The sequence below is a fragment of the Taurulus bubalis genome (assembly GCF_910589615.1).
Source record: "Taurulus bubalis genome assembly, chromosome: 11".
NCBI lineage: Eukaryota > Metazoa > Chordata > Actinopteri > Perciformes > Cottidae > Taurulus > Taurulus bubalis.
In genome coordinates this window covers 25586180-25874537 of record NC_136599.1, presented here as the reverse complement: position 1 = coordinate 25874537, position 288358 = coordinate 25586180, and the positions used below count along the sequence as shown (strand labels likewise).

The window sequence follows — 288358 nt, the reverse complement described above, 5'->3', positions numbered from 1 at the left end:
TGTGAGCTGCCAGCTAGCTGTTCACATGTTGAGATCCATTCATATGCAATAGAATTGCTCCCAATCGCATCTTGCACCTTTTTTAAATTTGAATGAACTGGGACCGAGAGCTCAAACACAGTGCAAAAGAAGAAATCTACTACTTGCAACGTTTACAAATGTAGGTTGTTGTTGGAGTATTTGCAACGCGTTTTGGGTTGTGTAATGTATTTACAACACGTTCATGCTTTTTTGTTGTGTTTTCTAAACACTTTTCCATTTTTGGTCATGTTTTCTGTAAATTCCTAAGATACACATATAATAATATACATGGTGCAATATCATCCCACCTCGGATACTGCAATGTCTTTTTTTTTTAATTGTGATTAATGGTGCAGCGCCAAATTCTTCAAAATTCAAGTCAGACTACTGACTAGAACGCTCGTTACTAGCACCAATCAGCACCTTCATTGCACTGGCTTAAAGTCCCTTTCAGAATCCATTTTAAAGTAACATTAATAACATACACGACTTTGGAGTATATAACTGAACTTCTTATGTCTTAGTGTCAGCACAGGCCTCTTGGGTCTGCCAGTTTGACACCCCACTATTTCACTTTTATCACTTTATATGAAAAGAAGAGTGCAACTTTATGAATGCCTTTCATGAGAGACTGTTTAAAAAAACTATTTTTTTACTTTTGCCTTCCGACGTGGTCGGACAACACGTTGATGACCTAGTTCTTTTCTTGCACAACACGGCCAATGCTGCAACTGATGAAGTATATTTTTTAAAAGACACCAAGTATAAAGACGAGCTGAGATACACTCTACTGATCCAATGCAGGACACATTTAACAAAGCCTCTCGAAAGTAGCTCAACGTTGTTGGTTTCCTAATAGATTAAGTCTTTGATAAAAGGATTTACAGAGTAATACAGGTCATAAAACAACATTCACACACTCAGTTACCCATTATTCTTGTTAGAGGGAGATATGTTCTCTCTCTCCCATCACAGCTGTGACTGAATTCCTGCCTTGTAACCCCAGCCCCCCATGCCGCGTGCCCAGCTCATGCCCACCCCCCGCTTGGCTTTGTGAGCGGCTGTCTGGGACAGATTACGCTGGCAGGTGCCCAGGCTGATGCCAGGCCCTCGTCAACAGAGCAGTCTTTGTGCCGAGACGACAAACCACAGAGTCACGCCAACATCTGCAGGATGAAGCGCTGGAGGGGCGGGAAGGTTGGCTGAGGGGAGGAAAGGCCAGAGTGGATCAGAAGGGCACGAGACAAGATTAAGAAAAACATCACGGAACTCAACTGGACAAACTCAATAGCTCCCTCCAGAAATTAGTTTGAGAAAATAGTGTGTTTTGGATACGCTGACTCACCAATCATAAGTGTATGATTCTGATGTACCTTTTTTCATCACTAAAGCTGCACAATGCAACTTTAACCATGCACAGGTCTAAATGATACTGGGGAGTAGCTGTGAAATACTTTATATATTGGAGGCACAACTCGCCCTAATGATCCAATGCATTGAACATTGGAAAATTCCCCGAATGGTCTCTACTCACCGACTGGAAGCGACATGAATACAACTTAATTAAACTGTTGCTACTCTACGCTCTCAATAGATTATTTACAGCAGCAAAGATGACAACTGCCCCGGAGTAATACACTGCTGCTCAGTCACTTCAACTTCTCATGCCCGAGAAGGTGGAGGGGTCACTATTAAGTGATGGAAGGGTAGCACGTATCTTCCAAAAGCTTCTATGAATTGACCTTTGGAACTAAATATACACAATTCACATGGCGAGGCCTAAAACAAAGAAAAACGAAAAAGGCCCATCAAGTGTCGCGCTCGCCTGACCAGGAGATGTCTGGCAAAGGAGGAAGGGGATCGTCTCCCACAGAGCGGTACTAGCTGCCATCACAACACTATGAAGCAACGTGCTCCGAATTGAAAGTGACATACTGTATCTGCTACCATCAAAAGCCATATCACATGTTCATAAACGGACCTAAGAGAAGAAATCACTAAAGCTAAAGAAGATGTGCAAACATCCTTCTCAAAGCTTCAGACAGCATCTGCATCACAAAGAAACCCAGCACAATACAGCGCCAGGTGACTTGGCTTAGCTTGGAGGAACTCACTCAAAGTGGGAGCAGAACCCGACGGCAACGCCTCAAAACTAATCAACCGTCCCGCCCTTCCCTGCCTATATTACTACCACAATCTGGAAGAACTCATACGCAAAGAAGCAATGATTAAAACCCTCAAATACCAAGGCCAAAAGATACTATCCTTCACTGACTATCCACCAACCATCAGAGCACTCAACAGAACCAGGGAAATACTACAAGATCAACCCGGCGTCAAATATGGCCTGCTCTGCCCAGCGAGACGCAACATGACCTACAACGGCGTACAGACTTCCTTTACCGATCCACAAAAAAAACACTGCTATGAGAACAAATCTTCGGAACACATTCAGACGCAACATTATAATCAACAGTGAAACACAAGTGACACCCGAAAAGCAACAGACTAAGGTTAGCAGATAGCTAAGAAGCTAATTAGAATGTAACAACATAAATGGTAAGGTCTTATCACCCTCCCAGAATCAGAGGGCCTGGTGGAACAATATGATCACACAGAAAGGATAAATGCAAAACATTGATGCAAACACGTGAGCGTTGATCTATATCTATGTGGATGTCCCTACTTATTACCCAGTATTTAATACAGCAGACAGACTGGGGAACCGGGAGGACGGATGACTACGAACAAAAAGACAGGGTCAGAGGCAATGCAAAAACAATTAGTTTCAATCTCGGATTTAAACTCGACAACAGCGCAGACGGGCGCAATCACTACCAGGTTAGTTGGGACAAGGATCTGGCGACAAGTGGATGAAGAACCGGGGAAAATATACTGCACTGATTAGTGGATTGAAGGCAGCTTGGTTGCTTGAGCAGGTGAGGTGAGTGTAATCAGGAGGCCACGCCTCTACCACACAGTGCAGGCAGGAGGCACGGCCTGGCCCTGACAGAATTACCATGACATCTGTTTAATTGCATGAAGATTCAAGACTAAAGATTGATTTATCTGTTTAGAATATACGATCCAATCTCTAATGTATTAGTTCAGAATGTTCTTTAAATGTTGACAATTGATTTAGCTGATATAAACATTACATAGTTGATTTTACTTAAAATACTAGTAAATGCATTTGCCCCAAATATAGATAACACTTAATTTCCCACAAAAAATATTTTTGTTAAAATGTTCTCCTATTATCAAGTTTGTTAGAGATTTATTCGGTATTAACTACTTTAGATGTATATCTCAAGCATTTCTTAAAAATGTTAATGTTTCAGACATGGTAGAGAGTATTCATTCTACTCCTCAGTGCATCATCTAAACGCAAAATCTAAATAGCACAATTGATTATTTTCTAGTTGTTGTAAATGTGATGCCCTGCCAACAAATCCTACAGATCATTACATTGGGATTTTAGAGCACAGCGTTATCTTTTGATTATATTTAGAAGATATTATCACACCATACAGGACCTGGATATTGAACCCTCAATTCTAAGCGGAAAATTTGTTTTGTGAATACTTGAGGACCCACATGAACCTATGTTTTGAAACAAATGATACCCGAGATACCGCTGCTCCGACTTTATGATAGGACTTTAAGGACTTTAACACATATTTTAGAGCAGTGATGTTCAACCACTGTGCCGATAGTCAGGTGTGCCGTGGGAAAATATCCAATTCCACTTAATCGGTCCAAAAAAATATTATTTAGTTGCTGCAAATAATTTGCCATTGTTGAGCGTAGGAGCCTGCAATATAGTGGCTGGCCTAGTAATGCAATACTCTTCCATGCCAGCAGGTAGCGCAATAATTGCCTACCATGCATGCTACAATGTGACATTTTGTAACTTTTTGGATTGTTGTTGTGCCGTGGGATTTTTTTATTGTAGAAAATATGCCACGGCTCAAAAAAGGTTGAAAAACACTGTTTTAGAGGAGTGATATCATTTGATGCTGAAAGGAAGAAAATAAATAAAGCACACACAGATGGATGGATGGACACGTCACCCTGTCATATTACCCTCAACAGCAGCGGTGTCTCATCTCCATTCATCTACATCGCCCCATTAAAAATGCAAAAGAAATCAGAATAAAATACATGTTGAGGTAGACTAATGCAAATTATATCTATGTTTTTCCAATGTACCTAAAATATAGTTTGAATATGTGTTCTTCATGAAAACGAGTGAGTTATCTAATTGAATTATGATCAATGGAGGGGTGAATAACTCCATTCCACTAAATACTGACTCAATTGTTAGTAATGGTGTTGGTGATGAGGTACAAACTATATTTTGTAGGATTTTTTTGGTGATTAAACAGGTCACATTGACCCGGGAACATCATGCTGTACCTGAGAAACAAACATAACAGGAGGGTTAAATACCATATGTCATACGGGAAGAACGTATTGTTCCCCTACACAATAGCTGAAACAGCGCCTCACTGTCTTTTACAATTTATAACACTACCGTGTACGAATACACAGTATATATTAAAATGTCATTCCTCAGACGCAACGATTTCTCTTAGCTTTGTATTATTCCCAAAGGTTGTATCCTTTTAATTTCACACTCCTGTCAAACCTTTATTAATGATCCTTTCTGTCTCTGAAGTAGATCTTGGCTCTGACCCTGCATAGTCATGACATGCAATGGCCACAGCTGTAATGTTTGATTGATTGAATACAACCCACAATTGGCTATCCCTCTGTCTAGTCTGCGTGCATCAGACTTTTTTATTTAATTGCGCGTCTCATGCAACAGATACGCCGTAAATCGCAACCATAAGATGTAATTCTGATTGTTTCACAGCAGCTATATGTTCTACAGCACGAATAAACACATTCGCACCTCCTCACAAGCTTGAAGGTGCCGCATTTTTTTGAACGAATGCAGCCCAAGGCAGGCTTCACGCCGCTGTGGCCTGTCTCATCTTTCTGTGTCTGTTTGTGTCTTTGCTCTGACGCAGATATAAGGATACAGCAGAGACACTGAGAGGGGACACACAAAGAAGCACATCAAAACAGACAGCGATACAACAGTTCTCCACAGCCTTGTATGGGTGACTTATTAGGTCTGTATCAGTGTCAGTTGACAGTTTGAGATGAAGAAGAAAGTTGGCTAACTAAATAGCCCCCACTCTCAAAAGAAATCAGCCTACATTAACATAATGTCAGGGTGCATGATTGAAGTTGAATGTCATGGTAATTCAGTCTGATTAACGGCTTCTGTTAGGGTGGCTGGTTGCTCGGTCTTTGATAATGTGTTGCAGGGGCGTCATCGGGAGATCACGATGTGGTTGCTTTGGTGTTGCGTTTAGTTTTTACGGTTCCTCTGAAGTTGCTAATTGGTAATTAGATCATTGGCAAGGATGTGACATTGGGGTTGCTAAGGTGTTTGGGTTGCACTCAACAGTTGCTCAAGTTTGCTATGTATTTGCACAAGAGGTAGTGCTTTGTACCGCGGGCTAGTAGCAGAAGCCAGACAGTAGTGTTCGTAGTATTGTAGCAGCAGTCATTGTAGCGTGTGCAGTACTTATTATTCCGTGTCGATAAGTAGAAAACTTTTCTTTGCCCTGAATCAATGAAGGTCGATAAACCTTTACCAAGAGCGTTCACAGACGAAGCTCGACTCTGAGGTTGTGACGCATCTGTCTGCTCTGCTCATGACCGGGTGTGGTCCTCTGAGCTCATGCCCTCATAGTTGAAGCCAGCTAGTTAAACTTTGGAAACATATATTGCAGGATCTGAGTAGGAGGGGACTTCAACAAGAGTGACACCCTGATTTATGATGATTAATATAATGCCGAAATGATGAAGCCAAGGAGTCTTGGTGGAGCTGGTGTGTGTCACGTCTAGAGTTGTTGTATGTGCCTCTCAAGAGTAATGCTGGTTTTACTCTATGGCAAATTTGAAAGATGAAAGGTAAACACATACATGTAGGTCTGCACTGTATGTACATTGGCCTTAGGTGGTTTTCTCGCCTCTGTTGCAACAGCCTTGTTCTTGAAGTGAGTAAACATCCCTGAGCAATTTTTTTACTGAGGTCAATGAAGGCTACTTCCAATACAATGACAAAGAGCACTGCCAAGTTGTAAACTCCCAAACAGTATGTTTATGGAAATGAAAAATGAAAATGAAAATAATTTACGTGTTTGACAACTGCTGGAGGAGATCAAACCTTCAATAATGTGAATAAATAAATAATAAATTATGAAAGTTGTTTGTGGTGCTTTTGTTTTTCAGACCTTTTATCGCTTTTCAAGCAGACGAGATGACTGACCCACTGTCAGCTGATGCTACGCTACATCGAAGCTAACGGCAACGTTGTAAAAATCGTATATGCCAGTGCTATGATTTAACAGGCGACCGTGTTAACTGATGACTTTCTAGATAAGACGTAGCTGTCCTCGTGAATACTGTATTACATTTTTCAATACATTGTCAAACCTTCTCATATACATATACAAATTAAACAACGCAGCGAGGACAGCTACATGTTGTCTTCCTCTTCTCAACAGCTGTCGTCACTACAAAAACGACTGAAAGTCACCAGTTAAACCGCAACACCGGCCTCTGTTACCTCTGAAAAGAGGAAACATGTTGGTTTATTTTCTTTTACACTAAGTGCTGCACTGGCAATGGAATCGGCGGCATTAACACGTACACAGGTTTTAAATGGGATTGTTATTGTTATTTGTATTACTTTTATTTTGTCGGCTGTGTATAATGTGACCGGGAGGAAGTGAGGCGAGGGGTTTGTTTTGGCCGCAATGCTGACGTCTGAATGCTGACGTCTGGGCGAAGCAGTCGGCACTTGGAGGGTTCAGGACGTATTATATATATATATATATATATATATATATATATATATATATATATATATATATATATATATATCATATTAATATCATATTAATATCATATTAATATATTGAATTGTATGAATAAGATGTCCTTATTATGTCAGTGTTGGAATACATGATATTAATGATAAAAACTACAAAGTAGTGCGTTTTTGATACCTTTTATTTGCATAGAATCATACTAGGATGTTTGCTGAAATTGATTGGCTAGCCCTACCCAAAAAATTTTTCCACCAGCCACCACTGGCTGTAGGTAGCCACAACCAATTTCCAATGGTTGCATGTGAAACTGCTGCAAGCACACAATTAGGCATCTCCTTCTGTGATGATTGAGCCTGTGTACATCGAGTTGATATGTTGTTACATTCGAAAACATTGTACTTTGTGAGGACATTCATCAAGATAAAGCATTCCTTAACCTTAACCATACCTGATCCCAGCCCCTACACTAAATCTAAACCTCCTTCTAAACTGAACCTTGAAACCCAATTCTCATCCCTCAAATAGGCTGTTGAACATGTCCTCACTTTCGAAAAGTGTCCTCAATCTCAAATTGGTCTTAACAAAGATAGTTGTATAAGTACACATATACACACACTTTAAACATGATGGACACAACCATCCTCCTCAGCTGTTTTTCCTGAGCCAACACCGATCTATCTGGTGCGTGACTGCTGCAGTGGGATATTTTGTTACCATGTGAGTGCTGCTGGGTGAGAGTACATATGGGGTGGCAGGATTTAGCCCCATAAGCTTTACAGGGTTAGGGGTATCTGGGTATCTATGGCAAGCGGCTTCCATGAACCTAAGCCCCTCTTCCTGGGTATACGGCTGCCACACCTGTCCGCACATATGCAATATCACTTGCCCTGAATCACACATAGAGTGGGCGTGTGTTTGTGTGTGTGTGTGTGTGTGTGTGTGTGCGTGTGTGTGTGCGTGTGCGCGGAAGTCAGACTGTATAACATTGTAGAAACGTATCAGACCTAAAGCTTGTACTATGGGGTTGTGTGTATTTTAGAAAGCAAAAGAGAAGAGTGGCTCTCACCTTAACAATAACAGTAGCGGGGATACAGTAACCATATCACCAACCGGTGAGAAACTGAAAAATAGAAATAAAATAGTCTGCATATCAGGATGAGAGCCACGTACATATAACCACCCCCGGGAACCTGTTTATATGACCGTGATCATGACTTCGTTAGCCGGCTATCCGGCGGTCGTAGAAGGCTTTTGCTTCTTCCGGGGTGTTGAACGGTTTCTCCTTCAAAGGTGGAGAAACCGTCTACTTCAAGCGGACCCCTTTTCTGTACAGTTCTTGCTTAATGTCATTGAACGCCACTCGCTTTTTGGCAAGAGAAGTGCTCATGTCCTGGTCCACTCTCAAAGTCACATTGCGGAACTTTAATTTGTGTTTCATGGCCCATCTTAATATTTTGTCCTTATCAGAGTACAAAAGCACACAATAAAAGACCTGGACTTGTTGGACCCTCGTTCTGGTACCGGTCCGGTGCAATGTGCGCGGTCAATCAGCGGAGGAGAAGTGAACACCTCTGGTCCCGCCGTTTCCATTAGCCGGTCCGCTAGGAACTGCTTCAGTTCCCAGCCAGTTTCGCTGCCCTCTGGTACGTTCACGATGCGGAGGTTGGATCTTCGGGACCTGTTTTCCATTAGTCCTCCACACGGTCGTAGAGACGTTTATTCTGGGACTGCATGGATTTAATGGTCGCTTCCGCTGAAGTGAGCCGCTCAAGGTTTTTGCCCATTATTGTTTCAGTTTCGGTGAGACGTTTGTTGAATGAAATCACATCCCCTCGTAGCGCGTCCATGGAGACCTGGAGTGACTGAGATGAAGTCCGTATCAGCGCCGTCATGTCTTCTTTCATACCGGTACGGTGGTTTTCCAGTAGGGAGGACAGCTGCTGCACCCCACGCTCTCCGGGGCTGGGTGGGTTTCCTCACCTGGGGATGGGCTCGCAGCCATTTTAGCTTGCGCTAACTTTCCAGCTAGCGAAGTAGTAGCACAAGTTGCCTGGGTTTGTGAGCCTTTTTGTTTGTTATGTTTCAATGTAATTTTTTCATCCAGTTGTCTTCCGAGCAGGTTTGAAAACTTGCCATATGGTAAAAAGTCTAACACAAAGAAGGTCTTAAAAGTAAAATATAAAAAGTAGTCGGAAGCTTCTCCGCACGTGTCTGCTCGCTACATGCTCTAACCGGAAGTCTCTATAACATTGTATGAAAACAGTTAATATGTATATGTGTAACATTTTCATTTTTTACGATATGGTGTGCTATTTTTTGGCAAGACAGCACAAGCATATTGAGAACAAATGTGTCTGTGCAATTTAATGTGTGAAAGACGGCACATTATATAAATGTGTAAACCCATGAGTGGAACGGTGCAGATTGAGTTTGAATGCTGATCATTCTGCAAGACAAAGCTCCTTTGGTAAAATAGCTTCACATTGCTGGTTTACTGAGTGTTTGCTCTGCACTCGACTCCCAAATCAGTCTCTTAACGCGTCGCTCAACTGGAGACTAAAGACATCCTGTCTGGTTTAGTTGCTAAAACAGGGTGGAAACAATTATAAAACTTTACAAAAAAAAACCTGCATAGCAGAACATATCGAAAGTCTTTAGGGTGGCCCCTTCATATTGGGGCAGTGCAATGCCCCAATATGAAACACTGTCACAGGACAAACACATGCACAACACTGTTGCTACAGCTGCTCTGTAAGGTGCAGACAAACACAGAAAGCTAGCTGGCTGAGTCTATGGTAAAAACGGTCTGTACTTGTATTGCGCTTTTCTAGTCTTCCGACCACTCAAAGCATATTAACACTACATGACATCATTCACCCATTCATACACTGTGGCTAAGGTACAACCTGCTCATCAGGAGAAACTCACATCCACACACACAGGACGACCTAGTCTATACATGTGTGGGTGAGTAAAAGGCCAATTACAAAGTGCTTTGAGTCAAAGCATTATTTTAAATGCAGCTGTTTGCCATTTATTTTGGATTGAACACACAACTATGATGCACACAGTATTATTTTTACTTTAAGCTAAATATTATTATTATAACTGAACAAGCTAATCCAATGTGTCTCTGCTGATTGAGAGGAAGGGGACAGCACACTAACACAATAGCTTCCGTGTCCCAGTTGGAGATGAAGAAGAGTAGATAGAAAAGAATACACCTTTACTTTCAAAGTTTGTTGTGTCTGTAAATGTGGTCTGTAAATATTATTCTACTAAAGTATTCACCCCTCTGAGTGCCTACATCCATTCAATTTGGACAAGTTCCCCAAAACATAATGTTGCCACTCCCATGCTTCACAGTTGGGATGGTATTCTTTTGTAATAGGTGGTCTTGGTTTTTTCACCAAACATACCATTTGGGATGTATGCCAAAGAGTCTTATTTTGTTTTCATCAGCCCATAAAACATTCTGCCCGTGTGATGGAGGATCCTCAAGGTGTCTCTGTGCAAACTTCATAGGGGCTTTGTCAGCTTTTTTTCTTGCAACTCTCACCCACAAACCAGATGTGTGCGCTGTGTGATGCACATGTTTCTCTCTGTTGGCCTTAAAACCCAGAGGGTCTTTCAAGGTTGCCATTGAATTCTGCGTGGCCTCTCTGACTTATTGTCTTCTGTTAGACTGTGGTTGGTGCCATACACTTTCCACTTTTAATGATGGTCTTAACAGTGCTTTGAAGTATCTTTTATCTCCCTCATCTTACAGTGTTTTACAGCCCATGCTGCCGTCTGTGCGTGGTACTGCAACTCCAACCACAGGGACCATGGTGATAAGCTGTTCTTCTTCATGACATTGCATTAATTGTTGTTATTCCACACAGGTAGTGGAAGTTTAAACGGTATCATCTTGAAGGCAGTAATGAGGAACTGGTTGAAATAGTTAAAAGTAATTTTTACAGGGGTAAAATAGTTCAAAGTAATGGATAAAAGTAAGCTTTGATTGGGCCTCTGTGGCACTACAACAAAGGGGAGGACAGGAAATGTATACTTGCTTCAAAATAACAGATTCACATCCAATGGACATTCATGTAAAAACAAATATTAAATGAATGCTAGGAGGGAGCCCTCTGCATGTCATAATATCCCACCTTCAGTTGAGTCCATGTTTTTAATAAATGGCATCAACACTATCCTATCAAGCAGGATATGTGTCTGCATGAAAATACTAGATTAAGAAAAATGAAGAGCTGTATAATCTTTTCTGTCAGGTGGAACCAGCTCCAGTTAGCCAGAGCTTCATGATGACCAACACACATCCAGTCAGAGCTCTGAGGATACAGGGTCTGTATGTTTGCTGAACTGACAGTTCCCTACATTTCTTTTTATTCTGCTTAGTCCCTATATTTGTAGTCTTTTTATGATCTGGACAGAGGGAAAGGAAAGACCGAGAATTAATTGTTGTTGGACGGTTCTGTCTGTTATTCCAGATCGCTCTGTTGAAATGTTCCCCTCCCAGGTTCAGCTGGAGAGAAGCATATATCTACAGTATGTGATTACACTGTCTTTTCTACCTCAACTTAGTGTGCGCTGACTTCATTTTTGTTGGATGTGAGACATTTCTCTCGGGGGTACAGAGGAATGCTGGGAGAAAAGATGGATATTATGCTTGAAGGAAACAGTACCTGGTCTCACGCTCCTGACCTCCAGGGCCATTTTAGTTGGGTTGCCAGTCAAAAAGGACCCCATGGTTTGCCTGAAAAGCAAAGAGGTGTGAGAAAAAATGGTGTAAAAAAGAGCAGGGAGGGATACCGTGTGTGTGGAGAGGCAGCATTTTTTAAGAAAGAGGTATTTTTTCAGTTACAGTGCATTAGTCTAAAATTACTAGTCAAAGCTAGTGTCTCATACATTTTTGTACATCTGAAGGATTTATGTGTATGCTTCAAACAATGTGCTTGTAAGAACAGCTTGTCAAACAGCTATAGAGAGGAGGCAGGGGCTGAATGCGACAATATGGGATCATGAACGGTCAACATTTTAGTTTATTTTCGGCTGGAGCCACATCAGCAATCTCCTTTACTTCAGACTATCTCATACTCGCCATCCAATAGTTAAAATGTATTGACGTAATCATTTCCAAAATGTTTTTATCTCACGCAACTTTCTGCTTCAATTCATATTTTGGAGCATTTAGTCTGTAAAATGACAACATTTTCACTGTGGTCAAAAAACTGTTGGCTCAATCCCTTACTGTGGACACAAAGGGAGGCACTTTACTCATTTCTATAACTGCTGATTTATTAAGTCAGACTTATTCTTAATGAAAGATTATGACAAATTTCGCAAAAGACCAGAGCAATATGTAAAAAGTCTGTTTTTGTCAAGTCATAAAAGATCAGTGTCTGATAAACAATGATGATCTATGATTATAAAAGAAGCCTGAGCCTAATTGACCGAACACATAGTTCAAAGTATGTTTCCATTGACATTGAATGCAAGTTTAACTGAGTTCCACTGTCCAAATCTTGACCAAAAAAACATGAGGAAGCCAAGGTTCAAAACCAGGACAGCAGTCCAAAAAGGAACACTTGTGGTTCTGCACAATTCACATAATTTGCACTGTTGATAAACTATCCTGTGTAATCTATAACTGCCACAATGCATATTGTGGATTCTACATATTTGGGGTTAATTTATGATATAGAATTAGTTTGCAGCTGACTGCTGTTGTTTATTTAGACAAAACATGTTGTGACGGTAAAGTGAAATTTGTTGACATCTGAACTACGCACACCAGTGGCGGGCCGTGCATTTTGGACCTAGGCCTTCAGTGCCGTCTGATATTAGGCTCGTTCGGGATGAGCCAGTTCTGCGCAGAATCGATATAGTGTATTTGTGAAAAACAATTAAATTATAAAATAGCTATAACTTTGTGATTCTGTTTAGGCCAGCAGTGAAGGCTTAGCAGGCCCTGACGGCCCACCACTGATAAAAACTGTTGTAAAATAATTTTCTATATATTTTTTTTTTTTCATTTGGAAATGTCGGTTTTGAGTTTACCCAAGTATGTCAGAACCGGGTCCCAGATTGAAAAAAATTTGTTCCTTGACCCCAGAGGAGACTTTAATTTTCTCTAGACGAATGAATTGCATCAGGTCACCAAACCACATAGATGTCTTGGGTGGGTTTGTTGATTTCCAGTATATTATATTTCCAATATTCTTCTACGTGCAAGAAGTGTCATAAACGCCATGATGTTTTTATGTTTTTTTGTTATTGTGCAGTGTTGTCTGTCTGTGACACCAATATAGCTGAAGTTGCGTTGGGTTGGAGATCAATAATAAGAGTTTTGCACAAGACGAGCTGTCATTCACTCTTTGCAGAGCACAGTTCCACATGTCTTCTACTATGTCAGCCCCTAGTTCACCTTCCCAGTCCGACTTTATCTTCGCCAAGGTCACGTTTTTAAGAGATGATATACAGTCATGTATTCTTGAAACTAGCCGCTTTGAGTCGGATGGAAGTTCGAGCATATCATCCAAGCCTGCCACTGAAGAGATATTTGGAAAGTTGGGGTCTTGACACTTCAGGAAGTGGCGGACTTGAAAATATTTAAATAAACTGGACCGAGGAAGATTAAATGTGTGTGATACATCCTCAAAGCTGGCAAATTGTTATGTTTTGATGACGCAATGATGTCAGGGGGCGTCAACGTTATATATATAGACGTCACCTGAGTGCAGCCAGGTGTGTTTTTGTTTAGAGAGTGGAAGGGGAACTTATTTTTAACCGCATGAAGACTGCATGAAAACCGCATTATCAGAACACATTGAGAACACATTAAGATATCAACCTTTTGAAACGCATTTAGAGACAAAGCAGTTTTTTTCTGTTCAAGAGGAGTTTTCATTTATTTTTCTGTTATACAATAAAAGGATTTGAAGTGACACTACGAAAATGTACGTTATTTTACCGACCGCTCCTACAGAAAGGCTTGCAGAAGAAGTTCAAAAGGTTTTTATATGACATTATGAAGAACTACTTTAGGGTTTTACTTTATTTTGTAGGAACAGGGTTCATACACATTTTGACCAATGGATTTCCATGACTTTAAACAAAATGTCTATGACCAAACATTTTGTGAAATCTCAGTGTAAAACATGTAAACATGAAAAAGTGAGAAAATGTAGTATTTAAACTCACTGAGAATTCCAAAGCATACAGTAAACCTTAAATGACACAAATGAATGAGACAATAGTTTGATTAAAAGAATAAACATTTATATAGATGTCTGTATGTATGCCTGCTTATATTTTGAGCGACTTTCTTTTAAAAACATATTCATTATTTCAAACTCAGCGTGAATGAACGACATGAACACACTTTTTGGGGGGGATTTTATTTTTTTCAAGGACTTGTCCAGGCCTGGAAATAACCATTTTAAAATTCCATGACTTTTCCAGGTTTTCCATGACCGTAAAAACCCTGAGGAAGCCAAGAATGTTACAGACACTGAGACGTTGAGATACGTAAGAGTGAGACAGAGTACGTTAGATATTGACACATAAAGTTGATCCTGCAGCTACTACAAAGATCCCATCAAATAAGCCAACTCATTAAATTCCCTCTGCATATTCTCATCTTTTAATTGAACTTCTTTATTTCATGTGAATCTTTGAACGTGTCATATTCACCGTATGTTTCATGTTTTGGGTCTAATCAATACACGTGTGATTAAAGCTTATGCGCTGAATGGAATTTGAGCTTCCAGGGCATTTCAGTCTCGTTATCTCTTGCTCTTTCTATACATTCAAGCGCACAAATTCAGAGCAGGATCAAAGATCTTGAAGTCGGCCAGAAGACAGGATTACGATGCCGCTGTCTCTGGCAATTTTATCAGTAAACTGTCTCCTAATCCCGCTGGGGGTAAAAAGAAACATCCATCCCTTTTTACACCACTGTTCCTGCTATCAGATGCAGATGCGCTCCTTGTTATGCTAAAAGGAGACTGAAATGTCTCTACACCGACACAGCCCGAAAGGCATCAAAAGACAGTCACAAATGATTTCTAAAGAGCTCGAAATTATCTCGGAAACGCATGCTCTTTGAATTTCTAAATAGTCGCAGTGTAATCTTGAAAGAACTCATCTTTGCCGTTACTCTCAACAAACCAAACAGATAACAGTTCCCATCCATCTCAACCAACGGGGAAGAGTGCTTAACTTTGACCATAATGCATTTCACACATGCTTAGTTCTCTCAGGGTTGGAGAAAATGAGGTGATTTTTCTACTTTGTTTTCTTTGCCCAGACCTTCAAGGAAACCAAACTGGAAATGTCAGCTTTACTTTTGAGGAAATGCATCAAGACCAATACCGTCATATTAAATAAATGATATCTGGATCTGGGCCATTTACAGAGCTGTCATCGTGTCCAGTTTTCTGGAGAGAGCCACCTCGGAATGAAGTGTGTGAGGGATTATTATTTTAGAGGGAGGCATGCAGCCAAGATCCAGCACACTGCTTGGCTCTGGGAGGTGGATTCTCTGGACGGGCTAAAGAAAGGCGTGGGGTTACGCTCCTCGCCTACGGTGATGTCATCTCATGTTCAGATTGTTCACTCTTAATACCAAAGAGTTTGCACTGTGGGAGACACGCTTTTTACCCTTAACCTAAAAGGCTTAACCCTTTGGGGGCGGGGCCCGCTTCGAAGCGGCGGCAGACGTTTAAGTTTTGAATAAAATTAGATCTTAGCAATAATATGTCACAGAGAGATAATATGTCACAGAGATATGGTTTCACTCCTCCAATGAATCGCCACCTAAACGTGGTGGAGGAGTTTGAGTGGCTCAGTGATCCTGGGAGCTATGTTGTCCGGGGCGTCAGCCCCTGGTAGGGTCTCCCAAGGCAGACAGGTCTCGGGGGAGAGCCCAGACTAAGAGCGGTTCAAAAAAACCCTGATGAATTGCAGCCCACGGTCTAAAGCTACCTCGCCCGGACAAGGGAAACCGGGGCACCCTCCCGGAGCCAGACCCAGGAGGGGAGCTCGTCGGCGAGCGTCTGGTGGCCGGGCTTTCGCCCATGGGGCCCGGTCGGGCTCAGCCCGAAGAAACAACATGGAGCAGCAGTCCCTCCGTGGACCCACCACCCGCGGGGAGAATTATCGGGGTCGGGTGCTATGCAGAACGGGCGGCGGGCCAGGCAGGAGACCTGGGCGAGCCGATCGCCGGCAGCATAGACTAGCTCTAGGGACGTGGAACGTCACCTCGCTAGCGGGGAAAGAGCCGGAGCTGGTGCAGGAGGTGGAGCGGTACCAGCTAGATATAGTTGGGCTCGCCTCCACGCACAGCATGGGCTCTGGAACCAAGCTCCTGGAGAGGGGTTGGACTTTGTCCTTTTCTGGAGTTGCCCTGGGTGAGAGGCGCCGGGCGGGAGTGGGGATACTCACGAGCCCCCGGCTGAGCGCCGCTATGTTGGAGTTTTCCCCGGAGAACGAGAGGGTCGCCTCCCTGCGCCTACGGGTTGCAGGGAGTAAAGCTCTGATTGTTGTTTGTGCTTATGCACCGAACAGCAGTTCGGAGTATCCGGCCTTCGGTGGGAGGGGTCCTGGAAAGTGCGCCGCCTGCCGACTCCATAGTTCTCCTGGGAGACTTCAACGCTCACGTGGGCAATGACAGAGAAACCTGGCGGGGCGTGATTGGTAGGAACGGCTTGCCCGATCTGAACCCGAATGGTGTTTTGTTGTTGGACTTCTGTGCTAGCAACAGTTTGTCCAGAACGAACACCATGTTCGAGCATAAGGTGGCTCATAAGTGTACCTGGAACCAGAACACCTTAGGCCGGAGATCAATGATCGACTTTGTAGTCGGATCATCTGATCTGCGGCCGAATGTCTTGGACACTCAGGTGAAGAGAGGAGCAGAGCTGTCAACTGATCACCACCTGGTGGTGAGTTGGATCAGATGGCGGGGGAGTCGGCTAGAAAGACCTGGCAAGCCCAAACGTGTAGTGAGGGTGAACTGGGAACGTCTGGCGGAGGATCCTGTCCAGGAGGTCTTCAACTCCCACCTCCGGAAGAACTTCTCACAAATCCCGAGGGAGGCTGGGGACATGGAACGCGAGTGGACCATGTTCAAAGCCTCTATTGTGGACGCGGCTGCTCGGAGCTGTGGCCGGAAGGTCATCGGTGCCTGTCGTGGCGGCAACCCGAGAACCAGGTGGTGGACACGGGGGGTGAGGGAAGCCGTCAAACTGAAGAAGGAGGCCTTTCGGGCCTGGCTGGCCCAGGGGTCTCCTGAAGCAGCTGACGGGTACCGGCAGGCCAGAAGGGCTGCAGCTGCGATGGTCGCGGATGCTAAAACTCGGGCATGGGAGGAGTTCGGGGAGGCCATGGAGAAGGACTTTCGGTTGGCCTCAAGGAAGTTCTGGCAAACCATCCGACGGCTCAGGAAGGGAAAGCAGGGGCTACCCCAGGCTGTTCTCAGCGGGGGGGGGGGGGACTACTGACCCGGACTGGGGACATCGTCGGGCGGTGGAAAGAGCACTTTGAGGAACTCCTAAACCCGGCCAACATGTCCCCCGGAGAAGGGGCAGCGCCGGAAGACTTTGGGGTGGTTTTTCCCATATCCCTGGCAGAGGTCGCTAAGGTAGTCAAAAAGCTCCTTGGTGGCAAGGCGCCAGGGGTGGATGAGATCCGCCCTGAGATGCTGAAAGCGCTGGACATTGTTGGGCTGTCTTGGTTGACACGCCTTTGCAGTGTCGCATGGGGGTTGGGAACAGTGCCCATGGACTGGCAGACCGGGATGGTGGTTACCATCTTCAAGAAGGGGGACTGGAGAGTGTGCTCAAACTATCGTGGCATCACACTGCTCAGTCTCCCGGGAAAAGCTTATGCCAGGGTGCTGGAAAGGAGGCTCCGACCGCTTGTCGAACCTCAGATTCAAGACGAGCAGTGCGGATTCCGTCCCGGTCATGGAACAGTGGACCAGCTCTTTACCCTTGCAAGACTACTGGAAGGGTCCTGGGAGTTTGCCCAACCAGTCTACATGTGCTTTGTGGACTTGGAGAAGGCTTTCGACCGGGTCCCTCGGGGGTTTTTGTGGGGGGTGCTGCGGGAGTATGGGGTGCCGGACCCGTTGGCACGGGCCATCCGGTCTCTGTACGCCTGCAGTAGGAGCTGTGTTTGTATCCTCGGTAGTAAGTCAGACACATTCACGGTGGGTGTTGGCCTCCGCCAGGGCTGCCCTTTATCACCGGTCCTGTTCGTGACCTTCAAATATCAGGAAATTTGAATTATTTTGGTGTTGTACCCCTGTTGTACCCTGCATTCTGGTGATTTGTGGGACCCAAAGTCGTTGATAGGGGCGGCCTACTTAATTGAACCACATGTCATTAACATACCTTAGTCTCTGCTCCTCCTGAGTTTCTCCCGCGGTTGTGTCTGTTTGAAAATGTTCTTCTGTTGCTATCTTTGGGACTCTTTGGGGCAGTGGCCCGGGAGTTGCTGTCAGACCGGCCCATTCAATACGGCGCGCTGCCCACTCAATGCCTCGCACGTATCGACCAGTCAGCGGCTTACTTGGAAATATACCCATACACCTAACATTATTATGGACGATTACAAAGAGATCACATCATATGTTTTTTAGCTCCACCAATTTGCCTGGATGGACACATGAAATAAAATGATACTGGCTATTGTAACACTCCAAGGTATGTATAGTTTGCTAGATGAATATGCTTAACTCTGGGCTAGTATCAGATGATACGGGATGTTGAAGGTGCATAACAAAACAATATGTAAATTAACAGAACCTAAACTAACTCTGCCGGCCCAGGTGCAGACACATGGTAATAAAAACAATATCAGTAAAGTCCTTTAAAGGTTTACGCGTTGGTGCCATGCTGTCGAATTACACTCAAAAGCGGCTTCGTCTGCGAGCGAGTGACGCAAGATCCCCTTAGTACCGGGCCGCACAGTAATAATGTAAAAATATGTTTTATTTTGAAGAATGAGCAGATACATCTGTCTGTGCGTCTGAGCCTCTTAGTCTTGACACATGTCAAAAGGCTACGTGATAACGTTACCCCAAAAATGAAACTTAAATGTACGTTTCAACTCTGCTGGAGTGCCGGTGTTCTGGATTACATTAATGACAGAATATCCAGAAAACCTGCAAGCAACATCCAAACCATGAATGTGAATACAGATCAGTAGTGTTGCATGCTGGGTGTGGAAACTGTGGAAAAAAAAATGTCAGTCAGTCAACATCATGTGTTCGAGTAAATTTAAGATTTTAACGTCTGCCTTGGGGTAAATAGGATGTCTATGCAGTGAATAGGTTTACAGATGCGCTCCTTAGCGCCATCTATCGTAATGCGTACTGTTTATGTCACGTTAGGTGCTGCTAACAAGGCGCGAGCTAACGAGAGCTAACGGAGATTGCTGACTACAGCTATGAACGTTGGGTAATCAACTGTTGTCTCTATCACCGTTAACTTTATTTCAGTGAACTCATACTGACTTGTATTAAAGTATTTTACAAAGTGGATTCAGAGCTGCGAGGGTCTGAATCCAGCATCGCTGCAGCATCGTCTCCCTGTCCGTCTGCCTGCCAACACATCACCATAGCAGGCCTCAAAGCCAGCCACAGCTCATCATCCCCACCATATAATAATACATTTGGTTTTTGACATTAATTTACATGTGTCTACCATTTTATTCATATATTCCATATATGCTTTTGTGAACCTAAGACCGTTGGTAAACCAATTTCCATCACCAAAACCGATATACCACATGAGTAATGTTTTCACAACAAATATGAAAAATTTCAAAAATCAAGATTCAATTTTTCAGCTTTAGTCATATTTTCTCTTTACACTTGTGCATTGGGACAATGGTGCCTCATTATATAGATAGCTGAGATTGTTCTGTAATTTTTGATATACAAAGCTAAGTAGTGGACTTAAGATGGATTATTTTTCTCAGCTTCAGTGGGTAGTATATGTGTAATACCCAACTCTCCAAGAAATATCCCTGACCTGGAACTTGGAGATATGATTCCATGTTTTTCTAGGTCCGCAGTTCTACAACTCACTCTGTCTGTCCATCAACAAAAGGTTCTCCAGGCGGAAATTTGGATTGGAAAAGAGGATGTGTAAGTGAGGGGCCTCTAAAAAGGTTTGTAACTTCTGAACGGATTCCCGTACCATGGCCAAACTCATGAAGCAGAATAGAGAAGACTCTCGTGGGAGGTATAATTGGTCTCAGCAAAGAGTTCTCTTTTTTCATTTGTGAATTAGACCTACCCATCATACTCATTTTGCCATGGATATCGTGTGTTTGTGAGGTTTTGCGTGAATGCATGCACATATGTGGTCGCAGCTATTGCAAAAATTGACCTTATTTATCTACCGAAATGTTATCACTGAGCATCATGCAAGGACCCCATGCTGGTGGCGATTGGAATACATTGTCTGAGACCATCAATGGGATGGCAAGATATTTAAGGAAAAACTACCAATTGCATGGCAATACAGAATTATTAATTATATACTATATAAGTGTGACTTACAGTCCCTCTTTCTACATGGAGTTTAGCTTTCATAATGACAAGAAAGTTACATTTAATTTAATTACAAATGTCATTTTTATATTTCAGAGAGAACAAAATTGTGTGACACGCAGCCAAGCCGTGTGGCCCGAGCATAAAGTGTTAATTGAATCAACCTACGTAAGCACTTAAATGCCACCGTGGTAGTTTATCATGTCTTTTTTTTTAACAAATAATCAAATGAAATGTTAAAATATCATCTTATCCCAGCTCTTGTGAAAAGCGAAAAAATCAGCAGGTGTTACGAGATGGTTTTAGAATTGTGGATTACGTGGGCTACCAAAAGTGCTGCATAGAGGCCTACAGGATTGGTAAGCATGGGGGTGTTTTTTTACATATGTAACTCCAAAAGAAAGAAATTGCCTTTGAAACACAGCCTCAGCGGCTTTGTGTGTCTCTCGCATAATGGGGTTGCCTGTCACAAGGCTGTCTGATGCCATTAATTTGCTACTCCCACAACGTTCTTTGGGGCTACCGCCTCTACACCAAACGATGAGCTTTTCGATGCTACCACATCTTTCTCTGTCTCGCTCGCTCTCTCTCTCTTCTCTTCTCTGCGGCGCTGCTGGAAAGCTTTTTTTTTTTACAGAAAACAGAGCAATGTGGGGGGCGGACGAAGGATTTGAACCTGCATAGTCTCCCCAAACATACAAGAGGGACGAGCCCTGAGTGTGAATAACGACAGCACAGCTCAAGCTGATTTCTGAAGAAACTTACCCCTTAGACCTGTCTTGGGGAGAAAAATACAAAAAGGGCTCTGGTAGAAATGGAGAAAGAAAGGAGGTATTAGGAGCGCCCCCCGTCAGCCACCTGGAGTTCCTGCAGGCTCCCAGTGCATTCCAGGGATCATGAAAACGAGGGTGAGGGGGGTGGAAGAAAGAGAAGGGTTGTTATTAAGGAGGAGGCCCAGATGATACAGGCTACCCCCCGCTGGCCCTGCTCTTTTCACTGAATACACAAGACGACAGGGACGGCCTCTCCATCCGAAACAACCCCCGGAGGGCCATGAAGGAGCGCTTCTCTCGTCTTCACTGGTCTATTGGACATGCAGGCCTGGAGGAGATTGGGAAGGGCAGCAACACAGACAGAGAAAAACAAAACAGGGCTCTGACTGACACGAGATAGGGATAAAGAAACCGAGGCAGTCAAAGAGCTGAGAGGCCGCATATTAACAGAATATAGGAGGAGGGGACTGATGACATGAGGGCGAGCGGGGGGTAGGGGGGCGGGGGGCAAATGTCACTCATCATACTGACTTTATCTTAGTCTGCACCGCTACGTCCACTAACACACAATATAGTGTATACATATACAAATTGTTTACGTCTCTGTGTCTGAATTAAGTCCTGCAGAATTAATTTAGTTTATAAACTAAATTAATTAATAAATGTATGGCAGTGCAACGACTGATGTAGCAAAGAAATCTGACCTGTAACCACGTGAATGGAAAGAGTTACTGGAGTTTGATGAGTTCAGACTGTCACTTTGTTTTTAGGGCTGTCCCAATTACTATTTGTTGGCCTCCGGAGCTTTGGTGGGAAGAAGAAATTATCATCCTTTATTAATCCCCCCTTGGGGAAATTGGTCCCTGCATTTAACCCATCCTTGGTAATTAAGGAGCAGTGTACTGCTGTGAGGCACTGGGGAACCATTGGGGGTTCAGTGTCTTGCTCAAGGACACTTCAACATGCCAACTATGGAGAGACTGGGAATCGAGCCGGCTACCTTGTGGTTTCAGGATGACCACTCTCCCCATGAGCTACAGCCGCCCCATGTATTCAAAGCTCCAGTAGGGTGGGGACTCAGCCAGACAATTCTCAGTTCTTAGCTGAGATGGACAGCATTGCGTTGCGTCACAAGTCTTTCGGTTTAGTTAAATGTATCAATTTGAAAGAATTCTGTTTTCCGACAGCATGTTGTTTGTACTTTTATTTGTAAAATATCTTCCAAATAACTGAATATTTGAATATTTGGGTCCAGCCCGAGTGTATATGCTTTGTCTCACAAGACTAGCCTCCTTTTTTTTGTTTTTATTTTTTACTCAGTCAGAAAATAATGAAAAATGTTTCAAGACTTTTTAATTTTACCCCAAAATATTACATTCTAATTCAAATTTAATTCAATTACATCCATGCAGACTTGTATACAGACAGAAATGAGAAAGGCAAGAGCAAAACTTGCAGATCACATCCTAAGTTTCCAAGAGTTACAGGATATTAAATGTATGATTATTGATATAAAGCCAGTTTGAGACAGGAAAAAAAGCAAAAAATAATAGCACACTCTTTGCTTACTATACCTTTTCTTGTTGACAAGGTTTTATCACACGCCTATTCCAATGAACATAAGCTATCGAGTCACATGTGTTAACCGTTTCAAAATCCATGACTGTATCTCCCCTCTTGAGCCCCCAGATATATATTTATATCAGACGGGAAGAGAACTTTTACTCAATACCCATCCCAACCATTTTCTCTTTCACCTTCTCTGCTTAACTGCTGAGGAACCACACACACACACACACACACACACACACACACACACACACACACACACACACACACACACACAATTTCATAAAATGTATAAAACCTCTTAAGGTATGGTTGTACACTTGTTTGTGTTTGCATGCTCTCACACACACTTCATTTCAAGTACACTCCTACATGCTCATGTACTGCTGGAGGACCCTCACACACACTCCACCAGCCAAGAGCCCTGTCTTTTGTCTGAACGGTTCCCTCACAGAGCTATACAATCCCCTCCATATGTTTGCAAGTGAGCCTCCTCCAACAACCACACACACACACACACGACATCATGGTGGAGGTATTCCAGTTGAACCTATGGGGATTAGAAAGTGGAGAGAGCTCAAACTTCTCCAGTAAAACCTTTGCACTTCCCAGCTCCGTATCCAGCTACTTTCACTCCCCTCCTCATCCCTGCACCTGCTTCTAGTTATTACCATCCCATCCAACACCCACCACCACCCCCCACCACCTCCTCTCTTCCCCACTGGGAAGCAAAGCCTGAGCTTTTCAAACTTCCTATTCAGAAAGGGAAGCATTGGGAAAAAAAACGATGCGATGCAAGCCTCCTCATTCGTGCCATTGTGGGCTTTTATGTTTTGACTCGGTCAGGCTCTGTGTTTGAAAGAGACAGCGGAGCCTTTGCTTACTAGTTTACCTTATGGCCCAGATATATCACCTCACTACAAGAGCTGCCTTTGCTTCACTGAGACCACCTAGAGGAGCAAAGGCTTACTAGAAACTGCTGAGAATGAAAATAAAACAACCATGTGTACCCAGAATAGTAGTTAACCCACCTGTGGCTGCCCTGTAGTGGCTGTCAGGTTCTGTCTTTACTTAAAAAAGAAAAACAAAAGAAAACCCATGTGACTCATCCCTTACAAAATCCTACCATGGTGGTTATGCATGCCGTTTTTAGTTTCACTATGGTACTTCCCGAGTACAAGCATTGGACTATGGTACTGGCCATGGTGATGTTGTACACTATGGTACTGGCCATGGTGATGTTGTACACTATGGTACTGGCCATGGTGATGTTGTACACTATGGATGGTACTGGCCATGGTGATGTTGTACACTATGGATGGTACTGGCCATGGTGATGTTGTACACTATGATACTGGCCATGGTGATGTTGTACACTATGGTACTGGCCATGGTGATGTTCTACACTATGGATGGTACTGGCCATGGTGATGTTGTACACTATGATACTGGCCATGGTGATGTTGTACACTATGGTACTGGCCATGGTGATGTTGTACACTATGATACTGGCCATGGTGATGTTCTACACTATGATACTGGCCATGGTGATGTTGTACACTATGGTACTGGCCATGGTGATGTTGTACACTATGATACTGGCCATGGTGATGTTGTACACTATGGTACTGGCCATGGTGATGTTGTACACTATGATACTGGCCATGGTGATGTTGTACACTATGGTACTGGCCATGGTGATGTTGTACACTATGGTGTAAAAGAGAGAGACACCTGACAAGTGAACATTGACAAATGGAGAAGTGCACGAGAGTTATCTAAGCTAAAAAGTAAAACGTGATTGGTAGCATTGCAGGACCCACCGGCTGCTCTCCCACCTTTCAACACTGAAACTGGCTCTGTTGGACCATGAATGAATAAATCGGGACAAAGGTTTGAAAATTGTACCACTGCAATGAACATTAGATGGTAGGCTCAAAGCACTAATGGGCCCATAGCAGCAGAACAAGTCCATGATATTTACAACAAATTAGCAGCAGAACTGTGCCAGATTCAGATTACTTCAGTACTTCAGATTGTACTGTAACAGTTTGGTGTACATGGGTTTGACCCAAAAGTAGGATTTGAAGACCAAGCAGGAAGACTCAGGCCAGGCTGGTCGGAGGCAGCAGCGACCCGGACGCAGGACCATCAAGGCACATATCATGGTCCTCAGTCACTATTAAGTCAGAGACACTTCTCATATTGGTCAGTTTTTGAACAGATTTCAGTTCTTCCAAGCAATATTTCAGTCAGTTTTTTTTATTACCAAAGAGCTGGCAGAGATTTCCAAGCAGGCATTGTTATGAAAAACCAACAACATACGACAAATATAAATGTTAAGATATGATTTGGCGACACAATAACATTTCTAAAACAGAGATTATAACAGTCTGGCTCATATCTTCCTACTATGCCACCACGTATGTAAAATGAATGCTGGGACATTTATAGCCCAAGTTTACACAAGTAACCTCCTATAGTATCCTGAAATATATGGCCAGAGCAAGAACACCTCCAGGTATTCAGTCAGTACATGGGCTGGATGACAAGTATGTCAAAGCAAGAGGGCATATTGAGAAAAGCCTATTGATTATCGTATTAATTCTTCTTTATTTGTCTGTGACAAAAAACACAGCTGTTAGATTCCTTGATTCTTTCCATTTCAGTGTCACAAGGACACCCATTCACACTCAATATCAAGGTTTCACAATGGCATGTCCTTGCTATTTGTGCTGCACTAGCTGGGTCTTGGTTCCTATTTGTCAGATAAGTAGAGAAAAAAAATGTTTTTCACCGCATTTGACAGCAAAATAGCAACTAAAGAATTTCACAATGCAGCTTCTCTTTGCAAATTGATATTGCCAAGCAACATGAGTCAATCAAATCTGTGTCCCTGACCACACCAGGCGAGAGTTAAAGTCTGGATCTCCTTGAAGACCTCACACGGAATAGGCCTCTCTCCCTTTCTTCTGCTCTCTATTCCTCATTGTTTAATTCAAGTGTCAGTTTTCCGCTGGCGCCGGCGTTGACCCTTTCTTCTGCCATTGTCTCTGCTCGGTGGGGCGGGATTCCTCCTACTTAATCGCTGATCCAATTAATTTGGGAGACCTTTCTCCACTTCTTTACAAGAATGAATGCCACTGAATAAAAATGTGCAACAAAAGAAGTAGGTTAACACAGAGCAGTGTCATTGATTGACACCGGTGCCAAAATGCCTGTGTGTTGCCATTATGCCTGATCGAGTTATGGAACCTTAGCAGAGAAAGGTGGCCTTGATGAAAGAGTATGAACATGTCTAATTAACTTGTGTCAAATAAGGGTTTCTAGCTTCACAGAAGTGATTCAACCACCCCACAGTTCTTTATGGTGTTGCCTCCTGGTAGGGCTTTTTAAATGGCAGGAGCTTATTAAACTGATGTCATTTTATCTTTTTTTTTCTTCTGAAGCACACACCTGGCATCTCTATGCACCATTCTCTATTGGGTGCACAAGGGAAACACTTGGCTGGGCTACAGTAGGTTTCAAACCGCCATGCACTGCAGGGGGGAGGTACTAAACTCTGCAAGAAGAGGTATTCCAGCACTTGTCTGAATGTAACTATGCATGTCTTTGTTCATTTTGGGTTGATTTAACCTTTTTGCCTAATTGGTCATATTCCCAATGGTTCTCAAAATGCGCGCCCTGTGAGTGGTTATTGTGAAAAGACCAAATCCATAATAATTAGGATAAGACCATAATTAGCTGCCTGTAAAGTTGCACAGCTGTATACACAGAATGATGGAGTGGAGAATCGCAGACGGAGCCTTCTCTCTGTAATTCCTGGCTTCATTATTTGATCAAGCTGGCTAATTGGGAGCCAGGGTTGAATACCTCACATGGGTCAGAAAACACATACGAGCAGACTGGACTGAATCAATGGAGGGCCACATATTTCAGTTCTTCCAAGGGATTAACAGATTGTGTGTGTTTTAATACATGTTGCATCTGGACATGAATAAATCATTGGGTGTTCTGAGTCAGGGGAGATGCCTTCAAATACGTCAAAGAGGAATCCGGACTGAGATGACATGGCACTCACATGCATTCAGGTGGTATTTATGGGAAATAAGAAATGCATATATGATGAAGTGATGGTCGTCTTTCTTTGTGGATGTGGATGATTGGAACACCATATTTGATATTATTCTTGTGTCCTTTTTATGAACACAGGCTCACATTCACAGGAACATTAAAGCCTTTTCATCCTGGTATGTTTCTGAATAGCTGACTTACTTGTCCTGTATTCTTATGGTGTGTGTAGCACTGGTTGCTGTTCTCAAAGGATGAATCGCATTGACTTTGGTGATCCCGGACTTTCCCTATAGGGCCATCAGTGAGGTGACATTGTTGGTTCAGAATTGAAATCTCTCCAACATTTTTGGAAGGATTGGCAAACAATTTAAAGATACATTAATGATCCCTAAGGATGTTCCACAAAGGTTAAATTGTAATTCATTTGGTATTTCCCTGACCCTTCATATTGCGCCACCATCGGGTTAAATGTCAACACATTCCCAGTCTTAATTATCATTGGTCAGTGGCTCTACGCTTCAAACTATGACGCTCCAAGAACAATGTCAGTTTAGGAATTGACAGTTTCCTCTTTAAAAAAACAAACAACTACGATATTCACCAGAAATGTACAGTTTCCACTCGTAGTATGTATAGTGTCTTTTCTAAATAAACTTCCAACATATATTTACTTAGTTTGTAGTTTTTTAGGCAACAAAAACACTAGGTTTGCCTTGGGAAAATGTTGTGGTTTGTGTTAAAATAAGAATTTGTTTGTTACATAACTGGGTTTAAAAACTCAAGTTTAATATGTCCATGATTAAGGTTGGTTTCACACAACCCACGAATAGTAGTCTCCTGGTTGAAAGTCAGTGTTTGTTTGACCCGTCCATCTTTAACTTCCAGAAGTCCTATGTGTACTTTCTCACTATTTATGCTTCCATCATAATAATGATGTATATGGGTTTTTAAATTGGAGGCGGTTGAAAGCTAGATAAGTCCCCTACAGACTCTGAAGGATGCCTCTGTGCGTTAGTATCAGACTCCTTCATGTGTAGAGCAGCAACAAGGGCGTCCCCTTTGTAAAGAACACCATCCATTCAAGCTTTTTAGTTATGCCTATAAAGCATAATCTATATACATATAATGAGTCTACTTCATATTGAAGACAACACCATAATCACTGAATAAAGGGATATGGCTATTAAGTGCTTCTCATCATGTCTTCTCATCTAGCAGGGGAGACAGTTCACAACATTCTTCATAGACAGCCTCAGGGAGTCTAGAGGCGACTCTGACTCTGTCAATAACAGTAAAGTAATCCAGTGACACCCACATTCATGAAACTCTCTTTGTCTTGAACTGCATGAGTCTGAAGTTAATTTAAATTTTGGAGTTAATGAGCCTTTTTCAAGCTGAGTTTGTTTGTTCTCCATTTTGACAACCAGGGGCATGTCTACAGCTGATGAGTGGCAGTCTGTTGTGAGACAAGCATAGCAGCATCAGTTTGGCTCCAGCTACACAGCACGTTTCATCCATCTTTTTGAATTGTTTAACCACATTATTTTCACTTGGTTTGGTACAAAATATGAGCTGACATAAACATGGGACATATATATATTACATATTATTCTTATCTTAAATATTTATTTTAATGTCAGCTCATATTTATTGTATGAATTATAAATTATTAAAACCATTTTGTTCTTCTTTCTCATGCAGATTACATTGATATATTTATTAGAAGTAAGGACCGCTTCACTATTTAATACATTTTGTTGAGCTTGTTTCAAGGGCAGCTTCAACCACAGGTGCTTTCCCTGTGCGCAATTGTTTTCTGCCTCCATCATTAGCAGCCATGACTGTTTCTTGTGGTTTGAGTAGATGACACAAGGTAGCCTAAGGCAGTGGTTCTCAACTGGTCTGACTGTGGGACCCACCTTCACCCCTGAATGACAAGCCGTGACCCACATTGAGGAACATTTTCAACTTCTATAATTGATTTCATGAAAAGATGTTTGAACCTGAGATAGTACAGGATATCACAGTCTGCCAACACTCAACAACTAGTTAGAAATATTCCCTTTTACAGTCAATTAAAAACCAATAAGTGCATCTTAAAGACACAAGGTAATACAATTGACATAACAATTCAGTAACTTCAGCCTTTTTTAAACAGACTCAACAGCTTTCATGCACAAACATGAAATAAAAAAGTCCAACTACTGAGAAGCAGTTTTTAAAAAGACTAAAATGATGTAACTTAGCTGAGAATACTCACTCACTGAATCTATGACAACCAACGCTGCACTGTGGAAAACATGCTATGTCTAGAGGAGCAAACTCAAAACAAATAAACAAGCAAACAAAATGAACTCTTCTACTGAAAAACATTGTGCCTTGAAGAAAATGAACCAGCGGTCACTTCAACCCGAGGTGTAACACTGACATTGACTGACAGTTTGGAGGAATTAATAATTCAATTGAATTCATTTAATAATGGGAGGACTGGGATGTGTTTTGCTCCTGAAAAGAGTCTCAAAGTCTGGAGTTATGGTAGACAAGGCCCCTCTGAGGTCATAGTAGTGTAGTAGTGAGTAGTGAGGTCATTATAGTGTAGTAGTGAGTGAGTAGTGAGGTCATAGTAGTGTAGTAGTGAGGTCATAATAGTGTAGTAGTGAGTGAGTAGTGAGGTTATAGTAGTGTAGTAGTGAGTAGTGAGGTCATAGTAGTGTAGTAGTGAGTAGTGAGGTCATAGTAGTGTAGTAGTGAGTGAGTAGTGCAGTTATAGTAGTGTAGTAGTGAGTGAGTAGTGAGGTTATAGTAGTGTAGTAGTGAGTAGTGAGGTTATAGTAGTGTAGTAGTGAGTAGTGAGGTCATAGTAGTGTAGTAGTGAGTGAGTAGTGAGGTTATAGTAGTGTAGTAGTGAGTAGTGAGGTTATAGTAGTGTAGTAGTGAGGTCATAGTAGTGTAGTAGTGAGTAGTGAGGTTATAGTAGTGTAGTAGTGAGTAGTGAGGTTATAGTAGTGTAGTAGTGAGTAGTGAGGTTATAGTAGTGTAGTAGTGAGTAGTGAGGTCATAGTAGTGTAGTAGTGAGGTCATAGTAGTGTAGTAGTGAGTAGTGAGGTTATAGTAGTGTAGTAGTGAGTAGTGAGGTCATAGTAGTGTAGTAGTGAGTAGTGAGGTCATAGTAGTGTAGTAGTGAGTAGTGAGGTCATAGTAGTGTAGTAGTGAGTGAGTAGTGAGGTTATAGTAGTGTAGTAGTGAGTAGTGAGGTCATAGTAGTGTAGTAGTGAGTGAGTAGTGAGGTCATAGTAGTGTAGTAGTGAGGTTATAGTAGTGTAGTAATGAGAAATGAGGTAATGCTCAATGCCAGTCTATCCCTGTGTTTAGTCTTCAGAGCTGAGAAGCCACACTCAGAGACAGATAGTGCTGAATCGTAGGAGAGCTTTTACTGCTCGAGTGGCAAGGGAAGGATACTCGTGATGACGTGAATGACGCAAATGGCTGACACAAACATTTTGCCTTGCCACTCCTCTCCGGCGCGTCTAGCCCGGATAAAGCAAACAAATAGTCCTGCAATAAACTCACGCTAGTAAAGTAAACACAGCAGGAGTGCGAACAGATGGCACTGAGCCAAAATGGAGACTTTGAGCAGACTACTTGATCTCTATTTGCAGATTATTTAAGCAGCCTTTGTATATGAATGATTCTATCCCAAGCCTTTTGATCCATATATATAACTATAAGTGGCTTCCACTGTATGACCACGCAGAAGAGTTGAAGTGATGATAGCTAGTATGTTGGTGTGAGACATGCTGTTAAATCCACAGGAAAGCCGGATATATCTAATAATGAGTGCACCCTGCCTCCCCTCTCCCAGCCACGTGTCCCTGTGACTTCCCTCTAAGTGGCTGCAGGTGAGGGTGCACAATTACTCCCGTCTTTGCCATTTTGGTTTGAGTGGGCGAATAAACAAGCGGCTTACAGTGTGACTAATTGTACCATCACACAAAATGGAAAGTGCAGGACGGGTAATCAAGCAGCTTTGTTGAGAATACCATGCCACAGAAATGTCACTGTTCGGTCTGATGATGTTTTGACATCTGAAAGGCTGCCACCCCACCAACACCACCTGCACTGTTCGGGAGCAATAAAAACTTGTCAGTGGGCACTTTTAACATTTAATTGGTAGCAATAATAGCAATTGTAGATGGCAACTATTTATCTTTCTGTTTTAGTTAGAATTACAAGCCAACATATATATAATATCATTTTGGACTTGTAGCAATTATAGTTAAAGTTATACCTGCAATTAATTTCTTGCTTGTGGAAACGTTCCTTGTAGATCTCTGTAACTTACAGTAATTACAATAGCTAGTATTTACCATTGACTTCCAATTAAACTCAGTTACAGATATGTATTATTCCATTTTGCTATAATGTCAGACGGCACATTCATGATGTCATTTTGATCGATGCAATTCTGATTAATGATATGTACAAATGTTTAGAGTTAAAATCATAATTCAAAACTGTAATTTAAATTGTTGACAATTAGTAACAATGTTCATTTTAGATATTAAAACAATATAAAATGTATAATACGGGATTTAGAGCATTAATATAGCATCAACAAACTATTATCTTTGCAAAGTAACAATGGCGTAATATGTACCTGAGTAAAGAATGAAGTCACTCTCCCTCTGTGTGTGTTATAATCAGACGTTCTGTGCTTTGTTGGCAGAGCCGGCCAGCCGCATGTGGATTTTAGTGCACGTGTTAGCGCTGTTAACTGTGAGCCGTTGGCTTAACCGTCTCCATGTTAAGGCAATACATATTCTCTGAATTCCATATTGAGAACCTTTAAATTAGAGATATCCCCGGCTCTGCTATTCCATGTCAATGTGTCCTTGGGCAAGACTTTTCACCCCAAATTGCTCCCGTAGCTGTGCCTACGGTGTGTGAAAGTGTGTGAATGTTAGTTAGTCCTGATGTACAGGTGGGACCTCATGTTAAAGCGCTTTGAGAGGTCCGAAGACTAGAAAAGCCTAGAGGTCCAATTACCATTAGCCTTTATTACTAGTCCAAATTGAATTTTAGATATAAAAAAATATATTTCCAGCAGTTATTAAATGTCATTGTAAATGTCTTTTTGCATACATATACATCTGAAATACTGTCATTTGGTCAACATACCTACACATCTATAATCACTGTTGCCAACTTGTCAACTTTCTTGCTACAATTAGGAACCTTTTAGACCGTCTGAGCAACTTTATTTCTAAAAAGTGACTAGTAGTGGCAACCTTTGTGATTCATTCAGATCATAAAAGAAAACGCAAGAAATATATTACAATGTATCATACGCACTGGACTGAGCTAAGAGTAATCACTGTCCACATACAGCGACTCAGTAGGTGAGGGTATCAGGAGGACGAGTGGGTGCCTCGTTCATACACTGCCTGCCCTGTAGAGGCAGCCAGCTCTCATTCCTGGATCCCCTTTCCCTTATTTCTTCCAATGTCAGCCAGCAACATCTGATTCACAGTCATAAAAAGACAAGCCATGCTTGTCCAAGAATCTGCATTTGGGCCCCAGTTATGATACCTGACAGGAAGTTCAGTTATATAAGTTTAAATTGTTTCGTCTTTTATATATAATACACACACTAAACAGAACACGCATTCTTCGTAATAGATGAGTCATAAAAAGTGTTGTCAATGGAAAATGGCGTGCATATTCGCAAAGCATTCCCATTTGGTAAATATTCTTGAGGTAGACAGAGCCTATTTAAAAGTCGCCCAATGGCTTTATTAAGTTATCGAGGAGACCACTGGGATTCGGTGATAATCTGCTGATGGATAAGGCTGAACCGCCATCCTCCCATGTCACTGGCATTTGGTGCCATTGTTAGCATACCTTCCCATTACTGACTGTAAATTGCCTGGTGTGCTTGTGTTTTAATTATATAGAACATGGTAAATGGACTTTGTAGTAGCGCCTTTCTAGTCTTCCCAATCAAACCGCTTTAACGATACATGTCATCATTCACCAAGTCACACCCATTCATACACTGATGGCAGAGGCTACCATGCAAGATGCCACCTGCTCATCAGGACTAAACCATTTTCCATTCACACCTATTCATACACAGAAATAAGTGACTTTCCCAAGGACACATCGACACGCAGACTGGATGAGCCGGGGTTCGAACCGAATGGCAGAAAACCCATTCTATCATTGAGCCGTTGCCGCTTCTATTTGGGGTTTAACCGCCTAACTTGATTTTAATGAGGGAAACTGTGGCTGCTGCGTCATGCAGACAATTTAAACAACCCGGTTCAAAGTATTACTTTATTAACGAGGTTGGAATAGAAATGAAGGAAGGAATATGAAAAAGAAACCAAGGTATTTTTCACAGAGAAAACAAAGCTACTAAACTGTCTCTCTGTTCAGTTTCAATCATGCTGAATTAAATGCGTTTTCCCACTAACAATGTGTCTCATATCCCTTTTTGTTGTTATGGTTTATATGCAGATTATAATCTGATTTTAAGAATATACAGGCAACAGTTTATGAAACATCACACAACTTAGTTTAACCTAGAAGTGTTGACTTGATATGTTTTATTGTAATATGACAAAATAGTTGATTCCAAAGATGATTATCAGAAACATGACTGAAGAGCTCTTCCAGTTTAACTCTTCATCAAAGCTTCTGTAGCTGAAGTCAAATAAAAGAATGAGGGCTGAAGATGAAGTACAACACCAGAGAGAATATCAATACAGCAGTTCGATCACTTTACAGCAGTTTGATCACTTTACAGTAGTTTGATCACTTTACAGCAGTTCGATCACTTTACAGCAGTTTGATCACTTTACAGCAGTTTGATCACTTTACAGTAGTTTGATCACTTTACAGCAGTTTTCAGCAACAGCAATTGTCCGTAGTTTGCCAGCCGGTTTAACAGATTGTTGAAAGTATTTCTAAAGTATGCTAATGATTATTTACATGATCTGCGTTTCTCGGTCATGATCGTTTGTTCTCGTGAACGGCTGAATGATACGTCACTTTAAATGTTGCCGCCACAAGGAATTGTGGGTCGGCATTATCTCCTTTCCTTTCGTAAAGGAATGCTAAAGGAGATAAGTTAGGAAGCATTGAAGATCCTTTCCTTTGCGTTTGGACAATTCGACCGGCACTAATCATGGCGGCCACTTAGGTACTTCCTGATCATTTCAGTCAGTTAGGAAGGCTCCTAACCAAAAAGGACTATTCGACTGCAGCCTGATTAATTGTTCCCTTCCCTCAGCTCACAGGTGTGGCTCGTTTATCTCCTCCTTGGCCCCATCTTCTTTTACTGTCAGGGTGGAAAGGGGTTTTCTGTGCATTTCCTTTTCCCCTTTCAGCTACAAGTAAGTTAGCAACAGTGGCTAATTTCGATGAACAATTTGTTGAAACCCTTAGCAAATTGTCGGTGGTAAAACACGTTCTTCTCCGGTGGGATAAACACAGATCACATATACAGTTTTACTTTACCCAAATTACCTGGTGGCAAAAAAAGTAAAAGGTTGTGTCGTCTTGAGTATGGCAGTTTTACCTGCATCTTTCTATACATTTTTGGATATACATATATATGATTTACATACTTTAGTGTTAATAAAACTTAAAACTAAAATTTTTCTCATACTGTCTGTTAGAATATACCTGTATACCCTCCCATTGGCTGCAGTGCTTTCGGACAACTGTGACTCAGTGGTAGAGCAGGGTCATCCTTCAATCAAAGTATCGGCGGTTCGATCCCCGGCTCCGCTAGTCAAAGTCGATGTGTCCTTGGGCAAGACGCTTCACCCCGATTTCCCCCTGCTGGCTGTTCCTGCGGTGTGTGAATGAGTATGAATGTTAGTTACTCCTGATGGGCAGCTGGAACCTTGCAGCCCCTGTCATCAGTGTATGAATGGGTCTGAATGGGTGAATGATGACAAGTAGTGTAAAAGTGCTTTTAGTGGTCGGAAGACTAGAAAAGAGCTATACAAGTACAGGTCCATTTACCATTCAGTCCCATTTCCGTGATTAGGGGTAAATGACAATGGTGTATTGTTACATGAGCAAGCATAGGGCAAATGTACTGAGTCTAAATGTATCCCCAATGAGAGGTACAGTATTCATATTTCACATCATGCTGCATTTATTCCCTCTCTTTTCTAGCATTGGGTCTCCAGCAGTGACGCTGTGTGAGATTATTACACGAGGTGGAAGTGCCCTGGCAAATCAGGGCGCTCTCGCCTAGTCTAGTACCTCATTTACTTAATGCACACCCTTGGAAAATGTGATTACATTAGCTGGCTGTATTGCAAGCATTGTACTGTAGGTATGGGAAATCATGCAATCTGATGGAGGCTGCGGGTTGCCATGTAAGAAAAAGAAAGCCATGTTTCTAATGCTGTCTTCACACTAAGAGGGACAAAAGCAACCAAAAGGCAGAGTGCTGTAGGCTACATTGTCACTGAGTCGCTATTAAAGTTGCTCAAGCGCTTGTTTTTGAAGTTATGTTGTTCAAAATGACGAGAACAGGCTTATAGCATCTTTTTGGACGAACAAGGTGAAACAAAAACATGAACGCTGAAAAGCTAAGACCAGCTCAACTTTGGTTAGGAAGCGTGTCACACCTGCCACACAGAGATAAGGGTCGGGCGGAGGATTCTGTGTCTGACTGACAGCAGAGATCTGTTGGTTATTTGATAGTGCATTTACAGAGTTGGAACAAGGTTCACAGATAAGATGGACGATAGATAGAGAGATAGATGTTAAACCTAATGGTAAATGAAAAAATATTAAGGTTCCTTTCTGGACCATGACTATTCATGCCAAGTTTCATGTTGATCTCTAATTACTTACTCTTGACCAAAGTGTAAAAAAAAAAAACTTTTCTTCTCACACGCTGCTGCTGACAGAAAATAGAGCTGTTCTCTGTGGCCGTCCTAAGAGCAGAGCAGTCAGAAGGACAACAGGAAGGAGTCAGCAGACTGTAGAGACAGGAAAGAAGGTCTCCCGACCCTTTGGGGCGGCCCATTGCTACTCAGTATGATGGGCAGACGAAGTGAAGGGAGAAGTGATTGGGGCTGTGCGAATGAGGAAAGGTTAGAGATCTTGCTTCTGGGACCACAGAACAGCATGAGTGAAGCATTAACATCCCTCTGTCTTTCCTTCCTCTCCATCAAGCTGAGATGTGGCTCAGATCATTTGACCTCTCAGCATGGGCCAAGCAGCAGCTAATTAGTAGCAGTCTGTCTCTCTCTTTCTGAATCTCCCTAAAACAAGTCGGAAAATGAACCAAAATGAGTCCGGACTTACGTAATACAAATCTGATTAAATTTATGCACATGAAATTCTGAGTGTACATGCACCCACGATGCATTCATGCAATGGATTAAAATCTGACTGCTGTGACATTTTCTGTTCTGCTACATCTCGTCTGCCTACACCTGGGCTTGAGGACAACACCGGTGTAACAGGAAACCTGTAGTTCTCACTTGAGGACACTTTGAGGAGCCGGGGATTGAACCGTCAGCCTTGTGACGCTATCAAGTTTCATGAAGGGAGGGTTTTATTCATTTTTGAATCAGGATATCTCAACCTCTGCTGCTTAAATTTTAAGCTTGCTCTTTGAAGTCTCACAACTTTATGGTGTGTCCACATAAGCACCATGTGCCCCAAGCCCCCTGCCCCTGTAATCGGACAAAAAAAACAACGTTTCCTTAAATATCTCCGGATCCACATCGTAGTTTAACTTCATTTAAATGTCTGCAATACCGCAACCCTTGTGAGAAGAGACATGTGGTGTACAAAATAATTAAAGTAACCTTTAAGTTTGTGTACTTAATTATGTACGTAATCTCCGTCGACTCCATCAACTTCTACGGCGGACCATAAGGTTTCACTAAATCCTTAATAAGTACCGCTTACAAAGTCAGATTTCACTAACAAACACATCTCAGTAACTCTATACGCATTATAGACCCCCTATTAGTACCTGGAAAAATCACAAAACAGGCGGAGCTTTTTTTTCTTCCTCATCAAAGGGGTTCCTGTTCGTCTCACATTTCTAAAACCACGGCATAGAGAAAGACCGGAAGCAGACGGACATTTCAACTACCAGCATGCACCAGGCGGACAATTTTTTGGCATAAAATAAGTAACCTTTCCAATTTTGAACCGAACGACACAGTTCTTTGACTAACACTCCTTTGTAATACCCCAAGGCTTTGTTTTTTTGATTTTTGTTGCATATTCAGATTCTTTAGGTCCTAATCTTTCCAAAAAGGTGTGTTATTATAGTAGGTAGATGTTGTTAAGGCCCTGAACCATGGAGTTGGAAAAACCTGGAACCGCTCAAGGAGCCATTTTTGGGGAATCTTGCTCATATCATGCTGGATGTTCATACTTGTGATCAAACTATGTTAAAAAATGTGTTTTCTTTGAAAATATATATATATTTTTTAAATTGTATAAAATAACACAAGTATTAGAACTAATTTGCAGTTCATATGACTACTATATGAACACAGAAAAAGAGGCACACTACAGTTTTCAAAAGCTTAAAGAAGAGGTGGAAGGCCAAATGAAGCTATAGCGTAAGTTCAGTTGTGCGTATGCCCGTAATTTATTCATCATACATCTGCCAATCACTTCTCACGCATACTCACTCAATATTTACTTGCTGTCATTGTTCAGGGCCCGCAATCAGCTGTTTAGATCAGCTGGTCTCTTCTATCCAATAAGCACAATGAAACAATGACATCGTTAGCCGTTAGCCGTCTCTCTGAAATATGACTGTCTCCACCTTTAGTTCACTCATGTTGCTGTTAGGCACCCCTCCACCCAATCTTCATCAGATCCATCAGAACCATGGGGGGTTAGGAAAGGCAAGACCTTGCACCTAACTCGGTGGCACTCCGTCGGGTAACACCTCTTCTCTCGTCTCTCCTCCTGCACAGAATTGCCAGGCACCTTCTCCTGATAGCAGAAGTTTCTTCCAGACTCTAAAGCTGGAGACATGTCCCAACCCCTAAGGGCTGGGACATGTCAAATCGGATTTTTCTCCTTTTCTAGTAAAGATGCATATTCAGTCCAGTTTTCTCAGAATCTGGTGCAATCCCTATTCAGGGATCTGGTGAAATTATTTTTCAGACTGAGATTTGGTGAAAATCCTTTTTTTTCTCTCTGTGCATCAGCGCTTGTACCTCACAGACACACTTAACCCCTCCTCCTTTTCTTCAAGGGTCCATCCTAGATCCTGTCTCTAAGGTCAACCACTGAGGGTTTGTTGTCTAAAATGGTAACACTGGCTGCTGGATCCTATTACACAGGAGAGCTTTTTACAATACCCATAATATAGAAAAGATTATAAAACATAGCAACGTATAGCATCCTATGCATTTTATGTGGTCTAATCACAAACTATAATTGAAATAAAAACCAAACAGTATATATGTTCAATGGTTATACAGAAAAAGAAAATGATTCTACGTTCATAATAGTTAGACTTTTTTACTTTCATATTTTCCTCGATCACTCAACAACCTTCAGCGATGACATCAATAAGTCAGTGAAAGCCATATTTCAATATTCAGGCAGAAATAAAAAACCTTTTACTTCAGTGTTTCGAGCTTCTATTACTAAAAGCCATGCAGTAACAGTGATTCGGACTGTTGGTGTAGAAACACTTCATGGCGTTACTGTAAGCCCATGTTACATAGTTCTGATGGGAAGGTGGCACCCTGAATGGGTGAATGACATGTAGTGTTAAAGCGCTTTGAGCTGTCAGAAGACTAGAAAAGCGCTGAACAAGTACTTACCATGTCCATGTACTGTGTGGCAGGCTTGTGCAATCAAGGATTCGTGTGCGACCTTGTGACACTGCGTATCCAGTTGCCATCTTTCTAAGAGAGGATGCACAAAGATTATTGAGAATGAACTGAAACCCATCATACAATAGTATTGTTAAACTAACAGGGCAGTTGAAGAATCTTACTAAATTGATGTAGCCCGTTTTATTCACACAATGCATCATGCCAGAGAAGAGAACTCTGTAACCCCTGAGATTAATCTGACCCCTGGGTTGGGAACCACCACTTAGATCATGCTGGGAAGTAAAATACAGGAGGATTATAACAGCATGCCGGCACAGAAAATAAATGAGTGAAAGGAACAGGTAGAGTCAGTCACACCGGGCATACAAGTGCAAGGACATTATGTATTTATAGAAAAATAAATTGTGCATATTAGCCTCTGTACAATAGAACCCCACTCCGAGCTCAAATTGCAGGATTCCATCTTTGATTATGCTTCGTTTCACAAGCGACTCATCATCTCATGAGGGGGTGGACTCATGACAAAATTGATTGGCTTTATTGACCCAAAAATCAGGATTTAATATTAAGAAATAAAGCTTTTACGAACCAATATTACTCATGTCTGCATGTCACCCACTCATAACAAAACCAGCCAAAGACGACACATTAAGCTGGAGGGAAGGGAAAGAAATGAAAAGCAACAAGAGAACACTCGCCCACCACCAATTTCCGGGTGTCATGCTTGCAGTTCTTTGATGTCTCAAGTTTGTCAAATAAACATTCTGTCTGTTCACTCTTTGAAATGATTTATGTCTGCAGCATGATGAAAAGGGGTTTGAGGAGTCTACCACACTGTGTGGGCTGCTGCTGCCCACCTCTGTAGCTGAATGTTCTGTTGAAGCTTGTGCTTGAGATTTATTCAGAAATCCTGTTGAACTGACATGAAAGGGGCTTTAAACGGTAACATTGATCAAACAACGGTTCATATTATATCTTACGAAAAACGATTTGCTAGTAAATCTCTGCTCATTACATGCTTACAGTCAAAATAAACTTCTGTCTTCACAAGGAACAACTTGTTTAGCTTTAGGCTACATTCACACTAATACGTTTCGGTTTTAAAACAGAGTTTAAAAAATGAAAACGATCTCCGTCCACACGATGTGTAGGATCGTTTTATAAATGATTTCCGTCCATATTAACACGCCTGAAAACAAATATCACATGACTATTCACTGTGTAAACGGGAAGTAGATTAGTTGGTTAGTTATAGAAAATACGAGTATTATTGTACTCTTGAAATAATAACAGGTTGTGCTTGATACTTAAGATCTTCCTCTGTATACTATTTTTTATAATCAAACTTAGTTACAAGGCTGCAGGTCTTGTTCTAACTCTCTCTCTCTATCTCTCTCACACACACTCACACTCCCACACACACACACACACACTTAAAATGAACACTTACAAATCAAAGTGTATTAGTTAATGGGTCAATACACTTGGTCAACACCAGTGGTGGGCCGTCAGGGCCTGCTAAGCCTTCTTTGCTGGTCTAAACAGAATCACAAAGTTATAGCTATTTTATAATTACATTTTTATTTATTCTTTTATAATTACATTTTTTAGCTATTTTATAATTACTTTTTTTCACAAATACATTACATGTATTATAATTAGTTTTCTCTATTAGCGTATTTTCTCATTGCACTGCTCCTGTGTTCCTCAGCTTCCAGCCTGCAGCGCAGCGCGGCCGCTGGTTAAGGATCTGGTTAATAGCGCTCATCCAATCACATTCCACCTCAGTTTCTCTATGGAATAGAGAGCGGGTTAAACTATTTGGGAGGCCTGATAGCGTTATGGACGTGTGTTTCGCCACAGGGCCCAGCGTGACCATTAACGTGCACTGTGATTGGTCAGTGGTGCAGCGGCAGTAGGTGGCGGTAATGCACCTTTTGTTGGATGCAATCCGCCTTGAAACCACAAAAGAAGAAGAAGAAGCTAGAACCTTGAAACTTAGGCTGAAGCCTGAGAAACGGACGTACTTTCGCACAGAGGGTTATGGAGGGTTACGGGCATCTGGTGAGTGAACCGCATGAGACGCTTGAAACGGGGATACAGCACATTTAGAGGACACGGCAACGCGCAGGAAATGACTCTGTTGCACCCACTAGTCAACAGCGGCTGGGGGTGCGGCACGCTTAAACAGCTGATCGAGACTATGACTCTGACGGCACTGAAGCGCAGGTAGAAAATCCACGGCCCGTCACATTTAACACACATTTAATTAGTTTCCTCTCGCCGTCGTTGTCTGTTGTACCACTCGGAGCTCAGTCCCTGTCGTACTGGAGAGTATTTATGCTCTTTTTCGTTTTCAGTTTTCTTTGTGAACTTCACAATAGTTGTGCAGAACAAAATAATTATATATAAGAAAAGGAAAGTCCTCCATTTTGTGTCCGTTGCCCGTCTCGAAATTGCAAACTTCGACAACTTGCTTCCTCCCTATATAGTACGTATACATCTATCTATCTATATATCCATCCATCTATAGGCAGGAGTAGCATTATTAACAATGCCAATAATCTGTTATCCATGTTGAATTACCCTGGGCCCCATTCCTTGTACCTGGTTTACTGAGTTAGCTGGATAATTTTCAGGATAAGATGACGCAGATCAGGCTTTTCGGTTCTACGAAGCAAGTTTGGAAAAATCACCATAGCAACACATCTAAATCCCTTAACCTACTCCAGCGCAGGCTTACTGAAATTCACTGGATAAGATGGCCACTCCCACCGGACAAAAAAAAAAGGCAGCTCCCTTCCTCATGGATGAAGGAGCGATATTAGTTTGATTAGTTTTATAGGGAGAGAGTTCTTCCAGATCGGCAAGATCCGTTCTCACATCCTGTAGGAGCGCTATCGACTCTGCTGACAATCATTTATTTACGAGACCTTCTTGAGCCATACATTGAACACCACACGCCCAGTCGAGCATTGACTGTCTCACATACTGTATGCAGACTGGATCACAGAGTGGATCACAGCCTTGAGCTTTTTTGCGAGTGGTACATTTTTGTACAGTGTCGGCGATGCGTAGAACTGATACATACTAATCCGCCCATACACAGATTAAAACTTGTTATATGGTAATCTACACATACATGTATATACACATATATAGTACATGATACATACGTGCATACAGTACATATATCCTCACAAGTATATATCAATTTGTATACTACTGCCAGCAGGCACATTTAAATAGATATAATCTGATTGATTGGGGTGATGACTCACTTAAAATTAGCCGATACATTTTCCCAACACTGACGAATTTAATTTGTCTGATATTTTGCCATGCTTATGTCTAGCCGTCGCAGCGGAGGCGGCGTTATGCTGCATTATGCTGCATTCACAACAGAAGCGTTGCGAATATTCGCAACACTTTGGATGTGAACGCACCATTTGCCATGATTATGCACTTAAAGTCATCATATGTAGTCATGATCATCTCCTTCTCGTCAGCGAAGAAAAGAGACTCTTTCTCTGATCTTATTTGCCATGTTGTACTGTTATAAATAATGCTTTCGCTGTTCGACACCTCCCCCTTTTGAAGAGGAGCGTGCACACACAGTTATCCAGATGACTGACGTCTGGTTCGAATTAATGAGACTGTTTGAAGGTGGATCAGCCTTTGAGGAACCGACCTAGCCTGACGTCAATCATCGCGGTAATTTAAGATGGATAATAGAACATTTGATCAACTTTGTTGAACCACGTACGAGGAATGGGGCCCTGGTAGTCAGGAATCAAGGCTGTTGTTGTTTGTTTTCTTCCAGGGAAAGATACGTCATGTCTGCTAAGACCAAAACAAGGAGTGAACGTGGGTGTCTACATCACTGTTTTCAAAGGTCCCCGCAGAGCGCCTTTCTTGCCACACAACTCCGGGGTTTGAAAAATCCTTCGTTTTAGGTGCTCTTAAACTCCGGAGCAGTGTGGGTGCAAAATATATGCGTTTCAAATCGAAAATGTAGTCGTGTGAAAAATATCAAGCTCTTGGTTAAATGAAAATTATGTGCTTTGCCTTTTTATAAAAGATAATGTACACATTCACTATACAATTGCTACATGACAACTAAGTCAACAGTGACTTATGGTTCCACATGGGAGCACGAGTGTGCCATTTTACTGACAGCCTTCTAGTGACAAATATTACACACATGATCTTGATCTTGCAGTGATTTCTTTTCAAGATGTTTTGTAAGCCATTGTTTTACTGCTTCATTTCCCATGCAACATGAAAAAATAGCATAAGTAGCAATAATGATAATACTATTAAATAAGGCTTGTTCAGGTTGCTTTTCAGACAATTTCATGGATTACATAAGAATTGACTCACTGCTAGATGCCACTAGTTTCTTTAAAACTGTTACAAGATTGTCATCATCAGAAAAGTGTTGGGAATGATTAGAGAATGTGTTAATAATGTCGCCATTATGCTACATTTGGTGCATATTTGACATTGACAGGATAATGGTCCATAGACTGAAAATCCAATGAATTATCATTACAGATGATGTCAAATTTATATATGTTTGTTTTTTTTACCTAATGATGACATAAAAACATAGCCTGTTTAACTTTTAGTTTACATTCCCTGATTGTTTTTGTAACCTGACATGAGGGAGGAAGATGAAGGGGAGCCTGCACATCTCATTCAGGATGCGCCCTGGCACCTCTCTGTCTGACCAACAAGGACGCAGCAGTATTTAATCAAATAAGCCATGAATTTCCTACAGCGTATGCAAGGTCTCTACTTCATCGGCCAACTGAAGAGTCGTAAAACCTAGGCAGGGGAAAGGGCAGGATGGAGATAACCGCACTGGGGCTGCAAAGTGTCTTAAGTGGTGTAAAAATAAAATCCCATGCCCCATTAATTTTCAAATTAAGCACTGCCTGCCAACACCCATTTTGTCCTTTGTCATAAAGGGATTGACGTGGAGGTTACTGCCGCCTGTCTTTATGTGTCCAACCCTTCGGGGCTTGTCTCGATCTGCTCCCTCGGGCTGCTTTTGTCTCTGTATGTCCTGTGCTCCAGCCAATTAGCATGCTGTGTTAGCAAGCATGCACCATGCAGGGCTGAATATGCCCAAACCTGCCTCTCAGATTTCCATAATTGCACTGTGGCCTCATTATCTCATCTAGCTAACCAAGTGCTTGTGCAAAAGGCTGTGTGGATTAGTGTGTGTGTGTGTGTGCATGCAGTGTTCGTGCTTGTTTTTGCTTATGCCGTGCATTAAATTACATCAGCTGCTGAAGTCATTGCTGCTGCTCTGCAGGGAGGACGTACAGCTTTCCGAAAAGTACTCTGACCTTCCATCCAGTAAAAACGGAGAGTTGGTTTGCAGCACTGAGTGCAAATTGGCTGGCAGCAGTGTGCTTATGATTCATTTTGGATGCAGAGAGGTGGGCAAATGGCACTGATTGTCTCTTAGCGGTTCATTAAGCAGCAATAAGGTCGGCCATTAGCTCCCAGCCATATGATATTCATGGCTGCTGATACCACTTAGCCCAACATCTGCCTCTGCTGCTCATGTCAAAGTCGATCTTTAAACAAGGCAAATCAATATGCCAAAGATAATCACATAGCACTAGAATCATGGTCTGACAGCAGGCTGAGGCAATACCTGACTTTGTGTGGGCCTTGCACACAAAGGCCAAACCAAGGGTTACTGTGGGTGAATGTTTGGCTTAGTATCAACATATATAAATGTACAACACCGAGCCTATAGAAAATGACAAGGGAAGATCCAACCACATGTCATCATTAAATCATGAGAAGAGTAACGGCAGACTAATGATGAGAGCATAGGGTTAGACAGAATACATATATGTCTAGAAGCTAACCCGATTGAGCTTGATTTATTCAACCTGCACATCTCCACCTTGTAAATTACTTTCCTCAGAAATGACTTTTCAGAATCAATAAACCATTATTATTTTTTATAGAAGTACTGTAAAGTCAAATAGAACAGTGTTGTCTATTTTGAGATAAAAAAAAAAATCCACTATGTTTCATAGTGTTATACATTTTGCGAAACACCAATCCAAGTTTCTTGGAGAGTTTTTCATCTTTTCTATTCTCTTGTAAACATTTTTTAAATACATAACGAACAGAAAAGAGAAACCTGTCCAGCGATAATTATATTTCATTATATAAAAAAAATATAAATTCAAACTAATATTTATTGCATGGATATTTAGTTGCACTAAAAGTTTCTGCCACTAGGTTGCTACCTATCAAGTCATTTTCAAAGCCTAACCAAGTATTTTTCAATTCAATTCAGTTTATTTTGTACAGCCCAAAAATCGCAAATACAAGTTTGCCTCGGAGGGCTTTACAATCTGTACACATAACATCCTGTCCCGGGACCTCACATCGGATCAGGAACAACTCCCCCAATAAAGATAGTAAAAACCCTTTCACAGGGAAAAAAAGTGGAAGAAACCTGAGGGAGAGCAACAGAGGAGGATCCCTCTCCCCGGATGGACAGAAGCAATAGATGTCATGTGGCCAGAATGAATAACGTAACAGAGTTACAGCACATTACATGAATATGACAGAAATTATTCATATAATGAGTAGTAGGCATGGTCCATGATCCAGATAGCCACGATCCATTAAGCAGAAGGAGGTAGAGAGGAGGGATATCAGCAGGAGGCCATGGCAGGAGGAACGACCGGCTCCAGGCACAGTCACGATCCATGGAAACTTAAGGCGAGGAAGACTCTGGGAACCACATACTCCTGCATCCAGTGAGCGCAGTTCTCTAGTGGGGTAATATGGCACTATAAGCTCCTTAAGATATGATGGTGCATCCCCAGGTAAGGCTTTGTAGGTGAAGAGAAGGATTATTTTTGTTGACTAAACTTTACCGCCACATTTCACAGCGTTGTTAGAACGTTAACCGCGTCTGTTAACCACACGTAATAATGTCAACCGCCAATTTTTCCAAAACGTTAACCACGCAATACAGTGCAACTGTTTACCACCGCTTCACAGTGTTAACCACGTATTACAGCATTACCACAGTTTCACTGCAGTAACCACTTGTTACAGCGTTACCCCCACTTCACAGCGGGAACCGAATGTCACAGCATTATCCCTGTTACAAAGCAGTAACCACGTGTTACAGCGTTACCCCTGCTTAACAGCGGTAACCACGTGATACAGCGTTACGACTACTTTACACCGTTAACCACGTGTTACTACAATAACTGCCATCGTTTCACAACATTACCCATGTTTTAATCAACAACTACCACTTCACAATAGTAACCACCTGTTGCATCAAGTCACTAAGCAAAATGATTCTTGCTCTGTTCCTCCTCTCCTGCCACGTCTCCTATTCCCTAGCTCCCTTCATCATCATTTCCCGTCCATCCACCAGATGTCTTCTTGTGAGCCACAGCGACTACGACTAGTGATTTTCTCTGATCCCAAAGCGTTCAATAGTAGCAAATGATTTACAATTTAAAAAAATCATCTTGAAAGAAGTGTAGCTCAGGCTTTTTTGAGGAGGGCTGTTCTTGACACTTCTTCTTGATACTTGTGCTGATGTACCAAACCAAAAATGTAAAAGGTGATTGGATGTGGTCATGTTGGCACAAGAAAAGAAAAAAAAAGCATTTATCTTTCATCCAGTTGAAATTGCAAGGCCCTTTCACCTAATTTACTCAAAATTGAATCCTAAACTCTGATGGGAGGAAATGTGCTCTTGAAGGAGAGGGGGTTTCACAGCAAAAAGTAAAAAGAGACGTGGAGGGAGAAAACACACTCCATTAAATCAATTAAGTCTGCATGCTGCAGGAGCCTGGGCAGGAGGATAATTACTTAGGGAGAGTGATCAGAGACTAATCTAATGATGATGCCCTTTGCTACCCACTACCAGACTTGATGAAGCAGCACTCCCGTGGGGTTGGGCCTTGGCTGTGAAACTGAGGAAACGCATACACATGATGGGTCAGTAAGGGGAGGACTAATAATTAAACAAGTTAAAATTAGATGGAATTAATTTAAAACGTCAAGTACATTTGATCTACACAGCCCAATTCCACAAATCATAAACCCTCTGTCCATAGCCTCGAAATCTCCTAAAGAAAACACATTTAACACAGAAAATATGAAAGAAATCTCAGAAACGGCAACAGTGGAGGGATCCCTCTCGCTGGAAGGCCAGACATGCAGTACATGTTGTGTGTACAGAATACACCAACATAATAAAACACACAGTTGTAAACGTATGAAGATACGTTAACTCATGACGTACCTCCTCCAGGAGGATGATGAGTAACTTCAGCTGTCGCCAAACAGACCTAAGTCACATGACCTCCTCTCCACCATGGGGACCTGGGCCCTGTACTATGAAGCGAGCTCAACTTACCCAAGGTATTGGTTAACTGACCTAACGAACCCGATCCCACTCAGCGGTCCCACGGCGACGGTTATAAAGTCCGTAAATCCACCAAGGGTTTCTCAATCTACGAGCATGTTCACATAAAAGGGCCGGTGTTTGCAGTGAATCACAAATTGTTTAACATTATTCCACTGATTCATAGTTGGTGATGAACAGAATAAAGCATAGAGCCAGAAAATAAAAAGCAGGGAAGAAGAATATGGCAAGCTGGAAAACATGGATGTAAACAAAGCAGATTTAATCCCCTTGATTGTGTGATATTGAGAATCTATTGATAAAAAAAAGGTTTTGCAGGTCACACACTTTGGTGATTTCTGCTGCAGTCATGTGATTTGGTGGCTTGCATATCTTCATTTGAAAAAGTGCATATTTATCAGAAAGATGATGCAATTGAGAATGACCACATGGTGTCCAGCACTTGAACTGAGCATTTTATCTTCTGGAAATGGAAAGCAGGAGAAGAACTGTTTGATATACTAAATTCCTCATTGAAGCTGTATGTCTCTCTACATTGACTTTGTCTGCCTGTGAACTGCCTGGTTGTTTGTTCTCATCCTGCCTGGTGATTGGCTAATATTCCCTCTCTCCTCTCGTTCTCTGTTTCAACCAGCATGGAGAAGGCAAGGATTATCCCTCCAGAGGATTTCCACTTGACAGAGAGTGGGGTGCTTTTTGAACTTTCACTGACTGAAGCCTCTTCTCACTCCCAAGCCGTTCACGAGGCACAAGTGGCTCAGACATATGAGCAAAGAGGGTGATGTCAGAGATCTAGAAAGGAGAAGGCTCAGTCAGTGAGGTGGGAGATAAACAAGAAGAGGGCTTTGAAAGCAGTCACCTGGTCCACTGAGGTTTGATGAAATTGAAATGGGAGACGCCTTCAGCATTTAGTCCATGTCTTCCTTTCTATTCATGATATTTCCAGAAAAGACCATGGACTGTATTCACAGTTTACATCAGTTGCGGCTTAAAAGTGGCATCACACAGACCCCAAACCTCAGCACATCATGACTGCTCATTCCAAGTATTTGGAGGGTCAAATATCCATGTGTAGTTTATTGTGGTTGGGGCGCGATTGATTACACACCTTTCAGGATTGGTGCACTCAGTAAAGATGACAGTCCAAAACAAACAAACCTCCAAAAATTGTTTTAACACCCATGCAGATACAATAAATACAACTTCCTCAACATACCCAGCTGTTTTGTGAGGTTCCATGAATTGTAAAAAGGCTTAAACATGCAAATTCATTCTAAGTTTGGCTTTATTCATTAGACACAAGAGACTATAAACCTCCCACTGTTGGGAATGTTCATGATTATCTTTTCTTTCTCTACCCCTTTAAGTTTTAGTTGCTGTCTGTACTTATTGTGTGTATCAACTGGGTGTGTGGGGGCGGGTGCCATCATGAGTGTTACGTGTGTGGGTGCATCTGTGAAACACTAATGAGGATTGGAAGCTCTAAGTGTGTATCATGTAGTTTGTTGCCGAGCAAACAAAGATTTCATTTTTATCTTTTATTTTCTTGCACGTCCTCCCTCTTTCCTCTGGCGATAATCTGAACGACCACCTGATGAATACACACATGGTCAGATATTTAAAGATACCGAGTCAAGTCTGAGTAATTGCTATACTCAGCAGTGGTGGGCCGGCAGGGCCAGCTAAGCCTTCTCTGCTGGCTTAAACACAATCACAAAGTTATAGCTATTTTGTAATTTATTTATTTTGTAATTTTTATATAATTTAATATATTATATAATTTTAAAAAAGTTATATATATTTTACAATGTAATTGTTTTTCACAAATACACTACATGTATTATAACTATTTTTCCCTATTAGCTTATTGTCTCATTGTCTGGCCAGTGGGCTGGTCCACCTCAACGCGCTCCTTAACGCTCTTTATCCAATCAGATCTCACCTCTGTTTCTGTCTATGTGTCTCTCTCTTCTCTCTCTCCGCCGGTTAAACACATGGTGACGGCCAGCTAGCTTCTATAATGTGATTCCTCACAGAGACAGCAAAGCACCGAACAGCATCCCGTCATGTGCGTATATTATGTATACAATATCAGACAGCAGGCCTAGGTAGGAAATGCACGGCCCGCCACTGCAACTCATGAGCCGAACAAAGTGCTTTACAAACATACAGGCCGATAAAGCGGGTCAACCCAGCACACGATGAAAACATGCAGAGATCAACAATGAGGTAGCCAGCAACAAATAAATAGCCCCCCGAAACAAAAGGAAAGCCAAGGAAAAGAGGTGAAGTTACAGTAGTCAAGACGAGCAGTAGGAAAAGCATAGATACATTTTTAATTTAAGGTACGATGTGATGCCGGGGCATTTATCTATTTGTCAAACATAGACGTTCCCACACAAAACGCAGCTGGTTTCAGGGACGGCAAAGAGAGCCACCTCTGTTCCTTCAGCATCGAGAGCTTTTCAGACGTCCAGTCTCTAATGTCCTGGAAACAGTCACGGTTGCAAACGAATGAATGAATATATACTTTATTAATCCCCAAGGGGAAATTTGGTGTTGAGTAGCAGCAATTTACAGACAGAAAATAAGATATCAAAACAGCAGGGATGAAAGATATATACAATAATAATAATAATAATAATAATACTAATAAAAATACAAATAGCTGGGATGAAAGAAAAGAAAAAACAAGAGTATTAATTTAAAAATTAAATGAAATTAAACTTAAACAGTAGAAGTGCAAAAGTGCAAGTATGTATGTGTATATTAAGTGTGTGAGGTGTAAATAAACAAACAATAGGAGAGTGCAAAAATGCAAGTTATGTATGTGAAGTGTGAAGCGTAGATAAACATAAACATAAACATGTACAGTGATAAATCAGTCAGAGGATCTGGCAAGCGGGGACATATATATATATATATATATATATATATATATATATATATATATATATATATATGCATATATATGTATATGTATATATATATATATGTATATGCGAGAGAGCGAGAGAGAGAGGACAAGGAGCCTCTCGTGCCTTTAATGGACCTCTGTGAAATATTAAACAGGCTGTGATCCTGAGCGCAGTAATCGTCTGAGGCGTGCTGACGGCAAGGAGAAAGAGGAAGAGGAGGCTGAAGAGGAGGGCTGGGAGGGTTGAGGTTAAAGTATCATTAACCTGACAGCCTGTATGTACAGCAGCATTTGAAAAGACAGTAATGACAGCGATGAAAGCCTGCGAGCCCTCGGCGTGCCGCTCTGCAGCGTTCTGCTGCCGTCTGCAACTGCTCTCACTTATCTCGTGTAGAGATACAACCTGCAAAAGTTTCTTCATAAGGCAGCATTACGTGAACTGCCTACTTATATCATATTTGCTGTCTCCCAAATCCGTAGCTTTGGTGACGCGGACAAATTATGTTTCTAATGTTTGCACTGTCTTGGTGAAAGTGACTATTTATGAAATAATAAACTCAAAAGCATTCTATTATTTGACTTTTTTTTCATGCCGTACCATGACGTACTATATGTACTATGATTGTTTTGTGGTATACTCTTCTCTGATTTATTATGACACTTTATTGCCCTCTTCATTCTTCACCTCACAGCAAGAGCGGCCCGGGGTTCGATTCCCGATGGCGGTCCTTCTGTGTGGAGTTTGCACGTTCTTCCCGTGGCAGAGAGGCTTCCTCCCACAGTCCAGAGACATGCAGCTCAGGTTAATTGGAGACTAGAAATTGCCCGCAGGTGTGACTGTGAGCGTGAATGGTTGTCTGTCACTACATGAGCCCTGGGATGAACTGGACACCTGTCCAGGTGAACCCTGCCTTCACCCAATGTCAGCTGGGATCGGCTCCAGCAGCCTGGGACCCTGAATAGGATAAGGATCATTATTTATTTAATTTGAATGGCCTACCTTATTATAGCTTTGTTATATCACAATAGAACTGTTGTACATACTATACAATAACTTGTTGGATGACATATTGTACTGTCATCTTTTTATGGCACACTATACTCTAACTGTTTTGTGGCATACTTGACTTGACTCTCATACAGATACGTTACTATACTATATGTATACCACACTATAATATTACTTATTATGTCATAATATTGCTTATTATCTCATAGTATGACTTTATGAAACAATACAATATTGCATTGTCTGCATGATATTTCTACTTCACTTTTTTGACATATTATACTATATATTAGTAGTAATAGTTTTACAGCATACTATACTAATGCTTGGTGTTTTACCGCATTATGGTATAGCATTAAAATACTTTTATAACGAAATTGAGTAAATTCATAGTAAATAATTACTTTTTTGTTGACAACTTTCTGAATATTTATCATACTTTAATTATATACTTTATTATGACTTTATGGCATACTGAAACTTTTATATTACATAATATACCTAACTGTTTTTACATTCTGAACTATGTGTATCCTGCAAAAGTAATGAATTGGATAAAAGCTTTGGATGACATATTATGTAAAATGCTCAGGTTGGATAAGAAAACCCACATGTTGCCATTAGGCCACCATGTTAAAAAAAACGTCTTGAGTTCTAATGTCTTTCTCGGTTAGCCGTAGCTTTATTTGCTCTGCCAATTGTTTTATGCTGTTTGAAAACCCTCATATCCCACTTCCTGTTGACAAACTAGCCCACTGGCTCTGAACCCCACAAGGAGTTGTGATCTCCCTGTGCTGCGAGGACTTACCCTCCTAGACTAATTGAGATGTCTGCAAATCCTGATAGAGTCGCATCTTCCTCCCAAAACTCATGGGGTCCTTAAGGAAAATCCTTTAAGTGTATTACAGCAACCAAGCATCCTTTTAAGTTACAGACTAACAGAGCTAGTGGCACTCTAGGAATTTTCTTTTTGATTTTCAAAGCAGCCAGCCGCAGGCTCTCACGGCAATTGGCCCACTGAAATTATCTGGTATCCCTGAAATAAGCCCCTGGTGGGGGAGAGAGAGAGAGAGAGAAACAGAGAGAGAGAGAGAGAGAGAGAGACAGAGAGAGAGAGAGAGAGAGAGATACAATGAGGTAAAATAGTCACAAAATGTAATACTCTTCATATCCAAACATCATAATAACTAGGTGGCAGTTTGGAGGCCTTTTAGATTGGGGCCCCAGATCCAGGTTGCCTACCTTGCCAAAGAGAAATGTCTGGACATGTTTGTTTTCCCTGTGTCCCAGACTGTAGGCCTTTTTCACTGGCGTTTCCACTCTAATATGTCAGTATGTTTGAATATTATGTCAATGGTTCGAGCATTGCTTCTACATGTAAGAGAAATTAGGTTGTACACATTTTCTACATGTTGTCTTTACTCATGGGGTTAGTCACAATTGTACAACTTGTGAACTGCATAATCTTTACCTTTGTCCCCAGAAGATCACCAAGGATGTGAAGGCCAAGACAAGGTGGACGCTCCTTTTCTATCTGTGAATGTTTACGATGACATATTTGAATGTTGAGGTCAAAGGTCAAGGTCACTGTAACCTGACATCTATCCAATTATCTCAGGATTGTTTTGAGTGAATTTGCTTAGAATTTGGTACAAACGTCCACCTGGACTCAAGGACGAACTGATTTTGATTTTGGTGGTCAAACCACAAAACACATTTGGCCATAACTCAATAATCCACAGTCCATAATTATGACAATTTCACATAAATGTTTAATAGGCCGAAATAATGAACAGATGAAATATTGGACAGACTTGGATGTAAACTGCAACATGATTGGTTGGTAGAGGCGGGACAGTATTCAAGTTATATATAGAGCGATACTAAGTCGTACTGGTAGTTTCCAGCTATATTCCTCCATGTGGTTGCTTCTGAATGTACCCTGGGGTTTGACAGATTTGGGGGCAATTGCATTATTCTACTAAACACCTGGGGCATGGAAGAATCTATAAAAATATCTCAAATAGAAACAGTTACATTCAGATACATTTAAGGCCACGCTAAACAACGTGGTGATGTGGAGGTATTTTCGAAGCCAGAGTGTTGACAATAACTAAATATGGTAAAAATCACATCACAGTGATTGGTCCAATTCTTATATACTGTCTTTTGGGAAAGATCGTGACTGACGACACACGTGACCACCGAGTGACTAACGAGTCACCTGACGAGAGACGCAAAACAAGTCCATGTAGACGGGATCAGCGGTCTCCTACGAGTCCTGCTTTTGTTTGACCCATGTCAGCCATCCACCCACATTTATTCAGTAAGACATTTTGTAACCGCGATAGTTATACTATTTACATCAGTGTGATAGTGATAACGTAAATATTGGCAACTGGTAATAAAGTAACAGTATATTTTATTTAACGACAAGCAATTATTCTTAGCTGTAGTATTTACAAGATCAAATCGGTTAAGTCGACTTCATATACACGATATGATTCAAAGTATATGATTTAAAAGCAATGCCATGGGTTTAGACACCTGCTAAACATTCAGCAATAATAGCTACTTTATTAACCATGGTCTATTTGGCTTTTTATTATCATTGCATGGAAAATCAAATACTTGAAAGATCTCCACATTGAGATAGCTTAGCTGCTCTCCCTTGACTTCACGTTGGCGTCATGTTTTCATGTAGTCAGTCCAGCAGCTTCCCTGTTTCCTCTGTTTCCCTGTCCTCTTTCTCCTGTGTTATACCCTGTCTGTCTGTCTGTCTGTCTGTCTGTCGGCAAGGAGGCGTGGCCATCTCTTCCTCCTCCTCCTCCTGGGCGGTGGCTGCTGGAACAGCTGACATCAATCTGTCATCAGGAGTCTCTGCTACATTAACCCGGGTCTCCGTGCCATTCATGGCCAGATCGTTTCGTCGCCATGGTGGTAGCTACGCACTCAGGCTGCTTTTTGACTCGTTAGTGTTGTTCTGTTCCTGCTCACCTTGTTCCTTTTTGTGCCCTAGTGTTTCAGAATATCTACCTGCCTGCTCGCTCTCCGACGTCACTACCTTCGCTCCTCGTTTTCTCGAAGACCCCAGCCACCTCCGCCGGATTCAACCCTGCCCTGTCCTCCTGTCTTTGTGATTAGTGTTATAAAACCCTTTTTATTTTCCTAAACTTCACCTGTGTGCTGTGTTTGGGTCCACGGTCGGTTTTCTGATCATGAGTCAGTCGGGTTGGTCTTCATTGATGCAGAAAGGAAATCTCCTTTCAAAAACAATTTAAGATTTCACTGTAGTTTATATATATATTTTTAAAAATCTAGTTTTCGATTCACTGGGGTCTCCAACCAGTAAATTGCATTTGAGTGATCTTGTGAAATAGATGAACTAAAAGGGCTTTGGAAAAATTGGGTGTGATATATATTTGACACAAGGAATAACAGAACAATTAACAGAGGGACAAAGTGTATAAACTTGAAAAAATCAAAAAAAAATGTTAATAACCATATGAACTGAATAGCTATATAAAGGTTTTATTTTTCAGTGGGTGATTGAACGCAGCCGCCTGCGTGTGAGTCAGAGAGACCGTGACTAAAGGGCTCTCTGCCCGAGGCACCACTATCTCCCCTCAGCGTCCAGGTAGCTGAAGGTGGCAGCTCCTCCGCCCCCGAGCACCAGGCCGTCTGATCAGCCTCCAGACTCCCACTCGCCCTCCAGGAGCAACGAGTCAGCCTCCGCCACCAAGCTCGATTTAGCGGTAGTGGGGGAGAGCTGACAGTCCCCCGGAGCCTTCAAAGGCTTTCTCCATCAAAGGCTGAATGACAACCTGAAAGCCACTGAGTGAAGGCAGAGAAAGCGAGCATGTGTAGTGCAGATAGTGGGAGAGAGTGACGCATGTATGGGTGGAGGAGCGGGAGATGAGTGTGGAGGACAAGAGACTGTGGGCGATGGAGACAGAGACAATGTCGATATGAGAGCAAAAGTTTGACTGATGTGGTTTTTTGAGGCACAAAAGCTGAAAATGTAAGTTTTAAATAACAAATTTAAGGCTGAAATCCTCCCTCAAATTTGAAAATAGTGCTGTTGTTGTCAGGCAGTGTGAATGTTGTTAACAAAAACTATGACTAAATGTGTTCGTCAACAACCTTTATTTCCATGACTAAGTGATTGAACACAGGGACTATACCAACAATCAATATTTTTTACGAAAAAAAAGACAAAAGTGTAGTTTGAAAAAAATTAAACTTTACCCAATAATAATAAGACAAAAAAAAAATTGGACAAAATATTATAGCTGGCAGCACACAATGAGCACACTCAGGAGGACTCAGCAACTTACTTAAGTTAAAGCAAGAACAGGGCTTGGAAGACAGAAACCAGGTGACATGTTTTGTTATATAAGACCGACGGAAAAGCTCAATATAATCTGAGGACAAACAGATTTCCCGGACTAAAACTATGAAAAATCACGAGTGAGTGGCTTTGCTACATCTAACAATATGTACACCGAGGTTTTTCCTCCAACAGTAGGATTCAGTTGAAGACTGGCCAGCTGTGAGAAGGTGAGACAGGAATGTATAACCAAAGTCTACACCATGATACCTTCAAAGAATGACTGGCCATAAGTGAGCGCAGATATGCCCATTTGTGCAAATAGTACCTTCACCCCCCTAAACACTTCTGACAACAACATCATACAAGATCTTTCAAACATACTGACACCTCAAGTCAAAGCTGAACTCAGAAAGACCACCGAAGTGTGAAATTGTTATTGGCAATGCATTGTTCCCACCCGATCTACATATCTGGCACATATACAGCCACCAATTCTGTCTAGCTTCTGTTGAAATCCCTCTCGCTGACATGACAAGGGAGAGACACAGACAATACCATTTTAGCCTGAGTACATCCTGCTCTGTGAGATGTGTTCAGAACGGGGCCAAAAAAGGATTAAAGTCAGGAAGTGATACAGCAGCCACGCCTGAACAGCTAAAAGAAGATGGCACAGACATGCTAAGTGGTTTCGTAAAGGGATATTGTCACTGTCATTTAGTCACCAACAAACACGACTAGAGCGTAGGACCGTCGGTTGGCAGGCATTCAAACCAGGTTCCATTCTCTCCTGACACACACATTTGTTCACCACCTCTCATGGATTTAGAAGCATTGAATTAGTTTTAGAGTGTGGGCTTGAAAGAATACACCAACCCAGTGATTTTTGCGAATCCATTATGAACATACTGAAGGGATTTTTGTTAGGTATCCTGTTTGGATGGTTGTGTCATTTTGGCGTGCAGGCAGGGTATGGCATCACCCACGAGGGCGTCTGGATGGCGGCTTCCTTGATGTCCTTGGCTATCTCCAGCAGGCTGGCAGACCATGTTGGAGAGACATCAGGCAGTCGGAGGCCAGCTGATATCTGTAGGACTCTGCAGCTTTCACCTGGAAAAATCAATTCAATGCACACATACATCATCAGGATCATTCCGATTTGTTACATTATTTTTGTAGTTTCGTTATCGGTTGGGATGGTTGACATCTGGAACCTGATGGCTTTCTACAGGAAGGTACGATGGGTCAAGAAACAGGGCAGCCAGGTTATTACACATTTTGTTAAACATCTATACTAGATGTTTTGAAGTGAAAACTAGCAAACCAAAACATGTGTTAATAATCTCTTAATTTCAGAGGATAACTGAAATAATTGGGGACAGCCCATTGTTCCAAAACCCCAATAGTCCTCGATAAGTCCCTCTAGACCAAAAGCCCATTTGTCCAACAGCCTGTCATCCCCAAAACAAAAATCAATAGTTCCTAAAGGCCTATTGGAAGTACAGATTCTCCCTGCAGCTTACGGAAGCATTTGTAGAATTATTATGCAGAAGATTGGCATCGGACATTTCAGATTTTTGCCGACTGCCGAAGGCATGACCCACCACTATGCCTCTTAGTACTAGTTACCATCATCAGTTGGGTTAGGCTTTGTTCGGTTTTGGTTAAGAAGATCAGGATAAGCCAACCAGTAGAGTAGAGTAGAGCGGGCCATGCCTTCACCATGATAGGAAAATAAATATTGGGGCATCTATAGGGCACAGGGAGCCGGGGTTGGCCTTGGCTGCGAGCCGGCAGCGGAGACCAGACGTCGACATGGCCCTGAGGTTCAGACTCCCAGATCAGGGGCCGGGGAGGCAGGAACCCTGCCCTTCAGGCTACAGGGCCCACTGTAGGCCAGGCGGGGCCCCTCAGTGTCCATAATGTCTCTCTTGGTGGCTATGGGGACCACCAAAAACCACGTGAGGCCTATACCACGAGTTCCGTACAGAGCTTCTTCTGGTGGCTACGGGGGCCACCAGACGCCAGACGAGGTTCGCAAAAAAACGAGCGAAACACTTCCTCCGCTGAGTTAGGCATGCTCTTCCTCTGCTGAGTCGGCAATGGCCAGATTGTACTGTCACGACCGGTTGTGGCGGAACGGAGACTCAAGCGCAGATGAACACGACAAGAGGCATGTTTGAGGAAAAATCTAAAATTACTTTACTCTTCAAAAGAAACACACAAAGGGAACAAAGCATACCGGTAGACGAAGACAATCTGGCAGGGGACAAGGGAAAGCAGGGGAGTGTATATATGTATACATATATATATATATATATATATATATATATATATATATATATATATATATATATATATATATATATATATATATATATATATATGAGAGAGAGAGGGGAAACACAGGTGTAGGGCAGGAGACACACATGGGAGTGGCTGAGGGCAAAACTATAAATTACATGTTAATGTTTTCCCAGTTGTCTTCCCCTCAATCCTTTATTGTTCACTTTGAAGGAAATCCTTCAGGCTGTTTTGAAGAGTTTGCAAAGGTGATATTTTCTCTTCAGATATTGTGAGAGCCATTGCAAATGGGCATTTTTATTCAGCAGCTCAGATTATTTCACTGAACCAAATAATCACGACTTTATGTTCACAAGTTGCTTGTTTTTTCACTGGTTTCCATTTCCGCTCATCACTTCCCCAATGGGCTTCTCTTTTGTCTGTCACCTGTTGTCTTCTTCTCTTTCTCTGTCTACAGTTGCTCTCCAGCATAAAATGGGGAGCCGTGGATGACCTCCAAGATGTCACCTCCCTCCGCCATGTTTAACGCGCCACCTGTCATATACAAAAAGATTTCAATGTCTAATCAAGACCATTCACTTTCTCCCCATGCCTCACACTGAAAAACCACCGTTTCAAAAACCCCTTTTCTATACCAACTGTGAATTTTCATACAACTCTGCGCACTCATTAACAGCCCTTGAGTGCAAGCTGGAAACTCAGCGAATCGTGTCAAAGCGTTTCGAGCAGAGAAGACAGCTCTTTCTTGCTCCCCCTCGCTGGTTTTCAGTCTGGGTGCCCTCAAGGTTAGCAGATTAGCATACAACATTCGACGTGGGGTATTCAGAGGGATCCAGGAGGCTGCTCAGGTCCCAGCTCATGCATACGCCATACTGTGTGTTTTCTGTAAGTGCTATTAGCATGCATGCCAGTTATCTGCCTGACAGAATGGGTCATGTTGTGTCATGTCATGTCATGTTGTGTATGAAGTTATCACATCATGATACATTGTGTAGCTGTCAATGAGAATCACAGTCTGCCGAGTGTCACTCTGCGTGATCTAATAAAATGTGCATTTCTCGCAAAATGTCTGTCCAACAGGGATTTTTGGACAGACATTTTTCCAGGTGTTATTACATGTGACAGAGTAATAACAATACATTGAGAGTTTCAGCTTTGCATTGGCACAGGAACTGAATATAATATTCATACAAAGAAAGTGTACAATGACCTGAAGCTAACAATTGCTGTGTTTTGTTAGCTTAGAATGATTACAAAGTCTACATTGGGAGCGGAGTTCTCCATCTTTTACCACCAGCTGGTACATCTGGCCTTGGTTCAAACAACCCCTTTGTTTAGGTTGATGCAAAGTGTAAAAGTAGCTTGAAAGCAACACTATTCTCAATATCGTGCTTTACCATGAGATGTTGGCAGCTACGCTGCAGCTGCAGCCATGAGAAGGTCGTCACTGCAGTGTCAGTGGCCCTTTCTCAATACCAAGTATGCCAAGTACGGATTTGTGTGCTTTGGAGTCCAGATCCCGCGGACGCAGTACAGTCACTGCAGCTTACCTGATGATGTCACCACCTCAGCTGTTCATGCTGATGAGTTTACTCCAGTTCTTCAAACCAAATATGACAACCCTGCTGCTTTTTTCATTTTAATTTCAGATTAAAATGATATATAATAATTGTATATTTGTATGTATGTGTATATATATATATATGTAATTGTGTATATATTGTATGTGTGTATATATATATATATATGAAAACAATTTGGTCAAAAGTAAAAAGACAGCTCTCTAATGCAACGTTAAAGTCAAGTAAAAATAGTAATTTATAAATCAGAACCTTGCCCTCAGTAAAATTGATGTAACAAATAATACACTCTTAGACTAGATGTAATTACATCAACTTAACGGTAAGTTTATTTTTTTCTTTTCATCTATATCTCTTCCCACAAGGCTTCACTGTATTTCAGCAATGTAAATGAAGTTAATCAACGTTGTGGTTCAGGCGATACTTTAGGAAACGTCACTTGACTTATTTTTTTATTTCCTTGTCCGATAATGGGCTAAAAAGGTTTCAGACAAACAGTCGTATTACACAGCACAAGCCAACACTGGAGCATATCCAGGATATAAAGAAAGGTCACGACCAGTCTGGCTACACACACACTCCATATAAGCGGTCAAGGATGACTGAGAGCAACATCAAAATTCCAAAGTTGATAAACCTGCCAGCTCTGCAGCAACTTTGTCATGAGTGGTGAGAACAGGTGCAGTAGACGTTAGGACTCATGATGAGCAATGATGATGGACCCGGAGGAGGGGGAGGAGGCTGTAAAACAATGGGGGCAGACAAAATGAGAGGGGAGATCAATAACCAGGGCAGGGGTTGGAGGGGAGGGCGGGAGCGGGAGCAAGGGGGTCTCCTGGCTGACAGCAGTCGTTAACCGTGAAGTGCCAACAGATGCCACAGCTGCCGGAAGCCTAATCTGTGCAATTTACACCCCTGTCAGGTCTGTGCAGGTTCCAACGAATCAGGCGGTGCAGAACTACCCACCAGACACCTTCTCTGCGCACATGTGGCCCAACTAGCACAGACACACTCATGCACCAGGATGAATTAACATACTGCTGTCAAGCACACGCTCAGTCAGTCAAACTCTGTAGAACACTGTATCGCCCATGTGGGCACCCAGGCATGTATATGCATACACACAACCAACACAGCCCCTGATAGCGCGTATCCTCAGCGGGGAATAATCTCAGCTCATGTTTCCTAAACTGAGCGCCCCATACGCATCCATACGCTGATCCATATGTGTGGATGGGGCCTATCCCAGCATGCATTAGGCAGGAGGCAGGAGAGCACCAGTCTATTGCAGGGCTTGCACCAAAGCATTCAGTTTCTGAAGACGGACACGATATTATTAGGCAATCTTGACTGATATTTTATGATGCGTTTCAGGAACATTATATTTTAAAATTGGTTCATCATTGCAAAATAAAAGTTGCTTGTACTAAATGGACCATAATTTACTAAATGAACATCATGCAGTATTGAAAAATACTTGTAATTAGCGATTGAGACATAAACTCATGTTTGCAATGCTTACTGAGGAATAAATCAAGAGAGAAGTAAAGTCATTTTCTCATAGACTTCTATACAACCATAGGAGTTGCCCCCTGCTGGTCGTTAAAGAGAATGCAGGCACTTTTGCATTGCCTTTACTTTTCAGAACTGGAGGTTGCCGTCTGTGACAAACATTCCTTCACTTCGCATCATGTTATCAAAATGTGTGCATCATTCCAGGTCATATAGAATGAAGTTCAAGTGACGTCCAAGTCAGTGGTGTTCAAGTCGAGCCGTGTCTCCACTGCATTTGGCCTGTGTGGAGCATTAATGTGGAACTAATCTCCAAAGGATTGCAGGGTACGTAAACACATAGCTAGAAGGAAATGAGCCCTCCAGACACATCACAGTGTGGATTTTAGCCTTTGCATTATTTGCACAAATATGACAACTGGACTTTGTTTGTGCACTCTCTGTGTTTATTGACCTCACCTGCTGTGTTCATGTTAGTTACATATGCACTTGGCGTGTCCATACATTTGCACAGCGGGCCAGTGTGTGTTTTTGTGTGACAGAGAACTCGAGTCTTTCTACTTTTTGCCTCGTGTCAATGTGTATGCTCATGAAGTGGAGTCATAAGGCCAATGGTTGCTCCAAACATGTAAATGTCTAACATTTGATTTTTTGCTTCCCGTCCGAGCACACATGCATGATACACATCTGTCCAGTTGGACTGAGATCTGTGAAGGCATATGATTTCATGTACATTTTCTATCCTCATCAAACCAATCATTTAATCTGCATTCATGCTTCTTTCTCCTTTATTTAGGTTTTAAATTCTTGCCTGTCTCGGGCGGATCATAATAAATAGAAGTAAAGTATGATGTTGTCTAACCCTATTCCATCACCACCAGTTCCTCCAACCTGCCAAACAGATGTCACATCAGCGTACATCCCAGAGCCCCTGCTCCGTCCTCCTCCTGTTTAACTCCCTGCCCCTTGGTCCTCAAGGGGCCTCACCTGTCAGCATTAGATTCAATAAAAATGTATAGCTGTCCCTGGATGTTGATGTCAATGTATAGTGGGCCTGCCAAATGCAACCAGGCACTCTGATATCTGTCTCCAGCCACTCCCACCTCCTCCTCCTCTCCACCTCCTTCCCACTACTCACACTTTCATCTTTCCCTAAGGGCCATCAATAATGCAACATGGAGATCCTCAAGCAGTGAATGCACACACACACAAAGTCCATGAAGGCACACCAACAGGCCCAAGCACACGGTCTTGAAAATACACACACACACGGAAGGTTCAATTCCCCTGAGTGGAGGCCATTATCATGCAGGCAGACACATCTGCAGACATCAATAAGTGAGGCAGAGGGTCGAGGGGGGTGTCAGGAGGATCCCCCTCAGGCTGTCAGAGCCTTTCACGAGGGGCTCCGACAACAAGCAGCGCCTTCACGCCGTTGTTTGGCCGCCGTTGTCCATCAGTCTGTGGGGGTTGAAGAGAAGAGCAAGGGGCCTCTCTAGGACACGTGGACACCAGGGAGGCCAAACAGCGCCTGGAGACATCTGCTCGTTCTGGAGAAGAGCTGCCGAGAACTGTTCTGATGTTTCCTGCTTTAAGATTCACACGAGCCTCAACTCACCAAAGAGAAAAACAGAAAAGCATACATTTCTTGGATCTTCAAGTTGGAAAATATGCAAAAGAGATCCAAGAAAGGTTTGTAATGGTAAGAGTAGGAGCTTGATAGCAAACTGCGAAAACATTATTTGACAGAACTCATGGTCCACTTACTCGCTTTGAATATACATGTGGCCTTCATCAGCAGACGATGATGTTTGGACTCAACCTTTAAGCCGGTCGAGACATCCTAGAGGTCCTGAGGAAAAAGTGTTCCAACACCAGTTCCATGATGAATGAGGATGAGGAAACTCCATTGGCTGATGAAGACCATGTGATGCAGTCAAAAAGTAAGTGGACCTTGGGTTGAGAGGTTTTTTGATTGCTTTTTCTAAGGTCATAAAGGAACTGTCGAGGTCAACTCCTACATAATATAATGATTAGGCTTGCTAGTATCTTCTGGTTTCCCCTGAAATCTAAGGACAAGCAAGACAGTCCATGAGGAAAAGTCAGAGAGTGATAAACACAAAGGGAGGTCTGCACCTGTATTAACTAGGCGGTCTAGCAGCGATCTAACGGCACCATAAATTACACTTATATAACCACGATAACAAGAAATGTTGTTGTTGCAACAGTAATGACTATTCTATTACTTTCGTACGTTTATTAGGAGTCTTTTTAAATAACTGCTTGACTAATGTTTCACATCTTCTATTGTTTCATATAGTACTTTCAACCCCAACTGATCCCTTTACAACAAATGCTTTCCTCTTCACTGGGCTTTCTAGGTCATTTCTCACGAATGTATCTGTAAAGACAAACATAAAACAAAGTGGATGTTTATGGCTTACAGAGTATATGCATAAATACTGAGCTAACATCATGTGACAGGCACATACATAGCAAACATCAGGGAAACCTGCAATCTTGGTTGTTGATGTTAATACCCCCCTGATTTTGTATCAGATCCCCGCTGGAACATGTGCGGTTGTAAAGTTGTATATATAGCCACGGCGCTGGGTTGTTGTACTGATATTCACAGAAGAAGTACAGCTGAAGCTGACGTTAGATTACGTTTTATTGCCAATCTCCATTTAAGTGAGGTTTGAAGAGTTTGGAAGAGTTAAACGTGCCAAGTTTTAACTCCCAGTAAATCAAGCCTGGACTTAGTGAATCGAGAAAGGCCTGATCATTACAGAAGGAATATAAAATAATTTCAGCTTCCATACAATAGGGTGCTGATATTATCCAGAGGAGGACGGAGACTAATCTGGGGAATACAGGCTAGACATACAGAAAGCGGGAATGAATTGTGACCTTTACTTTGTAGCGTTGCACGGTAGGAACATATTGGAACGGGGACCACAGCACTGCCCTTGTACTGTAGCTCAACACTCTTAAAACACCGTGATAAATATTGGTGGTTGAGCAGAAAGCTCTGTCTCGCTGAACTGGATGAAGGATAATAGTTGTTGTGATGGCAGTAGTTGCTATGGCAACAGCAGTTGAGTTAGTAGTAAAAACTAGGTTTCCAGGGAGCGTACCAGACACACTTTGACATCAGCCTCCTTATCACCCACACACTTTCATCCAGGAGATACAGTGCAGCTATGATCATCTTGTTTGGTGAGCGCAGTCTGACACGCACACATTGGTTGCTCGTACTCATGCTGAACGCTGTTTATTTGCAGTGATTTGATAACAGATATAAGACTGGCACACATCATTTGCATGAATATTAACACTACTTTCAAAGACCTAATTCAACATTTTAGGCTTTACGGCTTCTCTGATCCAGTCTGATTCAGAGCGTTGACATGATTAGCCTCGCTTAGCAGAGAGACTGGTAAACATGTTGACTGCACTTCCTTCCTCATAAAACCATAGGCTGTATAGAAGACATGCACGTGTCACTGACGTCACACATTGGTTTGTGGACTTTTGGCCGTCGCTATCATGATTTTTTGCAACCAGAAGAGACACAACAGGGTGGGGCTAAGAACAAAAGAACGCTGAATACAACATTCTTAGGTGATCAAAATGTTCCAATTTACTTTGCTCAACTGAAAACACACTATGAAAGGGTTACAGTTCTAGGATATTGGCAAGCTTCAACGATGGAAGCCCCACCCTAAAGCATCCTCTGCTTTATGGTCTGTTTGACTCTAAATGACCATCATTTACTAAATGAACATCATGCTGTATTGAAGAAGACTTGAAACTAGAGATTGAGACATAAACTCATGTTTACAATGTTTACTGAGGGAATAAATCATGAGAGAAGTAGAGTTTTCTTTTATTTCCATGTGGAGGTGAGACTGGATTTTGATTTCTCTCGAGATGTCTTGCGTCATTCTTCACACTACTGTGTAAAAATGAATTAAACACGAGAAATGCTTTTCCTTAACACTTAATTTTGTTTTGCCTTTTCACTGCGAACAGAAAAGAGAAATGCTTTTCCATCCCACTTCTATGAATCATTGCACCTCTCTCTTATGAGGGAGACTATTCTCTTCCAATATCAAAACATGTGATTACTGAAAACACAATAGTGATTAAATATGTTAAAAGTCAAAGAGAGTGCACAATAAAGCCCAGAGGCTTATTTCCATCGTGGAATCTCATCCTGCTGTAACGCCGCAAACAGGAAGCACCTTCACGGAATGATAAAATGAGAGCTGCGCTTCAGTAAAACTGCTTATTAAGCATGCACATCACCTGTACTGTGTGTGAGCGGTCGGTGTGTGTGTGTGTGTGTGTGTGTGTAAGTTCACATCTTTGACTGCTCCTGTGTTAAAAACAGTGAGCGCAGTGGAAAGAAGAAGAGAGAGAATGAGCCGGCGAGAAAATGAACGAAGCGAGAGGGGAGAGAGTAAAAAGAAAGAGACTGTCAAAGTCAAACAAATTCAGAGGGATCAATGCGCAGACTTTGCCTGGCATATCCAAGCGAGCGCCAGACTCAAAGCTCTTCAAGCCCACAGTTCAAAGTGGTGACACGTCCATTAGAATTTCTAATTCTGATGGCATCGACAGGCCTACGGCTACAGCACAAGCAGAGGACGGGCTGAGAGGAAACTAGGCCAATGAGAGAGAGAGAGAGAGAGAGAGAGAGAGAGAGAGAGAGAGAGAGAGAGAGAGAGAGAGAGAGAGAGAGAGAGAGAGAGAGAGAGAGAGAGAGAGAGAGAGAGAGAGAGAGAGAGAGAGAGAGAGAGAGAGAGAGAGATAGATTACTGTATACTGTTCTTTTTTATCCCTTTATTATTGAAAAGTCTTCATACTGTTTCATTTTCAGATGAGTCAAACAATTACTTCAAGCATGCCCTGGAAGAGATACTTCATCTTTGTAATTTCATATCATTTGTGAATTCATTCACATCTTTACTCAAACCGCATGCACTATACTTTGACCAGGAGGTTTTCAAGCTTGATAGTGATTTGCTGAATTTCAAACGTGTTACATTCATCTGTTTGTATTCAAAAAAGTCTTGAAATAACTGAATATTAAATGGTATTGCTTATCATAATGTAGGAATCCCCCTTTACTCGCTCTCCTGCAGGATTACAAGGAAACATCAATCCAGCAATCTTGGTGCCAAAACTGACAAAAGCTACTCCTACTATTATGACAAGTGTGTCATAGTGTGGACTACTTATTTAAACATAAAGAATGTCAGTTGACTGAACAACATTTACTGATCTACTCTAACCTTAAATATCTAAACGTGGTGTCCTCCTACTTCAGCTGTACAGACAGGAAGTAAAGGGAAGAGTGGCGGCGTTCTTATTCACGTTCAAGAGAGCATTCATAGCAAACCAATTGATAACGATGAAAGCACCTGTATGTTGAGGTCATCGCTACACAATCCACTTAAGTGTCATCTGCTGTATTTGTACTTCATCGACCAACTGCTGTGACAAAGGTTTCTTTGACTTTTATTCTGCGATTCTCAGACGATACGACGGTAAAGTTCTTTATGGGAGAGCTCAATCTAAACTGGCTAGCCAGAGCATTCAGAACAAGGCTTAAGGATAAACCCCAAACATTGCAGATGACACAAATTGAAAAATTAAACTATGAGACTAACATTTTACCAACCCCTACTGGATCTGATTTGAATCCATAAAGTAGATATGATAACATAAAACATAGATCTTAACGATCTTTCAGATCAATATCTTTGACTAGAAAGTTGACAAATGAAAATAATCCCATGATCTCTTTCTTTCCAAAGAAAGTTCACGAGCTCATTGAGAACCAAATAAAGAAAACTAAAAGTGAATGACAGTATTTGAAATAAACCTTGTGAGCAGACGCGTGATGATTTAGTGTCAGCTGTGAAACCGACTTAATTGAATGATATACTGGAAAGTAGGAAAGTAGCACCGTAGTAACACTTATAGCACTTTGTAGTTCAACTTTATTGAAGAAATTGTACTTTCTTGATTCTTGTTATTCTGAGTTTGTACTCATGGTTGAATGCAAAATATGAAATATGAAAATATGTTCACAACATTATTCACAAGCTCGACTGGACGCGACATTGACTACTAGACTATCGCCCCTAGAGGTACAAGTGGTACTACAGGACGGCTAGCTGGTTAGCATTCGATTAGATATCTCTGCAGCACAACGCGTAGACGTCTTTGACTTAACGCAAACACTGGGGCAGGAAATCTGTGGGATTTACAGCTTAATCTTCTTAGGCACTTCCCTGTCGGCCGAGCTTCAGACTGTGGCTGAGAGGAGTACGTGCTAGCTTAGCGCAGCTGTCAGGAGCCGCCTGCCACCAGATCAATAGCGGTCTCCCCCCCTCTTCCTCTCTCAGGCCTCCTCAGCCTCAGCCCTTCAGCTTTTCCTGCCAGCACTAAATCAATGACTCCCGGAGCTGATTAGCAGGTTCAAGTGCGGGTCATTTCACACAGCCATGGAACACTTTCACCCGAGAACATACTGTAACGACACACTGCAAGAGCAGGAATGCTGTCGATGTGTGGAGGTTGGAGGGCGGTTTCCTGCTTGCTGTCAGAGCTCACCTGTAATGTGATTTACTGCAACATCATTGGTGCCAGCTACTGCATTATATCAGCTACAACTAATATGCACCAGCTTTTTTTACTCATGTGATATGTCTTCTTGTTCAGCAAACCTGTTTGTATCGAAGGCTCCTGCACGCCGAGAGGGCTGTGTGTTACCACACTGCTTTGCACTCCAGCAAATGATCACTGGATTTATCACGAGTCAAACCCTGCTGAGGTTCACATCAATAGAAATCCAATAGCACCTCCAAGTGGACAGATGGGTACATGACAAGCTGTGTAAGAAAAAGGTGAGAATCAGAGGCAGGGAGTCATTGTGATCTCTTTATGCAGCAACAAATCATCTACTGTATTCCAGCTATAAACCTGTAAAGTGTGAGATTTACTCCAAATCTTTTTGCTCATACGCACATCTAGTGGCGGCTGGTGAATTTTTATCTACTAAATATCTACTACAAACAGGCTTCATACTACAGATGTTTTGTGTGTCTTGATGGCTCATCAACATAGACAAAAGGCCAGGAGCCACCTTAATGCTCTAGCCTGGAGCGAGCACGCACACACACACACACACACACACACACACACACACACACACACACACACACACACACACACACACACACGTTTTCAGTCGCCATACAAACATAATCAAAGTCTCTGCTAGTGTTGCTCGTAGATACGTGGGAGCTGTATGGGCTGTGAGGGAATGATAAAGGTCTCTGATTCGACGAATAGTCCATTCACGTTGCAATAAGAAACGATGTCATTGGCTAGGGCGCACATTTGTTCGCGTTTCATCCGCCAATGAGAAGCTGTCCTTGCCGTAACGACCGTGAAATGTTTGCTCGCTGCCATAGACTCACATTGGTCCGGCGCCCCGAGAGGGGGAGGGGCTTTTCTCAGTGATGATGAACGGCGATATATTATATTTGGTCACATTTAACTGGTTTTAAGTGGTTGTTGACAGGGGCTTACGGTCTCCCACACACATTTAGCGCGTCAACACGGTATATTTCTTATTTAAATTATTTGGTACATAATGTTTTTTTACAGTACCCCTGATGGCTCAATGTTAATAAAAGTAGTCAGAGAATGTAGGCTGTAGTCTGGCCAGTACCGCTGCAGCCCAGGTTCAAGTCTGGCTGCTCCAGGGCCCATCCTCTCTCTGGGGATGACACTGACCCCTCTAGAGTCTGTTTTGGACGTATCAGGGACGGCTAGTCTGTTTCAGTCCAATACATGCAGTCTCTTCTCAAAATACAACTTCTGACATCACCGGAGGTTAGGCAACAAAAGGGCTGAGTTAGGCTTAAGAAAAGAGCGTGGTTGACGTTAACTTGACTAACTGTTAACAACTCACGTGACTACCAAGTGACAAACTAGTCACATGACTCACGACAAAATGGCATTTACTTTTGGTTTCACACGAGTCAACTGCTCCAACAAATTAAGGGAGCGCTTAAATAACACATTAGATCTTGATGAAGGAAATATTAAAGTAGAAAATCTTTCTTGTTATATTGATATCTTCATTGTGTTATTTGCTGAGACCAAAATGACGTAAAGACAGACAATGGAAAGCAAAATCATAAGACCATTGAGGGCTGAAGTGAAACATCTAACTCACGACTGATCCAACATATTCCCCCCAGACCATCACTGACCCACCGCCAACCATGGATGATGGTGCAGGTAGCATAACGTTCGCCACGCCGTCTCCAGACTCTTTAAAGTCTGTCACTTGTGCTGATTGTGAACCAGCTCTGAAGAAGAGAACGGGGCACCTATGGCGAACCAGCCGAATCTGCTGCAAGGTGCAAGGTACTGGGCTGCGAGCGCAGGTCCCACTAGAAGACCTCGGGCCCTCATGCCACCCTCATGGAGTCTGACAGTTTGGTCAGACATGCACGCGAGTCGCCAGCTGGAGGTCATGTTGTAGTGATCGGTCACTTCTCCTCCTGCTCTTCCTCGCACAAAAGGAGCAGATACCGGTGTTGCAGAATGCAAAACTAGAAAAAAGAAATGGTCCGTGGTCACCAGCTGCAAACCATTTCTGTTTCGGGGGTGGCCTTGCTGTTGCCTCTCCTGTCCACCTGGTGTTGCTTTTATTTGCACCAAAAGGTGAAATTGATTAACAATCGCTTACACTTCCTGTGTACAATATGCCTTTCACACAACAGCTTTCAGGACAAGACACTTCCATCACATGAATACAGATATTTTTGGCAACATTAACAGACACAGGTCCCACTCTTTCTCTGTGGGGCTGAGTGGCACCTTTTAGAGTCCGTACAGTCATTATTTCAACTTTTTTTTTTTTTTAAAAGACAGCTTGAAACCTGACTATTTATGTCGCAAACTAAAAACATATCTTTTGCGACTACGCCTTGGAAAAGGAAGGTAGCACCGCATAACACTTAAATAGCACTTACGGATAGTTTACACTTTGTAGTGTAACTTTATTGAAGAAATTGTACTTTCTTGATTCTTGTTGTTCTGAGTTTGTGCTCATGGTTGAATGCACTTATTGTAAGTCGCTTTGGATAAAAGTGTCAGCGAAATGAAATGTAATAATGTAAAGGATTGTCTGGTTTGTTGTTTTGCATATCGTTGTCTCTAATGTTACATGTCTTGATAATATTTTGCTTCTTGTATACTTTGAAACAATTCAATTCAGTTTATTTTGTATAGCCCAAAATCACAAATACAAATTTGCCTCGGAGGGCTTTACAATCTGTACAGATAACATGCCTGTCCCAAGACCTCACATCGGACCAGGAAAAACAAGAGAAGATTCAGGATATTGTGGTATTTATTTAGAACATACAGGCAAATAGAAACCGCTATAAAACCATTATAGTTCAACAAGAATTAAGTAAGGGTTATGTTATCAACACCATCAACAAATGATTAGTATTTTGCAGTTTAAAATTCTAAGTTTCTTGGTTTATTCTAAGGCACTGTACAGTAGCTGCTAGTTGATGTACCGCATGGGGTCAACACACGTGTACAAAACACTCTGACTGGACCCCACAACACATGGCTGTCACTATGGAAACAAAGAAAGTTAGTGGTTTGATGGAACAGGACGGAGGCTTCTCATCTCTGACACAATCCATCAACAGCTAACGCGTAAACGTTTCCTTCAGGCTTTGGTCTTGTCTGCGTCGTCTTGCTCTGCACTCTCCCCCTTGCTGACAAATCGGCGGTTCAGCTCTGATGTCATCACCGAGCAGCACGATTTCTGTGAAAGGAAAGAGGAAATGGTAAAGAACACTAAATTAGCCACGCTTGCAGCTCTATGAGGCTGTGTTTGGACATAGTGGCGCTTTCAGCTAAATACTGACGTTGGCATGCTAACATGTCACAATGACAATGCTAACGTGCAGGTATAATGTTTACTATAGTCAGTATTGAAGTTTAGCATGCTAACAAAACAAAAAAGTGCAGGGGAGGAATGTCATTAGTTTTGCAGGTATCTGGTCATAAACCAAAGTATTGGACGAATAAAACATTTGAACTCATGGTGGCGCTATAGGAAAACGTCCAAAGCACTCATCCTCTGGGGACCACTGATATTTGTACCGAAATACACTAGAATCCATCTAGTAGGTGTTGGGATATTTCAGTAAAAGCCAGATAGTTGGTGGTGCTAGAGGGATCACCAAAGTCACACTGTGTGAAACTCTTCCCCACCTTGCCATCCTTAGCTTGCTTGTGGGCCCTGGATACGAGCTCCAGCAGGGCCAGCAGGAGCCCGACGCCAAGTCCCAGGCCCAGGAGGAGGAAGAGGCCCCGCAGATCTTGAAGCCGCATAGCCTCCGAGGTGTTGGCCCCGTCGCCGGCTTTGCAGCTTTTGGTCCACCACTTCTTCCGCAGATACGTTAGCTCACCGGACTCACTGAGCTTGAGGATGGCACTATTCAGGTTTTTGATAAGCGGGGAGCCTGGTGGATTAAAGAGAAAGATGAACGTCATTAACATGCTGCTGTCCTCCATAGTTTGGGTTTCAGACTTTAGAACATGGCTGCAGGGATTTGCTCCCATTCAGCTACAATAACAAAAGTGCAAAGAGCTGCCAAGAGCAAAATTATGGTTCCGCCATTTGCCTCACTCTGAAACTATAACTATAATAACAAGAGCGTAGGTTTGCATAGGGTCCATAGGGACTAGTCACGACCAAAGTTTGGGAAAGACACGAGTGTCCCCACAAATACGCGAAAAATATTTTGCACAATATATTTGAAAACTCATTCGTATTATTATCTATACTATGTCCGTTGCTCAGAAGAGTGAAAACTACATTTCCACGTTTTCCAATACGCCTTCGAAGAAGCGAGTCAGAAACACTCTGTGAATCTTGACTTGCAGTACGAGAGCTGGCAGTAGTCTGACACGGTAAGTAAATATGCCAGGAAATAACAAAGCCTCATATTAGTACTTTGTTTGGTCTCAGCATTGATATTGTTGTCCCTTTTGTTTTTTGTAGATAGGAAAATGCCACCCAAAAAGAAAAGAGATATCTGATGTTTTTTCCACCACGTAAGTAGCTATCACGAAGCCCAAGTCAATGTTAGTTAGCTAGTAGTAGTAGTAGTAGCGGGCTAACTACCCACACAGTGCAATCCTGCATTATTTTGAAATGCATTCAGGAAATCCAGTACAGATGTAGTGCAGGTTTAGGAAGCAGCAGCTGGACCATCAGGGCTTCAGGTGAGGTCTTACATGGATTCTGTGTTGAGGTGTATTATCATGGCTGACAGTGTAAACATAGCCTGTTTTAAGCAAATTATTATTATGTTAAAACATGCATGTGCAGACTAAGCTAAGCTTTCTTTGCTTTTAGAAAACAGTCAAATTGAGCCACAGTGACCGTCAAGGAAGTCAGTGTATAGAGTCCTGGACATGGGGAGTGAACCACACCAGCCTAAAGGAAGTCAGTGTATAGAGTCCTGGACATGGGGAGTGAACCACACCAGCCTGATCCCAAATGCATCCAAGTATAGCAACTTCTGCACAAGAAGTTAAGGTTGCTCTGGGCAAGATTTCTCTTAAAGATGTAGGCTTACAGTTCATCTCTGTGAATGATAGACGGAGGTATCCAAAGAAAATATAAGTAGCTAATAATTGCATAAAGTAGGAAAGCACTTCATTTATAGCCTAAGTGCTGCAGAATAGATTTATTTTAAACTTTTTAATTGATTTTGTCTTTTTTTCACTGCACAACTGCTAAAAGCTTTTTATATATATATAGATATCTATATATATATATATATATATATATATATATATAGATATATATATATATCTATATATCTCTATATATATATATATAGATATATATATATCTCTATATATATATATATATATATATATATATATATATATATATATATCTCTATATATATATATATATATATATATATATATATATATATATATATATAGAGAGAGAGAGATATATCTAGATATATAGATATCTATCTATATATATATATATATATATAGATAGATATCTATCTATATATATATATATATATATCTATATATATATATATATATATATATATAGATATATCTATATATCTATAGATATAGAGATATATATAGATATCTATAGATATATATAGAGATATATATAGATATATATATATCTATATCTATATATATATATATATATATATATATATATATATCTATATCTATAGATATATATATATATATATATATATATATCTATATCTATATCTATATATATATATATATATATATATATATATAGATATATATATAGATATATATCTATAGATATAGATATATATATAGATATATATCTATAGATATAGATATATATATAGATATCTATAGATATATATCTATAGATATATATAGATATCTATAGATATATATATATATCTATATATATATACATATATATATATATCTATATATCTATATATCTATCTATATATATATATATATATATATATATATATATATATATCTATATATATAGATATATATCTATATATCTATATATATAGATATATATATATATAGATATATATATCTATAGATATATGTATAGGGCCAGGCAGGAGACCTGGGCGAGCTGATCGCCGGCAGCATAGACTAGCTCTAGGGACGTGGAACGTCACCCCGCTAGCGGGGAAAGAGCCGGAGCTGGTGCAGGAGGTGGAGCGGTACCAGCTAGATATAGTTGGGCTCACCTCCACGCACAGCACGGGCTCTGGAACCAAGCTCCTGGAGAGGGGTTGGACTTTGTCCTTTTCTGGAGTTGCCCTGGGTGAGAGGCGCCGGGCGGGAGTGAGGATACTCACGAGCCCCCGGCTGAGCGCCGCTGTGTTGGAGTTTTCCCCGGAGAACGAGAGGGTCGCCTCCCTGCGCCTACGGGTTGCAGGGAGTAAAGCTCTGACTGTTGTTTGTGCTTATGCACCGAACAGCATTTCAGAATATCCGGCCTTCTTGGAGTCGGTGGGAGGAGTCCTGGAAAGGGTGCCGCATGCCGACTCCATAGTTCTCCTGGGAGACTTCAACGCTCATGTGGGCAATGACAGAGAAACCTGGCGGGGCGTGATTGGGAGGACCGGCTTGCCCGATCTGAACCCGAGCGGTGTTTTGTTGTTGGACTTCTGTGCTAGCCACGGTTTGTCCATAGCGAACACCATGTTCGAGCATAAGGTGGCTCATAAGTGTACCTGGTACCAGAACACATTAGGCCGGAGATCAATGATCGACTTTGTAGTCGTATCATCTGATCTGCGTATGTCTTGGACACTCGGGTGAAGAGAGGAGCAGAGCTGTCAACTGATCACCACCTGGTGGTGAGTTGGATCAGATGGCGGAGGAGTCGGCTAGAAAGACCTGGCAAGCCCAAACGTGTAGTGAGGGTGAACTGGGAATGTCTGGCAGAGGATCCTGTCCGGGAGGTCCTCAACGCCCACCTCCGGAAGAACTTCTCATACATCCCGAGGGAGGCTGGGGACATGGAATCCGAGTGGACCATGTTCAAAGCCTCTATTGTGGACGCGGCCGCTAGGAGCTGTGGCCAGAAGGTCATTGGTGCCTGTCGTGGCGGCAACTCGAGAACCTGGTGGTGAACACCGGGGGTGAGGGAAGTCGTCAAGCTGAAGAAGGAGGCCTTCTTCTGCCTAGCCCAAGCGAAGGAGTTCAAGTATCACTTGTTCACGAGTGAGGGTAAGGTGGAGCGGGAGATCGACAGGCGGATAGGTGCGGCTGCAGCTGTAAAACAGGCGCTGCACCGGGCCGTCTTGGTGAAGAGGAGCTGAGCCGGAAGGCGAAGCTCTCCATTTACTGGTCGGTCTATGTTCCAATCCTCACCTATGGTCACGAACTCTGGGTCGTGACCGAAAGAACGAGATCTCGGATACAAGCGGCCGAAATGAGCTTCCTCCGTAGGGTGGCCGGGCTCAGCCTTAGAGATAGGGTAAGGAGCTCGGACATCAGGGGGGAGCTTGGAGTCGAGCCGCTGCTCCTTCGTGTCGAAAGGAGTCAGCTGAGGTGGTTCAGCAGCTGACAAAGGAGTCAGCTGAGGTGGTTCAGCATCTAGTCAGGATGCCTCCTGGACGCCTCCATTAGAGGTTTTCCAGGCACGTCCAACTGGTAGGAGACCCCGGGGAAGACCGAGGACACGCTGAAGGATTATATCTGCCGGCTGGCCTTGGAACGTCTCGGGGTCACCCAGAATGAGCTGGAAAGTGTTGCAGGTGAGAGAGAAGCCTGGGTCGGCCTGCTGGACCTGCTGCCACCTCGACCCGACCCCGGATAAGCGGCTGATAATGGATGGATGGATGGAATTACAGAGCAACGAAATGCAGTTCATCATCCAACCAGAAGTGCAATAGTAGTAAGTACCAATATACAGTAAAAGTACTACAAAATTGCTAAAACTGGGGAGACGCTGGGCCTCGCGATCTGCTCGCGCCGCCATTTGGTGCAGAATACTGTTTTGTATTTAAACTAAGGTTGTATTACTGTTATTATGTTTAAATCAGTTCCAAGTTATACAAATGTTAATATATTTTAATATGTTTACCTGTTCAACATAATATCAACTAAGAGAAAGTGTTTTTTATATGGCGCCCTTGCATAATAAGACTACTGTCTCTCACAGCCTCCTCATGCCCACTTCCTTCTCCTCTCTCTTCCTCTGTGGTGAACTGTCAGTGATGGAGGACTACACTAAACTCTTTCAGATATGATCTGACGTCCTGGAATAACTATCATAGGAATAAAAGAAGCACGTGATTTACTCTGGGGATGGGGATTGCTTCTACAGTTTCAGTTGGTAAGTACAGGCATCAATAAGAAATGTTGCGCTCTCTTAAAAAAAGAAGAGAGGTTTAAATGTAATTCCTGAGGCCGGATCACTCACCCAGAGGTGCGGCGATGCTGTAGGACCTCATAAAGATGTCGTCCTCTGAGCGGCTCAGTTTACAGTGGCGAGCCACCTCCAAGTCCAAGGACGAGGTCTCACCGATGAAGGCAAAGTTTCCCTCCTGGACGAGGCGAACGCCCTCCTCCATGCTGGACACAAAGCTGTTCTTGCGTTCCATGTGCTCGTAGATGCGCCGGTACACAGGGTTTTGGGAATTCTGGGGAACAATACATTGAAAAAAGAAAACATGTTACATCATGTCAAACTCAGCTGTTACAGAATCTGCTGTAATGACCATAAACTCATTAGGAATGTGCCTTAAAGAACTGCATGGTGGATCCAGCCTTGAATGTGCCATAGTCAATCAAGTCCTGGTTCGCGAGGTCCTCAAAAGTCTTGATGGGGACTTTGCTGTTGGAGTGCAACATGGAGTTTAAGTTGCCAAAGTAGCAGGCCAGGAGCAGTACAGCAAACAGCCACCAGATGGCGCTGACTAGACGTCCAGATGGGGCTTTCGGGTGAGGACCAACACCTGAGGGGACAGGGACCAGCAGTCAAGTGACAGGACCCGCTCCTTTAAAACCCCATGCTCATGATGTCAATTCATGCTCAGTTTAAAATAAAGCCAACAAGGTCTACTGAAAAAGATGCTGCTGCTGCTGCTACTAATGACCACCTTGAGTGTAGAGTGACTCACAATTCACTTTGCAAAACCATTCCCATAAAATACTAATCTTCTCATTTTGAGTCCCGCTGACGATGAAAAAGGAGGTCATGCATTGTTCACCAAATCACCACCACGCTGATTTATCATTGAATTTAGAATGCAATTCTAATCCAATGATGCATGATGAAAGAAAGTAGTTACCCTTAAGACTAAACAAAGCAAAAATAAATAAATAGTTATTTGAAATGATGTAGAGTAACAATTCAGTTGTATTGAATAAACTGTGCAACTGTCAATCTAGATAATGCATTCTAGAAGATAATGTTACAGTACTGTGCTGATTGTTTCATCTACACCACAAACTTTGAATTTTAATTCAAAACATCTTTTGGCTTTTGAGAGTTTTTGCACATCGAAGTTGTTAAATATTTAAGGCCATAATAAGGTGCAGCTGATTCACTGAGCGTAAAACGAGAGACAGCCAGCAACGTACGTGTGTGCGTGTTTCAGTTCAGCAGACCGCTGCGTTACCTTGCAGGGTGAGAGCTCCAGTGATGTACCAGAAGCTGTGCAGCAATGTGAAGCTGTGCTCTTCTGTGTCGGGCTCAGCCCATTCAGTGGGACTGATCCTGCAGGACCAAACAACAACACAGAACCAGCGAGGTTAAAGCAGCACATGCAGCAACAAGACGCGTCATGTCTGATATTAATAACTCTGTGGAGTTACTGGCAGGATGTTTAAAAGCTGTGCGTCACGAGGCAGAGTAGTCGTGTGTTAATGTTTATTTGTAGGTTTTTACTATCTTTATTGGGGGAGTTTTTTCTGATCCGATGTGAGGTCCCGGGACAGAATGTCATGTGTACAGATTGTAAAGCCCTCCGAGGCAAACTTGTATTTGTGATGTTGGGCTATATAAAATAAACTGAATTGAATTTATTGCAAAACACCGGAAAGGCTTTAAATGAATGCAATCCTGGGGTCACCACGTGTTATTTAAAGTTATATGGTATAATTGTTCTGAATGTTGTATTATACATCACTAACATGTAAAAGGAGCCCCACTCCTCCTTATGGAAGCCCGTTTCCGCCACCCCCCAAAAAAGTCATAATTATGAGATAGAAAGTCGAAATTATGAGATAAAAAGTCGAAATTATGAGATAGAAAGTTGAAATTATTATCTCATAATTATGAGAAATTATTTTTGGTGGGGGAAACGGGCTTCCATAGTAAAATAGACATGGCTGTTGAGTTGTAATATGTATTTATGTGGTGCTTTAAGCATCTTATGATAGGGGAGAGAAGGCAGACATCTCTACGGCCGATATCGGAGGCACACCAAAACAGACTGAGAGGAAACAGGCCTGGTGCACAGCCCTGTTTCTACCAGTCTACCAGTTGTTTGAGGCGTGCTCTTACCTGCCCACCAGGAAAATGCAGAGACCCGTCAGCAGGAAGGCGATGAGGATGCCGACCCACATGTCGGTGGAGAACGGCGACAGCAGACTGAAGTTGCTCTCGCCGGAGGCCAAGTCTCTGCGCAGGAGGAAGCTCAGTCCCGTTTGCATGAAGGGGGTGCTCATGTCCACAACCTGCTCTCTGGTCCCGGTGAGGGTCAGCGGAGCCACCGCCAGGTCGGCCTCCTGGTGCAGGGACAGAAAGTCAACATGCACTTGTACAGTAGGTCCATATCCCTCATGACAGATACTGGATGTTTGTGTCGGGACTAAAACTCTAACAAACTAAGTATCTGATGAAATTGTATGCAGCTGTTGGGTCTGCAAGACATTATTGCAAAAAAAAAAAAAAAAAAAAAGAGTTAGTTTTACATTTTTAAATATAGTGCAATATATAATAAACACAATAAATACCAAAATAAGATAATACATTATTAAACTTCAACTTATTATGAAATGCGATATTATTTTCATAAAAAAAATATTTTTAACTGTTGAATGGTTTGGTTCGTTTATAAATTGCACCCCATGTATTAACATGCATATATATTTCATAAAGTTTCATATGTCCATACTTTGCATTTTGCACCCTATTGTTTACATTTAACTTGCAAAATTAATGAATACTCTGCAGCTGTTCATTCCAGTTATTTGTATTATATTTTATTTGTGTGTATATATATATATATATATATATATATATATATATACACACATACATATATATATGTATATATATATATATACATACATATACATATACACACATACATATATATATGTATATATATATATATATATATATATATATATGTATATATATATATATATATATATATATATATATATATACATACATATACATATACACACATACATATATATATATATATATATATATATATATATATATATATATATATATATATATATATATATATATATATATATATATATATACACACACACACTACGACAACAAATTGATAGGTTTTCATGTCAGGTTTTATGAAGTGCGTCTTTGTCTTATCAAAACATAACATTTCTCAAAATGTGTACCACATGGTGCCATAAGCAGCACATAAGGCGTCACATTGTGAGGAGAGCCACACTTACCCCTCTGATGACTTCACCTATCATGCCGGTCCAGGAGCCGCTGGAGTTCATGGCTCCGTAGTGGTTGTCCTTCACCAGGCTCAGTTTGTACTGGAAGCCCATTATCTTGGAGATCTTAGAGATCAGATCGATGCAGTAGCCCTCCAGCTCAGAGCCGCGGCTCATGACGTACGGATCCAGCTGAGGAGAACAGAACAAACGGTTTGTTTCAATGGAGAGTGATCGCTGTGGGGGAGCAGCGGGGAAGGTGATGCCACGCTTTGAAGATGAGGAGGTTTGGTTCTTCTTGCTGTTTTTTTTAAAGAGTAAATCAACTGAGAGTTCAAATTGCTGCTTTTGTGTAAAAATGTGTTGGTGATTTGTATTCATGCAACGCTTTGACGAAAGAGTGGGGAAAGATTTAACAATCACAGTGTAACGTTCAGAATGTGAGTCCATTTCAGGTCATTATTAAAGTACAAAAGTTATGCGCTTTCTAAATGAAAGCAATTAGTGATTTCGGTTAAAATCTTCTTCCAGAGTAACATATTCACTGTTGCAAAGCTTAAACATGAACAACTTAAAAATATTGTAAGGGAACGGATGTTTTCCCAGTGAGCCCAGTAGGGTCACGTCCCTATATCAGCCCATCATTTCAATAGTACGCTAGCATGGCTAAGAACGAGTCATTTTCTAGGTTTCAGGACATGGAATTAAAAGATCTGTAAGCAATAACAACGAACCCAACAAGGTTGACGCTCGATTACTATACTCCTTGACATTGTTAGATCAAATATGTTATTAAATATCGGATAGCAGTCCCCAGAATGTATTTAAAATGGCCGCCAGTTGGGGACAAGATGACATCCTGTATTGCTGATCACATGGGGTGCATCCCAAGCCTCTAAATTGTCGTTTCCTCGCTCCTCGATTGAACCGGAAGTGGTTCCTGACTGTCGGGTTTGATGAGTTATTTCATTTAAGTTTAACCTGAAACATTGAGTCTAAAAATATAATTCCAGTATTGAAGAGAAACCATAATCATATTGTGCGTATAAGCAAGACAGAGAACAAAGTATAAATATTCAATGCAGTTTAACGGGTAACAGACTACAGAGAAAACATCTCCACTCTGACACGGATGTCTTTATTAATATAAGTAGTAGTTTAACACCATTAAAATTAACTGAAAACATTATACGATCATGTATTATCAATATTTTAAGTGCATTTTTATTGGAATGTTCACTAAAAACTGTACGAACCAGAAAACAACTCTGTTACACTGATCATGTGTACAGACACAAACTCCATCATGAGTCTCTCCAGCTGTTAAAGCCGACTGACAGCTGATCACAGCTCGCGGCCGCAGTCATAGAAACCGACGTTGCTTCACAGGAAAGGACGTCTCATGTCTGTTAAACATATTTCCTCGTGTCCTCTTTCCTCGCTTGGTTTCCTTGTGTCTCCCCATGTATCTCTGGTGGGAGGGACTAAGACGCAAGGAAAGGATGCAAGTGAGGGAAACGGGGATGACATTTAGAGACTTGGGATGCACCCTTGCTCCTGTTTTAATAATCACAAATTAGTCTAGTTTGCTTGTGCAGTAAAACATATTTCTACTCATTCCCGATGCCAATCACTTCATTTCCGGAATTTTGCATGTTGCATTTTTCTGGTTTCAAGAGCCAGATAATTGTCTCTGGGACAATTTTAAAATTGGATTGTCTCACTGCTCGTGTTTCTCAACCCTTTGGATATTCAGCCACTTTTGAATGATCTTAGCGATTCACGTTTATTATCACTTGTAGAACTGATGGCCGAATTACACAAAGAAGAACTCCCTGTGATGAACCAGAACTATTTAAAGTGTGGGTTGAGTTAATGTGTCACGACAGCCTCGTTATTCTGGTGTTGAGAGGCTCAAAGAGAGAATACCTTTATAGTGGTGATGGATAACTCCTTGGCATCTAGAGCGGGGGGAAAGAAAACAAGCACCACAATAAATTTCTGAATTCCTGTATGAGGCAAGTCAAATGTAATGGAGCATGAGTGTCAGCACAAAGATGAGGATTTGGTCTAAGCCAGTTGTGTCTCATGTATGCAGCTCACGCGCAGAACGGGCTCTGAAAGCCGAATGAAGCCCATTGTGGCCCCTTCATGTGGTTCTCCCTCTCAGCCACGGCAGTAAATCCACCAAACAGCCGCCGCAGGACAATGAGCGGCTTGTTGTTGGTTCCTTTTTTTTAAGACTCAGGGAGAAGTGCGAAGGGGACTGCTGCAAGGTACTCCGAGGAGGGTGGCTGAGCTTCTGACGGATCAGTCTACCCCCCCACTCCCTCACCTGGCATTACCCATGACACCCAGAGCTGTTTTCTATCTGCTGAACTGTGACCAAAGCTATTCACAGCGTGCACAGGGGGCCCTAACATGCCCGGCCGGGCTTGGTCACAGAAAGGAGGGAGGGGGGTTAGCGGAGGTGCAAGTTCCTCATAATTGCACGCGATAACAGAAGCCTGGTTGGGTAGTATAAAGCCCATGACACCCCATCAGCCTCCTCCAGAGAAGACGGCAGGAGCTACGATCTGCGGAGATGCCTGTCAGTTGGTTCATCAGTTCATCAGTCCCCCCATCCCAACACAGTTAATTGATTCATCACAGTGCTTTCTGGACCTCAGCAAGGCGGTAGCCTCCACTGGTGAGAAACGGGGACTCCACAGTGAGTATGCTTTGATAGGACTCTCAGCAGGCCAACAGGGCAGAGAGCCAAATGTGAGGAATCATTTGGGAGCGGGACCCGGTCTCACAGGTCAGCCAGAGCCCGCTGGGCTTTGACTCTGACAGCTCACTGGGGCGAGGAGGAGGAGGTTATTTCACTGGGTAAAAACCATCCTGCTGCACAAAGCAGCTTTCCAGAACGGAAGCTGACTAACTGGATGAAATGTTTCACCCAACAGAAATTGGTTAGAGTATACATTTTAGTTAAATTATGAAATGTAAAGGTTTTATATGCCTACTAAACACTAGTGGGATCCAAAAGAAGCCTGCATAAGCATCGTTTCCGCCCGAAAATCTAATGTTTGGAAAAATATGCAAACAAGCTTTCTTCCTCTCAGAAATATACTCTGTTCAGCAATACAACAAAATCCCAACCAGACAATGTTGATATTGAACAATTCTGTTAACGCCTCTATCAGGTCATGGATAATATACATAACTAGTGAAATAAGTGATCTAACAACCACAAAGCTGGCCACACAGCATTGAACAAGCCAACATGCAGACTCAACGTTTTTGAGCACAGTCACATTTTGGACAGAAGTAGAATGGTTGCAGTTTAGAACAATGTAAACCAATACATGCTGCAATTTGTCTGTCCATATATATATATTTATATTTATATAGAAATGTGATGCAATGATCCAAATGAACCATGTTCATCACGCTGGTGTGTGAGTCTTACCTGCAGTGACTGTCCATGCAGTGAGAGCTGCCACACAGAAGACCAAAGACACGGAGCCCGTCATGTTCCCACCACTCTGAAAACAACACGGATCCTTCAAACATGATTATCTCAGTTTCACATGACTTCTAACCAAGAGCACCTGAAACTATGCTATCAAAACAAAAAGAGCCCTCACCTCAATTACGTCAGCTGCAATGGGAATTCAAGACCTTTGTGTGAGGGATGACTCCAGGAAAATGGGAAGTGTTGCAGGAGAGCAGTGGGGTTGTGTGCAGAAGACTGTGGTGGGGGTTTATATGGGGAGCACGAGGAGGGAGGAGATAGAACCCAAAGGGAGAATACACTGGTGATTAATGGCCAGCGGTTTATATAGAACAACATCTGAAGAGAGAAGATATGAGATTACTGGAGTAGGATGTGTTCTCCACCTACATGTTGAACAATGTCCATTATTTAAGGAAAGCCATGTTTTTCTTGATTCCTTCATTCTAGCTGACCCAAAGAAGTCAAATAAAGGGAGTTGTTTGTTTCAGCCATTCTAGATGTTGTGTGGGTGGGTTTTTAGCCTCCTCTTGGGGTGAAGTGTAATTACGGTTGATGATGAGCTTCCAGATGGATGACTGGAGGTCCCATGGAGTCACAGGAAGACATCCCCTCCCCCTCCTGACTAACCCTGAGGGACGACTCAATCTCTCCTAACGGTGAGAACATCTGATAGTGTAATCAGTGCCTCGTGGTTCTATGTCTCTGCCTACAAGAGTTTCAGTTTACATCCATGTCCGTCCAAAAATCATTTTATCCTTTCAGATATTTGTGTGAAATTGTCATAATTAGCATATGGATTATTCAGTTAAGGCCAAAAGATTGTTTCGTCAAGTCACAATGACCTTTGACCTCCAAATTATAATCAGTTCATCCTTGAGTTTTGGTGGATGTTTGTGCAAAACAATGATAAAGTCCCTCCAGGTGTTACTGAGATAGTTTAGAATGGACCGGACGGGCAACCTAAACATAATGATCCGTCTCCGGCGCCGGAGAGTCAATAGTCAACGTTAGGACCTCCGGTTCTGCAGAGTGAAGCTTTAAGTGTTAAAACTTGCATTCTCAGCAGGAGGCGACTCCTCTGGTTGTATAGAAGTCTATATAAATGACTCTACTTCTCTCTTGATTTATTCCCTCAGTAAACATTGTAAACATGAGTTTATGTCTCATCTCTAGTTTCAAGTCTTCTTCAGTACAGCATGATGTTCATTTAGTAATTCATGGTCCATTTAGAGTCAAACAGACCATAAAGCAGAGTGTGTTTTAGGGCGGGCTTACTGTGATTGACAGGTTGCTGCCGCTACCGGAGACGTATAGTGTTAATACACCACGCCTCCGCATTCCAAATATGGTAACTTCTGTTGATCGGTTGCAAAAAGTTTAGATGGCAAACCGACTTCTATGTCCACTTCTTATATCAGTCTATGCTTTGGACTAACTCATAAAACACAATCTACAGTAATAGTGTCGTTGAAAATAAAAATCATACTGTTTTTAGCATGAGTTCACGTACTAAATTGATTAATTTGCAAAACAAATCCTTCAAAAACAAGTGACATCATCTTGAAAGGAGGGGCTGCATTCGCTCTGAGACCAAACACATTCTCTCAGGCCCCCCTCTCTCAGCCTCGGAGGTCTTCAGTTGAGAGGCCAAGCCGTGCCAAATTGTCTAGATAAATGTGGCTTTAAGAGGGACTCTGCAGTTTTCTCGGAATCCTAATGAAGCTGTCTTTTGTGTTTGTGTGCTGGCTGGAGCAGAGTATGCGGCGCTCAAATGAGCGTGTCTAACAGAGCTGCGGAGGAGGCCTGGCAGTGGCTGCCAATCAGCTTTCTCCTCCTAAAAAAAATAAAAAAAAGCTTCTTTTTTTTTTCACAGACTAGAACATGGACAAACCTTTCAGAGGCAAAGCCGTGTCCCGAGAGAGTAACCAGGCTTGGTTTTCACAGGAAGCTGAGACCAACACATTTTTATGAGCTTTCTCAAAAATATATTAATCCATTACTATTCTTATCCTTACATTAGGTTTCACTGGATAGTTGGTGTCCCACAGCGTGCATTCCTTTTCAAAAGTGTTTAAAACACTGACTTTTAGAATATTGTATGGCTGGGTTTTATTCCACATACCACATTCTAGCGTCCAAGACAGTTTATGTAAATAGGTTGGAATTAAAAAAATTGTCTCAACCTTGGGTGGCACTGAAAATATGTTTTCTCTATTAACAACGGTTGAGCTTGTTGTCTGTTGTGCAGCATGGAGTCTTTGTTCTGGAACATTCTCCCTTCCTGCAGGGGGTCGTTTTGTTTCTTTCTTTTTGCCAAAGCGGTTCAGAGAGGTGATGGCTGGTAAACACAGACCCAAGCGGAGTCCAAATTAGAGCAGCAAGCGGACCTTGTCAAATGTCAGCTCGCATGAGGCTCAGTCCCACTGGCTTGCTAATGACTGGTTTTCATCTCTGAACTGAGACAGCTGCTGGTAGACTCACTGTAAAGAAACTAAATGAGTGGAGAAGCCTTCAGTAATATTCATTTGAGATTTATTCAGGTCATAATTACACATTGTCCCTAACATTTTGCACAAACAACTGGCACGGCAGTGCAAACGATACAGCAGGTCGACAGATAAACGTGCTTCGATACAGATCATTCTCATCTTGTATTAGTACCACGGGCCAATGGGAGCGCAGCGCCGCCATCGGAGAATCCGGGAAAAAAAAGTTTGGGATATTAACAAATCTTCATATAAAAAAGGTCTTTGTAAAATGAAATAAAAGCACATCCTCAGGATAAACATTACAGTGCATTAAAGACATGCAGCCAACTAAAAAGGGCTAAACTCGGTATGGAGTAGTCTACCACTGCTTTGAAGTACATGATCTCAGTGACATGCCACCAACTGGGCAGCAAAATATTGGCAGTTCGGTAAAATTATCGGCAAAGACAGGAGACAAGACTCAGCTTCTAGCAACTGTCAAACAAACGTCAATATGATACCATGCCAGCATTTTCTAAATATTGCTAGTGGACGATGGGCTGGCAATAAAGCCTTGACATGAAGTATCTGTCAGCTCAGTTAAAACCATTACAGTTCAAGTAGATCCATTGCTACTGTATGCTCATGTAAAAAATAAAAAGATGAGTAGTCAACATACACAGCTATATAAAAACTCCTGGTATCTTTCACTAAATACATTCTGGCAATTCTCTAACATTTGGTGCAAACAGATGGCAGAGCTGCAGTAGTTGCTTTTAGTAGACAACGGCGCGGGTTAAAAAATGGATCTTGCGCAACCTCAAGCTGAAGAAGTGATTGTTCATGGATCATTAACTCAATGGAGCTCAGGTTTCTGCGAGATGTGGAAATAGTCGGAGAAATTCTGCAAGATACGCAACTTAAAAAAAAGAAATAAAAAGAGAGAAAATATTTCTAATTGAGAAAAAAACGGAGCGTATTCCAAGTTTAGCTGTGTCTCACACTCAGTTCCAAGTCAACCAGTTCTTTAGAGTTTGAGCATGAAAAATACTTCACTGTTTTCTGGGTCTGGGGGTGGCTGGGACTGTCTAGGGGAGGGGGCTCCAAGGGGGGTGAGCTGACTCAGCAGGTCCAGGCTGGAGCAGGGACTCTGGGCCACGCAGCAGGCGCCTTCGGGGTTCCCCCGCTCCTCGATGGGGCTCACGCCGCTTCCGCTGCCGAGGATACCAGTGAGGCTGAAGCTTGCACTTCTGCCCTGGACCAGGCCCTGGAGCCTCTGCCTCTCCTGGGCCTTCTTGGCCCTGTTTGCAATGTAGCGCACCCTGCTTTGGCTCCTCGAGGAGGTCCTTCGCACCAGGTTCTCATCGACAAACTCCTCCTGAGACTCTCCGGGCCTGTTTTCCGGGGCAAAGTCGCTGGCGGTCAGTGGCTCCACATCAGTCAGCTTCCGTAGCTGCTCTGTGAGGTCGCTGGGCGGCCGAGACTTCCGCAGGCCGCCCCTGCGGAGCTGGTCCCTGGCCGGCCTAACGATGAAGCTGCGGCTGATGCTGTGGTACTTACTGTCAAAGTTACAGGAAATGTCATCGGAGGTCAGGTCCCCGAGGCTTTTGGACATGGAGGCGGTAGCCGGCGGGGTTGTGGGCGTGGGAGACGGCCTGCTAGCTGACGACTGCTTGAGCCCCTCCATGTAGAGCCGACTCCAGGTGTGCCTCCTTTGAGTCAGTCTGCTGGGTGAGTCCACGGGCGCTTCCTGGGAAGGCTGCAGGGGGCGGGGTTTAAGCTCATCCTTGGGGCAGTCTCCTTGCTGAAGATTGGGGTTTGACTTGCTCTTGCTGACTCGGACGGCCTCGTAGGAGACCAGCGCTGAGCGACGGCACGTGACCCAGTGAGGGTCGCAGGCGCTGCTGGCTGTGGGCAGAGTGGTGAAGCTCTTCCTGGCCAGGTTGGGCAGGGACAGGTCGATGACTGTGTCGCTGGACGAGATGCTGGAGGAGGAAGACATGCTGTCTCGGTGGCTGTCCGGCTCCAGCTTGCTCCACAGGCGGTCGTTCACGGTAGCGTCCGTGCAGACCTCCGGCGAGGCTGACTGGTCATGCCCAGTTGAGGCTACAGCCACCCGAACATGGCCCTCACTTTTCATTCTCCTTACTGGTACGCGTGATGGCTGATTGTTAAACAGGGCTCTCCTGGCCTGGACTGTCGGAGCACCAGGAACTGCGGGGGCTCCAGGGGACACTGCTGCTGCAGCAGGAGCCTCCAGCCCGCGGTCAGACTTTACCTCTGCTGAATCGGTTTTCTTTTCGATCAGAGTTTCTTGGTTTTCCCTCTGGTTTGGCGTGTGGGCCATGAATGACTCGGTGCCTCGGTGGGGCTGGAGGTCTTGACCGTACTGTGCCGGTGCCGTTTGGTCAGCAGGGTTTGTCGAAGGGGGAGACGCGGTTCTGGAACGGTCAGGAGGTTTCTTAGGGCTTCCGCTCGCCTTGATTGGACTGTGCACCGCCCCGTTTGAAGGAACGGCCAATGGGGAGTCTGCATTTATTGCTGTGCATGGAGAGTGCAGTGGTGATGATGAGGAGTGACGTGAAGACAGGCAGCCTTCTGGGCTGGAGACAGAACGGATGACACAAGGGTTTCTGGCGGCGTCAGAGTTCAGTGGAAGAGGAGCTGGCCTCTGCACACTGGAACAATCTGTGGAAATACAGACAAAGAAAATGGCTCACTGGCAATGTCCTTGGTGGTCCCTAAAAGCCTTCTGGTTGTCAACATTGATAACTGTATGTGCTCGAAAAGTAGGCACGCGCTGATATAAACCATTAATTCGGTTACTTATTAAAGGTAATATCTGCAAGAAGTGACCAATTCACATGAGGCGTAACATAATTCGCTGTTCTGTGGTGAGCTACATTTGATGTGTAAGGCTACTGCTACTTGTGGAGGTCCCGCTACTATAAAACTGGAGGTGTTGACAGTGTCAGGGTTTGACTCATTCACTGACGTATTGTTAAACAAAACCTGATGATCGAGAATGGCGAATTTTTAGGAGTTAGAATACTGCGAAGGGCTACGTTTAAATGTTAATTCCACTTTATTACAACTTGCATCTCATTCTTACAGCGTTGTGTAGTCAAGTGTAAGTAGCAATGTGTGCAATTTGGTCTCATGTCTCTCGTAAAAGACATTTAGATCTTAATGAAACTTTCTGAATATTTAAATTGCAACTAGAAACTTTGACCATCAGGAGGCAGGTCTGTTAACTGTAATGGATGTTTACAGCTGACTGTTTTGGGGAATTTACAATTAGTCTTTATTAAAATAAACCAAAATAAACCCTCAGACACGAGCGACAACACAGTGAAAAGTGATGGATTCTGTGAAGGTCCCCGTCTAGACCCACACCCCTATTTAATGATGTGACCAGACAATCTGGCATGGTGCTCTCACTACTCCCACTCATGCCATTTTGAGTTTTGCAATTTCAAGAACATGAACAAAAAGAGAAGAATCGAGACAGGAAGCAGGCTGGTGAGACAGAGACTGACGGGTGAAGTGGAGGATGCATCGGATGCTTTTAAGGCTGCATGCATTCAGCGGTTTACCTGGTTCTGGTCATCCCCTCAATTCTGCACTAGTAACAGAGAGAGCGTGCAAAAGGGACAGAGAGGAAAGAAGGAGTTTAGCAAAACTGGAAAGAAGAGGAGGTGAGGCAAGGAAACAGCTTACAGGACAGATAAAGCAAACAAGAGATGTTATCACAAATCAATCTCCCAAATCGACTTGAGGAAAAATAGCATTTGTTTTATAACTAAAAGAAACATAAGGTAAAAGTGCTATGATTATTTATCACATGACTTACTAACATGTACATCTGGCAACATTATATGAATAACGGATGTCAGCATACATCAGATACCGTAAAGAGACCAGAAAACTGAAATTCCCTAAACGCACTTGGGTTTCTGAAGAAAAAACACTGATGGCCGTCACATGACACAAGGAAAGAGGCTGAAGGTGGGTTTGGGTAGTGCAGCTGGTGTTTGGAAAGAAGTGGACTCCACTGAAATATTTCATGTGAGGGAGGAAGAGGGGGGATTTCCCCTGGATGCAGCACAGATGTCAGTGCCTTGTGAATACCAGCGCTCAGCCAGATGTTTTAGGTCATGTCTTCCAAACACTGTCCATTTCAAGACGTCATGATACTTGATAGATTGTTAGAGGCTGCGGTTTGTGATGGGACTGCAGTCTATTGAACTGCATTCATTTAGCTTCCCCTTATGAAGACACAAAATATTAGTATCAGCTTTCATAAGTGTGATGTTCATGAAAGTGAATTGTGAAAGTTTGGTCACAGATACATGCATTTGATTGTACGTCATCTTTTCGTATCACTTCTGGTTGCAATGAATCCACTTCTTACATACAGTCTGTGGTGCAAACCAGTAAGGAGTTTACAGAGAACCTTTATAACTAACATAGCCAAGGACCAGTCTGTAGCTATCATTATGTGTCATTATTAAGCAGCCTGTATGAAACAATTTGTAACATTGCTGCAACGCTCAAATTAATTCGGTTAAATTAGGAGCAGTTAACTACGTTATTAATTTAAGGTTAAAAACTCACCACTTCTCTCATCTGGGAAGCATGCGGGCCGCATCACAGTAACAGTATTTTAAGGCATAGAGAAAAACATTTGGAAATATGAATCAGTGATGAGGTTGAGGTTAAAGCTACAAAAGTCAGAATTAAACATTAATAAGGAAAATAAATAACTGGGAGTATAGACTGTTTCTCAAACTATCAGGGAGATGTGGGATGACTTCTTACTTATAGGAAACACAGCAGGATCTTGCTACCAAACATTCATGGTCTTGGCATGTATGAGGTGAACTGGAAGTCTACTGGACATAAAAGGCCCTCTACAGCCGCTATGCAGCAGCTACGGGGTTAACTACTAATGCTGCCTCACAAACATCTTACCGGCGAAGAACATTGGAGACTTATGGCGCAACTCTTCCATTTTCTGGGCAAACAGGGCGTTCATCTCGCGCTGCAGGGTTCCTACAGCCCTCTTGCGGCTGTCCAGGACAGAGCGTGGAGGCAGCACAGGAGGCAACTCCAAGCTGCTCAGACTGCCAAAGCTGTCACAGCTGCTGCCGTCACTGAGCAAGAGACCTTCATTCTCATTACCGTTTGGGAACGGGGCCAACGATGGGCCACAGACAGTGCCGTAGTTGGGCGGGGTTGCCTGTTGCCATCGAAGGCTGGTCCTGCAGTCTGGGGTGAGGCTCTGCGCCGGTGTTACGGTGTTGGGGGAGCATCTTCGGGGAACGCTGCAGGATCGGGCCCTACTCTGTGACGCGACGGGCCGAAGTCGGATGTGCTGGGCTCCCAGAGTTTGCCTGGCTTTGGCTCTAGGGAAGGGGATAGGTCGGAGGATAGCCTTGGGCGAGTACTGAAACTGGGCCTCTGTGCATGACTTGGGAAGGGCAGGTGACGGCTGTGACTCGGTCTGGGTAGCATGCTGTTGGGGCTCGGCCACAGGCTCTGGCTGAACTGGCCTCTTGGGCGAGAAGGGGAGGTTACTTCTCTCCCCATCTGCCATTTTGAGCTCGCATCCCTGACTTTCCTTAACCTGACCCTTCCTTTCGGCCTCTGGACTCTCCTTGGAGCCGATCACACACGTGATACAGTTGGAGGACATCCCTACCCTGCCTGAGCTACTAAGTGCGACGCGGGCAAACACCCCTGGCTTCGCGTCCAGCGGGCCGTGAAAGCGGAGCCGACGTTTCAGAGGGTCACTCGTGGGTCTTCGCTGATCAAGAAGAGGGCTCTTACCTTTACCCTCCTCAGGGTGAAAAGCCCCATTGGCGTCAGGACGGTCCCAGGGGCCCTTGGCTTGGTGGGATGCCAGCGATTCCCTGTTGCGGTTTTGTGGTGGTGTGGGCTGGTGAGAGGCGGCAGCAGAGGCCTTGTCCCTGTCCTCCGACTCTCGTCCTTCACTGGCGCCCTCTGAGCTGTAGTCTTTGGTGTCGATGGCAATCTCTGGGAAGCCCTTCTTGATTTTGGGCTGTCCTTTGGTGGGTGCGCTGGCAGTGCGGCGCAGGAGGTGGGCACCGAACGGGTGCTTACGGCTGTGCTGCGCAGCAGCATGGCTGTCCAGGGAAGACTGCTTTGGGTTTCTGTGAAACAGCCCTTTTATGCCGGTGACTGCTCTGGCCTGACAAAAACACAACAGAACATCACTGTCAAACACAAAATGGATCATAACAAACCAAAAGCAGTAAGTCACAGAGACATGAACATGTTGCCATAATGCAGGTGGCACTGGTCCGCACTGCATTATTGCAATTATACATGGGCAGGTTTTGTATTGTGATCATGCTCAAAATCAATGTCATCAATACACATTTACCAAAGAAATTCCCTGTAAAAACACGTGTGAATGATCACTCAGTCTATAACATGATCATTCAGCTGTAATCCATGCAGCTGTATTCTTTGAATTCCACTGGGATTCAAAGTGTAACCCTGTCACTTTCAGCACTTCTACATCTGTAGACAGCAGCTGTAGTCCCATAGTATGTCACAATCAAATGCATGAAGCTGCCTGGCAAAGTTAAAGCTACAGTGGCTACAACTACTGCTGTGTGGAGGCACTGGAAATCTCTTCTCCAATCTCAACCACAGTAAACTATTTACATGTGGGTTTGTTTTTCAACATCCAAAAATCTGAATATTGAAGATGCTATAATCACATAGACTCTCTGAAAATAGTGGCTTTTACATGGAAGGAAGAATACAGATTCCTGTGAACCAAAATAAAGAGGTGACTGAAAAATGACCAGTATTAAGGCTGGCCTTCAAACTGTAATGTTCAGATGACAACAGACCTCAAGAATGAATAAGACTGCATGGATGTTTGCTGTGCCTCTAGGTGCTGCATGGTAATGCTCAAACATCACAAAGACTGGGGCAGAATGGATGACAGTGATGAGGACAATCAGACAATGACATCAATGATTGTGAAACTTACGTTGATGAGACAATATTGCACAATGTCACTGGACCACCCAAAAGAAATGTCAAACCAAATGGAGCTCTAGTGGGACAAGGCATCATATTATGTTACCCAAAACCTTTGCTATTATTAAAAGTTTCAAACAACGTGAAAGAAGTAGATCCAAATAGTCCAACTGTGGTGAACCACTATCAACGTGAAAGCATCAGCACAGACAAAAAGACAAACTTAGAAATCAAATGTTGGAAACGTTGGCTCAACTGAACACAACAATTATTGAACTACCAGGAGACTCAATATATAACGTGATAATGCCAACAAGCCTAAAACATGTTCCAAACTATTTTTTTGTGCAATCTACCAAAGGTTAAGATATTGGATTCTGGATTTACGTGTTTGACTGACAGACGGGCCTCTTTATGGAGAGCCACGATCCTTGAGATGCAAAAGGGTCGGAACAGCACTACATCCCAGCTACAGTGGATGTTAAAGAATTTGATTCTATGGAATACAACCCACGCAACATTACAAAAATATTTCATTTAAAAAAAAAAAAGACTGAAAGCTTGTGGTTGCAGCTACAATCCAAATTCACAATCTCACCTGGTTGAGTCAAGACAACAAGGTGACTGACTAATGCCTGGCTCTGCAAGTCCACAGTGTGGGCAGCGGAGGGCCAAGTCAGTCATCCGACAATAAACCACTGCTAAGAAGAATGTTAAAAAACAAGGGTGGAGCAAACAAGAGGTATAAATGTCCTCAAAGCGCTGGAACGTAATACCACTGCAGGGCAGCACAGAGGAAAAAAAACTAAGTTAAGTGGAAAATAATGCTCTCTGCAAAAATACCAGGAGTTAGAAAGAGGCCCTGCAGCCTGGTAGATTTCCTGGCTCACACCTCTCTCGCCTCTGTTCAACTCTAACTGTGTAGGCTGATGACTTTGGATCTACTTGGAGGGGCCAGTGAAGATGCAGGCGGGTCAGGCCGTCATAACTCATGCGAGGCATGAGTTGGCCTTATTGTTTTTAATGCTTGCAGTCAGCTGACAAGAGGGGGCTGTGTGTGTGTGTGTGTGTGTGGTGGTGGGGAGGGAGGGGGGGGGCATGTGGGTCATGCAAGATGCCGACTGGGTCTCACTACACCTGGGTTTTGAGCGGCAGCTTCAGGGCTCCTAAAAATGTCCTGCTTCTAAATGGAGCGTTTGGAAATAGAGGGGTCCACTGAAATCACAAACAGACACAGGGAGAGAGCGGAAATCAGAGAAAGGGGAGGATGAGGGAGAGAACAAAATGGGAGGGGGGGCAAGAGAGAAATCACAACTGAGAGAGAGAGGAAGTTCAAAGTAAGGACAATGTGAACAACAGAGTGTCCATTTACAATGTGGTTGGAGGAGACGGCTGAGACTAAAGTAAAGAGTCAATGGGAAATAAAACCAAAGCGTGTGTGGTGATAGCGACGGCTGCATTATAAATGACCCAAGAATAACATTTTGAAACAGAAATAATACATCTGTGGCTGCACCATTTCTATTTTGCTGAGAAATTGTTTCTGCAGAAATGTATTCTCAGTACCGTAAGTGTTCCAGTTCATCCCAGGGGTGCTGGTCGGGTCAAGTCTAAAATAAATGTATTTCTCTCTGGAGCACAGGGATCACGGATTGTGTTAAAATGTTGCACGACAATTTCTCATTTGGATTTATGGTTGATACATTTTACGCCAGCGACAATGTCTGACTTTAATAAATTCCCTTTTGTTTGTTTTTTTTTCAAGAATGTTGTCCAGCTGTGTCGCTTTTAAGCCAACCAGACAAGAAAGCAGCAAATTAATTTGAAAAGGTTTCAATTCAGAGTCGCTGTGTCATCTGGTCGACCTTCAGAAAGACCATCCATCAAACTAGTTTTGATCAGCTGATAAAAATCGATGTCCGATTGATCGGCCGTAGCATACTTACTTTATACAAAGACTTTTTTTGTTTTAATAATACAAAGCCCTGAGCAGTATTAGGATTTATTTGGGGAAATGGTCACCATCATTCCTGCTGGTCCATTAATAGCCCTGCAGCCAATGACCTGGCAATATCTGACAAGGTTGTTGGCCAAAAACCTCATGGATTTGCTTTGTTTTAATATTCATATCTAACCCTGCTGCATTAATTCACTGCTCTATGCTCTATCACTTTCTCTGGATATAAAATACACTTTATTGAAATTGAAAGCTGTAGGAGATATATCAGGGTTTTATAGAACATGCTGCTGTTTGTGTTCAGGAGCTGAGAGGGATTACAGAAGATATGTGGGAAGATAGCTGAAAAAAAGAAGAAGATGTAACCGAACCAGGGGACCATTTATCCCCTCATCCTCTATCCAAATTTTAGGCCATCATCACCACTTCCATTGTGCCTTAACTGCAAAAATAAATACATTGTTTTTGCTCCACAAACACACAAGAAATCTGTTGTGTTTGAAATGCAGAACATGTTGAGAATTGATCATGAACTGGACCCAGCATCTGTCTCCTTGCTCGACGCACACTTCCAATGAACGTTTTGGAAATTGTCTTAACGTCCTGACATTCTGTGCAAGCGAAAATATATTACTGTCCTGGATTCCCATGTGGATTGTCATTTGAATAATGTCAAATAATCTGCCATTTCAACTATGAAGTATATGACAACTAAAAAACAACTTCTTGAAGTGTCTTATCAAAAATGTTCATGTTGTGTGTTTCAACAACATATTATTGGATATTCAAAAGAATATTAAAAGAAAAATCAGCTGGGCACTAATTAATAGGCTGTTACTGTATTATAATTTTAAAGCAAAGGGAACACGTTTTTCCACATGATTTCAGCGAGCTTCCTCCGTAGTACCTACCTTACCAGTGATGTCATTCACAGCTACGTGAACAAAGATGGAAGCCTCCTCCATACCTTCCAAGTACACATGGCGATAACCTACACACACACACACACACACACACACACACACACACAGTTATAGATAAACACCTGCTGTACCAATCAGCATTAAAAATAAGCTCCTCACTAGCACCGTCTATCAGATCATTTTATCAGAACCGCTAAAAAAACTGAATATGTATATTTTCCGCATGCATCAGTTTGTGTATGAATTAAGGATGTCCGAATACAGGGTTTTTTAAGATTAGAGTCCTTTAATATCTACCAATATGAGTCTGAGCTACTACATAAACCAACCTATACGTCACAGCTGCCAACAGCATATTTTAATTGAAACACCTGTCCAATGATCTTGAGATGTGGATTGGGACACATCTCTAGCATGGATTAAACAGTCACGATACAACTCATTTAAATAATGAGTACTAGACATGTAGGTGACTATATTTTTAAATTGTTAGACAGAGCCAGGCCAGCAGTCTGCATCTAGTCTTTATGCTAAGCTAGGCTAATCAAATCACTACTACAGCTCTGTACTTCACACAGACATGAGATGGATTTATCTTCTCATGTTATTCTCCGAAAGTATACAAACTGAATATGAACAAACTCCCCTTTCTCTTTAAAGAAAAACATAGTGACAAAAAAACAAACATTTGTTTTTCTAAAACCTTAAACAGAAACATAGGTTTCAACTATCAACTTTAATGAATAGAGTTTGAGGGTAGGCTTTTTGTGATTAGCTCGTTTAGCCTTTAAGTTGCCAGACTCGAACGAGTGCAGATGTCCCCTTCTTAGTCAAGCAGTCGGCGAGCTGTTCCTCAGAGGCTGACCACATGATCTGCTGGACGGTCCCAGAGTGGACCAGCTCCTTGATACTGCTGATTTCGAGGCGGAGTCTCTTTCATCCAAAAAAACCCCATCCATTCTCTCCCATAAGCATGACCAGGTGTCCGCCTTGAGTGTCTCCATCTGGAAGGTTTCCCATCGAGGAATCACTAAACACCACTAGTTTCAGCGAGCTGTCTTTTCCCAAGTGCTGAAACCTCAAGGTCACCTCTTCTGATTTCAGTTTCCTAACCCGTTTGTTTGCACTGTATAGAGTCTGAACAGTAGCACGCTTTGTACTTGATAGGATAGATATGTCGCACATTATGTCGGGTCTACTCTGCCTTGCTACCCACAATATTTGGCCAATCTTCGACTTTAACATGTCAGTTTCAGTCTGTTAGAGGAGCCACAGGAATGGTTTGGAGATTCTTGATGTAAATCCTTTGTTGCACTTGTATCTCATCTTCCAAAGCGTGAACCTCCATTCCAATGTAGCTGAAGGTGTTGTGCTCTTCACGTCCAACTGGAAAAGAAACTTTCAAGTGAGGAATGACTGGAGAATGTTTTTTAACCTCCCCAGATGAAGTCAACCCAGGACAAGCAAGGAGTCCCATCACGTTGCAGGAGTCATCCAGCCAGTAGAACACTGCTGGATCAACTTGTGACACAGTAGCTCCCAGTTGCTGCATGGTGTCTTTCACTCTGTTGTACCAATACAGAGAAGCATCTGCTAGGCCATAAACACACTTTTAACTTCCAAAGAATTCCTTTGCTCTGAGCTTCTTGGGGGGACGAATATAGACATTTCGGGTCAACTCTTTGCCTTGTAAAAAGGCTGCTTTAATGTCCATAGAGTTAAGCTGCCATTTCTATTGACATCACTGCCATAATCATTTTTAGAGACTGAGGCACATGTAGGAGAGTCTTTTGGGAGCTCCTGGGTGTTCCTTTCTTCAAAGCCTCTTGCAACTAATCTAGCTTTCGGTGCAACACCATCAGGTGTCTCCTTGAGTGTGCACACTCACCTCGTAGAGATGCATTTCTGGCCTTCATCTTTTACCTCTTCAAACGCATCATTCTTTTTCCAGTTGCTGAGTTCATTGTGTTTGGTAGACATGAATGCATCATCATTCACAATAAGTATGTCTTCTTCAGGATGGCTAGCACATAATTCAACATGCTCAGGTGTGAGCATTGAGTACAATTGTGTACTCGTCCTAAAATCAACAGAACTGGTAGTGCCAATAATTTCCTCAGGCTCAATGTACTCCAAATTATACCAGTATTTGTATGTTCCAGTGGCTTTTCCTGCCCTGCTGAGGATTTTTCCAGTGTGTGTTTGGCCACTTCCACTATCTGTGTATGTGACTACCTGTCCAGTTTTCAGACTTAGGTCTTCACAGGTTGTGGTTGAGTTGTTCTGTGATGCGTCAGATGGAACATGACTACCTCCTTCTGGCTGTCTTGGTGTGTGAGAGGGTTCGCTGTTATCCTCAACATTTGTAGGCGTCTCCTCCTCACTTTCGTTTTCAGTGTCATAGTTATTCTCATTACAGCCAGGTTCTGTTAATGTGGTATTAAAGTCAGGTTTTGGTAATGTGGTAGGATGTTCAGTCGCCTCCAGCTGAATGTCCCTTTCTCCCAGCACTGCTTGTGGGTTTTCTACTTTTCGAAGCCTGGAGTGATGTACGCGAACGTAAGTGCCTCCATGCCTCACAAATATCACCACACCATCTTTTGCCGATGACCACACCTGGACCTTTCCATTCTGTACAATCCACCCGTTTGAAGTAGACTTTGTCTCCTGTTTCGTATTGGTCATCAATGGGCCGCAGTTGTTTACGAAGGGCTCTTTGGATCCTTTCAGAGCACTCGGCTTCTGTAAACGCTCTTCTTGCAGTATGTAATGTTGTGATATGCTGGCCTATCCATTATTAGTACCTTCCAGAGCTGGTGGCTTATTAGTGAGAACTGAAGGCAGATTTGGGTTCTGTCCAAATACCAGCTGGCAGGGACTGTAGCCATGCACGTTGTGTATGGAGTTCTTTGCCATCAGGGCCCAGTCGAGGGCCATCCTCCAGTCACAGCCATTGTCCCTCTTCACTTTCAACAGGATTTCAGTGGGTTTGATTATGCCTTTCCAAAAGCCCATTGCTCCATGGGCTGTAAGCTGTTGTTTTTACTTCAATGTTGAAGCTTTCAGCCATGTCCCTCATATCTTTGTTGTTGAATTCTCCCCCATTGTCACTGAACAGTCTGCTTGGAGGACCATGAACACTTATCCAGCAATGTACAAAGTGCTTTACAATCTCCCTGGGTTTCTTGGTGGTGTCGATGCTCCCTGCACTGAAGCATGTGAAGTGGTCAACTGCATGCAGATACCACACTCCCGGCTCTAGCTCATGCAAGTCCACAGCGACAGTTTCATTGTAGGTTGAGGCCATGGGCAAACCCACCGCTGGCTTTGGCTCGCTATATCTAATGCATGTCTCACAGTTTTGTACAACGTCCTTAAGGATTGTGGTGCATTCAGCATCAGCATTACCTGAGCAGGCCAGTAGTTGTTTCAGTCTGTCAACAGAGGCATGTTCAAATTGCTTGTGTAGTTTAACCAGAACTTTCTGTTTTTCTTTTCTTGTCATGTTTTCTGTCACAGTGAGAATGTCATCCTCATTCTGGAGCTCATGTTCTTCTGTGTTACTCTCATCTCTAATGTTCACACAATAGTGTCCTGAAGAAGTTAGTTCATGTTTCACTGGTTGTTTAAACATTGTGGCTTTGTCATTTTCAACGTCTAAAACGGCACCTGCTCTTTTCAGTGACGTTTTGCTTAAAAGCAATGGGATATCTACTGGAACTACTTCTGTTTCAATTTGACATCTAGTCTGTCCTAGCATGGCTGGGATTTTTACTTTCTTTATAGAATGAACAACTCTCCCATCACCAAACTTGAATGCTCTTACACTCTGCGTCCCCCATTTTCAATAACTCACGTTGTGTTAGTCCACTCATGTAATGATCAAGCCATTTTTCTCCACACAGTCCTAGTGCAAGCTGTGTCAATTACAGCTGATCCTAGAGACTCCACCATGAATATCTGTCAGTCAACGATTCTTTTGATTTAGAGTAATGTTGCATTCTTCAACATCTGTCACCTTCTCATCTTCTGTCAATTTTGCATGTTCATTTTTGTGAGGACAATCTTTTGCCCAGTGATATGTGCTTTGGCAGACTGCACGTCTTGTCCTTCTTCCATATCTGTCGAGTGGATTCGTCCCTTGAACAGCCGTATGGTTTTGTGGGCTTGACCTGCCATTACTTTCACGCTTGCCTGTAAACCGTGTAGTAGGCAGAGTCGCCAGCTCCCACACTCACACGGAGGTCATTAGCTCCCTCTTGTGGAGAGTTATCGCCAAAGATTCTCTTCAAGACGTTCAAATCCGCTGCGGTGATTTCTAGCGCACTATCCCTCGCTCTTCCCGTCAGCGATAAAGCAACCGCCAAGGCCTGCTTCTTCTCCTCCAGGTCCGTCACCAGCCTCCAAACTTCATTTTTCCAGCTCTCGTAGGACTTCTTCTCGTCAAACTGCGGCGGAGTTTTGTAATTTCCAGCCGCCATCCTCTGCTACCATGTTAATTCAATGAATCCAGTGACGACGGTAGATGTTTAAAGCTTTACTTGAAGCAACAACAACGGTTACATGACATCTGTTCCTCTAGAACCAAACTGAACTTGCGCACTAAACTGAATACTTAACGGTTCCAAAATATTGGAGTGTTCGGTAAATAAACTCAGCTGAAGTCGATCTGTATGGTGCGCCAAACAGAATCATTCAAGGGTTTCTCATGTTGGACTCGTGTTGCGCCAATCAATTTTTAAATAGATCATTTGGATCAAGCTGCATCATCTAAATCCTTTTAGACACCGTCAACAATGTGCCATACCTGACTTTTAACCTCCATCATACCATGTTCATTCTGTTACTTTCAACAAATAGAATTTCAATGTCTGTGGAAATCACAACCCCTCAACGTGAGAAACAACATTTAAAAAGAACCCATCACTTCCATCTCAAAGCAGGTGCTGCACTGTGTCTTACCTGGAATCATGCTGTTGAAGGCGATGGTGCGCTGGCCGATGAAGTCCTGGCCGATGGGGTCATGATCCCACACGAGGAAGCGCACCAGGGCGAGCTCCGGCATGTGGACCGTGAACACCAGAGTCTCCTCCCACATCGGGTTGAACCCTACGGGGTCCGCCCGAGAGACGGCAGGATGGGGAAGGGAAGGGGAAAAGACAGAAAGAAAGATTAAGAGAGACAGCAGGAGGACGAGTGTGACCAATTTGAAGAAGAGAGAAGTTAGGCAGGTAAACAGAGAGGGAGGGAAAAACAGATGGAGACAGAGGACAGAGAGGGCGGACGGTCCAGGAGAGTCAGAGAGCGAGCTCAGCACTCATCAATTATTCAGGAGGGGTGTGTGTGTGTGTGTGTGTGTGTGTGTGTGTGTGTGTGTGAGCAGACTGCTGCCTGTGCACGTCTCCTCGTGCTGAGCTCATCAATTATAGATCACAACCCATACAGACAGAGAAGGTCACATTCAACCTTTGCATTGCTGAAGTCAGCGCATACATTCATTAATGTCACATGTCGAAGGCAAAACACAACAAACCACAGCTCTCCTCATAAAAAACACCAGGACATCATGTGTGTCTCAGTTGACAGAAAACACAAGTATCCACAACACACTGGAGAGATTCCACTGAAATGACTTGGGGTCTTTTTGCTCTACAAAGAGTAACTTGTTAAAGAGTAACTTGACTCCGGGCAGAGAAGAAGTGTTTCGCTGCCCTCCTGGGTTCACCGCTTTAAGCTTTAAGCTTGTTTAACACCCCGCCGCTGTGGTCAGAAAAGGGTTCGGTAATGGAAAACCCTTTCCACATCTGAAAGGATTCTCGGGATCATCTCTGATTTAAGGCTTCAAGAGCTTGCCATATTCTGTTGCACCTGTTACCAACTGGGATTCCTGCTTGCTGAGAGCCCAGAGAAACGGCCCACTCCTCCCCTCCTCAGCAACCTCCCGCTCCTCCCCTCCTCAGCAACCTCCCGCTCCTCCCCTGCTCAGCAACCTCCCACTCCTCCCCTGCTCAGCAACCTCCCGCTCCTCCCCTGCTCAGCAACCTCCCGCTCCTCCCCTCCTCAGCAACCTCCCACTCCTCCCCTCCTCAGCAACCTCCCACTCCTCCCCTCCTCAGCAACCTCCCACTCCTCCCCTCCTCAGCAACCTCCCACTCCTCCCCTCCTCAGCAACCTCCCACTCCTCCTCAGCAACCTCCCACTCCTCCTCAGCAACCTCCCACTCCTCCTCAGCAACCTCCCACTCCTCCCCTCCTCCCCAACCTCCCACTCCTCCCCTCCTCAGCAACCTCCCACTCCTCCTCAGCAACCTCCCACTCCTCCCCTCCTCAGCAACCTCCCCTTGGCCGTGCAACGGGACCTTTTCTTTTTATTGGGGGCTGATGCTATTGGTTACTAGGGGAGAGAAGCGTGAGGTCATATGTAGGAGCGATAGTCATGATTTCCACTGGCTAAACTGGTGGTACATGGATGGCAGCAGAGCCTTCGTGTTCACCCTCTGATGACAAAATGTACGACACATGGACCCTCGCAGGCGCCCAAAGTACAACTTTTGCTCAAGTTATCATTCATTTAATGGTCTCCTATGTTTCCACAGGTTATCTCGCCGAGACCCTTCGCTGCTTCATCTGGTTATCATCATCATCATTTTCCCTTTTCAAAGGGAATTGAATGAGTTAAATTCTGTTATTATGTATGAATACTGACTATTTTTTAGTTCTACGTCATGGATGTCACCTGGCTAGCGGACCCTAGCATCGCAGTGAGCACGTTTGGTGAGAAATGACATTATACCATATATCTTTATGGCTGCAAGGAAGAAGAGCTCAATTCAACTCAAAAACAGCAGCTGATGGAAGGAACAAAGTCTAAGAGAAACAAATAACTAGCTTTATTTTGAACCCTGATTAAGGTCAGACGTTTGTTATGAGAAAGCAGACATCTCTCACTGTTGGTGCAGAAGCAGCCTGGTATGATAAAAGCAGCCTTAAAGAAGCTCACCAGGCCCCTGATAACGCATTATTTGTCATGAACACAAGAACTGAATGGAACGATGCATTTCCTCTGCATTGGTATTCATTTACTGGAGTTTGAGGTATTCTTAAGGTAACGGGCCGACTTGATGACAAAGTATCTGAAGTTCATCTGGATGGATGAACCAGACTAATTCACCTCTCCATCAACTCACCATTATCATCCACCACTCTGGTCTGCTCCTTGCAGCAGTCCACGTGGAGGCCGAGGACCTCCACCTCCACGAAGGGATCAATGATCTGACACAAAGACATCACAGTGTTGAGTAATTGCTTCATAGAATAGAACAGATCTGTATTCTCAAACAGGGGGAACATTTGTCTTCAGCTCCCTAAACACAAGAAACAACATAAAAAGCAGACAAGCAGTTAGACAGACAAGGTCTTATTGAACATCCTAACAGTTCATGTCTGTGGCTTAAAGCCATGCTTCACTTTGTACAACGCAGAGTGCATTCAATATGTTTTACACATAGACACACAACTAGTCAACCAAAATACTTAACATGCATGACACAGCACATCACTTACTGGCATGTATCTCGTCTTACTGGATGTTTAATTACAGTTGTAGGCGTGCGAGTCCTACCTCTCCTCTGTCTCCGAGCATAGAGTCTTTGGGTTTGGGCAGCTGCTGTCCACTGATGATCTTCAGCACCAGCTGCTTCTTCATCTGACCCGGCAGAGGCTCGTCAAGGCTGGGGTTAAAGGCACCTGCAGTGGGACGAAAGGAGGCACAAGGTTTATTTGTGATCCTTTACTCGCAAATAACCAATAACACTGCCAATGGTAATCATGTTCAGGATGCTTTCACACCTAACTGTACTTACTGTACTGTACTTTCTGATAACCCCCCTACCACCGATGTTCACACCAGTCATCTGGGAGCAAATCTAACCAGAACTATACCGATCAGAGGCTTTAAAGGAGCTGCATACACTTCTGCAGGTCACTCAAATGTAATCACCCCACGTTAAAAAAACATGACAGGATTACAATCCCCAAACCTGTTCATTTAGAGAGTCAAGTGTCAGTCTGTATGTCTTCATGACTCTTGGCTGGTTTGTAAAACGTCAGTGTGAACAGGAACTGGACCAGAGCTAAATGCTGCATAATTTCCCCCCTTGGTCCAGACCAGATGAACTCAACTGCAGGTGTGAAGGCATCCTTAAAGTACATGTTTCCCTGAAATTTTACATTTGCAAAATATATTTATTGAGGCAGCTTTTTTTAATATAATAATGGAGGTTATAAATTAGATTAGTTGCAAACTGCAAAGTAAATATCTACTAGCGATATGGTGGAAATATTACAACATTAATAATGATTAAGAAGACAAACTTAAAGTATTCCTGAGGTCTATGTTAAAAACAAACCCATATGTCTGACTGAAACGATGTGAATACATAAGTATTTCATATGCTGACCGTCACACATGCAGGCCGGCTTCAGGATGTAGCCACAGTTGCCGTTGCTGTAGAATTTGGCTCTGTTGAGCTGGAGGACCCGGCCCTCTGACTGATAGTTGAGTGCGACTGAAATCAAAGCAGTTCACATCATTATTGTCATTATCGTCAGCAGCCTGACAATTACTTTAAAGCCACAGTGGGTCACTTTCATAAAAACAACTGTCATATTTGCTATATCCTGACAGACAATCTGTGAAACAATCTGGTTCCCCTGCCTCCGTTTAGTGCTCCTAACGCCATTTTAAGGTTCCACTGCAAGGAAAAAGAGGACCAATCAGAGCCGAGGAGTCTAACGAAGCTGCCAATCACTGCTGGTGAAGCTGGTGAGCGACGCCTCAGATGCTCTCAGAAACATATTGTAGGAACTGTTTAGCTGTACAATCAGAAAGTCCATGACCAAAACCAAACTCTGAAAACCTCCGACGAGAGAAAAAAAGGGCGATTGACAGCTGCGTCTCCTCGGCTCTGATTGGGCGTTTTTCCTTCAGGCGCAGTTAAATCTTCCAAATATCATTAGGAGCAATAAAAGGAGGGAGAGAAACCAGACTTCTTTTTTTGTTTTTACAGACTACCCTTCTGTTAAGATAAAGTGACGGTTTGAGCAATATGACAATATGTTATTCCTATAAAAGTAACAAGCTGCAGCTTTAATGCGCTGACAAACAGCTGCTGCGGGAGGAGAAAAACACTGCAGCTGAAAACGAGGGATGAGTCTTTACAAATCATGAATGAAGGAGCGGCATTAATAACTGCAGCTCGTACCAAGCTGGCAGCCGGCGCTCCAGAAGGGCTGGGGGTTGAAGTTGGAGGAGTCCACGCGGTAGGACGACGGGTAGATGCGGGAGAGCTGCCGCTGGTTGAAGCGGATGAAGGACGCCGCTTTCTGCTGCATCACCTGGTGGGCTTTGGTCTCGCTGAGCGACGACACCTGCCAGCTGCAGCTGGCTGCCGGGGGGCAACACACACACACACACACACACACACACACACACACGCAGAGCTTTTGAGGACAAAGTTGAATTTTAAGGAATATTTGAGTGGCGTAGTTACAAGAGGGATCCCAAACAAATCCTTTGCATTTGATTGGACAGGGCGGGTGTAGCTAGTTGCCACTGAAAGTTGCAGATCTTACGCAAGCAGACGTCATATTTTGTTCGAATGGATTTTCATATTTAATACAAAGAACTTGGTGCACAATCTGACCGGGGATGCGATCTGGAGGGTTTAAAAGGCCTTTTTCATTTCATGTCCACCTTTAATCAAAATGATGTCTCAGGACACTTGGTAGGTACACGCCCCCACCACATCCTCCACAGCTAACCCACATGCTAACTCGGGCAGTATGAGGCTAGCAGAACGGCTCACCTTGTGCCTCGACGTCATCGAGACCCACAGAGCGCGTGTATTTGACCAAATCAGACAGAGCTCTGGATAACTTCATGGTCTTCTTCTTTCTGTCGGGTCAACAAGGGTCAAGGGTTACAGGAGTGAACACAGTCTGTCCTACTGTAACATAATAAAGTAGGACAGTGCTTATTCATACTTTAGACATGACAGAATTTAAAGATTTACAGTAATGTCACATTTATTTTTGTTGCATTCCAATCCTGAAATGTTCAGAAGGTCTGTCCATCATATTCATATGATAATATGTCTAATCATTTCTATTATCTATAGAAGACGACGACACACTCATGTGCCTGAATAAGACTGCATACTAGTGGTGTGTGTGTGTTGCATACTTGCTGTGGTGCAAAGGGGCACGGGAGGCGCTACTTGTACTCTCTTGGTCCGTGTCCGTGTCTTCAAAGCTCGACGTCTTCTTCAGCTTGGATGTCTTTTTCTGCACCGGACAGAGTTATTAACGCGTGAGAGACCACAGAATAATGGAGATGATTGTGATGGTACAATTCAATTAAAATATGCCCTGGATGCTCTTGAAATGCTGTACAGACGGACATCAGCAAGACTCAATATGATAAACATTTTGATCTTTTATCGCAGGGCAAGGGAGGAGGCGCTTCATGACACAAACGTTTAACAATATTTAGATCATTGGCAGGTGAAAAGCTTGAAAAATGGAAACACAGCCATACATCATGAACACCATTAGGCTGCTAAGATCTTCAATGGCAGGTGTGGTTCATTCTAAACCTCAGGGTGATGAAACATCAAAGAACTGCTAACGATTAGCAACTAAAATAAAATAAATAAAGTACATAGAGGGCACAAAGAAAGAAAATATATATTGTATTTACAAACATTGTATCAGATTTATCATTCCATATGTCAGCGTCTACATTACATGTACAGACATGTAGTCTTTTTCATTTTGATTAATCTGTGCGTCAGGGTCTAGAAAATGAACACATTAATAGGGAGCGCCATCGTGATGCAACCGCCAAGTGTGATTTTACTTCTTGGACTACGAACATGTGAGACACAGAGCACACGTCCCCCGAGCTCGGCCCCACAACAAGTTTTCATAGAGAATGACGCCCACAAAAGGTCCAGAACACAGCAAAATGAGAAAAGTTCACTTGAATGAGACATTTTCTGCCTTTCAGAACCATCTATTTGTTCTAAAAAAAACAACAATACAAATACCTGTACAATTACCGGGCAAATACTTTGTTGTCCATGGTTATCTGACCATTATCTGGATTTGTACACATCTTGTTGGATGCTGTGGATGGACCCTTGGACATTTCAGTGGAACCGCATTCTTCCTGTACTTAGTAGGTTCATGGGGTTTGATTCAATTCAGTTTATTTTGTATAGCCCAACATCACAAATACAAGTTTGCCTCGGAGGGCTTTACAATCTGTACACATGCCATCCTGTCCCGGGACCTCACATCGGATCAGGAAAAACTCCCCCAATAAAGATAGTAAAAACCCTTTCACAGGGAAGAAACCTGAGGGAGAGCAACAGAGGAGGATCCCTCTCCCCGGATGGACAGAAGCAATAGATGTCATGTGACCAGAATGAATAACGTAACAGAGTTACAGCACATTCCATGAATGTGACAGAAATTATTCAGAAATTGATCAGGTTTCACGCTACTTAAATCTAGCCAATTTTATTGTTAGATGCAACGAGTTACATGACAACATCATCCAGAGAGAAGATGCGATGGTCGCTGCTCTAAGGACAAACCACTTTGGATCAGCAGAGGGACATTGGGTCGATGTACAGGCAGTAAAAAGACCAACCTTGCGTTTAGAGAAGCTCCCCATGAAGGTGCGTCCTGTACGCTTGTTGCTGCTGGGATTGCCCTCGTCCGCTGTGTCCGTCCCGTCCTCACTCTTACCCTGCTGGCAGAGGAGAAACTGGGTTTTGTTCTGAAACGTTTTAGACATTTGAGATTGCATCACGGATTAGCTCTTCCTCCATCGATGATGGTATGTTTGGTATGGTATGCTTCACTGACTGTTGCTACCGAGTGAGTAAAAGTGAGTAAAAAAAAGCAACAACCTGGTGACCCATTTTTGTAATGTAGTTTTCTGTCCTGTGTTTATGACTCCAGAACATGTTGAGGATAATCTTTTCAAGTTCCTCAATATAACTCAACTATTACACGTTTTCTTCCAGGTTATTCGTAAGTTCTGTAAATTAGTGCCATAAAGAACATGGGCTCTTCGTGGTGCGCTTCAGCCTCTTGTGACCAACATTTGTATAACAGCAACACACACCTTATGAACAAAAAAAAGTCACCCACCAAAACTTTTCAACTTGTTTCACAGAGAAGCAACTTATGAAATGGATCCTGCATAAAACAAGGTCAGAAAACAATCTCCAGATTTGTCATGTCATGTGTACAGTTACACGTCTGCTGTGGAATCCTACTCACGCGCTGCAGAAGGAGAACGTCATTTTAGATCTCTGCATCGCTCTGAATTGGTTTTTCTCACTTGCCTTTCCCTAATTCCCTTTGATCTACAGTTAGATTCAAATAAATGAGGAACACCGTCTTTGCTTCATCACTCAACATATAAAAACAAAAAGATGCGTAAGTGTATGTGAAAGATTATATTTCAGTGTGAAATAAGTATTTTCCAAGCTAACAGGCCGAGTATTGGAAGTGTGGGAGAACTGATTTGGTGAGAAACATTTCATTAGGCGCCACATTTATTGGGGAAAGTCCCACACTCAGTGCTCTAATTCACAGCTCAAACAGCCCCATCATAACATCAGAAAACGTGCTAAACTTCAAAGATATCTAGATGTCCATCTGTATTAGAAGTTAGTCCTAATAAAACGTTTTTTAAGGTCAAACAGCGTAAGAACTTTATTCTTTATGTCATTTAAATCAAAAGAGTAAGAAGACTGCCATCAGTTTCTCGGCTCATATGTATATTCATAAATATTGAAGCAACAGTTTGGATGTTGGTTCAGCGTGCGTGGTATTCAGAAGCATGTCATGCTCACCTTGGAGCCGGTTTTGTCCGCGGGCTTCCCGGCAGGAGGGAGGGCCGCGATGGTGAAGCTGTCCGGGTCCTCTCGGTCTCGGATCTTGGACTCCTTCATCAGGTTGTCCAGCTTTTTCTTGGACATGTTCTCCACCTGCTTCCTGTTGGCTGACGTCTGGAGGAGGGGGGAACAGTTACACAGAGAATTATGGTTATGATATATGATCATACGTGACACACGACTATTCCAGTCTGCTAAGAGTTATTGCACATTTTACAGGCTTTTCTCTCCTGTGTTCATGACTTAACAGGTGAAAGACACCTTACCTAGTTCCTTAAAAATATACCAAAATAGGTATTAGGAAACCACTTACAGTGCGATCTAAACAGCACTAAAAGCGTTCATGTTTTCTTCAGGTTTAATATTTCTAATACAATGTATTATTGCTAATACAATATGTGCTCTTACAAGCTGCACATATTGTATTAGCTCGATGTAAAAATTGTTGGCAATACATGTCCCTTTAAACACCCGTAACCGGTGCTAATCTGCTGTTAGTTTCAGCAAGTGAAAAATATTTTTATATATATATATATAAAATGATATATAATATATGAATAACATAACATCTGGTCAAACTTTTTTTTCCTCCACCCGTTTCATAGATGATATAAATATGAAACTTTATTTCCCCCATTAAGTCATAAACACAGGAGAGAAAACTATTTAGATCAGACTTGAAGACGGATGTCATGAATTGATTTTTCACTTCCGAACATTTGTGTGCTCCACAACTGAAGAGGCTTTTTACAACGAGTATGTAACATTTGATAATCTTAAAATGCTCACAGAAGGTCATAGGTTTGGGCAATTTGAAATCGAGAGCAGAGACTAGGGAGGAACTTCAACTTCTATCTTTCTCTCTGCTCTTTTTTTATTCTTACTGTACGTTAGGTACTTGACACAACAATTCTATAAATTATTACTTTCTATCTATTAATAAGTCCTGAAGTCATAATGCAATATTGCCAAACATCCGGTTGCCTTATTTTCTCAAATGTGAGAATGTACTACTTCTCTCTGTATTCGTTTAAACAAAAGAAAAGGTATTTTAAGATGTCTTTATGGACTCTGATGAGATTGTGATGGACATCTTTTTCTATTTCCCGATAGTCGTAACGAATAACTGAAAAATAAATTATTAAAAGGTAAATGGATTACGAAACAATTTATTGAAGCTGGCCAGAATATTTCAGTGCCTTTAAAGTAAAGAATACAGAAAATGTGCAAAACCCTCAGTCACACTGGAAATGACAGAGATGCATTGTGCACATCACAAAAGGTCAAACAGACACGCTTGTATAATCTAGGTGAACCAATGAGTCGCCTGGCTTTATCAGAGGTACTATCCTGTAGAACATAAGTCTGGATGATGATCGCTCTGGTCTGACTAGAAGAAGAAGAAAAACTAATCATGCAGGATCCAACCAGAACTCACATTTCACGATGACGCAATGCATCATGTGACATGAGGGGAACCTCCCCGGTTGGTTGATGGATGGACCTTTTTAGCAATGTAAGCATTTCAACAAGTGAGGGCATGGCAGAGAATGATGGCGGTGGGACACACACACACACACACACACATTATAAAGATGAAGTATGTGCTTATTGAGAGATCAACGCTCAATGCCTCGCTGGCAATAATATGCACATACTCATTTCAGCCACAAGGTGGCAGAGTGTCTCCATAAACTACTTCAGTCCACAGGCAACATGCTGAAGACTTTAAGTACTCAGTGCAGATGTGTCAAAATGGAACAATATTGCGATGTTCTTATGAAAGCACGTGGTCCAGTCGTTGCTGTCCGTCTGATAAAATGGACATGATGCAGCGGAATTATTTATTATAGAACCGATAAACATTACATTTAATCTGAGCTGAGTGCTTTGTTCCGCACAGTATCCTGTGCATTTGAGTTTCAGATCTTTTTCCACCCAAACATACATACAACTTGGGAAGACAGATTATTTTAAACACGTAGGACGACACCTGAAGCCTCAGTACTTAAAGATGATTTTGTTAGTGCATCTGTTCTCTAAAGTGAACAGAAAGCCCACACATGCTGCCATACAGACGTCATCACAGCATCACTAGTTGCAATAGGTAAAAAAAACATTCATGCATTAACCACTGACCACATCGGTCCGTGTTAAAATGCTTTCTCACATAATCAGCACCGATAACCGGGGATAAACTTAAAGGGATAGATGTGATGTTTAGAAGTGTGGTTGTATGAGCTTCTTCTCCGTAGTCAGTGTTTTACTACAGTAGAGGGAGTATTGACAGGAGTACTAGCACTGGAGCAAAGTAATGTACTGCTGTTGATGTATTTTAGACACCTAAAATAATCTATAACAGTAGAAGTGTAGCTATATTCTGAATATTTTCACCTCTTTAGCTTGCCGTCAGACAGACCTTTCTGAAGGGAAACCGGAGCTGTCATCTACTCTCTCTCTCTCGAGCCACAGACTCCTTTGATGTATTACCTCATATAACAGGAGTTGCTGGTCTACTGCTGCCTCTATCAGTTAGTTAGTTTGTGTTATTGTGTGAGTAAAGGGTTAGTTCAGATTCACCAAAGTCATAAAAACAAACGCACTTACCGATAGAGGCAGAGGTAGAACACAACTCCATGTTCTGTGAGGTAAAATAACTACTTTTGTTAAAAGGAGTCATGTGGCTTTGAAGAGAGTAACAAAAGGGCTTCAGTTCCTCTTCAGAAAGGTCTGTCTGACAGCAAGGTAAAGTGGTGAAAATACTCTAGATGTAGCTACACTTATACTGATATAGATTATTTTAGGTGTCAGCAGTACATTGCTTTTCTCCCGTGCTGGTACTCCATCTACTGTAGTAAAACACTGACTATGGAGAAGAACCACAAAACCACACAATACCTCAACTATCCCTTCAAACTGCAACATCTACCAGCTGCTCACATGGCTTTTTTTCCTCCATTTTCATCATTCATCTATTCATTTCAGTCTGTATTTTAGTCTATGTGACTATCTCACTTGAAACATTGTCCATCATGGAGGTGCCTACCAAGTTTTAAAGACCTATGGTGGATTCTGGGACCAACAGCGCTGAACGTTGTTATTTTACTGCTCATAACTGACCTACACGACACCCAACAATGTGCATGTTTGGTTCCAGATAAAGAGTATTTATGGAGAATCTTCAAGATGCAATATTGCAGGGCCAAGTGTCTTTGGGCCGACAGTACCACTTGAAACATCCACACGTAAGATGGGAGAGTATGGCAGATGACTGGGTGAGGTTTCTGAGTTGGTGGAGGATGAGCTTTGTATACAGTACCTTCCACTTTGACAGAAGCGAGCAACAGTTGAAGAGAAGAGGAAGAAGAAGAAGGGACAAACAGGAAGAGAGAAGAGCAGGAAATGAAAACAAATAGCCACACAGAAAGAAAGAGACCGAAGCAAACGGCAGGGATAGCAATATAGGAGGTACACTAAGAGACAGTAGAGGAAGAACACTCAATTACCAGAGCTCAGTTTAAACATGAACCATCAACAACAGGAAATGCATGCACGATTCACATTTCATCTGCTGGACGATAGCACAAAGGCTGCATGTAACTACAGTAGATAGGAGACATACATGTGGCCAAGTAGAGGAGCAGACCAAACAAGGTACATACATCTCCGTTCATCAGCTTGCAGTCGTCGTCCATCTCATCAGCACTGTCCTCGTCCGAAACGTCTCCCTCCTCGGCGTCCTCGTCAATGTTGGGAGGCAGTTTCTTCCCCTGGTGGAGAAAAGAACGAGTCAGGAGGCCTTAAGACCCTGACCGTGTGCTGTAATCACTCAGTTAGAAGTCTGGTCAGGGACCATCCGCTCAGTCGCCCCTACTGCACTACATGTAATCATGGAAAGATGAACTCCGTAAAAATAAGAAGAATTGAGGTTTCGCTGAGAAGGAGCAAATACTGTTAACAGACAGTCAGAGTCTGAATACAGCAACACGTCTGAAAAAGGAAGGCAACATAGTGTATGGCGTAGAGTAGTGTATCTTCTAGTATTAGCTTAGTTGGCTTGGAATATTGACCAATGTGACCCCAAGACAGTACCAGGCACTATCTACGACTTTTACTCATGGAGAACCCCCCAACAGAAGCGGTATGGTTCAGAGCAGATTGAGGTGTGTCATGCCGTACCATGCAGTGGAAATGTGGCATTAGTTTGTGGTATTTCCTGTAGTTTGTGGTGGCTAATGTTATCTTCCAATAGTAAACATAAGCTACGTATCTCTGATACTAGTATCCCGGAGTCACTGCTCTGACTGTTGTGTGGAATGTGGGTTTTCAAAGGAATGCCATATAATTGGTTAGACATTGGTAGACATCAGCAGTGTTGGGGTAACGAGTTACAAAGTAACGGATTACAGTAACGTAATTACTTTTATAGGCAACGAAGTAAAGTAACGCATTACACTCAAAATATTGGTAACTACACTACTTTACTAGACCTCAGTAACGCGCGTTCCTGCGTTACTCAAGACATTTGTACCAGTCCGAAAAGTTCTCTTTTAGCGGCGCGCGAGTCACACGACACTTCCTGATGAACAGCCTATCACAGAACTTCATCTGAGTGATTTGAGTGACGTAGCTGCTGGTGCGTAGAAGGAGGGAAGCGGGGAATGGAGGAGACGGAGACGGAGAGCCCGGATCCAACTGGGAGGATCTCTCCAGGTTCCCTAGGATTAAGGATATTGCAAAGCAATACAACACTCCAATACCATCAAGTGCACCTGTCTGTAATGACGTGGAGCTTCTAATGAGGACAAGACACGTCTGTATGAACGGACTCCCTCTACTGGTGAACTGCAGTATTACAACTGTTAAAGCATTGAGAACGCGCTCTTGCACCAGACATGTAATATATTTTCCACACGTAACATCAACATTAGTTAGCGTCAACAAGCACGTGTCATTGTACTTTCTGCCTTCAAAGTAAAAGCACTTCCTGTTCACTTGCTCTTCACAATAAGAGTAAATCATGTAATAAAACAAGTTACAACACTAGAAAGGCTTTCAGCCTGGGCAGTATTGTTCTGACCCCAAGGAGGAACAGGCTGTCGGATAAAAGATTCAAGAGACTTTTACTCATGCGATACAATCGCTATTTTGAAGGGTTAGGGAATAGAGAAAAATGATGAACTTCATAGGATATAGTGCACTTTCTGTTTATTTAGGCAATGATGAAGTGGATTTTCTGTTTATTTAATTGCATTTTCTGTTTCTATTTTTTTGGGTTAAGTGCATTTCTGTTTCTATTTTATGGGAAAAAGTGCCAATAATTTTTCTATTTTTCTTAAACCACTACAATGATTCCTATAACAAGCTGGTTTTGTTCTTAGGAGTCGGCCCCGTTTGGTTTAGTGGGGTCTCATGTTTCCAAAAGCCTGTTTTCAATGTGTTATGCTGTTTGACCTGAATGTCCCCACCATACACAGCCTCTTGGATCCTGTTGTTTGTGGATTTTAAAGTGAGGCATGTTTCTTTGGTCAGACAGTGTGAACAGGGTTAATGTTCGTTCAAGTTAGTGGCTGAGTTTTATATGCCATTTTGTTTTACATGTTTACAATACACTATGTGGAAAGGCTAAGAGATGCCCTTTATTGAACATAAAGTGATGAAAGGGCCATGATGTTTGTCCATGTATCTTTGCGGTTAATTTGGACATTTGCTGAAAAAAATGGAAAGTAAAGTAACTAGTAGTGAAGTTACTTTTCAAATGCAGTAACTAGTAAAGTAATAATAAAAAGTAAAAAAAAAGTAAAATTTTCAGAAGTAATTAGTAACTTGTAACTAGTTACTTTTTCTGAGTTACTACCCCAACACTGGACATCAGTATATCAATGTGTCTCATTTATCCAGCGAGGAAATCTTTTTTAACATGATCTGTGTTGGGAATTGCAGAAGCCTTTAATCCCCTTCTTTTCATGGTTGTCTTGGCGTCATCTATCCTCCTGAGTGGCAAAGCCTTGAAGAGGATTTAGTGGCTGATGCTGTCTGAACCTGGTACCCACACTGCTGCAGGGCAATGGGAAACATGGCAGTGCTCCTCACAGTGCGTCCACATTGGCATCTGGCATCAATAAAGCTTGATTAACCTCAACACTGTTCCCTCCCCGGCTAACAGAGGGCTGCTGCCGCCGCTCACCCACACGCCTCTGCTGGCTAACGGGTTGCATCACAAACGCAGCTACAGTGCCAACCTGGACAGATGGTTTACATCAGCTGTGAGCATTCACAATGAACACATAACACTTCTGGGGGAATTTTAAAGGTACATTTAGTGGCAAATGAAGGGAAATGCGACGCTGTGCACTGAGAACAACTGCTTTCCTTCAAGTAATTGGAAGGATCCAAATAAGTTGGGGTTTATTCTACATATAGCTATAAAAAGCTTTAAAGGAAACAGTGTGCAGGATTTAGGGACATCTAGTGGTGAGGTCACAGAATAAAGAGTTTGTATGGCTTCGTCTGTGTGTGTGTGTAAAATATATATATAGAGCTAGTCTGCAGTTACTAAACACGTTTTATTCTTTCCAACGCTCTACGTTTTGTTTTTCATTCTCTTCTCCTTCTAATCACATCGCTTCAGTCAGCCTGCTATCTCCTGCCTTTGAAGTCTGCTCTGTGAGGCTCAAACTCCTGATGATAAAACGCAAGCTGAAATATTCGCCCGAGGACTGAGGAGCGAGTCACTTTTCAAACATCCAGATTGTGCTTCTGAGGCTTTTCTCTGACTCTACCTTGACGAGGATCTTGCCCTTGAGTGTCGCCGGCGACGGCAGCCGTCCGGACTCGTCGGCTTTGATGTTGGACAGGTCCAGTTTGTCCCCCAGGATCTCGGTCAGGTACTGGGCCATCTTCTTTTGCTGGGGAACACTGCAGTGGTTCTCGATGGAGAGGATGACTGGGTACCTGAGAGACAATCACACAACATATTAGAGTTACGGGGCAGAAAGAGCAGGGAGGGCAAGAGGACACGGTTTTATGTCGATGGGAATCTGCAGCATCAGAATGAATCACAGTCACCGTTAAAGACCCAGATGTCCGTTTGCAGTACAACTTACGACAACAATTCCACAGGGCTGGAATAAAACCCAACATACATTACTTGAACAGAAGGTAAAACATTGTTTCAGAAGGAACCCAATTGACATGAACTGTCTGGAGCCTCAGAGAGCGGCTGGTGTGGCTGTAGACTCGTCTTGCTGTCTCGTTAGTAGTTCCCGAGCTACTTTTAGCCTTTTGATGTTTTATGAATATCCCCACTGACATGTACAATCTTTCAATACGGACGACAGGAAATTAATTCACACATTCAGGCCTCGATCAGACAGAGAAACCTGTCACCATAAAAGACATGGTTTTCCTGCTCTCTTGTATCGAGTTTCTTAGACGCCCATGAACGCTAAAATACTCTAAACGTTTCGGCACAAGGCTGTGACCCAATCAAATCAAGCAAAAGCTTTACAACCTGACCACTTCCTTTTCTGTCTCAAACCCCTAACCTCCTCATCCAATGGCACAGAACCCAACAACTGCTTGAATCCATTTTGATTTCCATTTGCTCCACAGGTGCACCACACACGGCGTTACCAGTAGAAACTCACTTCTATCAGATGGAGGCCTTGCCTACCAGATGTACTGTAAAGATAATCTGTATTTACATTTACACAGCAAAAGAAAAATTATGTCATTGTCATGAATCTAATCTTCAGAGCTACTAACATTTTATTACATTTTTCTTTAAAGAGAAATGTATTTTTCTATCACGGACACTAAAACGTACACTGATGGCACCGCCCCTCTTTAGGCTTTTATTCTAGCAGATCCAAATGATCCTATAGCTCAGTAAACATCTCGGCACCAATTCTTCTTCCTCTAGCAGAGGACACCTCACATGTCCTCTGCTAGAGAACACTTGTGCTCTAACAATAACACTGAAAGAAAGACACCAGCACGATCACACTTTTATCTGTGGATGAAATCATAATATAGACTCGGTGTCTTTTGACCGCCAAATTCAAATCGGTTCATCCTCGAGTCCAAGTGGACGCCTGTTCAAATCCCCTGCAGGCGATGAGGCATGATATTTCTATTTGAGAGAAGGGGCCGGATGGACAGACAGACGACACAAAGCCTCTGGCCCGGCTGTCAGACTCCTCATTCACAACATATTACATGGAACATTGCCATTGAGCCTCTTGTCCCCGTCAGCCCTCTGTGGAGCTCGCTTTTTATACGGCGCCCCTGGAAAATATGATCGCGTCTTTGATGTTGAATGCAGCCTTTCAACTCGTTTCCTTTCAGTTAATCATCTGTGGAATATAGTGTCCACACGTATGTTTTCATAAAAAAAAAAAAATACACACGGAGGATGAACAGACACAGAAAGAGTGTTGCTGCTTGAGACAGAATCTAAAAATAGGGATTTTTCACTGCATCATCCACTCTGCATGTGGATGAGATTATCACCTTCTCATGCAGATTTGTGAGGAGGAGGAGGGTAAGGTGGTGTGTGTGTGTTTTCACTTCTTGCAGGTGAGAGTAGGATTTTACGTTGGCTTACAGGAATATATTCCTGTCCGTAGATACAGATGGGTGACAAATGAATGACAAAAACATGAATAAATGAGTCAAGAAACATCAGTGGCTAGGTCACTGAGCGTTTGATCAGAGGGACAATGATGCGAGTTATATTCTATGGACAGACACCACATCTCCACCCAGTTTATCACCTCAGAGATTTTCGAGCAACGCGTTACGAGCCGTTGACACATACAGGCTTAGAAATGCGCTGTGACTCCGGCACCATCCGCCAAAAAACAGCTGGACTTTACACAAATGTCTTCGACACTCAAAAGCACCGGCACCATCTCGGGCGTCTTTGCTGTACGGTTTCAACAACGTGGACGTTTAGTTCGAGCAGAAAGAAACCCACAAAGCTGCAATAGAAGATTGACGTGTCGCCAACAAGGGCTTCATGATATTAGTGTTGTTGAACATCACGTTAACTATATTACTTGTGATTAAAACACAGATATCAAAGTGTACTCAGTTGGGCCTTTCTGCTGCTTTTACTTGTGTTTGTCGTTTATAAATTGACGCAACGGTGACCTGAATGTTGTGAACGCATTCAGCCGCACACCTCCCACAAATGTCTGCAAGAAACAATTAATTTGTTATCATAGGGGGCGGGGCTTCAGCATGGGAGGCAGGGTTAACTCAGACCAATGAAACAAGAACCCTCTGCAACTAGAAGAACCCAATGCTGCCTCCCAAAAGAGTCTAGGACTAACAGTGCATGATCTGGCCATGGTAAGTGATTATGTTTAAGTTATAATATTTAAAATTCAAAGTGATGTGTGTTTTAGTTACAGGCCACTCACTCACACACATCCACTGATTGCCATGGCGACAAACACACACCTGCTGCTCACAGCTAAAACATATACACTCACCTAAAGGATTATTAGGAACACCTGTTCAATTTCTCATTAATGCAATTATCTCAACCAATCACATGGCAGTTGCTTCAATGCATTTAGGGGTGTGGTCCTGGTCAAGACAATCTCCTGAACTCCAAACTGAATGTCAGAATGGGAAAGAAAGGTGATTTAAGCAATTTTGAGCGTGGCATGGTTGTTGGTGCCAGACGGGCCGGTCTGAGTATTTCACAATCTGCTCAGTTACTGGGATTTTCACGCACAACCATTTCTAGGGTTTACAAAGAATGGTGTGAAAAGGGAAAAACATCCAGTATGCGGCAGTCCTGTGGGCGAAAATGCCTTGTTGGTGCTAGAGGTCAGAGGAGAATGGGCCGACTGATTCCAGCTGATAGAAGAGCAACTTTGACTGAAACAACCACTCGTTACAACCGAGGTATGCGGCAAAGCATTTGTGAAGCCACAAGACGCACAACCTTGAGGCGGATGGACTCCAACAGCAGAAGACCCACCGGGTACCACTCATCTCCACTACAAATAGGAACAAGAGGCTACAATTTGCAAGAGCTCACCAAAATTGGACAGTTGAAGACTGAAAAAATGTTGCCTGGTCTGATGAGTCTCGATTTCTGTTGAGACATTCAGATGGTAAAGTCAGAATTTGGCGTAACCAGAATGAGAACATGGAGCCATCATGCCTTGTTACCACTGTGCAGGCTGGTGGTGGTGGTGGTGTAATGGTGTGGGGGGTGTTTTCTTGGCACACTTTAGGCCCCTTAGTGCCAATTGGGCATCGTTTAAATGCCACGGCCTACCTGAGCATTGTTTCTGACCATGTCCATCCCTTTATGGCCACCATGTACCCATCCTCTGATGGCTGCTTCCAGCAGGATAATGCACCATGTCACAAAGCTCCAATCATTTCTAATTGGTTTCTTGAACATGACAATGAGTTCACTGTACTAAAATGGCCCCCACAGTCACCAGATCTCAACCCAATACAGCATCTTTGGGATGTGGTGGAACGGGAGCTTTGTGCCCTGGATGTGCATCCCGCAAATCTCCATCAACTGCAAGATGCTATCCTATCAATATGAGCCAACATTTCTAAAGAATGCTTTCAGCACCTTGTTGAATCAATGCCACGTAGAATTAAGGCAGTTCTGAAGGCGAAAGAGGGTCAAACACAGTATTAGTATGATGTTCCTAATAATCCTTTAGGTGAGTGTATATTGTGCAGCCCTACCCTGAACCATTGAGCGTCTGTCATATATTCATGCATCTGTATCAGACATAAATGCCCATATCAAACATACCACATGTGTAATTTAGTGTGTCTGCAGCAGCAAACTTTACTGGTCTCTTAATGTGATGATGGATTTTTTTGTCTTCACGAAATGCGACAGTGGTGCTGGTATTGTAGAAGCAGGAACAACCACAAAAGAGGTTTTGAGGACTTTGCAAGGTATTTCTATTATATTCTGATCTCATCAACGCGATATCACCACAACTAGGCGGCAACCTCCGGTTTTGCAGAGTGAAGCCGCTGTGGAAGTGTCTTAAAACCTGCATTCTCTCTACTGACCAGCAGGGGGCGACTCCGGTTGCAAAAAGAAGTCTGATTGTAAAGAAGTCTATGAGAAAATGACTACCCCTGTCTTAATTCAGTCTCTCTGTAAACATTGTAAACATGAGTTCATGTCTCAATCTTACTGTGATTGACAGGTCGCTGTCGCTACCAGGGCCGTACACGGCGTCTCTACATCACTCCTCATTCCAAATATGGTAACTTCTGTTCATTGGTTGCAAAAAAACAACAATATGGCAACAACCGTACAAGATGGCGACGGTAAAATCGCCGAACTCAAGGCTTCAAAACTGTTTTTGATTGTACGTCAACCTTTCGTATCACTTCTGGTTGCAACAGAAACAAGATGTTGACGGCCCAAAAACGATTTGCCGACTTGGACACGTCACAGTGACTACGTTCACTTCTTATCTACAGTCACAACCTCCACAGGAGTACGGTCGACATCGAAATGAAGGCAGAGTTTGAATATGGCTGTCGGCCACGTCTTCAAATACAGCGATGGTGCAGAGAGATACGGAGCTCCAGGGAACCGCTCACCTCCACCCACACCTCCCTTACCTGCATTGTAGGAGCAGGAGGAGGACGATAATCGTTAAATTAATTATATTCTTTGTTCTCCCCCTCCTTACTTTACTTCAGACCTCTCAGAACAAACTAGTGAGGCTGATTCTTAAACGCTTCTCCCTGCTTATTTTAGCAAGTGGCTCAGAGTGGGGGAGGAAGTGTCATGTATTAAAGTGTGTACTGTGCACATGATTGTCGATACGGTGCCTGAATATTTATGTAATTATATTTCTCGGGGGAAGTGACGTCCACATAGTCAGATTCAAAAGCTGCATGTGAATGGACATGTTTTTCTATCCAGCAGCAGTTCTGAGGAATGGGGTCCCAGCCAGCTTTAAGGCCTCCCTGAAGAGCTGGCCGAGTAGCAGCTGGTTCTAAATATAGATATTGCGTCGCTGGAGTTGCAGTAGATCATAAGTATCCATCTTGTTTGTTTTAGCTCTTCAAAGTGTCTGGTTAGGGGAACATGTGGTTTTTAAGAGCCATTGCTTTTGACTAATTTAGGTCTAAGTTGAGCTGTACATTTCATATTGATTCATGTACTAATATAAGGGAACATCCAAGGTTATTTCCCTCTTCCTGTCTGTCATCTCTATCAAGTGAAAGGTAAGAAATGCAGTATATTCTAAAAGAACAGTTTCCCTCATACATAGAAAAAAAGACTTACTGACTGCACACTAACAAGGGAAAAAGACATGACACTGTAACACCAACGCATCTTTAAAAGCCTTTAAAACCAGACAGTGCACCCTGATGTGTTTCAGATGTAAAGAAGCTTTGGGACGTATTAAGCCCATCCGACCCTGCAATTCTATTCCATGCCTCATTTCCCCCATTTTACTGCGTTCCTTTACAACCCAACAGCCGTGTGATGCAACACTGCGATGTGTCCCGACAGCGTACACGCCCATATACTGCTGGGGACGTCTCCCACATGCTTCTTAAAGCCACACACACACACACACACTGAGTCAATACATAAATAAATAGAAGACTGAGGAATCTGTGTGTGTACATACTCGTTCTTGACGAAGGCGTATTTGTTGATGGTCTCGATGACGTCCTTGAAGAGGATCTTGGAGGTGAGGGTGTAGCCGTGGTGGACGATGGGCTCACCGTCCTGACCGTCCCAACAGTCCACTGTGGACGGACAAGGAAGAGACGGTTGTTAGTCGTTTTTTTTTTTTTAACTCCTATTCTATTTCTACGTTGAGTATTAATGCCTGATATGTCTTCTTCCTTTTTGCCAGAGAGCTCCATTGTTGTCAAAAAAATATTTAAAATCACATACATTTTGACTAAACCTAACCAAAAACTCACTAGAGCATCAAATGTCAATGTATCCCATCTGTTTGAGTAAGTAAAAAAGTAGGAGCCAATGGGTTTGTTTAAGCTGACAAAAAGCATAGAGACGGACTAAAGCGTTGTTGGATTTGGACAATTTGTTGACCATAAGAAAAAGGAATGGCATCCTCATCCAACAAGCCTCAATAATACTTTCCGTGTGGCCACAAGATGACAATTTAGCACCTGTGCGACATTTGTGTGCTGTGAAAATGTCACTGTGTGGACAATGTGTGTCCGCAAGCGCGCCAACTGTGTGACGAGGTCGGTTTGCTGCTCCACTAACAGAAACACAAACCACATCCTAACATCCCCCAGACGTACACATCACTGGGACAATACATGTTTGGGGGCTTTAATTGTTTAAATATATAAAAAGGTGGAACCAACTGAAACACTATATCGACACACTAATATCACAAGCGTGATAGATGCTTTTCAGTTGTATAGCCTACTGTCATCTGTTGAGTGTAATACAGAGGTACATGAAATGTTCCTTATTCTTTTAATAAGCCCCCAGCAGGACCGTGTCTGTCTTTGGTGTTCGCACTACTGTCAGTCACATTATCCCCTGTAGCGAACCTCCACCAAACCCCGACTCCTAAACCGGGATCTGACCAAACTGTGGCTTCTGTGTACCGTTACACCCCTAATCTTTGTTATGTGTTGACACCTAAAAATCATTTTCATCTTAAATATCGTCAGCTGGGTGGAATAAAAAAAATCACTTTAAAATGAATACACTGAATGAGGTCCCAGTCTGCAGCTTTAACCAAACTTTCAGTCCACTGCTGACAAAGGGGGGAACCTCCCTGCTTAAACGTTCAATAAGAGCTGGTGTTATTACTAAATCTGACATTTGTTCAGCTGCATGATTAGGTAGAATTAATATTATTTTCAGGGTACAGCTTTCTTCTTTTGGCTCAGCAGAACCTCCGTGGTTTAGGTACAGAGTGATACCGAGTTAAATAGAAACAGTTCGTTCTTTTTACCATGGTAAAAACATTTGATAAGGGATTTGAAAGAATACGGCTTCAACAAGAGGATTTACAACGGGATTCAGATTTAATAAATTGCTCCTTCACCCCATCCCTAGTGCAGAAAACAATGAAAATGGCGTCTACATCAGTGTGTGTTCCACGTGTCAATGCTGACCTTCTACACAACGACAGCCGGCCTGCAGCACCCAGGCGTACATGTCTACCCTGGACTGGGACATCAGCTGGTCCCCCATCAGGTAGGTGTTGTGTGAGGAGGCGATGAAGTAGTTGCACAGCGGCTGGTTCATGTCCTGGTTCACGTTGTAGTGCTCTGTGTTGAAGATGTCCCCCGCCGGGCTGCGCATGTAGTTCGTAATACCTGAACGAAAATTTAACAGATTCCTTTTTACAACACTTAATTATAATTTTTACATAGTGAATTTTAGAAAACATGTCCAGTATAAGTAATTATATTTTTACTCTTTCATCAAAGAATCAAACCCGATTATACAACGCCCACATTTCTGTATTTACTGAGATGGAAACTGTTAAAGGATTCAATTCATTAACTTTTTATCACTAGAGAAATGTTGGGCTTTTTAAAAATTTGAATACAACTAATGTTTGGTAGTGATGATCAAGACTGATGTTGATGTCAGTCAAAGTGGAAAATAATATGAATATGTTGTATTTCCTAGCAGTTTTTAGTTTTTTCCCTCCATGGTAACAAGTGGGAGTTTTTTATTTTTTGTCCGACACAGCACAATAAATAAAAACCCTTCAATTGCGAATCTTTGACATATCCCAGACTGTGAAATAATAAAGATCTCCTCCTAGCATTTAGTATCCAGAGAAAAAGCACTGAAGTTGGTTAAAACATTTACCTCCAACTTGAAATTGGAAAATAATATGAATATGTAATTTATTGGCAGACATGTTTGCCCTCTAAGGATATGAGGAGCAACTCATTTAGAGGGATGCACATGCATTAATGTGCTGACAAATGGAAAACATTCAAGGCACTACTAGATGAAAGCAACAGGGCTGATGGTAAAAACTTGAATTAAAGTGGACTTACCATCAATTCCCAGAACCTCTTCCTTCTGGTTCTCAGAGCACGGCTCAAACTTGTTGATAATCTCCAGGCAATGCTCCTTGGTCACCTTGGTCATCTACGAATTACAGACATGCATGTCAGACAACACAGAATCATAACAAATGTATTGCTCAGGGAAACGAGGAGGATCATGTAGTTATGAGATGTGGCTCCATGTCATCCTCCTGTCCATCCAACGGTTTGTCTGGGTGCTGCTCTTTAAAGCAATCAGATCCCGTCTCTGTTGATCATTTAAAAGGGGGGCGGAGCAGCACCAGGTCTCTCCCCTCAGCCTCTCTCTCATAAGTGTGTCAGTGGGTCAGTGGCCGTTTAAACAGTGTGAGAGACCCAGACTTTAGCTCACAGCTAAACATGCAACAACATTGTGTTACCGTCCCTCTTCCAAAACACTACACTCAGCCCCTCTCATCGTAATCTGGATGAGCACAGAGCCCTGAAAGACATGGCTGCTGACACCAGTCAGTGCTGTTGAGTGACATGACTGTAGTTGTGATCATGGAATTCATGCTTTACTTCAATCTACGATGTTTGTCATGTTTTGTGTCTTTAATAGGCTTCTCGGACAATTCTTTATATATTTATGTTGCATAATTTAGGCAAGCCTCTATATGTCTACATAGGTTTAACAGTAGGTCTTCATATATTAGATTTTCACTAATATGTGAAGATGATAAAATATGATGACTAGTATGATTACAAGTTGGGTCCAACTAATTCATCGAGTTCTCCTCTGAAACCAAACGTTGGACTGTGCGGGAACAGATGCTGGCTATTGTTCTGCAATAATACATTTCAGCATGTTATTAGTTCCAGAGAAATACAGCAACACTTGAATACATAACTCGTTAAATAACTCAAGAGTGTCTCATTTCTTATTGGGGGCACAAAGAAACAGATAACAGACTGTAGTTAATTTTACCGGCAGAGACGACTCGACTGGCATCATTTCCAACTAAATTGCTTCCACCGCGCTCTAATAACAGAAGGATAGCCATCTCATTCAGTGCCAGAACTAAACAGCGAGTATAATTGGAGAAAAATACAACCCACCTGAGCGGAGCCGACGGCGTCTGGCTATCCAAACAGAGCCGTCTGCTTCTAAAGTGACCGCTTCTACGCATTCAATCTGCCTGCCAGAGTGCAGAGTAGCTGAAGGAGCGTGCACACACTTCTTCAATAAAAACAAGCCGTTATGCTCATTTGCTTCTTATTCTGGCGATGGCATCATTAGTGAGGAGATGTACTTCATCACAGTGGCCTTAACAGTGATGGTACACTACTATTGCTAATATCCCTGTAGGTACCTGACTGACTGAGTTTGGACAATAAGCACCCCTTGAGGGACCAAATGGACACTCGTATAAGCTTTTGACCTACCACCTCACAGAAGGTAAAAACAAGGAGCCTTGTGGGTATTTAATTAACAAAACTGTGGGAGAGCTGAAATAACATAATACATAATAATAATAATAATAATAATAATAAACACGTTGAGCTGGAAACGCTTCTTGCTACAAAAACGTGCCACTAGAAACGCTTCTCGCTAGAAACGCAGTGCTAGGAATGCGCTAAACCATTTTTTCGCCACAGTACAGCGCAACTGCAGGGGGCTCCTTTCTTTGTTGCATGCACGTTTTTTCTTGTGTTTTTTAGAAACTTAAAAACATTTAAATATTCTGAACTTTCAGTGCAAGGCTTTTGAAGCAAAAGCACAATTTAATTAAAGCTTAAATACTTTACTACTTCCTTCCAGTTGTGATGGCGATACATCTGGCGGAACAGCGGTACAAGAGTGAATGCATACATGAGGTTGACATCAGCAAAATTTAATTATGATGGACTACATAATTGAACAGCAAAACAACAGTAAGAGCTTGACATGCTTGAATCCAATTTGCTCCCCATTAATCACATTGGATCGCTGGGTTAGAAACGCAGCGCCACTCCACAGGGTTTTGCACCACACGGTTTTGCCAAGGCTGATTATGAAGTGACTCGTCTAAGCGTAATCATGGCCTAAGATTCTGAAGCAGCCCGTGAGGGGCTGTTGAATTTAATTGGTTCAGTATTCAGAAAGCACCTTGAGCACCAATTGGCCATTGATCGTATACGACGGCATTAATAAAGTGGGATGATGGTGACAGAAATATCCATGCTTAAAGGGATGCTGTCGGTTGTCCCCTAAACCTTTCAATGGAGCAACTGCTTTGTAGTTTAGATTGAAATTATAGGAGAATATGTGCAACTGACAAACTATCTGAAGACTAGGCATACATAAAAAAAAAAAATCTCATCGTAACATTGAAGTTCCTCCTAGGGAAAAGCAGGAGTCTAGATGTGGTTAGCCTAGCTTAGCATTAAGACTTGAAGCAAATGGAAACAGCTGGCCTGGCTTGAGTCTGAAGTTAGAAACAAGTGAGCTAACTAGAACTCTGAATGAAGCCATTAGCAACACACCTCTCTCTCTCTCTCTCTCTCTCTCTCTCTCTCTCTCTCTCTCTCTCTCTCTCTCTCTCTCTCTCTCTCTCTCTCTCTCTCTCTCTCTCTCTCTCTCTCACACTCTCTCTCACACTCTCTCTCACACTCACACTCACACTCACACTCACACTCACACTCTCTCTCACACACACACACACACACACACACACACACACACACACACACACACACACACAGATTAAACCTTTGGCAGTCAAGTTGCATTGTGGGCAATGAAGGCCCCAATTTTTTGACAAGGAAGAAGAAGGAAAAAGGCAATATCCAGTCCACCCCGAGGGAAACAATGTTGTAGATGAGCAATGATAAAACAGTGGAGTAACTTGTCAATGTCAACCTCAGTAGAACCGGAGAAGCTACAATGCAGACCCAGTGTGTACCTTTTGCTCAGTCTCCAGGAAGCGGGCCAGGTCCTCCGTGTCCAGGTGGTCTTTGTGGTTGCTGTAGGCGAGCATGAGGAGGTACAGATCCCTGCGGGTCGACATCATCTTGTAGAAGGAGCAGAACTCTTCAAAGCCCAACGTTCCCTGGTTGTCATCTGTGTCTGCCTCCTACACACCAGGTACAAGAAACACTTTTAATTGTCTTGGTTTTACCCAACAACATTCACTTTTCTGACTTTTCTGACACTTTCAACAACTACAACTGACAAATATTTGCAATTCAGTCTTTCACAGTGGACAATTTGTCCGTTTCACTTGCACTTAGACCCAGTATATAAACATCATGAATACGGTAATAACGTTTGAAATCACTGCATTTCCATTACTTTCCAATAAATCACCAATACCCTGTGACCAAAAGTAAAAAAACTATTTGACATTTTCTGTAAATGTTTAATGATAATGCAGTTTAGTTTAGTTTGAAGCATTGTTCCTTTCATCAGTTTTAGTTATAGACAACCTACTTGATTTTAGTACATTTTAAAAAGGGGACTAACAAATGTTTAACATTTATCAATATGTTTTATGTTGATTCTGTAATGAGGAAGAGGAAGACCAGTTGCATTAGTTCTTCTAGTCCCCATGTTTCAAGTTTGTGGACCAATATCCCAAAATTGGGTCAGGCCACTTAACACTTTTATATTAACATCTCCAAACAATAGTTTTAGGGGATATTAAATCCACTGATTCTGTTGGGTATAACATTTTTGTTCAAAGATAGATTTAGATCCGTTCTTGATTCAAGTTTTCTATAAAAAAATAAAAAAAACATTACACAACATGAAATTGGAAAAGAATAAAAACTACAACTGTATTATTTGAGTCACTAAAGGCAATATATTAATTTAAATGTATTATCTGTTGTTAGTTTTTGCCCCTTTGCCTTATTTTTTTGTGAAGCTATATTATCATGTTTGTTATGGGCATTATTTAGCAAAAAAATAAAGCCTCTTCCATCTCGCCCTTTTCATGAAGAATGAAGGTTGTTAAAATATTATTGGTGAAATTTGTCATCATCTAATGGATTTGGGTTTCTAGTTGTAACGAGCTGGAACAATACTGTCAGCCTACAAGCGGCTTGGACACGCCTAGCGAGAGCAGCGTGGGGGGTCGACCATGACCCGTGTAATCCCTGCCCCTTCTTTTCACTGGAGCAGACTGTGGCCGGCTCCATATGTCAAGCAGCACTGGAGGCAGCCACTCACTGGAGGGCGATGACGTCTGTGACAGTCGGGGCCTCGGAGCAGCTCGGTGTGCCACACACACACACACACACACACACACACCTCAGAAAAGTGCATGAGAGCGTGACGCATCAGATCTAAAATGACTTTCTCCTTCCACAGATGGTGAATAGGATTCTACAGCCTTTTTTATTGTTTCACCATCAGGTGTCCAACTGTTGCAATGTGGTGTGGGAAAACCTTAATAAAAGACCTTCATATAAAAAAGCAGTCTTTTCGGAGGAAACATTTCTCAGAAATCCATGACAAATGAAGTGCTGCTTGAAGATCTTCCCACCTCCCCAAAGAGTGTTATTCATTTAAGTTCAAATAAATCCAGTAAATGGACTGTACTAGTACAGCACTCATCTAGTCTTCCAAGCAGCACATTCACACTACTTGTCATCATTCGCAAACTAACTAATATTCACACCACAGGAACAGCCTGCGGGGGCAAATTGAGGTTCAGTGTCTTGGCCAAGGACACATCGACATTGATCAAACCACGATCCTCCGATTGAAGGACGACTTTGCTTCACCACTGAGCCCCCAATAGGCCTCTATAGGGAAGCGAAACAAAATCTGATGATCCATTTTCTGGATCTGATCTAACTTGTTTTGTGGGGCAAAAATTGCCGGGATGATCTCTCTAAATCCCTTAATTTGTCTATAAACTGGTGAAGAACAAACATGACTTCTTTTTTTTTTGCCAGGATGATTATTGTTATTATTTATTTTTCCCCATTTGTAAATGTTTGAGCGGGGGATTTTTTTGTTCATTTAGAAAATCCTTTCGTTTAATGTTTGTTTTTGTTGTAACAATTTCTGCCACAAGAGGCTTAAGCACACCAACACCCGATGGCATCAAAAAACTGAATGTAGATTGGTCTCATCTGGACGATAGTGGATCGGAATAAGTGCATCTCCATGAAGGAATCCACAGGTTTACACCGTTTTACATTGGCCTCCTCTGGTCTGCTTGCTATAGATCTGTCCACAGTGAAAACTTCCTGAGAGTGCAGTCCGGCACACAGAAAACACTGTCATGAGTCACCTCCACGAACAGGGCAAGAGGATTAGAGTCGGCCTTCTGAATCCCAAATCAAAACTCGCTCCGCTCACACATTCAGCCTCCCAACCGCCACCACCGTGCTGTCCGCCTGACTCAGCCGATACACGGGAAGCCAAATGACTCAGAGACACAAGACAAAACACCTCAGGTCCACACACTCGCCTGTTGGTTTTGCATTCATGTCCCTAAGTTGTGACCAAGTTGTGACTGAGTGACAGGCAAGTCGAAAGGCACAGATGCATACAGGCATTACGCACACGGCACAAGTTATTAGACGGTACCATCAAACTCAGATTCATTTAGCTGTTATCGTGTATATCTAGGCGAATCAGTGGCGATACCCGAAAGGTCGCAACAAATAATGGACGTCACCATTATTCATTCTGTGAAGTGAAGGAACTCTTTTCCTCTTCCCAGTCGGGACACGTTTTAGCACCGGGAGGATAGCAAAGTAGCGCAAGCACAGCTGCATAATGGAGTCTTTTAAATCGGACAGAAAACATCAATCTGGCCTTATTCACGTCCATTCATTATGCATGAACCCGGGCACTTAAGTTGTTAGCAGGCTTGTGCCCTGCGTTTTGTTTTTTTTAGCTCTACGGCTAATATGGATTAAATCATGAGTTAGAATCGCAGCTTCCTCTTCCTATGAAGCTTCCCCTCCCGTCTCCGCTGTGATTAATCATTGAACGAATCCTCTGCTAGAGAAGCAAACTTCTTTGCTGTCATTTACAACTCCAGCCGTCACGTCCAACCTGCTGCGACAACACTCCACTCTGTCAACACCAGGCGAGGAGGGCTCTGGGGATTTATACCTTTCCGTAATTTCCTGCGAGTTATGGGACCAAGTATTGTTTAAAAAATGACGATGTCAGTGGTAATATCCCTAAAGTGATACTGGTACCAATAGAATCATTCCATAGCCATCATGGGAATGGAAGCAGTTTGTGTGTCTAGCTAATCCCCGACGCACTGCACAGAACTCACACAGCGGTACCACTGATGATGACGGTTAAAAGTAAGTTAAAACCATCAACAGACAAATGACAAATGAATAAGACTGTTCACATAATTTTGGGAGAGAACTGAATTTATACTCAATCACCAAGGATCCGTTGCTGATTCACAACAGGCAGGTGGCCCGAAAAAAATTAAATGCAGTTTTTATTACAATTTGGGATTTTTTTTTCCTTGAAGCTCCGTCCAACCTTTTGAGTTTATTAATCTGGTCAATTTCAATTAATCCCAAATTAAGGTTTATAACTAAATATCTGCAGAACTAACAACATTCCCATCAGCCTCTGCTGAATGTTGCATTTACTTTGATAATTAGCAATGTTAGCATTTTAACTAGTTCCATTATTGTAGTTTATTCTAAATTCAAGGTCCACTAACTAGTGTTTGGACCTTTTTTACTGCACCTCACAGTCGTCATCAGCTAATGGCAATGTCATTGATCAAATAAAGTCCTTTAGTTAAGCTCTGAATGAGCTTGTCATTTATAGTGTTTTACAGGTTGGTCTGTTAATCTATGGGTACCTGGGAACATGTACATATACAATCCTTTACCCTACTGTGCATGATACATCATCAACAGTACTTTACTCACACTAAATGTACTGGGCATTACTGGGAACTACCATGTATGACTAACGCATATAAGGGTTCAAATGTTATGGTCCTACTTTGAATTTATTTAGTTTGTTAGTGTATTTCAAAACATTTGAATGTGTTATTCCATGTTCTTTCTTCCTTCCTCACTTGTGTGTGATGCATGTGATACGGCAGCTGCAACGCTGCGCTGTCCCTCTGGGAAGAGAGTGTCTGTCTGCTTCGTTAGGACGCTCATCTTTTAGCCAAGTTTTTAGAAATGATTTCTTACTCTTATGTGGAAGAAGCTGGTTACTGACTGGGTGATTAAATTCTACTCTAATTGGTTTGATTCATCTCCCACAGTTTGCCCACCCACCCAAACACTGTCACAGTCAAAACATTTTTACATCCTCTTGCTTCCCAGACTGAGTTGATTATGAGCTCGAATGTGTAATTTCATGATTACAAAAAATAATAACGTCTTTGATGTAAACAAAGGTTGGTTTGATGAAATGTAATTTAAAGTTTCAGCACATAGTAAAACAAAGGCAGCATACATCAGCACATTTCTAAATGTTTAAACGCGTGTGACAGTTACTCATGAATAAACTCATAAAGTGTTACAAGCATCTATTATACACAGCAATTATATGTAATTCATTCATTCATATAAACTGCTACTATCACATATAATCAATTGCTAGTTCATTTGGTCCTGCTTGCTAGTGCAGTCTACGACCACGGCACTGATATAAATCCCACCTTTATGACGGCTGTAATGTTCACCTTGTGCTGTGGACTGTTTATGTTCATATGGGAGTCTGCAGGTGCTTATTGACTCAAATGCTTTGGGCAAAACATCACAAAATCCAGTCAGTACAAGAGAACTCTGCATTTCACAGGACTAAGAAGTCCTTTAACCCCATTAATATTTTAACGTATTCAACAATGTGCTGTAACACGTGCACATTGGACAACTGGAAAAGCGATCCGGTCCCCCGGTTCCCCCCACACACACACACACACACACACACACACACACACACACACACAGTTAAGGCTAAATAACTGGTCGAGAGATTGTCAACACACAATATTGTCCCGAATGTCCACAGACACATAAGGGGCCAGATCGGTCTCTACTGGGTTTACCCGCCATTACAAAGGAGACCATCTGTGTCCCAGCAGCACCATATGGGAGACAGTCAACATGCCGCTGGACTTAGCGACGGCTAGATGCTCTGTTGGCACAGGGTTAAAACAACACATTGACCACGGCGGCATGCTGATCCCTCTGCTGAGGAGGAGAGTTGCTGGCTGAGCCGTGCGCTTGCCAACATCTGCAGCAGTGGCGATCCGTCAGAGCGTCTTTACTGCGAACACACAATCTGTCAGGAAGTGAGGACACACTGCAGTCTCAAGGGACCGGGTGAGCCCACTTACTGTCTGCTGAGTGCTGCTCATTAGCTGGACAGTTTTATGAAACTTTTTTACATCATTTCTTATTAAAAATGGGAGAAGACAACATTCCCAACAAGTCGTATGCAAAGAGGATTTTTATATCCGACAACAAAATTAACTTGTTCTTGCTCTAGAGACTCTGCAATACTCCATAAGGCCACATTTCTTAATGGATCGTGGCTATCTGGATCATGGACCATTTCTGTCACATTCATGTAATGTGCTGTAACTCCGTTACGTTATTCATTCTGGTCACATGACATCTATTGCTTCTGTCCATCCAGGGAGAGGGATCCTCCTCTGTTGCTCTCCCTCAGGTTTCTTCCCCTTTTTTCCCTGTGAAAGGGTTTTTACTATCTTTTTGGGGGAGTTTTTCCTGATCCGATGTGAGGTCCCGGGACAGGGATGTTATGTTACAGATTGTAAAGCCCTCCGAGGCAAACTTGTATTTGTGATGTTGGGCTATATAAAATAAACTGAATTGAATTTCCTCTGCATAATTCAACTCGACTCACTTTTGGTACCAGTACTTTTATCAATTTAGTTTCTCCACTGCAGATAGTTAGGTCTGTATTTGAGAAGTGGGCGTAGTCACGGTGACGTCACCCATTGGTTTGTGGACTGCCGTTTTGAAGCCTTGAGTTCAGGCAGGTGGTCAGTAGAGAGAATGCAGGTATAAGCCACTTTTGCATTTGCTTCACTTGTCAGAACCAGCGGTTGCAGCCTGGGTTTAGTGATCAAATAATTGCTGTCGCTGTCAACCATAGCTTGGCCATCTAAAAAAAAAAAACGTCCAGGATGTTGCATGTCACGCGAGTGTTTTAACCTTTTAGTATCGGTTCAGCTCAGTTGGAACCTCGAACCAAGGTGGTACCAAAAAAAAAAAAGCTACAAGGTACAATCAACCACTGATGGAAAACCAAAACAAGAACAGTTGCAAGCAAATAGAGCTGAGCCGTGGCGCTACCTTTCTCTGTGATAGTTCCACTACTATAATTATTATTCCATCACCTAAAACTGAGACCAGAACCAGATCCCGACTGTTACTTTAAGCCCCGACCTGACTCTACTTAGCAGGTAAATTACAGACACAAACGCAATTGGACTCATATTTCCTCCATTACTGACCATTATCATGCCAAAGAAATGCCATGGATGCAGAAGACTGGCCAAGTGTATTTTACATTTTTTTTAAAAGGCAGAAGACTGGCCAAGTGTATTTTAGATTTGTACAAGCTGCGTCTTTGTTAGTATCCGTTGGGTTTTGGGTAACAGAACTCAAGTATGGGCTCAAAACTCAAAACTGAAGGTCTCAGCTTTGACCTATTTCATTGCTGACAAATGTCGCTAGCTGCCATTCAATCCAGCCTGACCTTTAAGCAGTGTTTCCCTAGACTCTACCTCCAGACTTTAATCAATAAGACTTACCAGCGCTTTGTCCTCTGAGCGTATAGGCAATGTGCTGCAATCAGCAGCTTAGGAAGTAACGACTCCTGTGGATTCTAAAGGTATTTAACTGTGATTTTACAGAATGTACTGGAAATGTGACGAGGCGAAACAACTTGGTCAACAGTTTCACATTTGGTGAGGCAACAAAAAACTATGTCTCCCCCCCCCCCCCCCGCCCATAGATACATTTCAATTCATGTGCAAATATATAAAAATCCAGGTATTGGAATTTGGACATTTACACCGATGCACCAATATCCTGGAGTAGTTGTGACATTTGGTCAGCATGAGACAAGCTTTAGATTTGCTTCAAAGTGGAATTTTTCTCTCCCTGAACTACAGGATGAAATTGAGTGCAGCAAGTCGCCGATTGGCTTAAAAACCCTTTCCGGACCCCTCCCTCCCCCGATGAGGCTCTGCCCTCGTTGTTTCTGTACCTTAAACATCTGCTTGACCTTCTGTCGGGGCAGGTTGACGTTGAGCTTGTGCAGGAGCTGCAGCACCTCGCTGATGCTCAAGCTGCCGTCGCCGTTCTTATCAGCCTCGGTGAATGTCTGCTTCAGCCATGTGATGACATGCTGGGTTAAGGAAAGGCAGCGTGGAGATTCAGGACATTTACTCCGTGGTTAGTGCGCTGTCTGCTGAGGAGTCTCAGCCCATCGCGCTTTTAAATCAAACTCCCCACAGATTTTAGCCCCGTATAATGTTGATTATGAAACTACATACGACAGACGTTCTTTACAGGAAGTTGTGATCTTAAAAAGCCAACTTATCAAACCAACTGTGGAACCAAAGGATATTGGTCTCTGGTGCGCTGCCTCTTGGCCAGGCCGTCCTCATCGCTGATGCCCGCCATCAGATACTTGAGGCCCGTGATCCAGGTCCGCGCTTCCTCTCCGGTGCCGGACACCAGGTCCAGGGACTCCATGTGCTCTCCGTAGTACAGACTGAAGCAACAGTTCGGGTCGAAACTGCCCTCCGAGTAGCGCTGGAAGATCTCAGACTGCTTCCCCTCACGCACCTCCCGGACGGAGTCGACGGAGACTGTCGGAGAAAAGCAGAGTGTCAGCTAGTCAAGTGGTGGGATGTGACAAAGTACCACCACTTCAGGACTTTTCAATTAGTTCAATGTACTCTTTGCACTAAACTTCAGAGGGAAATAATGCACTTTTTACTGCAATACGCTAAGATTCCAGTTAGTAGTTACTCCTCAGACACAAACCATTTGGTTAGAAAAAGATGATGCACTGTTCCAATCCAATAATGTAACTCTTCAACAGGAGCCATTCTGACACCTCATGACTACTTTGGCTTTTGATAATTAACGTACATCTGTGGGAGGGAAGCGTTTCACACAGGCCTTGTGTTTGTAATGAAGTGCTTTGAAACTGTTGTTGCTACTTTAACTTCAACAAACGTCTCAATAAAGGAAGAAGACCTCCAGGTCTTGAGGCCTTGTGTGCCATCAGAAGCGGATCAAAAGTAAGAGCTATTAAAATAGGTTTAAAACCACACACACACACACACACACACACACACACACACACACCTGCAATAGAGCACAACTCAGTTTATTAAAGGCAACATATCCTCCTGCAGTCTTTAGCATTCTATTGGTTTTGAGAATTCCTCCCTTTGGGCGAGATAGTGAATTAATTGTTGTGGGCATAGGGATAGTTTAATGGGGCTTTATGATATGCAGGATTAAAAATAGTCAACTCAACGAGCAGAGCGAGAGAGCGCTCTGTTTATTAAGATGCAACATTCATGAGATGGTAATGACACTTTACGGGAAGACACGGCCTCGAGCCATTCATTAGTTTCCCCCATGACAGCAGAGCACGGTTAGCACTTCTGCTTCTTGTTCAGCCGCGTGCTGTTTTGAAACTTCTGCTGGGGTTCAATCCCCTAAAACCCCCCACGTCCAGAGGAGATAATCATCTATCATCTCCCTCAGTCATACATGGATGACACATTGTTTACATACACGCTCATTAATTATGCAGCCACGCACAGCCTCCCTCGGGCCGCACGGTATAGAACCTGTGGTTTTATGGCAGTCGTATGTGAAAATATACAATGTCGAAGATGTCCTCGACACGATATTGGACATGCAGCTGCTGAGCTGTGCGTTTTCCCATGTGGCTGTCAGTGTTGTCCTCAAACCCTGCAGCTGTAGATAAGCATGGACACATGCTTCTCCTATCAGAACTTGTATAAATGATGCAGGAGTCTGCACCAGGTATCTGCTAGATAAAGATAACCACTACTACTACCGCTGTGGGATGAGGACTTCAGGTGGTCTTCAGGGACCTAAGAGTTAAGCACAAGTATTCAAACACAACTTAAGAACACATTTGAAGTACTTCCATTTGCTTAACCTATAATTCCAAAAGCCTCAGATTCTGCTGCAGAAATACTGGGAGCTGATGCCGAAAATGCAGATTTTTTGAAATTTCAACATTGTATGGTGCTGGGTGAAAATGGACTTCGATTTGGACAAGCTTGTGGCTGATCCTACACTTCAGCAGCTAAATAAATGTAGAAAGGGGGAGTTGGTGCTCGTTGCAAACTCGTTTGACATACAAGTGCCTGTGACGGTAAACAAAGAGGAACCGAGACAGCTTGTGTCTGATAAGCTAGGGGAGAGGGGGTTGTTGACTACAGGGCCAAAGAAAGTGGATGATCAAGCTACGCCGAAGATGGCGACTGAGCAGCTCAAGCTGACACTCCGCATTAGAGAGCTGGATTTGAGGAATCGGGAGTTAGAGGTGGAAGCTATGCACCTTAGGGTGAGAGCCTTAGAACTGGAACGCCAGCCTGGTGGCCCGCCCCAGTCACCTATACCAAATCAAACCCCACAGTCTCCCCGAGATAGCTTCGATGTCAGCAGGCATATAGCACTGGTACCACCATTCAGGGAGTCTGAAGTAGATTTATACTTTAATGCATTTGAACGTATCGCGTCCACTTTAAAGTGGCATTGGGAGGTTTTGAGACTCGCATGTTACGTTGCGCTCAGGCTCCCCTAGGCCGGGCGTACCAGCTGGGTCTGGCTAAATGCTAAGATGCTCATGGTGTGTGTGTTCACTGAGGAACCTCTACCTTCAGCATCATGTTATTAGACTCACGCAGCTCCACGTGGAGGGTCTGATCAGTCAAAGCGTACTGCACTGCCTGCTCGTTGCCCAGTCAAACGGAGGGCTTTCTTCCTTGCTTGCTGGGCCTTTTTGGGCAACCGCCCAATGACTGCTAACGTAAGCTCAACACAAACCATGAACTGTATGCTAATAAATTAGGTACGCAATTTCAACAACAAGTATTACTTAAATTCTTTGACATTCAAAACCACACCCATGTTTTTTTTTTTCTCAGACCAAAGCCAGTCAGGTAGATTCTGACCTGGTAGCAGTTTGCTCAAGTTTGACTAAAAGGCTCAAAAGCTCATTTGTTTTACACGTTGTTGTCATTTATTTACTACATCAATATATTTAAGTTAATGTTAAAATGTATTGAGCAGTGGCGGGCCGCCAGGGCCTGCTAAGCCTTCACTGCTGGCCTAAACAGAATCGCAAATGGAGAGCTATTTTATAAGTTAATTGTTTTTCACAAATACACTACATGTATTATAATTATACAGCATACGAAAGAAGGAGAAGAAGCTAGAATCTCAAACCTAGAATCTCAGGCCTTGCTGGTGGATTTACTGATGACGCCTTTCGCACAGAGGGTTACGTGCATCTGGTGAGTGAAATGCTGGTTGTGTCACTGTTTTTTACATCTGCAGTCGTATTTAAATCATAAACAAGCCACAGAGCTGTTGTTGCTGCTGGTTCCGCGTCTCTTTCCTCACCAAGGTGCGCGTGATGTCTTGTGTGTGTGCACTGCAGTGTTTCAGTGCTGCGGTTTTGTTGGATTGTTTTGTTATAACTAAATGTGACTTGTGCTTGATTTGGACAACATGCATTTTCCGACACAGCGTGATTGCAGATTGATCCACTGAGTGTCCACTCGTCAAAGGACTCAGAAACATCTGAAAAAGAAAAAAAAACTCCGTCCGTTTTATAACTTTATAGTTGTTGTTTTTAAACCATATGTCTTTTCTCACAAGGGTTACGGTATTGTAGCAATTTAAATTAAGTTAAACAACCATGTGGTTGCAGAGATAATTAAGGAAACGTTTTTAAAAAACTGTTCTTTTCTTTTTTTAATAGGCGCTGGTGCTTATAAGGTTAAAATATATAGTGCAAAAAAAATAGTGCAAAAAAAATCGTCCATATAGCAGAGTGAGCGTCTGCTGTCCACACATGCCAGTCTGTATGAACGCGTTGTGTAGTGGGCAGCGCTGTGTTCAATACACGCGCGGGTCGGTCTGACAGTTACTCTTTTTTTCCAGTCCGCACCTGATGTGGACACATGGCACTGCAGGCCTAGGTCGAAAACGCACGGCCCGCCTCTAGTATTGAGACCACAGTTCTAATAACAGTTGACCAGACTAACACTAACTGTTTGTAGCTGGCTGGTTGCTATGCTCAAAATGTAAATCTTTTCGGAGCCAGAGAAGATAAATGTCCTTGCCAGATACAGAGGGCACCCCGTCGGTGAGAGAGCAGACCTGAAGCCTGCAGCGCTTCCTGTCTGTCAGTCTGCCACAGTGGGCGCCCAGTGAGACGCCTCACAGAGAGCCGGGGATACGGCGCCAGAGGAGGCTACGGTGGCTGGAGTGTTCCTCTTCAGTGACAGAGACCTGTCAAGGTCTCAAATGGGGGTGGGGGGCGCATGCATGCGTCTGGATGGGACTAAATGCTGGGAACATGCATCCGTCTACTCTCCAGAAGGCTCGACTCGTCACTATGTATCTGCGGAGAAGACGGCATCACTCCTACTTGGATGTCAGATTATCAAATGTGCGTGGCGGCTAGTTTAAGATAAATGCTCGGTGAGGAATGTCACCGCTCCGCTGTGATAAAGCTGCTTAAACACAGTGCCACACACACACACACACACACACACACACTTTCTTGGACGTAATCAGCTGAAGAAAGTCTGGATTGCAGCATTTGTGTTCACCTTTTACTCACCCAACAGTAAAAGGTTTAAGATGTATGATAAATTCTGAGACTTGGGTTTTAGCTTCTTTGCAGAAAGCCCCCCCCCACCCCCCCTTGTCATTTCCATTTAAGCGGCAAGTGTGTGTAAGACACTGTTTGGGCAGATTGAAGCTGATGAATAATTAAGTCGACTTAAGAAGCTTATTAAATCCAGGGCTAGAGAGGAGGGAGAGCAACAGGAAACTGAGCCCTTAAGTCCCCATGAGACCCCCAGAGCTGCCTCTCTTTATTCTCAAGCACTGCGGGAAACTGTTTGGTTCTGCTTACATACATAGCGTAAAATAAATGCCCAGTTCTAAAGAACAGAAAAGGGGAGAAAGAGGAGCCAGCTGAGTACCAGCATCATCACACTTATTGTGGGTGACCAACAATGAAGGCTCAGTGAAGACGTTTTGACGTGAATACATTATGGTAATGTTTACCTGTGACATGCTCACACCAGAATACAGGTAGATTAATAAAAGAAGCCATCTGACTCAGTGACACCAGCATTATAAAGCATCTACTGTTTGCTAACAGAAGCCAGCAGAAGCTACTGCTCACACCAAATGGAGAGGAGGCCGAACTTGTGGGTGCAACGACCTGGCACGTTTTCCTCCATTAACGCGTCACCACTTCATTTGTATAAAAGGCAGATTCTTGTGCACTAAAAGGTTCAAGTGGTTGGAGCCCAAAGTCCAGTTAGTAAACATTACCTCCCTTCTTTATGATTTATTGAATTGAATTACATGTTGCCTCGGGTCATTAAATGTAAGACGTCTGTCTGTTAACAGAGGCTGGTGCAATCACTCAGTATGTATAAAAAAAAAAGGCTGTGGCCATTGTCTTTAGACAAATTGAATTGAATTGTTGAAGGCGCACTGGGTCGAGTGTCTCTAGAAAGATGACAAATGAAGGTTCAGCAACACTGAGCGAGCACGTTGCCCGTCACACGGGACATGACACAAATGGCTTGCCATGTGTTTGAAGCATGAATACATTGATCAACAGGAGCAAAGAGACAGTTCATATGCTGTTCCCTGGTTACTGGAAGAAGAAGACACTCACTCTTGGCCTTTTCGTTCTTGCGCGAGGGCCTCCAGCGGATGCAGGACTTGTGTTCGTCCAGGAAGAAGAACCGCACCAGTCCCTTGGAGCCGCCGCGGAGCTTCACCATCTGGGTCCCCATCTGCATGGAGCTCATACATTTCTCCACTGGAGGCGAGAAAACAAGCAGACAGAAGAAGAAGAAAAATTAGAAGGGTTGGAAAGTTGTCAAAAAAGAAAAAAAACACCAGTGCAACTGAAAAAAAAGAAATCTAAAAACACAAGAGTATGGGGGACAAAACATGTGCATACACGACATGTTCATTAAAGGGATTGAGCGTCTGAGCATATATGCAATTTTCCACAAAATTCCATCTGGGATCTCGTGCCGAACATGGTTATTTACTCACACTCGCATGAACACACGGCAATGCAAAGCAAACGCATCGGATACGCCTGTCACCGCTGACAGGGGTTCTGCCTGTCCCGTGGGAGGAAGAGAAAGGGAGAGAAGATGGATGACAGCGAGAGGCAATTTCTCCACCAAAAATCCTTTAACAAGATCACTACTTCACACTGTGGACTATGACATAATAATAACAGCAGAAATCAATGAAACCAGGCGCTCTTTTCAGATGCAAGGATCTCTATAGTGGCTTGGTTTGATGGGAAGAATTCAATACCTTCGAGGAACAGAGCAACCCCTAGGAAATAAGATTGGCTTTAGCGAGACGTGTCCAAAATCGTGAATGGTGGGCACTGAAAATACAGCCAGTGTCCTTGCCATTACTTTGGGGGCAGAATTTGACGGTTCCTGCACAGGAAGCTAATGGGAAGGACAGACGCATGCCCCTGGGCTGCAGTTACACTCCATGTGGCCGGAATATCAATTATGTGTGTGTGTCACATCCCATCAAACCATTTCCCCACAACATGCAGGAAATCAGGCCAACTTTTTTAAATTAGGTTAGCGGGCACACATGACTTTTTCAACGCTTTCTGCTGCTGAACACAAGTTTCTTAGCAGGTCAGTATCTACCTAACATTTGGTGGGTGTATTGCTGGGGACCAAAAGTATCAAAGTTGGTGCAATTTGGCATGACAGAGCGTGCAGTGTCATTGTAAAAAATTAAAGTGCGACATTAACGATTGGTGCGCCTGGCGGTGAAAGGCTTCTATAAAAAACTGAAATATACGGCGCAAGACCGGAGCTCACGCCAAGAACACGTGCCATAGGAAAACAGTGGTTTTGCGGGCGGCGCGTTTCTAGAGACGCTTCTCGGTGTGACCTGGCCGTAACCGAACTCTTCTCAACCTCCCTGGGGCCGATGATCGACGACATACCGACAAATAATGCAGTTTTACGATACATGATCTTAGCCCTGCGCTGACAGCTTTTGGAGATCGCCGACAAAAGCCCCAGGTCGGAGGCAACATTTCTATTGGCTCATGATATAAATCTATTCTGGAAAAACAATTGTGAAGGACTGCGGATGAAATTATATCATTATAATTTACTCCTGAAAACGCTAAAATGTAAACACACGCTGAAAGACATTGTGCTGTTGAGTATAACATGACGCTGTTGTACCAAAGGACGTATACTGTGGAAATGTACGCTAATTTATCCAGACAACAGGGAACGATGGAGCATGTTTTGAGGTTTCACTGTTGGTATTCCTGACTGCACCGACTATGCCAACAGTCAATACTGCAGCCACTTGTTCACATCTTCACCTTGTCTTTTAGACAGGTGTTGTGCCGGAAGATTACAAATTGTGAAAGTTATTCCTTTGTTTAAAGCAGAAACCCCATGTTGTTTCAACAACTATAGACCCACATCTATATTGCCTTGTTTTTCAAAAATACTAGAAAAGATTGTACAAAAAAGGATCTTGTTTCATATAGAGTCTAATTCAATTCTTTACAAACACCAGTATGGTTTCCGTAAAAAATATTCAAATTTTTTTAAATATATATAGGTGGAGGCTTCAAAAAAGGCCAGTTGTATTTTGGTCTCTTCCTACTCTTCCTTTCTCTTCCTTTGGTCTTTTTATTGTTTGAATTGTGCAAAAGAAAAAAAAGAAAGTTCAAAGAAAACACCAAGAAAGGGATTTGACATGTATAACCTGGATTACATCTTGACCCATTTGACCTAAATGCAACACGCAAAGCGATCTGCTGTGTAAACCAGCAGCAGGGATGGATTGCCTTTACTTGATGCTGCCCGGCTGTGGAGAGCCCATCCCTCAGGCTACTGTTAATGCAGTTCAGTTTTGTTCTGCTAACCAACTCCTGCTCAGAAGGAAATAAGAAAAGTGCACAACTCCACAAATCCCCAATCGGCCAGAGCAATGTTAGGATAACGACACTAACTGCGGTTTATACAGTGTGCTCTGTAGCATTCTCTAGATCCAAGCAGTCCTTTTGGGCAGAGCAGGCTAATCAGAGCACCTTTGAAATCCAATTATAAATATAGAAAGATGCATTTTGGTCTTAACGCAGCAGTACTCTACTTTATGAAGCGCTGGAGCAAAGTGCAGATTGTGCCCGTCAACATTTAGCTCTGAGACTTCTGCCAGGGTTCTCCCATTTTCAAAGACAGAGCTAGGATGAGCCCAGAGGCTGACCGCCTATGTGGCTTCCGAGCTGCTTGTCTGATGGTCGGACATGGGGGCCTGACCATTTCTACAACATTTCCAAATCTGCAACCCAGCATCAGGGCTGGGCGGTATGGCCAAAAATTCATATCACGGTATTTTGTAAGATTCTGGCGGTTTCACGGTATATCAAGGTATTTTAAACACATTCATTCATTGACACCGAAAAGGACCGCCGGCCAACTGAAAAGCTGTTGCGAGTGGTGAACAACTGTTTATACGTTGGTACACAGAGGGTGTTAGGAAGCTAAACATGGAGGAATGTAGGACTAGGAGTCACCAGAGGTCCCACGATTCAATTTTATCACGATGCTTGAGTCTCGATTCGATACTATAACGATACTGCGATATATTGATATTGCGATTTATTTATCTCTGTGCAGTTTTCATTTCCGCCATTGACCATGGAAATAACCACTCAAGCTTTATACTTGTGGAAATCCCTTAAAAACATCGGAACATCAAACGCCGTCGTGTCTGGGTTTATAATATTACCCGTAGCCGCACACAAGTGCGTCTGAATGACGGACGCTTCCAGCGCTAGAGTACCAGCAGCCAGTTGGACTTATTCTTTTTTTAACGTCTTTGACCAGCGTCGTGTCGCGCATGGTGTCCCGTGCGTCGTGTAACAGCTGTGCGAGCAGTGGCGCTACTAGTGACAGGAAGTCCTGACGTTTGATTTAAATGCGGACGGCGCATTTCTTTCTCGGCACCATCAACAACACAGCACCATCTAGTGGGCTAAAAACACTGATGATTTTATTATTCGACGTCCAAAAAGTTTATAATTGAATGAAGGATCGATACTTGGCTTCCGTGTATCGATACAATATTGGCACGCAAAATATCGCAATACTATGCTGTGTTGATTTTTACCCCCACCCCTACTTAAGACCCAGGGGAATCTAGGTGAAAAGAAACAGGAACAGACAGACCAAAAGGGTATGTCTGTTCCTGCGACGGAGTTTCTGTGATAGTGGGCGAGCTGTACCCAGCATGCAGTTCGGCGGTGTAAATTTATAAATGTACAATTATTAGCGTTACAAATTGTTGCGTCGTGATGTTTTATCTGTTAAAGAGTGTTAGTTGTGGCTTATTAATTGTTGTTATAAAGTTAGAAACCATGACCATCTCAATACACGTAATAAGTAGCTCCGACCGCTGCGTCCTCAGCAATGAGCTGTGAAGAAAGAATGTTGCTGCCTGCTGAAGAGCGACGGCTGTTGTTAAGGCTATGACGGTATGTGAAAAATTCATACCGTACGGAAATGTGAAACCGGTAAACCGCACAGCCCTAATTCACACCCAGCTCACGCAGTGGTGGGTCGACTGCCTTCACTCTCTAGCTCCCTTTCCATAATTTCCTATTTTTTTCCTAATTTTCAAACCACAGCAACGTAAATTATGCCGCTGGTACCGATGATGCTGTATTGGCCCATACAGACCGTTGTTTCGTTATAGCAGCTGGAGTACAAGGCTCCAGACTCTTGTTTGGTTCATCATCGTCCCAAAAAATCATTTCAACCGTCCCCAAGTCAGTGCAAACATTCAAAAAAACTAAAAGCTATCCTTTTACTTTGTTGATATTGTCATCTATAGTGGTTATCTGCATAAAAACACGGAATTCAAAAGATTAGGAAATAAGAGATTGTATTCTAATTAAAAAACTTTTACTGATGTATTCTAAAGCTGCTTATGAAGGCTTTCGTTAAGAAGTTAAACAGGTCATAATTCATTTCTAATATCCATTTCATATTGCTGAGAAAACTCCATGTATTTGAGTTTAACAATGTAGCGTTATGAGGGACGAGAAAGCATTAATGCTGATCAGCCATTTACATATTCATTACAGATCATCTACGCTCTATTACACCCCTTTATTTAAGTTGAGGATAATGTTGCCATTCAGTCTGAATGTGGAATATTACTTACAGGGTAATCATAAAATGATTGTGCAAGTAGAACTATGGCCTTACTGGGCTTCTTTACTTTATGTCATTGAACCCTATGGGTACCTTGTACAGGACTGTCCGGTAGAGCAGCACTCTCCTGTTCACCTGCCCAGCAGACGCACAGAGGGAAGCCTTTGGGACAGCAATCAATACTGCAGGCGCCTGCAGGCCCACAGACTGACTCTTGATCACAGGGAGCCTTTTGATCCCACGTCTGGGCTGGATCCCTCACCCTCACACATGCCGACACAGTTTGGTCCTGTAGGCCATTTTCTTTGGTTCGCTACACACTTAAATGCCCTTTTTGACCACAGGAACCTTCCCCAGGGACAAGGAACCATTTGAGGAACTCATTAGACAAGAAACCCTCATCAGTCTCCGGGTTTTTATATCACTATGGAAACGCAGACAATGAGGTGAAGGAACCTTTTAATTCTTTGAAAAGTAGTAGCCAGGACTAAAATGACCTGGCACTTCAGGTGGAAATGCAGCTTGAGTGTTAAAACCAGTGTTTTACCATTTCGTAATGACAAATAACGTTCAGCCCGTTTGCATGAATATCAAACTGGTCTAAGCTCCAACACAAACCGGACCAGACACAAAAAACGGACATGGACCCAACTCTATAGGCTACATTTGAGGACCGAGACTGGCTTCCAAAATCATTGGGCAACCCCATGAATGATGCAACAAGCTCTGCCCTGTGGACCAGAGAGGGACCAGTTCATGTATCCTTCCTGGTCCGGCTATTGAACCACTTCAACCATAAAACCATCCGTAGGAAACACATGTAGAGTATCTCTCCGTCATGTTGCCTTTAAATTTGGAGGAAAAAAAGTCTTGTTTTACTATTCTGTTCTGTTGAGATTCACCCTGCAGATTCCTGTCATTTGGAAGAAGGTGTGAAGGTGTTTTGTGACAACAAACGAGCCAAATGTACATGTTTCTTCTGTAATAGTCCAACTGTTCAACACTAACACACTAATTAGACTAATAATGAACAAAGGAGACGCCCCGCTAACAGCAGGGCTCCCTGTTGTTTCCTATGAGACGACACTGCCAATTCAACAGTCAGGGAAGAAATGCTTCAGTCAAGGCTGACGCCGTTTTACACATAACCTAATGAGCCCAGTCTCTTCTACATACTGCGTATTCACCAAACACTGGTATCAGATTGCTACTCTGTATGGGCCGACACCCAAAGCCAAATCAGTGACTTCGCTAGTCCTTATCCGAAAATAGAGATGATCAAAAATGTAAAAAATGGTTCCGATTAGCGCTGCATTTCTTTCAGCTGATGGCAGAACTACCAACACAAGAAACACCTACGTTCTGCAAGTTCTAAAGACTGCTTGATATGAAGGCAGAGCCACTGTAGGACCAAAAAAATCCATTCAAGTATAAATAAAGAAACCTAAAAAAAGAAAGACAAAAAGCTATGAGGAAGGTACGCAGTAATAGGGCAGATAACAGACGGGGGGACAATCTGATGCTGCTTATACGCAGTTTAAGAGAACAAAGACAGCAGCAGCAAACAACACCTTGGAGGGAGAGGGAGAGAAAAGTGGAGCACGAGGCACGGGGAGGCAGTACTCTCTAGTACTGTGGGGGTCTGGGCTCGTTGCCTTGGTTACAACATCAGATGTAAAGCGTGTGTGGACATGGAGAAGATGCCCACTGTGGAGGAACGCTGAATGTCAATTCGGTCAATTCAGACTCGACTAACGAGAGCACACGAGGAGCCTTATCCAGAGAGATGACGACTAATCAGCAAGTCTCAACATAGCGCCAATTTGAATCACAACCGCTTGACGGACAATATTGTCACGTGAACAATGCGGAGTAGCACATAATGCAGCATCCGGTTGACCATGACTTATTACTACAGAGATTAAAGACACAACACTATCACCAGATCAGAATGTGATTGGACCATTGTGCAAAACTCCAGATCACATTAAATAACAACAATTTGAACAACCTGGCAGTATCGTGAAGGAAAGGAACAGATCATGGTGAAGGTCAGGAACAGGTCGTGGTGAAGGTCAGGGACAGGTCGTGATGAAGGTCAGGGACAGGCCGTGGTGAAGGTCAGGGACAGGCCGTGGTGAAGGTCAGGGACAGGTCGTGGTGAAGGTCAGGAACAGGTCGTGGTGAAGGTCAGGGACAGGTCGTGGTGAAGGTCAGGGACAGGCCGTGGTGAAGGTCAGGGACAGGTCGTGGTGAAGGTCAGGGACAGGCCGTGGTGAAGGTCAGGGACAGGCCGTGGTGAAGGTCAGGGACAGGCCGTGGTGAAGGTCAGGGACAGGTCGTGGTGAAGGTCAGGGACAGGTCGTGGTGAAGGTCAGGGACAGGTCGTGGTGAAGCTCAGGGACAGGTCGTGGTGAAGCTCAGGGACAGGTCGTGGTGAAGGTCAGGGACAGGTCGTGGTGAAGGTAAGGACAGGTCGTGGTGAAGGTAAGGACAGGTCGTGGTGAAGGTCAGGGACAGGCCGTGGTGAAGGTCAGGGACAGGTCGTGGTGAAGGTCAGGGACAGGTCGTGGTGAAGGTCAGGGACAGGTCGTGGTGAAGGTAGGTAGCCCCTAAGATTAACTTTGTTGCACAGAAAACAAACTCATGACTGCCCCGAGATATTCTGCTCAAAAGGTGAATAACATAGTGAGATTTTATTTTTATTAGGTTAAGATTATGGCAACTAGATTATCAGATGGAAGGTTAGAAGGACATCTGCCACGACCGGGTGAAGGAAAAGTTCAGACCCTGCTAAAGGGAACCATAACACACTGAACACTGGAGGTCATTTTCTGCCGATTTAACATTATTTTCTTAGATTCACCTTTTAAGGCACTTTCATATAAGATACATACCCATGTTTTACATCATAAATTGCAGAACAATCTCAGCTATCTATATAAGGAGGCACCATTGTCATAAGGCAAAAGTGTAAAGAGAAAAACGTTACAATATGACACTAAAGCTGAAGAATGGAATCTCGATTTTTTTAAATTATTCAGATCGCTTGAAAAAAACCTAACTTTACTCATGTGGTAACTCTGTTTAGGTGATGGAAATTGGTTTACCAAAAGGTTTTACATTCATAAAAGCAATGAAATATATGAATAAAATGGTAGATACATGTAAATAAATGTCTAAAACTAAAAAATGTATTAGTGTTTTTTGAGTAGAAATATGGTCTTTCAGACATTTCACCAAAATGATAAAAATGGGACTGAGAAATGACTTCATACTGCAGATAAAGCTTCATGGAGTGTGTGCAAATGAAAAATGACCTTCACAACACATTTTCTTTTGGAAATAAAAATATGTTTTATAAAAAAAAAAAAAAATGTACAGAATATATAGAGAAATATAAAACGGAACAAAAACTAGTCAGACTATTTACAATATACAAGTATGGCTTGCTTTGCAGGAGGATACTTGCTTCGTGTGCATCTACTTCACATAGACGATGGGGCCATCACGGATCCATCTCATGGAGCCTCTCGGTGACTTCTTTGTGGCTGGTACTCCTCTCTGTAAAATAAATGAATACTAGTCAGTTGAAAGAAAGATGACGTAAATGTTACTCAGATCATGACTGTGGTAGTAATTTGAGCAGAGTGCTCCGCATACTATGTGTAAATATTACTCAGATCATGACTGGTGTAACGTGAGCAGCAGTGTGCACCGCGTGGCGTGCTCTCGTGCACAGTGTACACATTACTAGTTTGCACCATGCAGTCTTACAGACACGTAACAAAGTTTAGTAACTACACTTACCATCTTCCTCAGAACAACTAAAGCCTTCGAGCTCTGATGACGATGCCATGTCCTCCTCCTCCTCCTCGCTGCTCTCCAGAATCATGCGTCTTGCTTCCTCCGTGTTGAATCTCTTTGTCGTCATGATGTCGCTTTTCTCTGACTAAAAACTGTAGCGTGTGTATATGTATTTTTTTTTACGAGCGTCAGATGACACACTGCTGCCCTTTGGCTTGCTTGATGATGTTAAAATGATGCTGGGCTCTGCCTGGGCAGGCGCCCGGAAGCAGGAAGTCTCCTCTTTCCGCCAGACGTAACATTATATTTCTGCGATGTATAATCGCGGTGCTGTGAATATTTTAGAAACTTAGAGAAACGTTTCGAGTGTCACCACGCGAAACCGCGGGCTCAGAGGCCAGACGTAGAAGCTGAAATGCTCCGGACCGCACGATAAAAATGTGACACCTCGCAACATCGAGACTTGAACCATTAAGTGGTTTGACCCACTCAATTTGGAAATGCTTCCTCCTAGTCTCAAACTCAAACGGCGTTTCCAGAACATGCTTTGTGAGGAAGCAACGGGTGGGGTTGTTGGTTACATAACCAACAACCCCACCCGTATTAGTCAACACTAAACCTCAGGCCCGTCCATGTCTTGAACTTCCTGGCAGGACGTGGTTGCCATGTAAAGGGGACGACCTGCATCATCGCTGCTGTACTTAACAGCATTAGCGGGGCCGCTGGAGGCCACGGCTGCTGCGCTTGGTTGCCGGGGTCAGAGCGTCTTTGTCTCCTGTACGTTGACGCTTGTCACAGTGAAACAGAAACTTTGAGCAGAGTCCAGTTACAGGAGTCATTTAGATCAAGTCTTTTGCATTCGATTGGACATCTAAAAAGTGGGCGGGCTTTAGAATGTAGGACATTTACATATTTTTTAGGGGGCAATTTTACGGCATGTTTCATCACGTTTCTATTAGCTTTCCATTAAAAAACAGGTTGGACTAAATCATTTCAAAATGATTACTAGTAACCACTCACCATAGGCGATGGCGTGTTGCCGGAGATGTTGATGAGTCTGTGTTGGCTGATCCTCATGTCTACACTCGCAGTCACAGGTCTGATCAAGGAGGGCTCCATTTTTTATTTTATTTTTTCCTCGCGCACACGCAACATCAGCCAAGGCTGAAATCAAAAACATTAGCAACTGGACCGGGTCATATAGGCTGCGATGTTTTTGACAAGTGCATTAATTAATCATAATTACTAGGGAATTATGGGGGCATTTTTTGCCCATCTCCTAGTGATATCAGGGGCAAAATTACATTTTTTGGGGGAGTTTTGCCCTTTGCCCTCGTGTATTTACGTGAGATGAGTGGGTGTCACCTCAGTGACATGGCAGGACAACCTGCTGCCACAGCCACCTTTTACAATAAAGCAGGAGCAAGCAGCTACTGTCAGGGCACCAGTTTAAGCCAGAGGGATTGTCTGGAGGCCATATGTCGTAGCCCCCCCTCCCCCCACGCACACATTACTGTGGTGCAGATGGCCGTTTAGCCTGAAGTCAAAACGGCGGCCTAATGAAGACCGACGGGGCGGTGGTGTGAAGGTTAAACACGTGGAGACACTTTAAATAGTTGGAGAAATGAATGGCGCCCTCCCTGTCCTCATCGGGTACTGCTGATAAGCCCTCTAGCAAGGCATTGCACCTGTGACGTGTTTTTTCATCATTTATAAAAAAGGTTCAAAGATCTTTGGATTTCTGTGTCGAAGTTGTTAATTGCGTTCTTACCTTTCACAATAAAAGCCCTAGACATATACACTGCGTATACATTGCGTAAGGGAACTCAAATTCACTCAATTGTACTCAATAAAATAGCATGTAGTATCTTGGTGTATACAACAGTTAACCTCAGGCAGACTGACGGACGCTGCTCTGGGTCGATAGGATCTGGTGTAGTTGGTCCTCTGTCTGCGTCTATGTTGGAACCTTTCATTGAAAAAGTAATGAAACTGTATGAATAGCACACAGCAAAGCGAGCAGGTAGTCCAACGCTTGTGATTCAGTTGACATCTTACACAACGAAGACAGACGTCTGTCCGATGGAAAATAGAAACGTTTGGGCTTTTTGTGACCAAGAACACTAATGGTTATGTATCAAAGCAGAAAAAAATGGTTTCACCACTCTAACACATTTATTTAGCGATGATCCGAGACCTTTAAAACAGCTATCAGATGAAGGCGAATGACACTTTTCACTTAATCTAAATAAAACCCTAAGATCTCACCCTCAAACACACATCTAAAAAGGCTGACACCTCCCATATCCAGCCAGTGGAACTTTACTCAGACTTTCTGACAGCTTACCCACGTAGCCAAGCCTCCACTTGGAGAAAGCCACAATGCTGCTGCCTATCCAGAAGAGCTCCCCCACTGCGTGGGACAGAGAGGCCTGCTGCCGGCTCTTACACTCGGCCACCTCCTTCGGTCTCTCCCCGTCCCCCTCCGGGGAGAAAGCCCCTCTGGCTGGAGGGCCGGGCTTGTCTCCGGTGGCGGTGGAACACATCAGGGCTGAAGACACCGAACCGATGGGGAAAAAGGCGTTCTTCCTAGATGTGTCCATTTAGAACAACTGAGATGATGAGTTTCTCCTGAAAAAACTAATTTCATTTGAGAAAGGAATGTTGCGAGGGTCAATTACGGCTGCGAAATAAACACATCCAACCCAAGTACTTTGGAGTAAATGGAAAAATATCCAAGGGAAGAATTCCTCTCAGTCTCTGAACGGCATCAACAGTTGGTCAATAATCTTGTGATACTGTTGTCCCGGCAAACCTGCTTACTGCGCCGCCATCTCCTCAATATTCTTCCATCTCACAGACAAAAAAGATGGAGGTTTTCAGACCAACAATTTGTCTTCATGCTGCACCATCACTTCTTTATTTCTTCGCCTGCAGTGCTGGAGACGGATTGGCTTCTCATGAAAGACCAGGTGGAAGAGCCGCAAAGACATGGACGCACAACACACACACACGGTAACTGTGCAAACATGTGTTGGCCGGAAATCCTAAATCCCCAAGAAGCAGTAATCCGGGCCAAGGAGATTTGCGACGTGTGCGGAGTGAAACGCAATGACCCAGATGAAAAAAGAAAAGGCCAGACAGGGAGGCTGGTAGGACACGATAGAGCCCTAATAAATACGTGGCTTCATTTATGCTACAGGACCAATTAAAGACTCGGAGGGCTCCGGACCAACGGACCTCTGATATTTACACATTTGTCTGCAGCCCGGCTCCACATGAAATAATGCTGCCTCGTTTACCCTGAACTTCCTCTTTACAGCTGGCTCTGCGTTATCAGTCCGGATTGGAAACTGTAATTCATCGTTTCTGCGTTTTTGTAAATCAACAGCAAAAACAGTTCTCATTATTTCCCTCTGTGCTTAAAATATATACTATGTCCCTTTTTAAGATTCACAAACCTTCAACTCATCCATAATATCTGCCACAGCTGCCTAAAAAAAACAACACCACCTCCGAAAAGATGCAGAGCTGTGGACTGAAACGGGTCGAGTTTCGGGCCGACTCTCGAGTCGGAGCACGTGGAGCGGTGTCAAACAGTGTCAGGCCTCAGGACCTGGATCTCTGCTTGACAAAACAAGGTGCCAGGCACTGAATATGGAACGGTTTCTCTAACGGAGCAGATGCAGTCTGACAACGAGCCAACACAGAACTGTCCACAGCACAGAACCAGGTGGAAAGCACAACTTCTGGGGGTTCATTTAAGAAAAACACATTCAAGATCACAGTATAGACAAGTGTCAGTAATCAATAGAAAGGACTAAAAATCATACTGTATAAAATAGGTGGACACAGCCACAGTGACATCACCCATTGGTTTGTGGATTCGATTTTGAAGTTTAAAGCCAAGAGGAGACACGAGAGGGTGGAGCCAAGAGGAGACACGAGAGGGTGGAGCCAAGAGGAGACACGAGAGGGTGGAGCCAAGAGGAGACACGAGAGGGTGGAGCCAAGAGGAGACACGAGAGGGTGGAGCGAAGAGGAGACACAAGAGGGTGGAGCCAAGAGGAGACACAAGAGGGTGGAGCCAAGAGGAGACACAAGAGGGTGGAGCCAAGAGGAGACACGAGAGGGTGGAGAGACACGAGAGGGTGGAGCCAAGAGGAGACACAAGAGGGTGGAGCCAAGAGGAGACACGAGAGGGTGGAACGAAGAGGAGACACAAGAGGGTGGAGCCAAGAGGAGACACAAGAGGGTGGAGCCAAGAGGAGACACAAGAGGGTGGAGCCAAGAGGAGACACAAGAGGGTGGAGCCAAGAGGAGACACAAGAGGGTGGAGCCAAGAGGAGACACGAGAGGGTGGAACGAAGAGGAGACACAAGAGGGTGGAGCCAAGAGGAGACACAAGAGGGTGGAGCCAAGAGGAGACACAAGAGGGTGGAGCCAAGAGGAGACACAAGAGGGTGGAGCCAAGAGGAGACACGAGAGGGTGGAGCCAAGAGGAGACAGGAGAGGGTGGAGCCAAGAGGAGACACGAGAGGGTGGAGCCAAGAGGAGACACGAGAGGGTGGAGCCAAGAGGAGACACGAGAGGGTGGAGCCAAGAGGAGACACAAGAGGGTGGAGCCAAGAGGAGACACAAGAGGGTGGAGCCAAGAGGAGACACAAGAGGGTGGAGCCAAGAGGAGACACGAGACGTATGCCGTTAATTAGTTAGGCTTGTGCATGCGCAACTCGCCGATTCTTGTCATTTCGCCAAAAGCCGATCTTTATGAGATCTCCCTCCGTGAGGTCGCTTTCTGCTGTTGCGTCTCTCAACACTGAGCATGAATTGAGAGCCGTATCAAATCTACAACCTTGTTTTAAAAAGATTTGTAGAGGAAAGCAGCTCACTGCAGCCACTAATACTGATACAACGTGATGCTCACATATCTGCACTCATTCTGTTTTGCAAAAAAATAGCTTGTTTTCCACAAAAAGCTATTTAGTAGTAAGTAAATATTAGCTATTTTTTGCACAGATATAACTTCATTTTTCTAACAACACTTTTCTGATAACTTTTTTTGTCTGATGGAGCAATCTGGTTTAATTGAAAGTGATTGCAATGTTCTTTATTCTATTATTTATAAAAGCACAGATGGAGTCACTAGTACTGTGAAGTATTACTTTGTAGTACTGTGAGGTACCACGATGTAGTATGTCTGTCTGTCTGTCTGTCTGTCTGTCTGTCCGCCTGTCTGTCAGTCGCTCCCCCTAAAGCTATAAACCAGGGGAAACACTGAATACTCTTCCATGCCAGTAGGTAGCGCACTAATTACTTACCACATATGCTGTATTATGCTACAATGGGACATTCTGTAACTTTTGGGTTGTCGCGGGATTTTTTTATTGTAAAAAAATGTGCCGCAGCTCAACAAAGGTTGAAAAACACTGTAGTAGACACTAACATACTGTTTTACGGTTCAGTCTGTTTTGCTGTTTTTTTAAGTCAGTTTAATTTTTTTCATTTTAAAGCAAATCCCAATTAGCTGATAAATTAAAGCAAATACAATAGTATTGGACTAAGAATCAAAATGCTGGAACAGTAAAGAAAAGATAATGTATGCTGTGTCCAAATTTAAAGTCCACCACGGTTTAATCATTGTACCTCAGCAAAGTAAAAAATACATAAATAAATTCATTCTACTAGAGACTAATAGTAGAAAAGTATTACTATTACTTGAAATTCCCTAAAAGTTAAAAGTCCATGCACTTGAACACAACATTCTAGTTCTCTTTCTGCTTCAGGTTTTAGGATGTCAAATAATGAAAAGTATGCGGGCAAAGCCCAAAGTGAAAAGCAGAACCAGGGAACGGTTCACGGACACAATCAGAGGAATTTCTGCTCTACAGAAACTGCTGCATCTCTGTGCCGCCCGAGACACGAAGCGGCTTCACGCCAGGTGGAGTGAGACAGAGTCTGCAGCCCTGACGCTGGACTGCCATGAGCTTCTTTGAAGGCTGCTGAAACGCCAACATTGTTTGACAGAGATGACTAAATGGCTCCAAAAGATATTGAGCATCCCCCCGGAAACATGGAAGGGTCTGTGTGTTAGAGCAACAGGGAGAGAGACTCGACACAATGGCTCCGGGCTCAGCTAGAACGTATACTGCGCCAATTCATTAAAATGTTTAAAGAAAACAACAACACTACTTCACATCCAATTATCATTGTCACTGTGCTAGTGTTGTGTTCAGGAGTATACAAAACCTAATTATTTGTAAATTGAGCTTGTGGCAGTAATTGCACTGGAAGCTTATAATTTCGTCATGCATCACTCACACACAAAAGGAAATTAAAATGTCGACGATTCAAATGTGCCATGTTCATATTTGCACAGTTTATCCTATATTGCATGAACAGCAATGACCACACAATAATACACCCAACAGCTCTGCTAAATTGTATTAAATAAAATGGCATGTATATATGTTTCCCTTCCCCCTGCCACATGAATACTCCGGGAAGTTGCCTTTAACTTGGTACTTCAGCCCATTGCTGAAGCTTAACTTCAGATGTAGGATGCTGTTGACAGCTAAACCGTTAAATCTGGCTTTACCTTCCCACTGTTATCTATAATTAAGCGCCTGACCTAAAATGATGCTGCAGCATCCAAACCAGAGCGGCGTGGGCCGACAGTCAGCCAACCAGACCCCGGGCGCATTCATGACACCAATTCGCTTTGCTTGTCAACCGCTGTTGTTCATCTATTTACTCAAAGACATAATTGAATCGTTGGTGTGGCTCTCTTCAAATCGGAATACCTGTTTAGCGTTCATCAGATACAAGAGCTCGTAAACAAAGTCTTCTACAATGAGGAGAGAGGGAGAGGCCCTCGTGAGGATTATGGGCCAAATATCTACTATTTCAAAGAAACAACATGCTACTCGAATGATAATACCAGTGCCGATTTAATGGGGCGGTCATTTAAAAAAACAATACGAGTCGCATAACGTCACATTGTCTCCGACACGAAGGGACTCGTTACATTGGCGGCATTCTTAAAGGAGTTTGGTGTGTCAGAGGCAGGACAGGAAACGCGTGTTCAGACATGAAAGCAAAGAAGCGGTACAACATACAAACAGTTCACTGACTCACCATGGCCCCGGCATTTTTCTTTTCTCAGACGTTTGCGAGGCAGACATATTAAACCGCGGGTCTCGAACACTAAGTTGGGGATACTGTGTCGTTTCAGCGCCCTGGACCAGGTGGCGTAAATGTGGATTTTCGACGTCTTGTCATTGAGGTACCAAAGGTGAGCGGAGTCGTGGAAACTCGCGATCCGTGGCATAACAGCTCAACTCCCTGGACGCTCATTCAAAACACGGACTAACTAGGCGCTGCAGGGTAACACGAGGTAAAGCATTCACGACAGAAACGTTACAGCGGAGTCGTGGACTGGGTTCATAAATATCCACACGTCGAATCACAAGTGGACATGTTGACCCTCATTACTCAGGTGGCTAACGCACGGCACGTGCACACATCCGTGTCGCATTTGGGTACACGTTGAAATATGGGAAATGTGACAACTGAGATAACAAAACAATTGACCTATTGTGTCTCAATGCTTGAAATAGGTCCTTTAAATTAAAAAAAACCCACCAGCTTTTATTGTTCACTGTAATGATCAAATATATTTCTTCAGCATTTTTTGGGGTAAAAATACGCACAATATCTTGACAATAAAATCGTTCTATCAAGACCAATTATCAACTACATCTCCCCCGGGAGACCTTGGCAGCGCTTTTGCTAAGACTCGTGGGATATGTTGTATTACTTGACATATCAAAAATTGCTCGTGCAAAGTTAATAACCGCCCCCCCCCCCCCCACACACACACACACACACACACACACGCACACACGTACACACACACTTCCAGAAACGTAACCATATACACATAGAAAACAACATAATTCAAATGTTTGATTTATTTGAATTTGTAATATTTTATTCATCCAGTTAACAGTACACAAATACGTTTTCTTTGAACTGAAAATCCCAACATGGTTTAAATGCTGGTTTTTATTTTTATTCGTTTATTTTGCAGGGACAATGCACACTAATCAACAGTAAAACTGTAAGTGGGCCAGAGTTAGCCAGAGAGGCTCATTTTCATCTGCTGTCCCTAGTTCTTTATTTATTTCCTTTTTGTTTGTTTTTCTGGCATGTCATTTTAACATTGTCCTCAATGGAACTGTTAAACTTACTGTGAGGAACTTTAAACTGCTGACGAAGCAGACCCTGCTGCGGTACAGCGAGAGGTTTTCTCTCAGGACTCTGGCGCTCAAAAATTCATCTTTTGTTCACAAAATGAAAGTTCCTGGTCACTTTAAGTACAACACAGGAGAACTTGCAAATAATGATTTCCCGTTGGTTTTACAAGTTGTGAAATTGCATTACAAGAAATGTAAAAAAAATATTAAGTAGATGTCAATTGTTTTAATCTTCCACCATGCAAAATTACAACAATGCCCTATATTAATATAATAGAAGCTGAACTGCTGGACCTCACCAGTGACCTCAAGAGCACTTAGGACCTCGAGACAATACATCAAGTCATAATCCCACACAGCAGAGTTGACTGTATAATGCCCATTAGGTATAAGCAGGCCATTGGAAAGTAGGCCAAAGCCCAGGTGGCTAATTTTACTGGGGGACATGTCTCCTTACATTGTGTTGACGTTCTGTGATAGTAGAACCTGCTTCTGGAGTCACACAGTCAGTGAAAGGGCATTGGCACTTTGACCATTAAAGTGGACACACTTGTGTGACCTTCTGGTTGCATTGCTGTTGACAAGCGGTGGGAACGCTCCCCGAGGGATTCTGGGATCTCAGCAGTTTGTCATCCCCTCACTATTTACAGAGAGCAACCTGTTTGCTGTGTCATAGCCCGCTTCAGGCTGAGTGGAGGTGTGCTGGTCGTGGTGCTGAAATGCTGAGGGCCCCTTTACCGGCAGCATTGAAGTTGGCCATAAAGTGATCTATATAAACAGTATGTGTATCCATATTGGTGAGTTTAGTTCTAGAGGTGATGTGTCCACAAGACTATTGAATTTGAAAATGTGAAGGGGAAACAATCTAAGTTTAGATGGAGTCACTTGACCATCATCAAAGCAGTTGTACACATTTATTGGTTTAGTCAAGAAATTATTCGATGCTTTATGTCAGGGTCTGTATGCCAGGCAGTCACCCATCTGTCAATATATCTATAGTTTTGTTTCATATCTTTATATATTCCCTGCTACTATTTTGTGCAATTGTTTTCTGTAAACACAACAACGCAAAAAAAATATGTGTTGATTCGGTGTAAAACACAAAATAGTCACTGTGTAAAAGAAACGTTTGGTACAGCACACTTTGAGTTGTCAGTTTGTCTGTTAAAAAATGTGTATTTATTGTTAATGCCTGAATTGTATCAAATAAATGCGTTCCATAGCTTTTCAATGAGTGAGACCATCAACCACGGCGGAAGCTGTAGAGCAGCATGCCCCACAGAGAAAAAAAGCAGTATGTTCACTAGCGTTATCTATGAATCTGTGTTTAAATGCCCGAGCAGAGGTTTAAATTGGGAGACTAACGAGCGACGAATGAATAAATGTTGTACTAAATGAGGACAATGTGGTTTGTTCCCTGCAAATGACGGGACTGCGACGTTCATGAAGTAGCCTCAGGGACTACGGCGTGTGAGAATACAGGTAGGCCCACTTAATGATGCTTCACTTTATTCCTCCGCCATGACCTGCTATTCGTCATTTGGTCTCATTTGGGTATCCGGCAGGCTAAGAAGAAACAAATGCAATCCCTCCCGGTAGACTGGAAAGTTGCATATTAGAACCATCAGTCGGAGAAATAATGAAACGTAATGACGGGAAAGCATTGGCATGGGGTCACAGACCCCAGTCTTTAATTCCAAAGGCGATACAACGCGGACAGAAATCCACAACTTGGGTGGTTGCTGTAATGGATTGATGTGAGGGTGGAACCAGGCAACAGCCTCACTTCATACTGAGATACCAATGCAAGGTGAAAGCCAGTCCAGAGAAAGATGCACCAATAGTCAGATGAGATTTAGCTCTAAAAAAACCCTCTCAGTCTCAATAGTTCCTAGGACAAAAGAAGAAAGATGGAAAGAGAAGAAGTTTGTTTTGTGTGCGTGTGTGAGAGAGAGAAAGAGAGAGACAGAGAGACAGACAGAGAAACAGAGAGAGAGAGAGAGAGAGAGAAAACAAGAAAGAGTAATCAACTCCCTCTTGGTAGCTATAAATAACAGGAGCGGGATATTACATCAACCTCTGCGTGGCCACAAAACATATTAAGGCCAGACCTGCTCTGTCTGTGGAGTTCATAATGCCCTAGTGCACTTAGCATTATTACTGCTTATTGTGCGTATCGGTTTCAGAATGCGGATCCGTTAAAGAGTGCATGCACAGTGTGCACCTATTTATGACGCCATGACGACTAAATCCAAACACGTCACAAATGTGTCATATGAGGTTTGCAGGAATATTTCAAATCATTTAAAAAGAAAAGTACCTCCGTCGGAACACACTTCAGTCTGCAGCTGCTGCTGCTGCAGTGACTCTGCGAGGCACAGCGCTGAGCCGATGCGCTAAGCTCAGCTAAAGGCTGATGGGCATGTCATTCCTTTTTCAATTGTTTGGTGATAAACCAAAGTGTTTAATTACATTTAATTAAAATGTTGACCTGATGATGATGTCAAAGGAAAAAAAGGCAGGACACATCCAAAGTTTGTAGGATTCATCCTTTGGGGGCTAGAATGTCTTTTTAAAAAGGGAAAAAAGTATCTAATAGGAGAAGAGTCTGGACAAAAGTGGTTAAACGGTAGATGTCTGAAATAAGGTCGTCAGTTAACAGAAGCTGAAGAGATATTATACGCGATGTAAAATAGGTCAGTTAATACCCTTCTCCTGAATATAGAAACTTTTATGCCTTCAAAAAGAGCTTAAATGAGACGACTAAAGGTCCTCACTAGAACGCTAGTCCTCCTTTAGCTTAGTGATGCTCAGTGGCCTTACTCTCAAACCGCTCAAGGAACACCTCAAGTCCGTTTTGGGTCAGCGACGGCGTGTCAATATATGCTCATCCCATGTTTTATGGATACACCCTTGCGTTAAATAGACATTTTCTTGTGCATAATTTATACACATTTCCTCAACTTCTGAGCTCAGAGCGACATAAAACATTCACATTCACACTCCAGAATGTACCAATCATCACACTCATGCGTTTACTATTCATCCGCCGTTTCATTGGTTCTGCTTTTAGTTCAGGATCAAAGCGTTTAACACAGTTTCAGAGTAGAAAGAACCCCTTTCACACATTCACGTGTGTGTGTTGCATGTACACACTCCACCCACATTCCCTCAGTGTGGATTAGGACTTCTTCCAGCCAACGCGCATTATACAGAAATAAGAGGGGACACTTCTTCTGCTGCCCACACTTTAACAAGAAAAGAGAGAGAGAAACTCCGTCCTGCCTCCTCCTCCCTTTCTTATCCTCTCTGCCAAATCAAGTAAAATGAAGAAACAACATATTTTACGTCCATTTATAGAAGCAGAAAGAGTGAGGGAAGAGCTGGCCACCACCAAGCAAAACGGCTCTTCTTTTTATTTTCCCTCTGCTGTCTTTTGCACCATTTTTTAAGGATTAAAATAGCAACAAAACAGAAGCTTGTTCTAAAAATAGAAGGAGCGGAGTCTTATTTTTCCATACAGAAAATCTCAAATATAGCCATAATGTACTTATTTATTCAATACATGACCACATGTGGATAACAACATAATATAATACAACTTTTAAATATGCATGGCTGTAGTTTAAAATGCACATACCATTATAAAGTCATGTATATTTACTTTCTATATTTTCATCATACTTATAAAACATGAACCTAACAAATTTATAGTTGGAACTTTTGTATATAATCACACTGTATCTTGAAATATTATATATTAGAAATACATGTATGCCCACCTCAATAATATCATACATGTAGAACACAAATCTTTCTGCAATATACATGAACACATGAAGGTTTGTTTAATATATGTAAAAAATGTTCATATTTAACCATATATTAGATATCGAAACATATATAGTTAATTATATGTTGTGCACCTTCATATGTGGCCATGTAAAATATTTGTAAACACAAGGCAAAATACGTTTATATGAACATATATCTGCATATATAATATATGTACATACATCAGCTACATCAGTTTTTGTTGTATACCTCTCTACCTGGTCATATCACAGATTGTCCAATGAGCAATGAGATTGAAACAGATTCAAATTTAACCATTAAAAGAAAGAACAAATCCTGCATTTCTGAGCAAGAAGAAGAATCAATAAAAGATATTTAAGTGGAAATAGTTTGTCCGTGGCTGCATGCAGACTGTGGGACTCGTGTGTTTTCAGTGGAGCCGTTAGTTTCCGCTGGCTAAGTCGACTCGGTCCCGCTGGATAAAAGAGCAGGACCCTGGTGTGGAGTAACCAAACCATCTGAAGCTGCCAGATGGCACCGTGGCACAGAGGAAGCAGAGGCCTGCTGCTCAGCTCTGCAGGGGGCACGACAACCACGGCAGCGGGTGCATGAGTGTGTGTTCGTGTGGAGTCGATACAGAAGATTAGCTGCAGCAGAATCCCTGGAAACCCTCTCATGTGCACGTAAACACACAGTAACCCCTCCTGCACGCGCACACACGCATGGAGCGCTTTCTCTTTGAAAGCCTGATCTCAATCTTGCAGACGCTTTTGTGTGTATGTATGTGTGTGTGTCTGTGTGTGTGTGTGTGTGTGTGTGTGTGTGTGTGTGTGTGTGTGTGTGTGTGTGTGTGTGTGTGTGTGTGGAGACTCTCATTCATATGGCTTATTGTTCATACCATCATGACAGCAAGACATGATAATGCACTGAGTAGTTTCTTACATTTGAGGAAATAGCAAAACATTTGTAAAATATAATAAATAGTTTAGGAAACTCATGTTGAGATTTTAACCATAGACCTAACATTCACCCAACAGCAGTGGACGGGAACACACATTCATTTACAATTTTCTTTTGCCAATTTTTTCGAAATTCAGCTACAATTTGCACCACAGTTGGATGGAACCTTGACTGGTGTTGGTGTGCTCTCCTTACAGGCTCACATGATCTAGTTCTGTTTTGGTCAGTCACATATTTGATTGGGTCTGTGACTGGTGGCTTTTGGACCAGGTTTCTTGTTCAAAAAAGGTATGCCAGGAAAGACTTTTGGTAAAAAGAAGTATTTCTTCATTTGTAATTGTGTCGGTCTATAGATGTATACAAGGTGTCACATAGTTCACGTTATGAAACAATTAGTTAGATTTAAGGGACAAAAACACTTAATATGAAAAAAGGATTAAAACAAAAGATAACACAACAACGCAACGTACCACGTACCATGTAACGTGATAACAGCATCACGACATAACAATGTAACAACGTGACAAATTCACAACGTGATGTAACAACTGTAACAATGAACTAGCATAAATAAGTAACCGCCCTTAGCAGACTTTGTAAAGCAACACTCCATAACAAGTCATAGATTACGTCACACAAATGTAGTGGATTCTCTTGCTTGTCGAACTGGTTTTTATACCACGCAACTTTTGGCCGCTCAATCTACTCCGTTACTCTGACCGAAAGCAAAACACGTCGTCATTAAACGTATCCGTGGTTTGCAGAAACGAACAAAGCCAACATTTTGTTCTGGCGACTGGGATGCAAGTCAGCACAGTGTGTAACAAACGCTAAGCACCCTGCTCAAGACTGAGCCATGGCTCCTCGTTAGTGCTGAAATGATTATTGTTGTGATCAATCAATCAACGTCAAACCGTTCCTGGTTCCAGCCTGCTACTTTGACCTGTTTCTTATCATTGTATTCAATATGGTTTGTGATTCTTGGTCCGATAAAACAAGATATTTAAAAATGCAAGCCTACTTTCTAATATGCATATACTAGATCCAGATCAACGCATTATTCAGTTATGACAATAAACACCAGTAGCAGGGCGTCACTTTCAGGTGCTTTTCAACTAAACAATAACAACAAATGCATCGAAATGTAATTTGTGTGGAATAAAAGAACATTGTGTCTGTAGAGGTGAAAGGTGAAGGGAAAGCGAAGACGAATGAAAGCAGCATCCAACAGGGTATGAACCTCGGAGCAGCAGGGTTATCAAAGAGGAGAGGATTTAAAAGACCTATCGGATTCCTCAGGGAAGGGATTGTGTGAAGCCAGAGATCACTTTCTCCGAAAGAGGGGCTTGTGGACGGAGCTGTTGGAAGAGGCAGGACAGGACCGAGAGAGGGAAGAGATGTCGCCATAAACAACTCGGAAATACAATAGATTTCCCTTTGAAGTTTATCTCTTTCAGTCGACTTTCCATTTGAACTCCCTCTTACTTTTATTTTTAGAGCTTTCCCCTTCCGTCTCATGTCTCCAAGAGCTGTCATCACTTTATTCAACTTAACTGTACTCTGAGATTAAACACAAGTAACTAGCACTCATCTCAGTCGCCAATTATATCTGTAGTCCAAACACACTGAATAAATCATTGAGTTGTTCTCAGGAAGAGAAGGAGAGCGTTCTGTTTTCAGGCTCCATTCAGCTTTTCATTTCAAACAAACACATGGCCCATGCCTAGAGGTAGTTCAGTTACACAGTTGACTGTCTCATTACGATGACACATCAAAGAAATGGACTAAATAACAGTTCCATTCATATTTCGGGCTTCTCAAATGATGTCTTGGCTGCAATTTGCAGCACAGTAGTGTTTTTTTCTTTTTAAATGCTTTCCCGCAAGTAGGCAACACATTTCACACAACCCACTGTGACTCGATTGAACCCAGGGAGGTGGCCTCATCGTGCACTGCCATGAACCTCCATGAGAACATGATGAGACCAATTTAATGTGCGTGCCATTTATACAGTTTAGCTGTCTAAATTCAAGGAAGCTGCAAAGATGTATATGACATTATGATCATGTTGGGACAAACACTGACGTATACAGGCTGTCTGTAGGCATGGACTAAACAACTAAACATGTCGTCTTTCGGTAACGAGCTGTCTTAAGCTGTATACCTTAAGTCACCATCTTTAGATCTACAGATGTGTCTTGAAAAGATAATTTTCTAGGAATCTTTTATCAGACTACAACCTCCTGTTCTGAAAAGTGAAGCCATTGCAGAAATGCCTTTTGTGAATTCTATAAGGGGACAAAAATAAGTCCAATTGTATAGGCATCATCTTCAGGACCATAGTGTCTACAGGCTCAAAGACACAGTCTTGAGATCTCCTGTTGTTTCTAACCCAATGATGTCATCTAACGACCCAAGTACATCATCAAAAGACTTAAAGTACATCAAATATTTAAAGATAGATGTCTAAGGTCCAGTGATTCCATCTAAGAACCCAAGACATCATCCAAAGGCTTAAAGATGATTTAGGTCAACAGTCCTCTATAGGCCTATATATGTCCTCTTTAGATATCTGAAGACGTCGTATACCTAACTCCGATCAACCCGTTCTCACTCCCAAGGCGTTAAATACCGCAGCAGGTCAGTGCCAAAGAGACACAGGACTTTGGTCCAGGAAACCACTGTCCGTCAAGTCAAGTTTACATTTAGTCTCGTCAGTCGTTAGTCACGTTGGTCAGTCAGGTTAACGTTAAACACGCTCTTTTCAACATGTTTTTGTTGCCTAAAATTAACTTCCTGTGATGACAATTGTTTATTTTAAAAAGACAGTAAGCATGGAACGAGCTCATGCTGTCCCTCACTGTCCAAAACTAACGCTAGAGGGGAATCCAGAGCGGTATAGTTTCAAGCTGAGGAGCACTGATGTTTTTTGTTACATTGGTGTGAGACTGTGTTGGATTGACCCAACCACATTTGGAGAGTTTGCCTCACATTGTGAAGGGCTCACTCTCAGGTGTGAATGCAATCTGTCCAGATTGACTGCATTCTGACAATTGGCAAGTAGAAAGGTCATCTCTTACGGCTGGCTCAACCAGTAGCGGTCAAGTTTGTCCACACTGTCCTCGCCTTATTCTTTCTTATACTGAGATCAGAATCAGGATAATGAAAATACGGTATTCAGACACACCAGCAGGCCTCCCTCTGCTCATCTCACAGCACTGATGCTGTGAGATGAGCTAAACCACTGGAACTAATGCTGGGTCCATTAGCACCTGACTCACTGAGAGCTGTGGATTGGTGTCACATGTTCGCTGCCAGAGGAGGAGGCCAAGTGGCTGGCTGAGTTTGGATGATAGCAGTATTTTCTGTGATGCAAGGTGTATCGCATGTGTGCATTTAGTTTGACTTTTTCCTGTGGATAGAGCAAAGCAATCTCCTGAGGCCAGAGGCTAATTTTTCCGGCTGACACAACATTTATCACTGTCACATAGCAACACAGATACAGTTTCCTAAAGGCCAAACAACATCATGTAAGGACCAAGATACATCAGTTAAAACCCAGAGACCTAAAGACATAATCTGGAGACATAAAGACACCTTTGACTGCACTCCTGCTCACCCCCAAAAAAACATCATCAAAATCGTTGATGATGTGGTGGTCGGACTGGTCTCAGGAGTAGACGAGTCACCCGAGAGATGAGGTCCACAAATTGACAATGTGGGGTTCAGCAAACACCAGAAAGACAAAAGAACTCATTGACTTCAGGAAGCACAGAAAGGACCATGCCCCACTATGATAGACTGTATATAAGAGGTGGACGTAGTTGTCGTTTGGTCACCCACTGGTATGTGGACTGCGTTTTTGAAGCCTCCAGTCCATCATTTTGAACGGAAGAGTCACCCTCTGATGGCCATTGGCATCACTTTTCAGAACTGGAGATTGTCGCCTGACCATTACACATCATTGGGGACCGTGTTGAGATGGTTCCCGCCTTCAAATTCCCAGGAACCCACATCTCGAGGAGACCTCTCCTGGTCTGCAAACACCACGCCTACACTCCGTGAGAGTCCTCAGGAGATAAACCTGTGCAACTGAGCATCTCAGTGTGGTACGCCGGCTGATCGGCAGCAGACAGATGCTCTTCAGAGGGTCATCAACACCACACAGACAATCTGCCCTCTGCCTTCCTTGGAAGACATCTCCCGTTGCCTCTTCAGAGCAAAAAAAAAACATCCTTAGGGGCTCCTCCCGTCCTGGTCACCAGCTGTTTGACCCATTGCCCTCTGGCAGCCACCACACTTGAGAAGTACACTTAGCTCCAACAAGGCCTTTCTTGTGTAACATGGCTGTCTTTTAAAAGGAAAAACTATTGGATCTGCTGCAAGGATTGCTCTTACACTAGTGCAAAATTACATTGTATTCATTTTTTTCCCTTACTATTTCAGTACTATTTCAGCACCTCATTTTGTTGTACAGGCTTTCTATTTGATTCTACAAAGGAAAAAAAGGCCACTCTAATAAGTAAAAGAATTTTTTTTTGCAGTGTATTAGTTTTTGCAGTGAATTCTAAAATTGTAACTGCCCTAGATGTCATGGGATGTTGGAAAGACGTCATCAAAAGAAAGACGTCCATAGATATCAAGAGACCCAATGGTACTGCTCAACTGGTAAGTAGACTGGTCAGACTGGTGAAAGAACTACAGAAGACTGGTATTTAAATGCACCAAAGTTTGACTTTTCCTTCTCATCACGTCTCATTTAGAGACTACAAACTGTAAATGTCCAGCCGTCAAAAAGCTTGTTCCTAAAAAAAGTGCTGCTCAGTGTAAATTCACAGCTCCTACATAACTGTGTGAAAGTGAATAAGAGGCTGTAGCTGCAGAGTTGAGTCCGTGTCCCTGTGCTCACACAGCTGATGATGGGCCTCAGCGCTTTCAATTCGCAGACGCATCACTCAATTTACAGTTCTTTACCAGCTAGCGTTGCGTTCCAAGCAACAATAAATGTTTTGACATTGGCTTTCATAAGGGCCTCGTGATGTTTGGAAGTGGAGGCTGGGAATTGTTTTTTTCTTTAGTTTTTTTCGAAGAAATCAAACAGAGCACACTTTTGACACTTCTGTGTTGCTTCACAACTGCAGCTATAAAAAGACACTGAAACATCACCTTTTTTTCTCATTCCCAGTGATGTCATGCAGACACACAAACACACACACTCTCTCATGTGAGTGCACACTCTAGCTCTCGCTCTTCAAATCCTTTCAGACACCCTCAAAACACAAGACTGAGTTTCCCACAGACCATGAAGACGCTGAAGCATTGAAGCGCCGCTCCAGATTAAGAGAGCGTGGGCGGCATTTATGAAGCCTCCTCATCGGATAGATAAGGTGCTCCCACAGCGTCGCACCCACACAGCATCAGCGCAACACTCATTAAATCTATTAGCATACCATCCTATAGCCAGTGGTTATGACTCGCCTGTGCAAATACCAAGACTAGAGCCTCAGCACAAGAGCACGCTCACGGCCGCTACGCAGCAGGTCCTCAGGGCTTTGACACTGTCAAATGTGCATTTGTAGCTGAACGTGTGTTCGCTCACAGCGGTGTTGCAATACTGCGTAGGACCGAAGGAAACATGTTTAATCCAAGATGCATGTTGCCTTTTCAAGAGGAACTCTAATCATTCTGTTTGAGGCCCGCTGGGTGGCCGATCAGCATCTTACGGACCTCCTGCAGCGACGCGGCTTCACAGTTGAACAAAATCACTTCGCAAGGGCTGCGTAGAAATTATACAACTCTGTGATGTTCAAAACTTTAATTTGAAAAGAAATCCTTTGGGATTTTTGGAGGGGATTTCTCACCAGCCAAATATATTTTATTTCAACAGAAGCACTTCGTCCCGTGGTTTACGAGTAATTGTGCATCAGTGACTTACGTCTCACCATCAAATGAAAGACCCTTCAAACTAAGCAGAATGATATAGACATAATTAATACCTGCGTTCCAAAATTACCCTAAAACGGTTACTAGATGATTCATATGAATCAAGTTTAGGCACAGAACTACTAGAGGAATTGAGTTTAAAAATTGAGTTAAAAAAAGTGCCTGGTTCAGGACAGCAAAAGATATTGGTTTGTTAAAGGGAAAGTTCACCCCAAAATCTAAAATAAATATGTTTCCTCTTACCTGTATTGCTATTTATCAGTCTAGATTGTTTTGAGTTGAGTTGCTTAGTGTTGGAGATATCGGCCGTAGAGATTTCTGCCCTCTCTTGATTATAATGAGACTTTGTGGCACTTGACTTCCATTCCATTATCCAAACTGCCTATTCAGGGTCCTGGGGGAATGGAGCCGATCCAAGCTGACATTGGGTGAAGACAGGGTTCACCTGGACAGGTCTCCAGTTTATCTCAGGGCTCGTATAGAGACAGACGACCATTCTCGCTCATATGGGCAGTTCAGATTCCAATTAACCTGAGCTGCATGTCTTTGGACTGTGGGAGGAAGCTGGAGAACCCAGAGGGAACCCGCGCTGCCACGGGGAGAACATGCACACTCCTCTGCGAGGTAACAGTGCTAGCCACTACATCACTGTGCAGCCGGCACTTGACTTGTGGTGCTCAAAGCGCCCAAAAATACATTTGAAAAACGGTGACAGCAATCAAGGAGAGGAGGGTTATTAAGATCACAAAATCGTCAGAAAGAAAAAAAAGACCCAGGTTAATGACAGCTGCTCTGAAAGGTTTCTGCAAACGTATATGTCTATGCTCGTAAAATGTGAACTCCGTTGGTAAAATAACTGTAAACCATGTTATAAAAATGGCTGCAGAGGAACAGGGTCCAGTTCCTCGTACGTGGTTCAACAAAGTCGATCAAATGTCCTGTTATCCAGCTTAAATTACCGCGATGATTGGCGTCAGGCTATGTCGGTTTCTCAAAGGCTGATCCGCCCTCAAACAGTCTCGTTAATTCAAACCAGACGTCAGTCATCTGGATAATTGCGCGTGTCCGTTCCTCTTCAGAAGGGGGAATAGTCGAGTACTGCCACCATGATGTTCTAACAGTACAATGGCAAATAAACTCAGAGGAACAGCCTCTTTTTTCACCACTGAGGAGCAGGAGATGATCATAAACGCATATGAGGAAGTCAAGCCCGCAAAGACTAATGCTGCATTCACAGCAAACGCGTTAATCCTTAATCATTTTCTACAACAATGATATGTACGGCAGTAATTATATGACAGCCTAATTACACTGTCATATAATTATGAGTGCTTTCAACACATCCATAAGTTTCTTCAGTGCTAAATAAACGTTACGAACAGCACGGCATGCAGCGGCTTTCCCGATGTTCTCCGCATCGCCGACACTGTACAAAAACGTACCACTCGCAAAAAAGCTCAAGTCTGTGAGACACTCTGTGATCCAGTCTGCATACAGTCTGTGATCCAGGCAATGCTCGGCTGCGCCGTGTGGTGTTCAATGTACGGCTCGAGAAGATCTCGTAAATAAATGAGTCCTTGTCGGTAGAATCGATAGCGCTCGTACAGGAAGTCATGATGATGTGAGGACGGACCTTGCCGATCTGGAAGAACTCTCTCCCTATAAAACTAATCAAACTAATATCGCTCCTTCATCAATGAGGAAGGGAGCTGCCTTTTTTGTCCGATGGGAGGGGCCAGCTTATCCAGTGAATTTCAGTAAGCCTGCGCTGGGAGCAGGTTACGGAATTTGGATGTGTTGCTATGGTGATTTTTCCAAACTTGCTTTGTGGAACCGAAAAGCCTGACCTGCGTCCCCTTATCCTGAAAATTATCCAGTTAACTCAGTAAACCAGGTACGAGGAACGGGGCCCAGATGCCCAGGGGGCATTGAGACCAAGACGCTGTGGACATTCAACCTTTGCTACAAACAGATCAGAGACAGAATTCACAGTTTCACAATCCATATTCTTCAAGGCCCTTGAACAAGCCACAGACTTTTCTTTTAGTCTCAAATAAACACATAACTAGTACCTGAAGGAGGGATGTTTGCCATCTTGTAATCCTTCCGATGTTGACACTGTGTCCACACTGTAACAGCAGCTCCTCTCTAATCCTGAACTTGGCCTTGCTCCTTCGGTGTAACTCTTTCTGGGTCGACGTCTGTGATCGAAGGCAGAGAAGAAGAACGGCCTCCGAAAGCTGCCCCGCCGTTCATCCTGACCCGCCACCAGTTCCCCCGCTGAAAGGCAGAGTTTTCATAACAGCTCTGTGCTGTCGCTTTGCCATCACCCTCTTCAGCAGGGGGCCGCGCCCGAGGCCCTAAAAGACGCCTCCTATTCTGCAGGGGCATTCTTCTCACATAGCTGCTAATGAAACCACAGTGTGCAGAGGCCTAAAGAGCTATTTCTACCAGAAAACAACAACTGCTCAGTGGGGTGAGACCTGATCTGCTGCCACCCTGGATTCACTTTCTCATTATTCTCTATCTGCAGAAATCTCTGTGTGGAACCTCAAAATGTGATATTACGATCCAGTCCCTGTTTTTGTAATGGATTTTGATGATGATGTTGGAGATAGAGGTAGGCACACTGTGCACTCATGTGCCCCTGTGTTTTTTTCGTGTTTTCTTCACATGCATGTGAATGGCTGTATTAGTGCGAGTGAACTTTAGCTGATGATGAATTAGCAGGACAGAGCAAGTAGGAGGTGACAAGAAGCTGTACCCGATGTCCCCGGAAGCTCGGGTGAAGAAGAACACACATTGTTCAGTGAATGTTTTGCTACATGCCGCTTCAACCTCGCTGTTATCCTACTGTGACAGTGAGGAAGGCCAAAGTAACTGCAAATGACCGTAATGCTGTTTGACTCTTTTTGGTTTCAGCGGCACGTACAGGTTCATTTAAAAAAGGCTAGGTCTTTCCGGAAAAGCAGGTGGTCATACAAGTAGAGCAAACTAATTCAGACAGGAAGTAGGCAACATCTAAAAACCAGGGAACGAGGCAAAGTTAAAAAAAAACATTGATGAATTACACTGGTGGTTTGCTGGGAAGCGATGAGCACAGAGAATCTGGCAGGGGGAACAGGGGAAAACAAGGGAGTATACAAACAATAATAAATCAGGGGCAGGTGAATAATTGAGGTCCGGTGTGGTTAATCAAAGAGGCGGGTAACACACGGGCACAAGGCGGGAAGCAAAACGAGACATTGCACGTGGAGAGGTTACATTTACGAAAACTAAAAACAGGAAACATACTCAACAAAAGCCCACGGCCATGACAAATGGAAGTGTTAGTAAAAGAATGTCGTTTGGGTTCAAATAATGGTGTTTGTTACGTAGTTAAATCCCCTAATATGCAACGTATGTACATTAACATTAACATGTTACGTACATAGCGTAAGCTAAGTACGTAACGCGACGTAACTTGATTCATGTTGTTGCTATTATTTTGCCGTTGCTATTAAATGAATAGATTTTGACGAGAGACTTCACCGTTTTAATTGCTGGTGTGACTTTAGCGATGCAGTGTTATGTAGTATGTTGGTTGATCCATCTGTCGTTCAACGGTTTGGAACAAAACATCTTGACAACTTCTGGCCATATTACAAAAACATTTGGCGTAGATGCTCATGCTTCCCAGAGGATATACCATTTACATTCCGCACTGCCATTACAGCACATTCATGCTCCACATAACATAAACCTTTTCATTTTGAATATGTGTTTATTATTACTTCGCCAAGTTGTAGAAAGTTCTCTTTACAAATAGAGTTTAGTACATGGAGAACAGAAAGCTGTTAGTGTTTCACAATAATGCAGCCTATTAAAATCTAGAATTAACAGGCAGTAGTTTAGCAAAGCTCTTTTTCAAAGTTAACAACCATAACTGATGGAAGTGATGGTCCAAACCACAAAAACGAGACCCAATTTGCAATACACCAGAATTACCCACTGACCTTTTCCTTTAGCACCCCCTTAAGGCTAAGTCTCTGTTTAAATAAGAATAGAAGTATATTTTGGCTGGCCTGTTTGACATATTCTTAATGTTAGGTATAAAGAATAGTGCAGCAGATTACAGATATACATGTTTAGGCGTTAAGGATTTGGGCCATGAAATAAGATCAACATTTATTTAGTATTTACAAAAGAAAATCGGTTTCCAAAATCGTCAATCCTTGGATATCAGTGCAGGTCCTGAAAACCACATGTCAGTAGAGATGTAGTGTACGTAGATTGTGTTCGCATCTCTGCCTTTTCAAATATAACAGAGAGAAACAAGGCATCCCACCAAGACAGCAGTCCGTCAATAAAACGCTGCGCTGCTTCTCATCGGGAGCTGCCTGCTGGCACTTCTGCTTTCCGACCCAAGAACTAATGTGACATTTTCCTAATGGCAATACACACACACATGTCACATTACACTTCGACCAATATGGGATTTTGAATGTCATTGTCAGTCATTTTGGCCGATACTTTGTACCAACAGTTCATTGTGTAATTGGGAAAAATTCCGAAAAACAAATGTTAACAGCATCAGACCATCATAATTAGACAAAGCCCAAGTTACATCTTTCCAATATACCCATGTATTACAAAAACAGTCTTCAATAAATATGTCACATACAACATGCTGCTATTGATCGTATCCATGGTGAACCACAATGACACTTTCTTGTCCTAATGATGGGTCAATACAAAAAAATTGATCCAGTGGTTCACACAAGAAAAGTGAACTGCACCGAGCAACCTCTACCACAGCTTCAGACATGTCTAATGCTTTTGATTTAAATTCGATTTGTTTCTCTCCAGTCACATTGTTAACTCCTCTTTATACAGCTGTAAGCAAAGCCGTGTTTCCATCCTGCCCTAAAAGCGTGTATCCTTACTGCCCAGTTCATATTTCATGAGCATGCATTTGGACGGATGCACAAAGTGTTCCTTTCAATAATTTGGACCTTTCGTCAGGAAGGGCCTCTTAATGTTAGTGACCCAAACTAAAAGCCTACTCTCATCTGCTGAGAGAGAGAGAGAGAGAGAGAGAGAGAGAGAGAGAGAGGAGGGATGAGACAGAGCTCCATGCAATTTCCCTCTATTGTCTATACAAAAACAGGAAAAGATGAAGATGATTGGGTTCATTTGTTCTCTCTCACATACATGGGGTACACAAAGAGTTTTTTTCATCGTCCCCCTAGAGATACCTCCATCAGGTAGTATTATATATTATTGTATATAATAAAGGACACCGAAGAATAAAGTCCAGTTCTGCAAAAATTACCCATTTGAATATTCTCAGCCCATTTTGTTAGCTACCGCTACCATTCTAATGCTTGAGACTGCACAAACCCTCACATAGTGTAAGTGGGGTTGATGTTGGGAAATTAATCAGCTGGAAGTAGCGTAAGTAAGTAAAGGAGCTACTTCCATCCAATCAGCTGATCACATTCGAGGTGAAAGGATCAGCTGTTGTACTGTGTGTGCGACAAGTTTTGTTGTTGCTGTTGTTGAGTGACTCCACCAGCAACAATGAAACCTATTACCAAAGATTCTATTCTGTTCTATTGGACAAAAAAAAAGACTCCCATTTGGGTGAAACACTGCAGCGGTTTAACTCTGAGGAGTATCAAGAGGTTAAAGTAAGCTCATAGACCGGCTGACAGCGCTACAAGCCTGCGCACATGCAGCCGCCGTGCGGCTACAGAGCTCTGCTGCATGGCTTTGTGAAGGTCTGATTTTGGCGCTTGGCGTTGCCTCTCTGGCTGCTCTGCTCCCGCGAGCTGATGCGATCCACCACTAATGACTCGCTCTATGGTAACTGGGGCTTGGGGGATTGCTGGCAAGAATGGGAGGGGGAAGGAGAGAGGGTGGAGGGCTTGGTAAGCCCTGATAGGGAGTTGTCAAAGATAGATGACTTCATTTTGCTGGCTTTACCTTCTGTTCTCCTCCTCTCTCTGATGCCGCCTTGGTTCCTGAGGCTGACAAAGTTTTTTTTATAAAAACGGGACTTCGGCGAGAGCTTGTTAGCGCTCTGCCTTCCAGGTGATCCCTTTAAAGCAGGTGGTGTCTTTGAAACTGATCGATAATTAACGTCTTGAGCCCCACAAAGGGGAAACAAAAAGGGACATTACATTTCAAAGAGTCCCATCTGGCACAGAGGTCCAAGCTTCAGTCAACACATGAGCCACCTGCAAATCTTCAGCATGAGCCTCCTCTTTCACCCCTCGCGAGCACGAGGAGCTCCTCACTCTGAGCTGGCCTACTTCTTCAAAGCTGCGTACGAGTAAAGTAGGAATTCTGCGCCGCTTGCCGGTCTTACCTTTCTCCGGGCTCAGGCTGCGAACGTTGCCAGAATCGTCCATTGGTGTATTCCCAAAAGAGACAGGGCTCCATGTGCTGCTAAAACAGGGACTGAGGGTCTGGCTTCACCTGAACCACCATCTGGAGGGCTGCTACAGTCATAGGCGCGCCTCGCCCCGTGGTTGTCATCATCCGAGGTGTCAGAAAGGTCTTTTGGTGGGGAACTTACCTATCCTCTCTCTACCCCACCTCTCTTATACAGTCTTCCTCTCTACTCGCGGTCTGTCTTCATGAAAGCTCATCCTCTCTGTCTCGATGTGCTAGTGTGACGGTAGCAGCAAAGACAGCGTGGTCTTGTACACTTCTTCTGCTTCTTCTTCTACAGACTGGTGGGAAGGGGGGATGTTGCCACAGAAAGCTTTGGCAGCACGCTCAGTGCAGTCAACCACTCACGGCTCATGTGTGGGGGGGGGGGGGGGGGGGTGTTTGGTTCAAAGCCGATCACCTGGGAGAACAAGCGCTCTATTAGATGGAGGAGGAAGGGAGGGAGAAGTGGTAGTAGAAGAGAGAGGGAGATGGGGGGAGGGAAAACAGAGAGGGAGTGGGAGGAGAGAGAATGGACCGAAATGCATCTGCCGAGATAAAGAGGGAGGAGGCTGAAGAGGAAGGGAGGGATGCGAGAGGCGCGGAAGAGGCAAGGTGGCTGTGATTTGCAAGTAGCAAAGAGCAGCGGCGTGTGGTGCGCATGTTTTATTCAGCACGGAGAGGACCAGCCAGGCGTGGATGGGTTTGTCTCAGCAGTCGGCCGACAAAAGGGAGAGACAGATGGGGCGAGGAGGGGCGATAACGGAAACAAGGGTGGGAGAAGATGAACTTCTCTCCACTTGTATGATTTGGACTGAGACCAGCAGGAGAGCAAGGCGCCTTCAACTCAGGATAGAAAGAGTGTGTGTAGACGTACAACTCTCTCACCTAAAAACTGAGTTTCCCAAAGGAGATCTTAATCATTTAAATTGAATAATAAAGTAGGGAAACATTTTGGGAATACATTCAATCTCATGTCTTTGTGTTAAGTACAGAGATACGGTCTGCCTAGCTTAGCAAAAAGGCTGGAAGCAGGGGGAACAGCCAGCTGGGGTTTGTCTTAAGTTCCAAAAATACACCGCCTCTAAAGCTGGCAAGATTTCATCTGAACCCACAAACAAGCTAAAAATGTGTTCAAACTTGTTCTTCAGACGCCATGTCGGTTCAACAGACCTTCGGCTAAGCCCCGCCCCCCGCCGCTACTCCGTCAGAGCTGCCATGGAGCCCACACTGTCACTAACTGCACTCCCTGAAGAAATGTTGTTACATTTTTGCAAAAAATAAAAAGCTAGATATATCCATGATTTTAATAACCTCTTAGCAATCCTGTAAAATTTGCCTAAAACGCCATAGCATGAAGCCTTATCTAGTCTAGGTAAAAAGCAGATAACAATCCCACAGAAAATTAATATTTTACACATGTTTTTCTAATGAAATGTCTAGGCGTTTTGCCATTTTGAGACTGCAAAGGACCCAGTATTCATGATGTATATACTATATACCTATTAAAAAGGCTTATAGTCTTGCAAACTTATAGAGGTACTATTCATATGTACTACCAGTATTGCTGACACAGAGAAAATGAAGTATACATTCATTTTTAAACTTATTGAATGAGAAACTGCAGGTTCTGTCTGCAGCTGTCTGTTCATCATGAAGTCTGCCCCTGTTCTGCATATCCCCACCCCCTCATGATTAGATTTGAATTTTGCTCAATTTCATTGGCTATAGGAAACGTCTGTCATCGGAGCCGTATGATGTGACAGGCTTGACCCAAAGAGAAGAGGCAGACCTTGTTCTTCAAAATGGACTCTCATTGGCTCGTGTAGCCTGTCATTCAGGACAGGCTACACCTGAAGCTCCTATTGGTTCAAGTGGGGATTCAATCGAAAGGTTAGAGTTCAACCTCCATTTTGATACAACTGCCGTGTTCACACCAAACTATTCGACTGCAGCCTTATGCCGTGTTCACACCAAACTCTCCTGTCCGGTGGGACTTTCCTTTGCGAATTCTCTAAACGCAAAGGAAAGGAGCTTCAATGCTTCGCTTCCTAACTTAGCTCCTTTAGCATAGGAAACACTGGACCTGCCTTTATGAAAGGAAAGGAGATAATGCCGACCCACAATATTTATAAATAATCTGTTAAACCTGCTGGCAGACTATGAACATTACGTTGCTGAAAACTGCTGTAAAGTGATCAAACAAACAGGTTTAAACTGATTCAGCAGAAATAACTAGGTTAAAAAGATAAAGATAGTTTGCTAATTATGAGCCCTCATGATTGCCTGTGAAAACCACGTAATATCTTCAGTTGCAGAAGAAGAAGGAGAAGAAACACCAGAGGAGAAAAGAAAAATGGGAGTCCTAATTATACTGTAGAGTTGAATTATGGGAAACATAAGAACCAGGGTTTTGGCCCATAGTGACTAATAGTAAACCGATATCTCAGCCTCTGCTGTTTCTCTTTTGACCAATCTTGTCTCTCGCAAGTCCTCTGACTTTATAGAAATGTAATACTTGACTTTAACTTAATAAAAACAAGATCACCACACAGCAACATGGGAAATATCCTTATTTTCTCTATCTCTTAATACATTTTTTTTGGTTTAAATAGAGATTTTCCATACTTTAAATTACATTTGAAAGGCTTTCCTGTTTAATGCACTTCTCAGTAGCTTCAGTTTAAATCTCTTAGTACTGGTCTTCATTAACCCATAAGGCCTGAACCTTATCATAATGTATCATAATGGTGTGGCAACATTCCAAACATATGTGTCATGGTACCATCACCTTCAAATACATTGCACACTTTACAGTATTTTCAGCAACTTTCTGCATGAATAGTATGCTTTCTGAATAGTCTCAGCTCATGCGTGTTTCATGAGGCAGGAACAACCGACTTCCACTCTTTTCTACCAGGATTTTCAAAGACTGCTCTTCAGCCTCCACAACAATCATCACCCAGAACTCCAGGAGCTGCATCCCAACCTGCACTCCAACCAAAAGTATAGCTCCGGTTATCTATCAGTGTCTCCTTCGTAAATTAGCGTGCAACACCTCCTGCTGCTTGACTGAGCTTCGGGGCATGCTACAGTAGCTGTCCACTGAGTCACAGCATAGCATAGCAACAGGACCTATTTTGCACAAACCCTTAGGCTATCCCTGACACAGCTAGAGGTTGCATGGGAAGAGCAAGGAAGCAGTCCGTAAGGACCAGTGTAATGGTCTCATAAGTGTGTTTACATGTGCTTGGGTTGGTAGTGGGGGTTGGGCATTGCGGCCCTGAGGGATGTGATAGGGCTCTGTACCTTTCTCTATCTTAAGTAGGGCAGATAGATTATGTCAAATGTGGGAACATGTTCACAACCAGTGCATTGATGAAAATGATTGCCATAGATGTGTGCAGAAAATAAATAAATATTGAATCAGAGTACAATATATCCCTACACTACACAAGGATGGCGACGTTGGTCACTTTTGGTCCCCATCCAGATATGTAATCATTTATATTTCATTAAGACCCAAACCAACGATCTATCAGTTTTTTTTTTATACTTTCCTCCTTCGCAACCCTGTCATGTGGCAGAATCCTTAACAATGCTAGTGGCTCAGCATGTCAGTTTATTTAGCATTGTTCATAATAGTTCCATGCTACCATTTGCTAATTAGTGCTAGACACAAAGTCCTGACACTGATGTGAAGGGCATTACTGTTAATACGTTTAAAATTAAAGATGACCTGATTATGGCACTATATGATCATTTTAGTAATGAAAATTCATCCCATCAGGTTTTTAAGACTTTTAAATCTTTCACATCTGCAGATCTAGACATGTAAAGTACTTCACAATGGGACGAGTTGTCTTCACAGTAGAACAGTCACACTAATACTGGTGACTGGTGATATGATAATGGTACTGAAGGTACATTTTTGTACAAAACCTAAGCTGATATATATATATATATATATATATATATATATATATATATATATATATATATATATATATATATATATATATATGCTTTTCTCTTTAAATTCTGTTTACAGCAACAGGCCACTGTTGCTATTTGAAGACTGTGTAAAAATGGTCATGGTCATGAGCAAGAAAGGTTCGAACTGATCGATGTGATGCTGTGAGCCTCAGTGCGACACTCTTGTGTCACTTCCAGGTAACTTGTGGCACTTGTCCATTATCTAGCGTTGCAGCAGGTAATCTCCCGAGCTCTTGTAAAAGCCCTGGATCAATGAAGTCCCTCTGGAGCAACGACAGAGTGAACAACAACGGGCTTATAGCCTGCTGGCCAGCCACTGGTTTCCAGTGGGAGAACAGAAAGCCACAGCTACTGACTCTCTGAAGCCTTCAAAACAGTCTTAGAAACCGCAAACAGGGCCAACAGAGAGGCTTGTTTGTATTCCTTCTGAGCCCACTTAGTTCTTCTACAAGTGAAACCAAGCAGACTATTGACTGATTGACTCACAGTCTAGGTCACGCTTCAGGTCACGCCTGTTGGGAACCTGACATACGCAACAAACTGAAAATGCCATTGATGGCTCAGTTCCCATTCAGGACTAAGTTAACACTGCAGTTGATTCTGAATTGGCATATGAATATCAATAATAATATCAGCTCAGAGAATAATGTATTGTGTTTCTAAGCCTCAGTCTTCATCAATCTTAAGAGGGTGTGAAATTAATGGGCAATGTTGAGGAATTTTTCTGTGAAATTTGCCATTTCCCTTCATTCTTTCAAATTCTGGGCTGACATAATTTGCAATAAAACCTTCTTGGATGGTGACCCAGCTAATCAAAAAGTGTCTCTGTCTTTTCGGCAGTGGCGGCCGGCCAACAGAGGGCACCCACCTTGAGCCACCAATAAAAGAAATAAAAAAAGAAGATATTTATAATGTTATTAATTATACAAACTATAATAATATTAATACATTATACAAATTGTCAATATTTGTGTTTTTGAGCTATGGAATATACCCAGTAATATTTGTAAAATAGGATATCTGCGCAAAATATATGCTTTTCCTGCTTGTCCTCTCGGCGTAGTGCACGTGGCGGGGCCAGGTCCATTTTGCCAATTTAGCCAATCACTGATTAAAGATAATAATGAGTGACATACAGTTTATCCAATCAGCGCCCTAAAAAACATCCACGGAGGGGCCGTTCTCCGTTGGCCCCACGGTGCGCGTCTCTCGAGGGCTAGTCTCTCGTTCTCATCTCGCGTATTCTCATCTCTTGTGTTCTCGTCTTGCCGTCTCTCGCAGCGCCATTTTAACGACATGACAATGGAACATCCCAGCACCAGCGCTACTCTTGCAAGAAGACTCAACCCTAACAAGAGCAAATCTCTCCTCCAAGACCCGTTTGAGAGCTTTGACTGAGAAACTACCGGTGAAACAACTGGGCCCAGATCATCCTCCTGAACTCAGCATAAGACAACAAACCGGCGTGAAAGGGAAGCTGCACATGCGGACATGGTGGACTGCATGCTGCTGTCGGTTATAAGGGACTACATTCTGGAGGAAGTAAAGAATGCTGATGTTATCGCCATTCAAGCGGACGAGACCACGGACATTTCCACCCACTGCCAGCTGGTGCTAGCGCTACATGCTGGGATCAGCAGAACAACAGAGGCTGGCTGTAAACTGTGATGTAGTTGTCAATATAAATACTTTATACACTCACACACATACATGTACTATGTGGGTGTGTATGCACAGCACATGCTAATTACAGAAAATATTCAATAACATAGTGGACTGTTTTCTGAAAAGGGGAGGACGCGCTGGTAACTGACCGTCTGATACATTTTGATGATGTAGTTTTAATTTCCCATCATCTAAAGTTATTTGTAAAATTTTACATACATTGTATTTTTGAAATACTTGACTTGGACATAATCATGTGTTCAATCAGAATCACTTTCATCAAAATAGCTTCATTGAAAATGTAAGAGGATTTTTCTTTTACAGGTATGTGATACCATTTCCTCACCATACTGATTGTGTGTTTCCCCAACGAACAAGGTTCATATGAGACATCTTAAAATATAAACGTGTTCTATTAGACTATATATGATATTTATATTTCTTTAGAATATATTCATGATATTTATATTGTATATTTATGATTATATTATATGGTATTTATATATCATATTATACTGAATATTATTACATGATATATATATATATATATATATATATATATATATATATATATATATATATATATATATATATATATATATATATATATTAATATACTGAATTGTATGTGTATGATGTCCTTATTATGCCAGTGTTGGAATAAATGTTAAATATGTAACTGCAAAGTAGTAATGCGTGTTTGATACTTTTTTTTGCATTGAATCACACTAGGATGTTTGCTGAAATTGATTAGATGGCCCTACCAAAAAAAAAATCCACCAGCCGCCACTGCTTTATGGGCAAGGCTGTGTGACATGTTCAGCAAACTGTGTCTTGTTATGAGTGGGGATGGAGGAGAGCGAGTGGAAGTTAAGATCCTCAGCTGGATGAGTGGATGGGCCAGCTGCGTCCTCCATGGATTTCCTATCAAATGTGTCCGCATTGTGTGTGTGCAGGTGGCCCGAAGCAAATGGAAAACCACTTTTTTTCCAGAGTTGTATTGAGGGTCACATGGTTCAAACGCAAAATCTTTCATTGTGGAAATAATGTTGGGCGATTGAATCTGTGCTGTAAGAGATACACACACCGACAAGCAAAGAAACACACATCAGATGCAGCAGGATGTAGCTGGGGTCCTGTGTATTGTAACCACTAGTTTGTTCTATGACGGTGGGAATTCTAATGCATTTACCAACGATTCTCTCTTGAAAGAATAACAAAAAAATGAAGCTTTCAGTTTTATGATGCAGCGCCCATACGTGCAGCATGGGAAAAGATGATTGACTGGTTAAAGTATTTGGATCCTTTATTTAACCCTTGTGATGTCCTCACTCATCCCGTATAAACCTTGTGTCCTGCGGGTCAAACTGTCCCGTCATTCTGACCCTAGGACACCGGTATGAAGTGGAGATAGATGTGGCTCACAGTGACCCGAGGACAACTGGATGTTGTGGAGATATTAGTTCTACCACACCATTCATTTTATAATCCTAGAGTATGAGCCACACCGTCAAGTACTTTATGGCAAGAGTACGGTTCTTGACTTACAGTTGAATTAGCAACCAAGGGTATAAGTAACTGTAAATATTCAGTACACCCAATTGTAAATATTCATGGTCCCTTTTTATTGCACTCTGACTCTTACACTAGAGCTTCATGTGTTTTCATGTGTACATCGAATGCGTAATTGTGCGTTGCTCGGCGGGGGAGTCCTCTGGTGGTTGAAGTGGATTTGTAGGTCGGTCCACGCGCCCTGTGACTCCCTCCATGCTCGTGGTGTGGCGGAGTGGGTGACTGCTGTCCACACATGGTGGACTCTATGAACAGTGTATTGAGTGGGTCGGTCTGGGACAGTAACTCCCGGGACACTTTTTTTCCCCCAGTCCGCCCGTGATGTGGACTATACGGCATTCACTGAAGGCCTAAGTGGAAAACGCACGGCCCGCCACTGCTATCCACACAGTATGCACATCCCTCCATGAGTGCATGCGGGCCTACGCTCATGTGAGTGCCCTGAAAAATCAGTCACCAGTCTTGATAGAATCAGACCTCAGGGCCTTGGAGAACGAACCGTTCCGCCCCCGTTCAGTGTTTTTTCACTGGAGTGTGTGTTTGTGTGTGTGCGGCTACTGAGGCCTAATAACTGGCTGATAAGCAAAACTGTCAAATTCGATTCTTGCGTGCAGCGTGACAAATTTGACAGGTGCCATTTTATTTTTCTAATACTGTTGGACAGCTAACTAAACATATTGTGCCTCTCACTGTGTGCCTTTGTGTAAAGCACATGTGATCTGCTTACATCAGCTTGGATGGTTATTTATGGCCTACTGCTCTCTTTAGGTTAGTGTTTGTGGAAGTGACAGCTACACTGACTGGCAGCTGGGTGAGCAGATGTCTGGTGATGTCTTGTTTCATATTACATTATTATCTTTCCTTTGTCCCCATCAGTTCAGTTTGAGTGCCACGGAAAACCTCCAACGAGGTTTTTAACAACTGCCCCCCTACTCTATCATGATTGGTCAGTCTCTGAAAAGTGCCGATGCAGCACATCACTACATAAAACATAGCCCTAGAGATCATGCTTTCATGCAGTGAACTGGACAATAAAAAGAGGAAGAGTGAATGTGTTGGATATTATTCGGCCGGACATAAACCAGCAGACTTGTTAGACATATCAACCACGGCCAGAAACCAGAACAGGGGAATGGTGCACTCCGATTGGTGCATTTCTGCCAATCAGGTTTGCTTTCCTGTTTAGTGATGGTTGTCTTTGACGGGAAAAGAATGGCCCAATCCCAATCTCCACCCTTACGGACTCACAGATTTAGAAGCTCGCTCCCGCTAACTGCTTGAGGGTTTAGGGTTGTCCCACTGTCAAATCGTGGAGTGCTTGAGGCTCTCTGGCAGACATTTTGAGCCCAGTATGAACCCCTTCCATAAATCAGCATTAGATGCCGACTTTGGTCAAGGCAATTACCCACAGTTCCTAGCAATGTGACGTTAACCACGTAGGTCCCAATGGAAGAATGGAGACAAACAAAAGGTAAACAAAGAGACACGTGGGCATTCAACCGATAAAATACTTTTACACTACATTACGGATTAAAGATTGAACATAAAAACACATGAAATCAGAGGAATGCAAGCAGAATATATATATATATATATATATATATATATATATATATATATATTATATATATATATATATATATATATATATATATATATACATACATACATATATATACATACATACATATATATACATACATGCATACATATACATACATATATATATATATATATATATATATATATATATATATATATATATATATATATATACATACATAATTTACATTCATCAAACATTTCGTTTTGACAAAACGAGTAAATAGATCATTTAAAATGACTTCTCATCTCGTGAGGAAGACGTTCAAATCAGTGAATAAAAAGTATAAAATAAATACACAATTGTACACAATATTTGTTTATGTAGTCACGTGATATGTTGCAGCAAAGTGCTGTGTCATTCATATTCACACCAGTTCAAGCCCACACAGCCTCTCACACTCAACTGATGAAAAATGATCGTATAATGTTTTCAGTTGATTTAATAGTGCTAACTACTCCTACTATTAATAAAGACAGTTATCATCACTGTCAAAGTGGAGATGTATTCTCTGTAGTTGTCACCTGTTAAACAACTGCATTAAGTATTTATACACAGTGTGTGTATTTATACTGTGTTCTGTGTCCTGCTTATACGAGGATCGATTTCTACCGGCGGAATGCATCTTATTTATGTATTATTTACGTCTGTATGTTTTGAAATTCTGATTCTCACATCATTATAAAATAACCCACAATGTGATTATGGTTTCTATTCAACACTAGAATATTGTTTAGGCTGTTTCAGGTTAAACTTAAATTAAATAACTCCTCAAAACGACAGTCAGTAACGATCAGCCTCACGTGACTGAATGAGTAAAAAGTGTTTTAACTAGATGGTGAATCAGAAAACAAATGTGATATATAGCTTGAGTTTAATCTGTGACAGTTTCTGGTATGAAACTCCGGCGATCAGTCCGCTCAGCTGCAGCGTCCAATCAAATAACAGATGAGCAGTGAGGGGGCGTGTCCAGCGTTAAAACACTTCCTGGAAGCTCGCTCTCGTGGCTCCTCGATCATGACTCCACCTCAATCCCTCCTCCGAGCAGAATAAGAGCTTTGGGACGGCCGTCAAGATGGCGACGCAGAACCACTTCCGGTTCAATTGAGGAGCGATTCTTTTGTATATATAAAACTAGCTGGAATAATAATCCCCAGTGTATGTGAGGACTCAGTTGTGTCTGCATTAGTGCAGCACCATTCGCTGCAGCATCTGTCCGTCCTATTTGCAGACCTGCTGCACAGTCACTGAAGCAGCACACACTGAGAGACACCCAGGACAGGTTGTCAGTCCATCATTGATACGGGCGACAGAAACCAACACGTTAGAGGTACATGTCTGTGGACATGGAGTTAAACCTTCAGTAATTCCAGAGATGAACAGGGACCCTGGAACATGCCAGCAATGACATAGACTGGGGTCAAGGGTCCCTGAAAGTTCCAACAGCTCTACTTTTTTATTATTTCACTTTCTGAAGAAGTAGACAAAGAATATCTGAACCGTTCATGGTGGCATAGTGATAGTAGAGCAGAGATTTACAGCTGTATCCATCCCGATCAAAATGACGCTTTGACAAAGTGCTCCGTCTGTAATTAGCCGGTCTTAAAAAGGCTGCTGTAACAAATCCAGACCACAACGATTTGCTAATAAAGCGGCGGTGATTGGTCGTAGTGAGAGATACCATTATCTGGTGTTACCCTCTGCTCAGTGGGGAATCTCCTTATTTCCCCCACAGTGGAAATTAGTCTGCATGGACTGCCGTGACTCACGGCCGCTAACGAGGACGGTCATCGCTGGAGTGGCATCACCCATTCGAGGAATGTGCGGTCAGCCAGCTAGTTGGGCAGATCTGGACTATTAATCGCTGTACATAATCAATATGTGGTGTGCAGACAATGTGAACTATGTCAAGCGCAGTGGTTCTTTCTCCATAAACATGGGCCAGCGGTGCCAGTGGTAGTAGCCTTGCATGGCAAGTGCAAGATGTCGTTTGAATTCCATGAAAACAGCTGGAATATCATACCGATACCCAGTATTTCATTTTACTTTTTAATAACTCAATTGTTGGAACATCATGTAATGTTGGCCCATATTCTTAGCTTATCTCAATATGAAATTGCACGTGTTTTGGCACAGGTGTGCAAAAGAGCAAGTTCACTCGTGTACAATTCACACGATAACCACTTTCACATGGCTTGCAAAAACAGTCGAGTTGATTGTTAGCGAAGATGTCATCCATAAATATGTATGACATACTACTGGAGGAGGCACAATCTGTTTGTTTTTTTGACTGAACTACCGCAGGTTTTGTCCCAATTGTGGCTTAGATAAAAGATCAAAGGTGACATTTTAGTTCACAGTACATGAACTACACAAAGAAATGTTTCTGAAGAACCTCAGTCAGCTGGTACTACCTGGAGAGCTTACTTATGCATAACTTAAAGCCGTAATATAATTCCAATGGGTAAGTTGTATAAAAATCTATTTACTGCAGAGATTAAACCTATTTTTGTATCTGTATACGTGTTTATTTCTTCTGTAAAGTTGGACAATTTAACATGGGGATCGACTCACTTTTGGAGCCGACCAAAAGTGGCCATTTGAAGAACTGCATATCCATGTAAACCTTAAATATTAGATTAAATCATGATTAAATTATGCCACGTTAATGGTGAGTTCATTTAGTTATAGTGGAGGTATTTTGCACACATGTAGTATATTTAATGCACTCTCTCTAAGCGACTCCCTCGCTCACTTAGAATCATGGGTAGTTTTGAATCTCCCATCATGCTCTGGGTCTAACCTTGGAGAGCAGCCAAGCAGCCTTGCTTCTCCTACCCATTTGCTCTGAGGCGACCTGCTTAAATAGCCGTTCTTTAATCCGATAGCTCTCCATGCGGAAAGACTCATGTGTCTGCACAAGCACACATCAGGCAAAAATGCAGCAGCTGACAGATTCTGTCATAATGCAGCCCGTGTTTTCCTTTATACTGCTCTGTCATCCATCTTCTCTGTGGACGGTTCCTTCATTAACTAACTGTAGCTCAATTGAAGGCTGTCAGAAGACTGCTGTGCTGAGATCAAAAACTGCTTAAAAAAGCAACCGCTTATCGGCTTAAAGCTCTCAAACGTTTAGAACAGCACTGAACAACCTCTCCATAGTAGTAGTATATGAAACCACGTGACCTGTAAGCTTGATTGATCACCTCAGCAATGTATCCTCATGTATTGGTTTATTATGGTATATTACAAAGAAATGATGTGACAAATGTCCAACACCATGTACTAATTTCTACTCGTTACACGGATACATGCCGTGTTCTATCTTCACAGAGAACAGCTTGTTTAGGTTGAGGAAAATATTGTGGTTTTGGTTAAAACAATGACAGAAGTGGTCCTACTCATGTAAGTTAAGTGACAACTAAGTCAAGGTTTGAATTAAAATAACAGCAGAACTGGTGTAATTTATGTGTGTAAAATAAGTGACAAATAAGCCAACGTTTGAGTTAAAATAACTTTTATAATATGTACACACTATTTAGCATTAGTAAAGCATGAGTAAACACTTAATTCATCATTTAAAAAGCATTGCTCCAACATGAACACAAATTAGTAACCAATTAGTATGCAATTCATAAACACAGTTTATACATGTTTTATTCTTGATTAATAAGCTTGATTATTATGCGTTTCATGATTGGGTTTTCATACTTTATAAGTGATGGATTCCCCATTTGTAAATTAAGTATTTTATATTGCAAACCAATTATTAAGGACTTATAGATGATGCACTAATGGTTAACATGTGCTTTATAAAAGTGTTTTAATACTACAATTCATGATTAATTCAGGTAGTTACTAGTAGTTAGTTAGGCATTACTTAAGTATTTTGTGAGACCCCATCTAAAGTGAGGACTGTCTATGCTTTACAACGCATTTATAAATGAGAGCCTCAAAGCAACAAACGGCTCAGTTATCTTCTCAACAGAAAAGGGAAATAGACATAACGCAAAGTGATAAAGAACATCCATATGATGGTGATGGGGGTGATGCCCGTCAGTGGCACGAGTGTTTCATAGTTTGCTGGCACATCCATATTATGGATTATTGATTATGAGTATTTAGCTAGCTAGCTGTGACTAACTTGTCACTAACTAGTAGACCAAGTGAAAGCTAGATACTCATAATCAATAATATGTGCCAAATAAACTATAAAACATACTCAACATTCGTGCAACTGACTGGCATCGCCTCAGATCATCTGGCCAGCGTTATTTCAATTTGTTTAGCTTATTGTGGAAAACAATAAGCTATGAGTTGCTTTTTGTTTTGGTTAAAAGGGTTCTTTCTTTTTTTTGTGATATATATTTATTTTTTATTATTACACGATGTTGCTCATACACTCACTGTTGTTTACTCTTCTTTTGCTGCTCGCATCCTGGGACTGACCAGAAACTCTGTGCTGGGATATGGTTCGTGTAACCAACGGAGGGCCGGCTGGCGGACAGGCGGTGAGGATTGTCTCCTTGAATACTGGTGGATTCAACGCTGCAGTGAAGCGAACTAAAATCAAGACACATATTAAGAGCCTCAATGCCGATGTAGTGTTCCTCCAAGAGACACATCTACAAAATTCTGATCACCGGAAACTGAACAGACCATGGATTAGCCAGGTCTTTCATTCCAAATTTAATTTGAAAACAAGAGGCACAGCCATATTAATAAAGAAAAATGTACACTTTACCCCTACTAACACAATCGTTGGTTCAGACGGACGGTGCGTCATTATTTCAGGTATACTATATCAGAAGTCAGTTGTCCTGGTATCGGTCTATGCTCCAAACTGGGATGACCATGATTTTATCAAGGTTTTACTGTCCTCTATCCCAAACTTGGACTCCCATACTTTGATATTTGGAGGCGACATGAACTGTGTCATAGACCCAATACTAGATAGATCCAGCTCCCGGCCTGCCTCGCCTTTAAAAATGTCACAGACTCTTTCAGCCTTTATGGGACAATTTGGCTACATTGACCCTTGGAGGTTCTTATACCCCTCAACTAGACAGTATTCCTTTTTTTCTCACGCTCACCGATCATACTCCCGGATTGACTATTTTTTGGTTGATAAAGCACTAATCTCGTCAATTATTGATACTCAATACTCTCCTATTACCGTGTCTGACCATTCTACTGTAATTTTAGACCTTCGTTTTGACCTCAAACCAAAAGAATTCAGATTTTGGCGCCTGGACTCGCTTCTACTGGCCGATATAACCTTCTGTAAATACGTCACTGATTCAATTAATTTTTTTTTTGAAACAAATAGGAATGATGAAACCCCCCCGCCCTCCCTCATTACTGTGGGAGACCCTGAAGGCATTTATTAGAGGTAGAATCATGTCATACACATCGCATGCTAACAAGCTTCGCAGAGCTCGCCAGAGAGAACTGGAAAAATCTATAGCTGGCCTCGACATTTTACTTTCAACCTCTCAAACACCTGATCTATACAAAGAAAGGCTAGGACTCCAGTCAGAGCTTGACCTTCTCCTTACTGCAGAAGCTGAACATGTCCTCCTCCGTTCTCGTGGCTCTATGTGTGAGCATGGTGACAAAGCGGGTCGCCTCCTGGCTCATCAATTAAAGGCCAGATTGGCTTCTAATCAGATTATCCAGATACAAGAAGAGTCAGGCTCTTTAACCTCTGACCCAGAGAGGATAAACGACTCATTTAGGTCATAGTATTCTAATTTATACACCTCTGAGTCCCCTAACAACGAAAACCAATTACAACATTTCTTTGATGAATTAACCTTGTCGAAAGTTAACCTAAATGATAATCAGTTACTGGATGCCCCTCTAACACTTTCTGAAATCCAACAGGCCATTTGTTCAATGCGCAGTGGTAAATCACCGGGCCCTGATGGTTACCCTGTGGAGTTTTTTAAACAGTTTTCTGATTTGCTCGCTCCACTCTTACTAGAAATGTTTGAATATTCATGTCACCAGGGCATCTTGCCACCCACGCTCATGCAAGCATCTATATCTCTTATACATAAAAAAGACAAGAACCCAGCAAATTGTGCATCCTATCGTCCAATTTCACTGCTCTCTGTTGACGTAAAAATACTAGCTAAAGTCCTTGCTCGACGTTTAGAGAATATTATGCCCACTGTCATCTCAGAAGATCAAACAGGATTTATTAAGGGGAGACACTCCTTTTCGAACGTTACAAGGCTGCTCGACATCATTCACACCCCGTCTTCCTTAACTGAAGCTGAGGCTGAAGTATCTCTAGATGCCGAGAAGGCCTTCGACAGGGTGGAGTGGACTTATCTCTTTTTTACTTTGAGGCAGTTTGGTTTTGGTACCAGCTTCATTTCCTGGATTAAGCTACTTTACTCTTCTCCTTATGCATCTGTGTGCACAAACTCACAGCGTTCAAAACCATTTCCATGGTTTTTTCCACTCACATGTTTTGGTCCTGTTCCAAATTAGATAATTATTGGCAGTCCTTTTTTAAATCCATTTCTGACATTTTAGGTATAATCGTTAATCCATCCCCACACATAGCTATTTTCGGTAGATCTCCTGAAAGCCTTGCCACCTCAGCGACTCAGGACAATATTATTGCTTTTGCCTCTTTAATTGCCCGTAGGAAGATCCTTCTCTTATGGAAATCTTCACAACCCCGTCCATCAAAGCATGGTTACATGATATCCTGTTACTCCTTAAATTGGAGAAAATTAAATTCATTCTTAGAGGTTTTATGCTTGCTGGACACCTCTTCTTCGATATTTTGATGGATTTTTTTCTGATGAGGTGTTGTAGTATGCCATGACCTGCTGTTACGGACTCTTCCTTGGTGCCCCCCCCCCCCCCACAACATTGTATGGCAGTATTTCCACCTGGAGAACAGAATAGCCAGCAGGCCGACCAACAGACAGAGCCATGTCATTAGCATGGATATAACATGTACATGACGTTCTTATGTAAAACAAAGTTTTTAAATCTATAATTCAATAAGTAAACAAGTAGTTTGGGGCACAAATCTGCTATCATCCATAAAGTGCAAGTGTAAACTCGTGTTTCGCCTCACTGCCTTCATGTAGAACATTGTAACACATGAGGGAAATGTTTAAAAAAAATGTATGCATGGTCACACACACAAAGACGTGCAAACTCAAAAACAGAGCGTGGCGGTGAACCTAGTTCAGGCATGTGATTTGATCTAAGGGTTGTTCTGGAGGAAATAATGAATGTGCTCTCTTCAGAGCCTGACTGCATTTGACACTGTACCAGAAAGGTCCCGCGTCTCTCGCTGCTGTCTGCTGTTTGTCTGACAACCGAAGCTATAGGGCTGCAGACAAAATATTCACAGCTCTTTATTCTACAAATAGCTGATATCAGGGTTTTTTGCTTTCCCCAAGTCACCACGGTTATATAACAGCTTTGAAAGCCGAAGCACAGCTCTGCGTTGTTATGCTAATGTGTGTTTTTGTTTGGATGAGAAATGAGACTAATGTATTTATGCTGCTGCCAGCCGCATCCCGCAGCGGCAAAAATGAGGAAGAAACAAAAACTTTTCTTCTGAGAAAATGATTTTTTTTTCCAGTATGGCATGGCAGATGGCCCTAAATACTACAATACCCATGAGTCTCAGCTGCTGTTGCTACGGAGAAAGTGCCAGCTATTATTATTACGTGTAGAGAGTAATCCTTAGCTTCAGCTCGCTGTTAAAAGGCCTTTACAACGTGTTTGAAAGAGTAGTCCTGAAGGTATAACCTTTAATAAGTTCAAATGGAATAACTTTATGATAACATCCCCATCCTGGAGCGTCCGGGGAGAAAATCCTCTCCACCTGTACGCATATTGGAAACCGATTTTTCTCAAATGAATGGAGTCTTTGATAACCAGAAGAAAAATCAGGACGGCTATAAATTCATAGAATTACCTAGAATACCATGAAATACAGTTTGTCTACACGTACTTCATTTTTGATATTCGGCTTAACTCTTGTTTGTGGTATCTCGTCTTTTTTCGGACTTATAAATCACTGTTTCAGTATTGCTTCCGATTACAAAATCTCAAAGGCCAACCGCTGTCGTCGAGCTTTAATGGAAACGTGTTTACCGACACGCACCATGAGCGCTGGAGAAATGAGATCCAAACCCAAACTACTGCTGTGATTTGTATTGACTGCCACCACTCGAAATGTGAAGTAAACACTTTACAGACGGTCATGTCAAACACACCTTGAGAGCACTCCCTGGTTTTATGGTTTAAAAAAAGCCTATGAGGGCAAGTGATGCAGCTTGCACTTTAACATGGTAAAAAAGAGAAAAAAGACCAGACTTTCTCCAGTTTGTAAATCTGATAACTGAGGGCCAGCCAGCTTTGAAATGTCATCATTGCTGTGCTTTGCAGTGGACTGATGGAAGCTTTTGGAGTCATTAACCTCACGCAGCCCACAGACCCCCCACAGTGTCTGCTGCTTTCTCATTAGGCCGAAACAGCAGCGGAGCTCTGTAACACCCAGAAATTAGCTCCCGGCTGCACGCTCCGACACGGTAATAGCAATTTCACATCCAACTCCATATGGGCAAGGAAGTGAAGACACGAAAACCATTCTTTTATTTCCATAAGGGTCTGCTGATGCTCGGAAAAATAAATGACTCATGAAGCACCCGTCAGCCTTCAACCGGCTTCTTCTTCTCTAGCTTCTTCTCAGCTGGGTTTTCCACTGACATGAGAAGCACATGAATTCCTCTGCATCTATGTGTGTGTGTGCAGTGAGTTTCATATAAATCCTCCCCATTAGTGCGACAACGCCCAGCAATTGAGAGTGTGGAGGAGGGCAGATGAGTGTGTAAATCAGTGTGTGTGTAGTATGTGTGCACCTCAGTTTTCACCCTAGTTCTGTAAAGTAGGGTGAGACATGTGTTTGTCCGTGTGTGTGTGTGTGTGTGTGTGCGTGCGTGCGTGCGTGTGTGTGTGTGTGTGTGTGCAATACTATGTGTTTCTCATTTGCAGATGTAACTTTACAATCAGCTGTTTGAGTTACGGGCCTCCTCGCTGGTCAAATCAAAGAGTGCATGACGGCATACCAGGCCGTCTGCTTTCTGCAGCTCATTAGATGAAAGAAGAGATCCTCTCATGTGTGAAAATAATTCTTCCATGTCAGAGCTGCACTGACTTCTCCTCAGTCTGAACTAACCTCTGTCTACTTTCACTTGCAGACTTTTTTTTTCAGTGCCGGTCTCATGTCTATGTGTATCATAACAAATAGACATGAGATGAGATAAAAAAAATCCAATTTGCGCATTTTATGTTGTATATTTAATCTGTGGTGAAATGTAAAAATGATCATCTTACGATGACTACAATCTTTTTATTAGGGTCTAAAAGAGGGATGCAAACGACCATTTGCAAAATCCCGCCCCGAACACAAATTGTCCAATCGCAGCTGAGCAGACAACTAAAAAAATAAATACAATTCAAAAACCTGCTCAATGGGGTCATTCGAAACGAACGAAACCACAACAAATCTTATTTTCAGGTGATGATACACTAAAAGAAACATACTAATGAAGATTATATTCCATTTCTGCCAATAGTTCTCCCTAAATGCTACACACTGTACCTTTAAGGATGGAGAGCTTTTAACCAATTCAAAGAGTTCCAGCCTTAGCATTAGCTCTATGCATATGCCAGGCTAGCTACAGCGTAGAAAATATTTGTTATTTCATATGTTATGTGTCATTTATTCATTGGCTCGAAATGATACAACATCGGCAATACACTATGGCTTTGAGACCGACTTCAGTGGTGCTGGGCACCTACAACTGATTTGTAGCTTTTTTCTGTGAGACTAAAATGGAGGCCCTCATGGGATCAAGTCAAAGAGCTGGAACCTCAGCTCCAAAGGACAAAAGATTCATTTCAGGCGTTTTTTTTAAACTTTTCAGCACCAGGCAATTGAGCAAGGCCGCCAATTCAATCAAGCACGAGGCGGGCTTTACTACTTTACCACTGACTTCCTGTTTATATGCTGGGAGATGTGGTATTAGCGATAGTTCATTTGGATGAACTATGTTTTTGGAGCGCTCGCACCTGTTGCGATGCGTCTCGGTGTGATCGGCCCATAGAGAATGTACAGAAATAAAGAGTATCAACTGTTGGGAAAAAGATATAATTTCAAATATCTGGACTTCAGAAGAATATCAAGTGATTCAAAGACAAAAGGCTAATAGGAGTTGCAAGTCTTTTGGGATTCTGTCAAGACAGCTTGTAAATATTGCAATATGCTGAGAATGCAGAACTGCCTCAGAATCAGAATCAGAATCCGTTTTACACATACATGGAATTTGACTTTGGTTTCACTTAGCTCTTTGTGCTTATACACAATATACAATAAATAAGATAAATATAAAAAAGACAAAAAAGACAACAGTAGTCAAACAAGTGCAGATAGTGCAGATGGAGGAGTCTGGTTAACTGTTCATCAGTGACGGCCAGTGGGAAGAAGCTGTTCCTGTGTCTGCTGGTTTTGGCGCACAGAGCTCTGTAGCGCCTACCAGAGGGGAGGAGGTGAACAGCTTGTGTCCAGTGAGGGGTCTGCAGGGTGTGAGGGGTCTGCAGGGTGTGAGGGGTCTGCAGGGTGTGAGGGTCTGCAGTGTGTGAGGGTCTGCAGGGTGTGAGGGTCTGCAGTGTGTGAGGGTCTGCAGTGTGTGAGGGTCTGCAGGGTGTGAGGGTCTGCAGGGTGTGAAGGGTCTGCAGGGTGTGAAGGGTCTGCAGTGTGTGAGGGTCTGCAGGGTGTGAGGGTCTGCAGTGTGTGAGGGTCTGCAGGGTGTGAGGGTCTGCAGTGTGTGAGGGTCTGCAGTGTGTGAGGGTCTGCAGGGTGTGAGGGTCTGCAGGGTGTGAAGGGTCTGCAGGGTGTGAAGGGTCTGCAGGGTGTGAAGGGTCTGCAGGGTGTGAGGGTCTACAGGGTGTGAGGGTCTGCAGGGTGTGAAGGGTCTGCAGGGTGTGAAGGGTCTGCAGGGTGTGAGGGTCTACAGGGTGTGAGGGGTCTGCAGGGAGTTAGGGGTCTGCAGGGTGTGAGGGTCTACAGGGTGTGAGGGGTCTGCAGGGAGTTAGGGGTCTGCAGGGTGTGAGGGTCTGCAGGGTGTGAAGGGTCTGCAGGGTGTGAGGGGTCTGCAGGGAGTTAGGGGTCTGCAGGGTGTGATGGTCTGCAGGGTGTGATGGTCTGCAGGGTGTGAGGGTCTACAGGGTGTGAGGGTCTGCAGGGTGTGAGGGTCTGCAGGGTGTGAGGGTCTGCAGAGTGTGAGGGTCTGCAGGGTGTGATGGTTTACAGCGTGTGAGGGTCTGCAGGGTGTGAGGGTCTGCAGGGTGTGAGGGTCTGCAGGGTGTGATGGTTTACAGCGTGTGAGGGTCTGCAGGGTCTGCAGTGATCTTTCCAGCCCGCTTCCTGACTCTGGAGGTGTGCAAGTCCAGGATGGAGGGCAGGCTGGAACCAGTAGTTCTCTCTGCAGACTTGACTAGTCATTGCAGTCTGACTCTGTCCTGTTTGGTGGCCGATCCAAACCACACAGTGATGGAAGAGCAGAGGACAGACTTGAATGCTTGTCAGCATTCTTAGCTGTCCACATTTAATCTACTGCAATAGAGGTAATAATGGAGCTCATATTATCATATATCACTAAAATGCTGATGCCTTCTATCATCTGTCACAGGGAATTCACTGTAATAGCATGTCAAATTGATTTTAAAGTCTCTGTTTAAATCATGGACAGCGAATCAATAGCAGATCTTACGCAGATGTACTACATAATACTGCATGATCCTATGGTCATCCAAAGGAACTGACAATAATCCTTATGGAGCTCCAACCTATGGTGATTTTCATATTTGTTGGAGCCGCTGTGTCATCATAATTATCTTGCGCTGCCCCGGCTGTTCCTCTAGATTTACATCCTATTAATGGTAATAGCTCAGCTTGTAGCCACGCAATCAGTGATGTATGAGGGTAGTTACTACACACTCGCTCAGTATGTTCCTCTCGAGCTGTCCTCCCGCAGACATGACCAATATTCAGTTTAATTCAATGAGCCAGGGATGGAGGACGAGGCCTAGAGCTACACCAATACTGGAAGTAGACACAATCATAGACACGTGTTTGAGTAACACAACACTACAGTACCACATTGTGATACAAACAAAAATCACACAAGACACAAATATTATAAAACATACAGATAGTAAGTGTGTTGAAAAAATGTTGTTTGTCGATTCATAAAGTAGTTTCATATGTCGCTCAACATCGTTCAGGAAACCAACAAAATACGTATTTTTTATAATCAAACTACCGTATATTATATATAGGAATACAATATGTTGACAACATCATGATCAAGTGTATTATAAAACCACATTGGTCTTTTTTGGGGGGGTTTGAAGGAACCAAACACCCCATTTGTCATAAATATGTATAGTCTTTACAGATAAGATCAGTGATAAAATAATAAAATCTGAAAAAGGTCTTGATGGAATTGTGTGGTGTCTGTTTCTGATTTGACATCACAGAAAGAGCAGTTTGTGTTGCTCTTGTTTTATATGAATGTCTTCATGTAATGATTGTCAGCGCAATATTTTTGAAGGACACTTCCTTCACCTTATTTACCAATAGGTATTTGTGAGGAAGCCTCCAGACCGTCTTCCAATATCACATACACACTCATAACATCTGGAACAGAGACACCATTTATTTGAAATAAGGCAGAAATTAAATTACGAAATGTCTAATAATTCACTTCATGCCATCCACTCGATAGCTGCATGTGCGCAGTGTGCTGACTGCCGTTGGTCCGAGGAGATTGATCGCAGTCATTTGCACGATGTCACGGTGCTCATTAGCTGCTTAATTTGCTTTTTCAGCTCAGTCAATGGGAACAGATTAGCAGCGGATTCCACTACAGGCTTCAGACGCTTCCTGCTAATTATTAACTAGAGTAGGCAGCATCCATGTGTGTGTGTGTGTGTGTGTGTGTTTGTGTGTGTGTGTGCGTGTGTGTGTGTGTGTGTGGGTGTTGTGCAGTGCATCCTAAATGTTGCATGGGATTCGATTAGAGGGAAGTAGGGGGGATGAAACGAGCCTTTATGATCAGTAATAATAGCTCAGTGGTTTTAGCTCGTCGCTGCAGCAGCGATGCCGACGCACGGACCAAAAGGACGTCGCAGCTTCACTCCAGCTGCCTGAGTAGCAAGTTCACCCGAACCAAAAAATGTTATGAAATATTTAAGCATGTTAATGGAAGTACAAGTGTTCGAGAGGAATTTGGGTCACATTGATAAAAAACCAGAGTTCCAAGAATTATCTTAAAAACTTGGGGGAAATATTTTAACATTTAAGTTTGAGGCTACACTAGAAAACTCCCAAAATAAACAAAGAATCACATTATTTACTGTGTTAACAACGTTTCAGTCCCCAGACGTGTGTTTATTCAAATTCAGACCTTCAAATGAATTATTCCCGTGCACGATACATGCCTCCAAATGCTGCATCTGCACGCTGTGCAGCCTGCCGAGCCTTTTTCATTTTAATTCAAATGTGAATTCAATGAAAAACTTCTTCTGAAAAGAAAGTTTATGAGCAGAAATTATTCTATTAAAAACAATTCTGAAGTTCTGTGCTTTAAGTCAGACTTTCATCGTCATCATCATCATCACCACTTTCCATTAGCACGTGAACGTCTCTTTGGCTCCGCCTCTCTCACAGCAAACAGATGGAGAATGTCCTGAATGCTACTGACCATCAGAGGCTAAAGGTCACACAAAGCTGAGAAAAATATCCAGGTTGGATTCTCTGTGAGGACTCCCACTTCAGAATAAAATCTGCCCTCCATGGCCAGCTGCTGTTCTGTTATACCTGCTGTATAATGGAATCAAGACATGAATTTCTTCATGCCGACCTCTTGACCCCAATATCAAACACAGCCTGACGGACAAAGCAGAATCCAGCTCCAGAACTTCAAGCTTTAACAAGTAATCAATGTCAAAAGAAGGAGTCGAGGCAGCACTAACAGATAACAATGAAGAGGCCTGAATATCTTGCTCATATGGATTTTAATGTGGATATTTTCCATGTTGAACTCATTCTCTTGTTCTACTATATTATAATGTAATTATATTTGTTTGTAAACAGTTTCTATACATGATGACTACAACGCCAGTGTTCTCTGGTCAGTCCAAAAGTAAGTAGTAGATTTCATGGCAATCAGCCTGTTAGATGGCGTTATTGTGCACAACATGTGGTGACCCCATTGTGAGGACAATACTAGTTGGTTTCAGAAAATAGCACAGCAATTGGTGCTGTAAAGAAAAGATTGTTTTTGTGCTCATCAGCATACTGAAATCCGAAACGTGTCTCCCAACTTGACTGTGAAGTGCTTTGACTGTTCAAAAGCTCAACAGTGATCTGGGAAGTGGGGATTTGAGGCTGCCGCTGCCTGTGTGGGCCGGGTGTTCGAGTACGTTTGATTAAAACCCGACATCGCGCTTGACGGGAGGAGTAAATAGCCGGCTCCGCTCAGCTTGTAATCGAAGGCTATTGGATCCTCTCCGCTGTCTATGAATCACATAAGTGAATACTCTCCCATGTTGCTCGAGGCTTCTGACTCACGGAGCATTAGCCCGGACCCAGAGGTGCCGCAGCACGGCACATCTCCAGGAGGGATGAGTTCTAAGCTCTGTTTCAAAGATGCATACGATCCTCTGTTTCTTCTTACTCACTGACAATATTTTGATGGAACATAACCCAAGCTGCCCTGACTGGCCCGCATGTATGTAGATCTGGTCCTATTTTACCCAGTTCTGGTCTTGTATAAACCAGAACAAAGGTTTGAATTTAGTTCAAAAAGTACAATATACTAGATAACGTGTCTTTCATAGAAGAAAACGATTCTTGATGCTCTGGTTTAAATGTACATTTTTCAGGAAGGCCATTTTGGATATGGCTGTGGTTTTGGGGGAATTTATTTGTAAACAGTTTCTTTAGGAGGGCGCTGGGTGTTATTTTTGTTCTTTTTCTTAACCAGGCAATGATCATGACATTGAGGTTCTAAACGTGACGATTACAAGATGCGTTTCCACAGCTGTACTGGTGTTGGGGCCTAGCAGCACCACTGGCTTTGCTACATGTGTTCTTCTTGCCTGCACATTTCTGAACGGAGGACTACAAGCTCCACATCGTTAAGTTCTTCTTCTTAGGTGACATTTTTTGTGAATGAGTCTTACCACAACGCGCCTCACAAAGCAACTTGGGGATGCTGATTATGCTAATTATCAAATCATACACCTCCTCATGAAAAGATATTCAACAAATGGAAATAGGTTGAGAGAGTTAACTGAATCTCAGAACACTCATGAAAGCCTCACAGTAAGAGAGCTTTAGGATGAAGATACGGTGTGTTCTTGCACAGAGCCCAATAAGACGGCGATGACACAATCTGTGAACAACCACTGTATTGACTGCTGCAGGTGTTGAAGCATCCCCTGCGTTACGGTCTGTTTGACTCTACATGGACCATCGTTTACTAGATGAACATCATGCTGTATTGGAAAAGACTTAAAACCCGTCAGGCTTCAGGTCATTCCTAAAGCAGAATGTTCATTGTTGAATCTCTCTACACGATGCATTCCTTTGGACTCGTCCTGCCTTAATGTTCTCCTAAACACTTTATGTAAACCCTTTCTGGTCCCTGGGCTGTTAAATATTTGAACAACTTGATTTCTTCGCACTTTGCCTACCGAGGGCAAATGCCACGTTTTATCAATTCATAAGTCCGAATTGCCGTTATTGTGATAGTTCCGTACAACTGACTCCTGGGAGAGTTACATTATTTATTCATCCATGGCTGTGTATTAAACCCAAGGCTCCACATAATAGATGCCTGAATGGTCCACAGGATAATGTAACTCTGTTCCCTCCCATTAGTCAGGTCAAAGAGATTCAGAGAACCTTGAGAGACATTCACAGGCAACATAAATGCTAACGCCTATTTAGGCCATTTTGAAACAGCTCAGAAATAATGAGCAAACATAACATGAAAGGAATATTTCAGATATCTTTTGAAATCTTTGTTGTTACCGCTTCCTTTTTTATTCTTCTGCCAGAGAACAAAATGTTCCTGTTTGTTGTGGAGTAAACAGATGAATGCTTTACATAACGTACCAGCAGAGTGAATGTGAGGAAAAAGATGTGCACATTGGAAATGATGATGAAGACACATTATTAGTGTTGGAGTCCGCTAAATGCTCTCCTAATACAATGACATATTAACGTCCTAAAACTGACCTCACACTTCTGAAATTAGCATGCTAACCAGCTAGCCTCAGCCCGTCTTGTCTTGAGACACCACTTGTTCCTTGAGAGGCCATAATGTCCTCTCCGCCACCGGGAGCCTACTTCGCTGGGCGTGATGCGTACAGACCATTCGTTACCAGTTTAGCTCAATTTCAGTTTCAGGGGTCTGATCCCGGGGGACTGCCCAACTCCATGAAGGATCAGTAAACGTTGTGTTCCTGCCGTTATACAGGTTAAGACATACCTTAAAGTATAATTTGTATTCTTCTATAAAATACATTTTTATCCACCAGCTTGCTAGGACTATTCCTTTGGAATAGATCAACCTGATATTAGTCATATTCACTATCAGATCTAGGCCAGTCATGTCATTTCTGACATTTGGAAGAGCTCGTGGGAATTACTCAAAAGTTCACTTACTAGCTTTCAATTGTATCGCACAGATTTCTCCAGTGACCAGTACTGGCTCAGGTGTCAAAGTGACGACAATATCCAATTCACAAAACAAATCCCAACTATAATACACAGTGTTTTTCTTAGGAATAACAATTTTCCCTTTTAACCAAAAACAACTCATTGCATGAATTTCCTCTTAATAATTAAGCAGTTCACAGACAGAAACTGTGTGTCAGGATTTTTCTCAATGCTTGCGGACAAACTGTGGCCTCAAGCCGAGGTGTTAGTGGCTCTGAGCAGGGCTTATATATTTAGAGCGCCACACAGGGGAGCGGGCGAGCAAACTGCCGAGTCGTCTGGCATCCACAAACTACGGGAGCCATCGGCTGCTCTCGTAAGAGCTGTTCTGTGTTGACACTTCAAACCTCCTGCGGTAAAAGGATGCGTGTCTACCGATGCTGCTTATTTGTCCTGGGCTTTGAGGTGATTCAATAAATCTCTGCGGGCTCAAATGTAATTCAGCTCTCTCTCCACTCACAGCAGGAACTCTGCAGAGGAGAACTATGTTTCATTTGCATTGCCAACTGGATCCTCACAGGGACTTGAAACCGACTTGAAATGAACATGTATATCACATTTGTCAACCTCTGCTGCGCTGCTACCTTAAATCCATAACTAAGTAGACCCGCTGTCCTTATTACTACGCCTGAGTATGATATATTGTCTTAATGACGCCTCAAAGCTGCCAATCCTTTTCCTACACCGGTCACATTTACATTCCTCACTGTAATCCCCCAGTTCCAGCAGCCACACAGGGGCTCCATTAATTGGCCCTCGGCTGCTCTATCTATAAGCTGATAGTATCACCAAAAGCTCCGAGGTGGGCCACAGTACTCAGCAGAAAAACAAAGGCTGCCAAGAGAGCCTTTTGTACAGTTTCATCTTTTAGCCCACATTCAGGTGTTTCTGTACCAGTTGCTGACCCATCACCTTCTGCTCAGTTCCACACTTCAAACTAAAATGAACTTAAAATGAAAAGGATGATTACTGCTTGTTAAGTGATTTATTCATGAAGCCACAAAACACAAATTTGCTAAAGAGAGCGTTAAATCCCACATGTAAGCTCTTTCACGTTTTACATGCAGAGCATATACTCTATTATAAGGAGTGGACGTAGCCGCCGGGATGTCACCCATTGGCCTTTTCTAAATATGAAGCCTCGAGTTCTGTATATTGGCCGTCGCCATCTTAGTTATTTGCAACCAGAAGTGACATGAGAGGGTGGAGCTAAATACAACTTAACGCTGAATCAGACAATTTTGTCCAAACTGTTATAATTAACTATCAAGAACTGAGAGCACACTGTGAGAGGGTAAAGGTTCTAAGACCAAAGCACAAGCAACTCCCAGACTGGCCAACGTCGTGGTAGAGACCTGTCAATCACAAAGTAGCCCCTCCCAAAAGCAAACTCTGCTTTATGGTCTGTTTGACTCAAAATGGACCATCATTTACCAAATGAACATCATGCTGTATTGAAGAAGACTTGAATCTAGAGATTGAGCCGATAAACCAGACTCTTTCTTTGCAACCAGAGGAGTCGCCGACTGATGGACAGAAATAATGCAAGTTTAAGGAACTGTTCAGTCGAGGTTGCCGCCTGATTCAAATAAGTAGCGATGGTGAAATTACAGTATAGAAACAGTGTGGTGGCGGGGGTGTGGTTTATGCTCAGCTGCAGAGAGAGAGAGTGGAGGGGCGATTCAGGGAACAGGTGCCGGGATGAAGGATAATCAGCCTCAGCTGTGTACAATTTGTGTGTGTGTGGCTCTTCCTTTCAAAAGACAGTTGGCGTGGGAGAAGAGTGGGTTGGAGCAGAGACGACGTAGTCGAACCAGTTGATTGCCAGGAGCAGAGACAGATCAATAAAGTATATTAACAAATCCGACGCTTGTTGCCCTTTTGTGCCACCCGAGACTCACGGGAGTGACGAAGTACGTTACAAACAGAAACAATGATACCATGAATTCATTAAATGTAACTTATTTTGTAAAGCCCAATATCCTAAATCCCAAAGTTGCCTCAGAGGGCTTCACAATATGTACACATACGACATCCTCTGTCCCGGGACCTCACATCGGTTCAGGAAAAACTCAAAAAACCTTTAACGGGGAGAAAAAGGGAAGAAACCTTCGGGAGAGCAACAGAGGAGGATCCCTCCATCCAGATGGACAGAAGTGCAATAGATGTTGTGTGACCAGAGTGAACAGCATAACAGTGTTACATCACATTAAATGCATATGACATATAGACAAGCACACAAGGCAATTTTCACTCATAGTTTGACGTATCACGTCAAGAGCGTCTACCACGCAAATCCCTGTCTGATGGAGCTTATGCACTACGTCTGATCAGGGCCTTTTCCTAGAAACAGAATGTAAGGTACATACTGGACATAATCATCCTGGCCATGAAAAAACATTTAGTATTAGTATTTAGTATTTCTTAACACAATTTATAAAGTTTACAACTTAAAGAACACATGATTTGTAAAAGGACGCTCTATGTCTTTATTATTGGCATATATGTAGATATACTGTAGAATACAAGCACTTATTTTTCCACAGCTCTGTCTATTCTCCACCATTATTTTGTTAAGCTCTGTTGTTAGAGTTTTCAGTCCCTTCAGATAAACACTTGTACGAACCTTGAAAACCCCATCATCATACCTCTGTGACCGTGACAAATGGTGAATGCGTGTTTCCAATGGGGTCGTGTCTGGATAATTAATAACTTCATGTTGGAGCTGATTCTATTCAGACTGTGTGGTGTGTGTTTGACTGTTATGTCCTTGCCATCAGTCATTAATTAGAATGTGGTCTCGGTCTTCCTCTGAGGCATTCGCTTGAAACATCTTTCTTGGTGTTCCGAAGATTTAGTTGACTTTTTCTTTGGGTTTTCACACTAGACGTAGTCACGATCGATCGTTAACATGAAAACATTGATTGGTGCAGCTTTAAACATCTTGTGTGAGTATGTGACCATGGATTGAATACTTGAAGAAGAGCAAGTGTTTCTGCACCACTGTTAGCTTAATAAGTAGTCAAATGTCCTTTTAAATGGTGACTTAAGTATTCAAGGTTTACAAGGTTAACCCATTTTCAACACAGGTTGTAGACCCTTCATGCTACACACACATAACACATGTGTACACATGTTTGAATTAGATTAAATACAAATAAGACCATTTATAATAGTACTTTCAATGCATTTGTTTTGTTTTCATTTCCTAATATGTTAAGCCAAACCCTAATATTTTTACTAAACCTAAAAATGTTTTATAGTGTTTTTGTTTGGTTTTAATTATTTAATATGTTTATAATATATTCATACCGCTAACCACGTGTTTCAAACTGTTTAGAACAGCGACCCTAAACCGGGAGAAAAATGTAATAAACGCAGTTTAGTTGTAAGTGAACGTAATGTCGTAGAAGACAGGTGGGGTGGAAACGCTCTCCTGTGATTTAAAATGGAAAATGTCAGCTGACTCTTTGAGGTGATTGGAACGACCATAACAGGTGTTCAGCTGATCTGGCAACGTGGCCTCACACGGCCTGCTTCTGGAGCCTGTGATGGTCTGGATCATCTCCCACACGTCCTTGGTACGGTTGGTGTTTCTCTCCAGTCTGTCCTGATGCCTCCGCTCTTTAGCTGGGGAATGATTTTTATTGTCTTTGTGATCCTCAAAATGTTTGATCATGTATGATGTCACTGTTGATGTATGTTCCTCCAGATTGATGTGGTTCTCCGGTGGGTGGATGTGTCTGTTCTGTCCAGTCCAGTCTTATTTGGTCCATCCTAATTCCCTGTGCCCCGTCATCAGCCAGCAGTAGGTAGTGGAGTAGCCTCAGGTTACCGGGTTAGCTTAGCGCTGATCCCCGATCCCTTCCCCCTTTCTCTGGCAGTCTGTCTGTGTGGCGGGAAGATGTTGTGGACAGTGATCCTCTCACTGACTGCTGCACTCTATTCAAACCCTGCACTCCTCCTTCTCCTCCCATGAGCTTGAACCCAGCCTGCTAATCACTAAGTGCCTGCCTGTGTTGATATGAAGCGCCTGAATCCGATTGCCAGTGTGACGCTTCCTGATCATTAACAACAGCACAGTACCCGTGTCTGCGCTGAGAACCTTCCGAAAAAGGAATCGATTACCGTCGACACAAAGAGGCCTCGTCTCATTTCGATTTTGGCTGCTGTTGTGGTTTCTCTGCAAACTGTGACATTGACGAATGCGTCGCTCTTCCTTTGTACAATATAGATCGAGGCCGTGCATTTCAATCCGCCTGTGAAACGGAAGGGATTACCCCGAAGGTAGTGTCATTAAGTAAATCCTGTCCACGGCATCGTGGCGGTGATGGAGGAGAGTGACGGGGGAGTGTTGAAGGAACGGTCCGACCATCAATCCCCAGCGCCATGCGCAATTGACTGATCTCAAGTTTAGAGTTTTCCTTTTCCCCAAGAGATCGTGTTCATCCATCACCAGAAATATCTCACACACCGCTGATGTGACTGATTTAAACAAGGTGACATATTTGCTATGGATGGTAAGGTCATTTATTTTCTTCGGTAAGCCAACTCGTGTATTTCACATTACTGACCCTTTCTCTGACTATTTTAGATCTGTTTTTACATTTGCTGAACTGTCACTTGCAAATAACAAAAATACATCTACACCTATGTGCATTATACACCCCAATCACTGACCAGATAGTTGAGTTGCATTGTGGGTAATGCAGGTTCCTGGTTTTGACCATAGACTGTATATAAGAAGTGGACGTAGACATTCTGACGTCACCCATTGGTTTGTGGTCTGCTGCTTTGGAGCCACGAGTTTGGCGATTTGTTTTTTGAATGAACAGAAGTTACCATATTTGGAATGCGGAGGAGTGACGTAGAGACGGCGTATAGGGCTCTGGTAGCGGCAGCGATCTGCCAATCACAGCAAGCCCCCCATAGGTAGCTCTCGGTCTCAAAAAAGGTTGGTGACCCTTGTCCTAAACCGTACAACATGCTATTTTAAAGGATGTGTTTTGGGATTCAAATATGAAAGAAACACAGAAACATACACATTTAATTAGTGTAGCTTTGATTAATGCTTAATACGGATGCAGTCAGAGGGAGAGAGTGGCCTTTAGCTGACGGCTCGTATCTGGCAGCGTTCCAGGACCTCACTTCAAACACAGAACCAGAGCAGCAGATGTCACTGACTCTCTGTATCATTGATGCTCGGGCTGCTTTCGGATTTCCAAGCCAACACATGTAAAACATCGCTATCCAGATACCCGGCAGAACGTGAACCGCCCTGGCAAGACTTCACATGACACCAGAACAAACTGCAGCAGCAAACTTTGAAAAGGAGGGGTAGCACATACAGAGAGCCGTGGTTTATCATCTCTGGCTTTCAGCGGGCAAATATTGCACGTTAATGAAAGCAGAGGCTACACGGAATCAATCCTGGCTCCGTCGAGGGTTTGTTTCCGCCGCTCTGGTCAAAGAAGATGATATTCAGACTGAGCATGAGGAAACAAATATTACAATTCTACAAAATAGGCCCTTGCACTGAATGAAAAAGGACTAAGGGACTTCCAATGCACAAGACTCTGCCGTGTTCTGAATATGTGTTGTGCATCTCATTTCAGCCCTGGAGCCACTGCTGGACACCTTCAGGTGATGGAAATGTCACGTCAAGTCACATCCAGCTTCACATTCTGACTTTGACCTAAATCCATCCGACTGCTGCTCCATTTTATTACACTGCCCAAAGTACTACAGTGCACATTGGCTTCTTGATTTGACAGATTTATATATTGCAATTAATGTTGCTGTGTTTCAGATGGATGTGTTTAAAATAGGCAACTATCTAAATGTGTCAATGCAGCTCTAAAACATTTGCTTTAATTTTTGTAATTTTTTTCCATAGTTTTTTATTTGTATATGTGGTACACCTTTAAGCCAGGAGTTCTTAACCTTTTTGACCTCAGGGGCCCAACTTTTCAAGTACAAAGTGCCCCGGGACCCATTCAAATGATCTCACTCTTGGTTTGACTTGTATTCAATAACAAAATCAAATCTACCTACAGTTCAACAAGCAAAAACCTTGTCAAATAAATTATATAAATGTGATCATCACAAAGACATTTATTGATCATGTGTATGTAAACCTGCACAGACAACAAGTCATGGAACAAATCAAGCTCATACAATAACTCATTTAAAGGCTCAAGTCAGGCGTATTAACACAACAATAACTAATAATTGTTCAACAAAAACAAGGGGCACTCTTGGAAAAATTGATAAATAATATGTGGAAATAAAATAAATACACTGCACAATTATTAGGAAAGTAGTTTTTTTGAGAATTCATTGTATTATTGAACAACTATAGTTAATCCAACATGTTAATGAACCTTAAATGTTTAAGACAGTAAAAGTGAGGTAATGCGTTAGCTAGCGAGGCTAGCGTTAGCCCACACTCCACACAGGCTCAGGGCTCCACCTCGTTACCTCCGTTCACAAAGCCCTACTTCGTGAAGTTAGGATCATACTTTCACAAACATTTAGACGTTTGGGTGTTCAGCAGCACTTTAGTCTTCATGTTTTCGTTTTAAATACTTCTCTATAACTTTCGCGACAGGCTAGCTAGCTGCTGGCTGAGTTTCTTCTTCTGCATATTAGAGCGTGTTAAACAACTGACTGACGCATTACCGCCACCAAGTGGTGGGGAGCTGTATTGTAACTGAGCGTCTCATGGACTACAGTAATATCTTTGGTGTCTTCAATTCATTACTATGCGGTCCCGTGGCCCTCGTGGCCACAGGTGAAAAGAGAAAGTCTTTGGCAGCCCTATGGTTAAGAATCACTGCTTTAAGCCACACGAGGGAGTCTGAATGTTCATATTGTTCTGATAATTGTTGCCCACTTATAACATTTAATCTAATATGAAATTTTTGTTTCCTGATGAGAGGAAATTCAAGTGTTATTTAATTATTCATTGAATTACCAGAAAACATGCTATCGTGATGTCGCCCTCGAAATGCACCTTCAGATATATTCACATATAGATAAAAGGCAGCTAACCTCCAGATCTGCCGAAGAAAGCCGATGCAGAAGTGTCTTAAAACCTGCATTCTTTCTACTCACCATCAGGGGGGGACTCCTCTGATTGTATAGAAGTCTATGACAAAAGGACTCTACTTCTCTCTTGATTTATTCCCTCAGTAAACATTGTAAACATGAGTTTATGTCTCAATCTGTAGTTTCAAGTCTTCTTCAATACAGCATGATGTTCATTTAGTAAATTATGGTTATTTAGAGTCAAATAGACCATAAAGCAGGGGATGCTTTAGGGTGGGGCTACTGTGATTGACAGGTCGCTGCTGCCATCAGAGCCACTACGTCACACAGAGAGAGAGAGAGAGAGAGAGAAAATCTATGGAGCTCATTTCTTGAATAAATGACATCTGTGTCTGAAGTGTAACCCCATGTGACTTCACCTGTCAGTCACAACCTCCTCTGCTCTCAGCAGCACTAATCCCTCCTCTCCATACGCTCACCGCTACATCATAACAGTTTACATATTGCTGGTGCTCCGTTCACAGCCTCTAAGAGACATGCACTAATAGCAGAGGACGTGCTGCTAAGCAGAAGGAGCTCAGTGGACGGCCGAGCACGGGGATGAGGAAGACAAAGGGCGTCTCAGTGTTCTCCACCTCCCTCAGCTGAACTCTGTGCAGCCTCTTATCAGTGTCTGAACGTTGCATCAGGCTGCTTCATGCTGGAGACCCCACCTCGCTCATCTCTGAGGCTGAGAGCAACACAAAGGCAATCCAAGAGCTTCAAATGAAGCGCAGCGTTTTAGGAAATTTAGCAATCTGATTCAGAGGTTAAAAAAGCACAGGACTTACAACCAGTAGCAACAGTACTTTAGTGACAATTGTGTTCCCTTGTTGTTGTTGGTTTTTGTAGTTTACTGCATGTTCCCTGTGATGGATTGCCTGTGAATGTTTTATGCTGCGTTTTATGCTGCGTGACGGGCGAGTAGATTACATGCCAAATCAATGCACAGACGCGATAGGTCCGCTGTGCGGCGTGAATGACGCGTTTGACACGGCGCGAATTCGCTGAGTTGCGTCAGCCAATCAGCGTTGAGAAGCTCCGCCCGTCATCACCGCTGTCTTGCCGTCGCTGAATCAAACTGCTGCTGAAGTAGCGCTGGTAGCGGCTTCATTCAGACGCTGTTGTGGGACTACGGATAATATTATGAACCCAGACACCATGGAGTTTGATGTTCCCACGTATGTGGAATTTACACAACAAGTATAAAGCAGAACTGGTGGTTATTTGCATGGTGGATGGCAGAAACGGAAATTGTTTTTACGGAGATAAACCAGACGCAGTTCCTGGAGGAGGAGTCGGTGAAACCGAGCTGTGTGCGGCTACGGATGATGTCATGAACCCAAACACGAAGTATAACGCAGAAATAATGGTTATTTATTCCATGGTCGATAGCAGAAATGATAGCTCTTTTCAAAGAGCTAAGCCACGCCCCCTTTGACGCGGCGGAATATTCGCGCCGCGTTTGGTGTGAACACACTTTTAGCGTTGAGCGAGTAAACTGACGCGGTAAACGTCTACCGCGTCAGTTTACTCGCATTTGGTGTGAACGCAGCATTAGGCTACAAGATTAGCCATAACATACACTTTGGGAAAATGATTGGCAGTTAAGTTAATGGTCAAAAAACATGTAATGACATCGGTGTGTCCCATTACATGCAGACCACTAACTCCCCAGCTGTGAGGACGGGACAGCAGAAGATACATAATTCATAAACAATAACAAAAGGAAAACCAATAAGATGAAGTGCAGAACCTCGAGCCAACGCTGCTCCCTGCATGTCCTGTGAGGGCAATGCTATCACACCAACGTTATTAAAGCGGCTTTCAAGCCACAGGTGTTCGGAGCATTGGCTCATTCAGCCTCGTTCGATGCAGGTGATCATGCACGAGTTCGATGTCCAACCCAACAGTGAAGGTTTCACTCATGATGCTGAAACCCTGGAGGTGCACCGCACAGCGGAGAACTACTGCCGGTGGAAAATACACACTATTCATATCTAGTTATAAACAACACACCAATGATTTTCTGTGTTTGCGATGTTTGTGATCTGCTGCTACCTCATGAACCATCCCGGCCCCTCAGGTCGTCTGGGACGGGTCTACTGTCTGTTCCAAGAGTCAGAACTAAACATGGAGAAGCAGCGTTCAGCTTTTCTGCTCCACACATCTGGAACAAGGTCCTGAAAGCTGCAGGTCTGCTGAGACCCTCATAGACCCTCAGCTCCTTTAAGTCCACATTGAAGACTTTTCTGTTTGCTGCTGCCTTTAATTGATCCAGATTCAATTACTGCATCTCACTACTGCATTTTATTTCTTAAACTGCTCTGCAACTTTTATTCAACTTTTATTTTTTATGTTGCTTTTTCTACTTTTATTTTGCTTTTTGACTGTTTTAATGTTTTCTTAACTGTTTTTAAATCTGCATTATGTTTTGATGCTTTTAATGGTTTCATGTGAAGCACTTTGAATCACCTTGTTGTTGAAATGTGCTATACCAATAAACTTGCCTTGCCTTGCCTTGCCTTGTGTTGTGGAAAAACAAACCGCCATGAGAATGTTCCCATCGGACGCCTTCAAGGATCATTTTCTCAGATCCAACTAACAACCACAACGACAAGACCCTGACCTGCTCGCTCTAACCCACAGGTGAAAGGAATATGTCCTCATCCATGAGACCATACAATGGAGTAATATATATATATTACTCCATTGTAAGTAAACCTATTTATATTTCTATTATGACGCAATGGAGGAAAAATAGTATTTTTTTTATCTTCGCCTCATTCCTAATGTTAATTTCAAAGGCAATATGACCTATGAATAATGATGTGTCTTCTCCTTCAATACTTCGGTGGTATATCTAATGAAGATACACTAACCCTTTATGATTTGATTCAGGCAGCCTCCATGTTTAGGCCTGTTTACTGTTTGCATGTTGACTGTTTACTTGAAGTGTTGGTTCACTTCTTCAAACTAACTTCCAGACACTATTTATTTCCATAACGTATATGCTTTTTACTCCCTGATTTGGACATCCTCCAGGCTCCTTCCTCACGAGATGAGAGATCATTTCAAATCATCTATTCACTCGTTTTTGTCAGAGGCGCGGCCGGGATTACATTTCATCCAGATACAACAGATACGTTTTTCTGATTGGCTATTCGTGTAGCCCATTTCTTTTTATTGATTGGCTGGGGATTCGGGGGAGACGTGCTTGATTCCTCCATGGTGAGGGCAGCGCGACCAGGTCATGTTTGTGCGCTGCGGCACATTAAATAGCCTAGAGGTTTTTTTCAGCGTGAGAAATACGACGTGTGGCGGGAGGGCGTGACTTAAGACCGAAATGCGTGACAGTCACGCTCAATGCGTGACACTTGAGAGCCCTGTAGTAGTGAAGTTACTTTTCAAATGCAGCAACTAGTAAAGTAATCTAGTTACAATTTTCAGAAGTAACTAGTAACGTGTAACTAGTTACTTTTTAAGTAACTACCCTAACACTGTATATATATATATATATATATATATATATATATATATATATATATATATATATATATATATATATATATATATACATATATATACATGTATATATATACATATGTATATATATGTATATATATATACATATGTATATATATATATACATATATATATGTATAAATATGTATATATATATATACATATTTATGTCCGCGAACAGAGGGACACTGTGTCCTAAGAGCCAGCGCTACGTTTCATCATGTTCAGCAGCTAGCTCTCTGCTGTGTTGTTCGAGATCAGAAATAGATGGGTGAGTATACTTGATATTGTCCAATGTTAGGACTTTTAAGATAGAAAACTAATTTTAATTCAAATATTTACTGGAAATGACATACAATAAACAGAGAGCAACTACAAACATTGCAGGTGATGCCACCTGATTGAGGTTTTTGTGGTGAAATGAGGAGGTATGCAGTGTCACTTGCGACCAGTTACAACACATGTACAAAAATGGATACTTTATATTTCTTTAACATGTGTTCTATGTGTTTTTTTTAAGAACAAATATTCGCAGACAGATAAGAGTTTCCTTTCAGGATGAGTAGTACTCTGTTTTATGGGTAAATTGTCCACCCAGAAGGTTAATGTAAGCATCAATTGAAAAAGTCACGTCCAGGTCACTCTGTTGTCTCATCGCCCTAATCTTTTCAGCAATGCAGTTGCATCAAGAACACACTTGGCATTTGAAAGATTAGATCTGCTTTAGTCAGATTATTTCATGAACAAATAACATTGAATCAAATCAGCACTCACTTTGATAGAGGTCCTGAAGCTCCACTTTGGGATGTTGGATTCAATTCAGGTCAATTTAGAGAGGGTTTAATAACAGCTTACTCTCGGCTACGGCCCTGTTCATATCACTACAGCAAAATGTTATCAGGCGCTGATTACTGTAATACTGCAGGGTACTAACAAGGCTGTTCATGAGTTCACAGAAGAACAAGAGTCGGAAACACACAACCCACCGAGACACGCTCAGCAACTATGAAAAGAAAAAGCATTCACCAATTCACTGAAGGCAGATAAAAAGCGTTCAACCACACAAATGAGATGTTCTTTTCCTTCTCAGAATAACACCAAAAGATCGTATTGTCAACGCAGTACTTATTTCCCAATTTTCTCTTATTAGGATTTCACATGTTAAAAATGCCAGCACCTAATTCAGAGTGGTGCTTAAGGCACGAATACAGGACAAACAACTCATTTACACCTCAACACAGCATCACTCTAACCCTAGTGGCTTATTCTGTATATTAGCTTAAACATGATTACTGTGGCATTACATGTATTATGTTAACACGGTGAGCACACTCAGCCAAAGTCGTCGGACTGTTATCTGCAAGAGTCAGCCCATAAACAAAAACAATTTTTATGGAATTTTTCAATTTGCACAAACAAGAATAAAATAATTAAGAGTGCAGAGGTGTCAAATGTGTCCTTACCGAACTGAACATCCTCCATTGGAAACTAAACAGAGATATGTTAACGTATTAAACAACGAGAGGGAAATAATTATGTAATGGAGTTAGCGCTCCATTAATTGTGTTGTCTTTTATATTTTATTATTCACATCTTATTCAGTTAAATTTCACAAATGATGTTAAAAACCTGCAATAATAAACAAACCACTGAACACTTAATAGACTAGATGTCTATGAGTTTCCTCCAATGCCTATTTCTCCGTGAGAAACAAGTGGTGGCCATCTTTGCTAAATAGCCACATGCTAATGATGGGCAGTCTGGGCAAAATGCAAACGATAAACCGTGTGCAAAGTGTTCAACAAAAAATGTCAGCGTGTGTTCATTTATGGATGGTCTTCCATGAGGGTCTCTGAGTCGCTGCTGTAGTAAGGGGTTAACAGGAGGATGTCAGGGCTCAAATGCAGAGACACTTATTTTTCATTGCCAGCTTAATGGACTGCAATCTGTCCCCCGGGTTTGTTCTGAGTGAACCCGTGAGCCTCGGAGCCTGAACAAGACAAATCACTGAGAGGAAACAGAGAAACGAAGAGTCATTTCAGTGGCAGGATGATTCAATCAATGCAGCTGTCAGAGACTCAGCTGTTACAACATCATTTATTGTTAAATTGAGAATGAGATTCAATTTTAAAAAACAATAACACATCATCTGACTCATTATGTGTATTACGTAAATATGTCAAATTCACCTGTTTCATCTGTAAAGGCTGTTGGGTAACTATGCACATGTAGAAAAACGTGTGCATAATTCATAGTGTTTGTAATGAAGAGCATTGTTGTCCACGATTAGTGCCGGCTTGCCAATTTGAGCGAGCCGTAATGTGAAAGAGCATGGAAAGTAATGTCCCATGAGGCTCTTCCATGTGGGGCATGGCTGCATGTTGCCAGCTGAGATAGCACATTACACTACAACAGTCAGGGCTGCAGAGACAACTGGAGAGCACCGCAAACCCTCCGGTCCTAATCTTGGACTGGCCTAGGTTTCATCGGTTTGGACTGGTTATTGCCTGTGATTGTCTGTTTTGACTCGGAATCGCCTGTCAGGGTGTTTTGACTTGTCTTATGAACATTTTGAAGTGGACATCTTTGGTCTCAGAACTGTTCCCTCTGGAGGGTTATGACTAAGACTCGTTCCTGTCTCGTGGACTCTGACTTGTCTCGGGTTTGTGAGTGACTTGTCTTTGTCTTGTTGGGTTTTTTTAATTAACCTGGCAAGAATTCAGGAAATTCCTAAGATTTCTTTTCGAGATTTTTCCCATTATAGTGTAAAGATTCAAGGATTGTGAATTTCCCCCATGAGCAGCGAATGCTTCATGTTTCCACCAGCTCCAGAGGGATAAGAGGTGGAAGCTGTGAAAGCAGAAGAGACAAAGTGTATATGATGACCCTGGGGAGAAACTACACTCTCACTCTCTTTTCACACACACACACACACACACACACACACACACACACACACACACACACACTGAACTATAATTTTTCTCTTCCTCTAACTTTCTCTGACCTCTTTTTTTGGAATTTCACTGCATGATGTGAAGGTTTCAGCCTCTCTGATCACTTACAGTCTCTTTCTCTGTCTGTCTGTGCGAGGCTGTCCTGAGCTAAGGGCCTACTTCATGGTGCGCCTTAACCTAATGAAGAGCTCGGCCAAATCAAGCTGTATTATTCATGGTGACCCCCACCACCATGTGCACACACACACACACACACACTGACAGTTCCTCATTACATTTTGATGAGCCAGCCCATTTGGCTCAGGATCCCACTGTAAAACATGTCTGACTTCTTCTGTCTTCTTCCTCCTCACCCCCTTAAAGGTGGACCTGACTTTGTCATCTCCCTCTCACTCTTTTCTTCTGTCAACCTCCTAGCTTTTGCATCTGTTGCATCCTCTCCTGTCACCTTGCATTTTTTCTCACCCACACCTTGTAGCAGCCGATAAAGGAGATCAACGCTAAAGGAAAAGCACACAAATATCCCCCTGAATTAGTGCTGAGAATCTGTAAACACTGCCAGATATAGTACGAGAGATCTCTGAGTGACTGACTCACAATGCAACACGCTGTATATTGTTACACCGACTGCCAATTATTTTAATACTTTAGGAATGGAAATGTTGTTGGAAAAGTCGACAGTCTTTGCTGTGCTGTATTTGAAGCTATGCAAGCTGCTGGTGTTCAGTACAAGCAGCATTAACATGTGTCTCTAGTGATAACTTGTGACAATTCTTTTAAAAATATATGGGCATTTAGAAACGATTTTAACTCCGAACACTCTTTAAATTGGCCAATTAGGTATTTATCAAGCTGTAATAAGCAGTTTTTTACACCAGTGACTTTAATTTAGTGAGAGACACAGGAAATAGTTCATTTAAAGCCAAAAATATGAAGTTTAAGATTTGGCTGAAAGAAAGGCTTTGCTCTTTGAGCGAACTCTAAAAGCAGCAAAGAGCATTAACCTCCAACAGCCCGCCCACCGGTCCAACTGAGACTCAACTCATCTAAAATGATTGTGATTCAATTAATGCAAACCATTTTAAGAAGCTATTGCATCCGCAGGTGCAATCGACCTGTTGATGCAGTAGTGTTATGCTGCCTAAAATACAAGGTTAGGCAGATAGGAGGATGTGGCAGCCCAGTAAGTGTGATAGGTGATCTGTAGCGGTGTAACGAGATCACTGTCGATCCGTGATCTGGACGGATCCCCCTCACGGTTCGGCACGCATGTGAACTGTGGATTAATGACACAGTTTCATGTTAACTATCACAGTGTGAAATACAGTTTTACAAACAATCATTATTCGCCAATATTCAGTCAAATATGAGATAAGGACATCATTTATGCTTTTCTAGTCACCGATGTCTGATGTCCGGTACGACAGCTCCCCATATTGACAGGATAGAATGTCACAACTATTATCAGATGAAACATAAAACCCACCGGAAACCATTTCGGTAAATTTCCATCACTCCATGAGACTGCAAATAAATGTCATGCCACATCATACGGAGGGCTTTAAAACATTTTCCTCACTGCAGTTTGACAGCAGTACTACAGTCAGGGCGGGGAGCTCTCCAAGGTGCTGGATCGGCCCTGGACAGCTCCTAGCAGAGCACACTCCTGACAGATTTTCAGAAGATGAAGCCTAAATACATGTCACATTACTTGCACGTGTTAATGTTTTCCCCTATTTCCATTTGGCTTTATGCTCTGTTTCACACAATGTATTTCTGAGATGTGGGACCAGCCAGCCTCCATTCAGGAGTGGTCTTTTGTTCCAGTAGGCTCCCAGTATGTGTACGTTCAAGGGCCTTTGAATTGCCTGATGACTTTTTTGACCTTTTTGGAAGTGGAAGTTTTTTGGCCTTTTTATTGACATACTAATAAAGATGCTCTAAAATCATATTTCCTCGTTTTTGATAGCTGCATACCTCTCAAATATTTGGAAATCAAAGCCTTGGGTCGGGCTCATTCATAGCTCCGTGTAGGGTGGAGGCACCGTGAAAGAAGTGACAGCAGTGCTACGGGTGAAGTATTTTCCATTATTGTTCTTTGTGTGCGAGAGACAGAAAGAGAAAGGAGCCTTTTCTCTTTTCTTCTCTGTGGTGGAAAATCAGCCCGCAAGCAGCCAAACTGGCAATATTTACAATCACACACACAAACACATGTGCATGTGTGTTTGCTTCGCTAGGGAGTACTTCCAGTTGACTTAGTTCATTTTCTTAGCCTTCAAATCTAAACCATGAATCCACATTGGAATTCTAACGAACTTAATGAAAATGAAAATGCTAATTTTCTATAAATATGTCTATATAATATCAGCTGCGTGCATAAATGCAGGCAGCAATTCCTTCAGAGGATGCTTCTTTTTGGGGGCAGGAACCCAGGAAGAATATTTAGATCCAGAGTTAAGGTCCCTAAGTTGCTGTGTTGAACACTGTTACCTTGTTCTGAGACAAGGAAAGACTCTGAGACAAGCCGTGATAAATGAGTCTCGTATGTAATTCCTTGTGTGTGGTGTGCATTTAATTACCCTCTAACGAGGTAATATGGAACATATTGGCATCAAAGGATCTAGTTGCAGTAGCGTTGACAAGGTCAGCCATGAGAAAAATGGATTCAGTGTGTAATTGGACTGCATGGAACGGTATGGACCCGGGTTGATTTAGCACCAGTAGATTTATTTGCACAACATTACTATATAGTGGTATAGTGTGGACAAAAGGGCCCCACTGACTACCTGATGAAGTGATGGCAAATGAGGAAGTGGTTTGTTTGCAGCATGCAGAGTTCTTGTTATAAAAGCCACAACTATTTGCTTTGCAGAGCAGAGGGACTCATTATTATTTTCTCCTGGAGGATTAAAGCAAAAAACAACAACACATAAATCATAAATAGCAATAAAGCTGAGAGGATGGCGGTAAGGGTCTGCATGAGCCACCTTTAAAGCTCCGATCTGCCACTGGTGTACCGAGACAGTCTTTACAGAGGGGTGGGTCTGTTTGCATGTTCTGACTCCTGTCAAGCATAACATGGCGCTTTGGGTGATGAGGCACTATATAATATCATAGATTGAAGATTTAAAGTATAGGCCTTGACTTTCAGCGAGGTGCAGAAGCGGGCAACAGCATAAGTCAGAGGCTGCCAGGCGGTTTGAACCACGGATCAAAGAGGAAACAAAAGAAAGCAGAGGAATGCTCTCCAGGAATGCACCACTGTTTTGGTTTGGTTTTGTTTGTCATGTGTTTGTCGTGTTACAAATGGGCTACAACTGCATTAGTTGTGCATCCCTGTGTTGCATAACTACAATACAATGTTCCTTGATTCCTTGAGGTGACGGCACTAGCAACCAGGGTGAGACAATCACAAAGACCAAGATATATGTAAAACCACTTTGAAACAAACGACACAAAGTTATATTGTCAACCCCAGGCAGTCGAGTTCCCGATTGTTTTAAACATCTTTAGATTTAACAGAGCAGAATAATATAATAGCCCAGGAGACAACAGAAGAAAAAATAAACAAGACTTCATCAAGATTGAAAGCAAATAAAATGCCAGCTGCCGATGGCTCCCCATCGGAATGGTAGAAAACCTATACAAACACAAAATACTTAAGGAACTATTTTTTGGGGAGATGGAGAGACTCTGTTGTCCGGGAGACAAGAAGTGATTTTAGTCATTCCTGAAATGGGTAAAGATAAGACAGAAAGTAGCTCTAGCTCCCTATTGACCTCAATCTGTTTTGAACACGGATCATAGACTTGAGCCACGTTTCCACTAAGAAGCTCTCGGTCCTTTTAGTCTGGGGACTACTTTTCAACGAACTAAAAGGATCCTTCAGCCCCATTGTGGTCTGCATTTCCATAGTGGTCCAAAGACCTGCAAAGATGAGGCAAATGATTTTGCTGAGACCGGACGAGGGCTGCTGGTGGCCGCTGGGTAATCCCAGTCTGCAGCTCAGTGTGTCTGCCCGCTTCATCTAAAGTCGTCCGGTGAAAAAAACAAAGGTTTTGTCTCACTGCGACGACATTTACGGCTGCTTCGTAATGAATGATGCACGTTGTAATTATTGAAACGCAGAGGAGGAAGTAAATCATCTGTTGACTTTTTGAGAACGGGACCGCCAATGATTCACAGCAGTGCTGCGCTGTCTCTCCCCCACCCCTCCCACCCCTCTTTATTATTCTACCCGTCTAACTTTGCTTTTAACGCTGTCAAAGACAGAGAAAAGCTCGCCCTCGTCGTCCTAAAACTGTCCTGAATCTAATTATAAAGCAAGTATGTCTGTCTGCATGTTCACGCTTTAACGCTTTAACCCAACACCATGGCTACATGGTATTGGGTACAAATTGCATACATATGAAGTTTGATTTCCCCAACACAGCATTCATGATTGTGAAAATGTAAGAATCCCTTTTCTCATATCAGTTGAATGGCTTGTTTACTGGTTTGGGGACAGTGATAGCAGTGTCAAGACCTTGTTTCTGAAGCCAGCAGCCTTAATATATATGGCTTCAGGAGGATATGCTGTGCATTTCTACTTTCTCCTACCTGTCAGCTGGATTGGTTCCAGGTCCTCGGGGCAGAAGAAAGAGGAATTGAAAGCCAAACAAATGAAAAAAACTCAAAACAGCAGATTAAAGGTAAAGAAACACGACAATCCTAGCACAGACAGAAAGACACTTTTCAGGATGAAAAACGGGATCTCCTCTACCAATATTTTAATTACTGACCCAGAATTATGATCAATCTGAAAAAGCGAGCGGCCGAAACAAAGAGAAATGTATTTACAGTACTTGACTCACCACCTACTTTCCCTCTAAGTGAAGCAAGGAAAGTGACCTATTAATTGGAAATGGAGCATGGATTTCTTTTTTCCTCAATTATAGACAGTCTTGCTTTGCATGATGGGAAAAACTAGGGGACAACATGAAGCGCAAATATCATCTTAAAAAAGACATTGTCAATCCCTGGACAGTCATCAACACGTCATAGGCCTATCTAAAGCATAGTAACAGTGTTGATCATAATGCTGACTGGAGAAATAGGACTACATGAATGTACCATTAAATGGTTTTATCAATATCTCATATGTCGAACTATGAAGTAGCGTCTTAAAGACACAATGAGTCGGGGTGCTGTAGCTCAGCGTTGCATCGCCTGGCACCAAAGCAACTGCCCCTGTTACGCAATAAAGACAGTACCGATCGTTCTGTTACCATTCAACTTAAGCCCCGCCCCTGTTGCTACTAAGTTTAGCTGTCAGAACTACCATGGAGCCCACACTGTCACTAACTGCTCACCTTGAATAAACAGTATCTCATTTTTGGAAAAACAAGAATGCCATTTCATGGAAAAGCAGACTAAAAGTCCTACAACATGGGTCTGAAGGATATATCCAGAATTTCAAATTAACTCAGCAGTGAAAACAGGTTAAAAAGATAAAGATAGAAGCTCAAGTTACAGATCAGTGTGAAAGTGACAGAAGACAATGAAATGAAGGAACAATAGTGTTCTGGTAAAGTCTGGTATTCACTGTTACAATCATTACAAAGGTATATACCTTCAGTAGGTAGCATTGCATAGAGGTGCTAACACTACCTAATGATGTGCTAACATACTCTGCTAATATTAGCTCCACATTCTCTTAAGTAGAAACCTAACGTTTTAGAAACGTGTGTCTCCTTCCCACCTCTCCTGGGAACAAGTATCACTGTTACACAACCAGCTCCAAATCCACTAAACCAGCCGGATAATGAAGACAATCTGAAACCAATGCATGAGAGTCTATGGAGAAGAGCCACAGAGTTGTCTGACCCTGGCCACAGCTGGTGAAGGGCGGGACTTGGCTGCAGTCAATTGTGACAATTTTGGTCAATTGAGGCAATCGACAATTGATCTTTAACATAACTGTTTGTATTTTGCTAGACTGTCTAGGCTGGTTGTCACTGGTTGTCACGCGCAGCAACAAAGTAGAGCTGCCTCCAATAAGTCGTAAGGTCAACTAATGAAGCTCTAGCGTAAGTTCAGGCAGGAAAACAATCCCCTCACCCCAGGCGTGGCCTCTCACTCATACTGTCCCTCACCAGCAGCACATATGTCATACCGGACGTCCCAGTCAGAAGTGTCAGAAGCGTCAGACTCTACCAGCTGTTCAGCAGCTGGGTGCGCCCAGCCACGCCCTCTTCGCTATCCTATCAGCTTGTTGCCATCTCCTTTAAATGTTCTCTATCCCCGCTCTAGCGTCCTGCTGCTGTCACATGCGACCAGCCGCCTCCCCAGCACCATCACCTTCTCAGATCCAGCTCCACATCTGCATCTCCAGCAACTCCAGCAGAACCTCCAGCCACCAGCCCCCGTGTCTGGACTCCCCGGGGGGATCTACAGATGGCTGCCACTTAGGGCAAACACAGCGCGATCTCAATCTCCTCGTGGAGTTCAAGCGCCAAATAAATTCTGTGTGACCCATGGACGCATCATCTGGCATAATAAACATGAACGACTAATCACTCACTGTCTCTCCTGATGGAAATTGATCGTTTTGGTCTTAGATTTGTTGTGCTTGTTCATGCTGGATAACTTATTTCCAAGAAACATGAGATTTAAAGTGGTTCTTTTGTGCTATTCTTTGTGGTGAAACTAAAATCAATGAAATCAACTAAATAATTGGTCATCAAAATCATATATATGGTCAAGGACAATCCTAAACCCAAACCCCATGATCCTGGTGAATTATGGTAAATACCAAGTACAGACATGTTGACTTGTCATAGTAGGAAAAGCACAGGTGTTACTAATGACATGTTCTATTAAATTGTTCAGTAAGCTGCAGTGTGACAGCCAACAGGAGCAGGAGCCGGAAACTGAAGCAGTCAAATGCAACTCCGAAGGCCGATGGATTAAATAAAGCAAAACAAAGCATTTGCTTTGGGTTCCGACCCTACATTTTGGAATAAAACAGTCGGGTCTTAGCGACTGCTGTGGTGGTTTATTCTCGTCTTATCCCAGCATGACAAACTTAACATTTCCTGGCTCCAGAACCTGCTAAGGATTGTGACAAGCAGTAAACACAAACTCCAGGCTTCCAAACATTGCTTTGTCATAAAAATAGCTGGAATGTTTTCCTATGGGCGAACATTGAGGAAAGCCCTGAGGTGCTGAATCAAGCTCCCCAAGGAACGTTTTCCCAGTCGCTCATTTCTTTTATTTAGGATATTTCTTCTCTCCCCTTCTTGCTGTTGTTTTATCACTTTGATTTCGTCCCAAACTTCACGTAAAGCACATTGTGTTCATTCTGTATAACTGTGAATAAAACATGCCTGACAACGGTCAAAGCTAAAATTCAGCTCCTGATTTATGCATTACTTCCATATACATCACTACCCCTTATGTTTTTGTCTGCCCTCATATCTATTCATTTTCGGGCCTCCAGCAGCGTGGTGGGTCTGTGTTGCCTCCCATTGAGGACTGGCGGTGGGATGAGGAGACGGTGCTGTCGAGCACGGAGCTATCTACCTCCCAGGCCCGACTGCAGTGCGAACGCGACAGCAAAGCTGACCTGCCTCATCTCGAACCAGCCTATTGAGACTGTTTCATAGCCAGTAAAACGCTCCTCGCAGTAACGTTGAGGTAAGAATGATGGAAGGCAGCGTGAGCGGATAAAGCTCTGATGAAGCCACTGCAGCCAACAGCAGACAGCTGTCAATCGTTTGCTAACGTGCTCACCATTATGACTTTATGAGGAATTATTCTCCCCCGGCTAAAGTTATTAAAATAAAGCAGACTGGTATAGAGCCATTCAGTGGCCATTAGACGAAGAATTGGCTTGAACCTTTTTTTATTATTTGTTTTTTTAATAGTTTTTATTGTAAAAATAAAAAGACATAACATCACGAGGACGACAAAACAGTGAGACACAGGCCAGCAAAACATCATATATTCAAGTACGGTGTGTGGTATAGAAGTACGGTGTGTGTGTGTGTGTGTGTGTGTGTGTGTGTGTGTGTGTGTGTGTGTATTATTTCATCAAAAAAATACAATAATAATAATAATTAAGTATAAATAAGAGCAGATTTATATGTAAGCGTGTATGCATATACGTGGGTTACAGTTGGGTTTCAGGCTAAAAAAAGACAAAAATATGGATATTAATAGAATGAGTCATGTTTGTAAAAACATAGTGAAGGATGGCCAGATGGAGTGGTGTTCTGTTGTATTGTAAATGATGGAGGGCGTTAGATTTTCCATTGAAATGTATTCAACCATTATGTTTTTCCAGTGTGTGATAAGTATGTTATGAACAGCATCATTCATACTATGACCAACACCATCAAATCATCAAAATCAAATCTTGAGGTCAATATTATTTATACTGTATCTAATAATCTGTCTAGAGGGGTCCTGTGTCAACATCTAGAACATACTACCTTTACTATTTATGTTATGCTCACATGGTGCATGTCTTAAGTCCAAATGTGTGTTTGATCACTTCTATTTGAATACATACAGGGAAACCTGACCAACCTAGAATTCAGAGTAAAATGACTGCTTGCCCAATGTCTTCTACAAGCACCGCCAACACTTTGATCCTTGACCAAGAATCCTGAAACCACTGTTTGGTCTCGTTAGCTTCTCTCTGACTTTGATGCAGTTTGATGGCACACAGCTATAACGCATTGGTCTGCAGTGACGGTGGAGTTAAGCAGTTAGATAATGCCCAATGCCCTTATATAACTGTGTGGGGGTCGCTTCATGTGTGGAAACTTTTGGTTCGACGGCAGTGAATCAACGCTGAGCGTCCTGGACTCTGTTCGAAGAGACAGACTTCCCAATTAAGTCTTCCTCCTCGTCGCCTGGGGAGAGCCAGACTTCTACTGAGTGTGTGTGTGTGTGGGGGGGGGGGGGGGGGGGGGGGGGGGGGGGGATGTTGGTGCAGGAGGCTGTCTGCTCCCTAATAAAAACCCCAGCAGGGCCACCGCCCTGCCAGGGCCCCCGGCAATTACGGCTGTGACGCGGAGTGTGGACCTGGCCCTGTCTGTGAATTCAGTCTCGTCAATTTGCAGTGATGTCTGGATCATTGCACACGCCGCAGGTCACGTATCGAAAGTTTGCAATTAGGGAGCGGAGATGGAGAAAAAAGGACTGCGGAAAAACCCATTAACAGGCTTGGCGAAGGGATTTTTGTTTTTCATCAAGACTTAATAAGCTCATTACCGTATATTTTTAGCCAAATCATCCTACTGCTCGGGTAGATGGTTTTTTCTAACTTTTTTTTTTCAGGGCACTTTGTTGAACAGGCGTTTGGCTGAGGAAAAACATGTTCATCTATGCTTTCAGTCCTTGTTTCAAATTAAATTTCTTTAAAAACATCAAGAGAGAGTCAGTTGTTACAGGTCCTGTAGACTGAAGACCCGGGTGTTCAGGTCGAAGGTCCAGTGAGAGAAAAGTTCCGCAAGCAAACGTCAAAAGGTCTTTAACTTGCCATGTAAGGAGATAGTTTGTTTCCTGTGTCCTTAGTTTAGATTTCAGTGGGAATGAAAAGTGTTTGTTTCAAAGTGTCGCTTGGAAGAATAAACATGTACTCTATGTTCTATTTCTCTCACTGTTGTCCATTGTGTTGTCTCTCCTCTACGTGTGTGTGTGTGTGTGTGTGTGTGTGTGTGTGTGTGTGTGTGCTCGAATCGCACTGCACTGAAAACTTCATTTCCTAGGTCCTCCTCTCGTAATTCGCTGATCAAGGCTCATAGTTCTCTGCATCAACAGTCCCAGGGTGCTTTGCTGTGACCAGGAGGGCGGGGCGTGAGGCTGAGCCACATGCATGCATTGCACCGTCACTGCAGCGCACATTTTCAAGTAGGTTTTGGGATTCCTAAAAAGGAAATGGCAGACGTGGGCACCGTTTTACACGACAGATTTCTATTTCGGCAAACGGCATATTTGGCTTTTGTACACTTGTATTGTGAAGCCTGCGCACAGTTTTACAGAACGAGCCCCCATCTTCTGAGACGAGTGGCGGGAACGAGCTATAGGCGTCAGTCTGTCGAGGTGACACCACTGCATTTGGATGTAAATCGGGGGAATGATGCACCTCGGCATTGCGTTGTCACATTTGATGTCGCACACGGGAGCATTATCGGTCAGGATGAGGTGACGCGTGTGACACTGATTGGCCAGTCTCGTGACACGCACAGTGCACGCTCAAACCCCGACTCCCCTCCCTGCCTGGGCCTCTGCTCAGTCTCAGATCGCTTCACTGCCCCTGGGCATTCACAGTTGTCACCGTGTTTGTCTCTTTCCCTGACACATTGAGCACAACAGAGCCTCCCACAGCGGTGGAACTTCAGCAATGACAGTAGTCTGGTGGGAGCTGGGAGATGTTGTGTTCTCAGCATTGCGCTTTTATTTATCCTTATTGGTGACAACAGGGGGCCGGGCCCAGAGGAGAACCATTAGCTCTCCAGAAAATATACAATAACATCAATCTTATAGTGGATTCCTACTGATACATGGCTATCGAACAAGGGGGACCAGCACTGACGGAGGGTCTCCTCCTACCTTTAATTCACAAACAGTAAGATACAGTCTTACCCAATTCAGTCTTGGCGATGTTGTGTGTAATTTTACAGCTTTATAACCAATATGGTGGCTAATGTTAGAAAACATATATATTGTTACATGCTGGCTATCTGTCCGCCCTCTTCCCGGCGAGCTGCGACAACAATATAAATGGTTGTCACCGTGACAACTAACATCACTCGCCATCGTCTTTAGTACCAGTCAAAAGACGATGGAAAACAGTTCAATGTCCGTTCTACTCCGAATCTTTTTCTATGAATGAAATATACTTACTTTCTCATTCGCAAATGAATTATTGACTTTTAAGTGACCTTAACCACCAAAATCCAGAGTCTAGATGGATGTTTGTGCCAAATTTAATGAATTCCTTAGATATTCTGTTCACAAGAGCGTAGCTACTGTCATAGTAAACCATAGTAAATATGTCCAGATCCCTCCATGCTACAAAGAAGACATCAGCATAATTCTGTATATATCATTTAAGAGGAGGAGCAACAAGTTGAAGAGACACATTTTCATATATATATACATATATATATATATATATATATATATATTTTTCCACTTTGTTAGAATCTTGAAGCAGAGAGGAAATACCTGAGCTTAGCGACTGTTGGCCTGCTTAGCATTTTCCTCTAATGTCTAATGCATGAGAGGGAGAGAAAATGACCCCCTAATGACCCCCCCCGGCCCCTCCCCACTCCCCCCCCAGCTAAACCTCTGAAGCATCACAGGCAGCTCTCTAAAACTCTCTGGAGGAAGCGGAGAGAGACCGATGGATTTCCCATTTTGCCTCCTTTCAGACGCCGGGAGGTCGAGCCTCCACAAACACCCTGCAGCCATCCCTCCAGTCACAAACCATGTGGCAGCTCACCCTCTAGCTGTTAGAAGAAATGTGCCATTTGTTTCCCATCCATCCCAATATTGCACAGTCCATTTGTCTTCGTCTGCCTCGAACAGAATTTCTTCCTCATTTAAGGATCTGTTAAATGCTTGAAAAGCTTGTCTTGGAGGCTGAGCGAGCTGTCTGGGAGCTTGTTGTAGGAAGCGCTGCAGCGTGCCACCTGTCACAGATTTTTGTTGGTGTGTCAACAGCGGAAGCTTATAATGTCTTCTATCTCCCAGCCAGGAGACACAACTTCCATCTCTATTTACTAACTTCTCTCAAGAGTCAGTGTGAAGGCTGGCTGTGGGAACAGTGGCTGCTGCCAAGAGAGACGCGTTGCACCAGCCAAATCAAACCACATTCAGCAGTACATCACTCAGCAGAAGGTCGAGGAAGAATGAAGATTAGTGTCCCCCGCCATCAAAACACACAGTGGAGCAAAGCAGCCCTGCACTGAGAGCTTGCATTTCACTACTATAGCAAAATGATCACGTTATCATGAGCGCATCAAATGACCAGAAACAGTTTCAGCTCACTGCGCCGTCAGACCGCCGATAGAGAGACGTTTATGTGTTCTCTGCTGCTGCGAAGCTTTGCACCAAAAAAAAGCAACAAAGGAGAAAAGATGCTGTACGCTGAGAATACCAGTCATAATGAACACAACATTTCTCTTTCACGCTGGAGCCAAACTTACTCAAAAGCTCTATGCAGCTCTATAGATGACATCAGATACAAAAATGTTCTTGTCTCCAGTTACTTCTGTAAAATCAGCATTAGTATTTTCATATGTCTATGATATACAACATATATAATGTGGCTGTTATCGTCCACCCTCTACCAACTAAACCTTTTAAAGATCTCTTGGACCTACAATGCTGAATATTTACTTGTGTTTTCTGACGACATTGTACCTACTAGCTGATCTCGGCCTTTGCTTTTCTCTCTTCATATTTCACCTCTTGGTCAAATGACACTTGGCTGTATCTCAGGTCAGCCAGTGTTCTGCTTTTTACTTGGCGCTGCCACAGCTGGGAGGTCAGCAGGCGAAGTCTACGTCAGTCTTGTGCATTTTGTTGAGGAGGAGCGACAGAATTGACCTTTAAATTCCATGTACAGGCTAGGTTTGAGCTGGGAACGTGGTTTGTGGGCAAAATGTATTTATTGTTGGAAAAATCAGCCAATTTAATACGGTAAAGAACAAAAATGGATATGTTAAAAAAAAATCATAACATCTGGATATTGCTCTCATTGGCAACAGCTTTCTGACTTTTAAGTCAAAATCAGTTCTGACAAAGAGACGTGTGACATTTCACAAGAAACTGTTCAAAAGGGCACAACACAGCTTTCACTGTGCTTTTTGCACAGTTGTTTCTATCAACAGTTTTATATTGCAAAACAATGGTTGGCTATGAAATTATTACTCTACGTCCCAAAATGTCCACGGTTCCAGAATGTTTTCTCTTTTCCGGGATCCGCTACAATACATGAATGTATTATTTAAGCCGTCTATGGTAGTTGATGAGGAGGCGTGTCTGTAGCTCATCCCTCTGACAACAGGCTGCACACACACACACACACACACATGTCCTTTCTGCCTTCACATGCTGACGGGGGTTTTTACATCCAAAACACATTGGAGGCCAGAAAACAGACTGTCAATGCTTGTGAGATCTGTGGAACTGAATGATGACCAACTTAAAGGGACAGTTCACCCCACAATAAAAGTGATATTTGCCTAGTGTTGGAGATACTGGCTCCAGAGAGCTTGTGGTGATCAAAGTGGCAAACAAATACATTTGCAAAACTCCACAGCAATGTCTCTTTCCAGAACTATCAAAACCAATATTGTCTTGCATGTGATACATGTCAACAAAAAGACACAGGCCTGCGTCAAACAAAAGGAGAGCAACCAGCCTGCCGGTTCAAAACGCCACTGTATATATAGACATGTGTATCGGTGGAGGAAGCTTTTTAAAACCCTGATGGATAACTTTGGGGTGTAAACATTTAGAGAACTATTGACTGTGGCTGCTGCAGTACTCTCTCTGCAGATCGTTTGCACAGATAGACAAGATGTGGAAGGGCAGGGAATCGGTGCCGCGATCGCCGTATCTGCCTCTGTGGTCCGTCATCTCACAAATCCTGCGCTAAAGTTAGCTTCACTGTTCTTTTGGACCCACAGAGGTGTGATAAATCACCACAACACGTGCTCCCATTTCCCACCTGTTATGCGGCCAATCATATCCCACCATTCATTTGGATCGTCATCTTTCATTCATTTTATTCGCATATCATTCCATCCATGCATCATTAGAATTCCTCTGCTTGTTCAATCTTTACAGATTAAGCGTCTCCCCTGCTCTGTTCCTCCCATCATCTCTTCAGAGAGCTTCAGACTGATCTAATATCAAAGCTCTCTCATATCATATCACATAAAGCGCCGCGGTCGGGGCCCTCCACACAGCTGTGTTCATTTACGCGGCTGCCCCCTTACTTTCCCACAGAAGTATCTGAACCACTTGGAGGGAAAAGGTTGCAGCTTTCTAAAAATGTGTCCAGTAATAATTCAACACTCTGCTACTACACTCTGTTCTCTGTTCTGTTCCCTTCCCTCGATTTTTTTAAAATAGTTTACATGCAAAGATGTGTGGCTCAGATTACACATACAGTAGCTGTTGGATATTACAGTGACTGAGATAACGGCAAATGCAGATACTGTTCTGATACACAGTCTTCCTAAAATGTGATTTAAGAAATCACAACATATATCGATATATTTTGTATATTGAGAAAAAGCTCATATGAACCACTGATTGAGAAAGGAAGAACGTGATATTTACCAGACAGCGCTCACCAAATAGCAACAAAGTACTCACTGAGGACTTTATCCTCTGCTGTTATGAATCAGTCTGCAGAGAGCACCGATGGGGATTATGGAATTACATTTTCTACACAATAATGTGACCTTTAAATGAGGAGAGTGAAAAGAAAAAGAAAACAGTTCTGTCTGAAAAATGGCTGACTTCAAACATTGGAAATCACATCACTCTTATCCAGAGAGGATACAATTCACCACAATGACCGTCATCTGTCTCTTAAACGGTCACTGAGACAACTGTCTGCTTCTGTCCTTCACTGTCAGGGAGCCATGGATGAATTGCTCTGCCCTCTGTGGGAACACACACTTTAGTTATAAGTCTGACACTCAGTGTAGCAGTTAAGAGTCTGAGCTGGGGGTGCGCTTCTCATTGGCCGTCATTGTCTCGTCATTGTGCTCAAGGACACTTTCCACATGCAGACGGGAGGAGGAGCCGGGGATCGAACCGCCATTCGTATGGTTAACGGCTCATGCTGTTTTCTGTACACGGTTTCAATTGTTCAAGAACTGCTCAGGGTTCACCCTGGACAACAACTGTTGCGCTAGCGTTGGCTTTCTTTAAAGCAAATTGTTATGCCATTTCTTTGCCTTTATTGGAAAAGAGATGATGAACTGGATATAGGGACCTCTCAGACAGAGGGGACCTCATGGTGGGCCTGCTCTACCTAGGGAGCTGTCTGGGCACTCTGACACCACTCACGTTCAGCTCTCTGTCTGAGAATGAAAGGGGAGATGTAAAATGAGCCAGAATGCGACCCAACCCGGTCTATAAAGGAGCAAGTCGCCCGAATGGACTCTTCTGAAGACCAGAAGCACATTTCTGCACTCAGCAAGCGATTCTGCTCCTCTGCTCTTTTCTCTCTCCCTCTCTCTCTGTCTGCTGCGCGCATGTGTGTGTGTGTGTGTGTGTGTGTGTGTGTGTGTGTGTGTGTGTGTGTGTGTGTGTGTGTGTGTGTGTGTGTGTGTGTGTGTGTGTGTGTGTGCTCGTCTTTCTCGCTCCCTGTATAGACAAAACTGACAAATATGTGGAATAAATATGTATTTCAAAAAGCACCATCACAAACAGCAGTGAGATTGGGCTATTTATAGAGGATGGGCAGAATTTTAAATTTCATTTCAAATGTGTGTGTGTGTGTGTGTGTGTGTGTGTGTGTGTGTGTGTGTGTGTGTGTGTGTGTGTGTGTGTGTGTGTGTCTGGGGAGGTTGAAACTCCAGGAGAAAAGCAGTGAGAGAAGAGGGAAGGAAATCAGAAGCGCTACCAAGCATGAGATATAGCATCTATCATCATATTCTATCAAATATAGCATTCAGATAGATTATAATAGATTGCAGATTGCATGCTTTGGGTATTAGCATGCTAACTGGCTCATAATGTTGACCCGTTCACCATGATCACCATCACTCGCTAATGAGCACCGAACACAAAGTGCGGCTTGGCTGTGAACCAAATAATAAATAAATAAAATGAAGATAATTCAATTCATATAAACCAGAATCATGTTTCATGACAGTCCATACAATGGATGCTGACATGCATGCATTCAAACTAAAGGTAAACCTCGCTTTGGTAGAGGAGGAGAAGCCAGATCATCACACAAGACAGTTATTGTAATTCATTGTTGGGGAGATATTCTGGGGAACATGAATATCTCTACAGATATTTTTTGGACGGTCCAGAGCGTCGCTGGAGGAACCGGGAAACAGTGCAAAGTAAAGGTAGTGCACAATGCAGCAAAAAGGGAGTGAGGTCAGACGCAGCCACGGTGTGTGTGTGTGTGTGTGTGTGTGTGTGTGTGTGTGTGTGTGTGTGTGTGTGTGTGTGTGTGTAAAACCACACGCAGCTTATAAGAGAAGCTCAGGTGAAGTTTCTTTCTAAGCCTCCCTACTCCAGAGGGTGAACAACGGCCGAGACATTTAAAAAAAGCCCATGTGAAGAAGAGACCCCTCCTATCTTGTACATGAGGGGCTTTTTTCATACGTTGCTACAGATGAAGTGTATTCAGGTGTTTGAGGGTGTGTGTGAAGCGTACTTTCCCTGCTTTCTCAATTTGTATTATTTCTACTGTTTCATTTTTATGGGAATTGTGGGAAGCCATAAATAAGATGACGTGCATTATAGCACATCATGTACGTGCATTGTTTGGTGCTGTGGATTCTTCACGACAGACGTCTGAAAAATGGCCTGCAGGTGCTCACAACAACACTTGTTTTTCCCCGCTCGATTTAATAAAAGTCGTGCTTATCATGTTTTTCTTTCAAGTTGTAGAAGAAACAATTGTAACGACTCGTCTCCATGTCTGATGCAGAAACACAGCCCTCATTGCCACCAGCGAAAAAACCTTCACACACCCAAAAGGAGAAGCAGATTGAAAGCCATCCTCCTCAACCTCATGCTGTCATAAACAACGCAGGAAACAGAGGATGACAGAATGAAGCACTGCATGATGACGGATGAGACCGAAAGAGTGATTCAACAGGTAATCGATAAAGATTTAATTCGTTTTTTTTAAGATAATACTAATGTAATGAAGTGGTTTTGTTTTTAATTTATTTTTAAACCGGAAATTTTGATATCTTTAATTTTTGCCCATTTTCTGGACTTAAAGATGTATATGATTATTAAGATGGAGGCAAACATTTAGACCATAAAGGGGACTGAAATTCCAAAGTGATGATATTAACACGAACAGGAATTCATGTGAAAATGAATCAAAGAATAGAAACATACACCCAATAAACATGCGTCGTCAGAATCAACTGAAACTTTGATCTTTCTAGAATCATATGCATCGCATAAAAGCTGGAGCACAATGATAATCCAACTTTTAATGACACTCAGCAAATGAATCTCAGCAAACCAGAAAAATCATAACCACAAATACAACCCCTTGTAATTCAGACACTTCAGACGGCAACAGCAAACAAAAGGTAGTAGTAGTAAAAGATGGTTACGTACTGAATCTCGGAGGCTCCATCTCTATGCTGCTTGCTGCTGAGTCGCCAAAGCAACTGACACCAAAGAGACAGAGAGCGAGGAGTAATACACTGCCTCTCTCTCTCCCTCTCCCTCTGCCGCCCCTTCCCCACCCGCTCTCTCCTTCTCTCTCTCTTCTGTCTGTCTCCTCTGTCTGTGTGGATGCCTCTGCTGAGATGGAGCTAACCTAATTTTCCTCTTCTTCTGCCCTGCTCCATATCTCTCTCTCTCTCTCTCTCTCTCTCTCTCTCTCTCTCTCTCTCTCGCAGCCTTGGTTGCCATGCACACCAGCCGTGTGTATAATGTGTAGTAGTAATAGCGTTTAATAGAGTATGAGAGGATCATCCTCACATATTACCTGAGCCTCTATATCACACTTCTCTGAAGTTTTGAAGTTTCGCAATAATAAAGTGTCCAGATGTCTGGTTGAAAAACCACTGGAGCTTTACCAAATGTTCAGTTTTGACAACACACTGACGTTATTTTGAAAGTGCTTTCAGTAAAAGAAAAACCATGTCCAACCTGCCTTCCAACTCAAACAGACCGAACAGAGGGAACGTCAACACCAGGGTCTCAAACCCGCGAGCTGATATTTTGTGGCCCCCTACTTGACATCAAAGTTTAGTGTTAGTGCGGACCACGCGTTTTTCTCACACGCACCTAATGCAAATGCCACTTGCCTCATATGCAAAGAAAAAATATCCGTTTTAAAGGAATATAATCTCAAGTGTCATTACTCGAATAAACACGGAGAACAGTTTGAGAAGCACCTGGGAGACGAGAGGAAAAAAACGAGCCACGCAGCTTCAGAAAGGACTCGCGTCTCAGCACAGTCTTTTTCATAAAGCTGTGTGGTGAGTGAGTTAATCGCCAAAGCAGGAAAGCCGTTCACCGAAGGCCAGTTTCTGAAGGCTTGCATGTTGCATGTCGCTGATATTCTGTGTCCAGAGAAGAAGAGCTTGGTCAGCAATATCTCTGTCGGCAAACACCGTGGCAGAGCGGATTATGAGCTGTCGAGTGACATCTATGATCTGCTACGTGAAAAAGAGGTTTCACTGCATACTCCGTGGCGCTCGACGAGCAGAGACAGAACCGACAATGCTCAGCGAGCCATATTCATAAGGGGTATTAATGAGCAATTCGAAGTGAATTGCTGTGTTTGTGTCCATTGCACGGTCGCACCACAGCCAAGGATGTATTTCAGGAGCTGTGCGGCGCGATGGAGCGAGCTGGTTTACCTGGAACAGACTGGTGGGCATCACCATGGATGCTCCCCTTCTATGACAGGCAAAACAACGGACTGGTAGCGCTGGTCCAAAGAAAGTTAGAGGAAGAAAATGCAGATCCAGCAGTTGTTCTGCACTGCATTACACACCAACAGGCACTGTGCAGTAAATGTTTGACATATGAACACGTCACGTCTGTTGCCAGTCCAGGGCCTTTTTAGAAGAAGTTGAGTCAACATATGGTGATGGACTTTATTTTACTGAGGAGTGCTGGCTCAGCAGGGGAAATGTCCTGAAGAGGTTGTTTTTGTTAAGAGCAGAAGTGAAGAAATTCATGGAAGATGGCAGAATGGATATTTATGAACTTCATGATCCAAGATGGGTTATGGACCTTGCTTTCCTAGTGGACTTTATTTAATATTGGTTATTCTATTGTAATTGTAATTCTATTGTAATTTGATTGTTGAATGATGTTGTTTGTCCAATGTATGCACCACCCCCCAAGACAAACCCCTCGTATGTGTAACATACCAGACAAATAAATGGTTCTGATTCTGATAACACAGGAGCTGAACATCCTTAACCTAAAGCTCCAGGGCCCTTTTTATTTTATTTAATTATTTTTTTTACATTGTTAGGCTACCTTCTTAAGCTACCTTGTTGCATTACCTTGTTGCATTACTTTGTGACGTTAATTGTTTGTGCCTTGTGACGTTTTTATGTGAAGTTGTTACGTTACCTTGTTACGTTACCTTGCTACGTTACCTTGCTACGTTACCTTGTTACGTTACCTTGTTACGTTACCTTGCTACGTTACCTTGTTACGCTACCTTGTTACGTTACCTTGTTACGTTACCTTGTTACGTTACCTTGCTACGTTACCTTGCTACGTTACCTTGTTACGTTACCTTGTTACGTTACCTTGCTACGTTACCTTGTTACGTTACCTTGTTACGTTACCTTGCTACGTTACCTTGCTACGTTACCTTGTTACGTTACCTTGTTACGTTACCTTGTTACGTTGCCTTGTTACGTTGCCTTGTTACGTTACGTTGTGACGTTACGTTGTGACGTTACGTTGTGACGTTACGTTGTGACGTTACGTTGTGACGTTACGTTGTGACGCTACGTTGTGACGTTACGTTGTGACGTTACGTTGTGACGTTACGTTGTGACGTTGTCATGTAAAGTTGTTACGTTACCTTGTTACGTTACCTTGTTACGTTACCTTGCTACGTTACCTTGTTACGCTACCTTGCTACGTTACCTTGTTACGTTACCTTGTTACGTTACCTTGCTACGTTACCTTGTTACGTTGCCTTGTTACGTTACGTTGTGACGTTACGTTGTGACGTTACGTTGTGACGTTACGTTGTGACGTTACATTGTGACGTTACGTTGTGACGTTGTCATGTAAAGTTGTTACGTTACCTTGTTACGTTGCCTTGTTACGTTACCTTGTTACGTTACCTTGTTACGTTACCTTGTTATGTTGGTAAGTGAAGTTGTTACGTTATCCGCTGACGTTGTTATGAGAAGTTGTTACGTAACGCTGTTATGATTGCTAGGTTTTTATTTAAGCAATAAGGTACGAGAGGCAGTACTGTGTCGTGCAATAATGTAATAATGCAATAATGTACAGTTCAAGGGAGTTGTTAGGCCCGACGCGCAGCGGAGGGCCGGCAAACCCTTGAACTGTACATTATTGTAGACACAGTACTGCCTCGAGTACCTTATTGCTTTTATAATACGGGTACCTGCGGCTTTATAAATAGTAATAGTAAGCTCCCTTTCAGCACAAAATAGTTGTAGCCACCAAACGCTGTGTATCGCATTTCAGCAACAGAGAAAATAGTAAATAGACTACACGTACGGGACGCACATATGGGACTATAAAACTGACTGCGAGGTAAAGAAGTGCTCTCGCTGCTTCTGTCCGTCTTTTCGCCGTCATTTTTCTCCTCCATGATGTTTAGAGAACTTGCCTCGCGTCGGGAAATTACCGACGTAATTATCTCTCTCTGGAAATTATCATGATTTTGTGGTCAAACCCTTTTCATTCCTCATCTCATTTTAGGGAGGAAGTGACGTGTGTGTTGTCGTTCGTTATGCTAGTGTGGGGGATGCTACGTGAGCTTGTTAGCTGTTCCGTTTAAGCTAACGTTACTGTTAGCGAAGAGCCTCGTTGCAATACTGTGAACACTCAAGCAATACACCTGCAGGTTAAGGAAACCAACGTCTGCGAGTCGTTACTGCGGACGTTACAATATCAAAGTTTACACCAACATGTTTGGTAACTGTCAAGCTTGAAATGACAACTAACGGTCGCGCAATTTAAATCTACCTGTTATTTTAAGTGCACTGATATGGAACGCTCTTTATGGCTGAATAAACTACACCTCGTGACTCACTCTCAACCAATCAGAATGCTTGATTTGACCAACCCGTATTATAATTCAACACAAACCCATTTCTAATCTTAACCAAGTAATTGTTTTGCCTAAACCTAACCAATCGTTTTACAACATGGGGTACATTCAACGTACTGCACAATGGGAGCTTTCTATGGCACATTTTCACTATGCCAAATCAACGTATCTGCAAGCCTGACACGAGGTTCATATGAAACATATTCATGAAACATATTTTTTCTACATTCATCGTATCCCGTGGTTTCTGGTTACGAGGCCGGGATTGAAAAGAACAAATAGAGAATACTTGCTGTTTTTTCCTCAACTTGGAAAAAAATCATATATCCACACTGATTAATCTCACTACTTGAAGGATCAAGATGACATTTTATATTATTGTGGATGCGTCTGCTGTGATGGATCTCTCTCTCTCTCTCTCTCTCTCTCTCTCTCTCTCTCTCTCTCTCTCGCTCTCTCTCTTTCTCTCTCTCCAGCAGCATTGGTTGCCATGCCCACCATAAACTTCATGTGTAGTGGTAGTAGCCGATAATACAGGGTTCACAGGATTATCCTCACATATTACCTGAGCCCTCCATATCGGACTTCTCTGAAGTTTCGCATCACATAAAGTGGCTGGATGTGCTGTTGAAAAACCACTGCAGCACACTGAACCTGCTTTCCAACTCAAACAGACCGAACAGAGAGAACATCAACACCAACACCAATAATTCAGCCCAGTCACCAGAAGAAAACTGTTAGAATTGTAGGTTTCTGCAAACCAGAGATACTGACTGCAGTTACTGGATCCCTTCACTCTTGATCTAGCGCCATCAGCAGGTCAACATGTCAAATGTGTTCAACACTTTGGTTCATGTCCAAATACCTGCAAAGCTAATGACATTCCTATAGTGCTAGATGAGCTCTGGGGCTTCATGAAACCAACAATATCCTGTTTTCTTCTGCAAATAGATCAAATGAAGACGACGAAAACGGCGAGAAGGATGTGATATTACTGAGGATGACGATGCTCCGCTCGTGTCCCGCGAGAAGCTGGAACAATTATCAGGCATTTAAGGAAACACACACATGGTTTCAAACTCATTTGCAGCAACAACACCATGTATACCACTGTACTGTCAGTGACAATGCAACAGTGCTCAGGGCAGCCAATGCAGAGGGATCTTTAAACCTGCATTCTCTCTACTGACCAGCAGGGGGAGACTCCTCTGATTGCAAAAACTGTATGGAAGTCGATAAGAAAATGACTCTGCTTCTCTCTTGATTTATTCCCTCAGTAAACATTGTAAACATTAGTGTATGGACTCAATCTCTATTTTCAAGTCTTCTTCAATACAGCATGATGTTCATTTAATAATTTATGCCCCATATCATTCACCCATTCACACCCATGTATACAGTAATAGCAGGGGCTACCATGCAAAGTGCCCTCCCTATCTAACCATTCATACCTATTCACACACCATAGGAACAGCCTGCAGGGGCGAATCACAGAGTTAAGTGTCATGTCACATCGACATGGACTAGCAGAGCCGGGGATCGAACCTTTATACATTTACACATTTACGATATGCCGATACACAGAAATGTTATCTGCTGGTCAAAGCTACCAGAGAAGATACGTTTTTTCTGCCTTTTCAACTATGTTTTTTAACTTGTTTACTCGGTCACAATATTATACAAACTATACATATCATACATGTACATAATATACATGTACATCCTTTGTTTAGAGATATATATAAACACAGGTGTTTAACCCATGGCTATCATGGGTGATGGAATATAATAGCATAACTATTAAACTCCTTAATGCTGGTGGTTTATGTCTATAATGATCATGGGATTTATTTGTCTCTGGGTTCTCTGCATTCGTGCATCATGTTAGGGGTAAGAGGTGGGGGTGGAGCGGTTGCAGGGAAACAAGGGAAATGGTGAGGGAAATGGAGCTTCCTCTCCCCTATTCGAAATTTCAATAATGAATCAATCGTAAAAGAAATATTACATATAAATTTACATTTCATTATTTATTCAACATTTCCTTCGTTTTCTGCTTTTGCATCACTTTTACAAATCCTAACAAAGCTACTTCAGAATGTGCTTGGATTTTCATATCCATTCCACTTTATTCACAGGAAACATTTTAAATTGTGAAACTCTTCTGAAAGGTTTGTATTTAAATTGTTTTGCCAACTTGTTTCACATCCCACGGTGTTGCACCATAGGATGTGAAATATAGTGAAAAACAAAGGGGAAAGTCTGCACAGAAGCGCCATGATATCAATTATGCCACCAGTTGTGCTAAGAAGAGAAAATACAGAGGCACACACACACACACACACACACACACACACACACACACACATTCCTCCACAAACACTTCGGGTATGAAATTAGACCGTTCCCATGGCAGGATGTCACATGGGCCTGACAACATGGCTCACTCTCCCCAGAAGCTTTAATTATACGTATTTCTTTCGCAATTCATTTTTTCCAGCTGTTTTTTTCTGCAACAAATACCTGCAGTTACCCAGAGGGTCTGCTTAATCCGACAACTAAATCTGACACAGGTCCCATCTGTGTTCCTCAGTCAGACTGCGTCCAGTCACAAGACTGTGTTCTCTAGCCAGCAGAGCGGAAGTAAATGAGCTGCAAATTCGACTAAATCCACCAAACAAGACCTTCAATTGGTTTAGGGTTCATTACTGTCACCTGGAGTGGAAATTTAACATTTTATTTCGGTATGTGCAGCTCTTATTATACTTGGTGGTGGATTAAGTCCATTGTTGGCCTCACTGCCCCAATAAACCCCCTTGCACTGAGTCTGACTATGTGCCTGCTGTGCTAGCTGTGTGTTGGATGGCAGATGGACACTTGATAAATGGACTGCAATAAACTGGATACAATTGATAAATGGACTGCAAAACAAGCAGACCTGTTACATCAGACTTGTGTGGTAACATGGCTAACAGTTTAGTTTCATGCTAGCAGCACTGTCGTGAGACAGTGCTTTGAGCTAAACGATAGCATTAGCATGCTAACATGCTTTGGCTGGTTGCAAAAAAGTTAAGATTAGGTTAAAATGTTCCGTAAAGTCAGAGTTAAAGGATAACTTTGTTATTGTGACACATGTTATTGTGTCTTAATTGAGTAATGGGGGACAACAGTTTTTGAAATTGGTCCAGTATTGTAGAAGAGGACTCAAGCAACTCCTCACCGTTATTCCACTAAAGAGCTTGTTTGTGCCGCTGACAAGCTCAGATTTCACAAGTGTCTGACAACCTTATGGAAAGAACCCTGCAGATTATAAGACCATTTTCTTTACCTTTACCAATTTCAAAGATCGTTGTCCCTCTTAGTGACCCTTCATGGTCTCCTTGAAATAAAATTGGCTGCACACATCCTTGAAATGTTCACGTAAATATTTCAGGTTTTCTCTTTATCTTAACCTCAGTTGGTAAAACCGTTGCACAAAAGACTATAACAACCAAATTAAGGGAAAAAATCCCAACATGGCCAAGTTGATGAACGTGTGAAGAAAATGAACGCACTCCAAGAACTGCGTTCTGAACCCAATGGATACGCTTAACGATGAGCAACTGATTTTACACTATGAATTTGACTCTACTCACTTTGCTTTTGCTCTTCCAGCCTCTTCGTAATTAATGATTGATCTACAGTTTTATGCTATGGCATCTTTACAGTCAGTCGTAGCCGCGTCTTTCACAGAGTTTAAAACCCGTCCGCTGAACACGTTGAAAACGTTCCCGTCAAGGCAAGAGGAGGATCAGACAGCATCTTGTTTTATGTCGTGGGCATCCCAAAAGTGTGCAGAGTGATCGTCGGGACGGTTCCACATCAGGGTTCAAGTGCTGTACAATATCAAGATAAATTTGTTGACCGAAGAAATCAACATTCAGTCAATGTCCAGTTAGTTTCCAATCATGAAAATTAAATAACCAAAGTAACCATTGTTACCATAACGTATAACCTTTTTCCTTAATTAGGAAGCTTTTTCCTCCAGTCCTAGCATAAGTATAAGCGCTATAGCGGTTTAGACAAACACTGAATCCCATCATGTTTGTGAAGGAGGCTCATGATCTCTCCACTTGAGTAGTAAGAGCACCAGGTAGAGGCTAATGAAGCCCGTCTACACACTTCAAAGGCTGCTGGGAAGTCAATGAGCCGATGCTGCTTTCAGCCAATAACACTTAACCTCTACTGGCATCAGAGCAGGCCGACCGATGGATGGTCACTGATCAATGTTGCAAACAACACACACCAGTGAGCAGCAGAGCTGTGTGATGAACATATTGTTTGTGAGCAGCCAATGGAGAGAAGGAACGGATGTGCAGAGATGGATACCTTAGAGAAAGTCAGTCGTTGTTGTCCTGTGATTGATTTGATTATTATAGATATTAATTGACTGAGGGACATGGAGTGTGTGTAGCGTAATCTGAACCAACTTGAGTGAAGCATTGAGAAGTTTCCCTTGCAGGATTGTATGGTCTTTAGAGAAACATGTTTGACATATTACCCAGAATCAGTTGCAACCAATCAAAACTTCTCCCGTGTAAAGGAGAACCACATCCCCACCGCTAGTTGATGCCAAATCCTAAACACTGGCCCTTTAAGTCTCTTCTAAATTACCCTATTTCCTCAAATACAAACAGGGCCTTTATTTGCCTGAACTGCAAAAGATAACAGGCTTCTATTTGAAGCAGGCCAATATGTCTAATTCCCTCTTCTTGATAAGTATAAGTGATATATGCTGTGGCATATTTCGCCATGCTGGTCACGTTCGCTCTCCACTGAGTTTTGAAAATTCAATGTAGCAAAAACTGCAGTTGGCTGAAACGCTACGACTATACATTCGCAGTGACTGAAATGGTGGTAGTACAAAAACACCCGAGATGAGTACTCATGAGTATTCAATTAAAGCAATGTTCAATATGTTTCAATGGTATGAACACTGTATGACAGGTACTAGGAGCCTTAATTTAGGGCCTAGTCTTTATTTTTTGCTAAGACTATACCGGTCTCACCGAGGGCCGGCATTTAGTTGGCAACCGTTTTTATTTGAGGAAATATGGTAAGTCTCTCCTTATTGAAATACTTAATTGACCAACTCTGAATCTGCTTGGAAGTTCCTGCAAAATGATGACAAATACCTTTGGCAGCAGGCACGAGGCCAGAGCCAGTTTTGATCACCGATAAGTTTCAGTATGTAGGGCAGCCTCTTCTCTGAGAGCATTTTGTTGCACTGTGGTCTCATTCTTCTATCTCCGCAAAGAAACATCGACTCTGTCTTGAAATCAACAAGCTAAAGCGATTTTCATAGGATCACTGTGGATGGTTTCCTTTTGTTTTTCGTTTTTTGATGAGATCAAGTATTTGATGTTTTGTCGGCTTTGTTCGAGCTCCACTTCATGTCGGCCTTTTCCCCTAAATTGGATAGATGCAGCTCAGTGGTCCAGCGAGGACATAGATTAGTTCTTAGTTAGCGCCAGCTCAGATTGAGCAGCCAGATGTAACCTGAGTGAAGAGGGTGAAGAACAGCATTAAGGTACTGATTCTCTTATTTGAGTGGTTTGAAGGCTTTTCTGGCACAAGCCCAGACACACACTCCTTTTGAGGCTGCAAACTCATTTTTGGCTCCACTCATCAGGTGCTATCAGGTTTCACTCCAATTCCCCTCATTATCATTCATTTTTATTCATCTTCACTTGTGTTTTCGCTCTCTCCATTCTTCACAGATTCTCCCTGGTCGGCTTCACTTGTTTTGCTCCCGTAGATGAGATAAGGGGGTAGGACTAATTTCAGTTCTTTCTCCTGTCTTTCTCACTGTCTACCTGTCTCCATTGCCACAGTTGTCTTGTTCTGTCCATCTAAAATGTCATTTAAAAAGGATGACTCTGCCACACTAGTGTGCCAAGGCATTAGCTTGCAATGGGTTTACCTCAAGTGACCCCACAGAATAAAAATAAATGACCTGACTTAGCATTTCAATGAAATCCATTTTTCTGTTGATGACTAAAGGTGGTTTCCACCAACAAACAACATGTCTATCAGCAAAGCTTTGGTTTTGCCAGTGATAGGTAACAATGGAAGCTTTGATTGAATTCTTTTGAGTGTATTTGTTTTGTGGAAGTGAAACAATATGAGCTACACTTGGGAGTGACATCTCTATATTTACACGCCCAGGTAACAAGTCTGTAATTTGTGTTTATTATGTCTATTTAATGGAAGCAATGAGAGGAGGTTAATGCTGGAGTTGGATTAATCGGTGCCGATCATTATGGGTGGAACTGGGCTCCAATAGTAGCCGATGGCTGCCCAGACGCCACCAGTGACAAGGGGATGTATATCACAGTTTCACATGAAGGTTGACATAAATGCACTATAGAATTAAAATGATTCTTTAAATAAAAAATAGTTCTACGCTTATTTCACAGATGGCTTACAAGAGGCATTTATGTCATATCTGACATTTCACCCCACAAAAGTTGTCTCTCAAATACATAAAACAACACTACTAGTTTATGACAGGTACCAGAAGATTAATCGGCTCATTATTATATCAGCTTTTAAGAAATTAACCTGCAGTTAATACATAATAATTGTTCATACACATAGGGAAGGAGTATTGCATTCTCTTTTTACAGATTTATTTGTTCAGACACTGCGTACAAATTTCAGATTATGCCCCAGCCACATTCACTCAGGTCATGGACTTTGGCCTGTGATGACATCATCAGGCTATGGCTAGCTTTGTCTCACAAACTGTTTCATCTAAGGAGAGCATTACAGTCGGTGTGATGTGGAGCTGGATGCTCTTCTTAGACACCTCCATGTGGTTTTGACCATTGTGAACACCCATTGGCGCGGCACGATAATGCAAGACAATTCAACTGCATTTCAGGGCATGCAAGAATCTCTTAGTGCAAGTGAAGTTGAGGAACGGACTATTTAAAACACCAAAGTCCCTGATAGAGGCAGCGGTAGACCTACTGTGTTCTGTCAGGTTGTCAATGGAGTCCGTTGGCTTTGAAGCGAGCACAGATAACAGCTTCAGTTCCCCATCACAAAGGGCTGTCTGACAACAAAGTTAGGATGTGAAAATATTCTAAATATGGCGTACACTTAAACTTGTTCTATACTGGTACTCCTGTCTATTTCTCCAAATGAATTAAGCATCCACTGTAGTTAATAAATTGACGATGGATAAGTACTTCATACAGCCCCACTTCAAAACAGCGTCTCTAGAGGGACGAGATGCATATATGTAGAAAGCTTCACCATGGAAATATGTAGCATATTCACACACATTAAAGTGGATTTCTCTTGTCATCTTCTACTTTGTTTCTATATTGCTTCATTAGATAGTAACCCAGGATGCCAGCCTCCTGTTGATAGAACATAGAGGGCATGATTACACTACCACAGCGCTTACATAAAGCATGAGCTTATCTGAATGAGCAGATGTTGCCTGATGTGTTTCACATAAAGGGTGCTGTGTTACATGTGCATCAGGTTCGTGCACAATGCTCCATCTACTCAATAATTCCTCCATCTTTCAACGTGTTAACTTTTAAGCTGTTATTTGTCAACATTGCCAAAGAGTTTTATTCCAACCAGGATTGATGGGCTGTACTCACGACTGTATCTACCACACATTGCCACTGCTGTTGGAAATGGGGTATAGAGTTGCCAGGACTGAAAAGTTATGTCAGGCATACAGGATTCTTAAATAAAAGAGTATCATTCATTTTGTTCATAATGTAATGTGACAGGCAATTGGAGCACCTCCAAGACTACTGGGAAGTCTCCTGTGTGAAGCATCGCAAACAAAAGGCATCTGTGTTCCTTGATAAGAGGGATAGAATTCATAGCTATTAAAACAGCTTTTGTTTTGCCATATATACTTCAGGTTGATGGAACAAGCTTGTATTAACACTTCATGAAGACGATACAGTTAACATGTTAGCACACAGTGGTCTATTCACACAGCCGGCAGACATGGAGCTATATAAACAGACACGTGGAGGGCTGTCCGTGTCCAACTGATCAACGTCAGTCCAATGTTCTCTGTCTTTTACCTCTGTTTTTGGTCTTCACCACATCCTGAGAGAAATATCCGTCTCTTCAGCTGCTAAATGTTCCACTATGTTAACCAGCTAGTCTCTGGCTGTATTCCAAATTGCACACTACTATGATGTAACAATAACTATGTAGTGTGTTCAACTGCAGAGTATATGGATTTTGTTCAGTTCCATTTCAAATTATTTGTCAATGTCAGATGATTTCAGCAGTTACAGGTGCAATTCAAGATACTTTAAGTAAGTGGCCCCATGTAACATTTAGTGTAAATAACTGATGGCCAATAACATAAACCCCTGGAGGATATTGCAAGAACAACAACAAAAACAATGGGAATTCACTCCTTCTGCTCAGCAACTGTATTTTGCATGAACAGACTATAACAAACAGTGGTGAGACCTTTACCCACTCTGAACTGCACCGTAAGAGCGGAGCTCCACTGACAAATATCCCGATGGTGCGTGATTAAAAACTCGGTGTAAAAGCCAGAGGAGGCTGCCCGTCCTCTCAGCAGTGGCCCAATCTGTTGCTGTGTAGTATGTTGAAATATACAAATGAATGTGATAATGTTGCGGTGATGTAAGGAGAGATGCAGTTCAGTGAGAATCTCTCCTGTTCTACTCTTGCGTCGCCATTCCTAAAGCACACATGCTTCCAAATAACACCCGGCTGCAAGGCAGTGTAATGTACTCCATTGCCTTGTGCGGCGAGTGTACATGCACACAGTGAGAGGGTTAGGAAAGTAGCCAAGGCGTGCAGTGCCATTCAGGCGATGGTGCAGCTGAGGACAAGTCTCTTTTCTCTGCTCCAGTTAGAGATGCACATCCCCTGCAGCCCTACAGAGAACACTGCCGACGTATTCCCCTTGCTCTCCACCTCTCTCTGGCTGTCTTACTTCTGTTATTCCCTTGTTCCTTTTTTTGTATATCTCATGTCTGACCTGGCTTTCCTCCCTCTCCCATCTGTCTCTCACGGTTGTGTGTCCTCTTCCCTGTTTATTTTGGGGTTATTATTACTTCCGTCGAGGAGGTTATGTTTTCGGATCAGCTTGTTTGTTTGTCAGCCAGCAGGGTTATGGAGAAACTACCGGCCCGCTTTTTATGATGCTTAGCAGGGACCAAAGAAGAGCCCAATAAATCTGGGAGCAAGTCCGAACCAAAGTTAATTATGGGAACGTCCATGGCAGAGGGAAATTTGTGTTTGTGATCGTGCACATTATTTGGAGCTTTGGAGCGAGTGAGTTCAGACACCGAGGCGGACAAAATGAGCGGGTTCACTAAGCTCAAGTCTGCAAGCATTCTGGCTGCAGCGTCGCGTTTTTATTCGCTCTGACCGTTAAAATTGACAAACGTTGCAGATCACATGAACTGTCAATAATAATGATTAATTATGTGAGTAATGCGACGGCGGGCCAAAATATTTATAATTGCTGTCTGTTTCCCTACTAGATTGTTTGCGTAGCTCCAGTTAAAAGTCAGCCTGAGATGAGTGGAAGCCGTTTGTTGGAAATGAATCAGTCAAGCAAAACGAGACTCATGGTAGAGCGGCACGGTGTCGCTCCTAGCTTGTCGAATACTTGGTCAGTTGCCCTACGCTTCAAACTAGGACGCTCTACGGACCCCTCGGACTGTCTTTTCAAAATAAACTTCCAACTCAGGTTTAGGAAAAGATTGTGGTTTGGGTTATAATTAGTGGTGTAGCGGCCCACTGCCGATCCGTTTTGCGGTTCAGAGCGCATGTGAACCGCTGATAAACTACACAGTTTAACGCAAACCATCACAGTGTGAAATAAAGTTTTACTGACGATCGCTGCCCGCCGATATTCAGTTAAATGTGCGATCAGGACATCTGCATTCATGCTTTTCTGACCGTCTGAACAAGGACGTGTTTGGGTTTGCATAGAAGTTGAAAGACCGAACAAGTGCATCAGAGTCGGTGTGGTAAAATCAGGCTAAGCTCTTGATGCCACATTCAGTCCGGCCCTCCAACACCACAAAGCTAAAACTGCCCGTATTGATTGCTCTGTCATTAAAATGTATGTCGGCCTGATTCATGTATTTATGGAGGGCAGGCTGCAGGTTGCTAGGGGGACAAGTGATGCACCCACAAAACCTTCTTTCATAGGATTTATGTCTTTGGCCTTTTGCAATGAGCTACGCTTTGTGAGTGTGTGTGTGTGTGTGTGTGTGTGTGTGTGTGTGTGTGAGTGTGTGTGTGTGTGTGTGTGTGTGTGTGTGTGTGTGTGTGCGCGCACTTGTCCATGTTCCATTTGTCAATACCGGTAACATTAATGCGAGGTGACCCATTGTTTCATCTCTCAAGGCAAAAACAGACATCATGTCTGAAAGTCTAGTGGACAGAAAACATTGAAAATACACATTTAGTTGTTTATTTTACCACTTTGTCTATTTGAAGGTTTTCTCCTAAACTCACCAAAAGGTACCATTAGATAATGCCTTATTTGCATATTTAAAACTGATAAAATAATGTATTGTTTTAATGATAGTAATCAACTTGGGAAGTTTTATGGTGATATCTAATAGTTTATTTTTACCCATATCAAAATGTGTGTCATTTAAAAAAACATCCCTTTAAATTCCGGTTTCTTTAAATTATTTTTTCTCAGACTCTGAGCCAGGAATCTCCTCTTCAGCAGCTCTTACATCTATCAAGCTTTCCAGTTTCATTCCTCTCTATATTCTGAAGTTTTTTACTGAGGGGTTTGTTGTAGTATCTTTCATAGTCTGATTTTAATGATTGTTGACAGCATTTTCTGTTTTAAGTGATGAAAAGAGATTAAAAAAAAATCCCTTTGACTCTAGCATGTCAACAAAGTGAAAGTATATTTTGAACGTGGCTGTATCCAATGTTCAGATTTCTGTTCTGGAAATACATGCAAATCAGCGCATATTTAATAAAAGTATTCAACTGGGGAAGTGTCATCTTTTAGTTAAAATGTGTCCTCCATTTTAATTAAAGATTGTTATGACTTTTATTAGTAAGTCAAGGTTTTTTGCATGAAACGATCTCAGATTTTTAATAACATCAATCATGGCCTGGGGACGAGAATGGTGGGAATACCAATGAAGTGAACTGACACCTGGGCGCTGTCAGACAAGAGATTAATCTAAAGACAGATGGCTATAAAACTATCTTTTAGAGAAAAAAATTAGGAATTTTCAGATACCAATACAAAGTAGTCACAACGCACACACATATACATTCTTGACATCTATAGTTTAAAGCTTAATTCATTATACCTTTGACATTAATAACTTACAGAAACATTGCATGCAATAGTCTATGGGCTTCCTTCTCTTCACACACACACACACACACACACACACACACACACACACACACACACACAGTAAGCGACACAGTGTCCTCGTCTCTACAAAAGATCTCAGTCCAAAAGTAAAAATGAATAGATCATCGTTTGCAAAATGCACATGTTTTTATCGAACAAAATATTCTGCTTTAATGTCTTGTTTGAAAAAAAATATTTTCAACGTGGTCAAAATTGTTTTTCCCTCTCGCACCTGGAGGAATGAGGCGGGCCAGCAGCTATCTATCAGCACCATGAATTTTATTTATATAATAACCACAATAACACGACATCAGAAGTATGCAACTTTGTTTTACCGACAGAGCATTGACGCACAGTGAAAGTAAGAGAGAAAGAGGAAGAGAGACGCTGAATATAGCGTTACATTCATAATAGCCGTTGGAAAATGTAAAATCGTTCTGTTATCGTGGACACGATGGGACCACTATCGTGTCAAACCAATATGGTTGGACACAAAGCTGCCGATCAGGATCAGCGAAGCTCCCCATTAAACGTAATTAATGAAAGCCTTTGCTTTAATCCCACTCACATCTTGTAATTACTGCTCTACACGTTACAGCATTAAATACTCACATTGACACGTAATACACAGAAAAACACACACAGTAGCGTGCTCCTTTGGTGGAATTTTCCTGGAGCCTTTGATGTTCCATGTAGGTTCGATCCCCATCACCCTCTGCCTCATTCGACATGCTCTTTAATATTGCAGGATATCATCTTCATTATTCCTCCCCGGCGCCCCGGTAGCTGCTCACACCTCACCACCACCCGCTCCATATTATGCACATAAGGGTATTTTATGTCATTACAGTGTGTTATATAATTCATTAGCCCCGTGTGTGGCAGTTGGTAAATGGCAACGAGCAAGCCAGAGGTGCTATTGGTGCTAATTGCCTGGATACATAATGAAATTCAACGTAAGGAGAGCCATCCTTTTGGGGGTGGGGAGTAAGCGCCATGCGAGCTGACTGGCTCCATTTCAAATGTGCTGCAGAGCATACATCAACACAAACATCTGCCCTTTTTAATACATATATAGTATATATATATCATGAATATTTTCAGTCTCAAAATGGAAAAACGCCTAGACATTTCATTAGAAAAACATGTGTAAAATATTAATTTTCTATGGGATTGATATCTGCTTTTTATTTAGACTAGATAAGGCTTCAGGCTATGGTCCCATTGTGTTTTCCAGTCCTTAAGTCACATTTATAGTCATCTACAGGCATCTATTTACAAAGAAATGTTCAGGAGGAAATAAAAACCTTATACTTTAGTGTGTTCAAACTCATATAACTCAGTGTCAGCAGCACTTAAAGTGATTCTGACTATTGAGGGGGAAAAGCTTCAGAGTGTTACCTTTCAAAAGAGACCAAGACCATACATTTACTCCAAATAGTTCAAGTACAGCTTGCAATTTACTTTGGTATACCTGGATAGGCATTTTTCGGCAAATTTTACAGGAACGCTAAGAGGTTAAAATGAAGCAGTGTCTCCAGAAAAATATGAGCTGCTGAGCCTCCATCAATCCACCGCTATGGAAAAATCTGTTACCTTGTGCTTGGTCGCAGGAAGCGGGAGCCCGCTGTATTTCCCATAATGCACTCAGCGAGAGGTGCTGTACAACCTGGACATGGTGGCAGTCAAATACAGACAGTCAAATACACACTTTCATTAGCACCTGCAGGTTGTTTAGTTCCTAGTTCACCTAAGTATCTCTGTGCACCTTTAACAGTCATTGTCTGGTGAAAAAGTAAACTTTGAAAGAGAAAGCCCTGGCATACAGCAAACCTCCGTCCTGTATCCAGTATCACCAAATCAACCATTACTATGAGTGGAACCCTCTTCCCCTCAGAGCCCAGGTCGTGCGGGGAGGAAATGGGCTCATTAACCCTGGACCACTTCACTTAAGATTAACCAGAGGAACCACAGACAGAGGAATGTAAGGCATCCCTCAAGATATCAGCTTTCCATTAACAGGAGTCTGATACCAAGACAATGAGTTAATTAAGGCTCTGTCTGTCTTTCACAGAAAAAACACGTTGAGTGGTTCTGAATGGAGCAGAGCAACTGGGTGAACTGGGTGGCGCAAAGAGGAGGGCGGTGCACTGCCCCCCGCTGGCCGTGTGTAAGGTGAGTGCAAAGAAACGACGTAACAGACTTCACCTACACACTGACTTATTGTAATAGAAGCTGAGTCTTAGTAAACCTAATACCCTCTCACCCTGTTATTTAGGAGTAAATGAGAAGTGCAATATTATTACATGTCAAAATGTGGAATAACAACAATATGACATCAAATGGCTGTTTGCTATCATAAGTGCTTCCTCTGTTATTTGTGACCTCCCTCGGTCAGCATGTTGTCATTACAGACAGACAGTAGTGTGCGATCACAAAACTGCCTCAGCAGCGGTAGTTCATATACTGTGTGAACCAATCACAGACCTGATATGTTGCCATCTTTATTAAAAAGGACATTGTACTTTGCACTGCCTCGTCTTTGATTGTGCTCAATTCTAGCAGCTTTCCAAGAGGAAGTTTACGGTGAATGAAGATAAAAACTTTTTGATTTGTTTACCCCAACATGTAGTCGGGAGCAGTGTCTGCAGGCTGCATATGGCCCCAGAAAGCCTTCGGCAAGAGATCAGTGTGTGTTAATTCCCATACTTTGAAACTACTTAGTACGCCAACCATAGATTTATTATGTCCCAATAGATAGTATGTCAAATGCAGTGTGACAATAAGTACCAGGATGTCCTACGCCATCCGGTTGCCTTTTGCAGTATGCAGGCCAGCAAGCTTTTCTGGCTTTTCTGGCTTTTTTCAGTTATGTGAAGTGCGTGAGGACCTGGAGGTCAAAGCAATGCGCTGAACTCTGCATCAGAATGCAGCACAAGCCAGGAGTATTTGGATCACCTCTCAGCTGAAGAAAACAAGAAGATATGAGATCAAACTGCATGGCTGGCCAGGTTTTTCAATCAGGATGGGTCAATGGTGCTAACGTTTGGCAGGTGAAGGACAAGAAATTCTTCATTGTCAAAGCAATTTTGACAGCACAAAAGCGGCACTTTGGCAGAAATCCCTCACTTCGTTAACTAGCCGGCAGCGGAAGACAGCATTGTTTTGCCTCCAAGGCGGCATTCCCTTGAGGCCGTGATGTCATATGAAAACTATGAATTCTGACAAACCTCTATGCAGCGAATCTATGACCAAAGAGGGTCAAAGCTCAGAGCAACGTGATGAGGAAGTAGTATGTCTCAATTGATAGCATATTCCATACTACAGCTCGTACTTGGAAGGGGAGTTTAAATGTCACCAAACACTCACTGCTGTTTGTAAAGCTTTATGGTTATGAGGGCGCTGTAATAACTGATGGTGATGAGGTTTTTTTTATTTGGCTCCTGGGCAGTAACAGTGAGTAAATCAAAATTGAACAATAAAAGCCATCCCCAGAAGAAATTAGACTTTGAACATAAGTAGTTCTGAGGTACCAAAAGGGGGTAATCCCTCGAGCTGCACTGACCCATATCTCAGTCGAGATTAGTTTATTACACATACGGTACATCTGTATTGGTATTAAATTACAAACTAGGGTTCATTTTTTATTTTTCTAACACATGATTCCATGGTGATCAGATTGTGGGTGATGCACTCAACACATTTACAGTATGTTGGTCTTATCTTTACAGCTTTTTATACGTTTTGTATAAGTTTGCCTATACAGCCTTCTGGAAGAAAGGGTTTGTTTTATCCCAAGCTATATTTCCCTGAAACCATAACCAGGAAAGCGTGTTGCCTAAAACATAGGAGACTTCTCGTAGAAAGACCTGAACGCAAACTCCTCCCATGTTGAACTTCTCCTGAACTTTACATGTCAACCAGCAACATGTCAACCAGCAACAGCCGTTGTTACCCTGACTCACAGCCAGAGGTGTCAAAAGTATTCACATTCATTACTCAAGTAGAAGTATAGATACTAGGGTTTAAAAACACTTCTGTAAAAGTTGAAGTATCAACTCAAGCTTTTCACTTAAGTAAAAGTGTAAAAGTACTGGTTCAAAAACTACTTAAAAGTATAAAAGTAAAAGTAATGTAAGGGGAATGTTTTTTCCCATTAAGGACAAACTCTTAAGCCGCGTCTCAGGGGCCTATAGTGCACTACCCCACCTCCCCAAAACAATCATTTTTATAAAGGCCATAATGACTATAATATTTTAAAATGTTATGTTGAAAAATGTGGGATGCGCTAGGCTACCCGTTTCAGCTGCATATATGCCCATTTAAAATAATCACATTTTATTACAATGCAAATACATTAAAGTACCATATGTGTACTACTGAGCATTAACATGCGTTTCATGGAGCGGAAGACATGATAACTAGTTGCCTATAAGTATTGTAATAGTGCAAAATAGGCGGCGGCGGTGGCAGCGACTCCGAATAAAGAAAATTGCAATCACTTTCAAGTAAATCAGATTGCCATCAGACAATGTTTTGTGTAAGTTCTGTCTGTGCAAAAAATTTACTCATATTTAGTTACTACTAAATAGCTCATTGTGGAAAACAATATATATATATATTTTTGCCAAACAAAACAGAATGAGTGCAGATATGTGAGCCATCAGGTTGTATCAGTATTAGTGGCTGCAGTGAGCTGCTTTCCTCGACACACATGTTATAAACGGGGTTGTAGATTTGATACGGCCTCTCTCAATTCATGCTCAATATTGAGCTTGGATCTGTTTTTTTATTTTGAGAAACGCAACAGCAGGAAAAGACGAGCTCACGGAGCTCACGGCGTCGCGTCAAATCGCGCATGCACAAGCGTAACCTGTTAACGGCATACCGTAACATTTACCCGAAAGTACAGGCATTTGTCCATGTATTTATTAATGACTTAGTTTTATATCCGTGTACTTTGTACTTTTGTAATATGTGAAGCCAGCAGGCTCATTGTTGGTAGAAGACACGAGCACCGTGGCTCGTTTCACCTGGAGCAGGAGAGCTGCTCCGGGTTCAGAGAGCTGCTCCGGGTTCAGAGAGCTGCTCCGGTGCGAGGAGAACTCCGGTGCTCCTCACAGGAGAGCTGCTGTTGCATCTTCACCCTGGGAGCGTTTAAAACGCAGATATAGTGGTCTGCTTTCACACGACATACTTTTTTTTTAATAAATACTCCAGTAAAGTATAGATACCCAACATTTCTACTTAAGTAAGGTAACGAAGTATTTGTACTTCATTACTTGACACCTCTGCTCACAGGGTACCGTAAAAGTCGGGTTACGAGCCGCTACTACCTTCGGTCAGTGTCCCCGTTAGCTCCCCGCTGTAGCCAGCTGGGGCTCCTGCTAGCGCTCCGTTACTTCCCCGCTAACCTCCGTTAGCTCCCAAAAAAACACTGAAGGCTTGACACCCGACTTGGGCAGAGGGGACGCGGGCAGTAGCAGCAGCAGTGGCTGGTAGCAGCAGCAGCAGCGCTAGTCAGCAGCTAGCTAGCAGAAGCGCTAGCAGCAGAAGCGCTAGCAGCAGAAGCGCTAGCAGCAGAAGCACTAGCTAGTGCTGCTCCTAGCTTGCTACAGCGGGGACACTGACCGGAGGTAGGAGCGGCTTGTAACCCGACTTTTACGGTACTCACACAGCTGCTACTGCGGCTGTTGTTAGCACATCTGGACTGGTGTTTTAACAGGCTGTTTTATGCTTTGAACACGGGATCTGTTGGTAATTTGTTGCTGTGAACTGAGTAGAGTAGTATTTTGAAAGACATTGGAGGAAGGGGTGGGGGGGATTTGAATTAGAAACTATGAGGATTCATTCGGAACGTAAATGAGGCTTCTGGATCAGAGTTGCCAGGTCCTTAGAAATAATTAGTACAATCCCAGCCAATCAGGACAGATAATTCCCCCTGACCGCTGTAAAGATAGGTTAAGAAGAAACAATCAAGGACTGAATCAAAATTAATAAATCACCCCGCTGCCCACTGCTGGTATTGCAACATTCCAACATAAATGAAAGCCTTGATCTTCCTCTGCAACAGTCTAGTAGGTGAAACAGTATCTGATCTGAGAGAAAACTTTTCCCAAAACAGCTCCAGGACATGATGCTGCTGCCCTGCAAAATCGGCTCCAAAGTCTTCTCTTGAGGGTCTGATGTGACCCGACCCAGCATGCACCACAACGTCAGAGCGGGCTTTTCATGTTCAGCGCATGAACTTTCCCTCTCCAGTCTGCAGGACATCTTTTTTTTGGTTGACAAATTCAGACTGGAACTGAAGCCACAGTCATCCCACTGTTGACTTGAGCAGAAAGCAGGTTGAGTTTTCCCCCAGAGACCTTCAGATCATGTCTGCTTCATTAAAGTGTGAGAGTGGCATTATTCTATAGTTTTCTTATTTTCAGCTAATTGCATCAAATGTCCCAAACCCACAATGTGTTAGTCCATCTCAATACTTTCTGACTTCCTTTCTTCCTTTTTGCTCCAAGCTTTCATTTTGAAAAAAGGCTCAATGATGTCCTCAAACGTTACTCAAATAGGTAGTGCATTTGTTAGGAACTATTTTCAGCGGCGGATGGATTAGGGTTGGGAGATTGTTTCCATTTCCATACATCCAGTGGTATCTTGGAAAAAGAGAGACATTTTTTAAATGAATGAGGTGGTCCGATCTTGAAATGGTTATGATGGTTGGAATCCCAAGAACCGTATCTTTCCGTAGCACTGCGGCACTCGTAGTATCGAACATATAATATAAATAGCGATCTCTCAAGTGTACAATGTACAAATTGTACGTGCAGCAGGGTGACATCTCATCTCAGTTCTGATAGTACATTTCGATTGTCGATTAACGATCAGATCAAGGATGACTCTACCGTGCTAGTGTTCATAATGAAGGAACATGTCACCCAGGACAAGAGCACAGAGGAAGAAGGTAAATCAGGCTTCGATACAAACACTCTTCTTGTTAGTCGAATACATTCAGATGTATCATATATCTTTAATTTGGCTGTAACATCGGTAAAAGCGCAGTGCATGATAAGAGCCCCAGCTCCTCGAGATTACATTTCTTTACTATGTTATTAAGAAGTGCAGTAAACATGAAAAGAGGCAACTACGCAAATGGAGCCTTCATGCTCTACATCTAGTAATGGGATTAGAAATAAAAGACCTGGTGTTTACTCAGCTCATTTATGATCATCATAAGACCACCAATATGAACTCAGTTGCTGTTTGATGAACATCGCCGCGAGCTTCATACCAGGAACTCAGGTCACAAAGATGTATTTGAGCATAACTCCAGTCGAAAACTGTTCCGTCTCTGCCGATATGACAATACACAGCATTATCATGATCATAATTGCTCATATTTACTTACGGCGATACCTTTTCACCATCTCCACACACACACACACACACACACACACACACACACACACACACAGCACTCTGACTGACAGCTCTCCATCCACCCTGGGACTCAGCAGATGGTTTCTAAGTGTGTCTGAAGGCAGCTTCAGTGTGCAGCTGAGACTAAATTGGAGGGTTTGGGCGTTAGGTAGACACAGCAGCTGCTTTCCAGCACGCTTCAAACACCGACGGCCTCCCCTCCACCCCTCATGCTTTGCCTCCGTCTGCCTGGAAGTGCTTGCTGGTTGTTACATGCAACTGAGCGCATTTTCTCCGCTGTAGGGCGTCCATGGAAGTCTGGTGAGCAGCACAGTATTGACAGCATGAGTTTGTTGCAACAAGAAAAAGAAATACACAGAAAGAGATCAGCTTTACTCCCTGAATACTGAGAAAATGAACCATTGACTTCAACACAGACTAAATAACAATAATAACAATAACCACGAGTTATAATATTATGATCGGAGCTGTTAAGATGCTACTGTTAAAGTTCTGTTTCTTCTCAGTGTTAGTCTCCGTTTCGCTCAGTGAGTTGCCCTGGCATGACCTCCTGTGGAAGCTGCATCCCGCTTGCACATGAAGTTCAGTCTGAAATGTGTAGGTGCATCCAACGAGTGTACACGTACAGTACTAAACACTGCAGTTACGTGTGTTAAAACGGAGGAAGTAGACTTGAAGCGTACCATATTACAGTATAATGTGGTATTACAATTGACGGTTATCGTTTATATTTGTCTATGCTGTGTCCACAAAAACGGACATAAGTGAGTGAGAGCCACAGACAGAAGCAGTCTGACTCTTACAGTGGAGGAAGTCATTTCCACAGCTCACAGCTGATGCTTTCATTTTTATATAATGATGTTATTATTCTTTTAAGGGTCATTGTAACTCATAATAATCATAATCATGCTTCTAGTTAACCCTTGAGATAGATTCCATGATGAGCCGGAGGATGAGGATAGAGAGGAAGAGCATCTTCACTTTGCTTTGAGCAACATCTATGCGCACAATTCTAACCGCCCGATGCTGAGGTTGAAGGTTCAAGCATCTTGAGAATAAAAGCCGAGAGCTGATGAGCAGAGAGAGCCTCTGCTGAGCTGCTCTTCTTCGCACAGCAGCATCTATAATGTAAACAAGCAGCTTTCATTGGATTGTCCAACAAACTTTGCTGAGGCTATTACGTCTATTGCGTCTCAAGCTGCACTTGACGGGCGGACAGCAGGACAGACAGCAGGACAGACAGCAGGACAGACAGCAGGACAGACAGCAGGACAGACAGCAGGACTCCAGGGGACGAGAGGAGGTTTACACCACGCTGCTTGGTGCTCAAGCACAGTCAGAGTTCATGGACAATGCTTCCTGATGTTTTGATGACTGCCATATTATTACGTCTTGCTGCTGTTTATATTTCTCCTGAAGGAATGCACTCCTGTTCTTCTTACGCTTTTTGACCTGTTTTGCTCATGTATACATAAAGGCAGAGGTCTGTTGAATTTATTCACAATCAGATATGACAAATTTGTTTGAACAATTGAGGTAACTTGAGAAAAAAAAAACGACTACACTAATTTGAGAGCACAAATGGCTCATTTGAGCGCAATAATTGAGTAAGAGCGCTTTGCTGTACTGGCGTGCATCAGTCAACATCAATACCCATCTGAGCTAATTGTGTTTCAACAACGCAAGAACACAATTACGGAGACCAATCGACATAAAGCGCCCCGCTCAGTTTGACCCAGTGCTCTCCCATTCACGCTCAAACACAGCCTCAGAGCCTCGGCGCTGACACCAACAGCACCTCCCCACAGCAGGTATATTGAGCCAATCAAATGTCTCCCTGCAGCAAGGCCCTCATTGTGCTCCCGGCGCTGGGTTTAATCACCGTATTCCTCCGTTCCCGGGTGGGGAGGGGACGGGGGGGGGGTGCAGGGTTAAGTGGAGCGTGTGACCGATCAATGGAATATAAAAACATGGATATTGAACAACCACACTGCATCCAGTTCACTCTGAATGCGTCGATATAATATTCTCATCCATACAGCTTTGTGACAACGTTTGCATTTGTTTTGCACAAGGCACAGACATCTCTCCTCATCCACTGATCCCATCATCCATCAGTGTGTGCTGTACCTACGCCTCTACTGTATTGTGTAATGCGATTTGGCTTTTACAGTTGCTCTCTTCTCCCTTTGTGTTGCAACTGCCGCACAGCAATTTCAAGTTATCTCATCTTCTCTCCTATCTTTATCCATCACACCTCCAGCTACTGACGAGTCATTAGTTTGTCTCCCTGAGCCATGAGAAATGAGACTGACGGTGAAATGTCTTCCCCTGCTATTGACCCACAGCCTCATTACACACCACAACATCAAAGGGTTGGAAGGCAGCATGCCAAAAAAACACAAGATACATTGAACATTTAAAAAAAACAAGAATGGGAAATTGAATTAATAGCATTTGCATTTATTTTAGTGCTTCCGTCGTGTCCGTTCTACAAACTGTAGAATATAACATGTATAATAACAATGTAATGTATAAATATAACATAACAATAATGATCAGGATTGATCAGGATCAAACGGTATGAATCACATTATTTTCTGGCAGCTGGTCTGATCCCATCGTCAGATAGTTTTTCTTTATTTCTGTACATTTTATATTTTGTGTAATTGTATTCTGTGGGTGAGGGTGACTGTGGCTCAGTGGTAGAGCAGGGTCGTCCTTCAATCAGACAATCGGCGGTTCGATGCCCAGCTACGCTAGCCCATGTCGATGTGTCCTTGGGCAAGACACTTCACCCCAAAATTGCTCCTGTAGCTCTGCCTAGGGTGTTTGAATGTGTGTGAATGTTAGTTACTCCTGATGGGCAGGTGGGACCGTAGCCCCACCCACCAGTGTGTGAATGGGTGAATGATGACATGTAGTGTTAAAGCGCTTTGAGTGGTCAGAAGACTAGAAAAGCGCAATACAAGTTCAGGTCCATTTACCATTCTCTGTTGGTGTGAATACCTTCCAATAAAAAAAACGATTTGGGTATGTCTATTGTTAAGCACATCGCTGAAACAATTAATTCAAAATCATTTCAATCATTTCCATGAAATTACCTTATCCTAATCACTTGTTTCGAAAATCTCTCCACTCTTTAACATTTGTATTTGTGTTCCAAAACCACAAATTTACAATAATTTACAAATTGGGATTGAAAAAAACATACAATGACTTATGTATATCTTAATGCAGGGAAGTTGTATTTTGTCAGAGCATGTGCTACTGATGTGGTCCTGTGTGTCTTCATGTCAACATTACAAGAGGAGATGTGCTTGTAAAGGTTCAGCTCATGCAGCAGGACGTTGCACCAAACTCTCTGCTGATGAATGACACTCGTGTCCTTTTCAGCCATGCAGACAAACAAAGACTCCAGCTGCTGTCTCCTGGTCTGCAGAGCAAGAGAAGCAGCCTGTTCAGAAACAGGGACGCTGCTGCTTGACCTTTGCAATTGTTTCATTGTTTTCGCTGGTTTCAAGTCTGTGGCATGAAAATATAAATGTGTTTGCTTGATTGAGTTGCAGAGCAGAATTTTAATATAATTATTATTCATAGAAATTGTGCTTGGCTGGAACCTTTACCACCCACTATAATTTAAAAAACAGACGTGTGGCAACATTTATTCTCTAAATGTGTCAAAATAGGAACACAAATGAATCTCATGCATAACCATAAGCAAGTCCCTGCTTTAAAAAGTGCTGAATAAAACTCCACCTCAGAAAGAGACACAGTGAAGTCCATCACAGAGCTGGTAGCTCGATAACACAATGACAACGCTCAGGTCTGGTCCATCCACAGCCGGTTATGAAATCTGCTCGGAAGAAGAGCATAATCAGCACTATGATGCATTAAAGCTTTCATTTTGTGTTGATTTAGGCGGTCCCTCTGGACAAAGGTGGTAGTATTTCCGAGTGCCACAGTCCCTTGAGAAAACCTCTCAGTTTACTGCCGCAGAGCAGTGACCTCAGGATATACACATCACAACAAGTGCACAAGAATCCCTCTGCAGTGCATTACAAGTGCAATGTGCACAAAATAAAGTTGTTCACATCAGCTCTCTTCTTCTCTACTTGGCTTAAGTCACTGCATGACACGACAGCAAACCAGCAACCCAAAAAACTCCTGACAAATGTTCGGTCATGGCATCGATGCAGAGTTGCCTACATCCGCATCGCAAAGCATCTTAGGATCAAGATATTTCCACACCTCTATTTGTAGCCAGTTAAAAGTTCCTCTCAGTAACTTTGAGTAAATAATGAGGTGGTACAAACGGGATGCACAAACTGCATTTCGTTGTGCATCCCTGTGTTGCATAATGACAATTAATGATCCTTGAATCCTTGAGAGAGAAATGTGCCGAAGTCACACTACAGCTCTTTACTGACCAAAGGCCACAGTCAGCTGTTTTCACAATGGGAGGAACAGAACCTGATGGCTTCAGTCTGACTGCCTTGATGCACTTTTCCAGTTTTCTACAGATTTCAAGCAATATTTTAATCTGGACCTCCTCCCATCACAGGCGCAACCTCATTGTATATACAATCTGGCCCATCACGGTCTGTTTTTAGTTACTAGCTCTTCTCATCTTTCCTCATAGACACCAACTTCACATTCATCTGGGCCTCCTCACAATAGATACACAGCCTTTCTATTTCAACTCGATTAACTTCGGTACAAGGTAAAAATATTTGAATATTTTGTTGGCAGTTAAATCAGATATATGTATGAAGAAAAAATGGCAGTGGAAAACAATTTAACGCAGAAAATTAAGCCGATTATGAGATAGTCCCCCAACCAAGACGTGTGGCGTGGCTGTGAGCCAATCAATAACCAACCATGACATCTATATCATCTCTCTATTGCATCTATATCAGACTCCACATCTTCATAGTTATGTATTTTTCATGTTAATTGATTAGATAACCAATACATGTATACATTCTTGACTAAGTGAAATAGAAGCAGGCAAAACTGTAAAAAAAATTCAGCAAACCAACAACATGAATGAAATTAAACCGCACTAATACGCCACAAGCCCAGAGGCAACTCACCCCGACATGACACCAAACACATTCACACTCAAGGGCAGATTCTTCACCACTTACATAACGAAGACACTTACCGACGTTGATGACATTGGCGGACAGGAAGTGGCTGCAGGGAAGGCTGGCGGTGCTCACGAAGGAGTCGCCGTCCGTCGTCACGGTGGTCCTCGATCTCAGCGACAGGCTGGGGGAGTCGGTCACCATGGCCAGTCTAGCTGCCACAGCCTCCATGACCGCAGATGGATGATAATGTTCAAGGTGTAGCTGCTGACCTCGCTCCCCGAAGAGTCTGTCTGTCTCTCAGCGCCTTTAGAAAGTGTGACGCAGGCAAATGAAGCTCAAAAAAGATTATATCTCTTTGATCAAATATATTGGAAAAAATCACTAGACGAAGGAACAAATTAAGCTTGAGAGGTTCCTCAAATTGAAGTTCAGTTCAGTAAAAAGCTGAAAAGGAAGTGGCCTGGGGCTGACTGCCTGCTATCTAGAGCTGTCAAGCTGTCAGAACAATCTTCAGTCCAATATTCCCAAAGCAAAAACCACAATCCAATCCAATATTCCAAAGCTATGGAGGTCACAGAAGGACGGACGTCTTTGATGAGAATTCCCAGTCCCGTTCCAGAGGAGATGTTCGGCAAGATCCTCAGATGACACGTTTTATTAGAAGATTATGATGAATGGAATCACTCAAAAAAGGCTTCTGGTCCTCCTGGTCCAAATCCTAATCCCAGTCAGGCCGAGCTGCTGCAGTCACCTACAACAGAAGACACACAGACCCCAGTTTCTTCTTTTATTCTCACAGAAACCCATGTGATGAAGGAAGCGTTGTGATTAACATTGAACAGCGCAAAACATATTTATATTGATCTGTAATGTTATTTGAAGAAAAATTGAGAAATAAGATTGCTTTTACTGTATGAACCAATGTGGACCATATCCAACAATTGTTTGCTATAAAAATAATCTGAAATAGCACAACATATAAGAGACACTGCAGCTTGAAACAACTCAACATTGATTCCTCCCAGCGGCGGTGGTTGCTATAGGTAACCTAATGTGGAAATCATTATCAACGAATCAGACAGTATATCAAGATATTTGTAATGTGCCTCAGGGGTCACTGAGGGTCACTCCAAGCCCCCTTTGGGCTCTCTCAAACTTCACTTGACCTCAGGTTCCAGCAGCGATGCTGCTGCTGCGGATGTTACAGCACAAGCCACACGCGTTCAATGATTCAGATCGCTGTGAGAAAATTAAAGCCGCAGGCAGCAGAGGACTGACAGAGAAAAAGAAGATAGTATGAGGAGAGAATCACGAAAAACAGAAATGTAGCTTAGTAATGAAAGGATAGGGATTTAAAATGTAATGAAAAAAGACATGTAAAGCTCTTTCAAAAGGCTGAATGCCTTTTGAAAGAGCTTTACATGTCTTTTACTCTACTTTAAGAAGAACGCTTCAGTCTACGTAGGATGGAGCACATGCTGCCGGCATGTTACACCACACCTCCGACTCACTTCACCTCTCCTACCTAAGCCACCTTTGTTTGCCTACCTTGCCGCCTTCCGCCATCACTCACAGAAACCCACCCACATAAAGATTGGATACACCTGAAAATATGTACCTCTCCGCTTGAAAGGCTCCTTTAAATCAGCTTTTAAAGTTGAAAGCTTGAACGCTGTGTATGTGATCCGCCGCCCCGAGAAGGATTGAACAATGTGTGGTGTGTGTTGGGGGAGTGAGTCAGGGTTAGCTAGTCGAGGTGGGCCGGCTGGGGGACGTGTTGAGAACTGTCTCTGAAACGTTGGCGGTCAGATCAGCTAAGCTGCAGGTCTGGGCACGTCCCTGTTAGCATCAAACACACACACACACACACACACACACACACACACACACACACACACACACACACACACACACACACTCCACCTGGACACAGGGGAAGGTGTGTGCGTGTGTGTGTGTGTGTGTGTGTGTGTGTGTGTGTGTGTGTGTGTGACTAGTGCTGGTATGTGTAGTTGTTGGTAAAACGCCAAGGTGCTTTCTTTCAAACCACCGTGTTCCAAACAGCCATCAACGGACCAGGAAGGGCATCTTGTAACATGAAACATTTAACAATTCCTTCGTACTCAATGTTGAAGACTGACTCAGAGATGAGGCAGAACTGCATCCGTCTAGTGCTTTAACCCCATGTTCAGTCTACACATCATTCTGTTGAGAAGAAAAAGCAACCTCGTGCCACTGTTGACAAGCGGCTGATGGGAAATCCACTGTAAACACAACAGCAATGGCTGTTTCTTACCAAATGTGTCTCTCTCATCAAGGGGATTAAGGTTCCCATAAAGTCCCGTTTGAGCTAGTAACATACATTTAAATCATGCTCAGTATTCATCTTTGAAATCAGCTTAAGGTAGAGATTTTTTTTTTTTTAAATACATTTTTGCAATTGGCTAACAATGGGTATTTGTAGTGGAAATTAATCAAGTTTTGAGTTGGACTTGAGGCTTGTCCACACTGGGGGCATGACTTATAAAGGAGACAAAAATCAAAATACTCTTCAGAGTTCCCTCTGGTAAACTGTTGCGCAGTGTATATGTCTAGGGTTTTTATTGTGAAAGGTAAGAACGGAAGGAGTGGATCTGGTCTGTCTTGTATTTGTAGTAAAGGTTCAGACGATGGAGCCTTTGTGTTATTGCACCATATGTTGTAAGCATTGAATATGTCCATTCCGCACAATGTGGATGGTTGGCACAACAGCAACCAAAACACAAACAAAGATGCATCCTTCCAAAGACATCTTGGAGTGGAAATGTGAGATAAACTGTTATGATGTTGGTTTGGTGTCCTGTCTTATTGTGAAGTCCTTGTCTTGTGTGTCCTCTGTGTTCCTGCACTTCCTGTCCCATGTGATTGTCCGTGATGTCTGCCCTGTTCCCTGATTGTGCGTTCCTTTCACCTGTGCTGCCCTCATTGTTTCCACCTGTTCCTCGTTACCTTCCTCTTGTATTTAAACCCAGTTTGTCTCCTGTCCCCTTGTCGGATTGTTCTGTCTAGTATGAAGGAGTGGACCCAAATGCCGTTGCAACGATTCAAAAGTAAATTTAATAGATGAACAAAAACTCAGGTACTGGTTTTATCCACAAACAAAAACAGGAATCCAAACAAGGAGCAAAAACAGGGGGCAAAACAGGAGCTGAAACAGGGACAAAACAGGCAGGAGAACAAAGAGGCAAAAACAGGCATAGAACTCACGGGACATCCGACAGAGGTAACAGACGGGGAAAGGAGACAAACAGGGTTTAAATACAAGAGGAAGGTAACGAGGAACAGGTGGAAACAATGAGGGCAGCACAGGTGTAAGGAATACACAATCAGGGAACAGGGCAGACAGACAATCATGGACAATCACGGGGACAGGAAGTGCAGGAAGACAGAGGACACACAAGACAAGGACTTCACAATAAGACAGGACACCAGACAAACCAACATCATAACATCTGGTCTGTCCACTTATCTTGGACTTGTCCTGACTTGGAGTCTACCATGTGGAGACTTTTCCTGCACAAGTCCCACTGTTTGTTTGTCCCGGTTTGTTATGAGGGCATGACAAAATTATATTATCATCATACATTATTAAATAAGCAATTTTTAATGGACATTTTAAAGCTGCGTGTCAATCAGCTGGCCACAATGCTTCTTGTTCATGACCAAAACATCAGAAATGTACAGATCGCACCAAAAGAGATCAGTATCCACCAGAAGACTTCTCCATTGATTCTATTTCTGAGTTATTTACTGTTATCAGCACTGATGCTATTGAAATGCCAACAGTATCTGTTTACAGTATCTCTCAATGTTCTTTCAAGCATTCATAATCGGTCTACATTAAATCATTCTTTTTGCAGAGACTCTCAGCCCCCTTTTCTTTGCAATAACAAAAGCCTCCATCCTGCCCGCTGCCTCGTCAAACAGCCATGTCAAATAATATGAAAAATCAAGAATTGCAGATCAAAATACTATGAGGCAATGTGTTTTGCATGAGCTACTTTCACTTGTCCATTTCAATACAATCTATTACATATGCATGAGTTTGTGATGCACATTATCTCCTTATCTCTTATTTACTTACACACTGCTTTGATAGCAAACATAAACATGGACATCGTTGAATATCGACTTCCATTACAAAAATTAGGTATTCTCTTCACGACAATAAAAAAGGATGTCTGCTGCACTCAAATCTGCCAACAGTAATCACATTACTGTTCTATCGGTAAAACAACTCTGGGATTTTCATTAAATATTCTCTACAGACCCTTTTACAGCTGACGGCACAGTTACGTCACAGTGTGAGTGAGCTAAAGAAATAAAAAGAAAAGTTATTTTAGATTATTAGAGATAAAAAAGATGGCTTATAACTATTGTAGCATCAAAGCATGGTGCAATTAGACCACTATTAGCAAGCCAGCTAAGTAGCCAGCCGTCCGCTACTTAGCTGGCTTGCTAATAGTGGTCTTCACGGGGTCCAAAATCTAAAACACAACTGTTTGAAACCTACTTGAACCCAATGTACATAAATAAAAGTGCAAAAGGTGATCCAATCTGAAAGGCATGCAAAGACAGTGAGACCAAGAGGATAGTTGGACCCGATTAAAAAAAAAAAAAAAAAAAGGAGCAATACAAACAGACCCAAAGAGAGAGAACTGCAGTCACAGTGAGCAGCAAAACGCAAATGTCCCTGAACCTTCAATTCATTATGAGTCAAATAGCGACAGAAGCTATCTCAAGGCACTTTTCATATCAGGTCTAAACTGTATTCAACTGTATAATTTACAGAGACTTAACATTCCCCTATGAGCAGGCGCTGGGGCAACATGGCAAGAAAAAAAATCCACCTCACAGTTTCACTCTTGTTTGCATTTCATGCATCAAAAAACAATTTGAAAAAGCACCACACGATCAGAGCTGATAGCAACATCTTGGATCTGCTTGGGTATATGTTGAGACACATTGACACACAGAAGCCATTGAAATGGGCCATTATTAATTATTAATAGTATCTTATTAATAGGCTGCTTGTGTGTTGTTCCTCCTGAGCTTTCTTCCATGTAAAAAAATCTTTTTTGGGGCAGAGTTTTTCCTTTTCCGAGTAGAATGGTCTAAGGACAGAGGATACAACCTGTATTGTTGTAAAGGTTGCACATTTAGGATTTTTTATACTGGGCTATAAATTCACTTGACTTACCTCTGAATACATTGTTGCTTTTGCTACTATTCTACTACTACTGCTAATAATAATAATAATACATTCATTTTAGTGCTTTAAAAAGTACTTTGCATGAAAGTGAAAAACATGAAACAACGAAAGCAAGAACAATATTCCTCCACCAAATGTATATATATATGGCCAATAAATATTGGGCCACTTGCTGATGTATTCTACCCGCTCACTATAAGCACACGGATCTGGGAAGTCCATTTGGTTAGGCAGCATTCACCATATTTGCTGGTTAATGCCCTTTTACATCACATGGATGAATGGAGTTCAATAATAAACTATTGAACTCCATTGTACTTTCCGATTACAAACTTTCTTTCAGACTTTGTGCACATGTGTTCACAAACTGTAAAAGGGTCTATTAATTAAATCATCTTCTTTGTATTTATGCACAATAGGCCAGCACCCTGCTGGACTTCGTACACTGTCTAACATGTTATGACGGATTGCTAAGAATAAGAAAGAAGGCAAACATATCAGGACAAATTGATAGAAAACAAGATTACATAGGAGAATCTGCTCAGAAAGACATATTGTAAAGTATAACATCGTCAAGAATAATTTAGAGACTTGAATGCACCTCTAAGGTGGTGAAGACACTATTTAAACTCAAAAGAGACACATGGTGGAATTTACGCGCCAGCAAGCTAACTAGCTAGCTGCTAAATAAGTACGAATTTAAATAATGAATGTTTCATCCACACACTCGCAGCATAGGAGGCACATTGCATTGTCCTGCTAATTGTATGTAACCAGTGTATCGTTAGCATGGCTAAATTAGCCAGCTAACTAGCCAGCCCAGCTGCAACTTTGAGTTAATGTTACGCCGCCTTCATGTTACAGCCCTCTTTGCAGTCCGCAGACAGACCCCACACCTCAGAGGTGGACCACCAGCCTACATAATACACGGGACAGGTAATGTCCATGGTTTTTTAATATGCTGGTAAAAAGCAGTTACGTGTAATCATAAGTAATCAACTGGGAAAGTTTCAAGGGTATTTTTTTTTCCCCTTTAGTGTGTTGCAGACTGAATGCTATTTTACAAAACATATCTTGCTGCTTTTTTTTTAAACTACTGTCAGTTGACAGTATTTATTCTATCACTTCTTATTTTTTAAGTGATAAGTGATAAAAAGAGATATCCAACATTCCCTCTGTAAATCCTTTGACTCTATCAACCAAATGAAAAAGACCTGGCTTTATCCAATGTTCATGTTGATGTTCTGGAATTGTAAATTAGCACATATTCGATAAGAGAATGTCTCATTTGCATATTTAAACAAACATTTTTAGAAAACGTAATACAAAAAGTAATTGACATAATGAAAGGACTCAACTGGGGAAGTTTCGTGGTGATTTCTATTAGTTAATTGTTTTACTTTATAGACCTGGGGTGTCTCACCTTAAATGTGTATCAGAAGGGCGCTTTTGTTATTTTCTGGGTCGCGGCGCACGCCTTGAATCACAAGCGCCTCGCTGGCCAATCGCGGTGGGTGGGCATCACATAAAAGTCCCTCCCTGACGTCAAACGTGTGTCCAGCTTCCGCCTTGTTGGACGTCCGCACGGTCGCAGTCGATCCCTGGGGCTCCCTTTTCCTGCACTGGAAACGCACTGCGGATCTGTGTCGGTGAGTTCCGTCTAGCTCCAGATTTATAGTTCTACTAACGTCCTGCTCATATAGCCGCTGGTGGCAGCATGACACGGCCTTCTGGAGCAGACGACTATTGCCTGATATTGGTGGTTCCCCTTCGCTAGTTTATATAATTTAGTTTGTTATTAGTCTATTCATTTTATGTCATCCCTTGCAAAGGGGACTGTTGGCTGGCTTCGAGCGGAACGTCGCCACAAAATGGCTGCCGCTAACCGCTCACAGTTGTAGAGCGCGGCTGTTTTGCCTACCGGCTTTGTTTTGCCTCTGTTTTGCCTACCGGTTCTGTTTTGCCTCTGTTTTGCCTACGTTAGGTTGTGTTTGACTGTTTCGGCTATGGCTGTACTGCTAACCGGCGTTTGATCCCGCGGTTTCGCTCCCGGCTGCGTTGGACTGACAGCGCCGGCCTACCAGATCTAAACGGAACTAAACCACACCCGGCGACACAGCTTCGTGTTGGGTGACGTCATCAGCCTGGTTCTAATGACCACTTCTTTCTTGTACTGTGTTTGAAGAGGGATATTGAGGTCCCCTCTGACCTCGAGTATTATTGTGGTTATGTTGTCTTTTCTTCTTCTTCTTTTGTTTGATTTATCCTTTTGTTTGAGAACCAGAGCCTGGTGAATTGTGTTCTTTGTTTTGTAGGGACTGCTAACCCAAGGTGGTGAGGCTGGTGCCGCCGGGTGTCGGGGTCTCTCTTTGTGTGCTGTGTGAGTGAGTGTGGTGTGCACGCGTGATCGGGGTGCCTCTGGTTTTTTTGGGACGCTCATCTGCACTGGTTAACCTCTCGCCACTGGTAAATTGCAGCCCTACACCCCTTTTACACATAACGGCTCTTTTTTTAGTATAGTCTTTTTTTAGTATAGTATTTTATTAGTATAGTGTATTTTATTAGTATAGTATTTTGTATCTTCTGAACCTGTGTGGTCAAATTAAAGATTGTTTTTGCACTGGAACCAAGTCTCTGCCTAAAGACTGTATAATGAACCTGAGTGTCCTTATGAAGAGTAAAGACTGTAAAATGGAACAGAAGAGTTCCTGAGGGCAGTAACATTAAGCTGTGGGTCAACACCCTTTTTGTTGCTTTGAGTTACAGACAAGCTCAAGCACGGCCGTGCACTCCACTGTTTCACAACACCAAGCCTGACTGACTAAATGTGTGTGCCGCACAGTCGGCGTACAAGGGCCGTCCAATCCACAGTGGCTGTACTTAAAAGTGTCAGAGTAACAAGACACCTCTCATGACTAAAATCTACACAGCCACAATGAGCTAGAATCATGCTTTAAAAGTGCTGTCAGAGGGTGAGTCATCCTGCTTCCGCTCTCTGCGGAGTGTGTTTCAGCTGCCGGTTTGGACCGTTGTTTGGTCTTGAAACAGTGGCTCCCTTACTATGCTGCGGGAGAGAGAGAAAAATACTCACAATGGATTTTCAGTGCTGTGCATGTGTGGTTTACCCATCTTTTGGGGACATACATCTGACAGTCAAGTTGTGGGGACTTTCCTTTTTTTAAGGAACAAAATGGAGACAATTGCACATAAACAATCACATTTTAGGATGAATAAAATAAGATAATCCTTTATCAATCCCGCAGGTGGGATTTGCATTTGAATACTTCGTTTAAGAGCTAGGATTAGGCGGATAGCTTTTATGGTTAGTGTTAGTTTCCAATACATTAATGTATGTCAATGTAATGTCCCTAAAGTAATGCAACACGGCTGTGTGTGTGTGTGTGTGTGTGTGTGTGTGTGTGTGTGTGTGTGTGTGTGTGTGTGTGTGTGTGTGTACAAGCAAAAGAGGCTACAATTAATAATACATTGATCAAGAGAGCACTGCAGGAATGAGTCCTAAAACCCAGAATTGAGTCAGCATTCTTGCCCTTTTTCTGTCTCAAAGAGACGTCTGAATAAAGGTCTGTGGTAACACAGACTGAAGAGATGGTAATGTCTTGTTTTACAATATAAACTATGTCAGTAACTACTCCCCTCCTGAATTTAGAAGCTTTTACATGTCTTCAAAAAGTTGGTTGCCATAAGAGTCTAAATGAGACGACTAAAGGTCGTCACTATAACACTAGTCCTCCTTCAGCTTAGTGGTGGTGACGTCATGTGACCGTGGTGGAGTTCCTTTACAGCCTAACGATAGCTTTTCACTTCTGCTCATTCACGCTTCAAACATCTCTATGTGATGTTCACTTGTGAAGATCATCTCGCTGAACAAAGCATGTAAGTATCATAAACCTTTGTTTGCCACAGAGTTTATTTTCTGCAATAATTAAAAATACAATGGAAGAATCCCATTGGCTTTTTGTGGAGGGAATGCTAACTTCCTGCTTAGCCTACAAAAACACGTCATCCCTGCAGCCCTCTATGATTCTGCAGGATTAGGCATGAGCACATACAGTATCAGTCAGTAGTTACAAGCCAACAGTCAAAAGCCAACAAACACAATGGCCCTTTCTTCCACATTCCCCACCTGACTGCTGCCAACACATGCACACACAATAGGATTCATTCAGTGCATATAATTTGCAGTGGTTTCACAAAAGTGTGCAATCAGTGGCACTTAAGATAATGTGTATGACAACGAAGCACTGCTGAAAAGCAAACCTTATGTTTAGTGTCATGATCATCAAATCTAATGCCAACAAATGATTCATCATTGGTTAAAAAAAATAACAGCTAGTTCCTCTTCTTCCCCCAAACATTTTAAAATGACTAACTGTGACGAAACACTATAATTTACTGAGCATTGTGCTGGTCATGTGACAAAGCACTGAGTTCTGATATATATATATATATATATATATATATATATATATATATATATATATATATATATATATATATATATATATGTATGTATGTATGTTAGGTCCATACGTATTGGGACACTGTTTTGTTTGCTGTTTGCTGTTTACCTAAACCTTAGTCTCTTTCACACCTTCCATTAAAATGTGTCTCGTATCCAGATTGTATCTCACATGACTTAAGATGATTACATTTACACTCTGTATTAATGTGTGCCTCCGGTGTCCATTGAGATCCAATTGGGATTCAATTCAAACAAACAACAGAACATCACATCCTGCTCTCTTCTCATGTAGTTGTTATACGTGGACTGAAAACGCATTCACATTTTTGTTCTATGTGGTCACAACCACCTCCGTGCATTGACACCAGTACTTCCACGTGGTCGAGCACTATCTGATTGCAATCACACAACGCATGTTAATACAAAGGGCCTGATAAACTTGTACCAGAATGATGGGAAGAAAAGAGTGTTGGACTTATACGTCCTATAGCAGAACCAGAAGGCCACAGATGACCATTCTATGCAAGACATATCAAAATGTAATGGGCAGATTACCATGAAATACACTGATCACATGTATGTTCTCTCTGGACAAGACATTACTGTTCTAGCTGCACAGTCCACGAAAACAAATGTCCCCCCTTATATGTAACATATTAAAATTAAATGTGCTGAGGATATTCATGGTCCACAGAAGTGACCTCCTACATTTTTTGGGTGACCTCTAGTCAGTCCTAGTTTCCATTGCGTTGCTGATACACAGGAACCTTTTACCAGTGGTGGGCCGTCAGGGCCTGCTAATCCTTCACTGCTGGCCTAAACAGAATCACAAAGTTATAGCTATTTTATCATTTAATTGTTTTTCACAAATACACTACATGTATTATAATATTTTTTTCCCTATCAGCTTATTTTCTCATTGCACAGCCCTGTCTTCCTCTGTTGCTCTGCCTGCAGCCTGGTTTGAAGGAGAAGCTTTCATCCATTCACATTTTGTCCTCCGTTGTCTCTATGGAAGCAAAGCAGTTTAAGCCTTTGCAGATTAAAGTACACTGAGAGTGGACGTTGTGGTTGATTGTCATGGACTTCAACAAATCAGATCTTTAGTTTGAGAAGCTGGGTGTATTCTTTGACGTGCAGCGCCTGCAAAATGGCGTGGGCGTATTATTGGTCAGTGGCCCAGAGTGACCATTAACATGCGCTGTGATTGGTCAGTGGGGCAGCGTACGAAAGAAGGAGAAGATAGAATCTAGAACCTAGAATCTCAGGCTCTCCCCTCGCCAAGGTGCGCAGCTGCGCCGGTGATGTCTTGTGTGTGTGCAGTATTTCAGTGCATCGGTTTTGTTGGATTGTTTTGTTATAACTGAATGTGACTGGTTGTTGATTTGGACTTAATGACGCAGCAACGGCGAGGTTGGAGGCTTGCTCTACGGAGTGTCCGCTGTTTGCGCCCCAAGTCCCCAGCCCCTCATTTTCAAACGGCACCTTCATTATCTCCGCAACCACATGGTTGTTTAACTTTATTTAAATTGCTACAATATTGTAACCCTTGTGAGAAAAGACCTATGGTTTACAAAATTAAAGTAACCATTAATAAAGCACCTTTTTTTTCTCGTAGTTAAGGTGGTTAAAATAGCTCTGCAGATCGGTCCACACACCCCGTGTGACCTCCCTCTATGACCGTAATAGTGCAAAAAAATCGTCCGTATAGCAGAGTGAGCGTCTGCTGTCCACACATGACAGCCTGTTTGAACGCGTCGTGTAGTGGGCAGCGCGCCGTGTTCAATACACGCAAGGGTCGGTCTGACAGTAACTGTCGGTCGGACACTTTTATTTTTTTCCCTAGTCCGCACCTGATGTGGACTACACAGCACTGAAGGCCTAGGTCGAAAACGCACGGCCCGCCACTGCCTTTTACTTTATTCAACATGTAATTCTGTTGAATAAATAGAAAGAAAAATACCAATAGAAGCAACACACTTTCCCGCGAGATTGGGTTTTTGATGCTCTCTGGTCTCTATCCCAGGTAAGGTGCTCGGTTTCAATTCTGTTATATCCCTGTGACCGAACCGAAAGAGGCTGTAAAACCAAACCCTGCTGAAAATCAAGCCTCCACGAAGGGACAGAGAACCAGCTCTTCTCATCAAACCACACACACAATCCTACCTGCCAAGGCTGGGTGATACAGTTGGCCAGCAGAATGTCACAGATTGTATTTTACACACACACACACACACACACACACACACACACACACACACACACACACACACACACACAGTTATTGTATTCCTTGCTAAAATGAAACTAGATGAAGAAAAATAAGAAAATCCTCCGAATGCGGGCCAACTCTGCTGTTTACTGTCCCGAGGCCAGACCAAGGGTTATTTGGGTAAACAATGTGAGACAGACAAAGAAAAGCATTGGAGGCTTCAATCTGTTCATACACACTAACATCATTGCATGGCCTAGCAGAACTGATGCTGGTTTGCACCGAAGACAAAAGTCTCAAGCTTTTGTCCTGGAGACCTGAAGAAAGTGCCTGACATCTGCCAGGAAACCTCTGCTCATTCCCCATATGGAAGGACCCAAACAACAATCTTTTCCAAAAACCTAACCAAGTAGTTGCCTGTTGCCTGAGTTGTTTGCTGGAAAGACATAGGTTAATTCTGATAGGACCGTATGCATATAATGAGCATAAATTGACATGTGTGGCTAAAATTCTTCTGTAATATGTTTCTGTTACAAACCCAAACATCAAAGGTTACAGATGTTTCCTCCGAAAGCGTCACTGATAAGATTAAACATGAGAGGACAAAAAAAAACTGAGTCATGTCAGTCCGAGCTGAAACAAACATGCAGCAACATTTACAATAAAATTCTGTAACCATTGTCATCAATGGTGACAGCTGTTGTAAAATCCCAACTCTAAAGGGCAAACAAAGAATTACATTCCCTCTCCAGAGACCCGAGGCTTTACTCCACCAACAGACATTTGACAGAATGTGGCAAGTTATCTCACGGCTCATTTCCAAGTCAGATGTGGTTTTCCTTTCTTTCTGGTCAACCAGACGATCCACAACAGTCAGCAATGTGGGCACCGTATCGGAAAAGGTCAGAGTGACTCGCAACCAGATGCACAAAATGAAAAGTAGGGAATTATTTGGTAGAGGAAAAAAAGAAAACATAACTCTGAAAAGGTCAGGAAGTGGTGTTCCAAACTAATAAAGACAATATTGGAGTTTGTTTTTGTTTTTTTGGGCATAGGTCAATGATATTGCCTCATATCCAAAGAAATAATGTGTGGTCTCTATACATCTCAGAATGTGATTGTGTCGTGTTTCATCCTGCTCTCACTTTCATCTAGATGTGCTGCAGTAGTAATAACACACTTCAGACATATTAATTGCTATTACCACTGCTCAGTGCTTAAGATGTGATTCATTTTGTAACGTAATGACTGCTGGGTGGTGTCACCTCACACTACCCGCATGCGGTCACTTGTTCATTTCCCAATGAGCTGGTAGAATTTAAGAAGTCATCTGTGCAATGATTCAGAGTATTTCTGTTTACATAATAAAAAGCCTTTCTCAAAATACTTCTCCAGTCTCTCTCACACACACACACTGACAACAGTACAGTTTCAACAGACGATTGGTTCAAGAAAAATGTTGTGTCTTATTAAATCAGCCGTACACTGTACTGTCTAATGTTTACTTTTAGTTCGGACACGAACAGCAGTCTACTGTGTTTGTTTGACCCCATCAACCCGCCCTGTGTGTCCCACCTTGCACTTTGTTTCACCCTCCTGTCTGTGTGAATGATGTGTTTCAGTTTGGCCTCCTGTGAAGAGGAGGTTGTGTGAATCTGGTTGTATCTGTCTGGAGACACCATCTTCATATATGTTTACAACTGATCTATAATATTGTCACCCTGCTTGTCCATACTGTAGTTGTATTATGTCGGTGTGTTCTGTACACACAACATCGATGCACGTCTGTCCGTACAGGGAGAAGGATCTCCTCCATTTTCCCTGTTAAAAGTTTTTTTTGTGACATTGGGCTATCTAAATAAAATTGACTGGACTTGAAATGTAAATCACCAACTATTTTGCTATTCATTGGAAAGATGCAAATGACACATCACACATGATGAAGTATGCACTTTGAACAAGTTAACAACTGAGGGATAACGCATACACAGTCCGAGAAGGCAGAATTACTCAAACTCCGTCTCTCGTAAATCCTCTGAAATGTATTTGTGACAGTGTGTAAAAGCTTCCTTTTTCACCCAGCAGATGCATTTTTCTTATTGTCAAAAGACATTGTGAAAGACCCCAAAAAACTGAAATCAATCCATGTACCAAAGCCTGACAGATCTTCTTCCTCCGTGCAATAGAGCTCCATTAAAAGCACATCAGTGAGCCGCTCTGTTGCACTGGTTGACATGTTCCATCATCATCAACACACACTGTAGTTTGTTGTTGAGTTTGTTGTTCCACACAAACCGTCCTGTTGACACAAAAACTAGAAGAACAAATGTGGATAAATCCACTGATGAAAATAGTCCACAAGGTTTGAGTAACATTTGTTTAAAACATTAACTTTGTAGTTAGACTTTATACTTGTGAGCCATTTATTAAGGTTTACCAAGTGGCTCTGGGATGACGGAGGACGGAACGTATTGAAAGACGGACTACATTTGAAAAGAAGAAAAACGTAAGGATGTCTAAACCTTCAAACCTCTCCAATAAGTAGCTACTGATCATTATGATAAGGAGTCCCTCCAGTGAGTTAGGGATACACTGACATAAAGTTGAGGAACTTGCCACGAGACAGAAAAAAAAAAGCAAGAAAAAGTAAATTGATTTTTAGAAAAGAATCCATAAAATGTTGGTTAAAAAAAATACGTATTTAATTTATAATGCATGAATGGGTATATTGATTATCTAAGAACGGTTCAAAGTATTTGATCCTTTTAGCCTGTGGTGTTTTTTCTGATGCAGGCCACTTTTTGATGGTGTATTCATACAGTCACTGAGTGTGCACCACCACTAAACCCATGTGTTACACCTTTTGACTCAACTCATAAAACGTCATATGGTATTCATTATTTTACTGTGAATACATGCATGTCTTTCCCACTCCCCTCGCCCGCACTGCAAGGAAAGGAAATCATGAGTGCACAGTAGACAAAGTATCCTTATGTCAAGTCGTAAAAAAGGAACAGCATCCTGAAGACTTCCCTTCATGTGCCTTTATCTGCACTCCACGACTACTAGTCCTGCTGTCATAAAGAAGGGAGGATGCTTAAGTGCACTTTGAGACCGTCTCTCTGAGTTATACACACAGAAAGTAACGGAGGTGGATGTGTGAAGACTCAATGAAAGATAAAAACCGAAAACCTGGCAAAGCCATGGAGTGGGTGTGATTGTTGGTTCTTCGCCTTCAGAATCGGGCTTTCAAATGCTATTCGGCAATCAGGCAATCATTGTGTGGAGTATACTGGGGAACCTGAGCATTAAAGTAGAATGTAGCACTGACAACCTACTGCGGAGACCACCTCTGAATGAAAAGGTCTGAATTTGAAATTCCCAACTAGTCCGCCAAACTTAATGACAAAAATATCTAATCTGTCATCGTCTCGCTGACATTTTCAGATGATCAGATTTTCTGCTCTGACACCCCGATCAGTAGGATGACATCATTCATCGGCCATTCATACCAGTAAGATATGAAATGCAATCCAGGAAGTCCAGTTTGAGTAAAATGACTGATGATTTTCAATGGAGTCTGGTAGGTTTGAGGATGAATGAAGGGTTTGTTTTGAGCAAACCAGAGCTGGTGATTGTTGGAACTTTTGGAGTTTTGATATAGTTTCTGTAAAGTTTGAATGGAGTGTATTTTACAGTCTGAAAAGTAAAATGAAGGAAGTCTTGTGGCTTAGGAGTGCATGGACCGAATGAAATAATTTGGCGTACTTATCTTAGTTATAATTTATTGGTTGCTGTCTGGATGTACAAATAATTACAACAAATACAACAACAAAGGCTTCTAAATACTTATAACCCACCCTAGCTTTAATGGAACTGAGCCATTGGTATTGGTATCATTTTCACCTGTGCATTTCCCACTATGACGAGTCAAAATATCCGCTTTAAAAAAGGTCCACTGGACACCAGAGCTAAAGTCAAGGATTCTTTCAAAGACCCCTGAATAACCTCAGGCCTTTATGGGACCTCCTGGGGAGTCCCTGTAGGTCCACAAGCCCGAAATGCATCGTGTGTTTGTGTGTGTGTGTGTGTGTGTGTGTGTGTGTGTGTGTGTGTGTGTGTGTGTGTGTGTGTGTGTGTGTGTGTGTGTCGTTCAGTGTGAATCCCAGACTTGACATGTGTTTGATACTGAGCTGATACTCAGCTGAAACAGATGCTGCCTGAGGTAATTATGGAAATAACTTGCTTTGTGTCTCCTCAGCAGGTGTTGCCTCAGTTCATCTGCTGCCTTCCAGTGTGTGTGTGTGTGTGTGTGTGTGTGTCTGTCTGTCTCCGGGGTCCTTTAAGGATGTGTCTTTACAAACTTCCTGACACCCACGCAAGCTCTGCAACAGCTCCTTTATCTCTGTTGTTATTGTGTACTTGTGCACTCAATTTAGCTTCACTAACACAGGTTCAATGATGATTACCGTAATACAAGCAGCAACCAATTATACTGATAATCCTGTGGGCAATACACAGATGAGCACATGCTATTTAGTTTAGTACATGGTTTCACAATAATGCAGCATAGAACAAGCTGGAATGAACAGCTTCAAATGTATTAAATCAGCTGAACAAACTATGGAGCGACCAATCACGGTGTAAGTCTCTTCAGCCGAACCAGAGTGATGACTGCAGAGGGCCCAAAAGGAGAAAGGCTACCCTTAATATTTGGAGCCCAAATGCACCAACATGGTCTGAAATGACGCTTTTCTGGAGTGGAGAATGAACTCAAAGGGAAACTGTGCAATAGTGTGGGATCATAAACTACATGGACGTTTGAATCATTTCATTCCTCTTTTGGGGCCAAAACGACTTTGAATGGTATTATAATACATGTTGGTGTTAGATTGAAACGTTTCTCAAAGTGAAAGAACACACATTTTAGAGAAACACTCAATGAATACAATTTATTTTAATTACTTGCACAAAAACAGACAAGTTGGAAGTATAAAATACCAGCGTTTGATGGATGCATTCGGCGAACGCTCTCCTAATAAGACTGGAACGATACGGCACCTCAGTAGTTGTGTACTGGAAGTCTTAGACTTGTGATAACTCCACACAAGCAAGCTGAAGTTTATCTGTTATCATCACTCCGACTGACTTCTGTTGGCCCTCTGAGAATCTAATCTGCTCTGCTCCGATACGTGAACATAATAATGCACCTGATTCATCCAATGTGGAACACACACAGAGAGAACCTTCACCTGACCTGACCGGCGCACGGCCCAAACACAATCACCTTCATTCAGGGGGGTGTTCTGAAGACCTTTTAGTAGCAACTTATAAAATGTTAACCACAAAGTACAAGCAGCAACGTTGTTCTCAGCCTTCCAAATCCAGTCCTGTCTGGCCCGATGAAGCCTTGAAACCAGATCACACGACAAATACAGTTTGGTGTTGAGTTACACGGTGCAAGCAGCCGGTCACGTTTGTGTCTTACCTGTCGAAATCCCAGACTCTCCCTGTGTGCTCTTTAGTGGTTTAGTCCAAGCGGCAGAGTGCTCCCTACTCGGTCCACCTCCCATCTGCAACAAGTTACAAGTAGCCCGCAACTGAAGAGGAAAAAGGAAAAGCCCAGCTCCTCCTCCTCACTGGGAGCAAAGTTCAACTTCCTGGTGAGACGGACTGTTGATACGGTTGTCACTGTAAAAGGATAGGAGTGGGCTTATAATGGGATGTTCTCCCTAGCGGTTATAGTACCTGGCTGGCTCTTGGAGCATGCACTGCAGAGACAAAGAAAACTGGTTCCACAACTTTCCGGGCAGATCACAGCAGAGCTGCCTGAGCTGTGAATGAATGAATGAATGAGTGCACCTAACCTACTTACACAGGTTCAAGAGCGCCTTGTAGCAACTTGCACAGTTGCTCATATAAACACTGTGTTTGTAGCAGCAACATAACATCATTAAAATGATTGGATGATATTGGCAAAGCATGTATGGATATTGGTCATGAGCTAGGATATTCATAGGGGTTGTGTTGCCTGCACATTTAGAATCCATCCTATGTGCAACATTTAACCATTTAATCAGAAACCAATATAAAATGTGCACATTGCATGATTGAATGGGTAACATAAAGAATAAAATATGGAAAATCGTTTTGAGACCTTTGTTTTGGTTTCTGGTTAAAAACAGTTTCATATTCATATTTCAAAGCATAGAACCTTGAGGTCAGAGCATAGAGCTTCAATCAGAGCATAGAACCCTGACATCAGAGCATAGCACCCTGAGGTCAGAGTATAGCACCCTGACATCAGAGCATAGCACCCTGAGGTCAGAGTATAGCACCCTGACATCAGAGCATAGCACCCTGACATCAGAGCATAGCACCCTGAGGTCAGAGTATAGCACCCTGACATCAGAGCATAGCACCCTGAGGTCAGAGTATAGCACCCTGACATCAGAGCATAGCACCCTGACATCAGAGCATAGCACCCTGAGGTCAGAGTATAGCACCCTGACATCAGAGCATAGAACCCTGACATCAGAGAACCCTGAGGGTCTTTAAGATCCTGCCTATGAGCCTGACGGTGTTTTCTTGTTACTTGTGGCTAAATTACATTGTTCTTAACATAGAACATACATATATATATATATATATATATATATATATATATATATATATATATATATATATATATATATATATACATATATATACATATATATACATATATAAATATATGTATATATATATATATATATATATACATATATAAATATATGTATATATATGTATATATATATATATATATATATATATATATATATATATATATATATATATATATATATGTTTTACACAAAGGCCGGTCGTATGACCTCAGAATGAACCCACAGTGGTAAATGAAAATGTAATCTATATAATAGGGTTGTACTCGAGCAGAGACATTCTTAGTCGACTAACACTCCTACGACTTGAAAATGACACATCAACTAAAGAAATCATCGTAGACAAAAACGATTGATTATCAACTAAGCGACTAAAGAGGAGGCGGCCCTACTAGAATCACTATAAAGAAATAAAAACATGGCTCTGAAGACCACATAAACAAGTAGCTAATATAATATGTATTAATAAATAAAGTACTAAGATTGATAATGAGACCAAAGTCCCATTCCTTTTTCAAATATCCAAAAAGGGGAGTTCATCTCAACAAGTCTAGCTGAGAGTGAACGTGTAATGCCTCCTCCGGCCAGTAGGTGGCACTGTCACTTCATTATCAGTCTGTTCAGAGGCACCGACTTCCTATTTGTTTCCTGAATCAACATGGAACATTTTGGAAGTATCTGCATTGAACTATAACAATCATAACTAGGCAATATCAGTACGTATTCCGGCCATGCACGGTATCAGGACTGAGAGTCGCACCACGGACACGAGACAGTGGGCTTGTTGCGGTCGGTGTGCCGCTTCTCTTGCGCTCTTCTCGCAGCCCAGCGGCATCTTGCACGTTTGACAGCAGCCTTCGGCGTTCAACGTCATCTTACGATGCCGCTCGCTCCTGCAAACCAGTCCCAGTTGATTCGGTCCAGTCAGAAGGACGAATATTATCAAACCTTCCTGAGAAACAACGCCAACGAAGCCTTTCAAACACTCGCTGGTGAGTTTGTTCAAGTCGAACACGCTGTGGAACTTTAGCCTTCGTCTTCACTTTAACATGTCCCGTTAGCTTTAGAGCTAACGAGGTGCGCGCTCTTGTATCTCTATGTATCTATTCGAAGTACATTGAAGACACCGGTGTTACGGTTTAATTAGCGACCGTGTTAACTGGCGACTTTCATTCCGAACGCGTCCGTTGTTGCCGTAGTTACAGACAGCCGTTTGACAATAGGAAGAAAACACGAAGCTGCCCTCGTGAATGCCGCACTATTTCATTTGTATATGATATATTATTATGTATATGAGAGGGTTTGACACTATTTAAAATAAATAAAGCGGCATTCTCGATGCGGCGGTCGTAACTAAGACAACAACGGACAGGTTCGGATGAAAGTCACCAGTTAACAGGGCCGCCTGTTAAACCGTAACACCGGTCAGTGACGTTAACGTGGCTCCTGCTGTCCACCGAGTGTTTCAGTGGACTTTAAACTGAAGAAATAATGTCCCGACATGTTTGGAACACTGGTATCTTCAATGCAGAGTTGTGGAGTAAACGCTCCTAATGCAGGGTTCTTACGGTCATGGAAAACCTGGAAAAGTCATGGAATTTTAAAATTGTTATTTCCACGCCTGGAAAAGTCTTTGAAAAAAATTAAATCCCAAAGGTTTTGGAAAAGTCATGGAAATATGTTATATTCATGTGTTCATGACGTTCATTTACGCTGAGTTTGAAATAATGAATATGCTTTTAAAAGAAAGACACTCAGAATATAAGCAGGCATACATACAGACATCTATATCAATGTTTATTCTTTTAATCAAACTATTGTCTCATTCATTTGTGTCATTTAAGGTTTACTGTATGCTTTGTATTCTCATTGTTAGTTTAAAAACTACATTTTCTCACTTTTTCATGTTTACACCGAGATTTCACAAAATGTTTGGTCATGGAAATTTGGTGAAAAGTCATGGAAAAGTCATGGAGATGCATTGGTCAAAATGTGTATGAACCCTGCTAATTACTGAACACGGCCATGCATTGGTTCTGACTGGTTACTGACTTCATAAATTGAAACGCACTTGACTTAGTGAACGTGGTTGATTACTTCTGCGCATGCGTTTATCTTTGTGAGACCCAAACCCCAATGCTGTCTGCTCAGTCTGCACTCCTTTTTCCACAAAGGGGTTTGTTCAGTTCACTGACCAATGGGACTTTTTTCAAGCTAAAGATGATCCATGTTAAAGTTTCTTTCTGTAGGATCAAAAAGATGGCTGGACTGGAGGAGAGAGATAGAGCTGCTGTCAGACCTCGCATACTATGGTTTGACGACATTCTCAGGTAGTTGCCGACCGAACCAACATGACATCTCACTTTGCTTCCTGTGCGTTGTCTGTTTTATGAGCTGTCTCATGAAGAACTCATTATCACGTGTAGGTTACCAGACCCTGGGCGAGGAGTACGTCAACATCGTCCAGGTGGACCCCACTAAGCGCCGGGTCCCTTCCCGGGCCAGGCGGGGCCTCTTTGTCCTCTGCCGCGTCTACTTCCCTTACCTGGTGGACAAGATCCTGGTGTGCCTGGAGAACGAGCTGGAATGCGGGGAGGAGAGGCGCGGCGGTGCCGGGCAGCGCCGGGTGGCATCCGGCCCGCGGTGGAGCCTGGAGGCGTGGCTGAGGAGGCGGATGCAGAGCGCGGTGGGGCTGCTGTCGGAGTCCCAGAGGAGAGCGTGCGTGCCGGCCGTGTTCGTCCTCCACCAGAGTCTGACCCTCCTCCACCGACTCCACGCCGCTCTGTTCTACATCAGCGGCTCCTTCTATCACCTGTCCAAGAGGGCGGCTGGTATCGGCTATGTAAGAGATGGTTTTAGTTTTTTGGACATGTGTCATATAAAAAGTATACTATTTCCATGTTTTTATTTTAGTTTGACCTTTTAGTTACACACTTATGATACGACACACAAGTGCCCATTTAATCCTCAAAGACTATCACAATGTTCAACCTTCACTTGATCACAGGGACTCTCTTGCATTCATCCAGAACTCGCACAACGTGCATACATGTAATCATGTGAAAAGAAGATCATGATAACTCAGTCATATCAATTTCACACAGTAAACCTGCAGATTTCCCCAAACTGTGTTTATACAAGCTGTCATTTTGTCTGTCTCAACTAAATACATCCTGTTACATCCCGCTTTTCAACATTTTGGCACATATTTCCTAACCATGGTATAAGATAGTTAGTTAGTGAGTTTATCATTCGTTGAGCAGGCAGGGTGTCGGTATGACACAAAATACACTGAATTGCCAGTTATTTTAGTTCCACCTCGCTAAAACTAACAGTCAAATGTTCTTCTAAAATGTGTGTTAGTAAATCCTCCTCTATTGTGTGTGTGTGTGTAGTTGCGTGTGATGGGGCTCAGCAGCGACGACGGGACCGTCAGGACCAGCTACAGGCTGCTGGGGGCGCTGTCCCTCCTCCAGCTGCTCGTCACTGTGTGTCTGCAGCTCAACAGCTTCAGACAGAAGCAGAGAGCCCGGCAGGAGTGGAAGCTCTACAGGAGCCTCAGGTACCGGAGCATCTGGTCTTCATGCCAGAGTTTTAGAGTTCACAGTCCGATATTTCAGGGTTGATATTTTGTTTCTTTTATTTACTTTCCTTGACATACAACCTACAAAAAAGCAGTAATTATAGTAATCATAGTTTAGCGAGTACTTATTTAAACATATATACATGTACATACATTTTGTGTATATATATATATATATATATATATATATATATATATATATATATATATATATATATATATATGCACATATATACACACACACACATGCATGGATACATACGATTACAACATACCTATACATAACCCTTCCTACATGTAGACACAAAAAAAAGTATTAATGGGAGGGAAAAATATATATATATATATATACACACACACACACACACACACACACACACACACACACACACAAATGAAGTAAGATTAATAAATATCTACAAATAAATAAAACTGACTAGTTACATATAAGCACAGAAATGTTAGTTTTTGTGGAACCTGAAATATCCACAAAAGTATTTTATTTATTTTTTTATTCCAGTAGTCAATTTGCAGCACAGACCTGACAGTTAATTAAAAATATTATGGTTCGTGATGGGAATCCATAATATTTTACTGACACTAATGCCAGTATCGATTCTGCTTATCGGTAAGATTCTTTATCGATTCCCTTATTGATTCCTGATCCATTTTATGTGTGGAAGAAAGAGTAGGCGCACAGGTTTTCAACAGCCGTTTTATTATCCGGTTCTGGATTCCTCATTCCTAAATTATGGTCAGATAATTTTCTTTAGGTCTGCAAGGCCCTCACCGAGTGAGCTGTAAACTAATGGCGGATGCCATTTGCTTCCATCAACCATCTCCAAAGACCAAGCCACTGCTGGACTTTGGTCATGAAGGCGTTGTGTATCAGTAGAAAGAATAAACCCATGACGTGAGCTTCAGTGCTGAACTCCTTGACCCGTCTGTCTCCAGCCCTCAGCGCGGCCCCCGAGCTGCCAGCTGCATCCTCTGCCTGGAGGAGAGGAGACACTCTACCTCCACTCCCTGTGGACACCTCTTCTGCTGGGAGTGCATCACAGAGTGGTGCAACACCAAGGTCAGGCTCTCGGCACGACCTTTGTCCTGTTGCTACTTTGCGGGAACGTTTTATGTCCGATTTTAAAAGGGATCATGTTTTGAGGCAGAAATTCCAAGAGGTTTCTGTTTCTTATTGTTGGTATCAGGTGGTTGACATTAAGTAGATGATGACGCTCTGTACAATCTGCATAATAAAACTAGGTTTTGGACGATATGAATATGTTATGTCTCCATTATCCTGGCCAAGATAAATGCTCCTGATAATCAAAAATAAATAATTTATTTAAAAATGGCATTAAAACATACCGGAATCACTTCAGCTTACAAATATTATTAATTAATTAATTAATTCCATCACAGCATTGACAATTTTTTTTTTTTGTGTGACTCCTAATGTTCCCCAGAGGAAATGAAGGATAAATAAATCAAAATAGCAGCATCGCGAGTCTGTTTATTCGTGATAATGCCTGTATGTTTTTAATTCGGCTCTTATTTTTCTCTGATAACGAGCTAGACAGCTTGTTCACGTCACTCCGGTGAAGATATTCATCATCATTCTATCATCTTGATAATAGAAATTCACCACAATCAACTTTTTTCTTTAATCATGAGCAATGTATAATCCAATATTGTCTCATCTCTAGATGCAACAGCCTTTGAAAATCAAGGCTACATTTTTCTGTACAGCTGGAATACTGAAAGTGTCAGATTGGCTCCAAAACGCATTACTTTGAGAAGGATCACATGTCATCAGCAGCATTCGATTGTCTCAGATGTTGCTGATTAACATTAATTTCATAACTTGTAAATTAAAACGTGTCTTGTTTTCCGGTCAATGAGCTCTCTGCTGTGTTCAGCCACGAAAAGAAGCGGTGATGTGGTGGATCAAGACTCCAGGAGAATCTGCCAGTAAAACATGTGCTTATCATCAGTGATTTGAGCTTATCAAACGAGCAGTGCTACACCACGGCCTCCGGTCTTTTGACAAATAAGCACATGCATGTCGTCCACATTTCATATCTGCGGCATCGATTGATCGATGCCTCACTCGTCTCTTTTGGGAGCTGTAGCTCATTGTGCTGAGACTTTCTGCTCTTACTTTGACAGAATCTGTCTCCCTGCAGCTGTGCCCTTAGCGTAGGCTGGAAGAATATAAACCGTTTCATGGTAAATTATAGAGAATAGATAAATAGTTTTATCTGCTCACATGCATGCACACGATTACGAAGACAAAACTTTACAATAATGTTAAATGTGACGTAAAAACTAAACCGCAATCTTTAAAAGGATATTTTCCCCCAAAATATTCATGTCCGATTTGCAGAGAAGTTTGAGTCTGTATGGGCTTGTTATCATTTTAGACGTCAACATTGTGTATCACAATATCTCGACATATGATATCATCACGATTATGATTCGATTGAATATTCCATTGATGATAAAAGTGTGTTTTGTGTTGGGCGTCCCTCAGGCAGAGTGTCCCCTGTGTCGGGAGAAGTTCCAGCCGCACAGACTGGTGTACCTGAGGAACTACAGCTAGAGCCTCTGGGCCTCAGGAGCACCCAGAGGTCTGAGAAGAGACTCTGCAGTGCCTTTAGCCTTCATGCTCTCAGATGGTCTTCAGGCCATGTTCAATAAAATGTTTGATTGTATCAGTCTAATCTTGTAAATATCACTTTTAATTAAATTAAAACTTGAACAGAGGCTAATAAAAAGTGTGAAATCTCCAAATATCCGTTTGTTTTATTCATGAGATTGTTTGAATACATTAATATGAAAAGGATTATTAGGTGTAGTCGCCCTACATCATTTATCATCTAAAGCAGTGATTCTCAACTGATGGGTTTTCAGTGGGTCGCAGTCCTTTTCCTGGGTTTTTAATTTTATTGCAGCTATTTGAGTTTAAAAGGGAATAGTTCCCTCTATAGCATCGCCACCAGCTGCTCGTTTTGGTTTATCATTAAACTTGTTTTTGTGTTGGCATACATATTCTGTACTATCTCAGGTTCAAACTGCACCATCAGACCAGATGAGAACCACTGGTCTAAAGTATATAAAATGTATATTACTGTTGTTTTTGGTCACTTTATGCCTGGTAGAAAAACTGGCACTGTTCTATGATGAAGGAAGAAGTGATCTAGTAATATTTCTGATAAATGTATTTCAAATACATCCAAAATCTCACAAAATGGATGTCATTGGCTCAGGACAGTCTGAATTGTCCTAACTAGTAAAACAACAACAATATACTGTAGGTAATTGGACTGGAAGCCTAAAGTGAACTTGGTTTACATTTACCTGACAAGCCACACGTCTTCTTCAATGCATGATGTATATTTAGTAGTAATGGTCCATGAAGCAGGGTATGCTTTACCTTGTGATTGACAGGTCGACCACAGCATTGTCCAGTCTAAGAGTTGTCTGTGATTTCATCTCAGAAAATGTATGCGTATGTTATCAGTGTGTTTTCAGTTCATTTCAGTTCAGTTGATTCTAACATTTTGGGCGCCTAAAATACGTCTTGTTCAGCATTCAGTGATTGGTTGTTCTTAGCTCCACCCTGTCGTGTCACTTCTGGTTTCTAAACAACAGTCACCAAACCAATGGGTGACGTCACAGTGACTACGTTCACGGTCTCATGTTGTATTAAAGACAAACAAACTATCTAGTTGTAAAGTTTAGAGGGCTGGTTGGGACAAATGGATGGACAGAACAGTCCTCAGATCTGACGAAATTCATTAACTTATCAACTATTACTAATTAATTATCATGTGCTGATAGTTCCTTCACTAAAAAGCTCATTCATTAAAGCGTCTTTAGGTAGTTGAGTAAAAACACAAACAAGGTGAAGTAAGAGTTGGCACCACACTCACGCTTTTTCCCAGATGTTTGTTGATGCTGCTCTGGAGATACATGGTGATGTCAATAAAATGGCAGGGTTTATGATCATTGGCTTTCAAACCCAACAGCTACACAATAGGCTCCTGTCTCTGATGCCTTGTTGCTATGTCTCCCAAGGCAGCTGTGAATTAACCTCAAACTTGGCATGGCTCTGAAACTACATGTTTATATGGAATGAATTGTAGGAGAGCAGACGTGTTGCAACCTGGTTATTGTGACTGTGAGGTTGTGTCTGGGTCTTTAATCCTAGCAGTGAGATACTTGTTTCAATTGTCACATACATAAAGGTAGATACATACAATTAGGCCTCTGCATTCAAGCACCCTGCCCTTTGGAGCACAGGGTGCTTGAATGCATGTCTTATGTCATTCATCGTATTTCTTGCTGCCAGATGTCAGACCTTTCCAATGTTGATGAATGTATTCTGTCATATGCCACTAGTGCTCCAGCAATAAACACAAACTAAACATAAAAACGTCAGAAGCAACACTGCATTATATATCGCCAACAACTGCGGAGAAACTGCTTAATGAACAACAGAAGACTAGAATCGACTGCTGAGAAGCATGTGCAGTCAGCACACCCTGCTGAAACCAAGCAGACGCTCCCTAAAGGAGCATCAGCAGCTACACTCGACACATTTATGATTTTCTGGAGCCGTCTCGGGGGCCGGACCACCTGCCAGCACTCAGAAGTGTTTACATCCAAACAGTCAATCCCGACACACTCAGGTGGCAATTTTTCTGTCCTGTTGACAAGCAGCCAGTTCACTTACACTGCTGTCATTTTGGATAATCTGGTTTCCGCCCCTCCACAGAGAGCGTGGCTGGCAGTGGAAGCAGATGCTGCCAGGCTAGCGCTGATCCCCGAGCTCAATCATGTCTATTAGAAAACACTGCGATGATGGATGTCTGCGGCTCCTCTCTCTCTCTCTCTCTCTCTCTCTCTCTCTCTCTCTCTCTCTCTAACAGATAGGCAGTTGGCTAATTATAGCCTAAAAGAGAATTCAATTCGAAAATATTAAAACTCTCCTCTCTGTTATTAACAGAGGACAACTGTGGGTGCTTTTGGCAGCAGAATGATGTCCACTAAGTGGGCAGGCTGAGATACTACTAAAAACTATCAAAGAGTTTCGTGGTATGTAGGATTCAAGATTTAAACAAATCTTTATTGTCTGTCGTATAAAATTGCCTTAGTTTTGGGGCTCACAAACAACATAAAATTCATACGCCCGTGAAATACTCATAAAAATGATATTAACTAACAAACAACCCCATAAACAAATAGGAGTGTGTGCAAAGCTGCATTAAACAGTAGTGGCAGTGTTTGTCCTTGTTTAATAAACTGAATAATTCAGTGGGAATTAAAGATGTTTTTGTCGGTTCTCTTCCTGGTCAGACGTGCTCTGAAACAGCAATCTGATGGGAGAGGCTGGACGCATTAATGGTGAAGGGTCCTCAGTGATGAAAGGACTGACTGGCTCTGAGGGGTGCCGTTGAGTTTGGATGCACGCATCGATGACACTTGTGAGTTCTTTCCTGCTTTTATCTGCAAGGAAATTGTACCAGGATGCCATGTCATGCCGCCATTCTGGTCTTCCAGTGATCGGCGAGGATGATGACGATGGCGGTCACTCTAAGTAGTCGTTCCAAGCAGTGCAGCTGCACCAGCTTCCAGTGGATTATGTTTATCAGTGAAAATTAAAAAACGTATATGACATCATGGGACTGATTTACTACATCAACTAAAATGCAGACTTCTCTCAATGAAGTGAATTGAATAGTAAAATAATGTATATTAAAAGTGATTAAAGCAATGACCTAATTCAACACAGGTGAACCACTGACCATATCAACATGGGGTGTCACGTCTCATGAAAACCACAAATTCAATCTAGTAGAGGGAACATCCTACACCAGTAATTATACAACATAATTAAGGGCTGCTTAGTGTCAATTCAGAATGTCTGTCTTTGGGAAAGGTCTTTTTCTCTGACTTATTTGTACTAAGCCAATGAAACACGGAGAGGATGTGTGAGTTTTTTGGCCTCTGTGTAGTGTAATGCCTGACCATATATGTGGTCCAGATTTCCTGTTCTGATGGCTGCTCTGTGCTCAGAAACACTTGACTGTAAGAGCTCTTGTAGTTCTTCCTATATAGGAAAAGTCAACATTTGCAGAGTTGCAACCCTACTTTTGATGTGCTTTTGTTTCTGTAGTTGAGCATCCATTTGGAACGCATTCTTGCTGCTTTTTTTTAAAAGAAGAGTGTGGAAGATCTACCTTTTGGTCTGTAAATAGCTGTGGACCCTGCTTAAGACCACGGCTTACCCATTAAAGGAATACTCCACCATTAAAATGACCATTATTGAGTGGTCGTAGGACTAGAAAAGCACGTTGTCCATTTACCATTATTATGTCATCAATTACTTTCTGCATGTTACCCAGAATTCTTGAAGAAAACGTTGTTTTTGGATGGTGAACGGGCAAATACGAAGTGGATCCTTGCTGAGTTAAAAATAATGGCTGTCACGACAGCAAAACTGTATCAATGATCTGTCCATAAACTCTCACACAACTCGTGCAGAATATTCCAAGTTTTGTTGATCCAGTCTCATGCTCACGACTACGCAAAATCATACAATTTAAAACACGTGTTGCAGAAACACATGTGTTCATCAAGGATTTACTCCATTCAAGAACTTAAGGTAACACGGGGTGAGTCAATTTGATACACAAATGGGTAATTGTTCGGCTGAAGTATTCCTTTAAGAACATGTGTATATGTATTTGAAAATATATCTTCTTTGGCTTCTGTTATCACAGAAATGTAATTTAGTTGTAGTTCTCCACTTATCTAACGTAAAAGAGTTTGAAATCACCACAAAAAAAGATTGTGGATGATCTCTCCATTTTGTAATTAGTTGGTGGCCATTTGTGGTGATGGAGTGCCCTCTGGTGGGCTTTAGAATGAACTACAATGTGATGTTGCCGAGTAATACTGTAGTTTCTATTCATTTCTTTTGATTATAGACCACTTTGAGGACTGATTCCATACTCATATGTTTATGAAAACTCATATTAAAACGTATGTTAGTTAACTTTGTTTGATTAGTTTTACTTTGATACATTTTGAAAATGTAATTGATGGATTGGATTGCAATACAATGTCTCAGGCCGCTTCATTACAGTACAAAGTTAACTGAAAGATATTGTCCTTTTGTTTACAGAGTAATTCTAAATACACAATGTTCCAACATTCTTTAATATCAAGTATGGATATGTATATATCATCTAATAAATGATCATCAGAATGATGCCAACTCAACCTGCTTCTCACTCTCACGAGATCTGACTGCCACATGAGAGGAGGATTTGGGGCCTGAATCACGGTCACACAGGCTAGTTGTGCCTTTTGAATTGATGACTCATCAGTCATCTGGCAACCACATTTAGGCTGCTGTTGGTCCAAACCTTCCGGGCTTCTCAGGGAATGAATTAAATCTGATCTGAATATACTGTGACCATATTTGTGTGACCCTTAAGTGTAGCACACTGACATGCATGCACACATTTGCCCTTATGCAGGATGGGGGATGAGTATTCCAGCATTTAGCTCCTCTAGCGAGAGCACCTTTCAGCACCATGGACAGTGCATCAGAAGAAAGATTATGTTTGGTCTGCCAAAATCTACCAAAACACAAAACACCAGGCTTGAATTGGTTTAATATAATTATTGATGGTCGGGTATACCTTTTAAAACTAAACACAAGGTATTTATGTGTCAGGGATCTAGTAGAATACTAGTGGTATCATTTTAAATGTGGTTTAAACAAGGTCAATTTAGTAGTGACCGATGAAAACCAGAACATTTGAATGTTTTACAGATAAGTGTTGGGTCTCGGGACAACCAGCTTACAACCGAGCGCTGAACAAGAACCAAAATGTGACAAGTAGCTTTTAATGAATTAAAAACAAACTGTGAAAGAATTAAAGTTGTAGGACGAAACCAAAGACAACTCCCAGACCGGACAAGGCAGTGGTAGAGACCAATCACAAGGTAGCCCCGCCCTAAAGCATACCTGCTCTAAGGTCTACTAAATGAACATTTACACTTTTTGCAAACAGAGGAGTTGCCCCCTGCTCATAATGAGAAAGAATGCAAGTTTAAGACACTTTCTTTATTGGCTTTACTTTTCAGACCCGCAGGTTTTCTCCTGGGACAAAGGTTTGGTTTCACTGAGACAAAGGGAAAAGAGATGTAAAAAAATATTTGTGGAGATGTTTCGTATCTCCCTGTTGTGTGCCATCTCCCTTATAAATGAACACATGACAGGTAGCCACGGTAACTCGGATGCTGGTGCAGTGGACGACCCCATGCTGCCATCTGCTGGTGTGTGAACACATCCTGTCGGAACTGATAACAGAAGTGTGTCTGTCCATCATCCACAACATGGATGAACAGGACACAGTCTGGAAGTACTTTCTTGATGTCACGTGGTGAAGTGGGTCTAAAAGACGTTTTATTAATATTAATATTATTATTATTATAATGTTCTCCTCTTGTCTGACATTTAAAGAGAGATAAGAAGAAGAACATATGCTTTCACTCATGATTTCCAACATTATTGCACAATGACCTCTGCCCCTGCGCGCTCGTGAGAACAATACCGTAATCCACTGTTTATGCCACACGCGCACATTCCCGCCCGTCTTTGCGATAGCGCAGACATTTCCTTGAGTGGGATCTGCTGAAACTTCCACTTCCTCCTGCAGAGCCGCCGCCGGAGCCGCGCTGCTTCCCGGTCATATGACCGACGGCTCGGCGGGAGCGCGCGGGACGGGCTGGCTCGTCACTGTCTGCCTGCACCTGGACCCGAAGGTAAGCACCGTGCGCCCGCGGAGCTTTCGCTGCTGCCGCGGAGCACTTCGCACTTTGTAGGATAAACACGGAGGGGCTGCAACGCGAGTGACGGACGAGGGACTATTTTTTATTTCGCGAGAATAACAAGTTCTTGGTCGGATAGTTTGAACATACACAGTTAGCTTGATGTTGGCTCTAGACTTTTGATAGCGAAATATGCCACGCTAGAAGCAATAACATGGCAAATGCTCGGTTTGTTCAAACATATTTGGAAACGAGCAACATATTGTATGTTCCCTTTGACGTTAACCCATAAGAACCCGGTTCTCCTTCAAGGAGCATGATGGGGTCATAACAGACTAAACAGACCAGGAGAACACATTTCTGACATTGTTTTCAAAATAGTGTCACATTTTTTAAATGTTACATATTTGTCACATTGG

At 42.5% G+C, this 288358-nt stretch overlaps 4 protein-coding genes across 5 annotated transcripts in view; 2 read left to right on the top strand and 2 right to left on the bottom strand.

The window, feature by feature from the left end:
• Positions 1 to 70289: 70289 nt before the first annotated feature.
• On the bottom strand, positions 70290 to 82836 carry LOC306744121 (glutamate receptor U1). Its single transcript, XM_079226706.1, has 10 exons — positions 82774 to 82836; positions 82596 to 82689; positions 81071 to 81102; positions 79154 to 79333; positions 78000 to 78223; positions 77113 to 77210; positions 76232 to 76446; positions 75912 to 76131; positions 71192 to 71442; positions 70290 to 70739 (listed from the first exon to the last, which is right to left on the bottom strand). The coding sequence occupies exons 2-10, from the start codon at positions 82657 to 82659 to the stop codon at positions 70641 to 70643; spliced, it is 1383 nt and encodes a 460-aa protein (XP_079082832.1). The 5' UTR covers positions 82660 to 82689; positions 82774 to 82836; the 3' UTR covers positions 70290 to 70640.
• A 3302-nt stretch (positions 82837 to 86138) lies between these two features.
• Positions 86139 to 257102, bottom strand: plch2a (phospholipase C, eta 2a; the record flags this gene model as incomplete). Its single annotated transcript, XM_079226116.1, has 22 exons — positions 86139 to 87799; positions 90944 to 91325; positions 95000 to 95079; positions 99974 to 100120; positions 102198 to 102282; positions 102632 to 102756; positions 103470 to 103577; positions 104274 to 104456; positions 104877 to 104965; positions 105254 to 105354; positions 106727 to 106825; positions 107943 to 108098; positions 111647 to 111754; positions 114767 to 114938; positions 120644 to 120764; positions 122124 to 122327; positions 123027 to 123120; positions 125942 to 126112; positions 133240 to 133368; positions 133602 to 133846; positions 138961 to 139107; positions 256976 to 257102. 22 exons carry the CDS (start codon positions 257100 to 257102, stop codon positions 86139 to 86141), a joined length of 4734 nt encoding a protein of 1577 aa, XP_079082242.1.
• A 19144-nt stretch (positions 257103 to 276246) lies between these two features.
• Positions 276247 to 281843, top strand: pex10 (peroxisomal biogenesis factor 10). Of its 2 annotated transcripts, XM_079226157.1 has the most exons (6): positions 276247 to 276501; positions 277759 to 277839; positions 277936 to 278351; positions 278905 to 279071; positions 280047 to 280170; positions 281623 to 281843. In XM_079226157.1, exons 1-6 carry the CDS (start codon positions 276390 to 276392, stop codon positions 281689 to 281691), a joined length of 969 nt encoding a protein of 322 aa, XP_079082283.1. In that variant the 5' UTR covers positions 276247 to 276389; the 3' UTR covers positions 281692 to 281843. The 2 variants fall into 2 exon arrangements, with proteins under 2 accessions (XP_079082283.1, XP_079082284.1); XM_079226158.1 differs by lacking the exon at positions 281623 to 281843 and having other exon boundaries at positions 279940 to 280049.
• A 6017-nt stretch (positions 281844 to 287860) lies between these two features.
• renbp (renin binding protein) overlaps positions 287861 to 288358 on the top strand; it is an 8852-nt gene continuing 8354 nt past the window's right edge. Inside the window, exon 1 of the mRNA XM_079226854.1 lies at positions 287861 to 287933. Coding sequence (XP_079082980.1) covers positions 287862 to 287933 — 72 coding nt within the window. The 5' untranslated portion in view covers position 287861. The remainder of the gene's footprint in view (positions 287934 to 288358) is intronic.

What these genes read in the sequence shown, in the direction of transcription:
- LOC306744121 (XM_079226706.1), bottom strand. Translation starts at nt 82,659, where the DNA reads ATGACGGGCTCCGTGTCTTTGGTCTTCTGTGTGGCAGCTCTCACTGCA. An exon ending in TGGAGCTCTCACCCTGCAAG is followed by an intron (nt 76,447 to 77,112) that starts GTAACGCAGCGG and finishes CTGTCCCCTCAG; the next exon opens with GTGTTGGTCCTCACCCGAAA. An exon ending in AGCAAGCTAAGGATGGCAAG is followed by an intron (nt 70,740 to 71,191) that starts GTGGGGAAGAGT and finishes TTCCTTTCACAG; the next exon opens with AAATCGTGCTGCTCGGTGAT.
- pex10 (XM_079226157.1), top strand. Translation starts at nt 276,390, where the DNA reads ATGCCGCTCGCTCCTGCAAACCAGTCCCAGTTGATTCGGTCCAGTCAG. An exon ending in GGGCGGCTGGTATCGGCTAT is followed by an intron (nt 278,352 to 278,904) that starts GTAAGAGATGGT and finishes GTGTGTGTGTAG; the next exon opens with TTGCGTGTGATGGGGCTCAG. An exon ending in AAGCTCTACAGGAGCCTCAG is followed by an intron (nt 279,072 to 280,046) that starts GTACCGGAGCAT and finishes GTCTGTCTCCAG; the next exon opens with CCCTCAGCGCGGCCCCCGAG.